A 288358-nucleotide genomic window follows, 5' to 3' on the forward strand; every position below is an offset into this window, starting at 1 on the left:
ACACCTAAGCCACGATGCAGGGAGAGGCTGCTCTGCCTCTCCCTGCATCGTGGCTTAGGTGTTGTTGAGGAGGTCACAAGTGATGCGTATGAAAAAATTTAATGCAAGGTATGAGTGGATATAGGAGATGCACATTGACTGAGCAATAGACATACCGAAACAGAAAATTGATAGTCTCCACAGTGCAATCCGTGTCATGCAAGGACATTTGCCCAAAACACACAGTGGCCAAATTCCCAATAATTCAATTTTAATGCTTTAACCCTTTTCACTGAAGGTTAGAGCTGGTGGAAGTGAACCACTATCTGATGGTGGCTCTTCTGAGTTGAATGCCTTGTTCATCACTGTCTGGGACCATGAATATGTTTGGGATATCCATAGGATTGGTGCGCTACCTGGGAGAAGTCATCATTTTCCGCAGTGACCCATAGCATCGGAAGCGCTTTTTCTGCCATAATGGTTACTACAGCCCGGACGCACTTTTAGACATAATTTTCTGCTCACACCGGGGTAGATTTAAATATCTAGCTTCCTTCATCACTCTTGAAATGTCTGACTGTGGATTAGCTGGTTTTAATACCCGGTAGGATTCCTTGTATTTGAAATGAAAGTGGACATTCATATTTATACAGTGATACCTTCTGAAACTATTATAAATCACACACATTTTTTTTCTTAAGTACTTGAGTATGAAACTGACGCACACTAGATCTGGTTCATTCTATTCAAAATAATATTAATAATAATGATGATGATGATGATGATGACGATGATGATGATGATGATATTGGTTCAGACTAGTCTACAGCTTTAAATCATTCTCCATAACATGATTGCAGTATTGCCTAACAACAGTTCCCATCAAAAATGTTTGTCTAGCTGAACAATACATCGTGATGTCCTATAATCCAGCCTGACTGTTACATCAGATGTGCTCATCCCACTTGGTTTATCCTCAGAACTTCTAGGCCCCCAGTATGTAATGAAAGGTACAAGCTTGACAGCTGTATCTGTATGCAGTCTTTGATTATCTCTTGCAGAAGATAGGCAGTGCATTGGTTGCACCAACTTTCAATGCTTCCATACTGGTAATAGATGAGTCGGAAAATTAGTCTCACTGATGGAGACGCTCATTTGCTTCAGCACTTTCTTGGCTGTAATGAGCCATGCCCCAAACACTCACTGAATTGTGAATGTCTGTGTGATATCAGAAATAGGAAAGGCTGGCCAACAAAAGAGTAGTGCAAGAAAATGCTTCTATTTGCATGATTACCCCCATTGTTGGGTTACTGACGTAATATTGATGCATATAATATCGAAACACAAAAATATAGGAGATTAAATATTGATTGCAAAAATGTTGATTTCCTATACTTAACTATAATAAGTACAAAAATCGAGAAGCCAAATATTGTTCTCAAAAATATTGATTTTTACATATATCAAAAACACATATATTGGAAACCCCAAAATTGTTATCTCTACATAAACATATAATATACAAATATTGATTAAAACAATACCTAATACATTATTATCACCAAAATAACAAAATAATCATTAATAAGTAGATTAAAACACTTTTTACATAAAACAATTATTTCAAATAAATCCAAAACTTGTTTTACACTTATTTAAATTAAATACAAAAATATTACATTAGCAAATTATTTGCCGCTCATCGGAAAAATGTATAAGTGTACCTAAATTAATAAAAAAGTATAAAGACACCCAAATAATGACCAAAAATAAACTTAGTTAACTTTACCTCTGCAAACTATCAGCAAATTAACATATAAAATGAAACTTTCGGTTTTTTTCTTCCAAAAGAAAGGAAAGCACCTGATCCACATTCGAACACCTCCAATGGAAAAGCTGCAGTACCATGAGTAACATCCAAAGAGAACATGCATGTAAGTATACTAAATAGAAGCAATTGCATTTTTTGACATGTTGAGAACATATTGATAAGAAACTTGCAAGGTAAAATATATTATGCAAATATACGCTTGCATTGCTTTCAAACACAATGGTAGAGACTGCCAAATCTATCACTTCACAGAAAGGAAAGCAGTTACTAAATCACATGGGCCACACCAACAACCAAGAAAGTGCATAATCAGAAAATATAAACTGGAAATTTGCTAAATATGATTCTAATTCATGCTATGGGTGGGCAACTACAAAAGATGCTGTTGTAATTCATCTAAGAGTGCACAACCAATCCTCAAATGTGACAAAAATAGAAGAGAAATATTGTAGGATATAGGTGAGGCAAGCACTAGCTCCCAGGAACCCACAAGCAAGATCCTTAAAGATATAGGCCCACATGCATCAACACAAAAACCGGTCGCAAACGGGCAGATTCTCAGAATCTGACCCTTTGCTCCCGGTATTTTTGCATTTGGAATGCATCATCCCAAATGCAAAAATTCGCAATTTAAGGAATCTTTAAATAGCGATTCCTTAAATTGCGATTGCATTTAAGGAATCTCAAATTGAGATTCCTTAAATGCAATGCATTAAAGTTAAAAAATTAGCGATTTCGCTAATAGGGGGAGCAAATTACCATGAAGTTGAACTTCATGGTAATTTGCAAATACTTTGAAAAATGCACTTTTGTGCATTTTTCAAAGTGTCATGTTGCGCACACATATGCCCTTAGAGCATGTGTGTGTGCAACATATGTGCACATATCAATTTCAGGGGTGCCATAGGGTGTCATTTTGACACCCTTGCACCCTTGAAATTGCATGAGCAATTTGCGAGTACCTACTGGTACTCGCAAATTGCTCATGCAATCTTCAATTCATTCCTATGGGCCAGGAGGATGAATGGGACGGCATTCCTTAATTGCTACTCGCAATTTGCTAGTCGCAATTAAGGAAAGTTAAGGAATCGCTATTTGAATAGCGTTTCCTACATGCATAGCCTTATGCTATTCCTTATTAGCGAATCATTATTTTTCGCTAATAAGGAATCGCAAATGGCATTGTTGATGCATGTGCCAGATAGGGCCTTATTTATGAAGAATTAACACAGCTTGGTGCTGTAAGCCATTTGGCTGTGCCACGTTAATTCTGAAACACAGGGATGCATCATATCTATAATGATGTGACTGATCCCTTTGTTCTCCCCTGCGCTGGCGCACAATAACTTCTATGTTCATGGTGCAAGGATGCCTGCGTCATGGGGATGATTGTTTATGTGCAGGAAAGTGCCCTCTGATCTAACCATATTAGTAGAATGTTCTGGAAACTAAACAGATGACATTTACTATTCCCACTACAATCTAAACCTATTTGGGGAAGGCATTGGATAATAAAGGGGTTACATTTACTATTCCCACTCCAATGTGAGCCAATTTGGGAAAAACATTGGACACTAAAGGAGTTAAATGTACTATTCCCATTCCAATCTAAATATTTTAGAAGAAGGGGTTGGACACTAATGGGGTGACCTTTACTAATCCCACTCCATTTTAAACCAATTTGAGGAAGGTGTTAGATGGTAAAGGGGTGACATTTGCTATTCCCACTCCAAGCTAAACCAATTTTGGAAAGGCCTTGAACACTAAAGGGGTGAAATTTATTATTTCCACTCCAATCTAGCCATATTGGGGGAAGGTGTTGGACACTAAAGGGGTGACATTTACTATTCCCACTTCAATCTAAACCAATTTAAGGAATGTGTTGAACACCCAAGGGGTGACATTTACTATTCCCATTCTAATCTAACCATATTGGGGGAAGATGTTGGACACTACAGGGGTGACATTTACTGTTTCCACTCCAATCTAAACCAATTTGCAGACTTTTTGACACTATAGGGGGTGACATTTACTATGACCACTCCAATCTAACCATATTAGGGAAGGTGTTGGATACTAAAGGGGTAAAATGTACTATTCCCAATTCCAATCTAAACCAATTTGGGGAAGGCGTTGGACACTAAGGAGGTAAACATTACTACTCTCACTCCAATCTAAGGCTATTTGAAGAAGGGATTGGGAACTAAAGAGTTGAAATTTACAGTATCCACTTCAAATCAAAATATTTTACACAGGGTAATACAAATTAAAAATGTTATATACACAGTAAATGCTCCATAATCACACACATTTATTTTTATTTCAAATGAACTAAAATGTTATTTAAAAACACACTAACCCCAACTACAAATCTGTATATACATATTAAAATGTAAATATGTAAACGTTATTTTTGGGGAGACTATTAACCCCTTCGCTGCTAGCCCTTATCCCCCTGTGCTAAGCCTTTTTTTTGGCTATTTGGGTAATTTGTGCTTAGGCCCCTGTAACATTTTGGCCACATAAGGTATCCTGGCCAAATTTGCGTCCTTTTCTTTCAACATCATGGGAATTCTAAAGGTAACCAGGGTTTGTGGATTCCCTTGGAGGCGACCCAGATATTAGCCAAAATACAGCTACATTTTGTTTTTGGGGGTGGGGGAATGGGAAAAAAGTGTGGCTAATGAAAGCGTCTGGTTTTTCTCTTCAAATGGTATCAACAAAGCGTTTGTGGGGCTGAAATCACCATTTTCCCAGCTTTTAGGGACAGGCAGACTTTTGTTGGAAAACCTAAATTTTTTACACAGTTTTGGCATTTTACTGGGACATAGCCTATTTTTGCATTTTTTTGTGCTTTCAACCTTCTTCCAGTTAATGGTAGAAATGAGTATGAAAGCAATAAAGGATCCTGGAAAGCTATACATTTTAGAAAAGTAGAACAATTCCTGAATTTAGCAAGGGGTCATTTATGTAGATCCTTCAAGGTTTCTTTATAGAAACTAACAGTTGAAAATAGGAAAAATTGAAAATTACTTGAAAAAAACAGCCATTTGTGACAACGTTTTCACCTGTAACTTCTTCTAATTATGACAGCTGTTTGAAAGCAATGTACCGTTAAATTTGCTGGACCTTTCTGGTAGTGGGGATCTATAGGACTTGTAGGTTCACCAAGAACCCGACGAACCCAGAGTCAATAACTGAGCAGCGTCTTGCAATGGTTTTTTATTATGTACTGGGTATATAGCAATTAATTTGGGAAAATATATACATGTAAAAACCGGTATGAAAGACACCTATGTATTTCTGAAATTGAAACAAAATATAGAGTTTAGAAACAATAGATATTTGCACATTCCTTGTTAATATGGTTCCATGTTCTTTTTTACACATTGTCTTTAATTTGGAAGACAGAAATGCATCAAAAGTCAATAGGTAATAACAGTTGCTCTACAATTCATTGTTACCCTACGTCTCCCAATAAAAATGGTACCTCAATTGTGTGGGTAGGCCTAGTGCCCGCGACAGGAAATGGCTCAAAATGCAACGTGGACACACTTTATTTTTACAGTGAAAACTGACCCTTTTTTTTGCAAAGTGCCTAGCTGTAGATTTTGAAACCTAGCTCTGCCGGCACCTAAGGAAACCTAGCAAATCTATATATTTTTAAAAACAAGACAGCCAGGGGAATCCAGGATGGGGTGACTTGTCTGGCTCTCACCAGGTTCTGTTACCCAGAATCCCTTGCAAACTTCATAATTTGAAAAAAACAAACGAATTTTCCTCACCTTTCTGTGGTGGAAAGTTCTGGAATCTGCGTGGATGTACAAAATTCCAACCAGCCCGCATTTCCCAAAGTCTTCTGAGAAAAATGGTACTTCACTTGTGTGGGTAGGCCTAGTGCCCATGACAGGAAACGGCCCAAAACACACTGTGGACACACCACATTTTCACAGTGAAAACGTATCCTTTTTTTGCAAAGTGTCTAGCTGTAGATTTTGAACCCTAGCTCTGCCGGCACCTAGGGAAACCTAGCAAACCTATACATTTCTGAAAACTAGACACCTAGGGAAATCTAGGATGGGGTGACATGTCTGGCTCTCTCCAGGTTTTGTTACCCAGAATCCCTTGCAAACCTCAAACTTTGTAAAATAAAACACATTTTCTTCACATTTCTGTGGTGGAATGTTATGGAATCTACATAAATCCACAAATGTCCTCCCACCTAGCATTTCCACAGGTCACCCGATAAAAATGGTACCTCACTCATGTGGGTGCCCCAAGTACCAATGATGGGCAAGGGCCCAAAACGTATTGAGGAGACATCAGAATGACCTATCACAAAACAACCTGGTTTTGCAAGGGGAGTCACCTGTGTTTTTGGCCCCTGACTCGGCGGCCATCTTGGGAAATCTACCAAACCCGCACATTTCTGAAAACTAGACACCTGGTAAAGTCAAGCAAGGTATGGCTTGCATGGGACCCCCAACGTTTTCCTACCCAGAACCCCCTACAAACCTCAAATTAAGCTAATAAAATCACTTTTTCTTAAATTTCTGTGTGGGAAAGTCCTTCAACCTGCATGGATCCACAAACTTCCTACCACCCAGCTTTACCCCAGGTTTCCCATTAAAAATGGTACCTCACTCGTGTGGGTGGGTCAAGTACCCACAACAGGCAAGGGCCCAAAACCTATTGAGGCGACATCAAAATTACCTATCACAAAACAACCTGGTTTTGCAAGGGGGTCCCGTGTGTTGTTGGCTCTGGGCTCGGCGGCCATCTAGGGCAACCTACAAAACTCACACATTTCTGAAAAACTAGACACCCCTGGGAGTCCAGAAAAGTATGGCTTACGTGCGTCCCCCAACATTTCCCTACCCAGAATCCCCTGCAAACCTCAAATTTTGTTGAAAAAATCTATTTTTTCTCACATTTCTGTGTGGGAAAGTTGTAGGATCACTGGGCTGACACAGATTTCCTACCACCCAGGGTTCCCCCAGGTCTCCCGATAAAAATGGCACCTCACTTGTGTGGGTAGGCATAGTGGCTATGACAGGAAATGGCCCAAATTGTACTGTGGAGACTTCAAAATTACCTATAATAAAACTACCTGGTTTTGGGGGAGGGCACCTGGTTTTTTGGCCCGGGCTTGCCACCATCTAGGGAAACCTACCAAACCCACACATTTCTGAAAATGTGACACCCTGAGGAGTCTAATGAGGTATGGCTTGCGTGGATCCCTTAAAGTGATCCTACCCAGAATCCTCTACAAACCTCAAATTTAGCTGAAAAAACTAATTTTCCACTTATTTCTTGTTTTTCACTCTATTGCTATGGTTCTGGGCCTGCTTTTCAATCCTCCCTGTATCTTTTCAATCCTTTGTTTGTGGAAAGTTTTTTTGAACTATTTTTTTACTTATTAGCTATCTCTCTATTTTCCTGATTCAATATTTTGAGTTTATTTCAACTTTTTGTGTATTTTTCAATACTTTTTCACTCTCTTTCTATTACCTGCTTTTTTCATTTATTTTTCTTACTTTTTTCATTCCTACCTTTTCTTTTCCGCCCTGTACTACTACCCAGAACCATGGCAAATGGCCACAGGGCTCGTAACCGTAGCCACAGCAGCGCCAACCCGGGGTGCAGCGACGGGCATTATTCGGTGAGTCCGAGGTGGCCGCACTGTTTTTTTTTGTGCAGCCCCACCTCCCCTTAATCCTGGCAGCAGGCGGCAGGCCTGGGTCCGGGTACGGGCTCCTGGAGTGTCAGCAGCGTTGGGGAAAGCTGCACCAGGCAGCGTTCGCTGCTCTGGTGTCCGGTGCGCCCAAAACCAGTTGACGCACCGGTGGTCCGATATCCTGGACCTGGAGCAGGACCTGCTGGACCTGCTAGGAGTGGAGGTCCCGGGGCTTTGTGAGTAGCTATTTAAAATTACTACTTTGTGTCTGTTCTTCTGCTCTGTGTTATATATTGCGAATATATTTTTTTACCGATCAGCAAGAAAGCTACTGCTTACATTGCAGGTAAATTATGTTTAAAAATCTTCTGTGATTGTTATGACACAGGTGCTCGGCGCTACTAATCTTACTTGTTTGCAACTTTGCGCTCACTTAGCGTGATTATGTAAGAGTTTCTTTTAGAGAACTTAAGTTAGGTAATGCTAGAGAGACTAGTCCTTCCTTTGTCCTCCTGTCACTAAGAGATAGTGGTGTATTGATACTTATGTTTAGTTACTTATTAGTATGAGTTGGTAATTTTTTACTTGTGTTCGTGACGCACCCTCTGTTACGTCACGTGCTGCTTACCCCAGTCCTTAGTAGAACCTTTTGTAGTTTGTTTACTGAGTGATAATAGAGGCTTAGTACTAGCAGAACATCAGCAGCAACCAACCAACAATTGTTCCTCCATTTATGCATTTTTGAGGACTAAAATAACTGGAAATGCAGACTTAGTGGAAAATTGTGCCGCATGGAAGAGGTGGGCTAGGTCAGGTGGTACTTAGGCTTAATTGGTATTCTGGACTTAGAATGGAACACTGGATTAGTGTTGGATTAGTGTTGATAAATAATAACTAGTCGGTCCACAAATCCCCAGATACTACTAGTAGACCAGATTAATTAGCTCAATGTTATTGCAATTGTTGTTTATTTGTTTCACACCAATCATCAATGTTTATCTCTTTCTTTCTTATATCTTTTATGATCAGCATCCAGGGGCAACAAGACTGGGTCAGAGTCGGCGGGAGCAGCTGGCCAAGAACACCAGGCACAGGAGGAACAGGACCAGGACCACTCCTCTATCGAGGGTTCTGCTGCTGGCCCCAGTAAGTCTTCCTGTTGTTAATAATAATTATTATTATTCCCTAACTTTTACTGCACCTTATTTTTTCCAAACTATTGTTTCCGTTTCCTAATGCTATTTTTTTAACCAATTTTTCTTCGATCTAGAATATCTGTTTGTAAATTCTTCTTATCCCTGCCTCTAACTGCCTCTGCTATGACTCTCTGTACTACTTCTATTCTGTCTGTAGCTAAGCTTGCTCAGTTGGCCACTCTTTATTTGAAAGGTTTTAAATAAAACTCAGATTCACCAATAGCTCTAGCCATTGAGTCCAGTCCTGTGGGTTGTCCTCTTCTACTACTTCAAGGCTTCTGAATCTTGAGGCTTTCTTAATCTTGAGGCTTTGACAATTCCCACCAACAAAATGCCCAACCAGATTTTACTATTTTTGATAGGATAGGACATACTACTACTGTTGTAGGGATTCTGCACATACAGAACTTTGCACAAGAAAATAGGACAATGGTGATGGGAGGTTGGACCTTTATCACACCTCAATCAGAGAACCCACCACATTCCCCTGACCGACTAGTTATAGACAGTGTCTAATTACTATTAGGTCTCCGAACCCCCATACCCAATGAGTAGACAACCCAGATTAGAACACTCCTGACCTCTCAGTCGCAGAAGCAATGCACATGCACATTGCACACCCTTTCGCTCGCTCACTCACTCGTGTAAGTCCACACAAAATACCACCGAGTCTATGTAAGTTCAAAAGGTTTTTTTTCAACTGACAAGCTCTGTACGGTGTTCTATAATGGAGCACCAACAGCAAAATGCATAAGATTAAAACAATAAACATTGTTACACTTCGTTACACTTAGTTACAACAACTACAAGTAGAAGACAAAAGGCGAGATCATGATAAGTGAACAGTGGTGGAAGCACCACCCTCCCCTTGCTCGGAATATAGTTTATATAAAATTATAAATGAAGATCTCTGAGCGAATTCTGGGGACCCCTCACCTTAGAAGAACCTAGTACTGGTTACATCATAAGCTCTGCAAAACTCTGGTTCGTAGAAGGGAATCTTCCTTCTGTTATAAGAAAAATGGTGCGAGTTAATACTATATTGCAAGCATTTTTCAGTCGTGCCAAAAAGTGTAGCATTTTTATGGATAAGCAATATGGGCTAACACCAGAACTCCATAAGAACGAGGCTTGTATTTTGACCTTGTACGCAGCGCTCATACAGTAGCAGTATGAGCTCATGTGGGCTCAAAGGCGTCTTATGCTACAATCTGCGAGGCAACGTGCGCAAAAATAAAAGACACAAAGGTAAAATGATTGCATGGCTCGGGCTAGCTAAGCAAAGACTAGAATTACCCTAGGGGCCATATAACACTACTAGTGTCTACTCTACTACCTGATTTGTACTAGTGATGTCTGTTGTATATGTATGTATTAACTTTTTTTTCAATATTGCTAGAATACAGTGGTGATGGATTTGTTGTGATTTGAAGTTTCCAACCAGAAAAACAGACACACAAATAAAAGTCAATAAGGGACAAAGACAGTAAGAAGTGGAAGTCTAGTTGTCAGGGAAGTATAGCTTGTCTTCAAACTCTGGGGGTTCAACCAGAAGTAGGTAATCATCATCTAAGACGCTACTTCTCTCACCTCAGCCGATGTCCTCATCTTCCTGCGTTGATTCATGTATTGTGTAATTCGGTGGTATAAAGTACTGATTCATTTTCATCATAGTTAACCACTCCACGTTTTTGGGCGAGAGACTGGTCCTTCTCACTGTTACAATGGAACCAGCAGCACTGAAAACACGTTCAGAAGAGACAGGGCAAGCCAGATAGTTTATCGCCAGCCTGCTGAGCAGTGGCCATTGGCCCCTTTTCCCATGCCAATACCGCAATGGGTTTTGATCAATGTACACCTCTGTCGGGTCATCCAGATAGGCCTGGACCATCCGCTCAATGTTCAGGGGTGCTACACATTGTTCGGCCTCTTTTGTCTTAGCATCAGCACTGGACCTAGCAAGTTCTTGCTGTAAATACCAATCCGGTTCTTGCTGTTGTCGATAGTGTTGGTGAGTGTTCTGAGCCAAACACACTGCCCTCAGGCTCTGAAATTGAACTTGACGCAGGATGCACTGCTGCAGTACTTGTTGTGGTTGTGGGTGTATGGGGCGGGCTTTTAATTACCAGCCATTCATTTGCCAACTTACTGGCTGCCTCAGCTATCAAAGTTTTGTACCGGGCAACATCCACTTCAGAAAAAGGAATTAATGTCTTACTTTTCAGTGTCGATTTGGACCATGGATCCAGAAATGTGGCACAAATGTAATGTTCTTGGGTCAAAATCTTATTTTGCACTCTTGTATTGTCATCTAAGCGACGGGATAAGCTCTCCACCAACTCATATGCTTCTTTTTTTTCATCTACACCTTTGTACACTTCAGACACCTCCTTCAGCTGTTGCTCTAGCATTTGCAACAATGGGATAGCTTGGCCCATAGTACAGTCCTCCTTTCTGACTTCACGTGTGAAGTCCTCGAACGGAAGAAGCATCTCAGTCAGGCATTTAACTAGGCACCTTTGGTCCATCTGAAGGGTCATGCCTTTCACACTAGCATCCCCTCTTCGCATGACATATTCATTGATTGGTCTGTACTGCTCAAACAGACGGTCAAGTATGTAATAAGTTGAGTTCCAACGTGTTGCCACCTCCTGGATGAGTGCTTTGACTGGCATTCTATAGTCACATTGAATGATCCTCAGCTGCTTCCGAGCTTTAAAAGAATGGCTAAAATGAGTGCATATTCTTCGGCAGGTGGTCAGTAAGTTGCTGACTATGGCTTCTTTTTTCAGAAAGTCTTGAACTATAATGTTAATGAGGTGCGCCAAACACGGCACCCTGAAATAGGAACCAAGCTGCATGGCCTTAAGTACATTACTGCCATTATCTGTGGAAACAAAACCAATCTTAAGCCCTCTTGGGCGGAGCCATTCAAAGACCTTGCTCTGAAACTCTTCCAAAATGTTTACAGCAGTATGAGATTTCTCCATGGCGAACATGGCTACAGTTGCATGTTTCCGAGTAGCATTAAAGATCTCAGCTGTATCAAGAGCACCAACTTCAGATAGCTTATCTCTAACCCCCACAAAAGAGACCCAGTGTGCAGTGATGCACATGTAATCAGTGGCTTGGAAACTGGTCCAAATGTCTGTTGTCAGGTGGATATTGTTAACAGCACTCTGCTGCAAAGCTTGTCCAACCAATTCCAGCACATCGTGATGTAGTGCTGGAACAGCAACTGTTGCGAAATAGGACCGGCTGGGAACCTTCCATTTAGAGCACATGGCTGACACAAATTCAAGGAAACCCACCCCTTCCACAAATGAAAAAGGGAGAAGGTCCAGCACTAATATTTTAGCCAGATTCACATTGTACAACAGTGCCGTTGCTTTTGTACTGCCCCTCCGACCTAAACATGCTGAGAATGGTAGGCTGGATTTTTTTACTTTGTGGGCAGCTGTGTTCTTGAACCCAGTTAGGCTCAACAACGCACTTTTTTTCATTACAGTACTCGGTTGCCTTGGTGTCTCAGTCTGACTCTGAGTATGGCTCTTACTGTGGTGCCACTGAGATGTTGCTGAGGATGTGGGCGGTACCACTACACTGCTGGGGACAGGGCTAGAAATGTCTCCCTCTTGTTCACCTTCCACCGCGATCATATCTTCCCCTAATTCTTCATCCCCAACAACAGCATTGGGTTCGGTTTTAATTTTTTCTAAGCGAAGTAGGTGAGCCTCCCACTGGATACTGTGGTTACACTACCACCACCTACTGAGGTGGTGGTTGAGCTTGATGTAGGTCCCTGCCAGGCCTTTGCAAATATGGAAGCTGGAGGTCGTGTTGTTGTTCCCTGTGTTGGAGGTATCCGTGCTACATCCCTCGCAGCGATTTGGATAGGGTAATAATGTTGGTCTCCATCTCCTCGGGGCCGGGAGTGATGCTCGTGATAACTGGCTCGTCATCATCATCCCCCTCTTGTACATCTACCTCCATAACTGTAAGGCTTTCTGTAACCTTCCTTTTCACTAGCCTTGTCTTGTGGCGTGCATCACTGTCAGACTGAGCTGGTGGCTTCCAATTGGCATCAAGATCATCAGAAGCGGGGCTTGAAGAAGAAGATGACGGACTAACCCTTCTTTTCCTTGCTAGGGGTCTGGAAAACAATGGATCTTCTGAAACAGTGGCTTGCCACTCTTTGTCTGCAGGAAGCTTGGTCTCCTGAAATGCCCCTACTTCAGGAGGAACAACTACTATTGTGGGCTGTGGCTGCTGCTGTTCTTGCGGCTGCTGCTGTTCTTGCGGCGGCTCGTTAGTAGACTGGCTACCTCTGCGACACTCATGGGCTTGGGCCTAGGTTGGTGGGTCTGGCCCGATGATGCGGAGGTGCTTCTCCCAGCTTGGTCCCCAGACAATGCTGCTTCAGGCGTAATTTTGTGTTTCCCAAAAAACATCTCAGGTGGCACACCAGTCTTGGTAAGTGCCACTTCCTTTTTCTGTTCCTTCTCACCGACAACTTTCTTGGTACTGGATGACCTGCTACTTTTCTTTGGGGCCATCTTCTTCAGATGTCAGCAGGACGCAAGTGCACAAGTTGTAGAGATGTCTGTGGTCACACGTGGACGTGACGTGGTGCGCAGCAGGACTTCTGTCTCGCAGTACAATGGGCAATGATGATGACACCTTCTTCTCTGTCTTTTTGTGCACCTAAAAGCAAAGAAAAACTTAGTGTAGCCATTTGTGAATCTTTGTCAAAAAGGGCTTTCATGGTATACTGTGTACACTCTCAGGAAGGATAGGAAAGAAGAAGAACAACAACAAAAATAAAAATGTACTGGAAGTGGACCCAGTTTGGCATTAAATTATTTGCTCGTCAACTCATCACATCATTCAGAGAGCCACTGCTGGCAAAGGGGATGGATGGAAGCTGTAAGCCAAGAGGAAAACCATGCAGGCCTATATGGCAAAAGCAGCACACTTATATAACTCCCACCAGAATGGCCACTCACAAAAATTCACAAGCACAAAGCAGGAGGCCTGGAAAACAATGTACTGACAAAAGAGGCCTATAATAGCCATGCAAAGGATGCATGCTAAACCACACCACTTTACCTTTAATGCAATAAAATGGAAAAACGAAAATTCACAGAGCTAAACAAGGTCTGCAAGGTACACACCACGCAGGCATTTATTTAACATACACCCAAAAAGAACAGAGATTCTACCAAAACTACAAATTTTGCAATTCAATCCAATGCCATCCATGCCCTAAATGATGTTTAATTCAACAGAACACACAGAAAAGCTGTATCATGCACCCGTGACTACCTGTGAGCGTACTGGATGAAAGGCCTGTTGACAGACTAGGCCACAAGCTTGCAGGCCTATGGTAAAAGCACACTACCGGCCTTCAAAATGGCCACCAGCCACATGGCCAGGTCCACACACTACAAGAAACTGAAGACAGATAATGCAGGCCTATAGCAAAAAGCACACGGCCTGGCTTCAAAATGGCCGCCAGCCTCATGGCCAGGCCCACAACAACAAGAAGCCTAGGCCACAAAGGAATAACATTCATGCCTATATGGCAAAAGAAGCACACCTAATAACTCCCACCAGAAATGTCCACCAGCCACATGGACACTCACAAAATCACAAGCAACAAGCAGGAAGCCTGGAAAACAATGTACTGACAAAAGGCCAATAGTAGCCAGGCAAAGGATACATGCTGCTAAACCACATTGCTTTGCCTTTTAATGCAATAAAATGCAAAGGAACAGTTGCTTCATCATGCACCCACCCATGACTTGCTCTGGGCCTACTGGCTACCCACAACAATTAAAAAAATAAAATAATGATAAGTTCCAAAATTGTAGTTGCAGCAACTGCAAGGCCCCAATCAAACAACAACCACACCAACTTACTTGTAAAATATCAAATTCAAAAGTCCTCAAATCCAATGATAATGATGCAGCAGACACAAAGAGTGATCCTTTCAGCTCAAAATCCAAAGGCAGAATGAACAGGAGATTGACAAAGCACTGGGAGGAACCTGGGAGGAACCTGCTGGACAGGAACAGGAAGAATCCTTGCACAAAAAAGGACCGCCAAATGTCAATCTGAGGAGTTTTTGTCATCCAAATCATCATTTACAGAAGGTTTTATGCTACTCGAGATATTATTCTTCTCCAGATTGAAAATTGTGCGTGTTCGCTCACTCTCGCGATGATGAATGACGTGTTCGCGATCGCAGACATCTCGCGGTGTCCAATGGCGCTGCCAATGACATGTTCGCGATCGCAAACTCTCACGGGATAGCGCGACCGGCTACCAACATCTCGTGGCGCACGCAAACGGATCGGAAAACTCGCCGGCAAATGCAGGGATCCCAGTAAGTCGACTGCACGTGCGAGAACGTATTTTTAAAGCGCGAACATTAAAAAAATCTCCGCTAAGCAGCAGATCGTGTAAATTTCGACATCTCCGCATTCTCCGTGGAACGTGAAAATGTCTAAATTTCACAAATTCGTGAGCGGAACGGAATTTGACGCCCACCCTTAGACATAGCTCTGTAGTGCTTTTTTGAGTATGTGCATAGTTGACTTTCGCAATGCAGGTTGAAATGCTCTTTTGTGGTATTCGCATAAAAAACTTATTGTGCTTTATAAAACATGTTTTGGAATTAACACTGTGACTCTTAACAGTGTCAAAACCAAATCATACTCATATACTTGGTATTATTATATTTTGTGAGGTTTATTATAAACAACGATTCCATTTCTTTGTGGAGAAATGTATGAGAGTGACTACTGTTCCAATTGTAACCTGCTTTCCTTTACAGGCACGCTTTTGTTATGTAACCCATGTTGGTAGAGTTCCAGAGTTCACATGGTATATCAGGAAAAAGACTAATTGCAGACAACGTCTCATTCCAGGTCTCCCTCCCCGCAGTACCCTTCCCAAATCCCTTCACCCCGTCTAGCCACTTTGATACTCAGTGCAATTAAGCTTGAGTCAAGGCTGCTGGAAGGTGGGCTTCTTGAAGGTACTGCTCCTGAGGAACCCAACGATATTTTACCAGTTCTGACAGTTATACCCTTAATCCCTATGTTTTGGGCACTTCCCAGTCACAGGCCTTTGCTCCACCCACACAAGTGAGGTATCATTTTACTCGGGAGACTGAGGGGAATGCTGTGGGGTAGGACATTTGTACCAGGGGGGCATAAAGACTGTAATTTTGGGGGGTGGGGGGCATTGGAATTTCAACAATTAATTATATACATGAATACAACTAAAAAACATAATTTCAATAATTTCATAACTAAAAAATTATCTAACTAAAACTCAAATAAAAAAATACACATATGCTAACACACCACAATAAATTACTTACTAATTAACACTTGCAAATGACATTACATGTAATAGTATTTTGTACATCAATATATTTACATCAGTATTTAAAATAACATTAAAACCATTATTTTCATTATTTTTACCTTCAGTAGTCCTGCCTACAATGTTTTTGATATTCCAATATTTTTTTGTGTCAAAATATTGTTTTCTAATATTTTGTCCAAACACCCATTTGTTTCGACTCATGTGCTGCTGTTTTTTTCTCACTGTGTGCACTGTGGCTCTGCTCCTAATTGGCTACCTTCCCTAGTATATGGTACCAAGTGTACCCAGTGCCTGTAATTTAAGCGTCACTAGTTGCCTGAAGCACACATTGTGACACCACTAGTGTAACAGTGCATAACATGACTACAGACCTACCACTTTAGTTTTAAAACTGCAAAAGTAACCCCTTTTGACAGCCGTCCAATACCTCTTGTGAATATTAATTAGTTACCCCTAAGAAGGCCCTAATGCCCAATAAGTGCAGCTGTTTTCACTTTAGCGGGGTTAGATGTTCCGTAGGAAAGCACTAGGAATTAATATTAAAATCGAATAATGTTATCAATGCCTAAAAACCAACTAGAAAGATAATTTTTGGTTTGATTAAAATGTTTATTACAAATCGAATAAATTGGTAAAGTCAGATTTGTACCAAATATTGTACAAAAGGTACTTAATTACCTTTTGCCTGCCTAAATGCTCTAAAAGTCAATTTACTTGAGCTTCCAACTGTCACCCGGGAGCTGAATACCTCTCTGATAAGGTGATCTTGCATTCAGATCAAACACAAAGGCCTTGGGTGTGGGGAGGTGTTCTGTTCCTCTGACTGGATAACCACCTGAGCAGTGTCCAGGATCTTAATTATCTCCACTGTTGATGGCAGTTGTAGCTAACACCAGGGCTGGCCCCTCATTTGTCCTTTCAGCCAGCCAGGCACCAATCCCAGTGGGAGTTGAGCTCCCTTAGATTCAGTTGTGAATGACCCCAGGGGTTGGTATGCTCATTTCCCTGTGGAGCCTCTGTGTCCACCCTAATGGTGGACACAGCAACTCTGCACAAGGGAAGAATGGTTTTGTCATGGTGAATTTAGGTAGAGAAGTGTACTGTGGGATTGTTTGCAGTAGAGCACACAGGAGCTGCTGCAAAGGTGGGGAGAGTTAACCCAGGAAATTGTTTCTCTTGAAAAGGGAGCAGCCAAGAGTCACTCCTACCCACTGGCAGACATAAAGGTGGCACGCCTGAGCACAGTCATCAGCACATTACTATACCTGTGGAAGACAGAAGAAAAACTGCAACTGCTGTTGATTTGTAATGAGAAACTTAAGGGCTGGACTTGCATCTACTTTTACCCAGAACCAAGAAGGGGACTCAAAAGGTCAGTTGGCTGACCTCCTGTTAAGCTACAGGGGCATGGAAACTGCAGGGAACCCTCTTTAATAAGAGAACTCAGCTGCCCAGTATTGACTGGACTTGTTGATATCTTCTGGTGAAGTGAGACCTTTGTCCTCGAGTGCTGCTCCTGAGCTCCTGGAACCCTTGGCTGTTGTCAGAGTTTACTCCTTGAAGTCTAAGTTCAATGGCCGAAGGGACCCGACACTGAGCAATATTCATTCTCTGTCAATGACTTCCTTGGTTGAACATACTTTTCACACTTGAAGCTTTTCTGGCCTTCTCTGACTGCTTCACTAAAACCTTGTCCTTCATAAACCGTTGTCCTTGAGCCCATCTTTGTATCCAGCCAGCAGCCTTGCAGCACTGAATACACTACCTTCTCTGTGTCATTTCATTCATTAAAATATTCTCAAATTTTATACATTGGAGTGGGATTTTTATTGTGTTGTATTTTTGACTTAACTGTTTTGGAACTTCTGAAAACTTTCTTTAAGGGACCTAAGAAGAATGGTGACATTATTGCTTATGGAGGACTACAATTCTACCACAGCTAATAATTTACTTTCTCACATGTAGGACCATGGGTTGGATAGGCATGTGTCTAACAGTACTGGTATTGTGCATCCATCTTGCAATGGGTGCTGGGAAGTGAGGAATGCTGATTGGAAAGAACTGAAGAGAATTAGGAGCCTGATTTAGAGTTTGGGGAATGGAATACTACATCACAAACATGATGGGTAGCCTGTCTCCCACGTGACAAGTTCTATTGACTTTAATGGACTTGTAAGAATGCAGAATCAATATCTATCGCGTTTTTGATGGAGAATCCCAACATACAAACTCTAAATCAAGCCCTAAGACCCGTCTCCATATTCTATTGGTAGATGGCAGGCAAATCACAGTGAATAGAACACATTTTACAATTCACCTCTGCAATTAGGAATATAGGGACCGATTTGTATCTTGGCGGAGAAGTAGCTCCATTTTAATGGTGATATAGTTTTTTTCCAGACAACATTATGGTCCTCCCTCCAGCTTTAAAGGCAGACATGGAGACCAACAAGACTATTCTGTCTCTGCCATGGGCAAACCCTTCAAAGGCCTAATGGAATAGTGGGCATTGAAGGTTTGGCTCAATGCCTACCCACTTAATTTAGATGGGCAGATATACAGCTGTTTTCAATGCCCGTCACCGCCAGGAAAAAAATGAAAATAATAGGCATTAAAAAGTGCTCAATGCCCCCCTCACCAAGGGAGGAAAATCCCATGGTTCAGGAGGGTGCTTTTTTATATTTACAAAAGGAAAGTTTTTGAAAACAGAAAAACCTTTGGAAGTCTGCCATATGGCATGATCATTTTGACTGAGCCGTATGGCACACTTACAATGCATTGACAGGAACTGCCATGATGGTGGTTTATGACAATGCTGAAATATCCCCTGGGCCAGATAGGAGGACATTTCTGGCATCACCTCTATCAAGGTATTAAAGTAATTTAGCCCATTGCCCGGGTGCAGATTGGGCCACCTGACAAATTATAAATCAGGTCCATAGTTCTGCTTTGTGTACCTCTCTGCAGTAGATCACTCCTCCAAATGTAGATTACATCACAGCAATTGATTAGACTATTACAATCATTTTAGAGTGCACAACATTTACACAAGATATTTTAAGTATATTTGACGTTATTTAAAATTATCTGGAGCCCACAGTTACTCTATTTAAGTCTGATGACATCATAAAGACCTCAGAGTGATTCGTAACACAAGTGTCTTTATTGTTATGTAGGGCCTGATTTATTCTTTAGTGGGTGGCCCACCATCCATTAGGGTGGTGGAGGATATTTTCTGACACCTTAATGCACTACTGTGTGCAACACTTGAGCTCACCACTGCACCATCATGACTGTTCCTCTGAAAACACAACACGTTTGTGGACAGATGGTGTGCTAGGCGGATGTTTGCAAAAGATTTTTGTTTTACAGAAACAGCTTTTGCAATAATGACAGTAAACCGAGGATTTTGCAGACAGGGTACTCATCACAGAAGTGATGAGTACCCTGTCCACAAAATCTTGTTTTTAATTGTCCTCTCATCACCTCTGATAAGCAGCATCCGATATTCTAGAACCCATGGTGCTCATTATGGGGTGTAACTTCAAACAAGTCTGCTGGCCTGTGTCAACTGTGTCAACTGGTCTCGACCACCCTAGCCACTACTGACTTGAGAGGTTGTAATCAATGGATGTGATGTTACTCATACTATCTTCAACTGGCCCCAGAACTCTTCTCCTTCAACCCAGTTTTTACTCTTCCTATCCACTGCTTTATGATACACCACTGATCTCTTCCAAGCTTGTCACGTAGGTGCAAAGTGCTGGCAACAATGCGTACAGATTTCCATTCTTGCAAGTAAAATCAAATAAAAGATCAGATTTTGATGCTTTACTGGGAGAGTGGTGCCTCCCACCGCCTGTTGAACTAGGCCAAATATAATTAAAATGGGGCTTATCTTATGATGTTTTGAAATGCTCTTACCCATGCCTAACCAGAATTCTTTCAGATTTGGGCAGGAGATGAACATGTGTACATCATCAGAGTTACAATTGCTGCTCAGTTTACACTTTGAATCTTCAATTTGCCTTATTTTTGCCAATTTCCCTAGGGCTCAATAGGCTCTATGAAGAGTAAAGAAGGAATTTTTTCCTTAGTGCAGCAGGTTTAATAACAGAATAAAGTGTAGACAAAGATACTGCCATATATCTGCCAGCTCTGTGCCCGGCAAGTATCTGTCCTATGCGAGGTGTGGGGATTTCATATTTTCCTCAGCTGCCTTCAGAAGATGCTGGTACCAGTGAGCCACTTCCTTCTCCATATCCCAATGATCCTGAAGATCCTTCTCCGTTTGACCTGGCTCGGAGTCAGTCCAAGCCTGGCTCTTGAGCCATGTGTTTACTTGATAGACTTTAAACATTGATAGTGCCCCATTTGTCATGCTATTCCAATAATCCCAGGATTGCCTCTGTCCATCATCCATTATCTGGCCCCATCTATTTATGCCACTCTGTTTTAGTGGTTTTTCAAGGATGTCAAGCAGGCACCCCCCGGAGTCCCCGGAGAATCACATGTTGGGGACAACTTACTATAGTATGAAATACCTAGGAGTGACGTGACCTCGTACCATATTTTGGCTGCTATCTGCAGGCATTTTAATCAGACCTTTTTAAAAATGTTTGGTGACCAAACTTATAAGAGAAACCTTCAGCTGATACACCAGACAGCATGGCCATAAATATATCACCCAGTGGTTATCCGGGTGAAGGAGAAGCATTCTATTATTTTTCAGCTGAAAAGCCCAGCAATAAACTTGCAATTCTGGAAGCCGTAGGACTCCTGAACCTAGTCCTATTCCACTGCCAGCCCAAATAAAAGACATAACTTTGGGTATTTATCCACCAGTAAATAGTAAGGGCGAACGTTCTGCCATGCCTTTAACAGCCTATCTGTCTCACTATCAATCTTCTCAAGATTCACAGCTGGGATTTTTCCTAGCTCTTGGGTGATTCTTACCCCTAGAGATCTAATTTCCTCAACACGTGTTATCCCCTGCAACTCCGGTTCCAAGACATTGTTTCAGTTTGTTCCTCATTTACATCATAACCAGAGAACTTGCAGAAATTCCTCACCTCCGTCATAGGATGTGGTATAGCAGATGCGACATCTGAGGTGTAGACCGTAAGGTCGCCACCATATAAGGATATTTTCCTAGAATATGCTCCTGCTACAAAAGATTTTATCTCCCTGTTTGATCTTGAACATTGAGCAAGAGGTTTGAAATATAGGTAAAAGAGGATAGGTGAAAGAGGGCAGCCTTGCCTAGTCCCCCTTTCTATTTTCACTGGTGCAGAAATGCTGTCATTTACAAAGACCAGGGTGATTGAAGAATTGTAAATCTTGAATAACTTGTCTATCAGGGTTTTGTCCATCCCAAAATGATCTAACACAGTCATCAGGTATCTCCAATTGACAAGATCAAATGACTTGGTGGCATGGAAGGTCACAATTCTCAGTGAAAACCCAAGGGTCGTAGCTAAGTCTATTGAGCCTATTGATGTGTGGTCAACACTCTCATATTCCTCCTTGGCAGAAAACCCTTCTGGTCCTCATGTATCAGGCTCCCCACTACTTTATTCAGTCGAATGGCTAAGATGCTAGAAAGTACTTTAGAATCGCAATTAAGTAGCAAGATTGGATGGAAAGATTGGCACTGTAGGGGATTTTCCCCCTTTTTAGAATAAATTATATTACTGCCTCATTCCAGGACTCCAGGGTTGACAGGCCTTCCACCAGTATGGAATTAAACAACTTGACCCAGACTGGGATAATCCTTTCAGACATTAAGGTGGAAAGCTAATTGGGGATCCTATTTGGCCCTGCAGCCTTCCCTTTCTAACTTCCTGATAGTTGTTTGGGGGTGTGGCTTAGCTGGCTGCAAGATGGCCGCACTCTAAGTAGGCTCTGCTGGCCAAGCTGATAATCCGTCCAGAATCCTGCAGACATTTGCGGCACTGCCCTGCAGCACCACGCTACTTCAACTTACCTCACTCTGGGGCACTGATTGCTCCTACTCCGGGCCTCCTACGACGCTGCCATCCCGAGATCCGCTTTCAGGGCGAGGCGTGGAATTTGGGCCCCTCCCCTGACATGCGGCTGGCACCTGGTCTGGGCCGTGATGGCGCCGCCGCCTTACCCGAGAGACCTCCCTGGGGCCGTATTGCCTCATTGGAATTAGCCTGCTGCCCTGCTCTTCTGTACCCGGTGATTGGCTACGCGGTGGGGATGATTCACAGCGGGGCATGGGGGTGCACGCGCCGTACAGCCGGGCCCGGGCCACCGCTCAGCGTGGGCCCCATTTTCCCATCTCTGGCACCCGCTGCAACTGCCCGCTCCTACTGGGAGCTCCCCGCTGCTTTGTGTCCCTGCTAGCACAGACTCCCAGTCCATCTGGTCTCCATCTCGCTGGGACCGAGGACTGCACTGCCGTCTCCTGCTTCCCCGCTGCTGCGGCCCGGCACTTCGCTCCCCCGACGCCACCAACGCAGCTTACACCCGGCCTGGGGATTTACATTTGTTGCCACATGTTCTCCTTCCTGCCAGCGCCAGCGGAACTGCCCACCCTCAGCCTCACCCTTGGTGAGCGACCTCTCCCCAGGAAAAGGGCCCCATGGTGGGCTGACCTCATGGGCACACCGGTCATCTCTGCTGCCCATCGCCCAGACACAGATTCCCTCCTGCTCAACTGCTGCGGCTGGCTGGCCTGGACAGAAGCCTCTCTCTGATGGCCTCCTGTCCCCCGCCTGGCCCAACTTCCTCCCAGGACAATCTGCTGGAACCTGCTGCTACCACAACTGCCTTAACCCAGCCCGCAAAACCTCGCACCTCGCGTCCACCTCAATGGGTCCATCTGCTCATTCTGGTTCTACTCGGAGGCTGCCTCCCCTTGTGGGCCCTGCCAGTTGCCAGGCACCTCCTCTATTTCAGTGCTCCCTTTGGGCCTCTCGCCTGCTGTCCTCCTCAGAGTTCCTACTCAGCCACAGCCCCCCTTGCTGCCTCTCCGCCTCTGGTTTCCTGGCGGCACGGCCTGCGAGCTTGTACTGTACGCGAGGGCTCGCACATGGGGAAGGCGGATCCCAAGCAGCCGAAGCTGGTCTTTGACCAACGCAGGCAGACACGACAGGAGGGGGCGGCTTTGGCACTGGCGAGCCCGCTGCCCAGCCTGAGGCCGGTTTGACTCGGGAGGATGACCTTAATGCAATTATGCTGGACGTGAAGTTCACGGTCACCGGCATCGCAGCCCAGCTGGACCAGCTTTCTGCCCGCCTGGACACGGTCAAGGCCCGGGTGGATACACATGATGCGCGACTAACTCACGTTGAGATGATGGTCTCCGACATTGTAGATACTGCGGCCCAGGAACACCATAAACTCCTCCAAATGGACAAGGTGCTTGAACTCATCAAGAACAAGAACGAGCATTTGGAGGCGTGTTCCTGCAGAAACAATCTCCGTATCACGGGCGTACCAGAATCCTCCAACACCGACAAAATGGAGGACTTCGTTGAGCAGCTGATTCGGGAATTATTCAGTGAGGTTCTTTCCCCTGTATTCATCGTCAAGTGTGCCCATCACTCTTGGGGCCCCGGCCCGTTCCTGGCCTGCCTGCTTATCCCATCATCACTAAACTACTGAACTTTTGGGACCGAGATGCGATCCTGCGAGCCGCCAGGGAGAAAGGTGAAATTCGCCATCAAGGGAATTCAATTTCCATCTACCCTGATTATACGGTGATGGTTCAGGCTGCCCACCGTGAATTTCTCCCGGCCAAATGACTGTTGCAGAAACATGATATCTCCTATTCCCTGGAATACCTGGCCAAATTACGCATCAAGCATGGCTCGCAAATCTACACCTTCACGGAGCCGAAGGCGGCACTAGCCTATGCCAAGAAACTTGACAGGTCACAGCGTTCCACTCCTTCCAGTTCTCAAACGGCTGCCAAGGGTGTCCTGAGCGACAATGACTGACACTCGTCGATGCCCGTATCGTGCGCCGGATGGAGCGTTCTTGCTGCTCCCAGCCATGGCACACTTTGTTTATCCACCCACTCCTGCCCCAGGCCACTTTTGATGCTCTCCTGTTCTCCGGCTTGTGGGCCCGGAGGACAACCTTTGTTGCAGAGGCATCTACAGCTCCTGACTCACAAGTCCCACACTCCTTTCTCAGATATGCGGTAACGATCGCCTCCCGCTTTTTCTCACCTTGTTCTTCTGTTTGCATCCCTGCTGCGCCCTGGTGTCTGAGGCGGCCTCAGGTCCCTTGACTTATTTACTTACAGTCCGCTCTCATCTGTGGCTTGGCCACCCTGTCCATGTGGCAGGGGTGTTCACTGAGCTGAGCAACGTCTCTACAGGAAAAATCCCCTCATCTCATACTTGGAACTTCTACTTCCCTGTTGTGGGTTCCCTGGGTGGGTGGGGATGGTCTCTGAACCTGTTTGGGGGGTTGGTGTTGTTGGTGGGGGGGACTCTCGTGGTATGTTGCCTCGCCTCTGAGGCCAGTTGTTGGTTTTGTTCTGTGACCTAATCTGTGTCATATTCCTTGCTACACTGCCTTTAGTATTACACATGCCTTCTCATGCACATCTGATGCCTACTCTGCATCTGTTCCAATTCGCCAGTCAGCTCCCTGACGAAACAGTATGACAGACACCATGCTCTGGACTTGGAATATCCGCAGTCTCAACGACCACCGGAAGGTTTGACTTGTACATGCACACCGCATCCGTCACAAGGTTGACATCGGTTTCCTTCAAGAAATCCACCTACTACCCGCCACTGCTTCTCAGCTACACTCCAGACACTGAAGGGAGATTCACTCCTACTTCCACTCCTGCTATTCCTGTGGGGTGTCCATTATGCCTGGGTGGTAAATTCTGTTCCACTCGTGGAATTTGCGGAATTTGGGTAATTTCGCGTTCCGTGGAGAACGCGAAATTGGCAAAAATTTCGCGATCCGTGGCTTCGCGGAATTTTGTGCTTGTTCGCACTATCAAAATGCGTGTTCGTGAGATATTTCCCCCCGAGCACGCAAACAACATTCGCGAACAGGAAATAAGCATCGCGAACAAGCAATTTCACAGGTTTGCGGAATTTTTGCATGCACGTGGAGATTTTTAACTGTTTTGCTGAGCTTTGCGGAGCTTTGAGGTGTGCGACTACGCAAATTCCGCCCACCCCTAGTGCCCATCCTCATATTTTGAGGGATTCCATGGCATACTACTAAGGTTATCGCAGATCCCGAGGGGCACTTCTTTATCCTCCATGGCACACTCTTGGCTCAACCCCTGATCCTCGCAGCGATTTATGGCCCTAACACTGACGACCCTCATTTCTTTGCACAGGTGTGGCGCAGATTTCCTCCCTGGGTCCTGCTGCCCTGCTGTGGGGGGGGCCACTTTCCCTATTAGCTGAAAACTCCCTGCTCGACGAGTGGCGACACGCTCACCCAGATGCACATAAGGGGTACATGCATTACAGGCTCTCTGGGCTGTTGGTCCCATTTAGACTTCTGGATTACCACTCAGGACACCTTTGCATGGTTGAGCACATGGGGCACACTCTCTCCCATCCGCCTCAGCCTGCTCCCCCCGCACAACCCAAAGTGCATGTTTGCCTGGCGGCTGCCTCCCAGTGCACTCCACGACTCGGTGTTCCGTGACGAGATACAAGCTGCAATAGAGAACTATTTTGAGCTCAATGCCGGTTCCATGGACTCTCCTTCCACACTCTGGGAGGGTTTTAAGGTGGTGATCTGGGGCGAATGTATCTCCAAGCAGGCCAGTGTACGGCGCTCCATTCGCGGTGTCCTCGAGCGCTTGGAGAGGTAAAGCAAGGCTCTGGACTCCTCCCTCTCTCTCTGTCCCAATCCTGATACCCTCGCGCAGCTCTGGGGCAAGCTTTCCGAGTTTGAACAAGCGGCTGACAGAGAACTTTCCTTCTTGGGTAGAGAGGCGAAGGCTTGCCGTTATGGCGATGGCGATCACCCGGGAAAGACTTTAGCTAATCTCCTGCGATGGCCTCATGCCGCCTCCTACATCACAGCGCTTCCGGACGGGTGCCCGGTGCGCACTACCTCGCCTACTGAGGTGGTGTCTAGGGTCACCGCCTTCTACACTCAACTCTACACCGCAGGGATCAGTCCCTCGCTATATCCTTGATCAATACTTGGACACTCTGGAGCTCCTTTGGCTGGGTAACAGCCATCGGGAATACCTTGACAAGCCCTTTTCAAAGGAAGAGATTTTGGCAGCCTTCAACGGTTTGCCTGGGGATAAAGCGCCGGGCACCAACGGCCTGCCAGCGTCCTTCGATAAGGCCCTTCGGGCCTCTCCTCAACCCGCACCTCATCACTATGTATAATGACTCTTTCAAGTCCAGCCACTTCCCCCGTCACTCCGTGAGGTCCTGCTAACGTTACTTCAGAAACCGGACAAGTCTCCCGAACTCCTTAATTCTTATCGCCCCCTATCCCTCATCAACATCGATAACAACATTTTCGCAAAGCTTTTGGCTTCCCGCCTCCTGCCCTTTATGCCCATGATAGCTCGACCGGACCAGCCCGGTTTCATTCCTGGGCGCACCACGTCACATAACCTCTGAACTATATTTGCTGTGCTTCACCAGATCAACCCTGCTCTCCCGGCTGTGGCTGCTCTTTTGGATGCCACTAAGGCCTTTTTTACCTTCTCCCCCACCTTGGCTTTAGCCCGGTTTTTCTGTGCAAGGTCCATCTCCTCTATTCTCTTTCCACTGCTCGCCTCCGGATCAATGGTCAGATCTCTGAGCCCATCCCCATCTCACGGGGCACGATGCAGGGATGTCCGCTTTCGCCCATGCTTTTCGCTGTGGCTATGGAGCCCCTCGCCACTAGGGTCTGACAGCAGCATACCTAGAGAGGTCTTGGCTTTGCCTCTCGAAACCTGGTAGTCTTCATGTACGCGGACGACGTTACACTCCATGTCCACCACCCCCAAGAGAACCTCGACCCCATGATCCGCAAGTGGGGCCCTTTGGGGGTCTATCTGGCATTCAGGTCAATTGAAGTTAATCTATTCTCTTCCCTCTGACGGACGCCACTGCCCCCTTCACTTCGGACTACCCATTTCAGTGGGCATCCGGGCCCACTAGGTATCTGGGCGTCTGGCTCAGCAGGAACATGGACGAACTCTGGACTGCGAACTTCGGTCACGCGATTGACTGGCTGGAAACTAAGATTCCCCTCTGGCGCTGTCTTCCTCTATCCTTGGCGGGGCGCATTGCCATCACCAAGATGGTTGTGCTCCTGAAGTTTTTATACTTGTTCCTGAATGTCCCTATTACTCTTACGTCTCATTTCTTCTGCACACTCCACTCCCTCATCATTTCTGTTGTCTGGGCTGGACGTCAACCTAGAATTTCCTATGATATCCTCACGCTCCCCCTTGCATGCGGCGGACCTCAAATTATACGCCCTCATTGCCCAGGCTAGTTTTCTTCATTTCTGGCTGCACCCGACGCCCTATCAGCCCCACGTGGCGGTGGAGGCTGACCTTGTGGCCCCCTCGCCCCTCTGGACTGCCATATTTGTTCCCGCTAAGCCACAGCGTGGGCAGGTCGACACTGTGGAGACCCTGCGCTCGGCCTGGGAAGGTCTCGGGAAATACTCTGGCTCCAGCCAGCTCTCTGCTAATGCCATGCCCGTTGCATATCACCCGATCCAAACGCACAACGGGTCTGAGGCTGGCCACATTGTCGGACCTCTACCCTGATGGCAACTTTTTCTCTGCTCCAGCAGAGTCCGGCCCAATGGACACACTGCTTTATTATCAACTCAGGGCGTCCTGCCAGGAGCTGCACTCCACTTTCCCTCAGCCCCCTCCTTCAATGGCTTCTCTCAACCTGGCTTACACTTCCGCCTCCCCCCGCAAATTGGTTTCCAGACTTTATGCAACCACTTTGGCGGCGTCACCAGTATCTGCTGATCGCGCATGCGTTGCCTGGAGCGAGGAGCTAGGTACTGATCTTTCTCAAGAGGACTGGATGTACTGTTGTACGCAGACCAAACGTCTGTCGCCTAACTACCGCCTGCGCCTCATACATTTTAAATATTTGCACAGACTGTACCGCTCCCCCACTCAGCTGTATAGAATGGGCCTCGCTCCCAGCGATAGATGTCTCCGATGCTCGGCTTCCACGGCAGACTTCTCTTATCTGGCCTGGTTGTGTCCCAGGGACTCTGCGTATTGGTGCGATGTGTGCACTACCATTACTGAGATTACCGCCTCATCTGTCTCTCCTGAACCATTGGTCTGCCTTTTAGGCTTTGTGAAACATAGTCCAGACGCTTCCCATTGGCTCACCGCTGTGCTGCTTGTTCCAGTGCGTCACAGAGTCGCCATGCATTGGGGTCAGAGGTCCGCACCCAAGGTTAGCGCTTGGCTTGAAGATGCTGCGCGTTGTCAGACGCTCCTGTCCGAATTTGGGGAATTGACACCGGCAACTGGCAGACCCCGTGATATCTGGGGCCCTCTTGTTTCATACCTCCTCCACCAGAGTGCATCTCCCTCTGCGACCTCTCCCAGGCTCCCTGCCGGCTCACCGCCCGCGGCAGCCGCCAGTGCTGGATCGTAGAGGTGTGCTGATTACCCTCTGCACGCTGTTGATTCTTTGCAGTCAGGGCCGGACTGGCCGTAGCGGGCACCGAGCAATCCCGCGGTGTGCCGCACGGCTGGGTGACGGTTTTGGGCCCCTGGCGGCCGATTTTGTTACAGGGCCGTATAGCTGCAAAAACGGCCCTGTAATAAAATCGTCCAAAAACCGGCCTTGGCAAAGAGCTCGGCGGCATCTCCAACCCCCCACCAGGAAGAAGGGGGAGGGCTGCTGAGCTCTTTGCCAGGGTCGGTTTTGGTTCCCAGTCCGGCCCTGTTTGCAGTCCCCCCGCCTGTACCCTGTCTGCCCCAAGCGTCCCTCCATGCCCTTTCTGCTCCATCTCTTATCAACCTCACTTTGATGCAGCTGTGTGCTATTAATGTACAAGTGCCTTTACGATGTATGCAACAGATGTGGTCTTTCTTCCTCCCGTCGTCATTTGCCGTAACTTTGCTTTTTTACTATGTAACCTGATGTGCAAATTTCAATAAAGGTCTTTAAAAATGTAAAAAAACAAAAACTTCCTGATTGTTGTCAGAATGTCTCTACCTGTAATTTCTTGGCACAAGTATTGCTGCTAATCTTCGGTGAGCCTGGGGTGGTGTTTTTCCAAGACACAATTATGTAAGTCTTCTCTGTCTACACTTAGATTTTTTGAGTAGAGTTCGTGGAAGAAATTACTAAAAGCTGCCTCGATTTTACTACGTATGTCAGAAATCACGTTTGTATCCTACTCTATGAGCTTCCTGATATAGTTCTGACTCCTATCTTTTCTTGATTTCCAGGCTAACAACTTCGCACAACTTTCCCCTATGCACAATATCGCTGGCTCTACTGGCTTCCTATTGCTGTGTCACCTTCCTGCACATAAACAGTCATGAATGGCTTTTTGCTCTTTCTATGTGTGCTGCAGAATGCAGCACATATAGATAAAGTAAAAACGAGGCAAAATAAAAGCATTTCTCTTTGGGCACAATTCTAATGCCTGCTCTTGCAAGGCATTAGTTGTTGGCGCTCCCACAGATTTACATCTCCTTGTACATTTGGGAAGCATGAAAAAGCATGTAAAAGCAATGAATGTTACGCTGAAACGCCCACAGCAACATCCATGTCACACCCCTTTGGCGCAGAGGACTGCGGTGGAATGGTGCATGTTTACAAGGTAGCGTTAAGCAATGCTAAGGGGCTTAGCGCCAACTTGGAAATATTGAAAATGATGCTACGCCACCGAAAGGTGATGCTCTGGTGGTGATAGGGGCTTGTTAATATGCCCCATATTGTATAGCGATCAGCAATAGTTTCCTTCAGTGACATCTCTGCCTTATTTTTGCCCTTAAACTCTCTGGAGCTCTTTAATCTATTTTGCAAAGGGGGCTGAATGCAAAGCAAATTGCCAGGGTCCAAAATACACTTACCCTCTGACTACTGGCTACCTAATTCCATTTGAACATTCTGGCCTTTTGGCACTGTGGGGTTTCTTACTTCCTGCTAACACCTTTTCACTGGTGTTAACTGCTGTCTGACTCAGAAGCTTACTGCCCACAGCTCCTCCCCATATTCCCCAGCCGTGGTCCAAGCAGCTTTTGCTGACTCTTCCGGTGCTAGCCATGTTTTGTTCTTGATGCAGCAAAATGCGCTGTGTGGCTTGCAGCTTCCAAAGTGCTCCGGCAGGAGCAAACCAGTGTAGCCTTTTTGTTTTACCACCTACCCCCCAAACAGGTTGTGTCCTGTGTTTGCTGATTTTAAGAGACTCTAGCAGGGGTCCCCGCGAGGCTGTTAGCTACTCAAAAGGCACACATACTCATTCTTGACAAGACCAGCACTCCCAAAGGTAGGAGCTCTTGACCAGCTGCCTTTGCCGGATGCCATGTTCCCCCTGTCCAACTAATTCTAAGCCAGACCAAACATTTCGTTCAGCTTTTTAATTTATATGATTTGAATTAAAATTTCAGAAAACTCAATAACTCTTTAGATTAATTGTGGGGCTCTTTAGTTTTTTTAAGAGAGAAGTATGTGGAAGGAATGTATTTTGCACACTATGCCAGGCACACAAATACCAGAGCATTATTTCTGTCCTCGGATGCTTGGGATACAGCCCATATCATTTTTGAATTTGTCAAATAAAATTATTAGCTTTCAATACGACACATAAGTAACAACATTCATAAAATCTTATTTAACCTAAGCATGGAAAGCTAGGGTTCCAATCATATATTTTTGACGTCCTTTTAAAGACCACTTTACATTAAAATGTCTGCCTGAATACATAATAACAAAGGGCTTGATTGCGAGTTTGGCAGTTTGCAGTGAGTCACCACGCTACTACCCTGCTGCGATAATGCCAAACCTGTAGTGTGACCGCCAGCTGGATTACGAGTATTATCTTGGCAAGCGGTCCTGTGGCAGTGGGACAAGGTGGTGCCTTTCTAAGGCTGATAGGAGAGCCTTAGGAAGGCACTACCGTAAGGGCGCCGCAGCCTGCATGGACAGTAATGCACAAGGTTTTGCATTTCTTTCTGTGCAAGAACAGTGGGTGCACAAATAAAGGGGGGATATCATGTGCCCGTGTGCATGCCCAGAGGCATCAGAGGGCCTTGTATAGGTCCTCTGAGTTTCCTCACCACCATCCTTTCCGTGGCGGGGCTCACCACGGTGGGAAGGGTTGCAGTGAGGAAACTTGTAATATGCTCGGTGGTGCTGCAGCAGCACCACCAGCATTTTTCTGCCTCAGACTGCTGTGTCACTGCTCTGCAACCAAGGGTTCCCACAGTAGCAGCGGTCCAGCGGCGGTCCAACCACTGTACTTGTAATAAGGCAGCTGGCCCGCCAGTCTGGTGGTCCACAGACCACCACCACCACGGGTTCAGCGGTCCCATGAACCGCCAAACTCGCAATCAGGCCCAAAGTCTCTTATATCTAATTTATCACTATGAACTGAATTAAAGCTATATTGGATTAAACAAGCTATATTAAAGGTATATTATATATCACTTGACATTGGAGAAGACCTTATAAGTGAGTCATATTGTAGTGGAATAAGTCAAAACACACACCTACATACTAGAATTGATGGAAATATTAATGTGTGCTTTAGTAGAAAGGTAATATTATGAATCTGGGTAAGGCAGTACAATTATTCATCCATAATGGTAACACTTGAAATATTTTATTTTTGGATTTCAATTTACAACTCTCATGGAGCACGTTTTTTCAGAGAGTTTTAATCAAAATGGGAGGATGACTGATACAGGCCAAATGTACTGTAGTTACTGATGTGATATTTTAGGTCATTTGAAGATATTTCATCTTTTAGTAGTCAAACTGGCATTCTAAAGAAGAAAACAATGATTCTAAGCTTAGACGGCTCTTTAAATAATGCAGTGAAAGACATAACCTGGGCACTTTGTTGACAAGTGTTAAAGAAATAACATTTAAATATTTCTGATGTACTGTATACAAATATATTATTAAGTATTAGGAATCTGAAGATGTTATATATGATCTCTTATACCTCTTACACCTGGGAGTGCAAGCAGAAACAATTCATCACCAAAATAAAGCAACACCATATAAATATTGTGGGAAAGTGCAATATGAATTGAAATGGCTTTGTAGCCCTCTTCAAGTAATATTGGCAGCATTCCTTACTTGGTCCAGTTAGGTTTCACAAATTTACCTGTGCTTAAATCTAGGTAACTATAGCACAGAGCAAACAGGCTTAATTTAGGAGAAAAATGTAAATCATTTATAAGTACCAAAATAGTTAAAAATGAAAAAATTTGATGTGGGCAACCTGAGAATTTGATTTTTCACATTTTTTGATGCTTTTAGCACCAAAGGAAAAGTGAAAATCACCAACTGTGGGTATTTGGTTCTGCTAGACCAGATCAAAATCAAAAGTTCAACCTCACCATAATGGAGCAGGGTTTGGATACAGGGGCCAGGGTTGGTCTACAGGATCATTTTATCTTATGATCTTAGTGGGGAAAGGCAGCAGGCAGTAGTTGAGATGGGTTTCACGAGGTTAGATAGTCACCGTATGAAGTCCCTGTGAAGCTTTGACTTTTGAAAGTAAAGCAGAGAGCTGGAAAAATTCTCACTTTTCAGCCAGGAAAGGTCCCTCGATGTTCGGAAGCATTCAGTGTCATCTCCTAGTGACTCCTTCTGACATAAAATGTTATGGGGAAGTCCTACTTTATTCAGTGGGGCAAACCAACAAGGTGAGTCCAACTGGCTCAGTTCTTTTGACAAAAGTTCTTGGAAAAGTCCCAGATTTTAGGGTTGGGGGACACGTATCAGAGAGTCTCCAGGTCTTAGAGTCACAACCTGGGGGTCACGAAAGCCACAGGCATGGTCCAGAGCAAGTCTAGTTGGGACTGGTCAGCTGGGATTTTTAGAAAGGTAGGCTTCTTGCAGCTGTTTGTGACCCTGTGTCTTACCACAAGGATTACCATGAGGCTAACCAACTAACCCTTGGAGTCCACTCTTTGGTTCCGGCTTCGAGTGGGAGCAGGTCCAACCCTTTGATTTTATCTCTACAGGTTACGTTAGGTGCAGTCCTCTGTCTGAAGTCATAGTTTAGCAGGTGTCATTTTTTCTTTTGTGTTCCTCAGGTCCAGCAGTGTCCTGAAAAAGCTAGCCAGGTGTTCCACTGTTATGCCTGCCACTAGCTAGTGGGTGGGAGTGACTCCCTAACCAATTGGGAAAAAGATCCCGGGAGCAACCCTACTCACTTTGGCATTGCTTCCTGTGGGTTTGGGCTGCAAAATTCCTGCTCTTCCAAAATCCACCATGGCGGAAAAGATTTTTTGTCAGGTCAAATTTGCATTTTAAAAGCTGCGCAGCTAGGCTGCGGTGGCAGGTCTACAGTCATGCTTTCACTTGTCACTTTAGTGGTGATAAAACAAACCCTGCAGTACACTAGCAAAGCTTTACTTGCACACCCTAGATATAAAGAATACCAAATACTAGATCGGTATAGGTAAGTCAAATATGCCAATCAGGGATTAGCCAATTGTACATGTTTTTAGGGGTCAGCAGTCATTTCCCCTTTTCAGCCATATTCACATTCCAGGCATTTGCCCTCGTACCCTCTTACTGGACCAAGTCAATTACTCTGCTGCCTACCAGATGGATTAAGGGTCTTCCCACACAATAGAGTAATTTGACAATGCTTGAAACAGTTACTGTGAAATGGAAGGGGTCAGGTCAGTAGAGGTTGGCACTGAGACTCTGAGGGAAGATTAGAACACTTGAGGTTTCTATGTTGAAGTGACCCAGAATGCTGAGCAGGATGATTGGGAGGGGTGCAGTGATGATGGGGTACCAGAGGATGAGTTACCAAACCTCAAGTACATTTCATCCACACCTAAAACTTGCTGCACCAGGGAGAGACATTTGAGAATACACTGGACCTGGGGCTGTGACACAGGACTAATGTCCAGCTGGAAGGAGAAGCCACTTCATTGAGAAGATGGACTGAAAGACTTTGCCTCCAAATAGCACTCATGACTAGGATTTGTCTTATAAGGGCCAGTTGCACTGCCCCTTAAGCCACCTGAGTGTCACGCCTGCCGATCCCAGCCCCCGGATGACTCCGTTCCCTGTCCAAGATGGCCGCTCCTGAGCGCGCAGGCGCAACATGGTCAGGCGAGTTGAAAAGCCTGACTTCCGGTTTACTCGGAGCTTCGCATTCCAGTGTGGCTCCTCAGGCTGTTGCGATACTAGTTCTCCAGCGTTCTGAGTTTTCCTGGACTACCTCGGTAGTCGCTTTTGTTCCTGTGTCCTTCGCCCATCCTCTTCTGAGGATTCCTCAGTTGCTCTATTTTTTTAGCAACCCTCGTTGTCAGAGCTCTGACACCCGAGCCCAATTCCTCCGGCTCGGGGGCTCCTTTTTGTCCCGCGCCGTTTGGCGCCTTGTTCCTTGGCTCTGTCGAGCATACTTCAGCAGGCAGTAGTGTACTCCGCCCACCTTACCGGATCTTGTCCCGTGGGCCGGCCGGGTTTAACTGCTCCTGCACCCCTGTCCTTCCTCGCTTCCACTCCCGTTTCGCTCCTTATCTGCCCCATACTCCGGAGACCCGCTTTCCTGCGTTTCCTTACTTGGAGAGCTGGCCATATTCACTACAGTTGGCGTTTGGGACTACATACAAGGCTCCTTTCTTCATAACTCAAGGTACTGTGCTGGGGGAGCATTGCGGGTGGGGGTGTTAGTTCCCCTATTACAAGCATTTCATCCTTATCCTGTTCCTTTTTATGATTTCATAGATCCTACTCAAGGAAGTGTCTCATATAACGTCAGGGGAAGTTCCAGTAAGCTTCTTAGGAATCCCTTTACAGCCTTCACAACCAGTCCACTAGGTAGGCGAGCCTCCTATGGGTAGCCAAGACAGATAGAGGGGGCTTTTAGGGAATTTCACCTCACTTATCTTATATTCTTTATGCCTTTTTCAGACGTCCGCTCTCTCTACACCACAGTGACAATCAAGAAGGCAGTTCTCTGGATGCTACCCTCCTTTCCTTGTTTTGTCTCCCCTCTTTCCCTCCTTACCCGTGTGTTCTAGGGTTTGATAGCCACACGGTGTGAGAAGGGACGGTTGGGAATTAGCTTCTACACCTCGCAACAGCAGCGTGGGAACTCGGTGGCGCTCCTGCAGAATCCTATCCGGTAAGAACCTGACAGAACGCGAAGCCTAAGTGGTTTGTTCTGCCCGGGCGCCATGGACTTACCTCAGGTTACAATGACGGACTTAGCTAACATGATAGGGAATTTGCAGTTAGAAACACAGGCCTTGACTGCTCGAGTAAATACCCTACAGAGAGAGAGACCTGGGGAGGGCGGTGCTAGGGGCTCAGCACAGGTTATACAAGTAACTACTCCTCCGTCCATTCCTCTTGCACCACCCGAAAGATTTTCAGGAGACTCTACAAAATGTGCCACTTTTATTAGCCAGTGTCAACTGCAATTCACATGTAAAGCACAATGTTTTCCTACAGACCAGGCAAAGGTGGCTTTTATGATTTCTTATCTAGGTGGTTCAGCAGCAAGATGGGCGATTCCGTTGATAGAACGGGACGACCCTTTATTACAGGACTACAGGGCATTCCAAAGAGAATTCAAAAAACTTTTTGACAAACACACTTATACCCAGTCCGCAGATACAGAGTTACTAGCTCTCAAACAAGGGACGACAGATTTGATTAGCTACATCACCTCATTTCAGAGGTTGGTGGTTGAGGCTGAGTGGCCTGAAGAAAAACGCAGTACTTTATTTTATCGGGGCCTTAGAGACGACATCAAAGATTCTTTATCACAGATTGTAGATCTCCCCAGGGATTGTAAAGAACTTATCGACCTAGCGGTCAAAATAGACCATCGTCTTCAAGAAAGAAGGCGGGAAAAAGGAAAGAGCGAGAGTAGAACAGTGATCCTTCGGGAGAAAAGAACAGAAGCCGCTTCTGCCGCTGACGAAGTGGAACCTATGCAGATAGGGACATTACGTGGGCCTTTAACCTCTGAAGAAAGACGCAGAAGGCGAGACAATCAGCTGTGTCTTTATTGTGGGAAGGCGGGTCATTTTCTCAGAAATTGTCCTACCAAACCAGTAGTAACCAAGAAGTCGGAAAACTAGAAAACCCGGGGCCTAGTGAGACCAGGACTCCGGGTTATTCTGGTTTAAGTGTCTCTTCAGCTAACCCTAGTATTGCTCACCCCAGTCATTTTTTTGTCGCTGCCAAATTAATCTGGAACCAAGGAAAGACAGAGATTCAAATCATGATAGATTCGGGCGCTTCAGGGAATTTTGTAGACAAGAACTGGGCTGAGGATCATGGTGTACAAGCTTATAACAAGGGTTACATAGAAAATGTCACCACGATTGATGGAAGCATCTTAAAATCCGGTCCCATCACACATCAGACGGAGGCCATACAAGTCCTCTTAGAGCCTAATCATACCGAAGTGATGGTATTTGACTTGATCCAATCCCCTCAGTTCCCGGTCTTGTTGGGCCTCCCTTGGTTGAGGTTGCATAACCCGTTGATAGATTGGAAAAAGGCAACAATCCAGTTCAATTCCGAATACTGTTTGGCTCATACGGTAATGTCTAGTCAGATCAGTAAGATACCAAGGGTAGAGGAGGAGAACTCTTTACCACAGGAATATCAAGAATTGAAAGCCATTTTTAATGAGGAAGAGGCCACTAGTCTTCCCCCTCACCGACCGTATGATTGTCGGATTGAGCTACAGAACGGAGCCAAAATACCCTGTAGCAGGGTTTACTCCCTCACGGAGAAAGAAAACCTGTATTTAAGGGAATACCTGGATTCCATGCTAGCCATGGGATTTATACGTCCTTCCCGCTCCCCAGCCTCATCTTCGCTGTTTTTCATACCGAAGCGGGAAGGGGGCTTACGATGTTGCATTGACTATAGGTCTCTGAACAAGATCACGATCAAAAATAGGTATCCTCTTCCGCTCATCTCCTCTCTCCTTGATCAGGTGAGAAGTGCCCAAATATTTACTAAACTAGATTTACGGGGTGCTTATCACTTGGTCAGGGTAGCTGAGGGAGATGAGTGGAAGACGGCCTTTTGTACGAAATATGGCCTCTATGAGTATCTTGTGATGCCCTTTGGGCTGTGTAATGCCCCCTCAGCATTCCAATTCTTTATAAATGAGGTTCTTAAGGAAATGCTGGAGGTCTACGTCATTGCCTATATTGATGACCTGCTTATCTACTCCTCTTCTCCACAAGAACATGTACACCACGTCAGAAATGTGTTGCAGCGACTTAGGGACAACCATCTCTACTGCAAACTTGAGAAATGTATGTTTCATGTCCAGGAGGTCCCCTTTTTGGGTTTCATTATAACTCCAACAGGGTTACGTATGGATCCCCACAAGGTTGAAGCTATCCATCGATGGTCCACTCCTCAAAAGGTGAAAGAGATACAAAGTTTCCTCGGCTTCGCCAATTTTTATAGGCGCTTTATCTCGGGTTTTTCCAAGACGATAGCGCCTATTACCAAACTACTGAAAAAAGGGGTTCCCTTTGTTTGGACAACAGAAGCCGAGACAGCATTTCAAACGCTAAAGACAGCTTTCACCCAAGCACCGGTACTCCAACATCCGGATCCCAGGTATCCGTTCATAGTGGAGGTGGATGCATCGCAGGCCGCGGTAGGGGGGGTGCTATCCCAGGCAGACCACATTACAGGCGAATTACATCCAGTGGCATTTTTTTCTCATAAATTCACACCCGCGGAACTAAACTATGCAGTGGGAGACAAGGAACTGTTAGCCATTAAGAAGGCCTTTGAGGAGTGGCGTCAGTACCTGTTAGGAGCCAGACATACCGTTATGGTATTCACAGACCACCGCAACTTGCAATTTCTAAAATCAGCCAAGGCCCTATCCATGAGGCAATTAAGGTGGGCCCAATTCTTTAGTGAATATGATTTTACTATTCAATACAGAGCAGGCAGACAGAATGGTAAGGCTGATGCGTTGTCTCGGTTGGGATTTGAGATGCCTGAAGAACCGGTAAATCCACCCCACATCATACCACAACATAGAATAGTGGGAGGACTGTCAGAGGAGGATTTCTGCACCAAAGTAAGGACAGAACAACAGACAGGGAGCGGACAAGAGATGGTAGAATCAGTGGAACACGTTACCAGGAAGGGGTTCCTGTATGTACAGGAAGGCCTGGTTCTTCCTACTTTGGATTTGCAAAGACAGGCTCTAGAATGGTGTCATGCTCATCCTCTGGCCGGACACCCTGGAATAAAGAAAACTCTTGCCTCAGTCAGAAGATGGTTTTGGTGGCCAAATTTGGGAAAGGATGTAGAACTATTTGTGAAAACATGTCACGTGTGTGCCCAAAGTAAAACATCCAGACAGAGGCCCATGGGGTTACTCCAACCTCTCCCTACCCCCCCGATGCCGTGGCATACAGTGTCCATGGACTTCGTAGTAGAGTTACCCCTTACGACCAGTGGCCACACTACCTTATTGGTAGTCGTAGATCTATTCACCAAAATGGCCCATTTTGTTCCATTACCAGGCCTCCCTACGGCGGCTGAACTAGCTACGATATTCCTCCATCAGGTAGTCAAGTTACACGGGTTTCCCTCAGTGGTCATTTCCGACAGAGGCGCTCAGTTTGTTTCTCGGTTCTGGCGGAAAATGTGCTCCCTGCTACAAATAGAGGTCAGATTGTCCTCAAGTCATCATCCCCAAACCGATGGCCAGACTGAGAGAGTAAACCAGTGCTTCGAACAATACATAAGAAGCCAGTCACTACACTCCAGAACAGAATGGGACAAGATGGTATGGACGGCAGAGTATGCATACAACAACAGTCAACATGCATCCACAAAAAACACACCCTTCTACTGTTCTTACGGCTTCCACCCAAAGACCCTTCCTTCAGTGACCATCGCGGACTGTGTTGTCCCAGCGGTCAGTGACTTCATTCATCACATTCAAGATATACACAAAGTCACACGGGACAATTTAGACCAGGCTAAGGCACAGTATAAAAGAGGGGCGGATGCTCACAGACAGACAGAACCTTTGTATCAAACCGGGGACGAGGTATGGCTATCATCAAAATATATACCTCTAAGGGGTCCTTGTAAATTCAAACCTAAGTACCTTGGGCCTTATAAAATCAAAAGAGTAATCAACCCCGTAGCTATGGAACTGCAGTTGCCAGTGTCATTCAAGGTACACCCTGTCTTCCATGTTTCGTTGCTAAAGCCCATGGAACCTGAGACCCGGCTTCCCCCAAAACCTGCTCCAGTATCCATAGAGGGAGAGGACGAATATGAAGTGGAAGCCATTATCGATTCACGAAGAAACAGAAGGCGATTGCAGTATCTGATACACTGGAAAGGCTATGGTATAGAGGAACGTACATGGGAACCCGCTAGTCAGGTGCACGCCCCTCGATTACTCCGTCTTTTCCATAGACGTCATCCTCACAAGCCTAAACCTGTGGGAGGGGTTCTAGGGGGAGTATACTGTCACGCCTGCCGATCCCAGCCCCCGGATGACTCCGTTCCCTGTCCAAGATGGCCGCTCCTGAGCGCGCAGGCGCAACATGGTCAGGCGAGTTGAAAAGCCTGACTTCCGGTTTACTCGGAGCTTCGCGTTCCAGTGTGGCTCCTCAGGCTGTTGCGATACTAGTTCTCCAGCGTTCTGAGTTTTCCTGGACTACCTCGGTAGTCGCTTTTGTTCCTGTGTCCTTCGCCCATCCTCTTCTGAGGATTCCTCAGTTGCTCTATTTTTTTAGCAACCCTCGTTGTCAGAGCTCTGACACCCGAGCCCAATTCCTCCGGCTCGGGGGCTCCTTTTTGTCCCGCGCCGTTTGGCGCCTTGTTCCTTGGCTCTGTCGAGCATACTTCAGCAGGCAGTAGTGTACTCCGCCCACCTTACCGGATCTTGTCCCGTGGGCCGGCCGGGTTTAACTGCTCCTGCACCCCTGTCCTTCCTCGCTTCCACTCCCGTTTCGCTCCTTATCTGCCCCATACTCCGGAGACCCGCTTTCCTGCGTTTCCTTACTTGGAGAGCTGGCCATATTCACTACAGTTGGCGTTTGGGACTACATACAAGGCTCCTTTCTTCATAACTCAAGGTACTGTGCTGGGGGAGCATTGCGGGTGGGGGTGTTAGTTCCCCTATTACAAGCATTTCATCCTTATCCTGTTCCTTTTTATGATTTCATAGATCCTACTCAAGGAAGTGTCTCATATAACGTCAGGGGAAGTTCCAGTAAGCTTCTTAGGAATCCCTTTACAGCCTTCACAACCAGTCCACTAGGTAGGCGAGCCTCCTATGGGTAGCCAAGACAGATAGAGGGGGCTTTTAGGGAATTTCACCTCACTTATCTTATATTCTTTATGCCTTTTTCAGACGTCCGCTCTCTCTACACCACAGTGACAATCAAGAAGGCAGTTCTCTGGATGCTACCCTCCTTTCCTTGTTTTGTCTCCCCTCTTTCCCTCCTTACCCGTGTGTTCTAGGGTTTGATAGCCACACGGTGTGAGAAGGGACGGTTGGGAATTAGCTTCTACACCTCGCAACAGCAGCGAGGGGACTCGGTGGCGCTCCTGCAGAATCCTATCCGGTAAGAACCTGACACTGAGTAACAGTTGAGGGAATGTTTCTCCTGGGGGGGGGGTAACAGAAGGGTTACCCTGAGACTTCTGTGGACTGGCCCTGTAGCAGTATACCCTTCTAAGGAGGGTGGACCGTTACTGTACTGACACACAGGTGCCCTGCAAGTAGTCATGAGGCTGTGGGGCCTAGGGAGTGTAGCAAGGAGGGTGTTCTGCTTGTTACCTCCAGAGAGGCTTTGAAGATGCCCCCCAATCAGGGGAGACCATCCAAAGCCCAGGTGAAGGATAGGTCTGACAAAGGATCAGCAAACTCATGTTCTCAAACAAAAGGAAATATTTAGAGGCCAGGAGTCCTTAGGAGAATGCTCATGATGGCTAGAGCTGCCCACCAGGAGCAGAACAAGACAAACTGTAAGCTAAGCAGCACCATGGACTAGCAAAAGCAATTTAACAAGATCAATAGTTGCTGAGTAGGAAACAAAGTGTATAGTACTCTGCTGCAACAACTCCATATTCACTCAGGGAGGGCCAAACCCCCAGGGGTCAGCACACAGTCTTGTAATATTATATGTGGAGAGGTGGTGAGTGTGTGTCTTCCCTCTCCAGGCAACATTTGGCCATGGGGACAACATTCCATGGCACCCAGCAAAAGAATGCTATCTTGATATCCCAAGAATAGAATGAGCAGGTGAGAGTGCTGGGGGCCAAATCCACCCCATGTCTGTGTCTAGGGAGTCGAGTGCACCCCACTCAAAGCCTTCTGCTTATTGTCAATGCAGGAAAGAAGAACACTGAATCCTTCTCCGCCCACTGTAGTAGCACGAGCTGTAGAACTGAAGACAGAACTGGCTCCCAAGCAGCATTCAGGAGGACTGCCACATGTGTGCGGATAGACTTAAATGTCTGCAATTGCGCTGGGCCTCTTTTTGCATCATTCCATGAAATATGCACACTTGTGGCCTAGTGGGCACAGGCACCTGGACCCCAATCAGAACCTGGTGAGTGACTGCGTATAAAATGATTTTTTTTCCTAGTGGCAAGGCTGCTAATTTAATATTTACAGTTTGTAGCCCAATCAGCTGAAAGAGTTCACCACAAATGGCCCAGAGGAAAAGGGGAGAAGTGCACTAGGTAGGGCAGTGGCACCACCAACCTTTGCAAAAGGTGTTATGATGGGCTGCCAGTGGCGCAGAAACCCCCAGGTTGTGTCCACCCAAACATTGCCCTAAGTCTCCCAGAGGGTTGCTTAAATGACCCCAGGGTAGGTTTTCAATGTTGACAAGCACAATTCGAGTCTGTGCTTTGGCACACAGTTTCTGGTATGCATGGAATTCTCTTCATTGGCTCTACTGCTGCAGTGGTAGCAGTATAAAGATAGATAAAGGGCTCATGTCCACATGTTGTTGAATTCAGAGTGCTCTATTGAATATGCAAAAATGTACAGTAGGCCATAATACATATTAATTTATGTCCATGATCAATAAGACTATCAGGCGATATTACCAATGTGGTTTGCAATGAGTTCAAATGCTGTATTTCTATGTTTACAATTGTGGTGGCTGTCTAAGATTTCATAATTACACCATATCATACTGTATTTAAGCATATATGTTGGAGTACTGTGATTTATGGCTATGGGTTGCTGGGGTGCCAACTGTTCTGCCAGTGTAACTAACTCTATTTTCATCGGTCTATTGTAGATATTTGTAAAGTAATGTCTGGTATTCAGTAGAGTGTGTGTGTAATAAAGTGTGTTTCCTTTCATAATACAAATAACTCACAAGACAATGAGTTATTGAGTGCTGTGGTTGCTACCAGCGAGCTGAAGTTCTAGCTGATAAAACCTCCCCTGAAATGAGTTTAGACTTCTCTGCTTCATTATCCTGAAAGAGTCAAGTGTTATAAGTGGGTACTTGATTCCCAGTAACAATAAAGTTGCAGAGTTAGTATGTGTGAAGCCCTCACATCCTTTGGAAATAATATTACAAGTTCTTACAGAGATCATATATTGAATATGTATTATGTTACTGACATTAATGATTCCTTATTTTCAATATATTATGATTTGTGATCATTTGCAAGGCATTATCATTTGTGTCAAGCACTGATTCGAAGGTGTTATTCAAACACATTATTTTCCATGTATTTTCAATAATGAAACATGGCATCAACCTGTTTAAAAATGTGATTATTTTGTAGTTAATATTTTATTTAATCAGAACAGTATGTTTTGCGCTGCTGAAATAATTTATTTTTCAAAACCTATAGCATAAGCTTGTGGTCCCAATGGAAGCTGTAGAAACTAAATAGTACTCATCATGAAACAGTCTGCCTTCTGTTCTTGCTGTGAGAGCTGGTGATGTTAGAAAGTGGTGAGTTGTTGATAGAGCGCAACGTTGCTCTTTTATTTGTAGGGGTGCATTATAACCATGGCTAGTCCGCATCCACACATAATCTGTTATCGTATTAACATTATGGTATTAGAATGTAAATTGTAATAATGTGTAAGTGATGTGCTAGATATTTACTTCATGTAATCAAAGAATTAACATAGTAGGTGTACAGGTTTATATGAATCATATACGTCTGAAGTGTCTTCATAACTAATGAACTTTTCATATTAAGGCTCATATAATTAGGGGTGGGCGGAATTTGCGAAAGTGACTTTCGCAAATTATCGCGAAAATGTTAAAAATCTCCGCAAACACGCGGAAATATCGCGAAGATGCAGAAGTTTTTTTCCCGCCCGTTCGTGGTATTTTCTGCGTGGTCGCGGCTCGCCAACTTACCCATGCGGTTGCTCGCGGGCGCGGCCATCTTGTTTTCACTCTTCGCGCGGTGCATGATCGCGAGAAGAAAGACGTGATCGTGCGACCAATGACATTACTGCGGGCGCGAACTGTCGCGAGACAGCGCAAATGGCTACCAACAATCCAACATCTCGTGGAGAACGCGACCGGATCGGGAAAATTTGTCGGCGAACGCGGGGATTCAGGTAAGGCGATCGCGCGCGAGAATGTATTATTTTACAGCGCGAGCAAGAAACAAATTATCGCTAAGTTGCGGAATGCGGAAATTTTGACATTTTCGCGCTCTACGCGGAACGCGAAAATGTCAAATTATCTCAATTTCCGCGAGTGGAACGGAAATTTAGCCCAGGCCTACATATAATGCGTGTATATTAATTACTCATATTGCTTGTATTTTAAATGTGTGCATTGTTCTTAAGTTAGCCTAATTTGATAGGCCTAACTTTAATTTCTCCCTGTTCGCTCTTAAATTGAAACTGTTAATTTGGGTTTATGTGTCTGTGGAATACTTTTCTTTTCATGTCTCTGTTGCAGGTCTAAGAATTTGTCCTTGTTAGTTAGAATACCATCTTTGTTCCGGGAGTTAGTTAGACATAGGGATTAGACGATGCCTTTGAACAAGCGGAGCTGATAATGAAGGAGGATGTCTTCCGTCTCTGGAGAGGCCTGGGATGTAATATTACTTCATGGAAAGTTACCTACAAGGCAGTCAACAACTGGACGAGGCGGACAAGTGATGTAATTGGGGGTGTGATGTTTGACTTTTGTACTGTGGAGGGGCAGAGTCAAGGGGAGAGCATCTTTGAACGAGCTCTATAGCTTTACGCTACTCGACCCATTCAACGTGAGTGACCTTCTTAGGAATTCTTCACATGCTGACACCTTTTGGGAGCTTTCCTGGGGAATGCTATGTAGGGATGACATGATGGTAGTAGTGTAGGAACAGATACTGCTCTTGCTTATTACCCACAGATAAAAAAGGCTCTGGATGTAGCTTCTATGATCATTTGTGTCCTGATTTTGGAATTGGTTATTCTGTGCATGTTGCAACGCCTACATTTTATTCGTAGGTTTGGTTTTGTATTAGTGCCTATATACCTTTATTCTCTTGTTTTGAGGTGTTTATATGTCCACCTGTTCTTGGCTTTATAATAAATATTCAAAGATTTGGATTAGGAGTCTGTGTTCCTTTAGGGTCCTGGGAAATGGAAAAGTATAATTGGCTAATGATTTTCCTCCTCTTCACCCTTGCAAAGACCATCCAGAGTAGGTCAAGAACGTGGAACCTAGCTCCATCAGCGTCATGCTTGCTATAAATTGAAGCAAGCTATCAAAGCAAGTGAGCCCAGCCTCCTGTAGGCAGGGATTGGGGGGCTACTCTCTGCCCTGAAAGATTATAAAGCACAAACAAAGGGGATGATGGACGGAGTGTTGAACATTGCAAGCACTCATCCCCAGTCAACTGATCTGGGTTTAATCCATCATCATTCTTTAACTCACTCCGCCACCCCAGTTCAGACATGGTTGCTTGTTTCTGGTCCAGGGAAGACATGGCTTGGCAGTTCGGGCTGGGTGGTTCCCATGAGGCACAGAGTCAGACTGATTTGTATATGGCCATGTCTGAACTGGGGTGGTGGAGTGAGCAAAAGAATGAGTGTTTGATTTGCTCATACGCTCCGTCCATCATCCCCTTTGGTATCGCGCTGAAAGATTATAAAGCACAGTTTTCACGTAAATTTGATTATAAATCCACAGTCAAAGGAAAGGGCAATAATTTCGGACTTGATTATGTGTCTGGCGTTCCATGGTGTAGAGGTGGCAGTCCTGCCATCTCCGCACTGGCGATATGACTGCCTTATTACAACTAGGGCAGTCGGGCTGCCATTGACGCACCACAAGCACCAGGGATCAGGGATTTAGGAATTTAGTGCTCCCCAGGAGTTGACCGCATTTTTTCTAAATGTGCCATCGGTGCCACTATATATTACCTTCATTGTGCCAGCATGAGCATTTTGTCATGGGTGCACTCTATGTGTCATGTGTGTCTCCTTTGGCCAAACATTACATACAATATTCTGGTGTCAGAATGTTGTCATTAGTGTGTCCGTATTTCATGAGTGACTCTTATGTCAACAATGACCTCTGGTATGTTGGGGACTAGCATTTTGTCAGGGTTCTCCATTTAATATGTTACAATTGCCCTCACCAATGGCAAGACGTACTTTCAATGTTCCAGTACCAGACTTTTCACGTGGTTGCCCATATGCCAAGAACTACTTCCAGCGCCAGCATTGTGTAATTGTTGTCCCATACGCCAAGTATTTCCTTTAGTACTCTAGTATGTTAGTGTCAGTATTTGTTACAGGTGCTCGTCATGGTAAGAAAATCCTCATGTGGGCATTTTGCCAAAGGGGCCTATACAAAGCATCATTTTCATTAGGTTTGCCAGGCCCAAAGGCAGATTTGCAAACACAGCCCCACATTCTCATTCACAATAACATTCTCTCACTCACACTTATTCACACACACACATTCTCTCTCATTCATACTTACTCACTGCATCAATTCATTTCACTCTCCTGCACTCATTCTTACCATCACTCACTCATTCTCACTCATTCACACCCACTAACTCTCATTGACTCTTACTCTAAGTAAGTTATACTGCCTCGCTCCATCACACTCACTTGCACTCACTCCTACTCCTCCTAATTCTCACACACTGACTCACATATGCTCAATCATTCATTTAAACTCATTCTCAGTATCACTCTTTCTCACTCACCCACACCCAATTCCACTCATTCAATCTCACTCTCTTGCACTCACTCTTACTCTCACTTACTCATCATTCTTACTCATTTCCATCCACTCACTCATACTCTGACCCAGTCATATTGTTTTACTCACACACATGCTCTTGCACTGATTCGTGCTTTAATTAATTCTCACTGAGTCCTATTTATTTTCTTTCATTGTGACTCACTCATTTTCAGCCATTCATTTTAAGTCTTTCACTGTCACTCACATAAGCTCTTACTGTTCCTGATTCATACTTTCACACTAACTGCACACTCACTTGCACTCACTTTCATTCACATGTACTAGAAATGTGTAAATGGTGTACTCCTACATCATGGAGTTTATCTCTAAATATTCTTTATTATCATTTACATATGAATAACTAATGAGAATTTGACAACTACTGAGATGAACTTTACTAAAATCTATCATTTATGTTTGTAAATGTGTGCACAGAAATTACAAAAGTAAAGTTACACATTCATAATTAATGAGGCTTTCATGACACTTTCATAGATTGTATTTCGTACATGTACTGATATTCATCGATATCAAAATTTCAAAAATGAACTTTAAAATATATTTACACGTTAGTGCATTCGAAAGGCAGAAATCTGTCATACTGACACATTTTATTTGTAACCATTCCAAATTACCTCAAGTGCATCAAATTCATACTAGAATCATACTATCTTTATATTTCTAATGAATGTATGCTTAATTATTCTATTTTTTCAACTTTATATTAGCACGATTTAGGCAGGCCTAACTGCATACATGAAGTGCCTTGATTTGCTGAATCTACTGTTCATGAGAAAATTCCTCAGTATAACAAATCACATGAAACACTGTTTTCTTCCCTGAGTTCTCATGTACTATACAAGATACTTTGCTACATTTTTCTGATACAATCCTGAACTACTGCCTGGGAAACTGTCCTCTTGAACTCGCTTATGTGCTCATGCTGAAGGAGCATTGTTCTAATGATTCAAACACTGAATTTCATCAGGACTGCGTAATTACCCACCATTTCCTCTACAATTTCTGTATTCTTTATGCCGCATGACACCCATCCTATACAAACTGACCAATGGACTAAGCGGTCTGACCAGATGAGGTGATACCAGGAGGTGTCACCATCGCAAATTTAACAATATGCTATGGTCTGAAAATTGTTGGATGGGGTTCTGTTCTGCTCTTCTGGCTCTTGGTGATGATGGACAAACTGTTGGCAAATTCCTCACTCATGGAATGATTGTGAACTTTCTTTTGGCAGTCCCACTTGCAGATACAGACTCACCTGGCTATTCTTATGAACTGACATATATTCACTGTGTGCGCTGAGTGGTCTCTTCCTTCTTGGGAGACTGGTTGAACTGGTTGGTATATTTCATGTCCCTTATCAAACTCTTATGCTTTTGGTATCCTATTACAATTATATTTTAGTATTTAACCAAACTGTCTTATAACCTGATGAAAATGTATCAATGCACCTGTCTTTCCTTAAGATTTGATAAACTATACTCAATTTATATATCGACTCAGTTATCATGATTTATTGCTGTCCAAATGAATGTGCATTCTCAATTTGGGTTTACTAACGCTATAGGAGATCATATTAGAACAATCTCAGAGTATCAAACACTAATACTATTATTTGCTATGTCTTTGACTGAAATCTTAGGGCCTAATTGCGAGAGTTTGGTGGAGTTGTGGCGCAGCGGTGCAACTCGCCCTGCCACCGCTCAACCAAAGCTCGCGCCGCACAGCTGCCTGATTACGACTTTTGAGTACTCTGACAGGTGGGTGGCGTGGTGGTCCCATGGCAGTGCCTCTTTTAAAGATGGCAGTGCCATTAACAAAGCACTGCAATGGGACCGCACTATAAGGATCCTGCACTGCATGGACTGGAAAGTCCATGCGGTGCAGGAACCTATGTACATGCACTCAGGAGGCACATGTTATGCTCCCCATGTGTACATCCACATATGTCTGAGTCACAGGGGGGGCCATGTAGGGCCCCATTTGTTTCCTCACCACCAGGCTTTTCATGGCGGTAGAACCATCATGAAAAGCCTGGCTGAGAGGAAACTCGTAATATGCTTGGCAGGATCGTGGCAGTCCCACCAAGCATATTGCAGCCTCTGACCGCCACTCCTGGTGCGGCCTGACTGCCCACATCATAATCGGATCCGCCACTGCCACTCCACCACAAGTAATCTGGCCCTTAGTGTGTATGATACTGGCTTGCCTACGTTTTTTCAGGAGGTTTGAGCTTGCAATGATTATCTTTTACCCCTGTAGCATTCTTCTGAGAATAATATACATGAGTTTGATTTCTAGCTTGTAAGTTATCCAATCCCTCGTCATCATTGGATGACTGTTGGAACCCTTATATCCAACCACTCTCTGCACAAATCAAGATCCATCAGAGGACCAAGAGAGTGGTATGAGATTTTGAAAGGAGACAAGAGTAAGAAAAACTAAGGGTTTTATTTACAAGAAAGTGCTGCAGCGTGGCACCGCAAGCCCTTTGGCTGCGCCAGGCTGCAGCACTTTCAAAGCACAGGGATGCGTCATTTCTACAAGGATATTACGGATCCATTTGCTCTCCCATGCGCTGGTGCACAATTTTATGCCATGTGCCGACGCAGGCACACTTGAACCATGGTACAAGGATGCCTGTGTCAAGGGGATGATTGTTTATGTGCAGGAAGGTGTCCCTTCCTGCACATAAACAATCTGAAATGGCTTTTTTGAACTCCTACGTGTGCTTCATTAGCACACATAGAACTTGCAAAACGTCATTTTTTTAAATGATTGTTTATGTGCAGGAAGGTGTTCCTTCCTGCACATAAACAATTACCAGAGAAGATTTCCTCGTTCTGAATGCAGAATGCAGCAAACATAGAAAGAGGAAAATAACTTGGAGAAATCAATAAGTTTCTCCTTACTGCGCCTTCCTGCGCCTCTCCTGGGGAGGCATAGCATTCTGACGCATTTCCAGGTTTACGATTTCTTGTAAGTCTGGAAATGTGTCATGTCACTCAAAGTGTTGCGTGTAGAGGGGCCCTATTAACAAGGGCAGGAAAAGCCACGTTGGGTGGCTTTTCCTGTCCTGTTAAATATGGGGCAGCAAAACGCGCCGCCAGTAAGTCACAAAAAGAGACACACCGATGGCGCAAGAGGCTTGTAAATCAGCCCTAAGAGAGCAAAATAATAAAATATTTAAAAACTCCATGGACCTGGTAATGCTGCAACATTGGCAATACTTCAACTCAGACTACATATTTATCTTATATGTCTACTGGCAAACCTTGAAAAGTAGTTATCACTTATTGTAGCGTGATGTTAGAATAAATCATTGTTTAAATTAAATTAATCTTCCAAAAGTTCTGCAAAATCTATTGGCATTACCCAAAGGCAGACATACTAACTTTACATTTTAAAATTGGAGTCTGACTTTGGGAGTTCAGGACAATATAATGTTCACTATTAGAGCATAAAGTATTGCAAATATAAAACATGTTCATATTAAATGGAGATTTGAAGGTTACCCAAAAACAGTGCTTATGCAACTTGGCATTTAACTGAAGTGTTCCAAAAGCTCTATTTGGACAGGCCTATATTTTTATGTGCAGGGTTCTCAGCCCTGACTGCGGAGCATCTGCAGTTGTAAACTTACTATTACCTCGTAGTTTGTGAATACCAAAATAAGAGTAAACTTTCACAACAGAGTAAGTTTACCGTTGTGAATCAGGCTCTGTGAGGAAAGGAGTTTTTTCTACAAATAGAATTTAGAGTAGGACACAGTTGCAGAGGCCAAAAGTGTGTCCAGGAAGAGGCCTAACGGTCCGAGCTGCGACTTTGGAACCATAGAACCAGGTTCAAGACATGCTCGGCTCACCATCCTGTAATCAAACATCTTGTAATCTCTCCATGCTTACAAAAAGATGAACCTTGCCTTCCGTAATGCAATTTGATGCTTACGTAAAGCACTTGGGCCAAAGTTGCCCTGTATAAAACTGCAAAACAAAACAGTAAAATAAATGTGGGGTGCAAGAAGATGTGTAATGCAGGCACACAGCTAGGGGTTAAGTGAAATGCATTTCTTTCCAACAAGCAAACACCTATTTCTGCACAGTCAGCTTCTATTAAATTATCAATTTAGGCAACTTAAATATAATCCTTGTGTCTCCTTGCCTATCTGAATAGTCGTGCAATGCAGAAATTACTCTTCCTGTAGAGTTTTTAAATGAGGTGTTACATGACTTAGAAATGGGACGGAAAAGAAAAAAACTGCCATATTTAAAGTAAGGTAAGGGAACTACGTTCCTCGCACGTGTTTGAAACTATCAGTTGTGTTTTTTACTCTATAAAAGAGGAAGAAAGTCAAACATTGTCCTGCCCATGTAGGGTCAAAGTCTATTCAATTTCTTGAAGAATAAATACATTATTGAAGCATCCTATTTGGCGTCTAGGCAGTGTATGGATTTCTCCTACCACTGACTTACATTTTCACTGCCAGCTACTGCTGATTGGCATGGCACTTTAAAGACAGCGAACTCAGAGCAGATGTCCCAACTTTGACAACGTGTTAAAATGTGGATTTCATTATGAAGAGAGAAGTTAAAATCTTTCATTTTCGAAAATATGACCACATTATTTAGATATTTAGAAAAATGCTGGGACAGAACAACTCTTTCCTCGAGTCTTAATGAATTAAGGGTTCATTAGTTCGAAATTAGTTACAGAATAAGCTTAATTTGTTTAATAGTGTTTAATGTTGCACTGGAGCATCATAAGAGACAATTATTGCCTCTGTACTTCCAATCAAGTGTAATTGTATCTGGATTGTTGCTGCCATTTCAAAGTGTTGCAATCATTCTTTGATGATGGTTTTATATTTAACTTATTTTTATTTGTTCTAAAGAAATATGAAAAGTAGCATTACAGCTTTTCTTACAATTTCAGAGTTTCAATGTTATTTCTTGAAAGTTATTTCAATACTGTCTAGAGTGATAGTGAATTAAAATAAATTAAAGGATGTTAAGACACATATCTGAAAGGAATAATGCACTGAAGACAGAAGTATACACATGGATTTACTAAATTCCAGTTTTACATGTGCTTAGGCATGATGCCAGAAGCAAATTAAACAGTGTCAGTTTTCAAACAAACACGTTACAATTGAGAGAAAACGATACAGAATACTTGGGTTGCCATATACAAAATGCAGCCACACAGACAATTTAGTGAGAAATTAGTGAAAGTGGGGCAAATCAACAAGGGCTTTATCTCTGCTTTTTTGGCTTTAAAAGCCAAAAAAGGAGAGATAAAACTAGCGCCCTATCAACAACAGGGTGCTAACATGCAAATTTGCATGTTAGCAACCTTTTACTCTGCGCTTCCCCTTGCATCTCTAATGAGATGCAAAGGGGGCGTTCCAGAGTAAAATAATAGGAGAAATGTCACTAAGCGACATTTCTCCTATTATCAAGAATGTCGCTAACCCTGTTAGAGACAAAAAAAGCAGCGCTAACCGCGGTTAACGCTGCTTTTTTACGTCTGGTATTTTTCTGACTTAGCCATGATATCCTATGGAAGGAGGATATCATGGCTAAGTTTGCCTTTCCCTATCAACAAGGTAACATGAGATTATCGCTGGGTTTCCAGCGATAATCTCACGTTAGCCTGTTAGCCTGAGGATTTTTATCGCTATTGAGATAAGCGTTGCTAATAGCACGCTATCTCAGCGATAAAAATTCACGCTAGCCGGCGATAATTATCCTAGCACTAAGAGCGCTTAGAGATAATTATCGCCGGTTGTTGTTGATATGCCCCTATGTTTGAATGTGTTTTTCACCTGAGAAATATGAACATATTCTTATGGGAGGAATAGGAAGTTTGAATTTTATAAATTCGTCCTGTGCTAATACCATTGCTTTTAATCAGCTATATGTTTTAAGCTCAGGGGTACCATTCAGTAAATGAAACCACAATTATATCATTGGCATATCCCATTGATTAATCTCCAAAAATAGCATATTTTCCTAAATCAAAGATGTATATGATAGCAATTGTACCATAATGGTTCCAAGCAGTCTGAGAGGATATTGCATCGTTCTTGGGAGGGATGAATGGTGTTTTGACAATCTTGAAGAGTTCATTTGTGCGGTTGGCTGCTCTGTTGATGTGGGCAGTGATGGCCTCTCTCTTGGCTTCTTTGATGATCTCGTGGTAGTTGCGGAGGGCTGCCTTTTAGGTGGCTCTATTGGTGGGTCTCTTTGAGGTGGGCCATCGACACTCTAGTTGGTATCAGTCACGTTTGGAGGCTCTAGGTTGTTCCTTTGAGTTGTTTTGGGAATTTGCTGGTTTCATCAGGACAACTCTATCTGCATATTCAGCTCCTCACATGAGCAAACCAGTTCTCTCAACCTGGACTGCCATATCTATAGACATTCCCCAACAAATTCAAACCTACTGTGGCCTTCTGATCCCTTACCAAGCTGATCCAATAAAACTCAGCCACATAAAGTGCAGCTGTTATTGCTTTTGGCTTGTATACCTGAAATAAGGTACTGATGTTTTGGGAACCTGATTTTGTCGAACTTTTAATATCGCCCTGGACGACTGGAGTAAGGATGTTTAAGACTGTTCTGGGGTTTAATATTTTGTCCGTCCAAATAATTTGTTCAGTGAATCCTTCCCACAGTACAGAACTTTACAGACTTAATGTTCTTATCATTTATCAATAGCTTCCTCTTCAGTCCTGAGTATGATCATAGTTCCATAACCTTGATCTTACTACAATTGTTGGTAAGGTCCTTCATATTACAATAGTCAGTAAAACCATTCACCAATGTCTGCATTACATTCTCATTTGGGCCAGCAAGCGGCATCATCCGCAATAAGAAGAATAGGAACATTCATACACTTGTTTCTACAGAAAATGGTTCACTACATTCACTTGCAGATTCATACCTAATTTTGCCCGTATTCCCAGTGTAAAGTGTCATTATTACTCATAAAACAGAGCCTCTACCTCCTGCATAGCCCGCGATTTGTCACTACTTTTGCGATCAACAAGGCCAAATGAGGACTTCAGATCAATGAATGTTAGCTATAATTATGCTTTTTTATTTCACCATATTTGCAGCATATCATTTACAACCAAATTGATTGATCAGTTGTTCCTACCCTTAACCTGATGCCAACCTTTACCTTGGTTAAAATGTTTTATTTGTCAACACAGCCTTGGAGTCGGTTTAATACAACTTTACCAAGAAGTTTGCCAGCTCCTTCTAAATGGGAAATAGGCCTCTAGTTTGATGGACAACTAAGGTCCACTTTTTTATAAATGGTTACAAGGTCCGCAGATTGCCAGTAATTCTGAATATTAATGCTACCTCTGGATGCATTAATACCTTTGTAAGACCTATGGCCCACAACTGCAAAACTTTTTGAAAGAAGTCAGTGGCCACCAAATCTGGGCCCAGGGCTATACGTTTTTTCATTTGGTGCTTCTTAGAAGTTTAATGATTGTAAAATAAGTAGTTATTTGCCAAAACTGTACTCAAACTGGAAGAGCGAATTGTCAATACATTGTTATTGTTGGCCATTCTTGAATTGGAAGCATCATAAATAATATGGAGTGATTCTTGCACATTTACAATATATTTTCACAGCCTCTAATTCGAGCTGGAGTGCCTAATCTTCTTCTTTTAAAAATAGTCTGTCTTGAAAGTGTCAAGACTGTGGTCAGGTAGTGCTGTACCTTCTGCTGAAGCTTCGTAATTTGTTATAGTATCTCAGTGAAGTCAAAGACTATATTGGTGGGCAAGTGAGAAACAAATGCATCTTTAATTACAAGCAGAATGATTCAAGCAAACAAATGTGTCATTAATAAAGTATGTTCAAGATATTTTTTTACCTTAAGATGACTTCATCAAGTTCAATTTTACGTAGCACTAAGTTATACATTCAATAAATCTTTTAATGACTGAGTTGGCCAGCAACCCTGGAGAGACCAGAAATTAATCCAAGCAGGCATACTTTTAATGGGGATGTGAGAAGTATGTATAACCGTGGCCCAGGACATTCTTTTTTCCTAAATATCTGCAAACCCATGGCTTTTTTAAAATTGAGTTAGTGCTCTGAAAACCAGAGGCTTACTCCCCACATGCATATATACTTTCCTACAACTCAAACCAACTTCCAGGTGTATATAAAGTCTCAGCAAAATAGGAAGGGTGTTACCCACAAAGCTTGCTCTACCATCAGCTCTTCCCTAACTGCTGGCTCATCTGAATTAGAACTATAAAACGAGCAGACGTTGAATCTAATTCCTGCCACCTGACATCAAATAATCGTCCAGCATCCGGATTTGTTCATCAGCTTCCATTTAGACATGAATAGACCTCTTCCAACCAAAATTGTCACCCCGTTAGTGGAGACAGTTTGTGATGTACAAGCTGTCAGAGAATGCTCCTAACCTGTAATAGATCCCTTCTAACCCAGAGGATATGAACCTCCTGCTCCCAGATTTTATCTGGCCCCCATATTTTAAATATTTCAGTCACCTTTAACCTCTTATTCTTGTCATTCAGCCCACACACACTCACTGAACATATAAACAATGTATCCTCATCCATTGAGAAATACCTGAGTCAAGTTCATCCTGAATAACATTGAATAGCCCAGCCCTCAAGTGAGTGCCCCAAAGTTACAGCATTGAATAACCCCCAAATTCTAGATGATTATACACATGATTGTGCTCATTTTCTCCCCTTTGTGTGGCTCCAACCAACCCCTATCCCACTTCCTACCCTCCCACTCCTGCTCCAACCCCACCCCTTCCTCCCACCCATGTGAAACAACCAGACCAGCCATGGTCTGTTTGAGATGGATGGCTTCCCCTGTCCAGCCCCCCAAGCCAAAAAAGCTATGATCTACTCATTATCACATAACTTACTGTCCGGAGCAGTCCTGCCGCCAATAATCATACCATACATTTATTATGAAACGTATAACCACCACCACATTTTAATGTCTGTGCAAAATATATCCTAATAAATACCCAGCCAAATTCCCCATTCTACCATCATGCTTCTAACCTCCTCAAGACGAGTTCAAATGTGTGGATTCAAACTTGAACTGACAAATTACATATTCTTGAACTCCAAAAATTTCTGTGCCTGTTTTTTCACCATGGGGATTCGATGGGCCCTCTGAATCTCATGGGACCATTTCCAGCCCTGAAGCTCCGGGAAGAACTTTTGAAATAAATTGATCTAAAAAGATCTTGCATCCTCTGCCTCCTTTCCCTTTGGTACTCCGAGAATCTGTAGGTTATTCCTCCTTAGGTGAGTTTCCTGGTCCTCCATTTTCCACTGGAAATCCACCAACCTCACTTCATGCGCATTTGTGAGTCTGTTGGCAGCCTCCACATCTGTTTCAAGAGCCGCAGTCCTCAAATCCAAGCTGCTCATTCTATTCGCAATTGTAGAACACACTTTAGCTACCTTGCGCACTGTATTCTGCAATTTTCGAGTCTCTAGTCAGGCTCTATGTTTGTCAGTGCACATCTCATCCCTGTGGAACATGATAGTTTGATTAATAAGTTCCAGAGTTGGTGGATTCATGGCAGGGGGTCACTCAGGGTCCCCTATAGCTTCTCCTATCAGGGGTGGTGTACCATGAGCATAGTCTCACTTCAAGTCAAATCCATAACCTTGAAAAAATTAATATTAGAGTTTATAGACATTAATAGGCATGCCACATCTAGAGGGTTAGTATGGGATTCATTTAAGGCAGGTGTGATATATGGCGATTTAATTTATGCTCTAATGGTAGATGTTTGAATTAATTTAAAGATACTGTATGATGTAAGAATCACTTATGTAATGCTCAATTAAAAAAAGTGATACATTCAGGAAGAGTTAATGATAAGCAACAGAAAGAGTATTTTTTTCCTTCTTAGCTTGGTGCTAGACATCTGAACTACATGTGATGGTGCAAAATATTATAGAATTACTCTGACATTTCATGCATATTTATATTATTAACACCTTGGGTGTATTCAGTGGCCAATGAGAGTACTCCTGGCATGGCGCATTAATCACTAGACTCTCCATATTATTGAACTTTATAAACATAGTTTACAACCCATGCCTGAAGAAGCTTATGGGAGATAAAGTAAGATGATTAAAAATTATACATTTTAACCCGATCCCAAAACCTTTGGCAGATATTTCTAAAATCTGCTTCAGACATCTCATCCAGAATGTGATAACTATGTTTAACCACAACAGAACAGCCTAAGTCCTTAACATATGTGAACAAAGCAAGAGTGCCTGTAATAATTCTCCATAATAATGTTCCTAAATCTCTGGCTAGGCCAGCATTAGAATTTATTCACAATCAAATCAAGTATAATAAAGAGTGAAGAGGTACACAATGATCTATCTTCTCTATCCCAAGTTCTGGAACCCAAGTTTTGGATCCCAAGTTCGGTACAAAGAGAATTAGATTTGAAAGTGGAAGAGGAAACAAGAATATTAGAAATATATTTTGCTGTATTTAGAGGAAAGCTAAGTTACCAACCAGCTACAATTCTGCCCATCATAAAGCAAATGCCAGAGACTTGATGCTTCACTGTCAATGCAGCATAGACAGCGATTGACTCTTAATGACTGCCAAGAATTTACATTTGGGGGTGGTAGCACCAGTTTGTTGTTTGCAAAAAATGTGCAAGAGTGAAACAGTTTAATTCAGTTGTTTTCTGGGGATGAACAGAGAACAGTGTTATCTGCAATTAAAAGTACATGAAGTCTCAGCCAGCATGGAGAGAGAGAGACATCAGCACCCAGCTATACAAGATCGGCATCCATGTTATTTATTAATATATTAAACAGCACAAGGGCTAATGCTCAATCATGTCTTACCTTTAGAAATATAGATCTCATTGGTTAAGGTACTGTATTGGACAAATCATAATCTAGCTTTGGTCCTGGCATGCATCTATCTCATTGGTTTGTCCAATTCATGACTTATCATGTTCAAGCATTACTTTCGTATGCAATGGGTTACATCCTTCGTGAGTCTGGCATACTTCATATTAATAAAAAAAGGTTGAATGACTGATAAATCTTACTAATCCGTTAATGGAAAACAGGCTGTGCAATGCTCAGCATTGTTCATGTGTGCTGCATTGTTACCAGGATCAGTTTTCTCATCATGTTTAGTATGAATTAGTAGAGTAAATACTCCAGTAGACAATAATGTTGTCTGTTTGTAAGAACACATTTCTAACCCATGGGATCAACACTGCCTTTATCGTAAGCTCCTTTTTATACATATCAAACAGTATTCAATGAGTACCAATGATCCTATTGTGTTTCAGACTGAAAACCACATAAAGAAAATATGTTTGACAAACCTCAGTCCCAGAGGCTATTGACAGTTAGATGTAGATTATGCCAGTTGGGCTGATATCAGTCAGCTTTTATTCTCTATAATAAATTGTCAGTACTCTAACCTAGCTCTCCCCTGCAATAGGTTGCTGTATCAAACCTAAGTTAAATGTTTGGTAGTAGTCACCTCTACAGACAGTTATAAAGCACTATTGATTGAAGATGAAACTATCTTGTGGCAAATACAAAACATTTGCAGTAATTTTCACTTCGATGTTCCAAATAGGCCAGCAAATGGAATTGACAACTATTGAATACCGAGCCATAGTTTGTCTACACCTAAGCTTGACATGTGAAAAGTAATATTCCATAAATTACTGTGTATTCATTTCAATATATCTTCTTTGTAAGAAGCAGGGACAAACTGCAGGTAAATAAATACTTTGGGAACGTTTTGTACCTGGCTGTCCCATGGGAAATGAAAAGAAACATCAATCAATTTGATAAATTGTTTGAACATGATAGACTGATGGCAAATGTCTTTTTTTTTTTTTAAAGTTTTTATTGACCATGACAGTTTCTTTACATTATACAACACATAAACATTTTGGCAGTGAAAAGTGACATTGATTGAAAGCAGTACAGAACTTAATTACTGAATATATCCACTTTTTCAAAGTTCAACCAATCTCTAGGAAATTTGTTAACGCTCCCCAAATTAACAGTCCAATACGTTTCTTCCGGTCCCCCCTCAATGCATACAAATTCCACTCAATTTCATAAATACGATACAGCTTGGATCTCCAAAATTCAAAAGTCGGAGCTTCAGGTGATAACCATTCTGTAGCAATACATAATCGTGCCACAGTCATTGCAAGAAATAAAAAATACTTATGATCTTTTAATCCTAAGTGTCTATCTGTTTTTTGGCCTATTCCCAATAACATAAGTGTAGACGAAATTTTAAGAGGACATGCAAGTACCTGCGACAAAAATGATTCAACTCGATTCAAAAAATGAGATAATTTTATACAATAAAAAAAGATATGCGCCATATCCGCTTCTGGATCCCCACAACGCAAACATTTCCCATCATATTTGTTTCCCCAATTTTCCATACGTTTAGGAGTATAATATAGCCTAAAGAGTGTCTTGTAAACTTGAGCTTTTAAGTTAGCAGCGAGGCAAATCTCTTTTGACAGAGTTAAAGATTCAGATATATCAATTTGGAGATCTCCCAACTGATTTATCCAATACTGATTATATTTTTGAATATCGTCATGTCTATATTCCATCAAAGCCAGGTAAAGTGGAGCAATCCTTTTTTGAAGGCGGATCCCTTCTAGTAAGTTATTAGGAGATGCCGCAATCTGATTTTTAAAACAAAAATCTCGGACTTGAAGATACTTAAAAAATGAAGACTGTGGTAACTGATATTTATCTACCAATTCAGCATATGTCAAAAATATTGCTTTATTATCATATAAATCTCCAATTTTGGAGATCCCTTTTCTAACCCAAAACTTTGCGTTATTATCCCAGAAAACAGAGGGGAGTACTTTATCAGCGTCAAAAGGTGTATAATATGAAATTTTACCAAAGTTAATCAATTTCTTAACATTTCTCCATACTCTAAACGCTGAAGACAATACCTTAAAGCGAGTGTGCTTGTAATAATGACCCTCCAATTCCTTTAATAAGCAGCCTTTTGCATGCTCTCCCAGCAGTAAAAAAAAAAATAGACGGAGCATCCGCATCATTTTTAGGCGGGTTGCGTGTCAAAATATAGCTCATCTTTTGCAAAAAACAAACGTAGTAATAGCTTAAGAAATCAGGCAAGCTTCGTCCTCCTCTTTCTTCTGGTAATGTTAGCCACTTCATACCTCTTCGAACTTTACCCGGAGCCCAGAAAAATTTCCCACAAATAATTTGTAGTTGCTGTATCTGTTTATGTGAAAATTCAAGTGGAATGCTACGAAATAGATATAAAATCTTGGCGAGAACACTCATCTTGATGATAATTCCTCTACCTATTATTGATAGTTGAAGTCGACTCCATCTATCTAGCGATTGCCTGATTTGAAGTATAATCTCTTTCCAGTTACTATCAACTATCTCTAGCATTTGAGTTCTAATTTTAATACCTAGATACGTAACCTCCTCTGTTACTCGAAAATCAATAAACTGTATGCTTTTTGTACATAAGATTTGGGTTTTTGCAGAATTTAATTTATACCCAGATAAAGCTCCAAAAGCTCTGGCTAATGATTCAATCTCCCCTATTGCCTCCCTAGGATCAGTTGTCATTATAGCTATATCATCTGCATATGCAAATACAGAATGTGAGATACCTGAAACCAAAAAAGGTTTAATATAAAGCGATTTCTGTAAACTAATAATAAAAGGATGAATATACAATGGAAAAAGCAAAGGGGAGCAGGGGCACCCTTGTCGTGTACCTCTAGTGATATTGATATTTTCAGATTTAAGGCCCATAGCAGTAATTCTTGCATTAGGTGTTTTATATAGGACTTGAATTGCGGTTAAAAAAGCTTTCCCAAATCTCATCCTTCTCATCACTTCCCATAAATAGACCCACTCTACACGGTCAAAAGCTTTTTCCGCGTCGAGCAATATCAGTGCTAAGTCCCTCTTTTCCACTTCTGCTATATCAAATAAAGTTATAACTTTATGAATATGAGAGACCGTTCCTCTTTTAGGTATAAAGCCATGCTGAGTAGTTGTAACTAATGACGAGATGACCTTAGATAAGCGATTCAAGATCATTTTAGAGTAAAGCTTGCTGTCACAATTAAGCAAGGATATTGGTCGATAAGAGCCTGGTAACTCTGGTGGTTTTCCCTTTTTACTGAACACAACTATTGATGCTTCATTCCATGTGTTTGGAGCAATTCCAGTTTGTGCCATCGCAGATAGAGAAAGAGGCCATCGCGATTCATTGGGGCTGTCATCATTTTCATCTGTACGTGTACGGGAAACCGTTTGTAGTAGCGACAGACCACAAGCCGCTGGTGTCACTCTTTTCAGGGACCTCCACCAAGCCACCATCACGAATTAAAAAGTGGATGCTGCAGCTACAAAACTATAATTGCAAGATAGAATACCAACCTGGATCAAGAAATCCGGCCGACTACCTATCCCGCCATCCTCGGAAGGCAACAGCCCAAGAAATGGAGGAAGCCGCTGATACAGAGGAGTATGTAAGATGCATCACTGCTCGGTCGTGTCCCATACCCATCTCCATGGCCAGTCTCCAGCAAGCCACAAGCCAAGATGAGAGTCTGCAACGTGCCAAGAGGGCGGTCTGGAGCAATAGCTGGAACAAGGCCAAGGAAGAGTGGAAGAGTCTGACGACCCTTGCATAACGGATAATTTACAGCTTGTACCACGTCAGAGATGAACTCACCGAGGATGACACCGGGTGTCTGATGCATGGACACCGGTTGGTAATCCCGACGTCGCTAACCCAGAGAGTGGTAGATCTGGCCCATGTAGGACATCAAGGCATGGTGAAGACCAAGTCGCGACTCCGCACCAAGGTCTGGTTCCCGCTCATGGATGACCTAGTGGAGGCCACGGTTCGGGCCTGCCACTCGTGTCAGGTCACCGGGGAGGCACCCCGACTTGCCCCTGTCATCATGGAGCCTCGGCCAAGAGTCCCTTGGTCTCGAGTGAGTGTGGACTTTGGCAGCCTTCTGGATGGACACCACACTTTAGTGGCCATAGATGACCACTCCAAGTACCCGGAGGTAGAAATGCTGTCGGCCCTCAGTGCGAGTGAAGTCATACCTAAGCTAGAGAAGATTATGGCCACCCACGGAATTGTGAAAGAGATCAGGACGGACAACGGGTCCCCCTTCCAGAGCCAGGAGTTTGCCGTGTACCTGCAAGCGCTGGGCATACACCATCGCCAAATCACTCCCCGCTGTCCGCAAGCAAATGGGGAAGCTGAAAGATTCATGAGGACTCTTAATATAGTAATACGCATAGCCCATGACAAGGATCAGTCTGTAGGGTTGGCCATCTTCACTTTCCTCCGGAGCTATCGCCAGACACCACACACGACTACTGGAGTGGCTCCTGCCCATCTCCTGATGGGAAGACTTGTTACGGACACAATACCTCACCACCCGGAGTGGCGACCAGAAACCCCTGAGGACAGTGCCATTGATGCCCGGCGACAGAGCGCCCATGCGCATGCCAGCACCCGGCGGAGAGCGACTATACCCCACATCCTCCCAGGGGACACCATGCTCCTAAAGAATAGAGCACAAGGGAGCAAGTTCCGACTGACCTTTGAGAAGGAACCGTGGACAGTGGAGTCCGTCAAGGGAACTTGCGTCACAGCTACCCGTGGGAGGGAGAAAATAACCCGAAATGTGTCATATTTCAATAAGTACAGTCCGCCACCAGGCGAAGCAGGTACAGAGCAGGGAGGCCACACTGGAGACCCAGGGTGCACGGACGGTCGGGTGGAAGACGACCCCCAGCGAGAGGAGGTGACAGAACAGGCCACAGGCCAGTAAGGAGACAATGATTGTCCAGGCTCCTCGCCGCAACGAGAGATGCCCAGCCCAGTAGTGAGTCCCGAACAACATGGTCGCGAGACTGTCGCTCCCAGTGAAGAGCCGTGCGGAAGTCCCAGAGGCTCACAAGGCCGAGGGGTGTCGCAGTATCATCTGCGGAATAATCCTGAACCATCCTGTCGGCTGAAGGACTACCTCACGTAAGACTGTTCTATATAGCCACATCATATTTGTACTGTTATGCATGATAGTATGTGTCTGGCAGAAAGTTTTTCAAAGTAAGCAAAGTTGGTGACAACATTTTGGTTTTGTGCCTGTTGGGGAGGAATGTGATGTCGTGACCATGATGCGATACGCCTGGGCGAGCGCGTCAGGTCACGTGATGACGTTTAATAAAAAGTAAGACGCGCACGCGCGTACGCCACTTAGGCTATGGCGGCGGACGGAGTAATCCACCAATACTGTCCCCGCGTTGTTATTGCAATTACCCCCAGCCTACAGTCACCCATTGCGGTAAGCGCAGACGAGGGGCCACCCTACACAACACTCATACAAGTGGCGCATTAGCTTCACATGCATTATTTGACCCTACAGACACCGGCATCTGGCTCACAGCGCGAGGATAAATATGGTGAAACTATCAACGCCACTGAAGTTAGGAGGTCCAAGAAGCGCGCGCTCATTTTTTTTGTGTGCATATTTATATAGCGCGAACTCGACCAGAAAGTATTGGAGCACTTTACATGAGCACTGATTACTTACACATGCAGGCACGGGGTGATTAAGTGATTTGCTCCGAATCACAGGATGTGGACGTGACCCCGAGGCACAAACCCTGGTTTCCAGCACCAAAGTCGACAGCTCCAGCCCACGAACCACATCCTCTCCTCATAAGAGGACGAAGAGCGCCTTGTGGAGCAGACACACACGAGGAGCTAAAATGAATCCGGGCTTAGAAGACTTTGACAGAAGCAAACTTGGCTTTGAATCCCGGCTCTTCACTGACCCGTATGTGTGCTCTGAGGAAGATTTATTTTCCCTCTATACCAGTCCCCTTAAATGGCAAAATATGAAAATGTGCATAGAAGCACCTTAGTTTTCAGTAACGTATTCATAGTGTGGCGCAGTGTCAAGCCTCACAATCTGGAGGAGGGTGTGCGAGAGTTTGCTGCTACAGCTGAGGTTACGTGCCAGTCTGGTCCGGATTTCTCCTAAAACTTGGTTTCTCCTAAAACGTTTTTTTTTTGCATGTAAAATTTACATATATGGATTTTCCCTGCATTGTGGAAATGATGTGTAATTCTAACACGGTTTACGACAGTTGCTACTAGGCCAGGGGTAGTGTCTCCTCCTACAGACACTGCAGAGTTTTACTGGAAGTAACGACTGCAGAACAATTCTCGGCTGACGGAGGCAGCTAAAGCCTCATGTGGGCTAGTGACCGGAGCCCTGGTCTCTGTCAGCTCCCCCCTGTACTTCTGCTGGGGAGAAGCTACCTGGACCTTACTCCTGCCTGAGTCCGGACACATCATTTCAGCCGCCCCTCCCTGTCCGTCCTCTACCTCTTTAAAGGTGTTTCTCATTCTTTGACCTCCCTTTTGTTCTAAAAGATCACAGCCCGCCAGGCACTGCATGCTGGGCGCCATGAAGGTACAGCCTGCCAGCAGCTGTTCACTGCTGCCCCGGCCGGTAATAAATCACCGATAAGTTGTAAATAATGCTGCTGAGAGTGACTCAGTATGAGGCAGGCTATTGTTACTACAGTCAGTAAGTGAAGAAAGTGCAGCAAATATAGGTCACATCAGACAGTATAACTTCACATTTGAGCAGGAGGAACCAAATGTCACCTAACCCCATCCCACTGCCCACGGCGCCGCCTTAGCAGCTGCTGTGAGGAGGAGTCTGCATGCTGCATTACAAGTGCCTGAGACAGTGAGTGCAGGTAAAGTGTATTTTGTATTTATCCTAATTAAACTAAGTAAACATTGTTTGTGCCACAAATTATGTGATAATTGCTTATAGGACTAGTAAGGTTGTGCAACTTACTCTTTTATTTATGTGTCTTATTGTAAAATAAATTACAGCCTGACCCCTCGGCTGTGAGTGTGCCTCTCCTGCCTTTTCATTTCAAGTGCTTTGCAGAAATTCTAAGTTCTTCTTAGTGTTTCTTGTTACTCAATTGGGTGTATTTTCTGATATTTATGTGTTTCCCTGGTCTTCACTGCTAAATTTCGCTTGTGACAAAGTTTCACTCATAGTCATTGTAATGTCACTCATAATGACACTGAAATTATGAACATGTCAATCATAGCAATTTGAAACCTTGGCAGCTATGATGGTGGGTGGGTACGCGGTGCACAGTTGTCTGCGCAAATCCAGTGTGGGACTGGTGACCAATTCCATTGAATTTGTCATGCAATTAAAAGTGCGCATGACTTGTGAGGTGGGGCATCCCAGGACCCAGTCACGACAGAGACTGAGAAGGACCGTCCGTCACTCACAGGCCATAATTTAAATTATTACTAGAGCTCCTGCCTGCCTGGCTAGCCTTGCCCTGCCCCTGCCCTGTCTCGCGCCTGCCTCTGAAGCTCTGAAGCTTATCTTGCACTATTCACTTTGGTCTGGTAGATTTAATAATGTTTTTTACCTCGCTGTGTTTTTCCCCTCGTCATGCTCCCTTATATTTCTTGTTTCCCTCAGTGTTGGGTTTTTGGTCCTGTTCTCCGAGCATTCAAGTGCCTTTGCTGCAGATTACTATCTGCCAACTTAGATTGATTTCCAGAATTGCCCATAGAGACATTTTGATCTGGGAGTTAGGAAGAGTGGATTAACAAATTAGGTCTTGTTGAATTGCCTGCCTTATTTTTTTCTCTAAAGTTCTTCTGTTGGGTTAATTGTAAACGCGACAGTCAAGCATGTTTGTTTCTGTTCCAACCTCCCCCCCCAACGTTCCATGTTATTTTGTTCACCTTACCACCAGAGATCTCCTGGTTATCTGCAGTGAAATATTGGAGTTCTGATAGGCAGGGCTCTTGACGGTGTGCCTGAAAAGCATCCGAATAGTCCATTCTTTTCATCTCCATGGAATAACCTACTGATTGTGACATGGACCGTTCCCATCTCAAGCTAAATGGGGACAAGACTGAACTTATGTTTCTGGGTAAAATTCCATCACCCACCTCGTCACTCATTTGGCCGACCTGTCTTGGCCCCATGCCCATCCCTAAGCAACAGATTAAAAGCCTTGGCATTTGGCTTGACAGCTCCCTCTGTTTCAACCATCAGGCCACCAAGCTCTCTGCTACTTGCTTTGGCCTGATGCAGATGCTCAGGAAAATTCTTCCTCTGCTCCCTTTTCAGGCTAGGAGGATTATGGTTCAGGCCCTAATTCTGTCCCGCCTGGATTACGGGAACGCACTATATCTAGGTGCCCCTCAGTCTACTCTCCACAGACTTCAAGTAATCCAAAACTGTGCGGCGCGCCAATTGCTCCAGATTCCCCGTAGACAAACAGCAAAACCTGCTTTGAGATACCTCCACTGGCTGCCCACCCGAGCCAGGATCCATTTCAAAGCTATGTGCCTGGCCCACAAAGCTATCTGGAAAACCGGCTCTCCCATTATTCAGTCCTTGGTCACCCCCTATCATCCCTCTAGGACTCTTCGTTCCAGTTCTGCTTTTCTTGCCACTCCCTTAAAAGTCCGAAGATCTAGGTGTTGTGGATGCTCGTTCTCTCTGAATGCCTCCAACCTCTGGAACGCCCCCCCCCCACTCTTCGGGGAGAACCTGATCTGTCGGCATTCCGGAAACTGCTTAAGACACACCTCTTTCTTTCAGCACACTAACATGAGCCTCTCTCTTTTCATGTCTCTCCGCTCCGCAAAGCGCTAGGAGGCCTCAGGGTAGCTAAGCGCTATACAAATGCAATTTCATTAATTCATTCATGCTGCATTAGTAGTGACTACGTGTTGGGTCTACTAACTTCACCAACTGTTAAAATAAATACATTCAATTTTAAAAGTGAGAGACAGAGTTCAACATTTGCTTTGTGTGTTGTCTTAAATTATCCGTGAGCGTTGCTCAAAGCCTTCACCAATGTTGTAATAGTTAACGCTGACCACTGCTGTTGCTATGTATTTGCGTGGTGGTCATACTCTCTGATCACCTGTCGAGCATAAAAAAAAGAAATCCGTGCCATTATATGGTGGATGATTTAAAGTAAAACGTCTTCCAGTAATCAAATTAATGTTTGCGATGTATCTGTAGTTTAGCTCAGTAAATTCTTCTACTACCTCTGAGCAACTAGTGGGGAGTCAGGTCTATTGACTACAAAGCAGCTTTCACAGCCAGTTCTCATCTGGTTGTAACTGTGGGTGAATCGAATATTCGGGGAGTTTATTGATATGAACTGTAAGCAGGATCTATGTCATTCCTGTCTGTAATACATTGCAGTTTATATTTTTTAGGGCATTAGTCTAAACTCCATTTGACTAGAACCTGAAAGTATACTTATAATAAAACTAACATAAAAAAAAATGTGGCCACTTGTTAAAATCAGTTAATCAAGCCGAAATATTAATAGTTCTTGAAGCAGTTAACTTGAACAAAGTGCTGAGGGTAATGCAACCCTGTGTGGATTGGCTCACTGAGCATTAGCATCTAGTTTATACTTGGTCCTGGTATTCTCCCTTTGCAAAAGTTCATGGTAGAATTCAACCTGATAAAAATAAAAGGGAGTTCAGTTTTTCTCCTCACCCTCCACACGCTTTCAGAATTTACGAGATTCATTGGTACAGCCTTTTTTTTTTAGGATTACGGAATAAGATCACAGAAATGGTATGTGGCTTTGTACAGAACACGATAATATGCATTTTGGCATTTTAAATCTGCGGGAGATCTAGAGGTTAAGCAGTAAAGAATTTCTGGGGTTACAGAAGGTTGATATTTCATTACCGTAGAACCATATTTTGCAGCAAGTAACCTGTGCATACCTTCTCTTCTGGCTGGAGTGGGCTGTGATATTGCCCTCCTGTGAGGTGGTTCTTGCAGGTTTATCTGCTTAGGGATGTAACTGCACTTTCATAATTATACTCTATACAGTTTTGCTCTTTATCTTGTGCTCCACAGCATTCGCACTTTAACTTCCTGCAAGTGATTTTCTAAAGTCCCTGTATCTTAGAGGGAACTGTGCCTAAGGGGCACTTCAGTCCCGATGGCAGTGTGCAAATGAAATAACAGCTGCTTGACTTACCTATTATAACGTGTGCACATACCTGTAAGGGTGTCTTTGTGGTTGTTTTTGAACAAGAGACTTTTTTTTTTGAGGAGTTGAATGTTTTAGCACTGTTGTGAATCTTATTTATGGGATTATACTGGTTGGATTGATTTTATTTCTGAAATAAACACAAGACTACAAGAATGACTTACATTCTTCTATAGTGCCGCCCTTAATTATCCAGGTTTGTGGGATAAAGCTTCGAGTGTATGTCTCTGTCCCGTACTAGAAGAAGTTGTGTTTTCACTGTAAACTGCATCTTTTGAGGCAGATGTTGTCAAATGGATTTTCTTTCATAGATGTTTGACTTGAGGATCATATGAACTCCCTCTCACATCAGGTCCACCCGTTTGCATGCTTGAATTCTTGCAAAACGCCCTTTGCTGGTTGACTTGCCACTTGAATTTTGAATCTAGGGAGATGCGTCACGTTGTAAAGCTTGCGCCACATGTGGGCGTACCTGCACAGGGGGGGGGCGTTCCGGCGCAGGAACGCCTCCGAAAAGTGGCTGAGTGAAATCTACAAGATTTCACTCAGTCACTTTTCCGGCCATGCTGCGTCAAAACCCTGCGCCTGCGCGTAAGGATTGACACAGCATTGTAACGATAGGGCACCCCCGAGCCTTGCTGGAGCTGCGTCGCGCTTGCGACGCAACACCAGCAATGCACCAACCTTCCGCCATCAGATGCGTCACGCATCTGTTTATCCTTGCGCCACGATGCGCTGCATTGTAAATGCGGCGCATCTATTGTGGCGCAAGGGTAAACTTTCGTGACGCATCTTTCCTGGCGCATCCATGCTGATTTGCAGGGATGCGCCAGGGAACATGAATCTGCCCCTTGGTTTCTAGTTGTAGTTTCATCTGATTTGCTTTTAACGATTGTGGGCCAGGCAAACCCTGTCTCCCCTAGCTCAAAAATCCCATTAACAGCCCTTCTGCAGTTTCATCAGCAACCTATTTAGAAATAGTCATTTTCCGAAATTGTAAATGCACAGCCACAAAGAGAGGCAGCACGGCTCAATGTTCAAATGCGATCTATTATTTTAATACAAAAACAGCTCAATTGACATTACCTTCCCAAATTGAAGTTGGAAATACTGTTATAATAATTAGTTTTATAGCACCGGCTCGTTTCATTGATTTGCTTGGATTGTCATACAGAATCGTTTCTGAATCACAAAACTGACTTGTAAGCCACAGGTTGCTCACAGCCGCGTCTCAACATCTGGCGTTAGACACATGTGTTTGAGATTAGCGATAATAACATGCTAAAAAGGTAATTAACACTATATCTAAATGCGAATACTAATATTTTCTAACTATTTCAACAGCTTCCTCCTGGCCATATGCGCAGCGCGCCGATGAGGAGCGCGGTTTACCTTTGGACCATTATTTATTCAGCTGCACTGCCTCGTGCTCGGCGGTGCCAGATGTCGAGCAACCTAAACAACATTCTACGCACTAGTTTATTGCCAGATGTGACACACTGAAAGCAATCTCTCACATGTATTCAAAAGGGAAAATATTATATTGAAAGTGATGTATACCAGTTATGAGTACGAATTCACAAGCAAGGGTGCAGGAGCGTTTTTTAAAGATTTCAGTTTGGCTGTTTCACCTTTGCAAAGTGCCAATGCCGATGTGCTGGTTACACACTCACCGGTTCTCTTTGATTTGCCCATTCTCTCCCTGCAAGCCTTTGCTGTGTAATCCTGCATCTTATATTGGGAGCATTTAAGTTACTGATCTCAGAGTACTGCCATACATTGATAATGTTATAATCATTTGGTAATAATATAGCACCCAATCTGCCATTAGTATGACTTGCGTTGCTTTAGAAAGTCCGGGGATGGATTTAATCCCAAATGAGAGTCTGAGAGGGATTGTTCATTGTGGAGATATCCAGTCAGCGGGGAGAAGGGATGTGCCTCTGTAAGGTGGGGGTGTGAATCTGAGCTCTGGATTTGAAGGGTGAGGCCCGAAAAATGTAGTAGGTCACTTACATAACTTCTTTTTTTGGTATGCATGGAGTTGCCAATAAGATGTATATCTGCATTGGCATCTAGAGGTCACTGATATATTCCTATCATTCCTACACCTAGAAGCTACTTCAGAATGCTGTGGGTCGGGCATAAAGGCTACAGTTGCATGAATGTTTTTGGGCACATTGAAGGATGCTTTATTACTTCATTGTTTTTGGGAGCCTTGTGATAATTGTAGATAGTATGGGGAAATTGGGAAGGGGAAATAATATTAAACAACAACTATGTATTGGCTGAAAAGATGGTGTGGACATTTACCCGATGATTATTATTTCAGAAAGTCTAGTTTTGGCCAAAGTAATATATAGTATGGTGCTTTTGAGTGAATGAGCGTTAGACTGTTCACAGTGCTCCCACTTCTGCCACTCAATGTCAAAAAGATCACTTTGATGCAATAGGGTGTTTCATGAATTCTGGTTTGAAAATAGGCATTGCCACTTTTTGCGTTCCTGCTTGGTCACCTCTATTGTGAAATGTTTTTTGAAGGATTGAACAGAAGTATTAAGGTATATGAATGCACATAATGATTAGGTTGTTCAGATTGACTGTCTCTGGAATTAAATAGTCCTGCATAATGTAGGCCTTTGACGGCAATATAAAATGGGCATTGGTCTACCATAATATTTGTATTTTCAAAGTTCCATCAGACAATTGTGCTTCTTCCACGTGGACCTTTCAGTGTGCTGAGAGAAAACCGTTCACATGCATTAAATATATACACATTTGTTGTGCGTGTTACTCATACTTTTTATTTTTTTCAACAACGACATGTAACTTGCTTAAATTTAGAAAGGTCCATCAATGAATTTGCTAGCTAAATTCAGTTGTGTTTTTGTGGCTAATGATGTATATTTTCCTATCACCTTTTTGTGTATGACAGTCTTGATTTTTTTAAATGAACTGAGGTGATAATTAAGGGGTTTATTTATGGAGCACTGTGCCGCTTTTGCACCACATAAAGTGGTACATGTACAGCTCTCATATAGAGATTTATGAAGCCACACATAGCCACCCTGTGTGGCTTTGAGTGGCGTCATAAATCAGGAGTAAGGCAATGCAGGGCAAATCGTTACATCACCTTACTGTACACCTGGGAGGCGTTCCATGGCCATTGCAGTGGGTTTTCTCACACAACACCCATGGAATTTGACGTTGCCCCAAATTTACTAAGGGGCATATTATCAAGCCTGGCGATAAAATTATCGCCGCTTTAGCGGCAGAAAACTGCCGCTAAAGCGGCGATAATGAGCTTGATAATATGCTCTATGGAATTCCAATTGAAGCCCATGTTAAATGTAAAGGACATCTAACATGGGCTTCAATTGGAATTCCATAGAGCATATTATCAAGCCCATTATCGCCGTTTTAGCGGCTGTTTTCTGCCACTAAAGCGGCGATAATTTTATCACCAGGCTTGATAATATGCCCCCAAGTGATGTAAACCTGGCGAAGGGCCAAATCCCTAAGCCTCCCGAGGGGAGGAGTAAAAAGAAGAAAAAGGTTTATTTCTCCAGTTTCTTTCCACTTTCCAGGTGTGCTGCATTCTATCATAGAAAAAGGAAAACACCTTTTAGGATTGTTTTTGTGGAGGAATGTGCTAAAAATCCCGCATGCAATAGAGGCACCTGCTGGTGCTAGGCTGCCAGTGCTGTCATAAAGGACAGGAATGCACTGCATTGCTTAAATACATTGCATTCCTGCCCTTTCACTTTGGCCTAGAGCATCAAAGTGCCTTGCTCTGCTGCTTTGCGCTAAAAGCCTACTTTCTAAAAGACAGGCAAAATACATACTCACTTTATTTTGCATCAGGTGTTTGGAATAGAACACTACAAAACAAATATGATCAGATAAAGTTTATCTCAACAGCTCCCTGTCATTAGGCCATCCTCTTTCTTGATGTGAGGGACTGTGAAGAAAGCAGAAAAAAATATGATTAGCAGGAGAACGATAAGCAGAGCACCACTGTTGTTGTAAAATGATTAACCCTCATGGGTACCCTGGAGCAGAGGCACAAAAAACTGAAATAAAAATATGTGTCTATACTCATTTTAAAATAGGGTGTCCACACAGGCATTGTTCATAGAGCCAGAGACAGAATTACTATTCACCCAGCCAGAGGGGCCAAGGTGTTGCCTACTTTCACTAGTAGAAGGAGTCAACAATTTTGCTATGGTGAAAGCTACACAGCAACCAATTAGCTACCGATTTAAATAAAGGGAGTACCAACTTCTGAATAGAAGAGGACACTGAATTTCAAAGGAAATAATCTCCAACTCTAAATGCCCTATATTCTTTATGTAGCGACTTTATAATCCATTCAAAATTAAGAGAAAAACAGGACTTGTAGTGCAAAAGAGTCATCAGGAATAATAAATGTAACAATGCTTAGGAAAGAAAAGGTAACTGCTTAGACGACCCTTAATAAAACCGAGCAGGGAGAGGGAAAGAGGTGGAATTTTTTGATCAGAATACAGTGAAGACTTGTCTCACTATCTCACAAGAAGCGCAGCAACTAGGTCTGGTGGATTGAACTCTATCCGGCTGCTTATAGAATAATAGTGTGCATAACCGAACGCTTCAGCTTGGGTGCATGGAAGGACAGTAAGATTTGGAAAAGATGAAAAAATGTCTAATTCTAAAAATCCTGCACACTGATGGTGATAAGTAGAAATTGACCTAACCATACCGAAAGAAATAGTTGGTTAAAATATGAGTAGGCTATCATCAATTAAAATGATATTACCTCCAAGTCCCTAAGTCCTCGTCCCATTTGTTACAAGTGGAGATGACCATCTCCAAAAACAGAAAAAAGAATGTAAGGAATGCTGGCCCACCTACCCCACCTCCTTCCCCAGGAAGTACTTCACCAGTACTCACCCAGCATTCATTCTGTTCTTTATTCTGTCTGCTAAGAGAATGGGGGAGGTACTTGCTGTGAGCAAATTTTACTGGATGGGAGTGGCTGTGTTTTCTCAGGCCGTCCTGCTTGCTGCGCAAAAGCAGTGGTTGGTATACCTGTATACCTCCCTATCTGCTGGGCTTGCCTAAAGGCTTGAGTGATGATGTTCGGCCCTTTATGGCTGTGGCACAGGATCCGGATCAGAGGTTAGAGTTCACAGCGCATCTTCTTGGAAGCTGGGCCAGGAGGAGGATGCACTGGGCCGGCGGGATTTTGATTGCGCCATGGAGCAGGAACCAGAGTGGGCTCCTGATTTGCCTGACTTCTGGAACGGACAGAAGGCTGGAATGTAAGTGTAAGGGGTGCACACCTGTGCTTCCCGAGGGGCGTGTCTGGGCAGGGATACGAGCTGGAAAGGAGAATTTCTGCCTGCCCCAGAGGTAAGTACAGCACAGCTTCTTAGCTCTGCAGTATGCATATTACCATGTGCCAATCCATCCGCAGTTCCAGAAGTCTGCGGTTTTGCATCCAGGGATCCATCATCAGTTTCTGGTGATTCCATTTTGCCTGTGATCAGCCCCCAGGGTGTTTATGAAGGTGGTGGCCCCACCGGTGGCACACCTGCATCTCCAGGTGATTCACCTCAGCCCATATCTAAACAAATGGCTGCTCTATACTCCCTCGGGGGAACAGCTTCTTTCTGATCTGCAGGTGATGTGTGCATCCCTCAAGGTGCATGGACATCTCCTAAACCTGGAGAAGTGCAAGTTAGTGCCTTCTCTGGATTAGACAATAACTGGAGCTCGATTCCGGACCAACATCAACAGAGGGTTCCTTTCTTCCCCCAGGACTCAGGTGGTGCGGTCTTTGGTCTGGGATGTGATGAGCAAGACCTGCCTGTCTGTCTGTCAGTGGTTTCATTTGTTGTGGCACATGGTGGTGGCAGTGCTTGCCGTCCCATGGGCCCGGTTTCACCTCCTGCCTCTGTGGATTTATATGCTGTCTGTGTGGAATCCTTGATCCAGTGACTTCCATCGGATAGTACCAGTTTCTCAGGAGCTTCTCCCACTGCTGGTGTAGTGGAATGTGTTTGAACATCTGTTTCAGAGGATGCCTGTGTAGGCAGACACTCTGCTGGTATTGACAGTGGATGCCAGCACCTTTGGTTGGAGGGCAAATCTAGGAAACAGGTCTTTGCAGGCATTTTGGTCTCTTCAGGAGGAGAAGTGTTCTCCGAATTGGAAGGAACTGATGGCCATCTCCTGGACTGTGATAGGTTTTTAGTATCCGCTGGAGGGACACAACCTGGTTACTTGGTCCAGCAAACAGGTGACTGTGGCTCATCTGAACAATCATGGGGAGGATTCAGTCCAGGTCCCACAATGCTGTGGTTCTGTCCTTGCTCTAGTGGGGAAGCAGCAGCTTCAATCCCTGGCAGCGGTCTGTATCCGAGGGTTAGACAATGGATTTGGCGGATGCCCTCAGTTGTTTGTTCCTTCTTCTCTTACCCAGGGGGTCTTTTGTCTGGTGTGCATGAGGTTTGGTATGCCTTTCCTGGACCTATTAGCTTCCCGGCACAATGCTCAGGTTCCTCGGTTTTGTTCTCGTTCCCCTCAGGTAGGCTGGTGGGTGGATGCTCTGACAATCCCTTGGCAAGATATTATTTTGCATTCCTTCCCGACTAATGCTCTTGTTCCCACATTTCTGGCTCACTGTGGAGGGAGTCAAGTGTGGAGGTATTGGAGGTGCCATTTTGGCCCCGTTGGTCATGGTTTCAAAATCTCAAGCTAATAGCAATTCAGGAGCACTGGAGGATTTCTTGCTTCCCCTCTGGTGTATGTGCTGTCCTATCTCCGGCTCTCCCACAACTTCGGCTGTCGGTTTGGAAGTTGAAACGAGGGGGTTGCAGAGCCGAGGACTTCCGTGACATCTATCTGGGGCTGTACAACAGTTCCATTGGTCTTCAACTTTGTAATAACTATGAGGGGAATTGGGAGAACTTACAGCGTTAGTATGCATCCCTTCAGCTGTCTCCCCTGGAGTATTCATTGACGGATGCATTGCGGTTCCTATGGGATGGGTTTGTGAAGCGCAAGACTGTCTTTCCCTTGATAGCCCAGATGGTGGCTATCAGGTATTTTTGGGCCTCTTGGGCTAACCTGGCTGATGTGGATTATTTGGTGGTGAAGCTGCTGTGCAGCTTCCCTCTGTCCCGGCCTTTGCAAAAACCCTGCTTACTTTATGGGATTTGCCTTTTGTGTCTATTCCTTTTGAGCCCTTGGAGTTGGTAAACATTAATTTTGTCACCCTCAAGGTGTTTTTGTGTTGACCATCACTTCCGCCTGGCTGGTTGGTGAATTGGTTACTCTGATTGCGAGGGAGCCCTACTTGTCATTTTCAAAGGACGGAATTGTACTGCGGTTGGACGCCTCCTTTGTGCCTAAGGTGGATTCTCAGTTCCATATTTATCAGGAGCTGGTTTTACCTGCTTTGGTGGTTGACTCTGGCTCAGAGGTTGGGTTGAAGTGGTTCCTATTGGACGTGAAGAGGACGCTACAGGTCTATTTGGAGAGGACTGGGTTGTTTTGTTTCCTCTGGTTCTTCTTCTAAGGAGGATATGGCATCCTCACTGTCCATTAATAGGTGGCTCAAGCAGGAGAATAAGTTAGCTTATTCGCTGGCTTGGTCTCCTGCTGCAGGGGGGCAGGGTCACTTGACAAGGGGAATGGTAGCTTCCTGGGCAGAGTTACGGGGGTGTCCATTGAAGAGGTCTGTTGGGCAGCCACTTGGGTGTCCTCTAATACCAGTGCACGTCATTGTCGGCTTTTGAATGTCTTGGTGGATTAGGTTAATTTTGGGTTGAGAGTGTTGCAGGCTGTGTGCGCCTAACAGATGTTTCCCCTGTGCTGTATTGAATAAATCACTTTGAGTGCTTCTGTATGTTGTGGTGTTCTTAGTGTTGTCATTTGGGCTATGAAGGATGGGTCTTTGGCTTGGGTAGTCTCCACTTGTAATGAATGATGTGATGACTTAGGGACCTGGGGGTAATGTCCTTTTACTTAACGCTAATCTTTCTTACTCCTGGTCCTGTTTTCCTCGCCCCAATCATTACGTCCCACTCTCCCTCCCGAATGGCCGGCCTTCATGTGGAGGGCTTAGAAGTGCATAACTAATGCTGGGTAAGTGCTTGTTAAGTACTGCAAATAGAATGGGCTGGGGGACCAGGATTACATATGTTATTTTTTTCTGTCTGGGAGAGGGTCATCTTCGCTTGTAACCAAAGGACAAAAGGACCAGGAGTAATGAAGAGTACTGGTAAGTAGTAGGACATTAAACCACACCAATACTGGGATAATAATACTGAATGATATATAACGGTTAATGATAACAATTAATGGTTAACTTTCCCTTGTAGTTTCTAAGATATTTTTAATTCCAGTGATGTCTAGGCCTGCTCCTTGTCAATACTTCATTATCTGCTTTTTTAGGTAACCAAATCTCTTGTCAAGGGGTTCTTTCAATTGCACAAGATGCTGGCTGTGCTTACACCTACTTTTTGTACAGTGCCTGAGTTTTTATTTATTTTCAGTACATAATTCATTTTGCAACATTTTTAGGTCTGACTATAGACAGATTTAAGAAACACCACATAAACATCGGTAATCCACTAAATTTTCATTGTCCTAATCATTTCATTTCTTTCAAAGTTCTGACTCTACCTCACTGTACCCATGCTAAGCTTGATTTGGAAATCGTAAAATCTGGAAACCACCAACACGTTTGAAACAACAATTGGCAAACAGACTAAGGGGCAGATTTACAAGACCCTTGCGCCACCTGTGCATCACGTTGCATGACATACTGGTGGCACAGCCTCCTGAGTGATATTTACAAGCACAGGTAAAGTCACTCTGCGTGACTTAACCTGTACTTGTAAATATCGCCCCAGTTCATGCAACACTTTGCGTATTAGGGGCGTGACATGGGTGTTGCTGTGGGTGTTCCCACGCAACACCCATGTCCACTGATGCATTCCCAGATTTACGAGAAATCGTAATTCTGGAAATGTGTCAGAATGCTAAGCCACTCTAGGGGTAGCGTAGCGAGGTGCAACGAGGAGAAATGTTTACATTTCTCCTCGTTTCTTTCCTCTTTCAATGGGCGCTGCATTCTACAGCACACATTGGAAGAGGATATCACCTCAATTTATTGTTTTTATGCAGGAAGGTGCCCCTTCCTGCACAAAAAGAATCTCCCCACGACGCAGGCATCCTTGCACCATGGTGCAAGGTTGCCTGCGTTGGCGCATGGCAGCAGTTTGTGCGCCAGCGCAGGGGGAAGCACAGAGATGCAACATATTGTTGTAAATATGTTGCATCCCTGTGCTTCGAAACTAACGCAGCACGGCACAGCAAAATGACTTGCGGCACCACGCTACGTTAGTTTCTTGTAGATCTGCCCCTATGTCTGTTCTTAATGTACAAACACATGCAGACACAGATGTGCACACATACAAACAAACAAACAAACACATCTGTGCTGTGTCTCTGAGCAATCTGTCTCTTTCTGTGCCTTTGATGTCTGTGTCCTATTCTTTTTATTTCCTAAATTGTGATCCCGTGCTCCTTTTGAATTCTTTAATATTGCATTGCAGGAGACATGAAGCTTATATCATAGTTTAAAACATTGTTGCACCTGGAAACACAAGGAAATTATAGGTAAATAGAAACATATTTTTAAATATAAACTGAAATGAACCAAAGTCTGGGATAAGTAGTCACTTATTTAGAGAGTACAAAATGTATTTGCCTTTACTTTCCTGAATTTCCTCAGAAAAAGAGAACACGTTTAACCACTGGGTATATTTTTCCAACTTTAATAACTATAATGGCAAATCAAAGAAATTCTGTGAAAGCAAAGTGTTGCTAGGTTTCCAATAAGGCCTCGCTCCTCAGCAATGAGAACACACCATTCTTAGATCTTGCTCTGACCATTATGACCAATGTTTTATGCGGGATGCATAGCTCAAAGGTCAGAAAGAATCCCCTTTGAAACAAATATAGCTGCCGATTTTGGCACATTGCAACTACTCATCCACAAAAAACTACAGCAACATGGATTTTCAAATGGTAGATATCAAAAGTGACAGTGATGTGCTTGTTCTACTCACAAAAGGTCCTCTTATCCATATGCCCAACACTCTCCTGTAAATATTGCATTAAAATACCTTCCCAAAAATGTTTATGACGGCCTAATTAAATAATTACTCAGCAAGAAATGTCATACTTTCCTTCATTCACATAAACATAATCACAACTGGGACCTTGGATTACATGGGCTGATTCCCCCCCGTGACATGTAAACATGTTTAATTATATATCTGCAAGGGGTATGGTTGAAGTTTGGCTTAAAGCCAGGTACACTAGTACAAACTAGCAATGGCAAATATTTGTAGAAAGAATGTATTTTTGGACATCTTTCGGGTGTCGCAAGACACTCTAATTCCTTACATGTATATCAGCTAGGCTAGAAATGTACATGTCCTGCAGTAAAGATCTTAAATCCTCTTGATAAAAATGGCCTACCATACGTTTGTGTTGGGGCAGCTCACGCTTTAAGAAAAACATACATTGTAACCATTTAAGCACACGTATGGCACAGTTCTTCAGCTGAGATTGTACAAATTAAATGCATATTATTTTTCATAAATGGCAGCCCATCGCCCAGATAATAACACTAAAAACTAGCATTCTTTTTAAAAGAAAATATCAGAATAAATCTGCCAAGGGGTGAGTGGTCATGCAACTAGTTCCTACCATAACGACCTGCTAATCCTTATCCGTTATTCAAAAGCACACCATGGGGCATATTATCAAGGACTGGCGATAACTATCGCTAACCTAGATTAGCGTTAGTTTTTTTATCGCTGTCTATTGCCCTTTTAATTTTACTTGTTAGCGACGTATTATCAACACGTCGCTAACAGGCGATAGCTTCCACGAAAACTGATGCTAACCGCTGAGAGATGGCGAAAGGTAAACCGGCAATAGCGGGCAGAATCCAGTGATAAGCTTGTAGCGACAATAAAACGCATGCTAACCCGCAAGTGTGGACTTTGAAAAAATAGCCTATAAGTCCACCTACCATAGAAAAGATGTACAAAGAAAAGTGAAATGCAGATCTGAGCATAAAAGGGCCAAGTGCTACACACATCAACAACATCCAGGATTATCAGGATGAGATCCTGGATGCCCCGCTGGACCTGTGTCTGGTGCATGCATGTCTGCTGGACTTGCACCTGGAGCCTGGATGCCTGCTGGACTTGCACCTGGAGCCTGGATGCCTCACTGGACTTGCGCCTGTAGCCTGGATGCCTCACTGGACTTGCGCCTGTAGCCTGGATGCCTTGCTGGACCTGCGTCTGGTGCCTGGATGCCTACTGGACTTGTGCATGGAGCCTGGATGCCTCGCTGGACTTGCGTCTCGTGCCTGGATGCCTCGCTGGACCTGCGTCTGGTGCCTGGATGCCTGCTGGACTTGTGCCTAGAGCCTGGATGCCCCGCTGGACTTGCGTCTCATGCCTGGGTGCCTCGCTGGACCTTTGTCTGGTGCCTGGCTGCCTGCTAGACTTGCGCCTGGATCCTGTATGCCTGCTGGACTTGCACCTGGAGCCTGGATGCCTTGCTGGAACTGCGTCTGGTGCCTGGATGCCTGCTGGCCTTGTGCATGGAGCCTGGATGCCTGCTGGACTTGCGCCTGGAGCCTGGATGCCTCGCTGGACCTGCGTCTGGTGCCTGGATGCCTGCTGGACTTGCACCAGGAGCCTGGATGCCTACTGGACTTGCGTCTGGAGCCTGGATGCCTCGCTGGGCTTACGTTGTGTGCCTGGATGCCTCGCTGGACCTGCGTCTGATGCCTGGATGCCTGCTGGTCTTGCGCCTGGATCCTGGATGCCTGCAAGACTTGCGCCTGGAGCCTGGATGCCTCACTGGACCTGCGTCTGGTGCCTGGATGCCTGCTGGACTTGCGCCTGGAGCCTGGATGCCTACTGGAACTGCGTCTGGTGCCTGGATGCCTGCTGGCCTTGTGCATGGAGCCTGGATGCCTGCTGGACTTGCGCCTGGAGCCTGGATGCCTCGCTGGACCTGCGTCTGGTGCCTGGATGCCTGCTGGACTTGCACCAGGAGCCTGGATGCCTACTGGACTTGCGTCTGGAGCCTGGATGCCTCGCTGGGCTTACGTTGTGTGCCTGGATGCCTCGCTGGACCTGCGTCTGATGCCTGGATGCCTGCTGGTCTTGCGCCTGGATCCTGGATGCCTGCAAGACTTGCGCCTGGAGCCTGGATGCCTCACTGGACCTGCGTCTGGTGCCTGGATGCCTGCTGGACTTGCGCCTGGAGCCTGGATGCCTACTGGACTTGCGCCTGAAGCCTGGATGCCTCACTGGACCTGTGTCTGGTGTCTAGATGCCTCGCTGAACCTGCATCTGGTGCCTGGATGCCTGTTGGACTTGCACCTGGAGCCTGGATGCCTCGCTGGGCTTGCGCCCGGAGCCTAGATGCCTCGCTGTACCTGAGTCTGGTGCCTGGATGCCTGCTGGACTTGCACCTGGAGCCTGGATGCCTCGCTGGACTTGTGCCTGGAGCCTGGATGCCTCGCTGGACTTGCGTCTGGTGCATGGAAGCCTTGCCGGACCTGCATCTGGTGCATGGAGTGAGATGTGGAGTAGCTGTGGAGTCGATGACCCGTGGTGGGAGACATTGATGTGCGACGATTGCCCGTACCTGGTGGTGAAGTCTGGTAGGTAGCATGGAGACACGTTGCTGACCTGCATGAGAAGTCCGTCTTGCGCACCTTGGAGCAGTCAATGGTAGAGGCGCTGCTGCACACCAACGTAGTGAGGTCCGCATTGCATACTACAATCCACCACTACACCTGTGTGCACGGAGTGGATTATTAACGGTGGGTGCCGTTTTTGCAGCGTGGAACATCAAATTCCCCCTTCGTCACAGACCAAATACCGCAATAATAATTTCACTCAAATATATTCCTTGGTGGGGCCCATAACACCAACACTCATACTTCATTGATCTGCTTCCCTAGAGGGATAAGTTTCCAAACGCTGACATGAAAGGAATATCTTTGAATACTTTTTAACTCCAACCTTGTGATATTCCCCTCATTGGGTGATGAATCAGTTAGTTGTATATATGATTTAGTGATTCAATTCATTTATCTATACTCTTCTCTTATTCTAGTTTCTTCAAATAGTCGACACAACACGGATTTCAATTAATCAAACATCATTTATCTAATTAAATTGCAAATTGTTAGAAAATCATCTTCCAAACCACAGAACATTATATTTAACTAATCTGGCTAACAGTCATCCTCTAAGTCAGTCAAGTTGTGGAAAAATCTTTAAATTCATCAAAGTCAGGCCGCAATTCAGTCTCTCATAGATTCAGGATAAAAGCTGTCCAGCAGTGTCATCGTCCTCTCCGTCAGCATAACGTCAGGAAATGAAGTTTGTCAAAGAAGAGAGATCTCTAATTCACTTTTCTACCTACTTTTATAATGAAACTAATTTCAAAATGTATCAAGATTGGGGTTTTAGACAGTCCTCATTGGTGGATTTGGGGTCGCTCGGTAAAGTTCCCACATAGTCCGCAAGATTAAGTCATCGCACTTGCTGGTTCCGGTTTTAAAGACAGTCCATTGTTGTAGTCCTGGCGAAGCTCCCAGAGTGTCCTTGGTAGGAACATCTTCTCCTGGGGTCAGGAAGAGGCCATTGTTGCTGGCGATGACGCATGCGCACTTTCCCAGAACCTCGTGAGACAGCAGCAGTCACGTTATACGTCTCAGTCAGCCATCTTAAGGAAGGCCCAAATGGTCAACTTAAGCAAAACAAACACAAAAACGTAAGTAAAACATAGAAATGGCTAATAAAATGTTAAACCCTCACTAATTCCCTTATGTGTAAGTAATTAGCTATCAGAATAGCAACATTCAAAGCGTTTATACTCACTCAGTGATGCGCAACTTACAATTACATCACAAAAGCAACATATATCATGCAATAATCTAATTTTCTACCATTAGCATGCGTACATATGTTAGTAAACAATTAGTTTAGCCATGCAAAATGCAAATCCCACGTTTAATTCTTTTGTTAATATAATTGGTAAGTCTTCCACTTCAAACAAATAATAATATTACTATTAGTTAATTATTCCGATTAATAAAACCATGCAGAATGAGGGGGGTATACAAAATTTTGTACTACCCGCTCCAGCACCATCGCCCTGCGTCACAGGATGGATGATGTTGGGATGGCTGAACGCTGTGGAGGGTGAGGCCCCTGTTCTATGCCCAACTTGTGTTGTCTGAGTGCTGCAACTAAACGCCTAAGGGAGACCTGCTGCATCAACTGCATCGGGAGGTCCACCAGCGGACTATGAAGGTGACTGCTGTACTCAGCCCAGTGAAATCCCACCTGGCTCAGGCTCCCGCTGGCTGAGTCACAGATTTGGAGAGAGTGCAGTGGATTGTGCCACGGGGTCAATGTCCAGGCAAGGAGAAGGTGGGACGCGTAGCGCAGGAGGACCGGGGGGTGAGTCGCTAATGACTTTTATACATAGATGGCGCACCTCCAGTGGTGTCTCGACCGCTATGGCGGAAGAGCATTGCCCCACCACCTCACCTCAAGCAATGCAGAAGAGGAACAATCTTCACATTATTGTAACTCAATCAATGAATCACTCAGGGGAATTGTAAGCACGCAACTCACCCGTGAGGGTCTCAAGGCACGGGGCGGCGCAGATCTGATAGCCGAAGAACCAGGTCTTGAGGGTGCTCCTGAAGGTGTTCAGGGAGGAGGCACCTCTGATGTCTGCTGGTAGTATGTTCCAGGTCCTGGATGCAATGTGGGAGAAGGATCTTTGGACTGCTCTGGCTCTGTGGATGTGTGGGGTTTAGGACAGTGCGAGGTTGGAAGATCTGACGTCTCATTGGGGTACGTGGAAGTTGATTCTGTCATTTAGATTACGTTGTTGTGTAGGCATTTGTAGGCGTGAGTGATGATTTGGAATGTGACTCTTTACTCCACGGGGAGCCAATGGAGTCTACGTAGGTGTTGGCTGATGTGTTTGTTCCGGGGGATGCCAAGGACAAGTCTGACGGTGGTGCACTGCAATGTCTGAAGTTAGCGGAGTATGGATTTGTAAATGCTGACGTAGAGTACATTTCCATAGTCCAGTCTGCTGGTGATGAGTGCATGGGTGACTGTCTTCCTTGAATCTGGGGGGATCCCTTTGAAGGTCTTATGGAGGACGCAGAGGGTATTGAAGAAGCTGGAGGTGATGGTGTTTCATGGTGAGGGATGGGTCGAGTCCGATGCTAAGGTTTCTGGCGTGGTCCGAAGGGGTAGGTGGGCTTCCGAGGGCAGAGGCCAACTGCTGATGTTCCATGCTGAAGGTGTGGTTCCAAGGACGAGGACTACTTTCTTCTCGGTGTTGAGCTTCAGGCAGCTGTTGGTCATCCAGACTGCGACGTCTGGCATTCCTTTCTGGAAGTTGAGTCTGGCGGTACTCGGTTCTTTGGTGAGGGAGAGGATGAGCTGGGTGTCATCAGCGTAGGATACGATGTTGAGGCTGTGTTGTTGGATGATGGCATCGAGGGGGCCATATAGATGTTGAAGAGGGTTTGGCTCAGAGATGACCCCTCTGGGACTCCGCAGGTGATTTACGTGGGATCTAAGGGGAAGGGTGGCAGTCTGATCCTTTGGCTTCTTCCGGTGATGAATGATCGGATCCAGTCTAGAGCTGTCCTTCTATGCTGGCGTTGTGTAGTCTGGTGACTGGTGTGCGGTGGGAGACAGTGTCGAAGGCCGGTGAAAAGTCAAGTAGGATGAGGGCTGCCGAGTGGCCTTGGTCCAAGAGGGTGTATATGTCATCTGTGGTGGCGAGTAGGGCAGCCTTGTTGCTGTGGTTGCTTGGCAATATGGATTGGGACGGGTAGAGGATGGTGTTGTCATAAATGAATCGTGTCAGTTACCTGTTGACTGTTTACTCAGCAACTTTGCCAGCGAAGGGGAGGAGCGAGTTGGGCTAGTAATTCTTAAGGTTGGTGGGGTCAGCTGTGGTATTATTGAGCAGGGGTCAAACTTCTGCACGCTTCCAGTCATCTGTGTAGGTGCCGGTTTTGAAGGTGGTGTTGATGGTGCATTGTAGATCATGTGTTATGGCGGATGCAACTCTCTGGTAGATGTAAGGAGGGCATGGGTTGATGGGGGCCCACAAGTGGATGCCTTTCATGGTCGAGGCGTTGTCTAACTGATGTACTCATGTTATGCATCCTCAGAGGGTGAGGGTGGTGGGTAGGACTGCTCCAAACACCAAGCAGGGCATGGGCAGATGGGCATGCACATTGAAGTGCGCATTGACTGTTTGGTCGGCCCACTCAGGCTGCCCAAAGCAGTCACGCGCTCTTCCCTGTTTGCAATCCAGGCTGCATTACAGCCTATATGAATAACATGCCCACCCCTACGGCACTTGGCTGCATGACTTGTCACATTGCCAATTGCCAATCCCACCTCTGCATCGCAGCACTGTGATTGACTCAGGGGAGGGAGCCTGGCTGCCTACTTCATTTTAAGGGAAGCAGACGCAGAAGAGCAGGAGCTACAAAGACACGAGAGACGGATTAAAGGTTAGACTTCCCTCAATACATTTCTGATGACACCCGCTCACACACACACCCCCGCGTCCATGCACCATCCAGTGTTCTTTATGGGTTTTATCACCTCACAGCTGTCCAGACCCCCTGCACTTCTCAATGTTGGCCGGTGTGCGCCCATGCACAGTGGGCGTACCACTCCTGTGCCAAAGGCACATATGTGGTTGCAACGTACGCCATGACATCGCATTCCATTCCAATGCATACCAATACTAGGCACATCGCAACAGTAGAGTAGATTATGTGTTGCATGGCGGACACATGAAGATCACTGTTCCCACTTCAGTGAGTGCAACCCAAAACTAACCTTAGCCAACAAACCCAAATGTGGTCCCTGGAATTCCATTTTAGGACCCCTAAAAGACACCCAAAAATCACATTTGAGACAAATGCACACCTCAAAACTGTATTTTTGTACCCCAAAACACCCCCCAAATTTTTCATATTTTACCCCAAAATACACCCCATTTTTAATATTTTTCCCCATAAAGCACCCCAAAATTATCCTATTACTGACCTGAGAATGCGTTGTATTCAAATGCGATGTTAAGACACCCACGTTGTCGTAGTTGCGTTGTTAACGATGTATTGCATGCGTTGTAATGGTCGCCTCCCATGCAAAGGGCAACCCATGGGCTAAGTAGTTTGCGTCCGTCTGCCCCTGGCCTGCACTGAACCCCAAGGTGCATTCTTCTTGGACACTCCACCGCCACGGCACCTGCACCCTCCTCACCATCAACCCCGTACCCCACCTCGCCTGCCAGGACCAACCTCTGCTCAGTATCGGACATCGCCTTCGCCATCACTAACGGCTGCAGTTTCACCTTCAAGGGGCACCCCGGACATCAAGGAGGAGGCATTGCCGTCACCTACAGGGCACACTCCGACTGACCACGCACTTTAATGTGCCAAGGGTGACCATGGACCAGGTCAGGTCCCAGATCCGGACCAAGCCCTTTGGTTTTGCTTTGTTCGCCATAAGTTGGCAGGGTATGCTCAGACGTGAGTCCCTTGCTCACTTTGCCACTGGATTCAAGCAAGCCTGGCTGAAGACGGCTGAAATGCCAGAAACCGGTCCTAGGAAGCTTGTTTCCGGTCCAGGGAAGACATGGCTTGGCAGTTCGGGCTGGACTGTTCCCATGAGGCACAGGGTCAGACTGATTTGCATATGGCCATGTCTGAACTGGGGTGGCAGAGTGGGCTAAAGAACAGTGGTGGATTAAACCCAGATCAGTTGACTGGGGGTGAGTGCTTGCAATGTTCAACACTCCGTCCATCATTTCCTTTGGTTTTGCATCCTCTACAGCACCCTCATGTGCAGGCCCCCCGGCCCATGGCCCTCCATTCTCCAATCCCATTGTAGACCTCATTGCACACCAAGGTCTCCCTTCCACCGAAGACATCCAACTCTGTGAACTCAAGTTCCACCTGGGCTACCCCAGTGACCAGAGCACCACCCGCTCCTGTCACCGTTGTCAGACGCAAGTAGCAAGTCACCTCAACAGGCCACATTGCAGGACACACGGTCGAGCACATCACCTCCGCCAGCGGGTACTTCAACTACAGCCGCAACAACGGACTCTCCTGGCACTACCATCATTGAATGAATCACATCTTCACCTTGCCCACCAGATGCCAGCACCATCATCGCACCCCCTAGCAGCTGGATCAAGGCAACCGCAAAACGTCTCAACAACTCCCTCTGCACCAACACTCCACCAATGCTTCCAAACGACGACACAGCAGAGCGGAACCACCACCGATGGATCTCCAATGACGCTGACATGTGGGCAAGCCCTCATGAGCGCCACTGCGTCAGTACCTTGCGCCTGCCTGATGGCAGGCATGAGGGTGAGGCAGTGCCACAGGGATAGGTTGTCCCCATGCATTGCTGGAGTTGCGGCATGGTTGTGACACGACTGCAGCAATGCGTGACTTTAGCGCACGCGGATAAGTCAGGATTCCTGACGTTTCTGTCATTATTTGCATCATGGAGCGCTGTCCAGTGATTACAGCGCATCCATGTTATCGCAACAAAGGCGTAGTGAGAAGTGTTGCAACGCTGTCTTGTCGCAGCGTAGCAACACTTTTTATGACTGGGGCACAGGTATGTGCACTATCTTATTGATTGTGTGCATTCCTGCACTGTAGTTTTGTTGCAGGCCAGTGCTGCAACAATGCTTGCAGCGCTGTCCTGCACCAAAAGCTGCATTGATGAGGCGCCAATAGTTATCACCATTTTTTAGACCAACTTTTTTCTGGTCTTAGCTTCCTGCACCTAACAGGCCTTTTTTATCACTTCGCGGGTCCGGGCCAACCTTGATAATAGGGCAAAGTGGTGTTAGCGTGAGTTTTTGTAACATTTTGTCAAGGAACGCCTACCTTGCATGTCATTAGCGATAAATATCGCCGGTGTGCAAGGCGATGGAAATTCCTGCCGCTATCGCCTGTAAACTGTCGCTAACGCCTGTTAGCGACAGCTTGCTCACAGGGCGATAACAATATCGCCACTTTAGCGGCAAAAAAGTGCAGCTAAAGTGGCGATGAGCCCTTGATAATATGCCCCCAATTCTTTACATGTTTACCTTTACTCCTCCTGAAATCTTCAGCCAACTGCCAATATCATTCAACCCGGAGGGCACGTTTTTCCCCAAAAAAAACACAGCATTCAATACATGTGTCCTGTCATCCATCATAGGACCAGAAGAAGCCCAAACTGAGCCAATTTTGTGTCTATTGGTTGGTGTGACTGCGTGTTTTGACTTAGCCAGTCCACCACGTAAGGACAACATCTCCTCATCGTTTTATCTTTGCAAAAAATCTTCATTATTTTGTCGGCATGAGTCCCTCAGTGACTGGCAGGATCCGAAGTACTAATATTACACAATGCATGCATCCACTGACACCTTTAAAAGCAATAACATCCTTCATTTCCACATCACACCTGAGAAGCAACTGGAAGCCAACTGGCCACATTAGCAAAAGAGGTGCATAGCTCTATTGTGTGCAAATGTCCGACTTCACAGGGTGTGCCCAGTGCAGACGATCAGCGGAAAATTGTACTGTCTCCAGCTTATTAACTAACTAATGTGATAATTAAATGTACTGGAGAAAAAGCTGTAGAGAAACATATATTAGGTACTGCATTTTTTGCAACACGTTTCCACGAAATTACCCTACTAGAGACGTCATCCAGTGGCATGGGGCAGGACACACCAGTAGAAACACTGAAAATGTGTCTCCTATTCATCAGTTTCTATGCAGGTGCTCCATTTTCCTACATCACATCAATGAAATCGAGCGAATGCTGACTGAACATCGTGCAGCTGCAAAATGTGCATCAGCATTATGTGTATTACAGAAGGCAGCACTCAAGCATCTGTGACCCCATTTTTATTAAAACACGGCAACTGCATCGTAGCCAGTGGTCTGTCGCTCCTCTCACATGGTCTCACTTTTTCCCATTGCTGTTTCCCATTCGTGCAAATTGAAAGACCTTACAGGAAAGCCAAAAAAAATTAAGTGCCTTTTCTTCAGTATACACATTTTATTCAACATATATTTATGAAAACAGATTTCATAGAAATTGCACAATGTGCCTCTTACAATTAAATGCGATCCATTGCAATCTGTGTACAGACATTTTGTGAAAATCAACCATAAGAAAATATTTTGCTGTCAGATTACATCATCCCGCACATGCCAAGACTCTTCTCAATCAAACCGTGCCATTGCCTTTTAAGATCACCTCAAAGAAAAAAATAATTGTGCAATCGTTAAGGTTTTAAGGTTATTGGGACATAACACTTAAGTCTGATTCTGAAATGACTTTTAAATTTCTTAGTCTGACACATCAGCACCCATAAAAATCTAGCAACAGTATGCCTTTTTTAAAAGTAAATCACCTAAGTAGTCAGTCAGTAGTAAAAGTTGACCATAAAAGTACAATACACAGTCCAACAGGTACTCAATAAATAATTTAAAATACAAATGCGACACACGAATTAACACAATAAAGGTTTTACGACATTTAAAAATATATTTAAAAAAAAGCTGTCACAGAAGCAATTTTAAATTCATCATCCAGGGTTGGTAACGCTAAAAATGCAGGTCGGCATTGTCTCAAACTAAGTTTTTTCAGTACTGGGATAATCCATTTTTTTTCTCGGCATGGTATAAAATTTACAAAAAAACAATATATGTATTGTTGACTGTGCCGAGGTATCATCACAAGGGCAGTTACATAAGATTTTCGACCGTTCGTTCTGTTCTGGAAAGCTTAGGGATCTAAATAAAATATGAATTCTAAAGCGTGATAGCAGAAATCTATCATAATCTCCAGGTGCTAGAAAAATATATGGTTGTATTGTTGGAGTTGCCATAATAATATAATGGGTTTGAACCGTTGATTTACACCTTTCTATGGTGGATCTACCTTCTCCCAAAAAACACAAACAACTAGCTTTAAGTTCTTTCCTGGAGACTCCTCGGATAGAATCTGGGTTGCTAAAATATTCCGCATGACCAAATTTAATAAAAAACATTTTTACATACCCAAACAATCTTATATATTTAACCCCGTCGATCCCCAGGGCGTCCTTCAAAATGTGGCGATTAAAAACAGTTTCGTCGGCAGACCATACCCTATGCCAAAGTAGGATTGGATGAATCTTAATAATGTCCTCTAAATAGGGCATACCTAATTCCTGGTGGCAAACATGTGTTGAGGTGCTATCAGGCACTGCCAAAAGAAACCTGAAAATCTTATTTTGAACCACTTGTAATGAGCCTACATTGGCATAACCCCATAATCCTGCGCCAGAAGTTGCAATAGCTACACACTTGGCTCTATAGATCTGGAGCAATTCAACTGGAGGACTTTTTCCCAATTTCCTACTAAAATTAGATAAAGCCATCAAAGATTTAAAAAAAAAGAAGCTTTCTTGCTTTTACCGCCTGGACCCATGATCCCGTCTGCTCAAATAAGTTTCCTAAATAGGAAAAGGTTTAAGTATGCTCAATCGCCTTTGAATCTATAAAGAGAATGTTAATTTTCCTGTTGCTTCCGGCCCCACAGTTCATACTAAATGTTTTGGAACAGTTTATAGTGAGGCCAAGATTTGACATAAAGTTCGCAAACGAATTAACCACCCTTTGGAGAGCTACCGGCGTACAGACCATTAAAACCGCGTAATCCGCGTACAACAAAGCGGGGACTGGACGATTCGCTACTGTTGGCATATCCTTGCACTCCTGGATCAAATTTGATTCTAAACCATTTATATAAAGTGTGAAAAGGAAAGGAGCAAGGATACATCCTTGTCTTACACCTTTCATCACTTTAAAGTGCTTAGTGCATTCTCCGTCCAGCCCATAGCGAACCCTTGCCTGTGCTTTTGAGTAAAGCTGTTTTAAAAAAGGAACTATTAAAACATCCATCCCTAACCCCTCTAAAATATGCCACACCTTATCGTGAATCACACAGTCAAATGCCACAGTCAGATCAACAAAGTTTAAAAAAAACTTCTCCGCTTTTCCTTTAGTGTATTTATCTAAAAGAATATGTAGATTGAGACCCTGTTCAATTGTTCCAAGGCTTTTGCGGAAACCATATTGTAGATCGCTTATTATTGCACGCTCCTCCTCCCAAACCTGTAACTTGTCCAATATAATTCTTCCCACTACATTAACTGTGGAGTCTAACAACGAATTTGGATGATGGCTGGGTTGGCCCTATCACCCTTTTTAAAAATAGGAACAATTATTGAATCATACCATGTCAATATGAGGCCCTGTGTGCCACATGCATTAAAAACCTGTGTTATAACTGGAGTGCTAAATTAAATTTAAAAAGGTCCACTGGTTTTCCATCTAACCCTGAAGCCTTACCCCACTGACTTGAGTTAATTGCCTTATTAACTTTGTCTAAGGTAAATAGTAAATGCTGGACCACTGGAGATGATAAGGATTGAGGTACCTCCACATTCATACTCAAATCCGAATCAGTTGACATGGTGTTGTTATACAATTTGGAGAAAAGCGAAATCCACTCTGATTCAGTGATTGCTATCTCTAAGCGCGCTTCATCACCCTACCCCAAGAAAGGCGCATTTACCGCCTTTCAAAAGGTGGAAGAGTCATGATTCTCTGAGGCCTCACATAACGTGTGCCATGCTTCCTCTTTGATTGACACCCTTCTATCTTTTAAGGCTTTATTATCATCTCTTCTGGCTTTTCTTATATTTTCCTGTTTTTTTCTACCACGTGAAGGAAGTGTTTAAGCCTCGAGTATGCCTTAGTACAATTAGTGTCAAACCAACCTTTTTTTTGTTTCAATTTCTTGTTAGATTTTATAAACAGTGTTTCTTTAATATAACAAGAAATTACAGAGAAACTGTCAAGGATTTCCTGAGGGGATGTCCAAACAGGATAGGAACTTATCTTTACATTTTGACAGAACTGTACTGGTAAATACTTCAGAATCCACCATTGCCCATCTAAGAGCATAGCCATTCTGTCTATGCAAAGTTACATTTTCCACACAATGTGGTGTACTATCTCTCGTCTTAAACTCCTGATTATGCACTGACACGGTAATACTAAGGCGAAAATGATCACTTAAGGAAATATCATGTACTCTGAAATCTCGAATGCGTGAAGCATATCTGTTTGATGTTACAATGAAATCTATAGTAGAGAAAGTGGCTCGGCCGTTGAAAGTAGGGCAGAAAGGAACCATAGGCGAACACAAAGTGTTTACAAAACCTAGGTTATGTGTAAACAATATAACATTTAAACAATCCCCCAGACATGTATGTTGGAAATGGGCAAAACCACTTCCTTTCTCAAACTGTATACCGCAGACCCCTTTGTCCATATGTTTACAGAGGGGGAAATTAAAATGCCCTCCCCAAATAATAAAAACATTTTTAGGTATATGGGTCTGTAAATTATGCAGATCGTTCCCAAGGCATTTCAATATATCTACAAGAATCTCCGGTGGAGCATTATTATAAAAATTCATCAGGAATACATGTGACATCTGGTCTATATGCAAGCTAATAACCTTGTAATATCGATCCTTGACCCTTGCCTCTATTTTCCTTATATTCAGGTAATTTCAATTTGTAATATATATGCAGAGACCCACTTTTGCTCTGCCATGTGAGGAGGCCATAGCGGGGGAGTGAAAAGTTTTATACCTGTTAATGTGGATGGGATCTATCGTCCAGGTTTCCTGCAGCATAAGATTCTCAAATTTGCCCACAAAGTCAGACCAAACCTCATTAGCCACCTAACTGTTTAAGCCTGCCACATTCCACAATAAAATCATACACTTGTCTCTTCTAGTTCCTCTCCCCCTATATTCCCCTTGATCTCCCTTCAACTTCCTTAATATATAGTTAACATGTGGAGTAAACTGAGCTTTACCTATGCCCGTATTATGTACACAGTTTTTACTTGTAGACCCGTCTGTATTCATCATAACCCCCGAATGTAACAAGTTTTTTGTACACCTTTCTGGTAAATTCATCAGTTTCTCAGAGATAAGGCCCCCCACACTTCCTAATACAGCTGGCTGGGTGTGAGGCAAGATTTGTGGTCAATCCACTGAATCAAGGGTAGCAAGTGGGTTGAAACGATTATAGATAGGGAGATTAAATTGAGGTCTGTTGCTCAGACTTGGTGCTTCCCTGTATGACTGGACCGTATTATAAGAGGGCTGATAAAAGAAGCCTAATGGGACTAGGTTAACACCCTGCCCTAAAATGGTGTGGTTTTCGGCTCTGCTTAAAATTAGCTGAACTAACTGAGGGGTTTTAAGGGTCAGCACCACGCAATCTCCCATCAAATTCTTCCTTCCCTTGCCTACCCAGTTTACTCTCCTAATCATCTTAAATTCTTCAAATAGCCTCTCAGTTAGGCTGGTCCTTGAGCCGAGCCAGTGTATCGTCTTATTCCTTAAGATCTCCCAAGTATCAACCATCCTTTCTTGTAATTTTGGAACATTCACTAGTACCACTACATACAGAGTAGCCGCTGGATGTAAATCAAGACTTATTGTAGTCCTCTCTCTTACATTTTCATTCTGGTACCTGGGGATATTATTATTCCCACTTATAAAAGGGGGATACTTAATTCTACTCGGAGTCAGGGGAATAACGAGGGGGTGGGTCTCTTGATTAACTAAAGGAATATAATGAGCTGAATCGTCTGTTACCTGCTGGGCTCCCTCACTGGGTACTGGGGCATGATGATCCCTCTGACACCTCCCACGATTAAGTTTGTTAGTCTGGTCACCCACATAGGGAGTTAATAACTCTTTCGCAGTGAGCTGTTCGGACAACTGTGCTTTATCTAAACATTTAAGTAACGCATCCTCAATCGTGGCGACTTTACGCAATAATCCGCCTACACTATCTCTTAGGAAAGTGTCTAAAGCTTCCAGCCTCTTTTTTAAGCTTTCAACCTCGTTCTGGATACAGGTATTAATACTAACACTAGCTTTCAGTTTGTCTGTTTACACGTCACCTTAGATTTACCCTTTTTAAGAACCTAATTGCTAGTTAAGGGAAGAACCCCTCTTGTTTTTTTGGCACTATCATCTGTTCTAGGGGGGGCAATATCTGGGTTTCTCGCTCACTTGGTGGGTGGTTGTGTATCATAATCTTGTTCGCTCCCTGATATATTATCCATGAGATTAATCACACACCCGTTTGTATTTGAGGTAGTTCTAACAACTTCTTTGTCTAGAGAATGCTCTTCATGTGTGAGTACAGCCAGTTGTCTCTCTCCCTCTAAACCAATATTTCCAGGGTTTAATGCCTCCTCCTCTGTGATAATTTGTTGCTCAATTGCGCCTACAGCCCCCGTAAGGTAACTAAGCAGGGACTGAGGTGAACGCGCCCCTGATTTTTCACTCCCTTTTAAAGCAGCACTTGCCGCTTTTCTCTTCCCCATATTAGCACTTTACCCGGGTGTACTACGGGTTTTAAGATGGGAAATACAATAATAGCAATATCAGAGATAATTTCAATAATACTAAGGTAGATAATTTCGGTAACGGCCACCAAACGTAAAGAGCACAGGCAATGTTTGGGGAAATAATAAATATTTGTCTTTATATTTTTCTGCTGTTAAGTTTCAGACTGAGTCCGAATATCAGTACCTTGCATACAAAGTCAAAGGGTCTGGCCCTGCACGGCCTCTTCCGGTCTATGATGGTCTAAGATGGGCCCGTCTTGGCCCGGTCTTCGCCCAATCGTCGCCGCACGCACATGTCCTGCGTTCGCGTGACCGCCGCGAGGTCTTTCAAGCCCCTCCAGGGACTGGGGCTAAAGTGCAGTGTGCAGGTATGTACAGGGACCAGCAACAAAGGTCCAGTGCTCCTTTCTCCCACATTGCGTGAACGCCGCAAGGTCTTTCAAGCCCCTTCAGGGACTGGGGCTAAAGTGCAGGGTGCAGGTACATCCAGGGACCAGCAACAAGGGTCCAGTGCTCCTTTCTCCATCTCCCGCATTGCGGGACCGCCGCAAGGTCTTTCAAGCCCCTCCAGGGACTGGGGCTAAAGTGCAGGGTGCAGGTATGTACAGGGACCAGCAACAAAAAAAATAATATTTAATAAGTAGTTTATTGAAAAAAATATATCAAAAAATTTATAATACATACATAACTTAGCATTTAAAAAAACGTACAAATTCACAGAAAAAACCATAGGTTTCACACACGTTATAGTTAGGAATTAGCATTTAAAAAACCTTGCAAATTCACTTAAAATACCATAGGTTTCACACATGTTATAGTTAGGTGAATATTTCACTCGCAAAAAACCAATGAAATTCCCCTGTTATAGTTAATTCAGATAACTATAACTCGCGCGACTGCCACTCTATCACAAGGATGATGTCATCAGTGATGTCAAGAGTGATGCAACTGACCATGTCATGAGTGATGTAATATGTGACGTCATGAGCAGAGGATTGCGGGCGCGCGAGTTATAGTTATCTGAATTAACTATAACGGGGGAATTTCATTGGTTTTTTACGAGTGAAATATCCACCTAACTATAACATGTGTGAAACCTATGGTTTTTTAAGTGAATATATATATGGCGACAATGGAATAAACAAGAAATACTTGCACATATTTCGGGTCTGTGTCCATCCCTTGGGAGAGCCGTTGGGTGAAAATCAGCGGAGGAATATTCGTAATATATATATATATATATATATATATATATATATATATATATATATATATATATATATATTATCTACTGACGGTCGCCAGTAGATAGTTATATTTAGGACCGTGTTTCCATAGGAAATCCGCAACATTCTATTTTGAATAACTTTGGCGCCGATAGACGAATCCTGATGAAATTTTCAAAATAGGTGGGGCGCTCCGCTCCGCTCCTATCCTGAAAGTCTCGGGGGGATCCGTCAAGTGGGGGCTTAGAAAAAGGGGGGTTCCAAAACGTGTTTTTCCCATGCATTTTTCCATTGGACCTATAGTCCAAGCTACAGCCCGAACGGCTGAACAGAATTACTTGAAATTTGGCAGAGGTAGTCCTCAGGTCAGGGATGTGCCTTTTGTAGGTCTGGTGTAAATCTGTTCAGTATGTCCTGAGAAAATAGCATTTAAATCAATATATATATCTATAAGCGTGCTCCGAGCGCGTACGGTAAGCTTACCGTACGCGCACGGTGCCGTGCGCGAGCCTAATTCTGATTGGTGGTTACATGACTGTAAACATTCGAATCGGTCGAAATCAGGAAGTGTGGGTCGCCATTTTGTGTGTCTCACACTGATAAACAAAGGTGGAGAACGTGAAAAGGGGGCAACGAAGAGAGTTGCAGACCCCCTAGCGTTTGTCAGGGGGTCCAAGAAGGTCCCAAAAGTATGAAAAATACATTTATATTTTTTTTTTAAAAATCGCGGTGTGTGCGTACGGTAAGCTTACCGTACGCGCACGGCAGAAAAAAACAATAAAAAAGATAGAAGTAAAAATCTAATTTAAGTGTTTAGATATTAGGGGGCTCTAAAAAGAGCCGTTGTGTTTATGAAGTATTTTTTTGTGGTACTTACAAGTAAGCACCGATGCAGAGTCTAAAGTTCAAGAGGAAGACTCTGTTGCCTTCATCAGTGAAATGTACACCGTCTCCTCGATAAATGCCTTGCATGTTGTAACGCAAGTTGTTGTGGTATATAGAACCCATACCATAGTCTCTGAGGAAAGCAGAAATAGATTTGTTAACGTGCTTTCTTGCTTTGTCAATCTGCGGACAAAATTGGTTGGACCAGTTCCACTTTTGCCTTTGGCATATGTTAGAATATACAAAGGCAGATTGAGGAAAAAGCGACATCAATTGCACAAAGGTGTCCTTAATAAGCATTTCAGGACCTACCCCAGTTAAAGTGCCTAGGTCATTTCCACCACAGTGCACAATAATAAGGTTAGGCTGTGGGAGATGTCGAAAGGTTTTCACCAAAGGCAATAATTGGTGCCACTTTAACCCTCTCTGACCAATCCATTTAATGTCTACATTTGGCAAAGCAAGGTCTCTCACCATACCTCTTTTTTCTGCATACTTTTCACTCCAGAAGACATAGCTGTGACCTACAATCCACACTGTGAACATCTTTCAAGGAGATCTGGATGCACTCAGGAGGTGTCATTCAGTAGAATGGCAATATGAAATGAAAGACATTTGTAAAACGGAGGCATACATATTTTTTTTAAATAAAAAGAACTCATTGGCTGATTCAAATAATTTTACAGTTAAAACTAGGCTGTATGTGTACATTTTTAGAAGCATGTTTTGTATTGGTTCAGAAAATTGTGTTCCCACAGAAGATTAATTTGGATTTGCTGTTAGGTTTGACAGGTGAAGCACTCTTGCTCTTTGGATTTGAAACATTGTGTGCTGAACTTCTGACCTCTCTGCTCACAGCAGTGTTCCATGAGCTGTTGCTATGGTAGCAGGCAGAAGTCAAGTTGGGGGAAGGGTTCATTTGGAAAAGGGTTGAAGTTTTCAAACAATAGAAATGTGTGATTTCATTTGAAAAAATGTGGGAAGCACTGAGATTTGTAATTAACATGTATATGTGTGAAAAAAGACAGGGAAAAATTGCCATTTACTGGTTCTGGAGAGAGGAGAGAGGTGTAGAGCTCTGATATTCTGATTTTGATAGTCTGCTGTTTGAGTGCCACATTTCTTTCTCAACTAACTAATTTTAAAGGTGAGATATGAGTTTGAGAGAGGATGTATGTGGTGATTTTTGATATAAATATTAGATTAGATTAGATTTTTGATATAAATATTAGAATTGTGCAATCGTTAAGGTTTTAAGGTTATTGGGACATAACACTTAAGTCTGATTCTGAAATGACTTTTAAATTTCTTAGTCTGACACATCAGCACCCATAAAAATCTAGCAACAGTATGCCTTTTTTAAAAGTAAATCACCTAAGTAGTCAGTCAGTAGTAAAAGTTGACCATAAAAGTACAATACACAGTCCAACAGGTACTCAATAAATAATTTAAAATACAAATGCGACACACGAATTAACACAATAAAGGTTTTACGACATTTAAAAATATATTTAAAAAAAAGCTGTCACAGAAGCAATTTTAAATTCATCATCCAGGGTTGGTAACGCTAAAAATGCAGGTCGGCATTGTCTCAAACTAAGTTTTTTCAGTACTGGGATAATCCATTTTTTTTCTCGGCATGGTATAAAATTTACAAAAAAACAATATATGTATTGTTGACTGTGCCGAGGTATCATCACAAGGGCAGTTACATAAGATTTTCGACCGTTCGTTCTGTTCTGGAAAGCTTAGGGATCTAAATAAAATATGAATTCTAAAGCGTGATAGCAGAAATCTATCATAATCTCCAGGTGCTAGAAAAATATATGGTTGTATTGTTGGAGTTGCCATAATAATATAATGGGTTTGAACCGTTGATTTACACCTTTCTATGGTGGATCTACCTTCTCCCAAAAAACACAAACAACTAGCTTTAAGTTCTTTCCTGGAGACTCCTCGGATAGAATCTGGGTTGCTAAAATATTCCGCATGACCAAATTTAATAAAAAACATTTTTACATACCCAAACAATCTTATATATTTAACCCCGTCGATCCCCAGGGCGTCCTTCAAAATGTGGCGATTAAAAACAGTTTCGTCGGCAGACCATACCCTATGCCAAAGTAGGATTGGATGAATCTTAATAATGTCCTCTAAATAGGGCATACCTAATTCCTGGTGGCAAACATGTGTTGAGGTGCTATCAGGCACTGCCAAAAGAAACCTGAAAATCTTATTTTGAACCACTTGTAATGAGCCTACATTGGCATAACCCCATAATCCTGCGCCAGAAGTTGCAATAGCTACACACTTGGCTCTATAGATCTGGAGCAATTCAACTGGAGGACTTTTTCCCAATTTCCTACTAAAATTAGATAAAGCCATCAAAGATTTAAAAAAAAAGAAGCTTTCTTGCTTTTACCGCCTGGACCCATGATCCCGTCTGCTCAAATAAGTTTCCTAAATAGGAAAAGGTTTAAGTATGCTCAATCGCCTTTGAATCTATAAAGAGAATGTTAATTTTCCTGTTGCTTCCGGCCCCACAGTTCATACTAAATGTTTTGGAACAGTTTATAGTGAGGCCAAGATTTGACATAAAGTTCGCAAACGAATTAACCACCCTTTGGAGAGCTACCGGCGTACAGACCATTAAAACCGCGTAATCCGCGTACAACAAAGCGGGGACTGGACGATTCGCTACTGTTGGCATATCCTTGCACTCCTGGATCAAATTTGATTCTAAACCATTTATATAAAGTGTGAAAAGGAAAGGAGCAAGGATACATCCTTGTCTTACACCTTTCATCACTTTAAAGTGCTTAGTGCATTCTCCGTCCAGCCCATAGCGAACCCTTGCCTGTGCTTTTGAGTAAAGCTGTTTTAAAAAAGGAACTATTAAAACATCCATCCCTAACCCCTCTAAAATATGCCACACCTTATCGTGAATCACACAGTCAAATGCCACAGTCAGATCAACAAAGTTTAAAAAAAACTTCTCCGCTTTTCCTTTAGTGTATTTATCTAAAAGAATATGTAGATTGAGACCCTGTTCAATTGTTCCAAGGCTTTTGCGGAAACCATATTGTAGATCGCTTATTATTGCACGCTCCTCCTCCCAAACCTGTAACTTGTCCAATATAATTCTTCCCACTACATTAACTGTGGAGTCTAACAACGAATTTGGATGATGGCTGGGTTGGCCCTATCACCCTTTTTAAAAATAGGAACAATTATTGAATCATACCATGTCAATATGAGGCCCTGTGTGCCACATGCATTAAAAACCTGTGTTATAACTGGAGTGCTAAATTAAATTTAAAAAGGTCCACTGGTTTTCCATCTAACCCTGAAGCCTTACCCCACTGACTTGAGTTAATTGCCTTATTAACTTTGTCTAAGGTAAATAGTAAATGCTGGACCACTGGAGATGATAAGGATTGAGGTACCTCCACATTCATACTCAAATCCGAATCAGTTGACATGGTGTTGTTATACAATTTGGAGAAAAGCGAAATCCACTCTGATTCAGTGATTGCTATCTCTAAGCGCGCTTCATCACCCTACCCCAAGAAAGGCGCATTTACCGCCTTTCAAAAGGTGGAAGAGTCATGATTCTCTGAGGCCTCACATAACGTGTGCCATGCTTCCTCTTTGATTGACACCCTTCTATCTTTTAAGGCTTTATTATCATCTCTTCTGGCTTTTCTTATATTTTCCTGGTTTTTTCTACCACGTGAAGGAAGTGTTTAAGCCTCGAGTATGCCTTAGTACAATTAGTGTCAAACCAACCTTTTTTTTGTTTCAATTTCTTGTTAGATTTTATAAACAGTGTTTCTTTAATATAACAAGAAATTACAGAGAAACTGTCAAGGATTTCCTGAGGGGATGTCCAAACAGGATAGGAACTTATCTTTACATTTTGACAGAACTGTACTGGTAAATACTTCAGAATCCACCATTGCCCATCTAAGAGCATAGCCATTCTGTCTATGCAAAGTTACATTTTCCACACAATGTGGTGTACTATCTCTCGTCTTAAACTCCTGATTATGCACTGACACGGTAATACTAAGGCGAAAATGATCACTTAAGGAAATATCATGTACTCTGAAATCTCGAATGCGTGAAGCATATCTGTTTGATGTTACAATGAAATCTATAGTAGAGAAAGTGGCTCGGCCGTTGAAAGTAGGGCAGAAAGGAACCATAGGCGAACACAAAGTGTTTACAAAACCTAGGTTATGTGTAAACAATATAACATTTAAACAATCCCCCAGACATGTATGTTGGAAATGGGCAAAACCACTTCCTTTCTCAAACTGTATACCGCAGACCCCTTTGTCCATATGTTTACAGAGGGGGAAATTAAAATGCCCTCCCCAAATAATAAAAACATTTTTAGGTATATGGGTCTGTAAATTATGCAGATCGTTCCCAAGGCATTTCAATATATCTACAAGAATCTCCGGTGGAGCATTATTATAAAAATTCATCAGGAATACATGTGACATCTGGTCTATATGCAAGCTAATAACCTTGTAATATCGATCCTTGACCCTTGCCTCTATTTTCCTTATATTCAGGTAATTTCAATTTGTAATATATATGCAGAGACCCACTTTTGCTCTGCCATGTGAGGAGGCCATAGCGGGGGAGTGAAAAGTTTTATACCTGTTAATGTGGATGGGATCTATCGTCCAGGTTTCCTGCAGCATAAGATTCTCAAATTTGCCCACAAAGTCAGACCAAACCTCATTAGCCACCTAACTGTTTAAGCCTGCCACATTCCACAATAAAATCATACACTTGTCTCTTCTAGTTCCTCTCCCCCTATATTCCCCTTGATCTCCCTTCAACTTCCTTAATATATAGTTAACATGTGGAGTAAACTGAGCTTTACCTATGCCCGTATTATGTACACAGTTTTTACTTGTAGACCCGTCTGTATTCATCATAACCCCCGAATGTAACAAGTTTTTTGTACACCTTTCTGGTAAATTCATCAGTTTCTCAGAGATAAGGCCCCCCACACTTCCTAATACAGCTGGCTGGGTGTGAGGCAAGATTTGTGGTCAATCCACTGAATCAAGGGTAGCAAGTGGGTTGAAACGATTATAGATAGGGAGATTAAATTGAGGTCTGTTGCTCAGACTTGGTGCTTCCCTGTATGACTGGACCGTATTATAAGAGGGCTGATAAAAGAAGCCTAATGGGACTAGGTTAACACCCTGCCCTAAAATGGTGTGGTTTTCGGCTCTGCTTAAAATTAGCTGAACTAACTGAGGGGTTTTAAGGGTCAGCACCACGCAATCTCCCATCAAATTCTTCCTTCCCTTGCCTACCCAGTTTACTCTCCTAATCATCTTAAATTCTTCAAATAGCCTCTCAGTTAGGCTGGTCCTTGAGCCGAGCCAGTGTATCGTCTTATTCCTTAAGATCTCCCAAGTATCAACCATCCTTTCTTGTAATTTTGGAACATTCACTAGTACCACTACATACAGAGTAGCCGCTGGATGTAAATCAAGACTTATTGTAGTCCTCTCTCTTACATTTTCATTCTGGTACCTGGGGATATTATTATTCCCACTTATAAAAGGGGGATACTTAATTCTACTCGGAGTCAGGGGAATAACGAGGGGGTGGGTCTCTTGATTAACTAAAGGAATATAATGAGCTGAATCGTCTGTTACCTGCTGGGCTCCCTCACTGGGTACTGGGGCATGATGATCCCTCTGACACCTCCCACGATTAAGTTTGTTAGTCTGGTCACCCACATAGGGAGTTAATAACTCTTTCGCAGTGAGCTGTTCGGACAACTGTGCTTTATCTAAACATTTAAGTAACGCATCCTCAATCGTGGCGACTTTACGCAATAATCCGCCTACACTATCTCTTAGGAAAGTGTCTAAAGCTTCCAGCCTCTTTTTTAAGCTTTCAACCTCGTTCTGGATACAGGTATTAATACTAACACTAGCTTTCAGTTTGTCTGTTTACACGTCACCTTAGATTTACCCTTTTTAAGAACCTAATTGCTAGTTAAGGGAAGAACCCCTCTTGTTTTTTTGGCACTATCATCTGTTCTAGGGGGGGCAATATCTGGGTTTCTCGCTCACTTGGTGGGTGGTTGTGTATCATAATCTTGTTCGCTCCCTGATATATTATCCATGAGATTAATCACACACCCGTTTGTATTTGAGGTAGTTCTAACAACTTCTTTGTCTAGAGAATGCTCTTCATGTGTGAGTACAGCCAGTTGTCTCTCTCCCTCTAAACCAATATTTCCAGGGTTTAATGCCTCCTCCTCTGTGATAATTTGTTGCTCAATTGCGCCTACAGCCCCCGTAAGGTAACTAAGCAGGGACTGAGGTGAACGCGCCCCTGATTTTTCACTCCCTTTTAAAGCAGCACTTGCCGCTTTTCTCTTCCCCATATTAGCACTTTACCCGGGTGTACTACGGGTTTTAAGATGGGAAATACAATAATAGCAATATCAGAGATAATTTCAATAATACTAAGGTAGATAATTTCGGTAACGGCCACCAAACGTAAAGAGCACAGGCAATGTTTGGGGAAATAATAAATATTTGTCTTTATATTTTTCTGCTGTTAAGTTTCAGACTGAGTCCGAATATCAGTACCTTGCATACAAAGTCAAAGGGTCTGGCCCTGCACGGCCTCTTCCGGTCTATGATGGTCTAAGATGGGCCCGTCTTGGCCCGGTCTTCGCCCAATCGTCGCCGCACGCACATGTCCTGCGTTCGCGTGACCGCCGCGAGGTCTTTCAAGCCCCTCCAGGGACTGGGGCTAAAGTGCAGTGTGCAGGTATGTACAGGGACCAGCAACAAAGGTCCAGTGCTCCTTTCTCCCACATTGCGTGAACGCCGCAAGGTCTTTCAAGCCCCTTCAGGGACTGGGGCTAAAGTGCAGGGTGCAGGTACATCCAGGGACCAGCAACAAGGGTCCAGTGCTCCTTTCTCCATCTCCCGCATTGCGGGACCGCCGCAAGGTCTTTCAAGCCCCTCCAGGGACTGGGGCTAAAGTGCAGGGTGCAGGTATGTACAGGAACCAGCAACAAAAAAAATAATATTTAATAAGTAGTTTATTGAAAAAAATATATCAAAAAATTTATAATACATACATAACTTAGCATTTAAAAAAACGTACAAATTCACAGAAAAAACCATAGGTTTCACACACGTTATAGTTAGGAATTAGCATTTAAAAAACCTTGCAAATTCACTTAAAATACCATAGGTTTCACACATGTTATAGTTAGGTGAATATTTCACTCGCAAAAAACCAATGAAATTCCCCTGTTATAGTTAATTCAGATAACTATAACTCGCGCGACTGCCACTCTATCACAAGGATGATGTCATCAGTGATGTCAAGAGTGATGCAACTGACCATGTCATGAGTGATGTAATATGTGACGTCATGAGCAGAGGATTGCGGGCGCGCGAGTTATAGTTATCTGAATTAACTATAACGGGGGAATTTCATTGGTTTTTTACGAGTGAAATATCCACCTAACTATAACATGTGTGAAACCTATGGTTTTTTAAGTGAATATATATATGGCGACAATGGAATAAACAAGAAATACTTGCACATATTTCGGGTCTGTGTCCATCCCTTGGGAGAGCCGTTGGGTGAAAATCAGCGGAGGAATATTCGTAATATATATATATATATATATATATATATATATATATATATATATATATATATATATATATTATCTACTGACGGTCGCCAGTAGATAGTTATATTTAGGACCGTGTTTCCATAGGAAATCCGCAACATTCTATTTTGAATAACTTTGGCGCCGATAGACGAATCCTGATGAAATTTTCAAAATAGGTGGGGCGCTCCGCTCCGCTCCTATCCTGAAAGTCTCGGGGGGATCCGTCAAGTGGGGGCTTAGAAAAAGGGGGGTTCCAAAACGTGTTTTTCCCATGCATTTTTCCATTGGACCTATAGTCCAAGCTACAGCCCGAACGGCTGAACAGAATTACTTGAAATTTGGCAGAGGTAGTCCTCAGGTCAGGGATGTGCCTTTTGTAGGTCTGGTGTAAATCTGTTCAGTATGTCCTGAGAAAATAGCATTTAAATCAATATATATATCTATAAGCGTGCTCCGAGCGCGTACGGTAAGCTTACCGTACGCGCACGGTGCCGTGCGCGAGCCTAATTCTGATTGGTGGTTACATGACTGTAAACATTCGAATCGGTCGAAATCAGGAAGTGTGGGTCGCCATTTTGTGTGTCTCACACTGATAAACAAAGGTGGAGAACGTGAAAAGGGGGCAACGAAGAGAGTTGCAGACCCCCTAGCGTTTGTCAGGGGGTCCAAGAAGGTCCCAAAAGTATGAAAAATACATTTATATTTTTTTTTTAAAAATCGCGGTGTGTGCGTACGGTAAGCTTACCGTACGCGCACGGCAGAAAAAAACAATAAAAAAGATAGAAGTAAAAATCTAATTTAAGTGTTTAGATATTAGGGGGCTCTAAAAAGAGCCGTTGTGTTTATGAAGTATTTTTTTGTGGTACTTACAAGTAAGCACCGATGCAGAGTCTAAAGTTCAAGAGGAAGACTCTGTTGCCTTCATCAGTGAAATGTACACCGTCTCCTCGATAAATGCCTTGCATGTTGTAACGCAAGTTGTTGTGGTATATAGAACCCATACCATAGTCTCTGAGGAAAGCAGAAATAGATTTGTTAACGTGCTTTCTTGCTTTGTCAATCTGCGGACAAAATTGGTTGGACCAGTTCCACTTTTGCCTTTGGCATATGTTAGAATATACAAAGGCAGATTGAGGAAAAAGCGACATCAATTGCACAAAGGTGTCCTTAATAAGCATTTCAGGACCTACCCCAGTTAAAGTGCCTAGGTCATTTCCACCACAGTGCACAATAATAAGGTTAGGCTGTGGGAGATGTCGAAAGGTTTTCACCAAAGGCAATAATTGGTGCCACTTTAACCCTCTCTGACCAATCCATTTAATGTCTACATTTGGCAAAGCAAGGTCTCTCACCATACCTCTTTTTTCTGCATACTTTTCACTCCAGAAGACATAGCTGTGACCTACAATCCACACTGTGAACATCTTTCAAGGAGATCTGGATGCACTCAGGAGGTGTCATTCAGTAGAATGGCAATATGAAATGAAAGACATTTGTAAAACGGAGGCATACATATTTTTTTTAAATAAAAAGAACTCATTGGCTGATTCAAATAATTTTACAGTTAAAACTAGGCTGTATGTGTACATTTTTAGAAGCATGTTTTGTATTGGTTCAGAAAATTGTGTTCCCACAGAAGATTAATTTGGATTTGCTGTTAGGTTTGACAGGTGAAGCACTCTTGCTCTTTGGATTTGAAACATTGTGTGCTGAACTTCTGACCTCTCTGCTCACAGCAGTGTTCCATGAGCTGTTGCTATGGTAGCAGGCAGAAGTCAAGTTGGGGGAAGGGTTCATTTGGAAAAGGGTTGAAGTTTTCAAACAATAGAAATGTGTGATTTCATTTGAAAAAATGTGGGAAGCACTGAGATTTGTAATTAACATGTATATGTGTGAAAAAAGACAGGGAAAAATTGCCATTTACTGGTTCTGGAGAGAGGAGAGAGGTGTAGAGCTCTGATATTCTGATTTTGATAGTCTGCTGTTTGAGTGCCACATTTCTTTCTCAACTAACTAATTTTAAAGGTGAGATATGAGTTTGAGAGAGGATGTATGTGGTGATTTTTGATATAAATATTAGAATTGTGATTTTTCTTTAAAAGTTATGTTTTACATTTTGTGGTTTGGGAGATATTTAACTGTCTTGAACTAGTAAAATATTATGGAGTGTGTTTTCACCATAAGTTAAGGTGTACTGGTATCACTGAGGAATACTGTTTTGTGCCTAGAATCAAACCATGAGTTTGTGTGTACACAGGAATTGTTGTCAGAGATTTAATTTGTGTTGCTCTTGTTCTGTAAGACATCGTTTCCAGAGGAGCAGAAGAGGGTGATGCTCCCACCGCAGATGAAGTGCTCAGCTGAGCTGCCGAAGATGTACTCGGCTGAGCTTCTGCGGGTGTGCTCGGGTGACTTACTGAAGGGTTTGCTTCAGAATGTCGAGCAAAAGTCCTGGGATGTACGTCCCTAATGTGTCTCAGTATAGTGTGATTACCAAAGGAAAACTTCTTCCTTGGGTTACCTCTAGATAAGAAACGCTCACAAAGTGAGCAGGTGACTAATGGAGCATTTACCTTTTTCTGCCCCTCTGGAAAAGTAAAATACTCCCAAACAAAATAATTCTTTTGTTTCCTCCTTCTCTGCCTGATGATGCTGCTGCCCTGCTCACTCTCAGAAGAGGTCTGCTGCTCTGCCATTGTATCCCAAAAACAATTCAGCTCCTTCTCCTAAGAAATCACAAGCAGTAATGAGGGGAATGGGTGTGGTGTAGGAAGATTCCAGAACTGAAAGTAGTTTAAACCAATCAAAAGTGTTGTTTCTTGATCACATGACCAACCGTACGCGCACGTTAAGCTTACCGAGTGCGTACGGTAAAAGTACGCATGCGCGTACGAAAGACACGCGCACGCGCGCATGCGCATTACAGGCACGCTCGTACACTTCCGCGTAACGTGTGCGCGTGTAAAGCATGCGCTTACGCGTCGCGTAGGAAGTACGGACGCCTACGCAAATTGCGTAGGCATGCGCAAACAGAGTAGAAATATTACGTACGCTCACCGTACATAATGACATCACTGATGATGTCAACAATGTGATAAATTACAACATCTTTTCACACCCTTATAAAACCTTTGATATACCAACTCAAAATTACAGAGTTCCATTCTCATATCCATAAATAATGCAATACCAATAACTGCTTACCCACATATTAACTTTTAGGTCTTCATACACCTCCACACACTCACATTTAAAGTCACTCATAGTTACAGTCACTCCATAAAAAAGTATCATATGAATTTATACACACACCTATATAGACACTCACACAATACCAATCATCCATAGAGGTACTCTCACACCTAGTCATTCATAAAAATATATCACACTGCCATTTACTCACCTATAAAGTTATACACAATCAAGTTCCCTTGCTCACAAAAATAGTATCACATTTTTATGCTCCATTAGAATCATTGACAAAAGCACACACTCATCCATACAGTCACTGTCACAATCACACATTCTCACATCTAGCCACTTATATACTCTTACACACATATATACTGCCTTTCACATATGTAGTTAGTCACAAATGTACCACTGAGATATACATTCAATCCCTAACACACCCATACATACACTCGCTCAACCGTACAGTCCATCACAGATGCACTCTTAAAACCATGAACCCATAGAATCACCTACTCACACATCTATGCACAGAGTCACACACAGCCTACCCACACAAACACTCAGGCACCCGTACAGATACTCAGACAACCAATCGATAACCCACATAGACACTCATATAGATATTCACAAAACCATGCAGCCACTTATACACCAACAGACAGAAACATACAGACATTCACACAGATTAGTCACTAGTCTGCAGTAAGATACATTTAAGGACTCACTTATAGAGTCAGTTACGCACCAAAGAAACTCATCCATTTACACACTTGTACACCCACTCATTCTTCAACAGGCCTTTACATATATATATTAAACATATTAAAATTGTTAAGAAACACAGACTCAATGGATGACGTCATCAGTGATGTCATCAGTGATGTCATTTTAGATGTCATCAGTGATGTCATGAGTGATGTCACTGACCATGTCATGAGTGATGTAATATGTGACGTCATCAGCAGTGGATTGCGGGTGCGCGAGTTATAGTTAGCTGAACTAACTATAACAGGGGAATTTCATTGGTTTTTTACGAGCGAAATGTCCAGCTAACTATAACATTTGTGAAACCTATGGTTTTTTCATTGAATTTGCAAGGTCTTTTAAATGCTAATTCCTAACTATAACGTGTGTGAAACCTATGGTTTTTTCAGTGATATATATATATCTCCCTTGTATTACTCCTTCTGTCCCTCCACGCCCAAGGGAAGCAGGTCGTCCAGTGACGGCGGAGCACGCCGACTTTTAATTTTTTTACCAATGAATAATTGTGACGACCACCACGGGGTTAATCTTTCACCAGATCTTTTTTAATTTCGGTAACGCGTTTCGCCTGACACAGCAAGCCTGCTGTGTCAGGCGAAACGCGTTACAGAAATTAAAAAAGATCTGGTGAAAGATTAACCCCGTGGTGGTCGTCACAATTATTCATTGGTAAAGATATATATATATAGGCGACATTCAAAAGAAATAAAATAGAAAACCAGCACTTATCTTGGGTCCACTCTCGTTTGTTGTTTGGAAAAACTGGTGAGACGAGACTGTTTCATATATATATATATATATATATATATATATATATATATATATATATATACATATATATATGTCATGACCAAGGTGCTTTGTAAGCATTGAAACATGTTGGCGTCTGTGCCTCTACTTAAATAAATAAGCATACTGAAAACTTCTACCTGAGTGGTGTGGGATCCTTTCAATGAATTGTCAGGGACAGCTCTTTTGATATATATATAAAGTTCCACACTTGCCAAAGCTTTAGGACGCACTCTCCATAGGACAAATAAGGCAACAACGCAGTCTGCAACTCACTAGTAAATAACATTGCCTTACGCGTTTCAGACATAGACTGTCCTTTCTCCCAGGCAGAGCGACATCAAATCAAAGGCAAAAACTGCTGCTGGGTGTTACAAATACCTTTAATGGCCTTCAGGTGAGGCCTCGTAGTGCCAGCGAATTGCATTCTGGGAACAGCAGTTCTTAACTCAGCCCCAGAGTTCATAATCACAATGTCCACTCTCAATATATCCATAATTTCACCATTAATGGGCTGCCAGGGAAAGCAAACGAACGTTGTTAAAAATATGCAAGCCATCCTCATGTACCGAACTGGCTCTTGACATCCAGAGCCTCCGGCCTGCCCCTCTGCGGTGGTGCTGTCCTCACGGCATGGCTGCCGTTTATTTATAAAGTTCCACACTTGCCAAAGCTTTAGGACACACTCTCCATAGGACAAATAAGGCAACAACGCAGTCTGCAACTCCCTAGTAAATAACATTGCCTTACGCGTTTCAGACATAGACTGTCCTTTCTCCCAGGCAGAGCGACATCAAATGAAAGGCAAAAACTGCTGCTGGGTGTTACAAATACCTTTAATGGCCTTAAGGTGAGGCCTCGTAGTGTCAGCGAATTGCATTCTGGGAACAGCAGTTCTTAACTCAGCCCCAGAGTTCATAATCACAATGTCCACTCTGAATATATCCATAATTTCGCCATTAATGGGCTGCCAGGGAAAGCAAACGAACGTTGTTAAAAATATGCAAGCCATCCTCATGGACCGAACCGGCTCTTGACATCCAGAGCCTCCGGCCCGTCCCTCTGAGAATGCAATTCGCTGACACTACGAGGCCTCACCTGAAGGCCATTAAAGGTATTTGTCAGGGACAGCTCTTTTGATATATATATATATATATATATATATATATATATATATATATATATATATATATATATATATATATATATAAAGTTTCACACTTGCCAAAGCTTTAGGACGCAAATTATCGCGAAAATGTTAAAAATTATCGCAAACACGCGGAAATATCGCGAAGATACGGAAGTTTTTTTCCCGCATGTTCACGAGATTTTCTGCATGGTTGCGGCTCGCCAACTTACCCATGTGGTTGCTCGCGGGCGCGGCCATCTTGTTTTCAGTTGTCTCGCGGTGCATGATTGCGAGAAGAAAGACGTGATCGCGCGACATATGACGTCACTGCGGGCACGAACTGTCGCGGGACAGCGCAAATGGCTAAAATCAATACAACATCTCATGGAGAACGCGACCGGATCAAGAAAACTTGTCGGCGAACGCAGGGATTCAGGTAATGCGATCGCGCGCGCGCGAGAATGAATTATTTTACAGCGCGAACAAGAACCAAATTATCGCTAAGCTGCGGAATGCGGAAATTTTGACATTTTCGCGCTTTCCGTGGAACGCTAAAATGTCAAATTATCGCAATTTCCGCGAACGGAACGAAATTTTCGGCCAGACCTATATATTACCCACTGGCGGTTATAGTTAGAACCTAGTTTCCATAGGAAAAGCATTTATTGTCTTGCTATTAACTTTGGCGCCGTTTGATGAATCTTCACGAAATTTTCAAAACTAATTGGTCACTCAGGTCAGCTCCTGTCTTGAAAGATTGGGGGTGATTCGTGAAGGGGGGGGCCGAGAAACAATGGGGTCCCAAAACGCATTTTCTCTATGATAATTTCCATAGGAAACTTTAGACACGGCTATAACCCGAACTGCTACTTGGAATTACACCAAATTTAGCAGAGAGCTAACTCTTGGTCCAGAAAGCACGCTTTCGTATAAATGGTGTAAATCCGTGCAGTAGTTTTTGAGATATCTAAATGTTTACAGATATTTATATTTCAGAATTGTGAGATCTGATTGGCTGAGGCGTTCCGAGCTTTTAGTGACGTTGTACTGGCGATAGTGGCTTCACCGTATTAACAAGGCACGGTGCTGGACTTACTACATTTTTATAGTAATAACTTACACTTTTAATTTGTCTCTACCTCTACCTCCTCTTTCAGGGTTTGTGAAGGTATGTATATATATATATTTGAACTTTCAGCCAGACGCCCGGCATTGAGAAAGGCATCCGCCGAAACGCGTCTGCCAGGAGCTGATGGCGTGGACATCACGTTGATTCTTTCAGTGCATCCTGGAGGCAATAAAGTTGTGGTAAACCAGCCCAGCATGGGTCAGACCCGGTTTTTCTGCAAAAGCGAGATTGGAGCTATAAGTACAGCGGAGGATGGCTCTGCTGATCTGGCACGCCCCTCAGTCTGGAGCTCCGCGTAAGCCGGCAAATTGTTGGATTTGTATACATGGACTGAACAACGCGGCGCCCCCCCGACTTGGATTTGGCAAAGGTATCGGGGAGAGGGAGCAGATGGACTGCTAGTGGGCTGGTTGACAACAATGGAGTCTGCCAGGACGTTTCCCTTAATCTTACAAAGAAGTTGGCAGCACCAAACGTATTATCATATACGAAAGCGGGTCATTGTACCGTGCTTTGAATTATGGACTGTCTTTCTTTCTTTCAGTGGGAGGCTATGCACACTGAACGAGGATGCTTGGTTTGGAAAGAGGCTAGTACTGACTAGTTGGAACTTTCCCTGTCCTCTTTTCATTGCTACAACCATCAGCCAATGAGAATCCTCGGAAAGATCCTTTAATAAAGCCCTGCGAAAACCTACCTTTTGAACTTTCAGCCAGACGCCCGGCATTGAGAAAGGCATCCGCCGAAACGCGTCTGCCAGGAGCTGATGGCGTGGACATCGCGTTGATTCTTTCAGTGCATCCTGGAGGCAATAAAGTTGTGGTAAATCAGCCCAGCATGTGTCAGACCCACTTTTTCTGCAAAAGCGGGATTGGAGGTATAAGTACCGCGGAGGTCGGCTCTGCTGATATGGCACGCCCCTCGGTCTGGAGCTCCGCGTAAGCCGGCAAATTGTTGGATTTGTGTGCATGGACTGCACAACGCGGCGCCCCCCCAACCTCGATTTGGCAAAGGTATCGGGGAGAGGGAGCAGATGGACTGCTAGTGGGCTGATTGACAACAATGGAGTCTGCCAGGACGTTTCCCTTAATCTTACAAAGAAGTTGGCAGCACCAAACGTATTATCATATACGAAAGCGGGTCATTGTACCGTGCTTTGAATTATGGACTGTCTTTCTTTCTTTCAGTGGGAGGCTATGCACACTGCACGAGGATCCTTGGTTTGGAAAGAGGCTGGTACTGACTAGTTGGAACTTTCCCTGTCCTCTTTTCATTGCTACAACCATCAGCCAATGAAAATCCTCGGAAAGATCCTTTAATAAAGCCCCGCGAAAACCTACCTTTTGAACTTTCAGCCAGACGTCCGGCATTGAGAAAGGCATCCGCCGAAACGCGTCTGCCAGGAGCTGATGGCGTGGACATCGCGTTGATTCTTTCAGTGCATCCTGGAGGCAATAAAGTTGTGGTAAACCAGCCCAGCATGTGTCAGACCCGGTTTTTCTGCAAAAGCGGGATTGGAGGTATAAATACAGCGGAGGTCGGCTCTGCTGATCTGGCACGCCCCTCGGTCTGGAGCTCCGCGTAAGCCGGCAAATTGTTGGATTTGTGTGGGACTGCACAACGCGGCGCCCCCCCAAACTGGATTTAGCAAAGGTATCGGGGAGAGGGAGCAGATGGACTGCTAGTGGGCTGATTGACAACAATGGAGTCTGCCAGGACGTTTCCCTTAATCTTACAAAGAAGTTGGCAGCACCAAACATATTATCATATACGAAAGCGGGTCATTGTACAGCGCTTTGAATTATGGACTTTCTTTCTTTCAGTGGGAGGCTATGCACAATGCACGAGGATCCTTGGTTTGGAAAGAGGCTAATACTGACTAGGTGGAACTTTCCCTGTCCTCTTTCCATTGCTACAACCTCAGCCAATGAGAATCCTCGGAAAGATCCTTTAATAAAGCCCCGCGAAAACCTACCTTTTGAACTTTCAGCCAGACGCCCGGCATTGAGAAAGGCATCCGCCGAAACGCGTCTGCCAGGAGCTGATGGCGTGGACATCGCGTTGATTCTTTCAGTGCATCCTGGAGGCAATAAAGTTGTGGTAAACCAGCCCAGCATGTGTCAGACCCGGTTTTTCTGCAAAAGCGGGATTGGAGGTATAAGTACAGCGGAGGTCGTCTCTGCTGATCTGGCACGCCCCTCGGTCTGGAGCTCCGCGTAAGCCGGCAAATTGTTGGATTTGTGTGCATGGACTGCACAACGCGGCGCGCCCCCCGACCTGGATTTGGCAAAGGTATCGGGGAGAGGGAGCAGATGGACTGCTAGTGGGCTGATTGACAACAATGGAGTCTGCCAGGACGTTTCCCTTAATCTTACAAAGAAGTTGGCAGCACCAAACGTATTATCATAAACCAAAGCGGGCCATTGTACCGCGCTTTGAATTATGGACTGTCCTTCTTTCTTTCAGTGGGAGGCTATGCACAATGCACGAGGATCCTTGGTTTGGAAAGAGGCTAGTACTGACTAGGTGGAACTTTCCCTGTCCTCTTTCCATTGCTACAACCTCAGCCAATGAGACTCCTCGGAAAGATCCTTTAATAAAGCCCCGCGAAAACCTACCTTTTGAACTTTCAGCCAGACGCCCGGCATTGAGAAAGGCATCCGCCGAAACGCGTCTGCCAGGAGCTGATGGCGTGGACATCGCGTTGATTCTTTCAGTGCATCCTGGAGGCAATAAAGTTGTGGTAAACCAGCCCAGCATGTGTCAGACCCGCTTTTTCTGCAAAAGCGGGATTGGAGGTATAAGTACAGCAGAGGTCGGCTCTGCTGATCTGGCACGCCCCTCGGTCTGGAGCTCCGCGTAAGCCGGCAAATTGTTGGATTTGTGTGCATGGACTGAACAACGCGGCGCCCCCCCGACCTGGATTTGGCAAAGGTATCAAGGAGAGGGAGCAGATGGACTGCTAGTGGGCTGATTGACAAAAATGGAGTCTGCCAGGACGTTTCCCTTAATCTTACAAAGAAGTTGGCGGCACCAAACGTATTATCATATACGAAAGCGGGTCATTGTACTGCGCTTTGAATTATGGACTGTCTTTCTTTCTTTCAGTGGGAGGCTATGCACAATGCACAAGGATCCTTGGTTTGGAAAGAGGCTAGTACTGACTAGGTGGAACTTTCCCTGTCCTCTTTCCATTGCTACAACCTTCAGCCAATGAGAATCCTCAGAAAGATCCTTTAATAAAGCCCCGCGAAAACCTACCTTTTGAACTTTCAGCCAGACGCCCGGCATTGAGAAAGGCATCCGCCGAAACGCGTCTGCCAGGAGCTGATGGCGTGGACATCGCGTTGATTCTTTCAGTGCATCCTGGAGGCAATAAAGTTGTGGTAAACCAGCCCAGCATGTGTCAGACCCGGTTTTTCTGCAAAAGCGGGATTGGAGGTATAAATACAGCGGAGGTCGGCTCTGCTGATCTGGCACGCCCCTCGGTCTAGAGCTCCGCGTAAGCCGGCAAATTGTTGGATTTGTGTGGGACTGCACAACGCGGCGCCCCCCCAAACTGGATTTGGCAAAGGTATCGGGGAGAGGGAGCAGATGGACTGCTAGTGGGCTGATTGACAACAATGGAGTCTGCCAGGACGTTTCCCTTAATCTTACAAAGAAGTTGGCAGCACCAAACATATTATCATATACGAAAGCGGGTCATTGTACAGCGCTTTGAATTATGGACTTTCTTTCTTTCAGTGGGAGGCTATGCACAATGCACGAGGATCCTTGGTTTGGAAAGAGGCTAATACTGACTAGGTAGAACTTTCCCTGTCCTCTTTCCATTGCTACAACCTCAGCCAATGAGAATCTTTGGAAAGATCCTTTAATAAAGCCCCGCGAAAACCTACCTTTTGAACTTTCAGCCAGACGCCCGGCATTGAGAAAGGCATCCGCCGAAACGCGTCTGCCAGGAGCTGATGGCGTGGACATCGCGTTGATTCTTTCAGTGCATCCTGGAGGCAATAAAGTTGTGGTAAACCAGCCCAGCATGTGTCAGACCCGGTTTTTCTGCAAAAGCGGGATTGGAGGTATAAGTACAGCGGAGGTCGGCTCTGCTGATCTGGCACGCCCCTCGGTCTGGAGCTCCGCGTAAGCCGGCAAATTGTTGGATTTGTGTGCATGGACTGCACAACGCGGCGCCCCACCCGACCTGGATTTGGCAAAGGTATCGGGGAGAGGGAGCAGATGGACTGCTAGTGGGCTGATTGACAACAATGGAGTCTGCCAGGACGTTTCCCTTAATCTTACAAAGAAGTTGGCAGCACCAAACGTATTATCATATACGAAAGCGGGTCATTGTACCGTGCTTTGAATTATGGACTGTCTTTCTTTCTTTCAGTGGGAGGCTATGCACACTGCACGAGGATCCTTGGTTTGGAAAGAGGCTGGTACTGACTAGTTGGAACTTTCCCTGTCCTCTTTTCATTGCTACAACCATCAGCCAATGAAAATCCTCGGAAAGATCCTTTAATAAAGCCCCGCGAAAACCTACCTTTTGAACTTTCAGCCAGACGTCCGGCATTGAGAAAGGCATCCGCCGAAACGCGTCTGCCAGGAGCTGATGGCGTGGACATCGCGTTGATTCTTTCAGTGCATCCTGGAGGCAATAAAGTTGTGGTAAACCAGCCCAGCATGTGTCAGACCCGGTTTTTCTGCAAAAGCGGGATTGGAGGTATAAATACAGCGGAGGTCGGCTCTGCTGATCTGGCACGCCCCTCGGTCTGGAGCTCCGCGTAAGCCGGCAAATTGTTGGATTTGTGTGGGACTGCACAACGCGGCGCCCCCCCAAACTGGATTTAGCAAAGGTATCGGGGAGAGGGAGCAGATGGACTGCTAGTGGGCTGATTGACAACAATGGAGTCTGCCAGGACGTTTCCCTTAATCTTACAAAGAAGTTGGCAGCACCAAACATATTATCATATACGAAAGCGGGTCATTGTACAGCGCTTTGAATTATGGACTTTCTTTCTTTCAGTGGGAGGCTATGCACAATGCACGAGGATCCTTGGTTTGGAAAGAGGCTAATACTGACTAGGTGGAACTTTCCCTGTCCTCTTTCCATTGCTACAACCTCAGCCAATGAGAATCCTCGGAAAGATCCTTTAATAAAGCCCCGCGAAAACCTACCTTTTGAACTTTCAGCCAGACGCCCGGCATTGAGAAAGGCATCCGCCGAAACGCGTCTGCCAGGAGCTGATGGCGTGGACATCGCGTTGATTCTTTCAGTGCATCCTGGAGGCAATAAAGTTGTGGTAAACCAGCCCAGCATGTGTCAGACCCGGTTTTTCTGCAAAAGCGGGATTGGAGGTATAAGTACAGCGGAGGTCGTCTCTGCTGATCTGGCACGCCCCTCGGTCTGGAGCTCCGCGTAAGCCGGCAAATTGTTGGATTTGTGTGCATGGACTGCACAACGCGGCGCGCCCCCCGACCTGGATTTGGCAAAGGTATCGGGGAGAGGGAGCAGATGGACTGCTAGTGGGCTGATTGACAACAATGGAGTCTGCCAGGACGTTTCCCTTAATCTTACAAAGAAGTTGGCAGCACCAAACGTATTATCATAAACCAAAGCGGGCCATTGTACCGCGCTTTGAATTATGGACTGTCCTTCTTTCTTTCAGTGGGAGGCTATGCACAATGCACGAGGATCCTTGGTTTGGAAAGAGGCTAGTACTGACTAGGTGGAACTTTCCCTGTCCTCTTTCCATTGCTACAACCTCAGCCAATGAGACTCCTCGGAAAGATCCTTTAATAAAGCCCCGCGAAAACCTACCTTTTGAACTTTCAGCCAGACGCCCGGCATTGAGAAAGGCATCCGCCGAAACGCGTCTGCCAGGAGCTGATGGCGTGGACATCGCGTTGATTCTTTCAGTGCATCCTGGAGGCAATAAAGTTGTGGTAAACCAGCCCAGCATGTGTCAGACCCGCTTTTTCTGCAAAAGCGGGATTGGAGGTATAAGTACAGCAGAGGTCGGCTCTGCTGATCTGGCACGCCCCTCGGTCTGGAGCTCCGCGTAAGCCGGCAAATTGTTGGATTTGTGTGCATGGACTGAACAACGCGGCGCCCCCCCGACCTGGATTTGGCAAAGGTATCAAGGAGAGGGAGCAGATGGACTGCTAGTGGGCTGATTGACAAAAATGGAGTCTGCCAGGACGTTTCCCTTAATCTTACAAAGAAGTTGGCGGCACCAAACGTATTATCATATACGAAAGCGGGTCATTGTACTGCGCTTTGAATTATGGACTGTCTTTCTTTCTTTCAGTGGGAGGCTATGCACAATGCACAAGGATCCTTGGTTTGGAAAGAGGCTAGTACTGACTAGGTGGAACTTTCCCTGTCCTCTTTCCATTGCTACAACCTTCAGCCAATGAGAATCCTCAGAAAGATCCTTTAATAAAGCCCCGCGAAAACCTACCTTTTGAACTTTCAGCCAGACGCCCGGCATTGAGAAAGGCATCCGCCGAAACGCGTCTGCCAGGAGCTGATGGCGTGGACATCGCGTTGATTCTTTCAGTGCATCCTGGAGGCAATAAAGTTGTGGTAAACCAGCCCAGCATGTGTCAGACCCGGTTTTTCTGCAAAAGCGGGATTGGAGGTATAAATACAGCGGAGGTCGGCTCTGCTGATCTGGCACGCCCCTCGGTCTAGAGCTCCGCGTAAGCCGGCAAATTGTTGGATTTGTGTGGGACTGCACAACGCGGCGCCCCCCCAAACTGGATTTGGCAAAGGTATCGGGGAGAGGGAGCAGATGGACTGCTAGTGGGCTGATTGACAACAATGGAGTCTGCCAGGACGTTTCCCTTAATCTTACAAAGAAGTTGGCAGCACCAAACATATTATCATATACGAAAGCGGGTCATTGTACAGCGCTTTGAATTATGGACTTTCTTTCTTTCAGTGGGAGGCTATGCACAATGCACGAGGATCCTTGGTTTGGAAAGAGGCTAATACTGACTAGGTAGAACTTTCCCTGTCCTCTTTCCATTGCTACAACCTCAGCCAATGAGAATCTTTGGAAAGATCCTTTAATAAAGCCCCGCGAAAACCTACCTTTTGAACTTTCAGCCAGACGCCCGGCATTGAGAAAGGCATCCGCCGAAACGCGTCTGCCAGGAGCTGATGGCGTGGACATCGCGTTGATTCTTTCAGTGCATCCTGGAGGCAATAAAGTTGTGGTAAACCAGCCCAGCATGTGTCAGACCCGGTTTTTCTGCAAAAGCGGGATTGGAGGTATAAGTACAGCGGAGGTCGGCTCTGCTGATCTGGCACGCCCCTCGGTCTGGAGCTCCGCGTAAGCCGGCAAATTGTTGGATTTGTGTGCATGGACTGCACAACGCGGCGCCCCACCCGACCTGGATTTGGCAAAGGTATCGGGGAGAGGGAGCAGATGGACTGCTAGTGGGCTGATTGACAACAATGGAGTCTGCCAGGACGTTTCCCTTAATCTTACAAAGAAGTTGGCAGCACCAAACGTATTATCATAAACCAAAGAGGGCCATTGTACCGCGCTTTGAATTATGGACTGTCCTTCTTTCTTTCAGTGGGAGGCTATGCACAATGCACGAGGATCCTTGGTTTGGAAAGAGGCTAGTACTGACTAGGTGGAACTTTCCCTGTCCTCTTTTCATTGCTACAACCTTCAGCCAATGAGAATCCTCGGAAAGATCCTTTAATAAAGCCCCACGAAAACCTACCTTTTGAACTTTCAGCCAGACGCCCGGCATTGAGAAAGGCATCCGCCGAAACGCGTCTGCCAGGAGCTGATGGAGTGGACATTGCGTTGATTCTTTCAGTGCATCCTGGAGGCAATAAAGTTGTGGTTAACCAGCCCAGCATGTGTCAGACCCGCTTTTTCTGCAAAAGTGGGATTGGAGGTATAAGTACAGCGGAGGTCGGCTCTGCTGATCTAGCACGCCCCTCGGTCTGGAGCTCCGCGTAAGCCGGCAAATTTTTGGATTTGTGTGCATGGACTGCACAACGCGGCGCCCCCCCGACCTGGATTTGGCAAAGGTATCGGGGAGAGGGAGCAGATGGACTGCTAGTGGGCTGATTGACAACAATGGAGTCTGCCAGGACGTTTCCCTTAATCTTACAAAGAAGTTGGCGGCACCAAACGTATTATCATATACGAAAGCGGGTCATTGTACCGCGCTTTGAATTATGGACTGTCTTTCTTTCTTTCAGTGGGAGGCTATGCACAATGCACGAGGATCCTTGGTTTGGAAAGAGGCTAGTACTGACTAGGTGGAACTTTCCCTATCCTCTTTCCATTGCTACAACCTTCAGCCAATGAGAATCCTCGGAAAGATCCTTTAATAAAGCCCAGCGAAAACCTACCTTTTGAACTTTCAGCCAGACGCCCGACATTGAGAAAGGCATCCGCCGAAACGCGTCTGCCAGGAGCTGATGGTGTGGACATCGCGTTGATTCTTTCAGTGCATCCTGGAGGCAATAAAGTTGTGATAAACCAGCCCAGTATGTGTCAGACCTGGTTTTTCTGCAAAAGCGGGATTGGAGGTATAAGTACAGCGGAGGTCAGCTCTGCTGATCTGGCACGCCCCTCAGTCTGGAGCTCCGCGTAAGCCGGCAAATTGTTGGATTTGTGTGCATGGACTGCACAACACGGCGCCCCCCCGACCTGGATTTAGCAAAGGTATCGGGGAGAGGGAGCAGATGGACTGCTAGTGGGCTGATTGACAACAATGGAGTCTGCCAGGACGTTTCTCCTAGTCTTACAAAGAAGTTGGCAGCACCAAACATATTATCATATACGAAAGCGGGTCATTGTACCGCGCTTTGAATTATGGACTGTCTTTCTTTCTTTCAGTGGGAGGCTATGCACAATGCACGAGGATCCTTGGTTTGGAAAGAGGCTAGTACTGACTAGGTGGAACTTTCCCTGTCCTCGTTTCATTGCTACAACCTTCAGCCAATGAGAATCCTCGGAAAGATCCTTTAATAAAGCCCCGCGAAAACCTACCTTTTGAACTTTCAGCCAGACGCCCGGCATTGAGAAAGGCATCCGTCGAAACACGTCTGCCAGGAGCTGATAACGTGGACATCGCGTTGGTTCTTTCAGTGCATCCTGGAGGCAATAAAGTTGTGGTAAACCAGCCCAGCATGTGTCAGACCCGCTTTTTCTGCAAAAGCGGGATTGGAGGTATAAGTACAGCGGAGGTCGGCACTGCTGATCTGGCACGCCCCTCTGTCTGGAGCTCCGCATAAGCAGGCAAATTGTTGGATTTGTGTGCATGGACTGCACAACGAGGCACCCCCCCCGACATGGATTTGGCAAAGATATCGGGGAGAGGGAGCAGATGGACTGCTAGTGAGCTGATTGACAACAATGGAGTCTGCCAGGATGTTTCCCTTAATCTTACAAAGAAGTTGGTGGCACCAAACGTATTATCATATACGAAAGCGGGTCATTGTACTGTGCTTTGAATTATGGACTGTCTTTCTTTCTTTCAGTGGGAGGCTATGCACAATGCACGAGGATCCTAGGTTTGGAAAGAGGCTAGTTCTGACTAGGTGGAACTTTCCCTGTCCTCTTTCCATTGCTACAACCTTCAGCCAATGAGAATCCTCGGAAAGATCCTTTAATAAAGCCCCGCGAAAACCTACCTTTTGAACTTTCAGCCAGACGCCTGGCATTGAGAAAGGCATCCGCCGAAATGCGTCTGCCAGGAGCTGATGGCGTGGACATCGCGTTGATTTTTTCAGTGCATCCTGGAGGCAATAAAGTTGTGGTAAACCAGCCCAGCATGTGTCAGACCCGCTTTTTCTGCAAAAGCGGGATTGGAGGTATATATATATACATATTCCCTGAAAAAACCATAGGTTTCACACAAGTTATAGTTAGCTGTACATTTCACTCGTAAAAAACCAATGAAATTCCCCCGTTATAGTTAGTGCAGGCAACTATAACTCACGCGACCGCAATCCTCTGCTGATGCTAATACTGTATTTAGACACTTATTTGCCCATGTCTTCTTCCATAAAATTTTAGCTATAAATATATTACAAATATTTTTTTTTCATAAAGACACATATGTCATCAGCAGAGGATTGCGGTCGCGTGAGTTATAGTTGCCTGCACTAACTATAACGGGGGAATTTCATTGGTTTTTTACGAGTGAAATGTACAGCTAACTATAACTTGTGTGAAACCTATGGTTTTTTCAGTGAATTTGCAAGGTTTTTTAAATGCTAATTCCTAACTATATCGTGTGTGAAACCTATGGTTTTTTCAGTGAATTTGTACGTTTTTTTAAATGCTAAGTTACTTTACGCCATTCGTGGCGTGCATGCCCAGTTAACGCAGTTCGTTCCATGCGTGCACGGTGCGCTTCGCGCACCGTGCGTGCACAGTGAGCTTCGCGCACCGTGCGTGCACAGTGAGCACGCGGTGCGCTTCGCGCACCGCGCGCCCACTTTACGCAGTTAGTGCCGTGCACGCACGGTGGTCACGTGGTGCGCTGCGCGCACCGCGTGCCTACATTATGCGGGTGGGCCATGTACGCACGATGCGCTTCGCGCACCGTGCGCACATGGGGGGACATATTATGCGCTTCGTTGTGAAAAGGTATTCATTTGTACTATTTCGTGATGATAGAAGCCATGCACAAATGGTGCACTTCGGGCACCATTTGCACACGGGGTGTGGAGAGTGTGGATAATTTTTTTTTTTTTTAAATTTTAACCGTACGCGTACGGTAAGCGTAATCGGCGATTTTTCGAAAAAAAATAAAATTGTTTTTTTGGCCTTGGGGGTTGTTTGGGGACACCTATATCAATGCTGGGTGGTTAAGAACTGAATATACTGCCCCTTAAGATGGTTTTTGTCTTTGTTTTTGCTGCCCCCCTCAGAGTGCAAATGTTTACTTAGATTGAACAGCCAATCAGAATCGCGCTCGCGCACGTCACCGTACGCGTACGGTAAGCACACCGTAAGCGCACCGTAAGCTGGCTCAGATATATATATTGATTTAAAGGCTATTTTCTCAGAATCTACTGAACAGATTTACACCAAACTTACAAAAGGCAATTCCTTGACCTGTAGACTACCTCTCTGCCAAATTTCAAGGAACTCTGTTCAGCCGTTCGGGCTGTAGCTGTGTCTAAAGGTCCTATGGAAAAATGCATGGGAAAAACGCGTTTTGGGACCCCCCTTTTATCTCAGCCCCCGCATGACGAATCCCCCCGAGACTTTCAGGGTAGGAGCGGAGCGCAGCGCCCCACCTATTTTGAAAATTTCGCGAGGATTCGTCGACCGGCGCCAAAGTTATTCAAAATAGAATGTTGCGGTTTTCCTATGGAAACAGGGTCCTAACTATAACTACCTACTGGCGACCGCCAGTAGGTAATATATATATATATATATATATTTATATATTCACTGAAAAAATCATAGGTTTCAGGCACGTTATAGTTAGGAATTTGCATTTAAAAAACCTTAGAAATTCACTGAAAAAAACATAGGTTTCAGGGGCGTTATAGTTAGCTGGACTTTTCACTTGTACAAAACCATTGAAATTCCCCCGTTATAGTTAGTTCAGCTAACTATAACTCGTGCGCCCGCAATGCACTGCTGATGACGTCACATATTACATCACTCCATTGTTTTGTTTCTATTTTTGAATGTGTATATCAAAGGTTATATCAGGGGGAGAGGAGGTCTGCCACTCTATCACAAGGATGATGTCATTTGAGATGTCATCAGTGATGTCATGAGTGATGTCACTGACCATGTCATGTGTGATGTAGTATGTGATGTCATCAGCAGTGCATTGCGGGCGCATGAGTTATAGTTAGCTGAACTAACTATAACGGGGGAATTTCAATGGTTTTGTATGAGTGAAAAGTCCAGCTAACTATAACGCCCCTGAAACCTATGGTTTTTTCAGTGAATTTTAAAGGTTTTTTAAATGCTAATTTCTAACTATGCCTACAGAGATAGGACATGTGAAGAAAGAAGAAAAAACGCACAGAAAGAAAAAAAAGAAATGCAGAAAGAAGCAACAGAAGTCCTCAAAGACGAAGAAAAGTGCAGGAAGAAGGATAACGTGCAGAAAGAACAAACAGAAGAGCAGAAAGAAGCCTTGTTGCAAAATCATCCTGTACCCTCAACTTTTTCAGACGGATACTGGTGGTAACTGAGTCTGACTAACCAGTCCTAGAGCCAGTGCTATGTTAAAAGACACTCAGAATACAGTGAAAACACCTAAATACACTAGGGAACACTATGCGTTGGGGTCCCCCTGTGATTATCTCCTCTGTAAGCCCCTAGTATATAATAGGGCAGGGGATTAAAACTTCCTCTTAAAACGCGCCACTGTGTAAACACGCCCTGTGGCCATTTTAAGTTGGGAGATTAAGTCCCCTTGAATCCTGAGGGTCCCTAGGGTCCAACTAGCCCACTAGGTACCTCCAGTAAGCGCCACAGAGCTGCGTTGCAGAGAGATGTAAAAAGGGGCACGGCCTAGACCACCTCTCTGCGACGTAGCGCAGTGGTGCTTACTAGAAGCACCTGGTGGGCTAGTGGGCCCCCAGGGACCCTCAGGATTGAAGGGGAATTAGTTCCCCAACTTAAAACGCACCACAGGGCGTGTTTGCACACGTTAACTCAGGCCCCATCCCGTCCCTTCACCACTGTGTAAACACGCCCTGTGGCCGTTTTTAGTGGGGAGATTAAGTTAATTTGAATCCTGAGGGTCCCTAGGGTGCAACTAGCCCACTAGGTACCTCCAGTAAGCGCCACAGAGCTGCGTTGCAGAGAGGTGTAAAAAGTGGCACGGCCTGGACCACCTCTCTGCAACGCAGCTCAGTGGCGCTTTCTAGAAGCACCTGGTGGGCTGGTGGGCTAGTGGGCCCCCAGGGACCCTCAGGATTGAAGGGGAATTAGTTCCCCAACTTAAAACGCGCCATAGGACGTGTTTGCACACGTCACCTCAGGCCCCGTCCCCTCCCTTCACCACTGTGTCCGTTCTAAGTTGAGAGATTAAGTCCCCTTGAATCCTAAGGGTCCCTAAGGTCAAACTAGCCCACTAGGTACCTTCAGTAAGCGCCACAGAGCTGTGTTGCATAGAGGTGTAAAAAGGGGCGTGGCCTCAGAACACCTGTCTGCAACGCAGCTCCCTGGCGCATACTGGAGATACCTGTTGGGCTAGTTGGCCCTCAGGAACCCTCAGTATTGAAGGTGAATTAATTCCCCAACTTACAACTGGCCAGGGGGCGCGTTTGCAGAGTGCTGCAAGGAGGGGGCGTGGCCACCAGCGCGATGCCTGTCTTTTATTTATTTTATTTTTTTGAGAAGGAGGGCTGTGTGGCCCCACTTCTTTTTCTAATTTATTGGCCCTGGAGACCCCATCCCCCAGGGTCTGCACCCTAATTTCTTTTTGTTGAAAAAAAAAATTTGGAAGGGGGCCGCGTGGCCCCCCTACCAAGGCCTTAATCAGCCCCAGAGACCCCAACTCCCGGGTCATGGCCCCCCTCCTCTGCGTTGCCACCCTCCTCAGGCCACTCATGGCCCCGGGGACCCCATCCCCCTGGGCCGGACTTTGTTTTTTAATATTTTAAAAATATATATATTTATAGAAACACCTAGGACATGCTGGAAAAACCGTATGTACCTTTCACCATGACGATGTGCGTGATATTCATTAAAAGGCGACTATGCATACAATGAATCCACGTGGAATGTATTTACAACGCTAGTGAAGCTCTGACGTGTCTGACGCCCTACCGTGCCTAATCCGGGTGCCCCCGCTGGTGGGTACTCTCCAAGTAGACACCCTTGTCGTTTATTTATACAAACATGGGTAGCTATTGACGGGCACATTTAATACACACGCACACCAAGCCATTCAAAGGGGATTCGACAAAAATTCGACCAAACTATGCAAGAAACCCCCTCACGGTTAATGAAACACACATCCACCACCGGATGTGTAATACTTTTTATTTTACTCTCTGGAAAGGAGACGAACCTCACATGAGTGTCACAGCGTGCTCCTGGCTGAGCCCAATGCTGTGTTACACCCACCAGTGCCCGCCAAGTGCCACACACCTCTGTGTTGTATTCCTCCAGCTAGTGCGTATGCTATGACACTCTCTAGCCCATGTACACTGTAACACCACCCTGTGAATATGACATGCCACCCTTGCCTTCGCACGGGTTATATTGCCCCATATAACGTGCCTTCCTCGATGCCTATGTTATAACGCACATCGCTATGCCATACATATTACAATCTGGGATCCATATCTTTGTCACAGTGCATATGCAACGTTACACTTCCCAGCACATATTTTATATTAAAACTTTAGAGACTAGTTAGGTTACACAACACTGCCCTGTGCATATTACACTCCAAGGCGCATATCGCATAGCATGCGCTAGTGCCTGTGCTATCTCGCACTCTCCAATGAATCTGTCATTGCGTACAATGTATTGCATATTATATTTCACGCCCCGGTTCATCTTATATCACACTTTTTGGTGCATAGTTTATACCATATACTATATCTAGTTTTCATTTTCAATGGTGCTCTCAGGACTATGTTCTATATAACACTGTGTCCACCTACCCTTTTCACGGGCATTACATTTTACGATGGGGGGAGGAGGGTCAGGGGGTGTTTCTGCCAAGTGAGCCCGGAGTCACAGTCGCAAACGTCCTCTTCTTCCTGAATAAAAGTGAGATTATGCTGCATACTAGTTCGCACAGACACACATTTTAAAAACAATAACGTTCCTAATACCCACCTTCTCTGAACAGTTAGCTTGCTGCCCCATCCACCCCCTCCCTATCCTCCCTATCCTCTGTTGTCTGAATCCATTGACTAGCCTCCTCCCTCCTGCCTTGCATGGTCTGATGTGCTGCCACTGCCCTCCATTTAGCATAATGTACCAGTCCACTCCTCCTGCCCTCCATTGCCCAATTCTATGGCCCATCATTGATCTCCTGCTTAGCCTCCTGCTAAGCCTCTGTGCTTAGCTTGCTGCCCCTATTCTCCTTCCCCCTGCCCTCCGATGTCTTTGTGCATGCACCTGCTCCATCCTTTTTGCCCACCATGTTCCATGGACCTGCCACTACTATCTACTCTGAGTGTTCTGTTGAGCTGCCACTCCCCTACCACCTGCCTAGCATTGTCAGATGCCTGTAACCTATCCCTGCCACCTCCACCCTGCCTGTCCACATGCCATGCCCCTATCCCCTTCCTCCTGTCCTCCATGGTCCATTTTACTGCCACACCCTTCTGCCCTCCCTGGTCTGTTGTGCTGCAACTACTCCTCCTGCCTGCCCCACGCAGACTGTTGTGAGGCCCCTTCCCCTGAACTTTCTTGTCTGTTCCCAGGTCCTGACCCTCCCTTCTATCCTTTGTGCATGCCCCTGCACCCTCCTTCTTGCCCATCATAGCCATTGTGCTGCCACTAACCCTCCCGCTTGCCATGCATGGTCTTCTGTGCTGTCATGGCCCCTCCCACCTTCCCTGTGTGGTCAGCTAGCTGACCCTGACCCCCTCCCACGTTCCCTCCATGGTCTGTGTGTATGCCATCATAGTCTCACTGCTGCTCTCCATGGTGTGTCTTGTTTCTAGTTCCCATCCTGCCTGACCTCCATGGTCATCTTTCTGCTCCTGCCCTGCCCCATTGCCTCCAGCCCTCTGTTTCCATGTGCAGACCCCTATTCCCTCTGTCCTGGCTTGTCTGTTCCATTTTTAATGCCCTTGATCCGTCCCTCCTGCCCTTTATGGTCTCTTATGCTGCAGCTTTCTCTCCTGTCTGTCCATTATGGTCAGCTAGCTACCATTGCCTCTTTCCCCTCTGTTCTCTGTTGTCCATGTGCATGGTCCTGTCCCCTCCCTATTGCTTTCTATGGATTGTTGTGCTGCACTCCCGTCCCGCATGCCCTGTGTGGTGTATTGTGCTGCTGCAAACCCTGATGCCTACCCTGTAGGGTCAGTTTGGTGCACCTCTCCATGTCCCTCCTGTCCTCTGTTATCTGAGTCCATGTCCCTACCCCAATTCCTCCTGCCTACCATGATCCAATGTACCATACTTGCGAACATTTTGAACTTGGTAAGAGGGAGATTTTGAAAAAAGAATGGGGTATTGATTTTCCCCTTTGAGTTACATTGAAAAAGAGAAGATTGTAGACAGGAGACAGATCAAATAAAGCCCATTAGAACTTAAAAACATTGGACGTTTCCTTTCTGAAACGGGTCTGTTGGCATGTATGGTTCTACTACCACTGCCTCTTCCTTCTGCCCACATTGGTCTATTATATTGCCACTGCCTCTCTTGCCAGTCCTGTATTGTTGGTTTGTTGCCCCTGCACCCCTTTCCACTGCCCTCCGTAGTCTGTTGTGCTGCCACTGCCCTTCCTGCCTGCCCAGTGTGGTCAAATTTTTGACTCTGCACTCTCCTACCTACCTTCAATTTTCAGAGTCCGTGCCCCTGGCCTCTGCCTCTCTACAGTATCCCAATGAACAACTAGATTGCTAACATTCTATATTTATTACAAAAGTGTGGAACGCCTGACGTCATCTTGATGTAATCAAAACTGTAATACCTAGAGCATTTCCTTTAGAAATTACATATATGAGAGGGTCTTATTTGCATCAAAATTATGGTTAGTGCTCTAAAAAACTAAAATGATGACATTTTTTCTGAGTTTTCAAATAGCGACAAAGAACTTTTAAATGATTTGAAATCTTTGTTTTTTTATCCAGTTGACCACTTGATTAAATGTTGCACTTAGGGGAGAGGATGTGGTGTTACTTCCAGAGCTGCAGACTTTGCAACTGGGGAACCAGGTTGGAGTTTCTGCTTCAGCTCAACATTCTGTGATGTCTACAACCAAAATGAATTTGATCTTGTGTGATGTAACCTGACAATTCTGCACTATATAAAACTGCAAATACACAAAACATAAGTGTGTTGCACACTTCTGTCTTTGGGCTACATGTGGTCGACATTAACCCTGGGCGTAGTTCGCGAAGTAGCACTACGCAAAGCAACCCAATGTGCACTTCGCACTACGCGAACTGCGTAGTACCCTGTTCGCACTGTGCAAGTTGTCGTTTTCAATGATTGCACAGTGCCGACAAGCAACCGGCACTGTGCAATCATTGAAAACAGCATCTTGCACAGTGCGAGCTGTAGCTTTCTGCCGCTCAATTAGGTTTTTACTCGAGCGGCAGCTTTCTTAACGCGGACTGGTAGTTTCTCATCGCGAGCGGTCGCGAGCATACGTGAACACTCGCAATGAGAAAACTGACCTCCTCGCGTTGAGAATCTGGCCGAGAGGTTTATTTTCCACGCTCGCGATCGCCAACTTGATGTTGCTGATCGCGAATGAGGAAAAAGTCTTGCCGTAATGTCATTGTGCTTGCTCGCGGTCTCCAACTTGACATTGAGGACCGCGAGCAAGCAAAAAATGACTGCTGCACTACGCAACACTACGCTACGCGTCTTCGCACTGTGCTACGTGCAATTCGCGTAGTGCGAAGTAGCGCAAACTTCACAAACTACGCGAGTGTAGCGTAGTGCTTTGCCCAGGCTTAGTCTACATCTGGGTGATATTTGTGCTGCATTTGGGCTCTTTTGTCTCTGGTGGTCATCTTGGGAGATTTATTTGTTATGAAGTTTCCTAATTTCCTCATTTACTGCAGTCTCCTCAGTAGGAAATGCGTTCAATTTTCTACTTGATTTCATCAAGAAGGTATTCAGATATGTCACACATTTGCCATAATTTCTGAATGTTAGCACTCTAGTTGCTCATTAGATCACTGTAGTAAAGCTACTGCTCACCACGGAAGTCTGCTGCTGGTATTAAAATTGCATGTTTCAGTCTGCATATCAGAATTTTTTCATGAAATAGAAGAGGATTTGAGAAGTCACTCAAAATGTGCCCTAATTTTTCTTTCTTCAGCACTAATCATAATTTCTATGGCAAAATGAACCCCCTCATTGTGTTCCTTTTTAAATTAAATGTTTTAAGTGTTACCAGTTTATTCCAATCAAGATGGCTTCAGGTGTGCCATACTTTTGTCATAAGTAAGACAGTAAGCGCTCTAGTTGCTCTTAAGAACACTCTGGGACATTCTGTCATTGGGCTATACTTGGGCTACAGCTGGGTGATATTTGGGCTACATTTTGGCTCTTTTGCCTCTGGTGGCCATCTTGGGAGATTTATTTGTTATGAAGTTTCCTAATTTCCTCATTTACTGCAGTCTCCTCAGTAGGAAATACTTTCAGTTTTTTACTTTGGTTCCATCAAGAAGGCATTCAGATGTGTCACACATTTGCCATAAATTCTGAATGTTAGCACTCTAGTTGCTCATTAGATCACTGTAGTAAAGCTACGGCTCACCAGGGAAGTCTGCTGCTGGTATTCAAAGTGCTTGTCTCAGTCTGCATGTCAGAAAGTTTTTATGAAATAGAAGAGGATTTGAGAAGTCACTCAAAATGTGCCCTAATTTTTCTTTCTGCAGCACTAATCATACTTTCTATGGCTAAATGAACTCCCTCATTTTGTTCCTTTTTAAATTAAATGTTTTAAGAGTTACCACTTTATTCCAATCAAGATGGCTTCAGGTGTGCAATACATTTGTCATAAGTAGGACTGTTAGCGCTCTAGTTGTTCTTTAGAACACTCTGGGAAGCTGCAGAAGAACACAAAGGAATCAACTGACAGTCTCTGCCCTTGTTGGATGTACATGTTTTACTGAGAATGTCAGACTTCATTCTCACATGACTGAGAAAGATAATGTGAATTTACAGAAAATATGCTCTCAGTTTAGCTTATAGATCACCTTCCAAACCTCTGTGGGAAAAGCATGAGAAAATAGTTTTCTCTCAAACATGATTCATGATATCACAGCAGAAGGCTTTTTCACATGGTAAAATCACCTTAGAACACACCACAATTCCTAAAATGAGTATGGTACCATCAACAAATGATTTATAATGTAACTAAAGTCTTAAAACCTTCTATTAACTGCAATGCTTTTGTGTGTTCACAGTAGGGGTGGGCGGAATTTGCGAAATTAACTTTTGCAAATTATCGCAAACAAGCGGAAATATCGCGAAGATGCGGAAGTTTTTTTCCGGCATGTTCGCGAGATTTTCTGCATGGTTGCGGGTCGCCAACTTACCCATGTGGTTGCTTGCGGGCGCGGCCAGCTTGTTTTGAGTTGTCTCGCGGTGCATGATCGCGAGAAGAAAGACGTGATCGCGCGACGCATGATGTCACTGCGGGTGCGAACTGTCGCGAGACAGCGCAAATGGCTAAAAACAATACAACATCTCATGGTGAACGCGACCGGATCAAGAAAACTTGTCGGCGAACGCAGGGATTCAGGTAAGGCGATCGCGCGCGAGAATGTATTATTTTACAGCGCGAGCAAGAAACAAATTATCGCCAAGCTGCGGAAACCGGAATTTTTGACATTTTCACGCTCTCCGCGGAACGCGAAAATGTCAAATTATCGCAATTTCCGCGAACGGAATGAAATTTTCGCCCAGGCCTAGTTCACAGCCGAAACGCTTCATGCTGACCGTGGAGACAATGAATTAAGCACGTTATACTTTTGGCGCACTTTGTGGTCTGTACCTGTTCAGCAATTGAAATACAGGACTGTTGGAGAAAAAAAAAAAAATAATATATATATATATATATATATATATATAGATAGATAGATAGATATAGATATAGATATAGATATAGATATAGATATATAGTTATAGTTACAACCTAGTTTCCGTAGAACAGCATTTTTTGATTCGCTAATAACTTTAGCGTCGTTTGACAAATCTTTGTGAAATTCTCCCCCAAAAAGTCTCTCTAGGCCAGCTCCTATCCTAAAAGTTTGGGGGTGATTCTTCAAGCGGGGGCTGAGAAAAAGGGGGGTCCCAAAACTCATTTTCCCCGTGTTAATTTCTATAGGAAATTTTGCGACGAGCTACAGCCTGAACTGCTGAACGGAATTACCCCAACTTTGGCAGAAATGTAGAGCTTGGTTCAGAAACTGACCTTTTTTAAAATGGTGTAAATCCATTAAGTAGTTTTTGAGAAATTTAAAGAATAAGAGTAAAAAAATAAATTTCCCATAAGAAAATTTGTGCAAGGTTAGAGCCGAAACTACTGAACGGAATTGCCCCAAATTTGGCAAAAAGGTAGTGCTTGGATCAGAAAGCGACCTTTTTTTAAAAATGGTGTATATCCGCCCAGTAGTTGCTGAGAAATTAAAAAAAGGAAAGTATTGATATCTAGGCGGAGCCTAAGTCCTGAGCATGAGCTTCACTGTAAAGCACGAGCTCAAAACCAGGAAGTGTTGGCAGTCATCTTGTGACTCGGTAGAAGCGAGTCACCAGAAAACAGAGAAACAAATATATAAAACAAGAGAAGGGGGCAGGGTAGAAACATCCTGACCCTCAGGGCCAAAGAAAGCATTTAAAAAATATATATATATCAGCGCAATTCGGGCTGGTGGTCACGGGTTCCCGTGTTTTATTTTAATGAGACGCCGGGTTGGGTTAGGTCCCGGGGGCATTTCTTAAAAAATAATAGCGGGGGCTCGCTCGAGCTGCGGGGGCTCGCTGGGGTCCCCGCAGACCCAGGGCTTCACTCATGTTGGGAGGGGGGCTGTGCGGCCCCCCTCCTGGAGTCCTCCACGTGCTTATAACTTTGGCATCGTTTGACAAATCTTTACTACAATTTCTGAAAAGTTTCTCTTTTTTGATCAGCTCCTATCGTGAAAGTTTAGGGGTGTATTGAGGACATACATGGTTGGTTGCTGATTAAAAGCAAGTTTATTGTGAGATATTTGCACCCACGACCGGAGCCATCCATCAGGGTGATTGGTCAAGGGGGGCTGAGAAAAAAGGGGATCCGAAAAATTGTTTTCTCTATGCATTTTCCATAGGAAAATTCATACAAGGCTACAGGTCAAACTGGTGAACAGAATTACGCCAAATTTGGCAGGGAGAAAGGTCTTTGTCCAGAAAGCACGCTTTTGTTGAAATGGTGTAAATCCGATCAGTAGTTTTTTAGATATTAAAGGAAAAAAAGATATATATATCTGGACGGTGCCTAACTTCCGAGCACGAGCTTGCCTCTGATTGGCTGTTAGCACTTCAAACCAGGAAGTGTTCTCTGATTGGCTTCTAAAACTTCAAACCTAGGAAGTGTTAGCAGCCATCTTGTGCCTCGCATCGAGTGAAAATATAAAAGAAAGGTCCCGGGGGCAATTTAATATACCCGAGCTCTGTCTGTGCGAGATACCCCTTTCACGCTGCGTCTCCCTACATCAGCAGGTAACGCACCCTTTTCCCCCATCAACAGCATACCTCCAACAACATTCTTGGGCCTGCAAGTCTCTCTCTGCAAACTACTTGTTGGCTCACAGCTCTTCAGGTGTGAGTTCTCGGGCCCGCAGTTGTATCTGTGAAGCCAAGATTGGATATATATCGGAGGTCTCTCTCTGTGAGATACGCTCTTCATGGTCCCTCTCCCCACATCACTGTTCCACAGCTATCCCTTTGGAAGCCGATGGCCTGCACCTTCCCCTATACCAGTCAGCCTGCAGGTGTTCCTCTGCGAGATGGTCCACGGTTCTCCCTCTATGAGCCTGCCAGTCGGCTCACAGCTCTTCATCTACGAGCCAGTCTGCCGACTCGTAAGTCTCTGAGAACAGATGCAATGGAGGCAACGATCATGCAGGTCGCACACCCAAAACTGCTCTGACATCCCCCAGTAGGAGCTCCTTGTCCGCCATCCCCCCTCACCCCCAACCCCCACAAACAAATGTGACAGTCACGGTAGGGAATCTGGAACGTAAACAATGTGTTAATGTTGTACAATTATTAATAAGAAGATGCTTGTGAGGTTGGACAAATAAATCTTAGTCATGTATGGATTTACATATAAAACATTTTATTAAAACAAAACAACAACAAATAAAACTATGTACAGCCGTGTCATGTCATCGCTGGACCATTTGTGCATCACAGCCTGCAAGACAAAAAGAAAGATAAGATGGTTCATCATGCTCCCAGTAAAGGAGAAATAGAAAGAGAGAAAGAGTGAGAGAGAGGGAGACCGAGAGAAACAAAGAAAGAGTGAGAGAAAGAGGAAGACAAAGAAAGAGAGAAAGAGTGAGAGAGAGAAAGAGAGAAAGAGTGAGATACAAGGAAGAGAGAAAGAGAAAAACAGTGTGAGAGAGAAGAAGAGAGAGAAAAAGTGAGAGAGAGGAAGAAAGACAGAAAGACTGAGAGAGAGGAGGAGAGAAAGATTTAGAGAGAGGAAGACAGAGAAAGAGCGAGAGTGAGAGGAAGACAAAGAAAGAGAGAAAGAGTGAGAGAGAGAAAGGAAGAGATGGAGAGGGAGAGGGAGTGTTGACACTGGAGAAAATCTTTGCAGCTCACCTTTGTGCCACCGGTGTGTCTCCAACCATGTGCCGGGGCATAGTGCACCCTAATGTTTAGCCATCTAAAAGATATTATAGAATTAGTAATTGCAGAGTACATACATCTACACACGCCTAATTCTCTGTTTCACCAATGCGTACTCAGACTGCTACAGCCCATCCACTCCCACTGCTCGGAGGTGTCTGTGTGCTCTTGTGCGCCCAGGCTGCTGCACACTATCCACTCCCACCACCCAGAGGGGCCTGCCCTCTGCTGCAGAAAGAAGCCTCTCTGCTCACCTTCTGCCACCAGCGTGTGTGTAAGAGGGTCCACTACGTGCCAAAGCAACTTTCTCAGGCATTGTTAGGATGGCCACGCATCATCGCAGGTTCTACACACGTTCAGCTGTGGTGGTGTTGGGGGAGGCGTCGATTTGTGAATCACAGCCTGTTAGATAAAAAGCAAGATAAGATTGTGCGTCATGCGTCAATCAAAGGAGAGAGAAAGGAAGATTGAGAGGAACACAGAGAGAAAAAGAAAGAAAGAGTACGAGGAACACAGAGAGAAAGAGAGAAACAGTGGGAGTGAGAGGAAGAGAGAGAGAAAAAGAAAGAAAGAGTGAAAGGAAGGCAGAGAGAAAGAGTGAGAGAGACGAAGAGAGAGAGAAAGAGTGAGAGAGAGGAAGAGAGAGAAAGAATGAGGAAGAGAGAGAGAGTAAGAGTGAGAGAAAGGAAGAGAGAGAGGGAAAGAGTGAGATTGAGGGAGGGAGGAAGACAGAGAGAAAAAGAGGAATAGTGAGATACAAGGAAGAGAGAAAGAGAGAAACAGTGTAATAGAGGAAGAGAGAGAGACACAGTGTGAGAGAGAGGAAGAGAGAGAGAGAAAGAGTGAGAGAGGGAGAGAAAGAAAGAATGAGAGAGAGAGAGAAGAAGATACAGAGAAAGAGAGAAAGTGTGAGAGAGAGAAAGGAAGAGATGGAGAGGGGGAGGGAGTGTTGACACTGGAGAAAATCTTCGCAGCTCACCTTTCCGCCACCGGTGTGTCTCCAACCACGTACTGGGACATAGTGCACCCTCAAGTTTAGTCATCTAAAATATAGTATTGAATTAGTAATTTCAGAGTACATACAACTGCACACATGTAATTCTCTGCTTCGCCGCTGCACACTCAGGTTGCTGCACCCCATCCACTCCCATTGGTCGGAGGTGTCTGTGCACACTTATGCGCCCAGGCTGCTGTGCACTGTCCACTCCCACCGCCCAGAGGTGACTGCCCACTGCTCTGAAAAGAAGCCTCTCTGCTCATCTTCTGCCACCGGGTTGTGTTTAAGAGGGTCCACCACATGCCGAAGCAACCTTCTCAGGTGTTGCGTACTCATGGTAAAGCAGAGCGCACAATTTAAAGTGGGTGTCGATTGTCAGGATGGCCACGCATCATCGCATCATCGCCGGTTCTACACGAGTTCAGCTCTGGTGGCACTGAGTGGCGGGAGTTCCTTTTGGGGGCGGCTCAATTCGTGAATCACAGCCTGTTAGATAAAAAGCAAGATAAGATTGTGTGTCATGCGTCATCAAAGGAGATAGAAAGAGAGATAAAGAGAGAAAGAAAGAGTGAGAGGAAGACACAGAGAAAAAGAAAGAAACAGTGAGAGGAAGACAGAGAGACAGAGAGGAACAGTGGGAGTGAGAGGAAGAGAGAGAGAAAAAGAAAGATAGAGTGAGAGGAAGACATAGAAAGAGAGAAAGAGTGAGAGAGACGAAGAGAGAGAAACAGTGAGAGAGAGGAAGAGAGAGAGAAAGAGTGTGAGAAAGAGGAAGAGAGAGAGAAAGAGGGAAACAGTGTGAGTAGAAGAGAGAGAGAACAAGTGTGAAGGAGAGAAAGGAAGAGATGAAGAGGGACAGTGAGTGCCCATACTGTGGACAAAACCCTCAGAGCTCACCTTTACACCACCGCTGTGTCTCCAACCATGTGCCAGGACCTAGTGGAGCTCTTAAGCTCCCACATCTGAAACATAGTACAGAATTAGTAATGGCAGAGTATATACGACAGCAAAAGACACACAATTGATGGACGGAATGCAGAACAAATCAAAACATTCATCCCCCAGTCAAGAGATCTGGGTTAAATCCATCATTCTTTTACTCACCATGCCACCCCAGTTTAGACCTGCGCACGCCTAAATCGCTGTTCTGCATTTGTGCATCCAGGCTGCTGCACATCACCAACTCCCACCGCCCAGAGATATCTGCCCGCCCCTGCGCACCCAGGCCTCACTGTTCACCTTTTCGCGGACAGGGCACCCTGCATATCATGTAGCACCGCTCCGCAGGCCACTAGGTCTCACATTTGGTGCTAGGTCTTGATTTCGCCATGGCAAAGGACATACCAGTGCACCAGGCTTTTCATCTCAGGCTGCAAACCACCTCAGCCCTTGCGGTGCCACTAACTCTGTGACCGGCGAACCGACGCCATGTGGCGGTAGGTCTGTGCTGTCTGATGGCTCAGGCCTACACTGCGGTCCAGCAGGGCACACACAACCTGACCTGTCAAGGCCACCGGGACAGGCCATCACCGCAGGCTGCACACCCGCTCAACAGTTATGGTACCCGTACCTCAGTGGACCGAAGTCACCGTCCCGTGCTGGTGTGCCTGTGCCGGGCACAGTGCATCCGGTGCGAGCAACTCTGAAATAGCGTCGAGCAGGTGCACCTGGTCATTTTTATTGGGAGGGTCACGTGTCCTGTGACACCTGTGCTAGATGGGTGTGGTGTGGGTGTATACTAGCCATGAGGGAGTGGCTGTGGCGTAATGACAACTAGGGTGTGACCAGCAGATCACTGCAATCAAAATCTGGGCCATGTAGTGTTGTTGTCCTTCCCTGTAAGCGTAAGTAGAGTGGGCTGGCCTGGTGTATGTCAGTCCTGCGTGAGGCTGTGAAGAATGACTCCGGAGCTATGGGCATGGCTACATCGTGAGCTGTATGAAGAATCAACTGATGCGGCACTGTTGCCATATTGGGCTAGATCACGCACAATTGGGCTATATTTTTCCCGGTTGTGCGGTAAAAGTTTGGTTTGTGCTAGTTGCCAGATTATAAATATATATACAGCGCTCCAGCAAATTAGTATGTTAAAGAGCTTTATTAGACAAGTATTTACATCAATTCCAATGCATTCACCGCCTGCTTGACGATGTCCCTGCCCCTCCTTCCTTAAAGTAGCAATATTGGGCGACTTTGGGCTACCTTTTGGTCGGCTTTGGGCTAGAGAATGCTTAAAAAATCTGGCAACATTGGCATGCAAGTTCCACAACATGGCCAACACGGAAGGTACGGGGAATCACTGACCCTACATTCCTCCATAGTTCCACACAAGAAAGATGCTGGACATGACACATCTGTGTGGATGTGAATGTTTATTGCACATTCAGTGGAGTATTGCAGCTGTAGCAATACAGGGCCATTCAAAGCCCAAATTTCAGATTTTGGCACATGGAGGGCAGCCAATTAGAGACAAGCTTGTTGTCGGAGTTAGGCTGCGCCAACATATGCACTTATACAATCACTCCACCAATCCCCACACACTTATAAATTCACTATACACTCTCCTTGCAGTACTCTAATCATCCAGTCTCTACGTATGTACTTGTACAATGACCGAGATAAGGTTGCATAACCAAGGTTTTCTCCCACTGTCAAAGGTAAGTTGGTTGCATACGCTGTCCAGAACACAATGTAATGTGGTAGGGCCCAGGGGCTGCATGTTGCATACATAATGAACAAATGGACATAGATAGATAGTGGAACTGGGTACGGGCACGTGCGCTTGACTCCTTTTTATTACCAGGGTCACATGTCCAGTGATGTCTGTGCTGGATGCATGTGGGATGAGTGTAAGCCAGCCCTCCAGGAATGGTTGGTGCCAGCAACAAGTACAACAGTAATCTTTGGATCAGACACAGAGACTCAATCATAAAGGGTCAATGATTTGTGCTGCACTAAGGTAGGGGCACCAGATGTGAAATAATACACAAAAGATTTTATCGTAAAAGGTCCATGACTTGTGGTACACTGAGGTAGGGGCACCAGATGTGAAATTATACACAAAATAGTGTATCATAAAGGTTCCAAGAGTTGTGCTGCATTGAGATAGGGGCACTAGAAGCATTCAGTGTGTGCGCAGCCAGCGATGATGCGTGGTCCGGGCGGGCTGCACTGGGAGCAATGTCTCTTGCCTACTGGACTGTGTCATCTGCAATTGCGACTCGATCTGAATTGTGAGCCCTGCAGTCCGCAATGTAGATGGAAGGCAGTAGTCAGCACAGACATCGAGGAATGCTTTTTGTCACTTCCTCTTGACAAAGTCCAAGGACATAGAGTACAATTCTGTCTGCAATTTAATAAATTATGTCTCAATGTAAATTGTGAGCTCTGCTGACCGCAGTGAAGTTAACAAAAGATGAAATATGTATGGAATGCATTGTCGAAATGTGTAGGTTTCGGGGATGTTATAGTTAGTTTCCTACTGGACTCGGAAATTAATTAATCAAGACTGAATTCGAACTGTGAGCTCTGCTGGCCTCAGTGTAGATTGCCATTCAGTGTTCCTTTGGACTTGCAAGATGAATTTGGTCATTGTACTAAAGCTATAATTGATATAAAAAAAGTTCTTGAAGCAAGGACACTAAAAGAATATTGTGTAGGTTTCAGGGACGTTCTAGTTAGTTGCGGTCAGCAAGGGCCCACAGCCACGTGGCGTTGAGTTGAGCTGCACAGTTAGTGGCATCAGAAGCATTCAGCGTGTGCGGAGCCTGAGATGATGCGTGGTCTGGGCGGGCCACACTGGTAGCAATGTCTTTTGTGTAATGAATTCTGCCTTAATAAGGCTACGTGGTGATGACTAGTGGTGCAGTGAGTTAGTGGCACCTGAAGCAACCAGTGTGTGCGCACCATGCGATTATGCGTGGTCCAGGCGGGCCGCACTGGTAGCAATGTCTTTTGTCTAATAATTCTGCCTCAGTAAGACCACATGGCGGTGAATTGTGGTGCACTGAGTTAGGGGCACCTGAAACACTCAGCGTATGTGCACCCTGCGATGATGCGTGGTACGGGCGGGCCGCACTGGTAGCAATGTCTTGTGTCTAATGATTTCTGCCTTAATAAGGCCACGTGGCTTTGACTTGTGGTGCATTGAGTTAGTGGTACCTCTGGTGCTCAGCATGTATGCAACGTGTGATGATGCGTGGTCCATATGGGCCACATTGGGAACGATGTGTCTTGCCTACTGGACTGCGTTATCTGCAATCGCAACTCCATCTGAATTGTTATCCCTGCTGTCCGCAGTGTAGATCAAAGGCAGTAGTGTGTACAGACGTAACTCTGTGGTGCTGTGCCGCTGTGATCGCATGGGGCCTGTGTTAAGGAGGCCCGCGGTCATGGCGGCAGCCACATGGCAGGGTGAGGGCCGCTGCCCTTGCAGATGCATTGGCCTTCACACAAGTGAACCACGCCCAGAGCCCCGGCCTATTTATTCACACTTCTACGCTGGAGTGGCGTACGTTGGACCAGCCCACTGTGCTTCCGCTTACAGGGAACGACGACACAGGTACATGACCGAGATCTTCCCCACTGCCTGAGGTAACATGGTTGCATCCACTTTCCATAACACTGCGAGCACCAGCAACATATGTACACATGGGGAGGTTTGTGCTCTGCATAGTGAGGTCTGTCCAGCTTATCACCGCTACACTTGGTATTGTGTGCATTATTATTGGTCTGTGACTTGCGTCCTTCACACATGTTTGGTTGCCACATCTCGCAACATTCAGGTATTGTGTGGCTGAGGGCCAATGCCGTTTTTGGAAGGTTCGCTGTCCTGTTGTGCGATGCCTTGGTGGTAGAAGTGGGGAGGTCCTGCTGGTGGTGGCAGTGGGTTTTGTGGCTTTCTTGGGTGTAGCAGGTGCATTATCAGTAGCTCTATGACATGAGTTGCTCTTCAGATGTGATTCTAGGCTGGGCTCTCTTTCACACGGTAGGTAGTCGTCCTACTTTACACCAGTAAAAGGCAGATGTTACATTCCTACTGCTTTTTTGCGGAAGCTATTGTAGGAAAACTGGCGATATCGGCTGTTTTCACCATTTGAGAATGGAATGCTAATTTAAAATCACTGAAAAAACCATAGGTTTAATGAACATTATAATTAGAAATTATCATTTTAAAAACCTTTCAAATTCACAAAAAAAACCATAGGTTTCAGGGACGTTATAGTTACAAATTATCATTTTAAAAACCTTTGAAATTCACTGAAAAAACCCATAGGTTTCAGGGATGTTATAGTTACAAATTAGCATTTAAAAAACCTTTGAAATTCACTGAAAAAACTATAGGTTTCAGGGACTCATGCCCCCGCAATGCACTGCTGATGACGTCACATATTACAACATTCATGACATGGTCAGTGACATAACTGATGACATCAATGATGACTCCTCAAATGACCTCACTGATGACACCATCCACATGAAAATCTGATGCACCTCCTCATACCTTAATAAAACCTTTGATACACCCACTCTAAAAGACAGAATACCATTTTCAAAATAATAGAGACACCAATACCAGTTACTACGTACGCACACACTGATTCCTAGGTCTAAACACATCCACTCATTCACCCATACAGTCACTCTTACATGCAGTGACTCATCAATACAACACTATTATAGGCACTCATACACCTATACAAACACTCACACACCGCCACTCGTCCAGAGTTACTCACACATCTAGTCAGTCATGCTAATAATTAATCACACTTCTATTTACTCAGCTATACAGTTATACACACACAACCTCACTTATTCATAGTGATACTAACACATACTTACTCTCTTATACAATCACTGATACAAGTACACACTCATCCACACAGCACTCTCACAATCCCTGACTCTCACGTATAGTCATATATATACTCTTATTCTCTCATGCACTGCGTTTTGCATATGTAGTTACTTGGGCAAGTAGCTCTGAGATATCCATTCACTCACCAACACACCCATACACACACTCACCCACTCATACAGCTGTTTCCACATGCAGTCTTGAACCCAGTGAATAAAGAACTCACACATCTATGCACAAAGTCACACACGTCCCACCCACCCACTCACACTCAGGCACCCATACAAATACTCAGGCAACCAATCAATTACCCGTATAGACACTCATGTAGCTACTCATCAACCAATGCAGCAGCTTACACAGCAATAGACAGACTGATACAGACATTCACACAGTTTAGTCACTAACCCATGAATTCAGTAAGACACATTTAATCACTCACTTATACCGTAAGTCACGCACCTACTAAATCCTCCATTCACACACTGATATACCCACTCATTCTTTGATATACCTTGGCCAATATATTTATAAACTTATTTAAACTTTACAGAAACACACAGTCACTGGACGATGTCATCAGTGATGTCATTTGAGATGTCATCAGTGATGTCATATGTGATGTCACTGACCATGTCATGAATGATGTAATATGTGACGTCATCAGCAGTGCATTGCAGGGGCATGAGTTATAGTTAGCTGAACTAACTATAACGGCCGAATTTCTATGGTTTTGTACGAGTGAAAAGTCCAGATAACTATAACAACCCTGAAACCTATGTTTTTTTCTGTGAATTTCTAAGGTTTTTTAAAGGCTAATTTCTAACTATAACGTCTCTGAAACCTATGGTTTTTTCAGTGAATTTTAAAGGATTTTTAAATGCAAATTTTTAAGTGTAATAGTAGTTATACCTATTTTTTGTACTGATTTTCTACAGTTTGTTAACTGTTTATTTATAAATATTTTATTCATTAAATAACATTATATATTTTTCTGAAAATTGGACACAATTTTTTTTAAAAATGACAACTGAAATGTTGTTTAATTTTTTTGTGTTATTTTTTTATTTTAATATATTTATATTATTTTCTTTTTGAATTTTTTTTCCCAAAATTATTTCGGAGTCGCGCACCCAAAGCGTACACATCATGGTAGGTGCGTGGATTCTAGTTGCCATTTTAGAAACGTCGTGAAGGATCCGCGTACGGTGTGCGACGGCTGCGTGTTTTTCAGTTACATCTTATACATTTAATATTACGTGATGTGCGTGATTGGTATGCGACCAGTCCGTGACTCCTGCTCCCATGCATTTGTGACACATGCACATTACTGTACATGATGCTTGCGCGGTGGCGGGTCACGCGTGTTGTCATATATGTGCTGGGGTGCGCTGGGTGCGCGACTCCCGTGAAATTTTTTTATGTTCTAAAATGATATGTATGTGTGTTTAATATACATATTAGGTCAAGAGACTATCTCAGATATTCATAAAAATAACATATTTGTACTTATAAAATAATATTATTTTAAATATATTTTCGCGAAGTTGCGCCGGCTGCATTCTTTGTGAGCGCAGAGTGCGCGGATCCCATGTGACCTAAAAAAAAAAAGATTTCATTGGCTCATAACATTTCCCACTGTAACTATTGAAGGACCCCACCCATTTTAATCATTCTTGTTGAAGCATCTTTAGAGAGACATCTCTTTTCCTACAAGAACCCTTTTTGCTTGTTTTTTTTGGTGTTTTTCAAAAAATATCAAACAAAATGGCATCTGGGCAGCAGCAGGAGGAAGTATCTTCTGAAGAAGAATTCTTGCAGGAGGCACCACATCCACAGAGGCCTGAATCTGTCGTGTGGAAATTCTTCACTTTTCCACCTGGAGAGAAGAAAGTAAATGCGAGAAAGGTGACGTGCAAAATTGGTGACGGAGTCCTTCAAGAGGCAGTAAAAAAAATACTCTTGTGGCACTGCTTCTATGTGCAAGTATCTCCGGACCAAATATCTTTTCAATCTTGCTCGGGAGGAAGTGAGGTGAGCTGCTTTGAACCCCTCACCTGCTGTGGCAAGTACATCTGGAGCATCCTCAGGAACACCTGCAATGGACATTAGGCCTGAATTCGCCTTTCTCGAGCAACACTGCGTGAAGTGTAAGAAACTTATATGCTTCGGTGAGCAGTCGGTGGATGCAGTTTGTGCTGCGCAATGCAACCATTGTTGTTAATCTTTTTACATTTTTTTTTAAATGATAAGTAATTCCAAATGTTTCCTGTTTTATTAGTTCTTTTTTTGTTCATTTTTTGAAAAAACACAAAAAAATACAAAATCGTTCAAAAAAAAAAAATACAGAGGAACAAAGAAGAAAAAAATAAGTTCTTATCAGAACTACCTTATCTGGTTAAAGAAAGAACTATAATTGCAAGGTAATGTGTGAAAGTTTGGTTGAATATATGCATACAGCATGATTGACTGAAAGAATGCATTATTAGTGTATGGTGAATTTATAGATGAAGATTTATGAGGAAGTGCTGCAGCGTGACACTGCAAGCTCTTTAGCTGCACTGCACTGTGGCACTTCCGAAGCACAGGGATGTGACATATGTACATGAATATGTTGCAACTCTGTGCTTCCCTCTGCACTGCTGCACAAACTGCAGCCATGCGGTGACACAGGCACCCTTGCACCATGGTGCAAGGATGTCTGTGTAATATGAAGATTGTTTTTGTGCAGGAAGGAACACCTTCCCGCACAAAAACAATCAGTAAAGGCATTTTCCTCTTTCAATGTATGCTGTGGAATGCAGCATGCATTGAAAGAGGAAAAAATGAGGAGAAATGAAAACAGTTCTCCTCGTTGCGCCTTGCTACACCAACTCTAGGATGGCTCAGCATTCACACACATCTCCAGAATTATGATTTCTCATAAATCTGGAGATGTGTGTTGTTCTATGGGCTTTGCGTGGGAACACCCACAGCAACACCTATGGGATGCAAACGCAAAGTTCTCTGTATGAAGGAGTCGTATTTACAAGGAGAGGAAAAACCACGCAGGGTGGCTTTTCCTCTCCTTGTAAATAAGAAAGAATGCCTGGCACCATCACAACGTTACAAAAAGTGACGTTCTGGTGGCGCAGGGTGCATGTAAATCTGCCCCATAAGTGCTTAGGTATTGGCAGACTGATACAATAAGAGCATAGTGCTGGATGGGTGATTGAAGAAATGCATGAGTCTGACAGGAGGTATCCTACGCTGCATAGGTACTACTTCAGTATTTAATGGAGTGGACCAATAGTATGTATCTGCTTAGAGATTTGTAGGGATTATTCACAGAATATTTTATGTGTACTTGTGTTGGTGCCTAGGTCATTTTATAAGAATACCACTAGTAACTGGAATGATGACAGTGCTGCAAACAGAGTGAACACTTAATTTATAAGTGCTTACGTATTGGTGGAGTGATAGGATAGGTAGATAGTGGTAGATAAGTGATTAAAGAGGTGCATGGGACAGACTGGACAATCCCTACACTGCACGAGTACTAACTGGGTATTTAGAAGAGTGTATCAATAGTATGTAGCTACTTAGAGGTCTGCTTGGATAGTGCACAAAATATTATAGATGTACTTGTGTTAGTAGCTAGGCCATTCCATAAGTTCATGAATAGTAGCTAGAATAATTACAGTATTACAAACAGAGTGTATAGTGAATTTATAAGTGCTTAGGTTTGCAGCTGGTTAGAGGTGTGCATGCATAGTGTACAAAATATTGTCCCTGTACTTGTGATTTTGACTACGCCATTCCTTAAGTATACGACTAAGAACTGGAGTAATTTCAGTGTTGCAAAGAAAGCGCGTGCTGAATTTATAAGTGCTTAGGTATTGGTGAAGTGATAGGATATGTAGATAGTGCTAGATGGGTGAATGGAGAAGTGCATGTGACAGACAGATGGATTTCTAGACTGCATATGTACTAACTGGGTATTTAGAAGAGCATATCAATAGTATGTAGCTGGTTAGAGGTCTGCATGCATAGTGTACAAAATATTGTACCTGCACTTGTGTTAGTGGCTAGGCCATTCCTTAAGAATATGACTAATAACTGGAGTAATTTCACTGCTGCAAAGAGAGTGCATGCTAAATTTATTAGTGCTTAGGTATTGGCAGAGTGATAGGATACGTAGATAGTGCTGGATGGTTGAATGGTGCATGGGACAGACAGAAAGATTCCTAGACTGCATAGTTACTAACTGAGTATTTAAAAGACTGTATCAAAGCTATGTAGCTGATTAGAGGTCTGCATGCATAGTGCACAGAATATTGTAGCTGTACTAGTATTGGTGTGTCTATGGTTTCGAGAATGATAGTCTGTATTTTAGGGTGTGAGGAGGTGCATCAGATGATCACATAGATGATGTCATCAGTGATGTCATTTGAAATGTCATCAGTGATGTCATCAGTGATGTCACTGACCATGTCATGAGTGATGTAATATGTGATGTCATCAGCAGTGCATTACTTTACTCCAAAAAGCTGGCGGCCATATTGACCTGGTCACGATGTGAAAATTCAGAAATTGATACAATAAAGGAAACAAGTGTTAATATGCACACAATGTCATTTCAGCATATCTTGCCCCGTGACCGCCATACCTGTATGTTTGTCAACGTGACTTATTCATAATAAACATCCCTAGAATTGCAAACATCAACATAAACAATGGACAACACATTACTTTAAAGTGAAAGGCTATCGGCCATATTAATCTGGGCACGTTGCGTATTATAATGGATCTTACACGAACGAAAAGGAAAAAAAGGGTGTTAATATACACACACTATCCCTAAATAAAGTTCTAGCGATTATAGTTCCATTCCATTCACAGCTCAATTGAGATGTCATGAGTGATGTCATGAGTGATGTAATGTCTGAGGTCATTAGCAGTACATTGCGGCAGCGTAAGTTATAGTTAGCTCAGGTAACTATAACTGCTGAATTTGTTGTGTATGAGTGAAATCTGAGTCTAACTATACAGTCCCTGTAATCTTTGTTTTTTTCAGCACATTTCTAGTTTTTTTTTTACGTTAAGTAAGATGCATATCACAATGGATGGTGGGGGATTGGAAGCAGGGCCTGGCATTGTGCTGCCCCACCCAAGCATGCTGCTCCTGCCTTACCTCCTCCTAGCCATCCATTGTCCAAGTCCATGTCCCTGCTCCCTTATTACAGCCCTGTGTGGCCGTTGTTCTGCCACTGGCCTTTCCGCCTTCTCTGAACAGTTAGCTTGCTGCCCCATCCACCTCCTCCCTATCCTCGGCTGTCTGAATCCATGGACTAGCCTCCTCCCTCCTGCCATGCATGGTCTGATGTGCTGCCACTGCCCTCCATTTAGCATGATGTACCAGTCCACTCCTCCTGCCCTCCATTGCCTAATTCTATGCCCCATCATTGACCTCCTGCTTAGCCTCTGTGTTTAGCTTGCTGCCCCTATTCTCCTTCCTTATCCCCTGCCCTCCGATGTCTTTGTGCATGCCCCTGCTCCATCATTTTTGCCCACCATGTTCCATGGATCTGCCACTCCTATCTACTCTGAGTGTTCTGTTGAGCTGCCACTCCCCTCCCACCTGCCTAGCATTGTCAGATGACTGTAACCTGTCCGGGCCACCACCACCCTGCCTGTTCCACATTCCATGCCCCTATCCCCTTCCTCCTGTCCTCCATGGTCCATTTTACTGCCACACCCTTCTGCCCTCCCTGGTCTATTGTGCTGCAACTGCTCCTCCTGCCTACCCCACGTGGTCTGTTGTGAGGCCCCTTCCCCTGCAATCGCTTGTCTGTGCCCAGGTCCTGACCCTCCCTTCTATCCTTCTATCCTCCATGGTCCTTTGTGCATGCCCCTGCACCCTCCTTCTTGCCCATCATAGCCATTGTGCTGTCACTAACCCTCCCGCTTGCCATGCATGGTTTTCTGTGCTGCCTCGGCCCCTCCCACCTTCCCTGTGTGGTCAGCTAGCTGGCCCTGACCCCCTCCCACCTTCCCTGCATGGTCTGTGTGTATGCCATCATTGTCTCACTGTTGCTCTCCATGGTGTGTCTTACTTCTAGTGCCCATTCTGCCTGACCTCCATGGTCATCTTGCTGCTCCTGCCCTGCCCCCTTGCCCCCAGCCCTCTGTTTCCATGTGCAGACCCCTATTCCCTCCCTCCTGGCTTGTCTGTTCCATTGTAATGCCCCTGATCCATCCCTCCTGCCCTTTATTGTCTGTTATACTTCTGCTTTCTCTCCTGTCTGTCCATTATGGTCAGCTAGCCACCATTGCCTCTTTCCCCTCTGTTCTCTGTTGTTCATGTGCATGGTCCTGTCCCCTCCCTATTGCTTTCTATGGATTGTTGTGCTGCACTCCCGTCCCCCATGCCCTGTGTGGTGTATTGTGCTGCTGCAAACCCTGATGCCTGCCCTGTAAGGTCAGTTTGGTGCACCTCTCCATGTCCCTCCTGTCCTCTGTTATCCGAGTCCATACAAGGTAGTAGTGTTCCCCAAAATGGGCGAGGAACCGCACATCAAAGATAAACAAATGCCATATATAATCAGTTAATAGCGTATTTAAGTTAACAATTGCTACTAGTATAGCGGGGTGCTGATAAAGCTGTGAGCACTTACTACCCAAAAAGTGCCGTTGGCAAGTCGAAAAAACAACTCATCCATACAATTATCAAGAGAAAAGCCAGCTATTTAAGCACACCCTTATTCAAGTACAATAAGTCCTGAATGCAGCATTTGATGTAAGGACCAATATTCATGATAAGTAGAAAAGCAATTCGAAAAAAGTCCTTGGAGGATTAAAAAAATATTCAAAAAGTATCACCGGACGGGATGCAATAGTCGTCAAAGTTTCAGAAATAGTTCTTTTCATTGTTTTAGAAACTCAAAATCCAATATTCAAACACAGACGTCCAATATCCAAAGCAGCCAACACGTGTTTCGTTCATACTAAATAGGTACAATGACTTTCTCAAGGCTGTGGACATGAAGATGTAAAAATGAGCAATACTATAAAACTTAGAAAAACATCATTTCATACTGGCAATAGCATCACCATTGTTGTGCATAATTGATGCAAAAATCTCACCAGTAGCATAGAATATCCAAAAGATGATAAAGTGCTCAAATAGGACAAAGAGTGTTCACCAAAGTAGTCAAGATAGCACATGCAATTTGTGAAAAGAAAGAGAGATCCAATGAGAGAGCAAGATTACGTATGGACCAATAATAGTGTGTTATAAGATATAAAGTAGTCACATAGTTATAAAGACCCGTTGTGTATGTCCTAACAGAGGTAAAAAGCCTTGCGATGCATCTAAAATCCTATAAAGATTATCTCAACTATATATGTGATGTAAGTAAGAGGTACATACTCGTAGGATACACAAGGGAAAAGGGGGGTATTTGATGCAAACCCACCTAATTATTGTTTGATAAATCCAACCTTCAAACACGATATCAATAATAAGATATCACGTCAAACAATCGTCTCCATGGTGTGTAAATAAAAATTCACATGAGCTCTGATGAGGAAAATGTCATAAAACACACTATGTAATTAGATTATAACACATTGGTCGATACGAACATGCAAAGGTGTTATGAAAATTATAAGTATATGAAAGAACAATTCTCAACCAATAAGAAAACTATCTTGTAGCTCTCGATACAGTAATTATGTGTGGCGTCCCCATATATATTCTGTTTTACACGCTAGCAGTGCTCATCCCGTATTCCAGATTCGGGCCATCCCATTTGGTGAGATGACCCAGATGAGGAGAAATTGTAGCACTGAACAGAATTTTCAAAAGGAGCTAACTAATGTTAAAGAACGATTTACTACTAGGGGTTACGATAGGACAACTCTTGAAAAAGCGCATACTAGAATAAATAGAACAACAGGTTCCAATCTCCTTAAATCCAACAAGAGGATCGAGGGTAACTCATCAACAAAAAAAGTTGCTATGATCACGCAATTCCACTCACATAGCAATGAGATATATCGTACTCTCCATAAACATTGGCACCTTTTGAAACTGGATCACGATCTGGACCCATATATTAGGAACAAACCTCACATTACATATGTGAGAGGTAGGACACTCAAAAACATTTTCAATCAAACAGTTCGGAGAGTTAAACAACCAGCAGGCACCTGGTTACCCGCAAAACCCAAAGGTTTTTTCAAATGTACTATATGTAATGTATGTCAATTTGCAAAAGATAAAACTACAAGTTTTAGCTACAACACCGGATGAGTATATAACATCAATCACTTTATCAATTGCAACACCAAATATGTTGTCTACTGTATTATTTGTCAGTGCAATCTGATATATGTCAGTAGCACGATAAGACCTCTCAAAGAACGCATTCAAGAACACATTGGAGCCATCAAGAACAACAATGCGAGTTACCCCTTGGCATCACACTATAATACTGAACATAAAACATCAGAGGTATTACATCTTAAATTTCATGCCATAGATAACATTGTTGATGATCCTCGGGGTGATAACAAAATCTTGGCTTTAAGGAAATTAGAGACGAAATGACTCATTGAATTAAGATCTGTCGATCATGCAATTAACTTTGATAGGGAATTGCATAGCTTTTTAACAGATTAATTATATCATGTGATATTGATATATGATGCTCACAATGTGATACTGTTTGTTGTATTTATACATCCTATCAATTTTGGTCTTCTGCGAATTGATCTTAACATCACCAATATGACATTTCTGTAAACTACTGATTGATGTAAAGCATTTTGTATCTGATCATGATTAACTATGTCTGAGTGAAACTTGGGACACAAAGTTATGTTCTATTTTAGGTTGACAATACCATAATATGTGATCTCATTAACATAATGGCTCTTCTGGTGCTATATATGATACTCTTCACTCTCTTTTCTGATCTGGGGACTCTTATCTGTTTGTGCATTAATCTGGCGCACTAAACACTAATTTCCGCCTGACTTCTCTTATGTATATCCTCAGCTTCTATTAGGAATGCCTAATTCACTATACTGAATATAGATAATATTATTGTCTATATTTTAGATTAATGTCTTTCACTAACGAGTTTTGAGTCACTCTCTTTTGCCTTTTTTCTTTCTCTTTTCTCTTTTTTCACCTCAAAGCTTTTGACATTTGCGCTTTTAGAAACATATGACATACATTTGTATTACAGTAATGGTTCACATGTCACTTCTTACGAATCCAGCTAAAGTATGATTGAAATTTTAGATTGTAGTACAACTTTGTTCGATTTTTCGGAATTGTATTATATCTGGATTCCATATATTTTATTCTCATAATACTCCAATTCAGAATGAATATATTTAGAGTCAATAGGTTGACACTCCAAGATGGCACCCGTGGTCTTTTAAATAGTCCTTCTTTTACTTTATCCACTTTGAACTCGTGACGTCCAGTTTTCGCGGTACTGTTTTTTAAAATGGCGTCCGCGTGTGGTATTCGTAACTCCGGGAAAGCGTTGGAATACGGGGATTTAATATATGGTAAGGAGGTGTGGCAACTATGTTGGTGATATAGTTCATTTATCTGGGCTGTGATTTTGAATTAGTACGAATTCGGGACTTGACACATTATGGACACATTGCTGAGTACAATACTGCTTAGTGGTATCTGATATTCATATTGTTCTATAAAGATTATGTTAAATTATGAATATGCATTTACAGTCAGGCCTTTGGTCGGCTTTTTTACAAATACTGCTCTAATACTCAGACCCCCATTCTTTTTCTGTTTAGGCTCTTCATATAGTACTCACACTTTATTCCAGTGTGAATACATGTCTAGGATTGGATAATATTTAAAGAACATATGCAATATTGATACACGAATGACTTTGGTGAGTGTCTAATATACTGATATTTTATATGCATTGTCTTGATATATTCTTTATCGACTTTGGTTTAGTATTTTAAAAGTTGGGGTTGTTTACGACAGTGTGTGATGATAGTATTGTGCATATAATATATTCTCTTTGAAACATGAGGAGTATGACAATGCAATTTCTTGTCATGGAAGTTGTCATAGAAACTAGCTAAGGAGTCCTGACTGAATTTGTCCATAACAAATATGGGCATCATACCAATTATTGTTTATGTACCATTCTTTGGACAATTAACTAGAGTTTCCATTCTAATAATAATCTTTAACACCAATTAAGTTGTGTCTTTATTTTTCCATCTTTTTGATACCATTGTGACCCTTGTGTAGATACTATATATTTACAATATGTTTTTATTTTTCCGCTATCCCGGATGTTACGCTGCTTTACATTACGGATTATGAACTGTGGATTTTGTATGTTGATTGGGCTATGCCTGCTTTGATTAGCGAATTCAGGCTTTTATGTATATGGGGACGCCACAAATAATTACTATATCGAGAGCTACAAGATAGTTTTCTAATTGGTTGAGAATTGTTCTTTCATATACTTACAATTCTCATAACCCCTTTGCATGTTAGTATCGACCAATGTGTTATATTCTAATTACATAGTCTGTTTTATTACATATTCCTCATCAGAGCTCATGTGAATTTCTATTTATACACCATGGAGACTGTTATTTGACATGATATCTTATTATTGATATCGTGTTTGAAGGTTGGATTTATCAAACAATAATTAGGTGGGTTTGCATCATATACCTCCCTTTTTACTTTGTTTATCCTACAAGTATGTACCTCTTACTTACATTACATATATAGTTGGGATAATCTTTATAGGATTTTAGGTGCATCGCAAGGATTTAAACCTCTGTTAGGACGTACACAACAGGTCTTTATAACTATGTGACTACTTTCTATCTTATAACACACTATTATTAGTCCATACGTAATCTTGCTCTCTCATTGGATCTCTCTTTCTTTTCACAAATTGCATGTGCTGTCTTGACTACTTTGGTGTACAATCTTTGTCCTATTTGAGCAGTTTATCATCTTTTGGATATTCTCTGCTACTGGTGAGATTTTTGCATCAATTACGCACAACAATGGTGATGCTATTGCCAGTATGAAATGATGTTTTTCTAAGTTTTATTGTATTGCTCATTTTTACATCTTTATGTCCACAGCCTTGAGAAAGTCATTGTACCTATTTAGTAAGGATGAAACACGTGTTGGCTGCTTTGGATATTGGACGGCTGTGTTGGAATATTGGATTTTGGATTTCTAAACCAATAAAAATAACTATTTCTGAAACTTTGACGACTATTGCATCCCGTCCGGTGATGCTTTTTGAATTTATTTTGAATCCTCCAAGGACTTTTTTCGAATTGCTTATCTACTTATCATGAATATTGGTCCTTACATCAAATGCTGCATTCAGGACTTATTGTACTTCAATAAGGGTGTGCTTCAGTAGCTGGCTTTTCTCTTGATAATTATCCGAGTCCATGGCCCTACCCCAATTCCTCCTGCCTTCCATGATTCAATGTACCATACTTGCAAACATTTTGAACTTGGTAAGAGGGAGATTTAAAAAAAAAAACTGGGGTATTGATTTTCCCCTTTGAGTTACATTGAAAAAGAGGAGATTGTAGACAGGAGACAGATCAGATAAAGCCCGTTTGAGCTTAAAAACATTGGACGTTTCCTGGCTGAATCGGATCTGTTGGCATGTATGGTTGTACTACCACTACCTCTTCCTTCTGCCCACATTGGTCTATTATATTGCCACAGCCTCTCTTGCCAGTCCTGTATTGTTGGTTTGATGCCCCTGCCCCCCTTTCCACTGCCCTCCATAGTCTGTTGTGCTGCCACTGCCCTTCCTGCCTGCCCAGTGTGGTCAAAAGGTTGCCTCTGAACCCTCCTACCTGCCTTCAATTTTCAGAATCCGTGCCCCTGGCCTCTGCCTCTCAACAGTATCCTAATGAACAACTAGATTGCCAACATTCTATATTTATTACAAAAGTGTGGAACGCCTGACGTCATCTTGATGTAATCAAAACTGTAATACCTAGAGCATTTCCTTTAGAAAATACATATATGAGAGGGTCTTATTTGCATCAAAATTACGGTTAGTGCTCTAAAAACTAAAATGAGGACATATTTTCTGAGTTTTCAAATAGGAACAAAGCACTTTTAAATTATTTGTTATCTTTATGTTTTGTTATCCAGTTGACCACTTGATTAAATGTTGCACTTAGGGGAGAGGATGTGGCGTTACTTCCAGAGCTGCAGACTTTGCAACTGGGGAACCAGGTTGGAGTTTCTGCTTCAGCTCGACATTCTGTGATTCTGGTCAAATCACTTAATCTCCCCATGTCTACAACCAAAATGAATTTGTTCTTGTCTGATGTAACCAATGCTCATGTAAAGCACACCAATACCTGACAAGTCTGCACTATATAAAACTGTAAAAACACAAAAAATAAAAAGTGTTTTGCACACTTCTGTCATTGGGCTACATGTGGGCTACATCCAGGTGATATTTGTGCTGCATTTGGGCTCTTTTGTCTCTGGTGGCCATTTTGGGAGATTTATTTGTTATGAAGTTTCCTAATTTCCTCATTTACTGCAGTCTCCTCAGTAGGAAAGGCTTTCAGTTTTTTACTTTGATTCCATCAAGAAGGTATTCGGATATGTCACACATTTGCCATAAATTCAGACTTTTAGCACTCTAGTTGGTCATTAGATCACTGTAGTAAAACTAGTGCTCACCACGGAAGTCTGCTGCTGGTATTCAAAGTGCATGCTTCAGTCTACATGTCAGAATTTTTTAATGAAATAGAAGAGGATTTGAGAAGTCAAAATGTGCCCTAATTTTTCTTTCTGCAGCACTAATCATAATTTCTATGGCAAAATGAACCCCCTCATTTTGATCCTTTGCAAATTAAATGTTTTAAGTGTTACCACTTTATTCCAATCAAGATGGCTTCAGGCGTGCCATACGTTTGTCATAAGTAAGACTGTTAGCGCTCTAGTTGTTCTTTAGAACACTCTGGGACATTCTGTCATTGGGCTATACTTGGGCTACATCTGGGTGATATTTGTGCTACATTTGGGCTCTTTTGTCTCTGGTGACCATCTTGGGAGACTTATTTGTTATGAAGTTTCCTAATGTCCTCATTTACTACAGTCTCCTCAGTAGGAAATACTTTCAGTTTTTTACTTTGATTCCATCAAGAAGGCATTCAGATGTGTCACACATTTGCCATAAATTCAGAATGTTAGCACTCTAGTTGCTCATTAGATCACTGTAGTAAAGCTACTGCTCACCAGGGAAGTCTGCTGCTGGTATTGAAACTGCATGTTTCAGTCTGCATGTCAGAATATTTTAATGAAATAGAAGAGGATTTGAGAAGTCACTCAAAATGTGCCCTAATTTTTCTTTCTGCAGCACTAATCATACTTTCTATGGCAAAATGAACCCCCTCATTTTGTTCCTTTTTAAATTAAATATTTTAAGAGTTAGCACTTTATTCAAATCAAGATGGCTTCAGGTGTGCAATATGTTTGTCATAAGTAGGACTGTTAGCACTCTAGTTGTTCTTTAGAACACTTCGGGAAGCTGCAGTAGAACACAAAGGAATCAACTGACAGTCTCTGCTCTTGTTGAAGGTACATGTTTTACTGAGAATGTCAGACTTCATTCACACATGACTGAGAAAGATAATGTGAATTTACAGAAAATATGCTCTCAGTTTAGCTTATAGATCACCTTCCAAGCCTCTGTGGGAAAAGCATGAGAAAATAGTTTTCTCTCAAACATGATTCATGATATCCCAGCAGAAGGCTTTTTCACATGGTAAAATCCTCTTAGAACACACCACATTTCCTAAAATGAGTATGGTACCATGAACAAATGATTTATAATGTAACTAAAGTCTTAAAACCTTCTATTAACTTTTTAACGAGGTGCTATCATGTATATTGGTCCCAAGATGGCTGCCAACACTTCTTGAATGAAGTTCTGACAGCCAATCAGATCTGACGATGAGATGTGTGGTTAGATATATATGTGATTTTACTTTTGATTTTCTCAGGAACTTCTGAACAGATTTACACCATTTAACCAAAAGGCACGACTCTGAACCAAGGGCTACCTCTTTGCCAAATTTGGTGTAATTCCGCTCAGCAGTTCGGGCTGTAGCTGCGATTAAATGTTCCTATGGAAAATTGCATGGGGAAAACATGTTTTAGGATCCCCTTTTTTCTCAGCCCCCGCTTGACGAATCAACCTGAGACTTTCAGGATAGGAGTGGACCAGCGCACCCCACCAATATTGAAAATTTCACGAAGATTCGTCAACCGGCCCTAAAGTTATTCCAAATAGAATGTTGCGGATTTCCTATGGATAATAGGTCCTAACTATAACTAACTACTGGCGACCGCCAGTAGGTAGTAACGGCAAGGGATAGTAGGCGCCGCCAAGGATTGACTTTGGCATGGTTTCCTGCAACCCGAAAATGGTTTTGCGAGGGGACAACGGAAATGAACAGTATCAAAGCATCACCCACTGGAGGGCAATGACTGACTGTTTTCGCACCACAAGGACCAGCATGCTTCAAAACGAAGGCCCACTAAGGCCGCCCACCAGGGGGCAGAAAAGTATATAATTGAAGCAATCACCTTGATCGGCTGCGAGTTCAGTGTGATGCTGGGGCTTCCCTTTGAGAAAGGTCAGGAGACCGAAATGCATTAGGACTGCCAGTGCTGTAATCTATTAAATCAGAAACATCACCGTTGTGAGTGCGACTCGTTTTCTTCCCGTTGGGAGAGTTGGAGAGATGTTTTAGCGGCTTGGTTCGGCCGTGAGCTACGCACCGCCTCTAAAGAGCACCGTAACTTCCCGAAACTGAACCACCTGTGTATTCCGACAAAACGGCAAGGGATAGTAGGCGCCGCCAAGGATTGACTTTGGCATGGTTTCCTGCAACCCGAAAATGGTTTTGCGAGGGGACAACGGAAATGAACAGTATCAAAGCATCACCCACTGGACGGCAATGACTGACTGTTTTTGCACCACAAGGACCAGCATGCTTCAAAACGAAGGCCCACTAAGGCCGCCCACCAGGGGGCAGAAAAGTATATAATTGAAGCAATCACCTTGATCGGCTGCGAGTTCAGTGTGATGCTGGGGCTTCCCTTTGAGAAAGGTCAGGAGACCGAAATGCATTAGGACTGCCAGTGCTGTAATCTATTAAATCAGAAACATCACCGTTGTGAGTGCGACTCGTTTTCTTCCCGTTGGGAGAGTTGGAGAGATGTTTTAGCGGCTTGGTTTGGCTGCGAGCTACGCACCGCCTCTAAAGAGCGCCATAACTTCCCGAAACTGAACCACCTTTGTATTCCAACAAAACGGCAAGGGATAGTAAGCGCCATAGTAAGCGCCGCCAAGGATAGACTTTGGCATGGTTTCCTGCAACCCGAAAATGGTTTTGCGAGGGGACAACGGAAATGAACAGTATCAAAGCATCACCCACTGGAGGGCAATGACGGACTGTTTTCGCACCACAAGGACCAGCATGCTTCAAAACGAAGGCCCACTAAGGCCGCCCACCAGGGGGCAGAAAAGTATATAATTGAAGCAATCACCTTGATCGGCTGCGAGTTCAGTGTGATGCTGGGGCTTCCCTTTGAGAAAGGTCAGGAGACCGAAATGCATTAGGACTGCCAGTGCTGTAATCTATTAAATCAGAAACATCACCGTTGTGAGTGCGACTCGTTTTCTTCCCGTTGGGAGAGTTGGAGAGATGCTTTAGCGGCTTGGTTCAGCCGTGAGCTACGCACCGCCTCTAAAGAGCACCGTAACTTCCCGAAACTGAACCACCTGTGTATTCCGACAAAACGGCAAGGGATAGTAGGCACCGCCAAGGATTGACTTTGGCATGGTTTCCTGCAACCCGAAAATGGTTTTGCGAGGGGACAACGGAAATGAACAGTATCAAAGCATCACCCACTGGAGGGCAATGACTGACTGTTTTCGCACCACAAGGACCAGCATGCTTCAAAACGAAGGCCCACTAAGGCCGCCCACCAGGGGGCAGAAAAGTATATAATTGAAGCAATCACCTTGATCGGCTGCGGGTTCAGTGTGATGCTGGGGCTTCCCTTTGAGAAAGGTCAGGAGACCGAAATGCATTAGGACTGCCAGTGCTGTAATCTATTAAATCAGAAACATCACTGTTGTGAGTGCGGCTCATTTTCTACCCGTTGGGAGAGTTGGAGAGATGTTTTAGCGGCTTGGTTCGGCCGCGAGCTACGCACCGCCTCTAAAGAGCACCATAACTTCCCGAAACTGAACTACCTGTGTATTCCGACAAAACGGCAAGGGATAGTAGGCCCCACCAAGGATTGACTTTGGCATGGTTTCCTGCAACCCGAAAATGGTTTTGCGAGGGGACAACGGAAATGAACAGTATCAAAGCATCACCCACTGGAGGGCAATGACTGACTGTTTTTGCACCACAAGGACCAGCATGCTTCAAAACGAAGGCCCACTAAGGCCGCCCACCAGGGGGCAGAAAAGTATATAATTGAAGCAATCACCTTGATCGGCTGCGAGTTCAGTGTGATGCTGGGGCTTCCCTTTGAGAAAGGTCAGGAGACCGAAATGCATTAGGACTGCCAGTGCTGTAATCTATTAAATCAGAAACATCACCGTTGTGAGTGCGGCTCGTTTTCTTCCCGTTGGGAGAGTTGGAGAGATGTTTTAGCGGCTTGGTTTGGCTGCGAGCTACGCACCACCTCTAAAGAGCGCCATAACTTCCCGAAACTGAACCACCTTTGTATTCCGACAAAACGGCAAGGGATAGTAAGCGCCGCCAAGGATAGACTTTGGCATGGTTTCCTGCAACCCGAAAATGGTTTTGCGAGGGGACAACGGAAATGAACAGTATCAAAGCATCACCCACTGGAGGGCAATGACTGACTGTTTTCGCACCACAAGGACCAGCATGCTTCAAAACGAAGGCCCACTAAGGCCGCCCACCAGGGGGCAGAAAAGTATATAATTGAAGCAATCACCTTGATCGGCTGCGAGTTCAGTGTGATGCTGGGGCTTCCCTTTGAGAAAGGTCAGGAGACCGAAATGCATTAGGACTGCCAGTGCTGTAATCTATTAAATCAGAAACATCACCGTTGTGAGTGCGGCTCGTTTTCTTCCCGTTGGGAGCGTTGGAGATATATATATGTATATATATGTCCACGAACCCTCCAGCAGAACTGTAGGAAGAGGCCACACGAGGAACTCAGGAAAGAAGCCTTTAATAGACATGCAGGTAAGGCATAATGCATTTCGACCTTGTAGTCTTCCTCAGATGCCACTGCTACACTGAGAACCAGCCCCACGCCTCCACTTTTGAATCCAACTGCAGACCTCCCACTTCAGAGAGGAAGCACCTCCCCTGCCATGTGATCGCTCACCTGCTGTAGTGCTGTCAGTCCTACAGCTCCCAGAAAGCATCATCTCTGGGTAGGTGCTGCGAGGGGAATGGATGAATAAAGTTCATGTGACATTGGTGCATTGCAGAGCGGGGCACACTGGTGCTAGTGCAAATAAAGTCCTCGGGCTTCCCTGGGTCCCCGCATACGTCATAGCCGCCTCAGCACTAGTTAGCCGAATCATAGGCCGGTGAGATATCCAAACCTTTCCGTGAAGTCACGAGCTGCCAGATGGCAGCTACCCTGCTAGACTCGTGCTGACGAGGTGGGCTGGAGCAATCCGATACCTCGGGTGCAAAGAAGAACTGCTCACGCAGACGCCAGTAATGCTACAGCCACTTGACAGATGGGGCCTCTTGAAGCGTCCCTGGCTGACGCTGAAAATGTCCACGAACCCTCCAGCAGAACTGTAGGAAGAGGCCACACGAGGAACTCAGGAAAGAAGCCTTTAATAGACATGCAGGTAAGGCATAATGCATTTCGACCTTGTAGTCTTCCTCAGATGCCACTGCTACACTGAGAACCAGCCCCACGCCTCCACTTTTGAATCCAACTGCAGACCTCCCACTTCAGAGAGGAAGCACCTCCCCTGCCATGTGATCGCTCACCTGCTGTAGTGCTGTCAGTCCTACAGCTCCCAGAAAGCATCATCTCTGGGTAGGTGCTGCGAGGGGAATGGATGAATAAAGTTCATGTGACATTGGTGCATTGCAGAGCGGGGCACACTGGTGCTAGTGCAAATAAAGTCCTCGGGCTTCCCTGGGTCCCCGCATACGTCATAGCCGCCTCAGCACTAGTTAGCCGAATCATAGGCCGGTGAGATATCCAAACCTTTCCGTGAAGTCACGAGCTGCCAGATGGCAGCTACCCTGCTAGACTCGTGCTGACGAGGTGGGCTGGAGCAATCCGATACCTCGGGTGCAAAGAAGAACTGCTCACGCAGACGCCAGTAATGCTACAGCCACTTGACAGACGGGGCCTCTTGAAGCGTCCCTGGCTGACGCTGAAAATGTCCACGAACCCTCCAGCAGAACTGTAGGAAGAGGCCACACGAGGAACTCAGGAAAGAAGCCTTTAATAGACATGCAGGTAAGGCATAATGCATTTCGACCTTGTAGTCTTCCTCAGATGCCACTGCTACACTGAGAACCAGCCCCACGCCTCCACTTTTGAATCCAACTGCAGACCTCCCACTTCAGAGAGGAAGCACCTCCCCTGCCATGTGATCGCTCACCTGCTGTAGTGCTGTCAGTCCTACAGCTCCCAGAAAGCATCATCTCTGGGTAGGTGCTGCGAGGGGAATGGATGAATAAAGTTCATGTGACATTGGTGCATTGCAGAGCGGGGCACACTGGTGCTAGTGCAAATAAAGTCCTCGGGCTTCCCTGGGTCCCCGCATACGTCATAGCCGCCCCAGCACTAGTTAGCCGAATCATAGGCCGGTGAGATATCCAAACCTTTCCGTGAAGTCACGAGCTGCCAGATGGCAGCTACCCTGCTAGACTCGTGCTGACGAGGTGGGCTGGAGCAATCCGATACCTCGGGTGCAAAGAAGAACTGCTCACGCAGACGCCAGTAATGCTACAGCCACTTGACAGACGGGGCCTCTTGAAGCGTCCCTGGCTGACGCTGAAAATGTCCACGAACCCTCCAGCAGAACTGTAGGAAGAGGCCACACGAGGAACTCAGGAAAGAAGCCTTTAATAGACATGCAGGTAAGGCATAATGCATTTCGACCTTGTAGTCTTCCTCAGATGCCACTGCTACACTGAGAACCAGCCCCACGCCTCCACTTTTGAATCCAACTGCAGACCTCCCACTTCAGAGAGGAAGCACCTCCCCTGCCATGTGATCGCTCACCTGCTGTAGTGCTGTCAGTCCTACAGCTCCCAGAAAGCATCATCGCTGAGTAGGTGCTGCGTGGGGAATGGATGAATAAAGTTCATGTGACATTGGTGCATTGCAGAGCGGGGCACACTGGTGCTAGTGCAAATAAAGTCCTCGGGCTTCCCTGGGTCCCCGCATACGTCATAGCCGCCTCAGCACTAGTTAGCCGAATCATAGGCCGGTGAGATATCCAAACCTTTCCGTGAAGTCACGAGCTGCCAGATGGCAGCTACCCTGCTAGACTCGTGCTGACGAGGTGGGCTGGAGCAATCCGATATATATATATATATATATATATATATATATATATATATATATATATATATATATAAATATATATATTAATTTTTTTTCACTTAAAATAACAAAGGTTTTAGGGGCGTTATAGTTAGGAATTGGCATTTAAAAACCCTTAGAAATTCACTGAAAACACCATAGGTTTCAGGGGCGTTATAGTTAGCTGGACATCTCCCTCGTACAAAACCCTAGAAATTCCCCTGTTATAGTTAGTTCAGCTAACTATAACTCGTGCCCCCGCAATGCACTGCTGATGACGTCACATATTACATCACTCATGACATGGTCAGTGACATCACTGATGACATCACTGATGACAATGAAAATTTTCTGGTGAAAACCACACAATGGATTCCTATGGAAGGAAATACAAATACAAGTTACTGGTAAGTACGCTTAGAATTACTTTTCAGGGTCTGTGCTGGGCTAAAAGATGCAGCACTGTGTTCTCTCCTGATTACAGGTGAGTAAATTGGAATTCGTAGTTCGGCTGATTTTAGAGGAATATTTGTACGTTTCAAAAATGGACACTTAGAAAATTTTCTGGTGAAAACCACACAATGGATTCCTATGGAAGGAAATACAAGTTCCTGGTAAGTACACTTAGAATTACTTTTCAGGGTCTGTGCTGGGCTAAAAGATGCAGCACTGGGTTCTCTCCTGATTACAGGTGAGTAAATCGGAATTCGAAGTTCGGCTGATTTTAGAGGAATATTTGTACAATGGTGAAGGAAGGGGGAGGGAATTCAAAAACCACAAAGAAGACCCCTTTAAAGTAATAAACTGTCTACCCCACAGAAAACAAACAGTCTGCTATACCATTCTTTAGTTTTTATTATAAAAAATATATAGTTATATATCTACTTTTCTCTTCGAATTAATCATTTAATTTTTTGTTCAAAGACATAACAAAAGGCTAACTCTGCATCAAACTAGGAAAAGTAATGTAGAATGACGAAGCAATACAAATACTTAGAGGCGCAAACACCAATTACAGAATCACATAAAAACAATAAGAATTTAGTGCAGTGCATACAAAAGTGTACAATTCAGTAAAAACATACAAAACAATCAAATACAAATTAAGAAACAATACAGAAAACATAAAAACCACAAATGCGCCGATGCGCATTTCGGAATCTCATAAACCCTCCTTCCTCAGGGCTCTGATGGCATTTTCAAACGGTGAAAACTCAAAGTGATTTGATACAATAAATCTAATCAGGTAGATCATTCAGTTTCATAAGTTTTCCTTTTATGCCTCGTCAGTCTGATTTGTTAAGCCACAACAACTTTGAGTGGGGCATAATCATGTAGAGTCGAGATAAATCACGAACAAGGACTTCCACTGATAGTACTCACTCAAGTCTAGTGTCTTATGAGGGATGTACAATATGGAGAGAGACTGGCACTACTGAGTCCAGGATGGAACTCACCAGAATAATTCCGCAGTACGTCTTAAATAATTAATATAATATAGCTTTCATTATGGCGGTTTTTCCTCTCCCTCCCTATATCGAAATCCTTACAGGGCAAATGGTCCCCGTCTTGTTATCATGGTCAATAACCAGTCTTGAGTCAACAGGTTTTAATCTGCAGAGATTAATTCGCGTACGTCAGATTCTCCTACGTTTAATCCGGGAACCCGCCACCACTGAGTTCGCCAAGGAAGGGGGAGGGGCCTGAGGTGACGTGTGCAAACATGCCCTGTGGCGCGTTTTAGTTGGGGAATTAATTCCTCTTCAATCCTGAGGTCCCCTGGGGGCCAACTAGCCCACCAGGTACCTCCAGTATGTGCCAGGGAGCTGCATTGCAGAGAGGTATTCAGAGGTCACGCCCCATTTTACAACACTCTGCAACACATCTCCGTGGCGCTTACTGGAGGTACCTGGTGGGCTAGTTGGTCCCCAGAGACCCTCAGGATTGAAGAGGAATTAATTCCCCAACTTAAAACGTGCCACAGTGCGTGTTTGCACAGATCTCACCTCAGGCCCCGCCCCCTACCATCACCACTGTGCAAACGCGCCCTGTGGGGTGTTTTAAGTTGAGGGATTAAGTCCCCTTGAATCCTGAGGTCACCTGGCGGCCAACTAGCCCACCAGGTACCTCCAGTATGCGCCAGGGAGCTGCGTTGTAGAGAAGTGTTCAGAGGCCACACCCCTTTTTACAACACTCTGCAACGCCGCACCGTGGCGCTTAGTGGAGGTACCTGGTGGGCTAGTTGTCCCCTAGGGGACCTCTGGATTGAAGAGGAATGAATTCCCCAACTTAAAACGCGCCATAGGGTGTGTTTGCACAGTATCACCTCAGGCCCCGCCCACTACCTTCATCACTGTGCAAACGCGCCCCGTGGCACATTTTAAGTTGGGAGATTAAGTCCCCTTGAATCCAGAGGTCCCCTGGTGGCCAACTAGCCCACCAGGTACCTCCAGTAAGCACCAGGGAGCTGCGTTGCAGAGAGGTGTAAAAAGGGGCGTGGCTTCTTTACACCTCTCTGCAAAGCAGCCCCCTGGGGCATACTGGAGGTTCCTGGTGGGCTAGTTGGCCCCCAGGGACCCCCAGTATTGAAGGGGAATTCGTTCCCCCTCTGCAAACGCGCCAGGGGGCGTGGCCTCCTCTCCATCCTGTTTTTTTTTAAAATGTTTCTTTTTAAGAAGGGGGCTGTGGAGCCCCCCTTCTTTTTCCTAATTTTTGGCTTTGGGGACCCCATCCCCCAGGGCCTGCCCCCAATTTGTATTTTTTTTTAAAAATAAAAAAAAATCGGGAAGGGGGCCGCGTGGTCCCCCTCCTGAGGCCATAATTTGCCCCGGGGACCCCATCCCCCTGGGCATGGCCTTTTTTTTATTTTTGTTTTTGGAGGGGGGCTGCCTTGCCCCCTTCCTGTGTCCCCTTTTGGCCCCGGGGACCCCATCCCCCGGGGCCATTTTTTAAATTATTTATTTTTAGGAGGGGGGCCGCGTGGCCCCCCCTCCTGGGCCACTACTGGACCCGGGGACCTCATCCCCCGGGGCCTGGCTATCTTGTTGGGGACCATGGGGGGGTCCCAATCCCCCCACGGTCCCAGCCGGCTCCCCGCTTCCTGCGGGAGCCGGCATTGCTTTTCCACATTTCCCTGCTCTCGCTTCAATGAAGCAAAGCAGTTTGCAATGGCAGGGTGGGAGCTGGTAGGCTCCCGCCCTGCCATTGCAAACAGCAGTGTACCGGGGGGGCACCCCGGGGCACTGCAGGAGCCGGCCCTGGGGGTTGTCGGTCTCCAGGGCCATCTTTGGCTCCAGGAGGGGATCGCGCGGCCCCCCTCCCACTTAATTTTAAGCCCCGGGGGTGGTGGTCCCCGGGACTTGAGGATCTGTAACGGACCCCCTATTTTAAATAATTAGTGCCCCGGGAGGTGGCGGTCCCCGGGGTGTGTGGGGGGGGGGGCTTGAGCCCCCCCACACTTTTATTTTTTCTAAACAAACATGCCCCAGGGGCTGGCTGTCCCCGGGGCTGTGGGGGGCCATGAGCCCCCCGCATACATTAAATTAAAGCCCTGGTGGTGGCAGTTCCCAGGGCTTGGGGGGGCCTTTGACCCCCCACCCATTTATAATGAAGCCCCGGGGGGGTGGCGGTCCCCGGGGCTCCGGGGGGGCCATGAGCCCCCCGCATATTCAATCTTGGAGCCCCAAGGGGGTGGCGGTCCCCGGAATTTGGCCCCCGGGGGCAAAATAGAATATTCAGCGCGGAAGTCCGCGCTGAATTATTATTTTTTTTTTGTGGCCGAAATTCTCGCTGGGTGCGCGAATCTCGCCGATTTTTTTTTTCCCCCCCAAAAAATTCTTTTTTTGGCCCTGGGCGTCCTTGTGAGACCCCATGAGCAGACCTAGGGGGTCAGGGTGTTTCTACCCTGCCCCCTTGTCACGTTTTTCGCGTTTGTTTTTTAGGTTTTAAGATGGCTGCCAACACTTCCTGGTCTGGAGTGTTGACAGCCAATTAGCATTCAGCTCGTGCACGGCAGGGTGCACGCTGGGTGCGGGGAGGGTCCGCGGATCCTCCTCGGCCATAGATATATATGTACTTTTAACTGTAAATTTTCTCAGGAACTACTGAACGGATTTACACCATTTAAGCAAAAGGCATGAGTCTGTACTGAGGACTACCTCTTTGCCAAATTTGGTATAATTCCATTCAGCAGTTCGGGCTGTAGCTGCGACAACAGGTCCTATGGGAAATTGCATGGGGAGAACGCGTTTTGCGACCCCCTTATTTCTCAGCCCCCGCTTGACGAATCACCGCGAAACTTTCAGAGTAGGAGCGGAGCGGAGCTGGCCAAAAGTTTGGAAAATTTCGCGAAGATTCGTCAATCGGCGCCAACGTTATTCCAAATAGAATGTTGCAGATTTCCTATGCAAAATAGGTCCTAACTATAACTATCTACTGGCGATCGCCAGTAGATTATATATATATATATATTCACTGAAAAAACCATAGGTTTCAGGGGTGTTATAGTTAGCTGGACTTTTCACTTGTACAAAACCATTGAAATTCCCCCGTTATAGTTAGTTCAGCTAACTATAACTCGCGCGCCCGCAATGCACTGCTGATGACGTCACATATTACATCACTCATGACATGGTCAGTGACATCACTCATGACATCACTGATGACATCTCAAATGACATCACTGATGACATCACTGATGACATCATCCAGTGAATGTGTGTTTTTCTGAAAATTAAATATGTTTTATATATGTATATCTCAAGGTCGATGGAAGAATAAATGGGTATATAAGTGTCTAAATGGATGATTTGTTTTTGAAAAATTGATTGTGTAACTGACTGATTAAGTGTATCATAGTGAATACATGGCTTAGTGAGTAATGTTTAAATATGTAAATATCTGTATCAGTCTCTCACTTTGTGTATAAGTGGCTGCATGGGTTGGTGAGTAGCTACATGGGTGTCTATATAGGTTATTAGTTGGTTTTTTGATTATCAGTCTGAGTGTCTGCATGGTTCGGTGGGGGGTATTACGTAGTGCATAGGTGCATGAATGAGTGACTCACTGTTTGTATGTGTTGAAGACAGCATGTGTGCAGGACTGTATGGGTGGATGAGTGTGTGTATGGGTGTGTTAGTGAGTAAATGACTGTCTCAATAGGGTCTTTATGAGTAACTACATATGTTTTAAACTAGTATATGTGACTATTGGTGTATATAAGTGAGTATATGTGAGAGTGAGAGATTGAAAGAGTTCCTGTATGAATAAGTATGTGTTTCTATAAGTGATTGTTTAAAAGACTAAGTATGTGTAAGTTTCCGTAGAAGTAAGTGTGGTGGTGTGTGTATAACTGTATATGCAAGTAAATGTATGTTTGATTCTTTATTAGCATGAGTGACTATGTGTGTGAGTAACTCTATGGATGAGTGGCATTGTGTAACAGGATGTATAGGTGTATGAGTACATATGATGAGTGAGTACATGTATGAGTGACTGTATAGGACTGTTGGTGAATGAGTGGATGTGTATGTGGATCTTAGAATTACTGAAGAGGTTGTTGTAACTGGTATTGGTATGTCCATTGTTTTGAAAATTGTAGTCTCTATTTTTGAAGGTGTGTATCAAAGGTTATATTAGGGTGAGAGGAGGTCTGTCACTCTATCACAAGGATGATATCATCAGTGATGTCATCAGTGATGTCATCTGAGATGTCATCAGTGATGTCATGAGTGATGTCACTGACCATGTCATGAGTGATGTAATATGTGACGTCATCAGCAGTGCATTGCGGGCGCGCGAGTTATAGTTAGCTGAACTAACTATAACGGGGGAATTTCAATGGTTTTGTACAAGTGAAAAGTCCAGCTAACTATAACACCCCTGAAACCTATGGTTTTTTCAGTGAATTTCTGAGGTTTTTTAAATGCTAATTCCTAACTATAACGTGCCTGAAACCTATGGTTTTTTCTGTGAATTTCAAAGGTTTTTTAAATGCTAATTTCTAACTATGCCTACAGAGATAGGACATGTGAAGAAAGAAGAAAAAATGGACAGAAAGAAAAAAAAGAAGTGCAGAAAGAAGCAACAGAAGTCCTCAAAGACGAAGAAAAGTGCAGGAAGAAGGATAACGTGCAGAAAGAAGCCTTGTTGCAAAATCATCCTGTACCCTCAACTTTTTCAGACGGATACTGGTGGTAACTGAGTCTGACTAACCAGTCCTAGAGCCAGTGCTATGTTAAAAGACACTTAGAATACAGTGAAAACACCTACATACACTAGGGAACATTATGCGTTGGGGTCCCCCTGTGATTAGCATGGCCTCCTCTGTAAGCCCCTACTATATAATAGGGCAGGGGGATTAAAACTACCTCTTAAAACAGGCCACAGGGTGTTTTTGCACACGTTAACTCAGGCCCCGTCCCCTCCCTTCACCACTGTGTAAACACGTCCTGTGTCCGTTTTTAGTTGGGAGATTAAGTTCATTTGAATCCTGAGGGTCCCTAGGGTCCAACTAGCCCACTAGGTACCTCCAGTAAGTGCCACAGAGCTGCGTTGCAGAGAGGTGTAAAAAGTGGCACGGCCTGGACCACCTCTCTGCAATGCAGCTCAGTGGCGCTTACTGGAAGCACTTGGTGGGCTAGTTAGCCCCCAGGTGCCCTCAGTATTGAAGGGAAATTATATCCCCAATTTAAAACGTGCCATAGTGCGTGTTTGCACACGTCACCTCAGGCCCCGTCCCCTCCCTTCACCACTGTGTAAACGCGCCCTGTGGCTGTTCTAAGTTGAGAGATTAAGTCCCCTTGAATCCTAAGGGTCCCTAGGGTCAAACTAGACCACTAGGTACCTCCAGTAAGCGCCACAGAGCTGCGTTGCAGAGAGGTGTAAAAAGGGGCTTGGCCTCAGAACACCTGTCTGCAGCGCAGCTCCCTGGCGCATACTGGAGATGCCCGTTGGGCTAGTTGGCCCTCAGGGACCCTCAGTATTGAAGAGGAATTAATTCCCCAACTTACAACTCGCCAGGGGGCGCGTTTGAAGAGTGCTGCAAGGAGGGGGCGTGGCCTCCGGCACGATGCCAGTCTTTTATTTATTTTAATTTTTTAAGAAGGGGGGCTGTGTGGTTCCCCTTCTTATTCTAATTTATTGGCCCTGATGACCCCATCCCCCAGGGCCTGTCTCCTAATTATATTTTTTTGACCCCAGTCCCCAGTGCTGGCCACTGTTTTTTATTATTTTTAAAAAATATATATTTATAGACACACCAAGGACATGCTGGACAAACCGTACGTACCTATCACCATGACGATTTGCGTGATATTCATTAAAAGGCGACTATGCATACAATGAATCTACGTGGAATGTATTTACACCACTAGTGAAGCTCTGACATGTCTGATGCCCTACCGTGCCTAATCCCGGTAGACACCCTTGTCGTTTATTTATACAAACATGGGTAGCTATTGACGGGCACATTTAATACACATGCACACCAAGCCATTCAAAGGGGATTCGACAAAAATTCGACCAAAACTATGCAAGAAACCCCCCTCACGGTTAATAAAACACACATCCACTGCCAGATGTGTAATACTTTTTATTTTACTCTCTGGAAAGGGGACGAACATCACTTGAGAGTCACAGCGCGCTCCTGGCAGAGCCCAATGCTGTGTTACACCCACCATTGCCTGCTGAGTGCCACACACCTCTGTGTTGTATTCCACTAGCTAGTGCATATGCTATGACACTCTCTAGCCCATGAGCACTGTAACACCACCCCGTGAATATGTCAGGCCACACTTGTCTTCGCACGGGTTATATTGCCCCATCTAACGTGCCTTCCTCGATGCCTATGTTATAACGCACAGTGCTATGCCATACATATTACAATCTGGGATCCATATCTTTGTCACAGTGCATATGCAACGTTACACTCCCCAGCACATATTTTATATTACAACTTTAGAGACTAGTTAGGTTACACAACACTGCCCTGTGCATATTACACTCCAAGGCGCATATCGCATAGCACGCGCTAGAGCCTGTGCTATCTCGCGCTCTCCAATGAATCTGTCATTGCGCACAATGTATTGCATATTATATTTCACGCCCGTTTCATCTTATATCACACTTTTTGGTGCATAGTTTAGACCATACACTATATCTAGTTTTCATTTTCAATCGTGCTCTCAGGACTATGTTCTATATAACACTGTGTTCACCTACCCTTTTCACGGGCATTACATTTTGCGATAGGGGGTAGAGGGTCAGGGGGTGTTTCTGCCAAGTGAGCCCGGAGTCACGGTCACAAACGTCCTCTTCTTCCTGAATAAAAGTGAGATTATGCTGCATACTTGTTCATATTTTAAGTAGTTTGCACAGACACACGTTTTAAAAACAATAAAGTTCCTAATACCCGCCTTCTCTGAACAGTTAGCTTGCTGCCCCATCCCCCTCCTCCCTATCCTCTGTTGTGTGAATCCATGAACTAGCCTCCTCCCTCCTGCCATGCATGGTCTGATGTGCTGCCACTGCCCTCAATTTAGTATGATGTACCAGTCCACTCCTCCTGCCCTCCATTGCCCAATTCTATGCCCCATCATTGACCTCCTGCTTAAACTCTGTGCTTAGCTTGCTGCCCCTATTCTCCTTCCCCCTGCCCTCCGATGTCTTTGTGCATGCCCCTGTTCCATCCTTTTTGCCCACCATGTTCCATGGACCTGCCACTCCTATCTACTCTGAGTGTTCTGTTGAGCTGCCACTCCCCTCCCACCTGCCTAGCATTGTCAGATGACTGTAACCTGTTCCTGCCACCTCCACCCAGCCTGTCCACATGCCATGCCCCTATCCTCTTCCTCCTGTCCTACATGGTCCATTGTACTGTCACACCCTTCTGCCCTCCCTGGTCTGTTGTGCTGCAACTGCTCCTCCTGCCTGCCCCGTGCGGTCTGTTGTGAGGCCCCTTCCCCTGAACTTTCTTGTCTGTGCACAGGTCCTGACCCTCCCTTCTATCCTCCATCGTCCTTTGTGCATGCCCCTGCACCCTCCTTCTTGCCCATCATAGCCATTGTGCTGCCACTAACCCTCCCACTTGCCATGCATGGTCTTCTGTGCTGCCATGGCCCCTCCCACCTTCCCTGTGTGGTCAGTTAGATGCCCCTGACCCCCTCCCACCTTCCCTCCATGGTCTGTGTGTATGCCATCACAGTCTCACTGTTGCTCTTCATGTGTGTCTTGCTTCTAGTGCCCATCCTGCCTGACCTCCATGGCTATCTTGCTGCTCCTGCCCTGCCCCCTTGCCCCCAGCCCTCTGTTTACATGTGCAGACCAATACTCCCTACCTCCTGGCTTGTCTGTTCCATTGTAATGCCCCTGATCCGTCCCTCCTGCCCTTTATGGTCTGTTATGCTGCAGCTTTCTCTCCTGGCTGTCCATTATGGTCAGCTAGCTACCATTGCCTCTTGCCCCTCTGTTCTCTGTTGTCCATGTGCATGGTCCTGTCCCCTCCCTCTTGCTTTCTATGGATTGTTGTGCTGCACTCCTGTCCCGCATGCCCTGTGTGGTGTATTGTGCTGCTGCAAACCCTGATGCCTGCCCTGCAGGGTCAGTTTGGTGCACCTCTCCATGTCCCTCCTGTCCTCTGTTATCCAAGTCCATGTCCCTACCCCATTTCCTTCCATGATCCAATGTACCATACTTGCGAACATTTTGAACTTGGTAAGAGGGAGATTTTGAAAAAAAACTGGGGTATTGATTTTCCCCTTTGAGGTACATTGAAAAAGAGGTGATTGTAGACAGGAGACAGATCAAATAAAGCCCATTTGAGCTTAAAAACATTGGACGTTTCCTGGCTGAATCGGGTCTGTTGGCATGTATGGTTGTACTACCATTGCCTCTTCCTTCTGCCCACAATGGTCTATTACATTGCCACAGCCTCTCTTGCAAGTCCTGTATTGTTGGTTTGTTGCCCCTGCCCCCCTTTCCACTGCCCTCCATAGTCTGTTGTGCTGCCACGGCCCTTCCTGCCTGCTCAGTGTGGTTAAATTGTTGCCTTTGCACCCTCCTACCTGCCTTCAATTTTCAGAGTCCGTGCCCCTGGCCTCTGCCTCTCAACAGTATCCTAATGAACAACTAGATTGCTAACATTCTATATTTATTACAAAAGTGTGGAACGCCTGACGTCATCTTGATGTAATCAAAACTGTAATACCTAGAGCATTTCCTTTAGAAATTACATATATGAGAGGGTCTTATTAGCATCAAAATTATGGTTAGTGCTCTAAAAGACTAAAATAAGGACATATTTTCAGAGTTTTCAAATAGCGACAAAGCACTTTAAATTATTTGTTATCTTTATGTTTTTTTATCCAGTTGACCACTTGATTAAATGTTGCACTTAGGGGAGAGGATGTGGTGTTACTTCCAGAACTGCAGACTTTGCAACTGGGGAACCAGGTTGGAGTTTCTGCTTCAGCTCGACATTCTGTGATTCTGGTCAAATCACTTAGTCTCCCCATGTCTACAACCAAAATGAATTTGTTCTTGTGTGATGTAACCAATGCTCATGTAAAGCACTCCAGTACCTGACAAGTCTGCACTATATAACACTGCAAAAACACAAAATAATAAGTGTTTTGCACACTTCTATCATTGGGCTATATTTGGGCTACATCTGGGTCATTTTGGGCTACATTTGGGCTCTTTTGTCTCCGGTGGCCATCTTGGGAGATTTATTTGTTATGAAGTTTCCTAATTTCCTCATGTACTGCAGTCTCCTCAGTAGGAAATGCTTTCAGTTTTTTACTTTGATTCCATCATGAAGGTATTCAGATATGTCACACATTTGCCATAAATTCTGAATGTTAGCCCTCTAGTTGCTCATTAGATCACTGTAGTAAAACTACTGTTCACCATGGAAGTCTGCTCCTGGTATTAAAAGTGCATGTTTCAGTCTGCATGTCAGAATTTTTTAATGAAATAGAAGAGGATTTGAGAAGTCACTCAAAATGTGCCCTCATTTTCTTTCTTCAGTATTAATCATAATTTCTATGGCAAAATGAACCCCCTCACTGTGTTCCTTTTTAAATTAAATGTTTTAAGTGTTACCAGTTTATTCCAATCAAGATGGCTTCAGGTGTGCCATACTTTTGCCATGATGAAGACAGTAAGCGCTCTAGTTGTTTTTAAGAACATTCTGGGACATTCTGTCATTGGGCTATACTTGGGCTACATCTGGGTGATATTTGGGCTACATTTGGGCTCTTTTGTCTCTGGTGGCCATCTTGGGAGACTTATTTGTTATGAAGTTTCCTAATTTCCTCATTTACTGCAGTCTCCTCAGTAGGAAATACTTTCAGTTTTTTACTTTGATTCCATCAAGAAGGCATTCAGATGTGTCACACATTTGCCATAAATTCAGAATGTTAGCACTCTTTTTGCTCATTAGATCACTGTAGTAAAGCTACTGCTCACCAGGGAAAATTGCTGCTGGTATTGAAAGTGCATGTTTCAGTCTGCATGTCAGAATTTTTTAATGAAATAGAAGAGGATTTGAGAAGTCACTCAAAATGTGCCCTAATTTTTCTTTCTGCAGCACTAATCATACTTTTTATGGAAAAATGAACCCCCTCATTTTGTTCCTTTCTAAATTAAATGTTTTAAGAGTTACCACTTTAATCCAAGCAAGATGGCTTCAGGTGTGCCATACGTTTATCATAAGTAGGACTGTTAGCGCTCTAGTTGTTCTTTGGAACACTCTGGGAAGCTGCAGTAGAACACAAAGGAATCAACTGACAGTCTCTGCCCTTGTTGGATGTACATGTTTTACTGAGAATGTCAGACTTCATTCTCACATGACTGAGAAAGATAATGTGAATTTACAGAAAATAAGCTCTCAGTTTAGCTTATAGATCACCTTCCAAACCTATGTGGGAAAAGCATGAGAAAATATTTTTCTCTCAATCATGATATTCCAGCAGAAGGCTTTTTCACATGGTGAAATCACCTTAGAACATACCACAATTCCTAAAATGAGTATGGTACCATCAACAAATAATTTATAATGTAACTAAAGTCTTAAAACCTTCTATTAACTGCAATGCTTTTTAATGAGGTGCTATCATGTATATTGGTCCCAAGATGGCTGCCAACACTTCTTGGATGAAGTGCTGACAGCCAATCAGATCTCAGGATGAGATGTGTGGTTAGGCTCCGCCCACATATATATATGATTTTACTTTTGATTTTCTCAGGAACTACTGAACAGATTGACACCAGACCTGCAAAAGGCACTTCCCTGATCTGAGGACTACCTCTCTGCCAAATTTCAAGTAATTCTGTTCAGCCGTTCGGGCTGTACCTTGGACTAAAGGTCCCTATGGAAAATTGCATGGGGAAAACGCGTTTTGGGACCCCCCTTGTTTCTCAGCCCCCGCTTGACGAATCCCCCCGAGACTTTAAGGGTAGGAGCGGAGCGGAGCGCCCCACCTATTTTGAAAATTTCGCGAGGATTCGTCAACCGGCGCCAAAGTTATTCCAAATAGAATGTTGCGGATTTCCTATGGAAACACGGTCCTAACTATAACTATCTACTGGCGACCGCCAGTAGATAATATATATATATATATATATATATATATATATATATATATATATATATATATATATATATATATATATATATTGAGAACAAATGCTGATTTCTTCTTCAAACAGCACGCTGAAGACCAATCTGTTGCAAAAGCGGTATTTGTTTCAGGCTTTTGTCAAGACCCAACACGTTTCGGGGACAACCCCTTGATCACTAGTAAAAGCAACTTTGGTTGGTGTGCTTAAATAAACAGTCATGTGATTTAACAATCATAGTGAACAGACTTCAATGACTTACATCACTCAAACTTCATCTTTTAAAGTGAATTAAAATAAATACGTGAAGTGAAAAGAAGTGAAATGTATTCATTGTTATACTGATTTTTTTTATACTGATTTCTAAATTTTTTAAACTATTTATTTTTAGATATTGTTTTTTAATTACATTATAATTACATTATACATTACAATACAAAATATACTTTCTCAGAATGAATTACTTTAGTTTAAATACTTGGCAAATAGGCAACAGACTTGTAAGTACAGTAGTTACAGTTGTTGCAATGGGCAACACAATTTCAAACACAAAGCAACATTGAGCTCAATGTGAATTTCTAGTTAAATGCAATTATTTACTTTATGGATTACTTTTCTAACCACAGGACTGGATCCTAGATTCAGTCCTTGGACATCTCCTGTAAACCGTTGAGTAAAAGTGCTTTGGTTACAGTAGTAATTTTTAAGGAATATTATTTTATTTTAAAACTTGACACTTAGAAACTTTTTCCCATAGAATCACCAATGTTATCCAATGGCAGAAAATTCACTTAGCAGGTAAGTAGTGTTATCGTTACTTTTTCTTACTCAGTGGTGTATCCTGGATCCAGCACTGGCCAACCTCCTGTAAACAGTTGAAGGAATGTGTTTAAGTCATACAGACGATTTTTAAGGAATATTTTTAGTTTGTGAAAATAGACACTTAGAAAATTTTCTGGTGAAAACCACACAATGGATTTGGCCCCGGGAGCCAAAATAGAATATTCTAAAGACCAATCTAAAGACCAATCTGTTGCAAAAGCGGTATTTATTTCAGGCTTTTGTCAAGACCCAACGCGTTTCGGGGACAACCCCTTGATCACTAGTAAAAGCATCTTTGGTTGGTGTGCTTAAATAAACAGTCATGTGATTTAACAATCATAGTGAACAGACTTCAATGACTTACATCACTCAAACTTCATCTTTTAAAGTGAATTAAAATAAATACGTGAAATGAAAAGAAGTGAAAAGAACATGATTGTATTTGTCAGATACGTATATCATTGATATTACATTTAAATAAGAGTCTCTATGTAACCATTTTTTCGTTTTTCTGTTTTTCCTGTTCTTGATTACAACAAAACTTTATTGTCCCCATGATTGTGTGTTACTCCAGCCTTCTGTTAAATTTATATTTCAGCTGTAATTTCTTTAACCATTTATCCCCTGTGGGCTTTGCGCATTTTCAATCAAAATTGTAACATAACTTTCTTGTTTGCATGCTCATTCACATATTAGAGCTTACCACTCTATTTGATTCATTGTTTAATTAATTATAACTTAAATTCAGCTGTGATTACCAAAGCAATATAGCCCCAGTTTATATATATATATATATATATATATATATATATATATTCACTGAAAAAACCATAGGTTTCAGACATGTTATAGTTAGCGGAAATTTTACTGATAAAAAACCAATGAAATTCCCCCGTTATAGTTAGTGCAGGCAACTATAACTCACGCGACCGCAATCCTCTGCTGATGCTAATACTGTATTTAGACACTTATTTGCCCATGTCTTCTTCCATAAATTTTTAGCTATACATATATTACAAATATTTTTTTTTCATAAAGACACATATGTCATCAGCAGAAGATTGCGGTCGCGTGAGTTATAGTTGCCTGCACTAACTATAACGGGGGAATTTCATTGGTTTTTTATCAGTAAAATTTCCGCTAACTATAACATGTCTGAAACCTATGGTTTTTTCAGTGAATTTGCAAGGTTTTTTAAATGCTAATTCCTAACTATAACGTGTGTGAAACCTATGGTTTTTTCAGTGAATTTGTACGTTTTTTTAAATGCTAAGTTACTTTACGCCATTCGTGGCGTGCACGCCCACTTAACGCAGTTCGTTCCGTGCGCGCACGGTGTGCTTCGCGCACCGTGCGCGCACAGTGAGCACGCGGTGCGCTTCGCGCACCCCGCGCACACTTTACGCAGTTAGTGCCGTACACGAAAGGTGGGCACGCAGTGCGCTACGCGCACCGCGTGCCCACGTTACGCACCATGCGCACATGGAGAGCATATTATGCGCTTCCTTGTGATAGGTAATCTGTTAAATTTAATTTGTAAGTGATGACAATAATATGCCATGCACAGAGAGTGTTTTTTTTTTTTTATTAAAATTTTTAGCGTAAGCGCACCGTACGCTGTGTTGCCCCCCTCCTCAGGCCACTTATGGCCCCGGGGACCCCATCCCCCGGGGCCGGCCTTTGTTTTTTATTTAAAAAAATATATATATATATTTATAGAAACACCTAGGACATGCTGGACAAACCGTATGTACCTATCACCATGACGATTTGCGTGATATTCATTAAAAGGCGACTATGCATACAATGAATTCACGTAGAATGTATTCACAGCGCTAGTGAAGCTCTGACATGTCTGACACCCTACCGTGCCTAATCCCGGCGCCCCCGCTGGTGGGTACTCTCCAAGTAGACACCCTTGTAGTTTATTTATACAAATAAGGGTAGCTATTGACGGGCACATTTAATACACATGCACACCAAGCCATTCAAAGGGGATTCGACAAAAATTCGACCAAACTATGCAAGAAACCCCCTCACGGTTAATAAAACACACATCCACCACCGGATGTGTAATACTTTTTATTTTACTCTCTGGAAAGGAGACAAACCTCACTTGAGAGTCACAGCGTGCTCCTGGCTGAGCCCAATGCTGTGTTACACCCACCAGTGCCTGCCGAGTGCCACACACCTCTGTGCGTATGCTATGACACTCTCTAGCCCATGTGCACTGTAACACCACCCCGTGAATATGTCATGCCACACTTGCATTCGCACGGGTTATATTGCCCCATCTAACGTGCCTTCCTCGATGCCTATGTTATAAAGCACAGCGCTATGCCATACATATTACAATCTGGAATCCATATCTTTGTCACAGTGCATATGCAATTTTACACTACCCAGCACATGTTTTATATTACAACTTTAGAGACTACTTAGGTTACACAACAGTGCCCTGTGCATATTACACTCCAAGGCGCATATCACATAGCAAGCGCTAGTGCCTGTGCTATCTCGCGCTCTCCAATGAATCTGTCATTGCGCACAATGTATTGCATATTATATTTCACGCCCCGGTTCATCTTATATCACACTTTTTGGTGCATAGTTTATACCATATACTATATCTAGTTTTCATTTTCAATCGTGCTCTCAGGACTATGTTCTATATAACACTGCGTCCACCTACCCTTTTCACGGGCATTACATTTTGCGATGGGGGGTGGAGGGTCAGGGGATGTTTCTGCCAAGTGAGCCCGGAGTCACAGTCCCAAACGTCCTCTTCTTCCTGAATAAAAGTGAGATTATGCTGCATACTTGTTCATATTTTAAGTAGTTCGCACAGACACACATTTTAAAAACAATAAAGTTCCTAATACCCACCTTCTATGAACAGTAAGCTTGCTGCCCCATCCACCTTCTCCCTATCCTATGTTGTCTGAATCCATGGACTAGCCTCCTCCCTCCTGCCATGCATGGTCTGATGTGCAGCCACTGCCCTGCATTTAGCATGATGTACCAGTCCACTCATCCTGCCCTCCATTGCCCAACTCTATGGCCCATCATTAACCTCCTGCTTAGCCTCTGTGCTTTGCTTGCTGCCCCAATTCTCCTTCCCCCTGCCCTCCGATGTCTTTGTGCATGCCCCTGCTCCATCCTTTTTTACCACCATGTTCCATGGACCTGCCACTCCTATCTACTCTGAGTGTTCTGTTGAGCTGCCACTCCCCTACCACCTGCCTAGCATTGTCAGATGACTGTAACCTGTCCCTGCCACCTCCACCCTGCCTGTCCACATGCCATGCCCCTATCCCCTTCCTCCTGTCCTCCATGGTCCATTTTACTGCCACACCCTTCTGCCCTCCCTGGTCTGTTGTGCTGCAACTGCTCCTCCTGCCTGCCCCGCGCGGTCTGTTGTGAGGCCCCTTCCCCTGAACTCTCTTGTCTGTGCCCAGGTCCTGACCCTCCCTTCTATCCTCCATGGTCCTTTGTGCATGCCCCTGCACCCTCCTTCTTGCCCATCATAGCCATTGTGCTGCCACTAACCCTCCCGCTTGCCATGCTTGGTCTTCTGTGCTGCCATGGCCCCTCCCACCTTCCCTGTGTGGTCAGCTAGCTGCTCCTGACCCCTCCCACCTTCCCTCCATGGTCTGTGTGTATGCCATCATAGTCTCACTGTTGCTCTCCATGGTGTGTCTTGTTTCTAGTGCCCATCCTGCCTGACCTCCATGGCCATCTTGCTGCTCCTGCCCTGCCCCCTTGCCCCCAGCCCTCTGTTTACATGTGCAGACCCCTATTCCCTCCCTCCTGGCTTGTCGGTTCCATTTTAATGTCCCTGATCCGTCCCTTCTGCCCTTTATGGTTTATTATGCTGCAGCTTTCTCTCCTGTCTGTCCATTATGGTCAGCTAGCTACCATTGCCTCTTTCCCCTCTGTTGTCTGTTGTCCATGTGCATGGTCCTGTCCCCTCCCTATTACTTTCTATGGATTGTTGTGCTGCACTCCCGTCCCGCATTCCCTGTGTGGTGTATTGTGCTGCTGCAAACCCTGATGCCTGCCCTGTAGGGTCAGTTTGGTGCATCTCTCAATGTCCCTCCTGTCCTCTGTTATCCGAGTCCATGTCCCTACCCCAATTCCTCCTGCCTACCATGATCCAATGTACCATACTTGCGAACATTTTGAACTTGGTAAGAGGGAGATTTTGAAATAAAACTGGGGTATTGATTTTCCCATTTGAGTTACATTGAAAAAGAGAAGATTGTAGACAGGAAACAGATCAAGTAAAGCCCATTTGAGCTTAAAAACATTGGACGTTTCCTGGCTGAAACGGGTCTGTTGGCATGTATGGTTGTATGACCACTGCCTCTTCCTTCTGCCCAGAATGGTCTATTATATTGCCACAGCCTCTCTTGCCAGTCCTGTATTGTTGGTTTGTTGCCCCTGCCCCCCTTTCCACTGCCCTCCATAGTCTGTTGTGCTGCCACTGCCCTTCCTGCCTGCCTAGTGTGGTCAATTTGTTGCCTCTGCACTCTCCTACCTCCCTCCAATTTTCAGAGTCCGTGCCCCTGGCCTCTGCCTCTCAACAGTATCCCAATGAACAACTAGATTGCTAACATTCTATATTTATTACAAAAGTGTGGAATGCCTGACGTCATCTTGATGTAATAAAAACTGTAATGCCTAGAGCATTTCCTTTAGAAATTACATATATGAGAGGGTCTTATTTGCATCAAAATTATGGTTAGTGTTCTAAAAAACTAAAATTAGGACATATTTTCTGAGTTTTCAAATAGCGACAAAGAACTTTAAAATTATTTGTAATCTTAGTTTTTTTATGCAGTTGACCACTTGATTAAATGTTGCATCCAAGGGGAGAGGGTGTGGTGTTACTTCCAGAGCTGCAGACTTTGCAACTGGGGAACCAGGTTGGAGTTTCCGCTTCAGCTCAACATTCTGTGATTCTGGTCAAATCACTTAATCTCCCCATGTCTACAACCAAAATGAATTTGATCTTGTGTAATGTAACCAATGTTCATGTAAAGCACTCCAATACCTGACAATCTGCACTATATAAAACTGCAAATACCCAAAAAATAAGTGTTTTGCACACTTCTGTCATTGGGCTACATTTGGGCTACATCTGGGTGATATTTGGGCTACATTTGGGCTCTTTTGTCTCTGGTGGCCATTTTAGGAGATGTATTTGTTATGAAGTTTCCTAATTTCCTCATTTACTGCAGTCTCCTCAGTAGGAAATGCTTTCAGTTTTTTACTTTGATTCCATCAAGAAGGTATTCAGATATGTCACACATTTGCCATAAATTCTGAACGTTAGCACTCTAGTTGCTCATTAGATCACTGTAGTAAAGCTACTGCTCACCACGGAAGTCTGCTGCTAGTATTAGAAATGCATGTTTCAGTCTGCATATCAGAATTTTTTAATGAAATAGAAGAGGATTTGAGAAGTCACTCAAAATGTGCCCTAATTTTTCTTTCTTCAGCACTAATAATAATTTCTATGGCAAAATTAACCCCCTCATTGTGTTCCTTTTTAAATTAAATGTTTTAAGTGTTACCACTTTATTCCAATCAAGATGGCTTTAGGTGTGCCATACTTTTGTCATAAGTAAGACTGTTAGCGCTCTAGTTGTTCTTAAGAACACTCTGGGACATTCTGTCATTGGGCTATACTTGGGCTACATCTGGGTGATATTTGGGCTACATTTGGGCTCTTTTGTCTCTGGTGGCCATCTTGGGAGATTTATTTGTTATGAAGTTTCCTAATTTCCTCATTTACTGCAGTCTCCTCAGTAGGAAATACTTTCAGTTTTTTACTTTGATAAATTCTGACTGTTAGCACTCTAGTTGCTCATTAGATCACTGTAGTAAAGCTACTGCTCACCAGGCAAGTCTGCTGCTGGTATTCAAAGTGCATGTTTCAGTCTGCATGTCAGAAAGTTTTTATGAAATAAAAGAGGATTTCAGAAGTCAAAATGTGCCCTAGTTTTTCTTTCTGCAGCACTAATCATAATTTATATGGCAAAATGTACCCCCTCATTTTGTTCCTTTGTAAATTAAATGTTTTAAGTGTTACCACTTTATTCCAATCAAGATGGCTTTAGGTGTGCCATACTTTTGTCATAAGTAAGACTGTTAGCACTCTAGTTGTTCTTTAGAGCACTCTGGGAAGCTGCAGTAGAACACAAAGGAATCAACTGACAGTCTCTGCCCTTGTTGGATGTACATGTTTTACTGAGAATGTCACACTTCATTCTTACATGACTGAGAAAGATAATGTGAATTTACAGAAAATATGCTCTCAGTTTAGCTTATAGATCACCTTCCAAACCTCTGTGGGAAAAGTATGAGAAAATAGTTTTCTCTCAAACATGGTTCGTGATATCACAGCAGAAGGCTTTTTCACATGGTAAAATCACCTTAGAACACACCACAATTCCTAAAATGAGTATGGTACCATCAACAAATGGTTTATAATGTAATTAAAGTCTTAAAACCTTCTATTAACTGCAATGCTTTTTAATGAGGTGCTATCATGTATATTGGTCCCAAGATGGCTGCCAACACTTCTTGGATGAAGTATTGACAGCCAATCAGATCTCACGATGAGATGTGTGGTTAGGCTCCGCCCAGATATGTATGTGATTTTACTTTTGATTTTCTCAGGAACTACTGAACAAACTAACATCATATATGCAAAAGGCACATGCCTGACCTGAGGACTACCTCTTTGCCAAATTTCAAGTAATTCTGTTCACCCGTTCGGGCTGTACCTTGGACTAAAGGTCCCTATGGAAAATTGCATGGGGAAAACGCGTTTTGGGATCCCCCTTTTTTCTCAGCCCCCGCTTGATGAATCCCCCCGAGCCTTTCAGCGTAGGAGCGGAGCGGAGCGCCCCACCTATTTTGAAAATTTCGCGAGGATTCGTCAACCGGCGCCAAAGTTATTCCAAATAGAATGTTGCGGATTTCCTATGGAAACACGGTCCTAACTATAACTATCTACTGGCGACCGCCAGTAGATTTTATATATATATATATATATATATATATATATATATATATATATATATATATATATATATATATATATATATATATATATGTGTATTTGTATGTGTTTTGCACATTCATAATACATAACTTTTCAGTGAATTTCATTTTTTTTTTTTTAAACTCCATTGAAATGGCCCTTGGCTGTGAGACCATCGCAGCTGGATTCAGGACTTGGCCTTCGACTGTGCACAGTAGAATGTTGGCAAGAGCTAAGGGAGTGGCTAGCTGCCAAGAATGGAACAGTGCCCTACACACACTGCGCACAGCCAAAGGCTGCAGTTTTTGGCTCAGAGCAGAAGTTTAAGTATAGAGTCGAGCCTTTGGAGAGGCCCTGCATCTAAACCCACCTGCACACATCCAGAGGCCATGTGCTTCAGGAGTTGAACCCCTGCATTGAGAATGACACTAGGCCTTGCCTTTGGTCAGGCACTGCACACAAACCTGACAGTGCCCAGACGAATGCCATGCACTTTGGGGAATGGCCACCCATAGTAGGTTGGGTGCAAGAACTGATCTGAAAACAACTTCAGCTGCCCACTGCTGAAGATCATGTACTTTGAAAACTGGCAACTCGTAGTGGGTTGGTGGAGAGCCTGCAATACCCTGTACCAAACATCCACACAACAGAGTGAAAAGAATGTCCTACGGAGGTTGGGTGCGTACAAGAAGTACAGCCCAAGACATGCTCAAGATCATACCCTGCACCAAACTTCTGCTGCACACGGAGTCTGTGCACTGTGGGGGCTAGTTGATGGCAGATGATTGGGTGCAAGGATTCTCGGCCTCACAGCTGCCATCCCAAGCCATTGAAGACCCCTTCCCCGGGGCAAATTAGTGAATAAAAAGGGGAGATGGGCCACGAGGCCCCATTTCCCAAGCATCTAACGGCCCCAGGGACCCCATCCCCTGGGGCGTGAATCTTTCTAAAAAGGAGGGAGGATGTGTGGTCCCCCTCCCTCACCCTTTCATGGCCCCACCTCACATACTTTGTTCCGGGGAAGCTTCCCCCGGGACACAGTAGTTTCCCTGCCTGCACTAGTGTGGGCAGGAAAACATGTGTTTACTCCTGTCTGGAATGAGCATTTTCACATCCCCTGCCAAACAGGAGCAAACATTAAGTCTGCTCCTAGTCGGCTGGAGTTTTAAAAATGTTCCTGCTGGCTGGGAAAAGACTTGTATTCTGTTTTCCTGCCCACACTAAGTGCAAGGGTGCCCCCTCTACTTTTTTGTTGAAATTGGCCATGGGGGATGGAGTCCTGAGGACCTATCAAGGTTGAAGAAGGGGGCTGCATGCCTCCCTCCCCTTAATATAGATGTTTTGACTCCAGGGCCTTAAAACCAAACCTATTTTGTGACACCAAAGACCGTGCACGGCATGGGGTTGCAACCTGCAGGGGATTGCCTGCTTTCAGGTGGTTTGGCCACAGGGCCTGCCCACATTGCACAGCATGGGGTTGACTGCCTGTGGGGTGGGGGGGGGGGGTAAAGCTGGGCTGGGCCACAGACGAGGCCCAGTGGCGGGGTTTGGCTTTACATCTGTTGGCAAAACATTATATTACATTAAAAAAAATTGAAATTCACTGAAAAAAACTATGGCTAAATTAACATTATAGGTAGGTGTGGTAAAAAGATTTGTTCTTAAAAAACATCTCTAGAAACTCACTGAAAAAACAAAGGTTAAAGTGATGTTATAGGTCGGTGAATATGACAGTGGCAACCTTACTCTTTTGAGCTAAAAAAACACAGAAATTCACCTGTTATAATTAGCAAAGCTAACTATAACTTGCACCCTGGCCATACACTGCTTATAACCTTCCATATTGCATGACTCATGACGTGTTCTAAGATACTTTTCACATGACCAACTTCCCCTTTAAAACAGTTAAGGTCCTAGAGATTGGGGTCCTCAGGGCCTAATAAGACTCGGGGAGGAGAGCCATCTGCCCCCCCCCTCCCTTTCTAAAAATTACAGGCTCGCAGAGGAGGTATCACCAGAGCCTATGGAAACTGGGAAGATAGGCCATGTGGGCCCCTAACCTTTAAATTAGCTAAGGCCCAGGGGTATGGGGGCCTCAGGGCCTAATAAGGCATGGGGAGGGTGCCACCCAACACCCCGTCCCCTGCATAAAAAAGGCCCTGGAGATTGGGTCCCCTGGGAATAATGAGGCTCGGAGACTGGGGCCATTTGTCCCTATCACCTTTAAAAAAGTTAAGGCCCTGGAGGGGTGGGGTCCCCAGGGCCTAATGAGGCTCTGGGAGAGGGCCATGTTGCCTTCCTCAACTTAAAAATAAATGGCCCTGGCGATAGAGTCCCTAGGGCCTAATACGTCCCTGGAAGAAAGGCCACATAGCCCCCTACACATTTAAAATACTTAAAGCACCGGGAAATGGGGTCCCCCAGGCCTAATGAGGTTCGAGAAGGGGGCCAAGTAGCCCCCCCATTTAAAATAAACCCTGGGGGCTGGGTCCCCACGGCGTAATGAAGCTCTAGAAGGAGGCTAGATGTCCCATCCGCTTGAAAATCCTTAAGGCATTTGGGAACACCAGGTCCCAATTAGGTCAGGGAGGAGGTCCACACAGCCCCCATCCCCTTTGAAAAGAAATATGGCCCTGGGGTGTCAGAGCCTCATGGGGCTTAGGAAGGCAGGCCACATGGGCGCCCTCTCTTTTCTTATTGGAATCACCCCAGGGTATCAAATCTGTAGGGCCTAAGAAGGCTCGACAGGGGGGCTGCTTGCCACACTGCCCTCAGATTATGGCCCCATGAGATGGGGTCCCCGGGGGCTAAGGAAGGCTTGGGGAGAGGGCTAAGTGGTCATTTTCCCTTTTTATTGCAACTGGCTCAGGTGATGGGGTGCCCAGGGCCAATTAAGGGTCAGAGAGAGGGCTGGATGCCCCCTCCCCTTAATATATATATATGCTTTGCACCAGAGGATGAGGTCCCCAAGGCCGCAGGCCAGCCCTGCACAGTGCATGTCAAGGGCTATGCGTGGCAGGGGTTTAGCAGCCTCTTAGGGGTTTGGCAATAGGCGAAGCCCTGTGGCAAACACAATGCTGCTCACAGCCAAAGCCTGTGTGCAGTGTGTTTTAAGCTGCTTTTGGGGTATACGAAACAGGGCCTGGCAAACACCATGTCACAAATCACCAAAGTGTTTACAACATACATTTTGCCTCTGACACCATTGATTACACCATTTGTTTTGTCAGCTAGTCTGTTTAATGACTGCGATCTGCAAAACTATTTTTTTCTTTTATCAACTTTTTGGTTCGATGAACACTACTCGTTAGACAAACACTTATTAAATACAACAGACAGTGACAATTATATTTACATTTGTACAGTGACTTCAAAAATGTGACAACATATACATGACAAGAAAATATATATACCATATAGGCTATCGAATAGATCTATTTTACATAACCATAGTTCATTGTCCGAAACAGTTTAATTTGTGAAACTTTGAGCGGTTGGCTCCTATAGTTATAGCTGTTATTGCGGTCCTAAGCAGAGTCGGGTACTTGTGTCTGTAAGTAATTTGTGCTAGTGGCACACAAGCAGAGATCGTGAACACCTTATGTAGAAGACTAAGCGAGAACCAGCTCCTCTACACAAGCAAACGCAAATGCACAGAAAGACCACAACTTGCATTTTTGTTTAAATTACTTACAGACACAAGTACCCGACTCTGCTTAGGACCGCAATAACAGCTATAACTATAGGAGCCAACCGCTCAAAGTTTCACAAATTAAACTGTTTCGGACAATGAACAATGGTTATGTAAAATAGATCCATTCGATAGCCTATATGGTATATATATTTTCTTGTCATGTATATGTTGTCACATTTTTGAAGTCACTGTACAAATGTAAATATAATTGTCACTGTCTGTTGTATTTAATAAGTGTTTGTCTAACGAGTAGTGTTCATCGAACCAAAAAGTTGATAAAAGAAAAAAATTGTTTTGCAGATCGCAGTCATTAAACAGACTAGCTGACAAAACAAATGGTGTAATCAATGGTGTCAGAGGCAAAATGTATGTTGTAAACAGTTAGTCCAGATTCCAGCCTCCGATACACCACATTGAATCTCCCCCCACTTTTCTAACCACAAATCACCAAAGGCCATATGTGGCTTGGGGTTGGTTGTCTCTGGGGGCTGCCTGTGGGGAGCTGGATGCAGGGCCTAGTTGAAAGCCAGACCCTGCATCCAACATCATGGTATGTGCGAAGAAAGGCTGCACACAGTATGGGATTGGTTCCCTGTGGGGGCTTGTTGCAGGACCTGGATGCTCAGCAGGCCCTGTGGCCAACCCCTGCCATGCATGGTCCAGTATAATCCACTCATGTTTTTTATTCTGCAGACAAAAGTTCCAAAAGGGCAAAGATTGAAGAATCAATGTAGTAGATACTACGTATTTTAAGCATCCTTGAGTTATTAGATAGAATCGTCTCAGCATGACAATTTCTACATAACATACTAACCTATGTACATGTGCTTGATTTGCTTCAGATGATGGGCTATCTGTAAGGGTTTTACCACAGTATGAAGGCTGCAGGTAGTATGATCCTTAGCACATTCAGATCTTGGTTATTTTAACCAAATTCTATATTTCTGAGAGGTTTTGCATAGAGTGCCTATTGTATATACCTTTTACTACTCTGTGTTCTATTTCTCATGACAGTTTCACTGTCTGAAAACAGTATGGTATAGAGTAAACTCTCTACCTAGTGTAAACACTATATACAGTACACACTTTCCCGCTCGTATCAACTCTCAATATAGGTTCAGTGACTGTGAAGTGTTTGATATGGATAAAAGTTGTCCATAGTAGGGCAATAATTTTGCAAGACATTGAATATCTTGAGGATCTTGGTTTGCTCTGAACAGTTGTGATCCAGCGCGCGGTCAATACCCAATCAGGGGTCAATACTTAATTCATACATCTACAATGGCCCATACACATTCACCCAGAATCCCTGATGTGCTGGTGTCAATTTGTTTCATTCAACGCTTTTCTCTTCTTTTGAATCAATGTAAAGAGTTTTAAATACCTATCAATTTAATTAATCAACTTTCCTTCTATTTGCTCGATGGACCAATTAGTTGAATAGTTGATGATAATGATAAAAATACCTTAATTAACCCTACAGTTGACTAAATAACCACAGACACTTGGTAAAGTTATGTAGCTTTATCTTAATAAATTACAGTTTGCTCAAATGCATTCAGTCACAAATGTAAATAATGAAACCATGAAAGGAGAGATACACATCAACAATACAAATGAAATACAAACTCATCGGAACAACTCAATGACATAATGCATGAAGGAGTGGATAGTTTAAGAGACAGAAGTTTCAGCAAATTCTATGCAAAAACTGAATACGCCTAACGGAAAAGATAGATGAAGAGACAAAAGTTTCATCCAAATAAGCTTCAGTGAATTTAATGGAGTGGATAGGTGGAGAGACAAAAGATTTCAGGAATAAAATACATTAGCAAAAAACTGCACAAATGATATCAGAGACTGAAATACTAACCTTTTGGTTTGTAGAAAATCATCCCTTTGGCATAAGTGATGATAGGGATTCCCCGAAATAGAATCGGAGAACAAAGTCTAAAGGACAGGATCTAGACAGGACTGGTAGAGCTGGGACTCTCTGCAAACCGACAGACAGAGACACATCTACCCTCTTTCTCTCCTGCCAGCCTAAGCGTAAACCACACCCCTAAAGGCACCCCAATTATAACCAAAAACTAACATGACCTTCCCACAATTGTTGAAAACTTTCATAAAACTTGCAAAGGGATTGGTGGGCGTTGGGGGTGGCGTTGTCACACCACTGTGAATTCACCTTTAATTCAACACTAGCATTGTTCTTTTTTAGTTCCCAGGAGTTGTGTTTTAGTCCGTTCTCATGTTTACTGTATGTTACAAATTTTAACATTTCCATTAATTATTTAACATCATCCACAGGATGAATCTCCGTTCCCACCCCATGGCTCTTCATTTGGCAGTCGCTGGACCCTCTGGCCTTCAACCTTTTCATGTCATCTGCTGTGCAAGCACATTCTGTTTTGCTTCTGACAGAGCGGACTCACTCCTCGAATCTCCCCCTCTCACTTCAGCTAAGTTTAGGAAGATGGCTGTTCCATCCAGCACACTAAAGCCAATGAAAACGAACAATTATTAATTATGTGATAATGAAACCTTCACTCTTTATCGCCCACCTTGTGCTATCCCTTGCTAAGGTTACCTGGCATAAGCTTTAAGTGCAAACAGCATTATTCATTATTCCAAAGCAGGATGCATCATGCAAATTACTGATGCACATGCTGCCTAGTCGTCCAACATTTCTTGTTTCCTTGAAAACACAACAGTTATTACAATATTATTTATTTTCGTGTTTATTCAAGCATGCTCAAAGCGATTTCCCTTGTGTTCAATTCATGTTGGGTGTACATTCGTTTTTCTATTACTGCTTACTGTTAGTACGTATTATGGGGGTACCTAATTCGTGCAGGTTTCATTTTGCGAAACCCTGCACAATCAGTTTTATATGCATTGAACACTGAGTGTTATAAGGATTTCCCATATATCCGTGGTTGATTGTTAGTGCGATCTAGGCTTACTGTGATGTATATTGTATAGGGTCAATCTTACACATAACACGTTTCCTACACCTAAGGGAGCTAAATATACAATGGCATTAATAATGCTACTTATTATTTGAGCTATTTTGTCTTTACTTTCAGGACACTAATTCCATACTAGTTCATGGAGTAATCTGTAAAAAAGAAGCTTGGACGATGTCATCAGTGATGTTATCAATTATGTCAACTGAGATGTCATCAGTGATGTCATAAACCATGTCATAGGACATGTGTTGGATTATGTATTATGTGTGGTCATAAGCAAGTTATAGTTAGCTCAATTAACTATACCTGGTGAATTTCTTTGTTTTTTTTGTTCGAAATGTTAATGTTGACTGTGACTTATTCACCTAACTATAATGTCACTTTAGCCCTTGGTTTTTTTTCAGTGAATATATAGATATATATGTATATACACATACATATTACTTTTAGAAAAAAATACTACTTACATATTCTTAACTGTGATACAATCTCCTAAGCGGTTTAGTGACCCCTAATGTAATTATAGTGAAAAATCTCTGTGGCACTGTCTTGCCTGCTGCATACTAGAAGTGTGAGAATTTTGCATCATTTGCTTCTGCCTAATTAAGAGTCATTTGTGGAAATTATACAGAGTTACACGCAATTTCGCAAAATGCTAATCTGACTTTTTATACTGTGGTCTAGCGTGAAATGCATTTTTACCTCATTTTTTTAAGTAAGGAGCATTTTGCGCTAAACAAGTAGCACAAAAATCATAATTAAGAGGAATAGCAACCTCTCACCATCTGATTTTTCCGTTTTTGCTACCTGTTTGTGCTATAATGTTGTCACAAATAGTCGGGCAATTACATTTTGTGACAGAATAGAGTCATTTCAGTTAAAAGGTGTTACACAAAATTCCCGAAATTACACAATTTACAGAAATTATGTCCCAGTAATTTACATTTTGCCCAGGCCTATTGCATACATGGATTATTGCAAGTCTGTGAACATCACTTCTTATTCCTCTCCTTGGTGGTCTCAGAGTAGACATGGAGATAACCATTTTTTTCGGCCTGAGACAAAAGAAGCAACACATGAGGCATAAGGCAGCACCAGTTTTCACCTGACTGAGCCCTCCATATCTGTGTAATTTTGAAGTGTTTATTGTCTGTTTTGTCCAAAGAGAGTGTTAGAAGCATCAGTGGAATTTGTGAGAGTGGATTCAGTTATGCCACTGGTGGAATCCAGGTATCTGCTAATGTTCCTAGATCAGTTTGATGAACTTCCCGCTTCCTCACACCCAGACTGGAAACAGGGCCTCACTAATTTATACATTCATCGGGCATGTTGTTTAGTAGTTAATGAATTCTGACAAAAAGAACACCTATGCACCACTGAAAGGAATATCTCACATTTTGACCCTCCCCTAGGTAATAATCCTTCTTTCCCAGCTACTTGGGGAGTTTGCTGTTGTTGGCTTAAGCTCGGCCAAGGTTAAAAGAAACCGTAAAAAGTATCAGACTAGGATCCATAACATAACTTTAAAGAGAGAATTACCATTTATATGACATGCATATTGTGTCGATCATCTTAAATTAAAATGTATTATGTTTAAAATGTATTTTTCAAGGCTAGAGATATAACTGATGATTGATCTGTCACTGTTAAAAATGAAGTGTTGTGGTTATTGTTTTAAAGTTTCACTTAATGCGCTTCTTTCATTTATCGCCATACAAAGTGTCTACATTGTTTTGATGGAAGTCCCCTTCATTCAAATTGAAGTCCTCTCCACAAGCCTCAAGGACATTGCAGATAATGGAATGTAATTGACATATTTAAGCTTGAAAATATCTTATGTGTTCCGGCATCATATCCATTTAGTGTAGTGCTGAAATCTGTTCTCTTTCTGCTTGTCGCCTTGAGCAATTTAGCAAAGGCTAGCTTACTCAACACAACGTCTGTTTTGAAATCCAAAATGAATTTTATGCTGCGCATATTTTTGTTACATTTCATTTATATAGGAAACTGAGACTTTTTTCATTTACAATCCACATTCTGTTGTATTTTCTAATATAGCCAGAAAACAATATATCTTGTTAACAATTTATAGAGGCAAACAGAGGGATTCTTATCTATACTGGTGAGCTGTGTCAGATAAAGTAATTTCTGAGTGCAGCGTTGAGATATTATTTTATTAATGAATCTGTAGCGAGAGATCAAAACATCTCAAATGTGTCATTCGACTCTTCACGTAATTATTTTGCTTTTCAATGTATGATAAGATGAAAACATGACAGAACGTTGCCGACTGCTTACACCATAGAAATAAAACCATGTGTCCAACACAAGAGAGACATGCAAAAAGAAATGATGAGAGGGAATCTTAGACAGCTCATATCTTAAGGTGTCAAAAACTGAAACATTATTTTTCAGAAGAAGCCATGCATTACTCTGTACAACAAAATAATCTGATTTAAAGAAACATAAGAGGAAAAATACGCAATGTTATTTACTGAAATTCTGATTAATATACAGTGGTTTGAATCGAAAGTTGAAACACTTTGAAAAGTATCGGGCCGGATTAGCAAAGCTAGGAGAGGTTTTAAATTTAGTATAAGAACAAATAGAATGTTTTGGCCGTACCATACCATAGATGTATACAACACAACACACCCGGTGGCATCCAAGAGCCCGCACAAAACAACTTTTGCACTGGGTGTGAGCTTTGCCTGGCCTTGAATTGTTGGCGTCCATTGTTTAGTAGTGTTCCTATGACAAAAGGTATGTAACAGAAAGAGGCTCTGGAACACTATTCTGGCTTACATAGTTCTAAAGATGAGAATATTCACACGACTTGGCAAATGTTGGAGCTCCACAAACTATCTGTGTCGCAAATTATAAGATATTTTTAGTCGAAGCAAGTAGCTCCCCAAAACATGGATATCACCTTAGTCAATGTGCATCCAAAGAAAGCTGCACTTCTCTGTATTGAATATCTAGGTAAAGGTCCATGGTATTCACAATAGTCATTTATTAGATGCAGTTCTTGGTTTATTACTGTTGCATACTCCTTGCAGAAAGGGTGGTAATGGAAAAGATTGAGGCCCTGATTACAAGTTGCTTGTTATATTCTGACCCATGCATAAACCCCTGTTTATACATGGGTGGGAATTATGAGTTCGGAGCTATTTAAAGCGTCTGATAATTAACAGATCTATTCAATAACTCAACCTTCATTAAATGATGGCAGGTCAAACCTGCTGAAATTTATAGGCGGAAAAATATACGGTAATTACCGTAATAAGTAGATTTCGGTGTGGCGACTTGCGGCTTGGATATACCGCCCCACATATTCTCTTTGGTGCTGCTGCTGCTGCAGGCAGTCCCATGTGCCGGACAGAGTTGCTACTGCCCGAGAACTGCGGACCACAGCATTTCTTCCACATCAATAGCCTGACATGCGTGCCTTGCAGGAGCCCATCAGCGTCAGAGCAACAGGGGTACCTCATGTGTATGTCTACCTGGATTTAAGTGGGTCTCTAATTCTGGGGGTTTATCAGGGAGTTGCCAGAAATGTCCTGACAATTTGGGTGTTTCATCTGATGGCTGGGATTGCATTAGATGCCCAAGCGGTTTAAATTTGGAAGGAAAATGCCGGTGCCCTCCTGGAGATATTTTAGTTGAGCGTGATGTCAATGGTACGCTCCTTGAAGAAGCAAAATGTGCATCTTGTGATGAAAATGGGCCATCTTTCTCTTTTCCAGACACCTTGAGAAATCGGTGTGTTTGGTGTGAACAAACATTCATCAACACCACAAGATCATGCACTTGTGATGAACCACATATGTTGACTGGAGGACTATGTTTCCAAGGGTCAGTTGAGTTTCCTTCAAGAGTGCTCCCAACTGTGCGGTATGGACAGCTGGGTAGATCACTGATGTCGGCATGGTTTGGGCAACATTTACAAGCGGTTGCAGCAGCCTGTTTGCTGTACTCAAATCTTACAGCTTGCCAGGCTCTTGGCAACATGTGCGTGATGAACATGCATTCCGTAGGATCTACCAACTCTGATGCGTGTGGGCTGTTTCAGGACATTGTCAGAAAAACTGCAGGTCTGGGATCTGTGCCTTCCATTTCATTTTGGCGAACAAGTCTTCCATGGCTATTTTATGGTGAACACCCAGGCCTAGCCGCTCGGATACTTACTACGTCTCAGTTTCCTGTAAGCTTCAATTTTAAAGGTTCTGATCAGGACACTCAGCTTCAGTTTATTGCAGCTCTCTATGACGTAAGGGGGAATTTTCTGAATTGGCAAAATCTGGAGGAAGGCACTTTACAGCTCTGCCCAGACACGGATGCCAGATTGAAGGCTGCATACAATTTTGGAACAACTTACAAACAAAGCTGCACTTTGTCTCTTTCAAAAATCATGTGGGCCTATACTGAACCAGTGTTCTTTGACGTTTACCTTTCCTACCAACGAGGAACGGGACAGCAGGATCTTTGGGCTGTGCCAGTGCTGAACTTAAATCTTCAATACAACAACTTGTTCATCAACCAAGGGAGTAATATTAACAATTGGCTATTGACCCGCCGAATATTGTTGGTAGACACTTTAAGTGGCCGTGAAAATGACTTAGGAAACCAGCCAAGAGTAATACAGATTGCAACTGGAATAACCATTAGTATCAAACTCATACCAAACACTCAAAAAGGATCTATATATACTCCCCTTATTATTGTTGCCTACTCAGATGTTCAAGTGCAGAATAGGGGTGGGCGGAATTTGCGACATTCACTTTTGCAAATTATCGAGAAAATGTTAAAAATCTCTGCAAACACGCGGAAATATCGCAAAGATGCGGAAGTTTTTTTCCCGGGTGGTATGTTCTGCGTGGTCGCGGCTCGCCAACTTACCCATGCGGATGCTCGCAGGTGCGGCCATCTTGTTTTCACTTGTCTCGCGGTGCATGATCACTAGATGAAAGACGTGATCGCGCGACGAATGATGTTACTGCGGGCGCGAACTGTCGCGAGACAGCGCAAATGGCTACCAACAATCCAACATCTCGTGGAGAACGCGACCGGATCGGGAAAACTTGTCGGTGAACGCGGGGATTCAGGTAAGGCGATCGCACGCACGCAAGAATGTATTATTTTACTGTGCGAGCCAGCAAAAAATATCCGGTAAAAAGCGGATTGCGGAAATTTTGACATTTTTGCGCTCTCCGCGGAACGCAAAAATGTCAAATTATCACAATTTCCGCGAGCGGAACGGATTTTTAGCCCAGGCCTAGTGCAGAAGGTAAAAATGCAGACCGTGGAGGTTTCCTACTCGGTTCATTATGAAATGGATCAGTCAGAAGCACTTATTCAGACTGATATTACAGTAGGAGTACTTGGCGGTCTTGCAGTTTTATGGTCCCTTCTTAAGACTGTAGGTTGGAAGAGACACATGGGAAGTCAACTGATTGACTTGCAGGCAGCTCTAAAATTCCTGATTTTCTATGCTGGAGTCTTTGCCGATGTGTTCTTCATTGTCACTGTAGGCACTGGGTTCTATTGGCTGATTTTCTTCAAGGCACAACAGTATGTGTTTGTCCTGTTACTATTACCAGACGACGAGAAGAGCTTTGTCACATATGTGTCATGCGCTTTTGTTTTAAAGCCCAAAAGTGCCTCCATCTGATGCCGGCCCTAGATACAAGATGGCGGCTGTCCACCACCGGAGCCTGGTCCCGATCTGTGGAGCCTGCGATGAATCGCGAGGCTCCCACAGCACAATTTAGGGGGAGAAAGACTCTCCCCTGAGGAGTGGTGGGGTAGCGGACAAACCGTCGGCTCCTACAGAGCAAGTCACAATGCCTACGGGAAAGAGCGGAGCCGGACTGGCATCCGTGAACGGCCTCTACAGCCCAAGGATTCTGACCCGCACTGGCTGACGGCGCGGCAGTGAGGAGCCATCTTCCCGCCTGAGATCAGCGGGCAAGGGACACTGGTGATACCGCTGAATCATTGATCGCTCACAGACGCCTGACTCCAAAATGGCACCCGCTGGACTTCGCGGCTGATTCTAAGAGAGTGGAATGTTGCAGCCCTCCACCGGAGCACTCTGATAATCATTAGGAGGTAGGCTGCTGTACCTAGAGACCACCGCTGCCCCCAGAGAGGGGCAGCCACATCCCTATATGCACCCAGATGCTGCTTCCACTCTGGACTATGCCTGGCCTTAAAATGGCAACCCGCACGGGACCTACACACTGGCAGTCTTCCCCCACCCGGAAGCAACCTGTGCGCATAACATCTGATACAGTGGGGATCGGAGGGGGGGAGGCATCGGCCGCCCCCTGTTCATATTTGCAGACTCTGACCCCTGGGGGTGCCCAGCACAACCTACATTGGGCGGGAGCCTACAATGATCAGCAAGCACTAGTAAGATAGGTCAGTGAGTTGAGCTCATGCTACAGAGACTTGGTGCAATCTCAATGTTTTTACTTATTCCTCAATAAGCGCCATCCCGGGCTTATACCGCGGAGGTTAAAATCCCCTGAAGCAAGATCATTTAAGTATGTAAATAGTGCAAGAGCCCCCTAACTGATGCTACCTGTTCCCATTTAGTACTCTTTCTTTCTTTGTCTACTTCCTTTGCTCCTATTCCTTCTCTTCTGAATCTCTCCCCTTACCTGCTACACCGCCTAACCCCCTGTCCTTTTGTACCCTTTGACTAAGCACTCCTTCTCCCCTTTTTGGGGAAAGATCCAATATTTATACTCTGGAGTCTCAGCGAACCCGCTGAGAGAGTCCACTGCACCAAGGGAGCCACTCACAGTAGAGGTATGGTATGGCACCCCTTGCCAAAGCACTTCCTCTCCCCTTTTTGGGGAAGGATCCAGTATGTAGGCCTTGGAGTCTCAGAGTCCCCTCTGAGAGAGTCCACTGCATATAGGGAGCCTCTTGCAACAGGGATGGGGAAATGATACCACTTCCCCTGGGATCACAGCTTACTGGACTTTGGACGCAGCTTTGACTCGTCTACCGGTTTGTGACCCCGGCACCCTCCCCCTCCTCTTTCCATGCTGTGTCTCTCACCCTCCCCTCCTCTTTCCCTCCTCCATTCTCTGTCTTCTTCCCCTGCTCCTACCACCCCCTGAATCTCACCCCTTGCCTGCTTTTTCCCTTACGCATATGTCCTTATGTTTTGTCTCGATCTTACATGTAACTATGTTTGCCAAGCTCTAATAACTGTGTAACGATGTAACCTGCAACTATGTTCTGATACTCATGTAAAGCGCTCTGATACCTCCGGGTCTAGCCAGCACTATATAAAACCTTTAAAATAAAATAAAATAAACATCCTCACATTATTCCCCAATAACTTGAAATAGGTGTTATTTATCGCATCTGATAAATAATGTACACTGTGGTATCATTATTTATCAGAGGTGATATATAACACCTGAGGCCCTCATTAGTAGTGGACCAGAAAAAGAGTGGGGAAAATACAGCCCATTATTAGTTGGATTCTGATGGCCCACTAAGAACAGGAATTACTATGGGTAATTGGTAAGTATGGGTCCAATTATTCTGGTAATTCTTCATTTTCTAAACACTTCTACAAGGAGATTTTAACTGGCTTCAGGCCCAAAATCCCCGTATTAAAGTAAAGATAGCTGCAGTTTAGCTGCAGATCTCCTGATTTGATTGGGTGAGCCTTAACTTTCCATTAGTAATTGAGAGGCTACTTGTAATGAGGCTCTAAGACTAAAGTGTTGGCCCTGTGCGATAGTATGGCCTCTGAATCTAAACTATAAAAGGGTTTAAATAATTTATCAGACTGGCTCTGAAGTGGTTCTGTTAAATGGAATCAGGTAGAAGAAAGACCTGTGTAACACTGCATGTGATAAGCATCAAAAGATCTATTGATTCCTGACATTTAGCCTACTGATGTGTTCGGCTAAGAAGATTTTAATCCATCAATCAAAATTTTGCTCAACTCCGATAGTCATGTGTTCCATAAGGATGTTATGCCCAATGGTTCGAGATGCAGCTGACAGGTCTATCAGCACCAACAAGACAGCTGTCCATTTGGCAGTTTATGGAAAAAATGTGGTTTGGACCCAAATTCATTGCATGGGTTAAACTGTTGTACACCGCACCGGTCTTCAGAGCCAGGACTGGTGATTGTGTCTCTGAGGCCTTTCTGCTGTGCCTTGGCACATGCATGGATGTCTCTTATTGGCATTGCTATTCGCAGTGGTGATTGAGCTGCTTGCAGCGTTATTGTGACGCAGGCTCATGGACTGGGGACTTAAAGTAGGGAGGACTCTACATGTGATATCGCTCTATGCTGATTAAGCATTGGTGTATCTGCGAAGGCTGGCCGAGGCACTGCCAATTTTTTAGAAAGCTCTGTCGGAGTGTGCAGCGGTCTCTGGCCTGGCGGTCAATGTCCAGAAGTCACAAATTATGCCAATTGGGACGCAGGCAGATATGGACCTGCCAGTGCTCCCGCAACTTCCACTGCCATGGTGCCTGGACGGATCTGCTGCCTGGGTATAAAAAAGCCACCAAAAAACTGCGGTTCCTGGATCTGAACTTAGGTAGGGGCATGACAGGACTCCAGGCATCAGACCAATTCTGGAAAGATCTCCCGCTAACTCTGATGGGTAGATCGGCCTTAGTCAAAATGGTAATATTACCTCGCTGCTTATATGTTATGCAGAGCTCTCTGTATGAGATCCCCCGAAGGTACTTCTGTGAGCTTGATGGCCTTCTCGTGGAACTATTATGGTCCACTTTAAACTCACACAATATATTTATGTTCACCAATTGTATCTCACTCCTAAGATCCTGCATAGTATCTACTCAATGAGGTTGGACAGGTGCCCGCAATGCAGGGCCCCTGCAGCTGACTTTCTAACACATTAAGCTGTATTGGAGGGAGGTCCTACAAACAATCAAACAAGCTGCGGGATGTGAATTTGAGGGTACCCACCATAAAGTACTGCTGGGCATTCTCCTGACCCCGGTCAAAAGAAAGCTAAGTCATAAATACCTGAGTCTGGGATTGGTACTTGCCAAACTGTGAGTTGTAATAAAATGGATGAACATGAACCCAGCGGGACATGAGGAATGGCTGCAGGATATGATGGAGTGGGTGACTACAGAAGAGGTCAAAATGAAACACGTTAGAAAAGATGAGAAGCTAGAAGATGATCTGGGAGCATGGAGACAGATGTACAGAGGCCTATGGACAGGAAGGCACAGATGAATAATATAGTGTTATAATACACGAAACATGCACTGTTCCAAGATGTGGTCTAGAGTGGCCCTGGGAATCATTTGTGGCCTGGAAATACAAATCTATAGCCAACTCGTTGCATACTGTGAACTCGCCTTGTTGCATATCTTCATTTAAACTAAAATATTAACGTTTAAGTTTATACACCTGAGTGCCATCTGTGGGGACAGTGGTGGGGGGTGGGAAGGGAAGAGGATTCAAGTTGGTGTACTTTAGATTACAAATAATGGCATATTGATGTGTGATACATGAGGTAACCAACTATTAATACTGGAAAATTAATAAAAATGTTTAGAAAACAAACATGACAGGGGAACCTTTAATGGTTACCTACACTGTTTGTTCCCTGCCATCCAGCAATAGACGTTCTGGATGCCTACGAGGCTTGAAACTGAACTGTAGATCTAGAACCCTGAAATCCAGATTTAAAAAAAAACAGGGATGCTGAAAAATGTCCCACATGACACCACAACTTTACAAACAAAGGCAGCCACTTCAAAAAGATCTGTTGGTAATGTATGCACATTCTAAACAGAGGTTATCTAAAAAAGGAGCACAATTGTCGATCCATTTGCTATCTTGAAAGAGACAAACCCATTAGATGTCCTAGGGATTGCTAAGACTTGGCCTGAAGACCACACCATTGTCGGTATCAAAATGGCAGTCGCAGAGAGATAGAGTGCGCATCACATGATTCACAAATTAAGTATGTGGGAGGAGTGGCTATGGCCATTGTCATTGACCTAAAACTGCACTCACGCTGGCATCCTTTAATTCCGTTGAGGCAGAAATCAATATAGGTCGACATGGACCATAGCATTCTTTCCAGCCTTATACAAACAGTGAGTGCGCTCCTCAAATGTAATTTAGAGGTGAAGAGTTGATGTGGCATGACTAGGTTGAGTGGATTTCCCACTCATCACAAAAAGGCCACCTTCCTTCTTATGCCTTTATACACACTCAGACAGCTGAAAAGCAGCCTAAAGGTAAACAAGGCATAACAGCAATGTTATGACCCCAGTTATGAGTTCAGGGGTTTACAGACACCTGCTTTGCACTCAACATTGTGGACTCTATGTAGAGCTGGTATCACCAACACCCTGATTCTCTATCAAGATCAGTGTGGAGTGGTCTTGGGGATCCTACACAATGGGTTGGTCATATGTACTTTGTTTAAACGTATTCTGCTGGGGTGCCTTGCTGTTTTCATACAGTCACCCTTTAAGAGGCGCAAGGCCTCAGTGACTAGGAATGCTGGTCCGCCAAGGTAGACATGTGGGATGTTGTTGAGGAACACTCTAGGTTAGGATATCATCATGGCAGGACAGGAGGGCAAGCCTAAGAGACTAAAATCGGCCTCAAAGCTGATGCAGGAAGGAAGAGGAACTGTAGTCCCTGAGGCTGTGAGATGGCTAAAGAGATTCTCTGAAAACATATTTTGGGACTAAAACCCCTTCCAATGGTATAGTTGGCCAGGGCCCTTCACTGGCAATATAACACTATGAACCCTGATAGAAAATGGTCAAGGAGTGAGCAAATTATTCTTCTTAACTTCATTGCTTGTATGCGGCTCTGAGTATTCCAATAGGAAAGACTGACTGTGATCAGCTGCTGTAGAAGGAGTAGGATTAGGAGTTATGACACTGGGAAAGACATGACTTAATTATCTAGTCTTGATTTATAGATGGAGAACCAGTCATTACAACATGTGTGAATGGAAAGTAATGATTTTATGCTATTGATTGAAATGTGTATATGCACCTCGTTATTCTGCCAGGCATGTTTTAGATTACTTCCAATTTGTAATTACAACTCAAACTGTGTATATATTTGCAATAGTGTGCATAGTAATTATCCATCTGTGCATTTCCTTTTTAAAAGTACTTTTCCTTTTCAAAGTAAGACCACTTGATGGACATCATTTTATTGAATGAGCCTTTTGCACTGCTCAAGTCTTAGGGGCGTATTAATGAGAAAATGTTGGAGCATGGACATTTTGACATTTTCAAAACACGGGGATGTGTCATATTCACAAGAATATGGCGCACCCCTGTGTTTTTCCTTGCACTGATGGTAAATTTAGCTGCCTACCACCAACGCAGTTACTCACTCACCCACAAAGCCACTCACACACCAGTACAATCACTCACACATCCACTCACTCACCCATACAACCACTCACACACACTTAGAGCCACTCATATTTACTCACATAGATACACAGAGTCACAAAGCCAATCACATAATATGTTTTAGAAATAGTATCACTCATTAGTAGTTCACAAAGTACATTCCTTTCATTTTAGTAGTATATTAGTATATATCCTTAACACTCAGACACTTTTAGAAAACACTCATAATCATTACAAGATGTCATTGGTGATGTAATTTGAGATGTCATCAGTGATGTCACTGCCCATGTCCAGATTGATGTAATATGTGAGGTCATAAGCAGTGTATTGCGCGGGCACAAGTCATAGTTAGCTCAGGTAACTATGACTGCTGAATTTCTCTAGTTTTGTTTGAGTGATATATATATATATATATATATATATATATATATATATATATATACATTTGTATGTACTTTTTTTCTGGTATGCGTGTATTGATGACATGCAGCCAAAGCGTCAAGGGTGCTCGCATTGGATAACAGAATGGCACTCCTTGTAATATTGATTTATAACACTACATGGACTGGCGTTCTGTTATCAACCTAACAGATGTGTCTTTAATAGGAGGCACTATTACAACTGAATGACAGGGATTGTTACAAGAAAAGCAATGCCCAGACAGCCCATGCTACATACAATGAATTCTACGCTAAACTGTTAGCATGGTAAAGTGCTGGCCTCATCAACATGGATGAATATAAATTCTTCAAGAATGACAAGCCAGTAATGCCAGTGATATATATTTAATACCCCAAATTAATAAAAATCCAACGAAGCCACCGGGGACACCGATTATATCTGCATGAAAAAGTCTGCTAGAGAACCCATCTCACTACACAGACTATTTCTTACAAGAACATGTGCAAAAATTACCATCATATATTAACCCCTTCAGCGCGGCGCGGATAACCGGGCCGTGCTGAAGGTTCCATTGAGCGGGCGGGGCCGTGACGGAGTGGTTCCGTCATACGCACAGCGCGATCGACGCGCATGACGGAACCACTCCGTCATAAGCAGCACACTAGCGATTTTCTCTGGAGGTTAAATTAATTTACCTGGCAAGAGGATTACCTCCTCATGCCATTAGACGTTACATCACTTTAAACAAGCATTAATCATAGGTACGGCATCAGGGCACTTGAGCACTTTCTTGGCGACAGGTCAATCCGGTTGTTGCAACACAGCAGAATGTTAATTAACATGCTGACATTCTGCCTCAAAAACAATCTGTTTATGTTTCAGAATCTTGTTTACCAACAAATGAATGGAGTTGCTATGGTAGCCAGCTTCTCCCCCAGCTATGCGTGTCTACATTTGGGGTAGTGGGAGGAGTTGGTTCCCAGAGAAAAATACGGGACAACTATGAATGAACATGTAATGATCTGGCTTAGATTCATATATGATCTGTTTGTGGTGTGGAGGGGTACAAAGGAAAGTGCTTTGGAATTTGTGTCAATAATAAACAACAATGATATCAATTTAAACTTTACAGCCACAGTGAGTGAAAAAATATTCATTTTTTTGATGTACAGATCTATCTCGAAAATAACATTGAAACTAAATTACATCGCAAAGAAACAGCTGGTAACACTGTGTTACATGTGACTAGTTTTCATCCTAGGCATTTAATAGAAAGTATACCCTATGGGGAAATGCTGAGGTTAAAGAGAATTGGCAGCAACAACAACACAGACTTAGAGGTGGCCCAACAGGCGAGTAAGCTTAGATTTATAGCCCAAGGCTACTTGAAGAGAACTGTGGATTTGGCCATCTCTAAAACAGAACAGTTGAATAGATCAGAATTGTTATCCAATTCAAATGCTGTAGAGAATACTAACTGTCAACCAACTTCCAAACCTATTAGACAAAGTGACAAAGAAGGATGTAAAGACCAAATTAGATTGATACTTGCATTCAATAAACGATTGAGAAGTATCATCAGAAGCAATTGGCAATTTGTTTTAAATAACGCCACCATTGGCCATCTACTTCCTAGAAACCTTGCTTTCACATACAGAAGAGCACCATCAATGAGTAACTCTCTCATAAAAAGCAGTCATGAGTTAACAGAAGGGACTATCTGGGCTCTAACTAAGAAAAGGCTCCTTTAAATGCAAAACTTGCCGAGCTTGCAACTTTGGGGTGAATAAGACGACATATATAACACCCTTTAGCTACAAAGATTGCAAGATTAATATTTTGTTGACATGTAAAACAGACCATTTGATATATGTACTGGAGTGTCCGTGCGGACTATAGTCAACAATACCTCTAAACAAACCCTCTTAATTTAATTACAGGTTGTAGGCTCTCATAAATTAGAAAATACCCGCCTAGGAGGATAAATTCAGTTCTACAGAAATAGTTCATACAAAAAATATATTTATTAATTTTTTAAAGTGCATTTCCGAGATATATAATTCCCTATCTTTTTAAATATTTTTTTGACATTTATATTTATTTTGTCACACCAAACTAAATATGCATATATTTACAATTTTGACATAGATATTGTCTAAAAAAACATCATTTAAACAAATTGTATGTGTCCCCACAGAATAACACTCATCAACACTACATTCAAACCTCTCATCAATACTGCATTCGTACTACCATACATACATCATGACCAGTGTCACAAAGCAAAACATAAATGGGATCCTATTTGCTTTATTGCAGGGACATAAAAAAGATTATGATCCGTTCTATGATAGTTTTGCTTCCAGTTATTTTCTTGTTTTCTGTCCCTGGTCGGATTCCCCTACGTAGAAAAAAGGGTCTACGCGTGTTTCAGTGGTTAATGCGTTGGAGCGACCTTCATCAGGACCAAAACCAAGGTTTGATCAAAGTCAAACAGGCGCGTGGGTTGTGGGGTTATCTGAAATAATATTGAATTTATCTTCTTCAGAGCGAGAGATCACAAATGTCTCATAAAGAGTGCCCAGAATGTCTTGAAAACACTGCTTCCAAATTCTAGGTCGGTGCTCAAGTTATTATGTGGAGAGTTTCCTATTTGTGGTTTACACATGTCTATCTCATCCCACAGAGAGTAGGTATCATAATTTCCCAAACAAAAAACTAATTCGTATCTACAAGACCATCTGGGTCCAGGTCCAAGGATGTTTTAAAATGTATTCTTAAATAGTTGTGTTTATCGTATTTCATCCATAGACTGACGACGGTAATTTCACGGGCAGACTTCCCTATGTAGGCAGCACTATGTTACAGGCACACAAGCCGATTTGTCACGTACTCCAACACGATCGGTGCATTCAAGTGATTGTCACCTCAAAACTAGAGGTGAGTTGTATAAAAGTTAGTATGTTAGGGGTTGAGTGAATGAATGAATGATACTTGCTTTCACCTCACAGTCTGAAATAGGACAACATGGGTTGTGGTGACGTAATTTAAAACAAAACCAGAATCACTTGTTTATAATTAAAAGGTTTGTGTAATCAAGGAAAAAAATTATAGTATCTTAAGAGAAGGGCGTAGTAAAATTGATACTTGAGTTATATCTTAGAAAATGTTGCTCATAAGAAAGAGGGGTAGTATACATATTATCCTGAAGAAGATCATATTATTCTACTTTGGGACCACCGAAATGCGTTGACCCTCATCATTGTGAGGTTACATCCAAGGAACGAATAGTATTGATCGTAAAAGACTAAAGGTTGTCAATACTGTCATTGATTTGTTTGGAATAACCATTGTTGATGACTAATTTGTATGTCTACAGTTCATATATCTCACTCTGATGCCTTTGTTTTAAAAAAATGTTTTAAATCTTATATTATTGCTTGATATATCAATTATTATTTTTATCTTTATTATTGTGGATAATCATGTATTGCACATTCTGATGATGTTTTAATTAATAAAAAATGCATTTAAACACAGTCCTGGTGTTTCCTTTTCTAGACTGGTGAAATATTATGGTGTGATTGTTTGTATTACCTAAGTAAATATAGGGATTTGTTAAATCATAGCCAAGAGTAGTTGCTCTTTTTTGTTAACACAAGCAGATACTTCAACACATTCAGGTGATTTCTAGCTAAGTCCCAACCTACCCTGTGCCCCCCCCGCAATCACAATGAAGTAGAGCCCCGGGGGTGGTGGGCCCTGGGACTGGGGGGGCCCCTCTGGGCCCCCATTACATAAAAATATTGCCCCGGGGGCTAAATAGTATCGATGCGCGGGAGCCCGCACTTCTTTTTTTTCTTTCCACGGCTGGATCCGCGGATCCTCTGCGAATTTTCCCGTTGAAAAAAAATATATAAATTGGGGGGGGGGACCCCCTAAGCAGGCCTAGGGGGTCAAGATGTTCCCTGCCCCCTGTTTGCGTATGACTGATTTCTTGTGCCTCGGTTCTACCGAGGTATAAGATGGCTGCCAACACTTCCTGGTTTGGAGTGTTGACAGCCAATTAGCATACAGCTCGTGATCGGGAGGGTGTGGGGATCCTCCGAGACCATAGATACATATGTGTTTTTACTTTTGATTTTCTCAGCAATTACTGAACGGATTTACACCATTTAACAAAAAGGGTTCTTTCTGAACCAAGAACTACCTCTTTGCCAAATTTGGTGTAATTCCGTTCAGCAGTTCGGGCTGTAGCCATGTCTAAAGTTTCCTATGGAAAATTGCATGGGGAAAACATGTTTTGGGACCCCCCCTTTTTTCTCAGCCCCCACTTGACAAATCACCCCGAAACTTTCAGGATAGGAGCGGACCGGAGCGTCCCACGAGTTTTAAAAATTGCGCGAAGATTCATGAACCGGCGCCAAAGTTATTGGAAATAGAATGTTGTGAATATCCTATGGAAAATAGGTCCTAACTATAACTATCTACTGGCGACCGGCAGTAGATAATATATATATATATATATATATATATATATATATATATATATATATATATATATATATATATATATATATGAATGAATACTCTGCTCCTTGTCGTCCCTTTTCTGGCACACAACAGGCAACAGCAAATATATATATTAAGCAGGCAGCATATACTACGAACACGGCTATGACCATCCAGAGGGACTGGTTGGTGGAAAGACAGACGCGTTGACTCTCAAAGAAAGACGCATGCGCTCCTGGAAAGTAAGTATGTGTGTGCACGTACATGACACACGTATACAGGTATATATATCAATATCACACATTAGGCAGAGAAGACAACAGAGTCAAAAACAGATTTTTTTTATTTGTCCAAGATCAAACCCTTTAACAAGTGGTCAAGTTAGAAATGAGGCTGGTGTTTGGGGGCGTGGGAGGGGGAGCATTTGAATTGAGAAGGTGCATCGGTGCAGCATACCATTCGTGTTTTCGTACCAGAAACTATACCTGTGCAGTAGACACAAGTGTTCACCTCTTCAGTAAGAAGAAGTCCCAAACCTGAATGTCACCGATAGAGAGTAAACCGGCGGCTCTGACTTTGCCTTGCATCTCACCCAAATAAGGCAAAGCAAATTACTGGGTAATGAGAGCCAGTACGACTGAAGAAGCGCCAGGAGGCAATCTCATTTCTGATATCGCCTCACTAATAAGCCAGGTTTATTGTTCTTGTGTGTGATGTTTTTTCCCCTTCTGAATCTGTGCCCTGGTACCAGGCAAGAAAGGGGCATTAGCCGCAAACTCACTCACAGAGAGTTACTAGGAACAGTAACCTCTTGTGTTCCATCGCACACCAAGCCAGGCGTACGGATTTTTAAAAAATGCGATAATTGCGGGCCAATCTGGATGTCTCACACCGTACGGTGTTGCTTTCTGTAGTGTAGCAAGTGGAGTGTTTTCAGGGCCCAGCGACTACCCAACCGAGGGAAAGTGGGCCCTTTTCTTCCTGGGTGATCTCATAGGGTGAGTTTCACCTGAAACATTCCTGAATATGCACAATAGGCACAACCCCATGTGTAATTGGATTTCTGAAAGCCGGGAAACATGCCTTTGATTTTCACTTCTGCTCGACTAATAAGATAAAGAGGGAAGCCTTTAACCAAACAGTATTCCATTTTTTATTTGCATATATATTTTCCTGACCAGTGCTTTTTGAACTGAACTCGCAGAAGGCGCCATAAGGAAAACCCGAGAGCGGTCCTTGTTGGGTTGCAGTTTCTGACATTTCCAACCATAACGTATCTCATCTCTGCCTCGCCTACACAAAAACCGCACCGGGGTTCGTGGAGGACTTTGAGGCTTGAAGGTGGGTATCAATGCCACACCTCTCTAACCGCACAAAAAATAGGTGTAGGGGGATCGATAGCTGGGGAATATCGATTTGGTGAATGGCCCGTGATGTTTTGTTGCCACTAAAGAGGCTGGAGATGACAGAGTGTGCTTAGCACTCCAGGAATGAACCCGAGCCTGAGTGTAAGGAGTTACCATCAGAAGAAAAGGGGAGGAGTGGGGGGGAAGCTTTGACACATCAGGCTACCTCTAAATATGAAAATGTGCATTTATGCCTCAGAAAATTGTCACCTCTCTTGCTATAAGAGCATATACACCACTTAGACAGTCCTGAATGTTTTGCAAAGCGTTATCCATATTGTGGTCCACTGCCTGGAAGTCATTGCGTTGTACTCATGCATACAGGCAGCACGATTGAGGAAAGGGTTTAGCGAATGTAAATCAGAAGCAGTGGGGAGCTTATGTGTGCTACTCATACAAAACAAGCGTGAATAAACCACACTCAAACCTTGACCTAGGTCAAAAAGTTGGTGTTAGCAGGAGTCACAGAGAAATCCATAAAATGCAGTACAGTAATATATATATATATATATATACATATAAATCCTACAGTTTCTATATGTTTCCGGATGCATACTATATGCTCTTCATGCATTGCACAGCCATCGTCATGCATACACAGGAGTACATTGCCATGCTGAAATATGGTCTGCCGATGGGCAATGCGCCGGTTTACAGTTAGGACAATGGTACTGATGCCTCCAGGGAAGGAGTGGACATTCCGTTCCTGTAACACTCAGAAAATAAGAAGATGTTTTATGATTTTGCACCCCAAATTTAGCTCTCACACGTGCCTTTTTCAGCACTGGAGATAAAAGATCTGATTGGCCGTAAAGCGATATTCTAAAGATTTATGAATACCCATTGGATTTTCATCATTTCCCCAGTGTCTACAGTCCTGTTCATCACTGACATCACCCATATTTCTACCCCCATGGGCCCCACCCCTGCCCACTATACTCGTGGCACACTGGTATGTCTGTGAGTCTAACTGTACCCAGAAGAGTCAGCAAACGAATGCTGTACCTTTGCGTGGGCAGGTGGCACCTTTTAGCGGCCATGTGCAATTTAGATGTGCACAATGTTTTGTGAGGTGAGCCAATATAACCTCTCCACCAGGTCCCTGTGCTATGAGATATCATCAGACTAAGGCTAGCAGGCTTCACTTCCCCCCCCTTGGGAATCAGGTGCTCTTGGTATAGTCCTGGTGAACACAGTCCCTCTTTTCTTTTGAGTGAGGAGACTTGAACCTTTTGCCCATGCATCAGAGCTGGTCTTTGCTCTGCTGACCAAGGCAGTAAAGCTAAGGAGCCAGACATGGTACAGAGGGCAGACTAGAAAATAACGAAGAGCAGAACGGAAACCATGGCTGTCTAGTTTGTATATTTATTCCCACAGAGCTGCGAGGTCTCTTTAAAGGCAGCTCTGCCATGCTCTGTGCTAATGGATTGAGTAATCTACTGAGTGGATTATGCAGAGCAGCCTCCAGTCTATAATCATGTTTATATACACGGGTTAACATTGGCTGGGCCACTAGGAGGACCAAATTAGGCACCAGGGTTACCTACAGAATAGAAGGCAAATTATGCTGCAAATTCTCTTGCAGTATTATTTTCATCCATTTATATCTGAAAGATCATTTTTAAAATGTGCATATTATGTGGCAAATTATGTGTCGGGTGCGGTAAAGCCTTAATTTGTGTGGTAAATGCGACAGTCACAGAATGCCAGTGACCCTGACCATTGCTTATTAATTTATCACCGATCGATCCATTAATGGTAAACCCAACCTAAAAATTACATTTACATTAAATGCACATTGTTAACTGCACCCTAAAGAGAACAGCTTCAACAGGCTACCCACCTGCATATAAAGGGTGTTTTAATATAATTGCACCTTTTCCACGTGGCACATTTTAAGTTGGGGGATTAATTCCCCTTCAACCCTGAGGGTCCCTGGGGGCTAACTAGCCCACCAGGTACATCCAGTAAGACCAACAGAGCAGCTTTGCAGAGAGGTGATCCAAAGCCACACCCCTTTTTACACCTCCCTACAACACAGCTCTGTGGTACTTACTAGAGGTTCCTGGTGGGCTAGTTGGCCCCCAGGGACCCTCATGATTAAAGTGAAATTAATCTCCCAACTTACAACGTGCTAGGGGGCACGTTTGCACAGTGGTGCAGGTAGGGGGCAGGGCCTGATATAAGAAGTTAGCAATCCTGCTGTGTGGGACTTACTGGTGGTAATAAAAGGGATAGTTGGCCCCCAAGGTTGACGTTGGGGGCTAACTACTCCTCCTGTTACCTTCAGTAAATCCCACACAGTGGGATTGCTAAGAGGTGTTTTGGAGGCCACACTCACCTTTCTCCATCACTCTGGAAACGCGACTCGGATGTTATAGTTAGAAATTAGCATTAAATAAACCTTTGAAATTCACTGAAAAAACCATAGGTTTCAGGTACGTTATAGTTAGAAATTAGCTTTTAAAAAAAATTGAAATTCAATAAAAAAACATAGGTTTCAGGCATGTTATAGTTAGAAATGGCAGAGTGGGCTAAAGAACGGTGATGGATTAAACCCAGATCAGTTGACTGGGGGTGAGTGCTTGCAATGTTCAACACTCCGTCCATCATTTCCTTTGGTTTTTGCTTTGTTCGCCATAAGTTGGCAGGGTATGCTCAGACGTGAGTCCCTTGCTCACTTTGCCACTGGATTCAAGCAAGCCTGGCAGAAGACGGCTGAAATGCCAGAAACCGGTCCTAGGAAGCTTGTTTCCGGTCCAGGGAAGACATGGCTTGGCAGTTCTGGCTGGACTGTTCCCATGAGGCACAGGCTCAGACTGATTTGCAAATGGCCATGTCTGAACTGGGGTGGCAGAGTGGGCTAAAGAAGGGTGATGGATTAAACCCAGATCAGTTGACTGGGGGTGAGTGCTTGCAATGTTCAACACTCCGTCCATCATTTCCTTTGGTTTTTGCATAGTTAGAAATGAGCATTTAAAAAACCTTAGCAATTTACTGAAAAAAAACAGAGGTTTCTTGGAAGTTATAGTTAGTTGGACATTTCACTCGTAAAAAACCAGAGAAATTCCGCCGTTATAGTTAGTTCAGCTAACTATAACTCACTATAACTGGATGATGACATCACTGATGACATCATAAAGTGACTGTGTGTTTCTGTAAAGCCTAAATTTGTTTTATATGTATGCCAAGCTGTATTGAAGAATGAGTGGTTGAATAAATGCCTGTATAGAGGATCTAGTAGGTGCGTGACTGACTGTATAAGTGAGTGATTAAATGTGTCTTACTGAATGCATGGGTTAGTGACTAAACTGTGTGAAAGTCTGTATCAGTCTGTCTGTTGTTGTGTAAGCTGCTGCATAGGTTGGTGAGTAGCTGCATGAGTTTTTTTATATGAGTTATTGATTGCTTTCCTGAGTATTTGCATGGCTTCCTGAGTGTCTGTGTATGTGAGTGGAATGTGTGTGACTGTGCATAGATGTGTGAGTGGTTGATTCGCTGGGTGTATGGGTTCATGAGTGCATGTGGAAACAGCTGTATGGGTGGTTGAGTGTGTCCATGGGTGTGTTGATGAGTGAATGGATGTTTCAGTGGTACATGCGCAAGTAACTATATATGTAAAACGCAGTATATGTGAGTGATGGTGTACATAAATAACTATATGTGAATCAGTAATTGTGAGAGTGTCTGCATGGATGAGTGTGTATTTGTAACAGTGATTCTATAACAGAATAATTATGTGTTCGTATCTGTATGAATAAGTTAGCTGGTGTCTGTATAACTTTATAGGTGAGTAAATGGAAGTATGATTGATTCTTTGCATGATTGACTAGCTGTGTCAGTAATTCTGGATATGTGGCAGTGTGTGAGTGTCTGTGTAGGTGTATTAGTGCATATGATAGTGTTGTATTGAACAGTGACTGCATGTATGCGTGACTGTATGGGTGAATGAGTGGATGTGTGTGTAGACATAGGAACCAGTCAATGCGTATTTATGTGTCTATTTTTTTGAAAATGGTAGTCTATATTTTAGAGTGGGTGTATCAAAGGTTATATTCAGGTGTGAGGAGGTTTATAAGATTTTCACGTGTATGTCATCAGTAATGTCCTCAGTGATGTCATTTGAGATGTTATCAGTGATGTCAACAGTGATGTCACTGACCATGTCATAAATGATGTAATATGTGACGTCATCAGCCATGCATTACGGGGGCGCGAGTTATAGTTAGCTGAACCAACTATAACGTTGGAATTTCTCTGGTTTTGTACAAGGGAAATGTCGAACTAACTATAACGTCCCTGAAACCTATGTTTTTTCAGTGAATTTCAATGGGTTTTTAAATGCTAACTTCTAACTATTACGTCTGTAAAACCTATGGTTTTTTCAGTAAATTTCAAAGATTTTTTCAATGCTAATTTCTAACTATAACATCCCTGAAACCTACGTTTTTTTCAGTGAATTTTAAAAGTTTTTTAAATATTAATTTCTAACTAGAAGGTCTGTAAAACCTATTGTTTTTTCAGTGAATTTCAAATTTTTTTTTAAATATTAAACTACTATTCCGCTTTTTGTCATTAGTACTGTTTTTTCTAACTTTTCCAGTACAGAAAAGTTAATAAACTGTAAAACTGTTGTGTAATGTAATATATTTCAGAAATTACAGTGATACTTATCAAATAGTACAACATAGTTTAACATTTTGAATACATATTTTCCTCCCTTTTCTGCTGTTTTCAGATTCTACTTAACTTCACTATTCACAGTGATGTCAGTGATAATAATAATACTTTATTGCGTGATTAAAAAAACCATTGCAAGTACAAAGTTAAAATATCAAAAATTCATTTAAAATAGAACTAGTTTAGTCCGGTAAAGTTAGGGATGTCAGATGGTGCCTGCCAAAACGTTATGCCTACGGAGGATCGCTGACTGGGGATCCCTCACAGAGTTTTTTTCTGCGTGAGCCATAAACCTTACTAGGGCACAGTTTAATTTAGTGTTCTTAGGATCAAATCAGGCCAAGACTGCTGCTCTACAAGTTCTAATCTTTTTTGTGTTCCAGTAGTGCTTGAGGAGGGCCCGTCTTTTAGTCAGTAATTTTGGGCATAGACATATGATGTGTATAATGTCTTCTTTTTGATCCCCACAAAGTCGTCAGAGATCTCGTCCATGCTCTCTTTTCCATTTTGGCAAATGAACCAACAAATTAATGACACCCAGTCTCAATTTTAAGAAACGTAGTTTTGTTCGTGCAGTAAAGGGTACAGTTAGGTACTGCTGTGGGATCAGCGAGGCGTAGGATTGCAGCGTCAGCCACCCGTGACTTCTTTTGGCTAGGCGAGCCTTGTCTTCCACTATTGAAAGTTGTTTTGTGCTTGTTTTCGCTAGCCGTTTGAATTCCTTCTGGCTTATGTGCATGCTCCAGAGATTGTTTAGGCCTAAAGTTGTTAAGCCTTTTACCAAGTAGTTGTGACCTGCTCGCCATGTGTTTGTGTCGAGACTGGCCCACAGGTGGTTGCCTAGACTTCCCTCCTTGGATGACCTTAGTTTGTGGCAGCACACGAGAAAAGTCATAGCTCTGGCAAGCGGTTGCTGGCAAATTCCAAGTTCCAACCTGATTTGTGCCGGTGATGTTTGAGTTGGTAACTTGAACACTGATCTGTAGATCTTTGAAATTATTTTATCCAGTTGGCAGCTGTCTAGTCCTTTGAGGACTTCGCTGCCATAGGTTAGGGTAGGGATGATTTTCACCTGCGCGACCTGTAATGTAGGTGCAAGAGTTGGACCTTGTAGTTTCTTTTGGATTGAGCCAATTGCAAAAGCAAGTGCAGCACCCTTCCTTTTTTGTTCTTCTAGATGGGATTTGTATTTGTCATTATTGTTATCTATTACTCCAAGGTACTTGTGGCAGTTGGATTCGACGATGCTTTCCTTATTCAGGGTCCAGGACAATGTCTTGGCTTTCCCTGGACGAACCGCCAGGATTTTGTTCTTCTTGTTGTTGATCACAAGCTCGTTCTTGTTTGGATATTCAAGAGCGGCATCCAGGAGCCTTTGCATTCCGATCTTTGTTTTGCTCAGCAGAACCACGTCGTTGGCGTATAGAAGGTTTGACAACAAAAGGCCGGTTACTTTGGGAGCATGAGAATTGACCTTATTTAGGGCTTCTGGAAGGTCGGATAGAAATAAGTTAAAGAGTGTCGGGGCCAGGACACAGCCCTGTTTTAAACCTTTTCCCGTTGGAATTGGGTGGGATAATTTTGAGCCGTCCCCGACCTTGATCCTGACCCATGTATCCTGATGTAAAAGTTGTATAGCTCTTAGGAGGTCGGCTGGAATGTTGAGGCTGGACAACTTTTGCCAGAGCTTTGATCTGTTCACGTTATCGAAGGCCGCTTGGAAGTCGATGAATCCCATATAGAGTGGACAGGAGCTGAACTTAGCTTGGTCGATCAAACAAGAGAGGGTCATGATATTGACAGATGTGCCTGTTTTGCTTGTAAACCCAGTCTGATTAGGGGGAATAACAGAGTTGTCATCTGCCCATGCCCTAAGTGAGTTGAGCAAAACTCCCGCAAAGTACTTAGCTTCGTTGTCGATAAGGGCAATGAGGCGGTAATTTCTCGGTGATTGTTTTTCCCCACCCTTGAAGATTGGTACGAGAATAGATCCCCGCCAAGAGGGCGGTATGATGTTATTCTGCCAAATTGAATTGAATAGGGTACTTAGCTTCCCAGCCCAGAAAGATGCATCATCCTTGAACAAGGCTTGAGGGATTCCTCCTGGACCTGGGGCCCCGTCCTTCCGTCCCTTTTTAATCAGTTTTTCGATATCTGCCTTCTGGATAGGCCTGGGCCAAAATTCCGTTCCGTTCGCGGAAATTGCGATATTTTGGCATTTTCGCGTTCCGTGGAAAGCGCGAAAATGTCAAAATTTCCGCATTCCGCAGCTTAGCGATAATTTCTTTCTTGCTCGCGCGCGATCGCCTTACCTGAATCCCTGCGTTCTCCGACAAGTTTTCTTGACCCGGTCGCGTTCTCCACGAGATGTTGGATTTTGGTAGCCATTTTGCGCTGTCTCGCGAGAGTTCGCGGCCGCATTAACGTCATTTTTCACGCGATCACAACATTTGTCACGCGATCACGTCTTTCTTCTCGCGATCATGCATCGCGCGAGTATGAGAAGATTGAGATCTCGAACATGTCATTCTACATCGCGAGCCTGAGGATGAGGACGCGGGCACGTGAAATCGAACGCGAACAGGAGAAAGAGACCGCGAACACGTCATATCCAACGCGACAGGGACAAAGAAGAGAAAGCGGTCATATCGTTTTCGACATGCCGGCGGAAGTAATGTGAAGCTCGAGAACTCAACAACGTAAAATTTACAATTTGGAGAGGAATATCGGCTCTAGCAGCATGAAACCATCTGCAAAAACTGATTTTGGATGAAAAGAACTCCTTACATTGACATTTGGCTTTCCTTTTTTGTGCAAGGAGTCATTTTTTTACAAGGTGGAGAGAGGGAGGAAGTGACACAGAATCTCCAACTTCCTGTTCCTGTCCAGCAGGCTCCTCCCAGTGCTGTGTCCATCTCCTGCTCATTCTGCCTTTGGATTTGGAGCTGGAAAGATCACTCTTTTTGTCTGCTGCATCATTGCAATTGGATTTCAGGATTTTTGGAATAGGATATTTTACAAGTAAGTGGTTGTTGTGTTTGATTGTGGGCATTGCAGTTGTTGTGTAACTACAATTTATTTTTGATAATTAATTAATTATCATCATTCCTTTTTTTTTTTTTTTAATTTTGTGGGTTGTAGTAGTAGGCCCGAGCTATGGGCATGGCCTCATGGGTGTGTGTGTGCATGATGAAGCAACTGTTCCTTTTGTTTTTTGAATATATTTCATTTTCAAGCACATTTAGGGCATGGATGGCATTATATTGAGTTGGGGAAGTGTGTTTTTTGGGGTGACCTTTGTGATGTTGTTGGGCCTGGCCATGTGGCTGGTGGCCATTTTGAGGCCTAGGCCTGCTAGCTTGCCTGGCCTTGTCTGCCAACAGGCCTGCTTTCATCCACTAGGACCAGAGCAGGTAGCCACAGCTTTAGTAATCTACTGTTTGCTGTGTGCTCTGTTGAATTTAGACATCATTTAGGGCATGGATGGCATTGGATTGAGTTGGGGAAGTGTGTTTTTGGGGTGGCCTTGCTGATGTTGTTGGGCCTGGCCATGTGGCTGGTGGCCATTTTGAGGCCTAGGCCTGCAAGCTTGCCTGGCCTTGTCTGCCAACAGGCCTGCTTTCATCCACTAGGACCAGAGCAGGTAGCCACAGCTTTATTAATCTACTGTTTTCTGTGTGCTCTGTTGAATTTAGACATCATTTAGGGCATGGATGGCATTGGATTGAGTTGGGGAAGTGTGTTTTTTGGGGTGGCCTTGCTGATGTTGTTGGGCCTGGCCATGTGGCTGGTGGCCATTTTGAGGCCTAGGCCTGCAAGCTTGCCTGGCCTTGTCTGCCAACAGGCCTGCTTTCATCCACTAGGACCAGAGCAGGTAGCCACAGCTTTATTAATCTACTGTTTTCTGTGTGCTCTGTTGAATTTAGACATCATATAGGGCGTGGATGGCATTGGATTGAATTGGGGAAGTGTGTTTTTTGGGGTGGCTTTGCTGATGTTGTTGGGCCTGGCCATGTGGCTGGTGGCCATTTTGAGGCCTAGGCCTGCAAGCTTGCCTGGCCTTGTCTGCCAACAGGCCTGCTTTCATCCACTAGGACCAGAGCAGGTAGCCACAGCTTTATTAATCTACTGTTTTCTGTGTGCTCTGTTGAATTTAGACATCATTTAGGGCATGGATGGCATTGGATTGAGTTGGGGAAGTGTGTTTTTTGGGGTGGCCTTGCTGATGTTGTTGGGCCTGGCCATGTGGCTGGTGGCCATTTTGAGGCCTAGGCCTGCAAGCTTGCCTGGCCTTGTCTGCCAACAGGCCTGCTTTCATCCACTAGGACCAGAGCAGGTAGCCACAGCTTTAGTAATCTACTGTTTTCTGTGTGCTCTGTTAAATTTAGACATCATTTAGGGCATGGATGGCATTGGATTGAGTTGGGGAAGTGTGTTTTTTGGGGTGGCCTTGCTGATGTTGATGGGCCTGGCCATGTGGCTGGTGGCCATTTTGAGGCCTAGGCCTGCAAGCTTGCCTGGCCTTTTCTGCCAACAGGCCTGCTTTCATCCACTAGGACCAGAGCAGGTAGCCACAGCTTTATTAATCTACTGTTTTCTGTGTGCTCTGTTGAATTTAGACATCATTTAGGGCATGGATGGCATTGGATTGAGTTGGGGAAGTGTGTTTTTTGGGGTGGCCTTGCTGATGTTGTTGGGCCTGGCCATGTGGCTGGTGGCCATTTTGAGGCCTAGGCCTGCAAGCTTGCCTGGCCTTGTCTGCCAACAGGCCTGCTTTCATCCACTAGGACCAGAGCAGGTAGCCACAGCTTTAGTAATCTACTGTTTTCTGTGTGCTCTGTTAAATTTAGACATCATTTAGGGCATGGATGGCATTGGATTGAGTTGGGGAAGTGTGTTTTTTGGGGTGGCCTTGCTGATGTTGTTGGGCCTGGCCATGTGGCTGCTGGCCATTTTGAGGCCTAGGCCTGCAAGCTTGCCTGGCCTTGTCTGCCAACAGGCCTGCTTTCATCCACTAGGACCAGAGCAGGTAGCCACAGCTTTATTAATCTACTGTTTTCTGTGTGCTCTGTTGAATTTAGACATCATTTAGGGCATGGATGGCATTGGATTGAGTTGGGGAAGTGTGTTTTTTGGGGTGGCCTTGCTGATGTTGTTGGGCCTGGCCATGTGGCTGGTGGCCATTTTGAGGCCTAGGCCTGCAAGCTTGCCTGGCCTTGTCTGCCAACAGGCCTGCTTTCATCCACTAGGACCAGAGCAGGTAGCCACAGCTTTATTAATCTACTGTTTTCTGTGTGCTCTGTTGAATTTAGACATCATTTAGGGCATGGATGGCATTGGATTGAGTTGGGGAAGTGTGTTTTTTGGGGTGGCCTTGCTGATGTTGTTGGGCCTGGCCATGTGGCTGGTGGCCATTTTGAGGCCTAGGCCTGCAAGCTTGCCTGGCCTTGTCTGCCAACAGGCCTGCTTTCATCCACTAGGACCAGAGCAGGTAGCCACAGCTTTATTAATCTACTGTTTTCTGTGTGCTCTGTTGAATTTAGACATCATTTAGGGCGTGGATGGCATTGGATTGAGTTGGGGAAGTGTGTTTTTTGGGGTGGCCTTGCTGATGTTGCTGGGCCTGGCCATGTGGCTGGTGGCCATTTTGAGGCCTAGGCCTGCAAGCTTGCCTGGCCTTGTCTGCCAACAGGCCTGCTTTCATCCACTAGGACCAGAGCAGGTAGCCACAGCTTTAGTAATCTACTGTTTTCTGTGTGCTCTGTTGAATTTAGACATCATTTAGGGCATGGATGGCATTGGATTGAGTTGGGGAAGTGTGTTTTTTGGGGTGGCCTTGCTGATGTTGTTGGGCCTGGCCATGTGGCTGGTGGCTATTTTGAGGCCTAGGTCTGCAAGCTTGCCTGGCCTTGCCTGCCAACAGGCCTGCTTTCATCCACTAGGACCAGAGCAGGTAGCCACAGCTTTAGTAATCTACTGTTTTCTGTGTGCTCTGTTGAATTTAGACATCATTTAGGGCATGGATGGCATTGGATTGAGTTGGGGAAGTGTGTTTTTTGGGGTGGCCTTGCTGATGTTGTTGGGCCTGGCCATGTGGCTGGTGGCCATTTTGAGGCCTAGGCCTGCAAGCTTGCCTGGCCTTGTCTGCCAACAGGCCTGCTTTCATCCACTAGGACCAGAGCAGGTAGCCACAGCTTTATTAATCTACTGTTTTCTGTGTGCTCTGTTGAATTTAGACATCATTTAGGGCATGGATGGCATTGGATTGAGTTGGGGAAGTGTGTTTTTTGGGGTGGCCTTGCTGATGTTGTTGGGCCTGGCCATGTGGCTGGTGGCCATTTTGAGGCCTAGGCCTGCAAGCTTGCCTGGCCTTGTCTGCCAACAGGCCTGCTTTCATCCACTAGGACCAGAGCAGGTAGCCACAGCTTTATTAATCTACTGTTTTCTGTGTGCTCTGTTGAATTTAGACATCATTTAGGGCATGGATGGCATTGGATTGAGTTGGGGAAGTGTAATTTTGGGGTGGCCTTGCTGATGTTGTTGGACCTGGCCATGTGGCTGGTGGCCATTTTGAGGCCTAGGCCTGCAAGCTTGCCTGGCCTTGTCTGCCAACAGGCCTGCTTTCATCCACTAGGACCAGAGCAGGTAGCCACAGCTTTAGTAATCTACTGTTTTCTGTGTGCTCTGTTGAATTTAGACATCATTTAGGGCATGGATGGCATTGGATTGAGTTGGGGAAGTGTGTTTTTTGGGGTGGCCTTGCTGATGTTGTTGGGCCTGGCCATGTGGCTGGTGGCCATTTTGAGGCCTAGGCCTGCAAACTTGCCTGGCCTTGTCTGCCAACAGGCCTGCTTTCATCCACTAGGACCAGAGCAGGTAGCCACAGCTTTAGTAATCTACTGTTTTCTGTGTGCTCTGTTGACTTTAAACATCATTTAGGGCATGGATGGCATTGGATTGAGTTGGGGAAGTGTGTTTTTTGGGGTGGCCTTGCTGATGTTGTTGGGCCTGGCCATGTGGCTGGTGGCCATTTTGAGGCCTAGGCCTGCAAGCTTGCCTGGCCTTGTCTGCCAACAGGCCTGCTTTCATCCACTAGGACCAGAGCAGGTAGTCACATCTTTATTAATCTACTGTTTTCTTTGTGCTCTGTTGAATTTAGACATCATTTAGGGCATGGATGGCATTGGATTGAGTTGGGGAAGTGTGTTTTTTGGGGTGGCCTTGCTGATGTTGTTGGGCGTCTCCATGTGGCTGGTGGCCATTTTGAGGCCTAGGCCTGCAAGCTTGCCTGGCCTTGTCTGCCAACAGGCCTGCTTTCATCCACTAGGACCAGAGCAGGTAGCCACAGCTTTAGTAATCTACTGTTTTCTGTGTGCTCTGTTGAATTTAGACATCATTTAGGGCATGGATGGCATTGGATTGAGTTGGGGAAGTGTGTTTTTTGGGGTGGCCTTGCTGATGTTGTTGGGCCTGGCCATGTGGCTGGTGGCCATTTTGAGGCCTAGGCCTGCAAGCTTGCCTTGCCTTGTCTGCCAACAGGCCTGCTTTCATCCACTAGGACCAGAGCAGGTAGCCACAGCTTTAGTAATCTACTGTTTTCTGTGTGCTCTGTTGAATTTAGACATCATTTAGGGCATGGATGGCATTGGATTGAGTTGGGGAAGTGTGTTTTTTGGGGTGGCCTTGCTGATGTTGTTGGGCCTGGCCATGTGGCTGGTGGCCATTTTGAGGCCTAGGCCTGCAGGCTTGCCTGGCCTTGTCTGCCAACAGGCCTGCTTTCATCCACTAGGACCAGAGCAGGTAGCCACAGCTTTAGTAATCTACTGTTTTCTGTGTGCTCTGTTGAATTTAGACATCATTTAGGGCATGGATGGCATTGGATTGAGTTGGGGAAGTGTGTTTTTTGGGGTGGCCTTGCTGATGTTGTTGGGCCTGGCCATGTGGCTGGTGGCCATTTTGAGGCCTAGGCCTGCAAGCTTGCCTGGCCTTGTCTGCCAACAGGCCTGCTTTCATCCACTAGGACCAGAGCAGGTAGCCACAGCTTTAGTAATCTACTGTTTTCTGTGTGCTCTGTTGAATTTAGACATCATTTAGGGCATGGATGGCATTGGATTGAGTGGGGGAAGTGTGTTTTTTGGGGTGGCCTTGCTGATGTTGTTGGGCCTGGCCATGTGGCTGGTGGCCATTTTGAGGCCTAGGCCTGCAAGCTTGCCTGGCCTTGTCTGCCAACAGGCCTGCTTTCATCCACTAGGACCAGAGCAGGCAGCCACAGCTTTAGTAATCTACTGTTTTCTGTGTGCTCTGTTGAATTTAGACATCATTTAGGGCATGGATGGCATTGGATTGAGTTGGGGAAGTGTGTTTTTTGGGGTGGCCTTGCTGATGTTGTTGGGCCTGGCCATGTGGCTGGTGGCCATTTTGAGGCCTAGGCCTGCAAGCTTGCCTGGCCTTGTCTGCCAACAGGCCTGCTTTCATCCACTAGGACAAGAGCAGGTAGCCACAGCTTTAGTAATCTACTGTTTTCTGTGTGCTCTGTTGAATTTAGACATCATTTAGGGCATGGATGGCATTGGATTGAGTTGGGGAAGTGTGTTTTTTGGGGTGGCCTTGCTGATGTTGTTGGGCCTGGCCATGTGGCTGGTGGCCATTTTGAGGCCTAGGCCTGCAAGCTTGCCTGGCCTTGTCTGCCAACAGGCCTGCTTTCATCCACTAGGACCAGAGCAGGTAGCCACATCTTTATTAATCTACTGTTTTCTGTGTGCTCTGTTGAATTTAGACATCATTTAGGGCATGGATGGCATTGGATTGAGTTGGGGAAGTGTGTTTTTTGGGGTGGCCTTGCTGATGTTGTTGGGCCTGGCCATGTGGCTGGTGGCCATTTTGAGGCCTAGGCCTGCAAGCTTGCCTGGCCTTGTCTGCCAACAGGCCTGCTTTCATCCACTAGGACCAGAGCAGGTAGCCACAGCTTTAGTAATCTACTGTTTTCTGTGTGCTCTGTTGAATTTAGACATCATTTAGGGCATGGATGGCATTGGATTGAGTTGGGGAAGTGTGTTTTTTGGGGTGGCCTTGCTGATGTTGTTGGGCCTGGCCATGTGGCTGGTGGCCATTTTGAGGCCTAGGCCTGCAAGCTTGCCTGGCCTTGTCTGCCAACAGGCCTGCTTTCATCCACTAGGACCAGAGCAGGTAGCCACAGCTTTATTAATCTACTGTTTTCTGTGTGCTCTGTTGAATTTAGACATCATTTAGGGCATGGATGGCATTGGATTGAGTTGGGGAAGTGTGTTTTTTGGGGTGGCCTTGCTGATGTTGTTGGGCCTGGCCATGTGGCTGGTGGCCATTTTGAGGCCTAGGCCTGCAAGCTTGCCTGGCCTTGTCTGCCAACAGGCCTGCTTTCATCCACTAGGACCAGAGCAGGTAGCCACAGCTTTATTAATCTACTGTTTTCTGTGTGCTCTGTTGAATTTAGACATCATTTAGGGCATGGATGGCATTGGATTGAGTTGGGGAAGTGTGTTTTTTGGGGTGGCCTTGCTGATGTTGTTGGGCCTGGCCATGTGGCTGGTGGCCATTTTGAGGCCTAGGCCTGCAAGCTTGCCTGGCCTTGTCTGCCAACAGGCCTGCTTTCATCCACTAGGACCAGAGCAGGTAGCCACAGCTTTATTAATCTACTGTTTTCTGTGTGCTCTGTTGAATTTAGACATCATTTAGGGCATGGATGGCATTGGATTGAGTTGGGGAAGTGTAATTTTGGGGTGGCCTTGCTGATGTTGTTGGACCTGGCCATGTGGCTGGTGGCCATTTTGAGGCCTAGGCCTGCAAGCTTGCCTGGCCTTGTCTGCCAACAGGCCTGCTTTCATCCACTAGGACCAGAGCAGGTAGCCACAGCTTTAGTAATCTACTGTTTTCTGTGTGCTCTGTTGAATTTAGACATCATTTAGGGCATGGATGGCATTGGATTGAGTTGGGGAAGTGTGTTTTTTGGGGTGGCCTTGCTGATGTTGTTGGGCCTGGCCATGTGGCTGGTGGCCATTTTGAGGCCTAGGCCTGCAAACTTGCCTGGCCTTGTCTGCCAACAGGCCTGCTTTCATCCACTAGGACCAGAGCAGGTAGCCACAGCTTTAGTAATCTACTGTTTTCTGTGTGCTCTGTTGACTTTAAACATCATTTAGGGCATGGATGGCATTGGATTGAGTTGGGGAAGTGTGTTTTTTGGGGTGGCCTTGCTGATGTTGTTGGGCCTGGCCATGTGGCTGGTGGCCATTTTGAGGCCTAGGCCTGCAAGCTTGCCTGGCCTTGTCTGCCAACAGGCCTGCTTTCATCCACTAGGACCAGAGCAGGTAGTCACATCTTTATTAATCTACTGTTTTCTTTGTGCTCTGTTGAATTTAGACATCATTTAGGGCATGGATGGCATTGGATTGAGTTGGGGAAGTGTGTTTTTTGGGGTGGCCTTGCTGATGTTGTTGGGCCTCTCCATGTGGCTGGTGGCCATTTTGAGGCCTAGGCCTGCAAGCTTGCCTGGCCTTGTCTGCCAACAGGCCTGCTTTCATCCACTAGGACCAGAGCAGGTAGCCACAGCTTTAGTAATCTACTGTTTTCTGTGTGCTCTGTTGAATTTAGACATCATTTAGGGCATGGATGGCATTGGATTGAGTTGGGGAAGTGTGTTTTTTGGGGTGGCCTTGCTGATGTTGTTGGGCCTGGCCATGTGGCTGGTGGCCATTTTGAGGCCTAGGCCTGCAAGCTTGCCTTGCCTTGTCTGCCAACAGGCCTGCTTTCATCCACTAGGACCAGAGCAGGTAGCCACAGCTTTAGTAATCTACTGTTTTCTGTGTGCTCTGTTGAATTTAGACATCATTTAGGGCATGGATGGCATTGGATTGAGTTGGGGAAGTGTGTTTTTTGGGGTGGCCTTGCTGATGTTGTTGGGCCTGGCCATGTGGCTGGTGGCCATTTTGAGGCCTAGGCCTGCAGGCTTGCCTGGCCTTGTCTGCCAACAGGCCTGCTTTCATCCACTAGGACCAGAGCAGGTAGCCACAGCTTTAGTAATCTACTGTTTTCTGTGTGCTCTGTTGAATTTAGACATCATTTAGGGCATGGATGGCATTGGATTGAGTTGGGGAAGTGTGTTTTTTGGGGTGGCCTTGCTGATGTTGTTGGGCCTGGCCATGTGGCTGGTGGCCATTTTGAGGCCTAGGCCTGCAAGCTTGCCTGGCCTTGTCTGCCAACAGGCCTGCTTTCATCCACTAGGACCAGAGCAGGTAGCCACAGCTTTAGTAATCTACTGTTTTCTGTGTGCTCTGTTGAATTTAGACATCATTTAGGGCATGGATGGCATTGGATTGAGTGGGGGAAGTGTGTTTTTTGGGGTGGCCTTGCTGATGTTGTTGGGCCTGGCCATGTGGCTGGTGGCCATTTTGAGGCCTAGGCCTGCAAGCTTGCCTGGCCTTGTCTGCCAACAGGCCTGCTTTCATCCACTAGGACCAGAGCAGGTAGCCACAGCTTTAGTAATCTACTGTTTTCTGTGTGCTCTGTTGAATTTAGACATCATTTAGGGCATGGATGGCATTGGATTGAGTTGGGGAAGTGTGTTTTTTGGGGTGGCCTTGCTGATGTTGTTGGGCCTGGCCATGTGGCTGGTGGCCATTTTGAGGCCTAGGCCTGCAAGCTTGCCTGGCCTTGTCTGCCAACAGGCCTGCTTTCATCCACTAGGACCAGAGCAGGTAGCCACAGCTTTAGTAATCTACTGTTTTCTGTGTGCTCTGTTGAATTTAGACATCATTTAGGGCATGGATGGCATTGGATTGAGTTGGGGAAGTGTGTTTTTTGGGGTGGCCTTGCTGATGTTGATGGGCCTGGCCATGTGGCTGGTGGCCATTTTGAGGCCTAGGCCTGCAAGCTTGCCTGGCCTTTTCTGCCAACAGGCCTGCTTTCATCCACTAGGACCAGAGCAGGTAGCCACAGCTTTAGTAATCTACTGTTTTCTGTGTGCTCTGTTGAATTTAGACATCATTTAGGGCATGGATGGCATTGGATTGAGTTGGGGAAGTGTGTTTTTTGGGGTGGCCTTGCTGATGTTGTTGGGCGTCTCCATGTGGCTGGTGGCCATTTTGAGGCCTAGGCCTGCAAGCTTGCCTGGCCTTGTCTGCCAACAGGCCTGCTTTCATCCACTAGGACCAGAGCAGGTAGCCACAGCTTTAGTAATCTACTGTTTTCTGTGTGCTCTGTTGAATTTAGACATCATTTAGGGCATGGATGGCATTGGATTGAGTTGGGGAAGTGTGTTTTTTGGGGTGGCCTTGCTGATGTTGTTGGGCCTGGCCATGTGGCTGGTGGCCATTTTGAGGCCTAGGCCTGCAAGCTTGCCTTGCCTTGTCTGCCAACAGGCCTGCTTTCATCCACTAGGACCAGAGCAGGTAGCCACAGCTTCAGTAATCTACTGTTTTCTGTGTGCTCTGTTGAATTTAGACATCATTTAGGGCATGGATGGCATGGGATTGAGTTGGGGACATGTGTTTTTTTGGGTTGGGCTTTCTGATGTTGGTTGTCTTAAAGACATGCTTTTGTTTTGTGTGTCTGGTGAGTGTTGGTGTGCGATGCATGCTCCCTGCAGACCTTTTTGGGGCCTGTGAATGTTCGTATTTGCATTTTGTTGCATTAAAAAGGCAGAGCAGTGTGCTTCAGCATGCATCCTTTACCTGACTTTCATAGGCCTTTTGTCAGCTCCTGGTGTTTCCCAGGCCCCCTGCTTGTTAGTGATTTGTGAGTGTCCATGTGGCTGGTGGCCTTTTTTTGTGTTGGGAGTTATTAGTGTCCTGCTTTTGCCATATAGGCCTGCATGGTTTTCCTATTGGCTTACTGCTTCCATCCATCCACCCCCTTTGCCAGCAGCAGCTCCATGGATGCTGAGATGCTCAAATAATGCAATGGTCCACCCCACTTCCATTAGTTTTTTATTTTGTTGTTTATTATTAACTTTCCTATCCTTCCTGAGAGTGTAGTGTGTGGCTGAACACAGTACTAGTAGTATAACATAACTCTAGTTAAAAAAAAATGTCATAAATGGCTAGACTATCTTTTGTTTGCACTAGTACAGTACTAAGTAACTGAACCACAAAAACAAATGCAACATTTCACTGATGTTCTTCTCCTGTCTTCTTTGCTTTTAGGTGCACAAAAGACAGAGTAGGAGGTGTCATCGGCATCACCTGGCTACCCGTTGTACTGCCAGCCAGACAGAAGTCCTGCTGCGCATCACGCCCACGTGTGACCAGAACTTGTTGTGCATCTGCCTCCTGCCTGACATCTGAAGAAGATGGCCCCAAAGAAAGGTACCAGGTCCAGTACCAAGAAAGTTGCCGGTGAGAAGAAGGAACAGAAAAAGGAAGTGCCATTAACCACGACTGGTGGTGTGCCGGACAATGTTTTTTTTGGCACTAAAGCGTTGTCCGGGAACCAAGCTGGGAGCAGCACAGCAGTCCAACCCCACCAACCTAGGCCCAAGGGCTTTAGTGTCGCAGAGGTAGCCAGTCTACTAACGAGCAGCGATGTTGAAGAAATGTCATTACCGCAAAGTAGTACACAATCAAGTTCAACACAGGCGCAAACTCAGCAGATCAGTGTCAAGCCGCCGCAACCAGAACAGCAGCAGCCGCCGCAACCAGAACAGCAGCAGCCGCCGCAACCAGAACAGCAGCAGCCGCCGCAACAGCCCACCATAGTAGTTGTTGCTCCTGACGTAGGGGCATTTCAGGAAATCCAGCTTCCTGCAGACAAAGTGGAGCGAAGTCAAACCACTGTTTCAGAAGATCAATTGTCTTCCAGACCACCAGCAAGGAAAAGGAGGCTTAGTCCATCATCTTCTCTTCAAGCCCCGCTTCTGATGATCGTGATGACACTTGGGTCCCACCAGCTCGGTCTGAGAGTGAAGTACGCCACAAGACATTGCTTCTGAAAAGGAAGGTCCCAGAAAAACTTAGAGTTATGGAGGTAGATGTAGAAGAGGGGGGTGATAATGTTGATGAAGACGAGCCAGTCATCACGCACATTACTCCCGCCCCAAAGGGATTGGAGACCGACATTCTCACCCTATCCAGAAAGGCTGCTACTGAGCGGGATGTAGCACGGATCTCACCAACACAGGTTACACCACCACTACCTCCAGCTGCCATATTTTCCAAGGCCCGGCAGGGACCTACATCCAGCTCAACCATCTCAGTAGGAAGTGGTAGTAAAAGTCACAGTGTAGGTGGACAGGGTCACATATTTTCAAGCACCCCCTCAAGTTCATCTGGTGTTGAAAGTGGCACATCCAGCAGTGCCAGAAAGTTCTCCTCCCCAGTTTGGGACTTCTTTTCTGTTAGCGCCAAGGAGGAGAACGTTGCTATATGCTCAATTTGTCGGCAAGGTGTTCGGCGTGGTAAGCTTGGTACAAACTATGGTACCGGAGGACAAGCAAGTCATCTAAAAATACACCACAATATCGTGTGGGAGGATCACCTACGTAAGTTAAAAGAAAGTAGAAAAACTAAACCCTTTGAAGTTGGTCAGGAATCAGGGAGCGATATTATTGTGGTGGCAGGTGAAGAACAGGGAGGCATTTCTAGCCCTGTCTCCAGTAGTGCAGTCACTGCAGTGGTAACGCCCACATCCTCCTCAGTAACATCAGAGTGGCACCGCAGTAAGAGCCATACTCAGAGTGTGGGTGAGACACCAAGGCGACCGGCGAGTACCTCAATGAGACAATCTGTGTCGTTGAGCCTTAGTGGGTTAATGAAAACAGCACCACTAAGGAAAGTAAGCCAGCCTACCATTGACAGCATGTTTAGGTTGGAGGGGCAGTTCCAACGCAACCACCCAACGGCACGATTGTACAATTCGAAGCTGGCTAAAATGTTAGCGCTGGACCTTCTTCCTTTTTCATTTGTGGAAGGGGTGGGTTTCCTTGAATTTGTGTCTGCCATCTGCCCGAAATGGAAAGTTCCCAGCCGGTCCTATTTCGCAAGAATTGCTGTTCCGGCACTACATCATGATGTGCTGGAATTGGTTGGTCATGGTTTGCGGCAGAGTGCTGTGCACAATATCCACCTGACAACAGACATGTGGAGCAGTTGCCAAGCCACAGATTACATGTGCATCACTGCACACTGGATCTCTTTTGTGGGGGTTAGAGATCAACTATCTGCACGAGGTGTTGTTGACACAGCTGCGATTTTTGAAGGTACTCGGAAACATGCAACTGTAGCCATGTTCGCCATGGAGAAATCTCATACGGCTGAAAACATTTTAGAAGAGTTTCGCACCAAGGTTTTGGAATGGCTGCGGCCCAGAGGGCTTGGTATTGGCTTTGTTGCCACAGACAATGGCAGTAATGTACTGAAGGCCATGGAACTTGGTTCCTATTTCAGGGTTCCGTGTTTGGCACACTGCATAAACATTATAGTGCAAGACTTTCTGAAAAAAGAACCCAAAGTAAGCAATTTACTGGCCATCTGCCGAAGAATATGCACTCATTTCAGCCATTCTTTTAAAGCTCGGAAGCAGCTGAGGATCATCCAACGTGAACTTAGGATGCCAGTCAAGGCACTCATCCAGGAGGTGGCAACACGTTGGAACTCAACGTATTACATGCTTGATCGTCTGTACGAACAGCACAGGTCACTCAATGAATATGTCTGGTACAGAAGCAGTGATGCTAGTGTTAAAGGCATGACCCTTCAGAGGGAGCAATGGACCCTAATTCAATGCCTGACTGAGATGCTGTCTCCTTTTGAGGTCTTCACACGTGAAGTCAGCAAGGAGGACTGTACAATGGGCCAAGCTATCCCATTGTTGCAAATGCTAGAGGATGAGCTGAATAATGTGTCTGAATCCTACAAAGGTAGAGGACAAAAGGCAAGCCCATGACTTGGTGGAGAGCTTATCCAGGCGCTTATCAGAAAATGTAAGGATACAAAATAAAATTTTGTCACAAGAACATTACATTTGTGCCACAATTCTGGATCCACGTGCAAAATTAGGACTATTCCTTTCTTTTTCCGACAATGATGTTGCCCGCTACAAAAGTTGTATAGCTGAAGCAGCCATCAAGTTTGAAAACGAAGGGCTGCTAATTAAAAGCCCGCCACATCAACCCACAACAAGTACTGATACTGAAGCAGGCCATGCAGAATCAAGTGCAACTTCGTCGGCTGAGGGCAGTGCGGTTGGCTCACAATCGCAACACTCACCATCACCATCGACTACAAAAACAATAACTGGATCATTCGGCCGAGTACAATCATTATCAGATTGGTATGTAAAGATGGGCCTTAAGCACAGTGCTGATGCACAGAAAAAACAGCACAAAACCTTACCAGCAGCAACCCTGAACATTGAGCGGATGGTCCAGGCCTATCTGGACGACCCAACAGAGGTGTACGTTGATCAAAACCCAGTGCAGTATTGGTATAGGAAAAGGTCTGATTGGCCACAGCTCAGCAGTCTGGCGATAAGCTATCTGGCTTGCCCTGTCGCAAGTGTCTCTTTCGAACGTGTTTTCAGTGCTGCTGGTTCCATTGTAACCTTGAGAAGGACCAGTCTCTCTCCCAAAAATGTGGAGAGGTTAACAATGATCAAAATGAATCAGCACTTCATACCACCGAATTACACAATGCATGAATCAACAGAGGAAGATGAGGACAGCGGCTCAGGTGACGGAAGTATTGTGTCAGATGATTACCTACTACTGGAAGATCCCCCAGAGTTTGAGGACGAGCTATACTTCCCTGACAATTAGGCTCGCACTTACTGTCTTCCTCCCTTTTTTCCCCCTTTGTTTGTGTCTGTCGTTCCGGTTATAAACTTGTGAATCGCAACAAATGCATTATCACCGTCTTCTACTCTTCTAATTTAAGATACAAGTTTCAGGTGTCTGCCATTTGACACTACAGTCCTCAGAATCCAGCTCCTCCGCTCGATCATACTGCATCTCCTGGTCAATTCCATTTCCTTCATGAATGATGATTGGATGATGGCAACAACAAATTCAAACTTTCCTCGTCCTTCCAAAACAAGTGGACCATGAATCTGATGACTTCTATAGCTATCCTCCTTCAGAGCCGAGAGAGACTGGCCATTAACTGAAAATAAGATGCAACAGGTAATGATTGATGCCATGCATTGGCCGCAGAATGGCAGACTGAATGATGTAGATTTTGTTGTGTGTGTTGCGCATGAATTGATGTAATTGTGCACTGCCACTAATCAACTTTCTACAGAACACACTAATTTTCCCCTTCTTGCAAACAAGAAATGTGTACTTCTCCTGCATCTTGGTGATACATTGCTTTTAATTCAATACAGGAAGGGGACTCACTCAATCTGCGCAATGCAAATGACTGTGACTTAACAGCACCGTCCATCATGATGATGGCGAAAGAGACGGCCTGCAGCGTTAACGAGATGAGATGCAACAGGTAATGATTGATGCCATGCATTGGCCGCAGAATGGCAGACTGAATGATGTAGATTTTGTTGTGTGTGTTGCGCATGAATTGATGTAATTGTGCACTGCCACTAATCAACTTTCTACAGAACACACTCATTTTCCCCTTCTTGCAAACAAGAAATGTGTACTTCTCCTGCATCTTGGTGATACATTGCTTTTAATTCAATACAGGAAGGGGACTCACTCAATCTGCGCAATGCAAATGACTGTGACTTAACAGCACCGTCCATCATGATGATGGCGAAAGAGACGGCCCGTTAACTTAAGATGAGAAGGAACAGGTAATGAATGATGACAATTAATGGCATGCATTGGACACCTGACTCTGAGCTATTGGTCTTTGTGTTTGCGTTGTTTGTTGTGCACAAAGTGATGTCAAAGTCTACTAGTAGTAATCTATCTTTCTGTACACAATAAAGAATGACTCAAGTCAGTAATATTTATATTTCTACTCTGGGTGATTCATAAAAATTATACTTATACTGCAGGCCGATCTTCAGTCAGTAAAAGTATCAGAGATGATGATGATGAAGTCAGGAGGAGGATGTTTCAGGAGTGGCATAAAACAGAAAAGCCTAAAGGTAAACACGTCAACAACAACCACAGCAGACCCAAATGTCTGTGTAGAAGTTGAATAGAGTGTAGCGGTGGGATGACTGCAGTGCATTGATTTTACTAACTTTAACTGTAAAGTGCTATGTTTGGAATGGATAATGTGCTTTGCGTTTGTCCAACTCTTTGAGAGAAAAAAAAAGGACTCTAAAGTGTTAACGTAGGATGTGCTAATGATAAGCACTGTGGGCCTGATCTCTCCTGTTACTGTTGAAGGTCAATGCTGGAAACAGACTAGAGTAGAGATGATGCATATGCATACATGCCACCTCGGAAAGTGTTCTTGTTGCACTACACCATCACTTGTGCATTTGTTTTCACTTTCTTTCTCAATATCCCCTTTGGTTTTCAATCTAAAATTACAGGCCGGGCCTTGGCCAAAACTTTGTAAAACATTACAATGCATATTAATTACCTTACCAATCAATCACCTTTTTTTTCCAGCCGGGCAGTGGCGAGTGGCGAGGCGACACACCCAAGATTGATGGACGAGAGGAGCAAGAGGAATGCCGAGATGCAAAAAAACAGTCCACATTTTTGACCAGGATAAGACAGTAACAGTATCCACTTTTAAATTCTTTTAAATAATTTGATTAATATCTTGTATACAATCTTTACAATAGTGTGTTCTTGGAGTTGTTATTATCAATCATCATTACGTTTGCTCTGTGTTTACGATTCTTCACTACCAATATTTAAAATTTCTATTTGCTATCTGTTAAAGTATTAAGGCCGGAACAGAACAACAAATAGAAGTGTATGTAATCCGGGTCTCATCATCATGCATGCATTGCCTTTTTCTCCCTTAACATATGGAATGGATATGGTATGGTAGTCTTCAATGATTGTCGTTTGTTTGTCTATGTATGCATACTGTTTTTCTATGTCAAACCTTTCCCAAAATCCCCCTTCCCATCCATTCAACAAACCCTAACCCTCTTCCCCCGGGCTGTGTGACTTATTGTCGAGGTGTAACTAAATTAAATGTACACCAATACTTAATCACACACTTGCTGGGGCGGATGTGGTGAAAGCAACACTACTTCAATTTCAATGCAGAGCGATGATCTTCTTCTTCTTGCCCACCCATGAGTAGGATATTTCAGAGGTTATTTTATTTAACAAAGGAACATATACCTCAGCATGAATTGCCGGCATTGATTGGATTTGTTTGTTGTCATTCCTCATATACAGCACTATTTGTTAGACTGTAGGCATAGTCAAGTGACTCGAGTCGACAAAACTATAGTTTGTAACTCTGTCTAGTAGGCTATCCTCATAATAACCACTATTCAGTTTTTTTGTCAAATATTTGAGCATATAATTGTTGCTCGGTAAATTCTGTGATGTACTTCATTCAAATACTCCTCTAACAGTCTCTCAAAGGCGATTGACTATCTCCTTTTCTTTTTTTGGAAATGCTGCCACCCTGCCAGTGTATACTACCACTACTATACTACCACCACCCCAATCATGGCATGTATGAAAAAGTAAACCATCTTCACCATGCAGCCAGTGCTGTGCCACAGTTGGACATAAACATCAAGCACCGGTAAGAGAGACGTTTGGGGGAGGCAGAATTAATAATGGACATGTTGTCAATGATTTCATTTTCAAACACCACTCCAAAGAATGCATAGACTAGAGGACAGACTGAAAGTACTAGAAGGACCAGTCAATGAGTGAGGTGTGTCGCATCTATCTGTTTGTGTCTTATACAGTCAGCAAATTATTGAAAACAAACACAGGCTATGGGCGGCCATGCACCAGCAAGGAAACAGTGTGATGTAAAACAGTTACCCCACCTACAAAACATTAACAACATTGCATGTAACATAGAAAAATATATTTAATTTACCCTAACAAATAAACTAAACCCACAAAAGCTGACCCACCCACCTCCCTAACCCCAACCACTGTCCACAGTAGAAAAAAGTCAAACGCCAAACGAGTAAAGAACAGGAATTAAAAAAGGGGCAGTGACAGGGACTAACTGGTGGGGCGGGACTGGAGGAGGACACGCATCTGGCGCATCTCGTCCTCTAAATGGGCGACGCGGCGTCTAAGGCTGCGGCAGTTGCAGCCACAGTGGGGGGGGGCACCGGAGATGACACGGTGGCGGCGGGCACCCGCTAGGCGGTGGCACCGTAACGCTGGAGGGCGGTGGCTGGGGCCCGGGGCACTGGAGGAGGCTTCAATAGCTGCTGCAGTCTCCTCCTCCTCCTCGGCTAGGACCACCAGCCGCCGGTATTCATGCTGGATTGCCTCCAGCTTCCGGCGCCGTGCCTTGGCGGCCAACTCCTTCCGGTTGAGTTTTGGAGTTGCTGTGTATCAAAAAGAAAAAAACAAGACAATTGTAAAATATAGTCTTAATAAAACAGTAGGACAAGGTAATTATTTATACACATAGTGGCATGGTAGAGTAGCACTATAAAATAAAGCACAGTAGTACATAACATTTTAAATGGCGCCCGTCCTTCTTCCTTCCACCTGTCTTACACTATTTAGTTGAACAGTGCACCAGGTGCTCTTCTCCATAAAACTTTCAAAGCGGAGTTCAAATCAGATAGATGAGGCCATTGGTTACTCAATACTCCGGCTCCTAGTCCTATACCAATTAAAGGGAATTCTAGTCTTCTAGTTCACTCTTCAAACGTCCCCAAGAACTCATACTTACTTACGACATCGGATAGCGGGCGGACTTTGTCCGCCCGCCATCCGACTGCTAAAAAGGGTGGGGGTCCCGTGGGGACAATTAATTAGGATGATGCGCCCGGCACAGTGGCGGGCGCACCCTGTTTTTTTTTATTTAAATTCTGGTTGGCTTTGCTGAAAGCAATGCTAAAATGTTGTGCTGCTTTTCCAAGCACAACATGACGGGCCCCACACGGAGCCTGTCACGTTTTGCTTTGAAATTCGGGGGGGTACCATAGCATCGGTAGGTACCCTCCATGGGGGCCCCCAAGCATACTCTGCAATGTGTGCATGCCTTTCCGTGGCGGACGGCAATGCCGCCACGCAAAGGCATTCCAAAATGCAGATTATATGGCTGGCGGTGTGGTGAGAGAGACACCACCGCCATATTGAACCCTTTTCCGCCTGGACATGTCTGAATACTTTCTACAGGGATGGCGGGAGGTTTGCCCCTGCGGTGACGGCAGTGAATTCCAGCTGGCCCGGCGGGGGCAATACGCCCACCATCCTAATGGGGGCCCTAAGTCACAACTGTGCAGTATACATATACATACAGTACACCCTTGCAGTGAGTGTGCTGTCAAGTTCAACAATAGTTAAAGATTATGAATCTAACTTACCACCGCCTGCCACTGGTGCTGCCACTCCCCCTACCGCTCCGTTGCTATCTGCAACTGCCGCATCCTCGCCCTCGGCGTCGCCTTCGCTGGCCCCAGCAATGGTGGTCGGTAGTGCGCCTAGAAAACATTACACATTTATTAGGCGTCATATATACCTCCCCCTATTGATCAGTAGCAAGGTTGAAAAATGAGTTAATACTAACATACATCACTAGTACAAATCAGGTAGTAGTAGAGTAGACACTAATAGTTATATGATCATTGTAGCCTTTGCTTGATTAGCCCTAGCCATGCACATGTGACGTTACCTTTACCTTGCAGCTTCTTAAGACACCTTTGAGCCCACATGACCTGCCTCACACTGCTACTGTCTAGTCTACGCGCTGCGTACAAGCGGTCAACAAACATTAACAAGCCACTTTTTTAGGAAGAACTGGTGTACTACTGTTACTGTTAGTCCATATTGCTTATCCATAGATGCTACACTTTTTGGCACGGCTGAGAAATGCTTGCAAGTTGCAATATACTAACGCACACCATTTCTTTTTTCGCATTACAGATGCAAGATTCCCTTCTACGAACCAGAGCTTCTGAAAGATGCACCAACTACCAGTACTAGGTTCTTCTGAGGTGAGGGGTCCATTCACTCACATCTTCATTTATAAATGTATATAAACTAAATTGCTATGGGATGGTGGTGCTGCCTTCCACCACTGTTCAGTTATCATGATTTAATTCCCAACTGTATAAGTGTAACAATGTATATTGTTTTAATGTTATTGATTTGCCGGTTGGTGCTGCTAAGAAAACAGTGTACAGACCTTCTCAAATTGAAATAAACATTTTAAACTTACATAGACTTCGTGGTATTTGGTGTGGAGTGGACTAAGTTACACGAGTGAGCAAATTAAAGTAAGGGTGTGCATGTGAATTGCTTCCACGACAGAGGTTGGGTGTGTTATGTTCTGGGTTGTCTACTTGTTGGGTATCTTGGGGGGAGGGTTCCGAGACCTAATAGGTATGACAAGACAGTACTATAGTCAAGCAGTGGAATTGTGGTGGGTGCGGAATTTCTGATTGAGGTGTGCAAGGAAGGTCCAACCTACCATCACCAACATCCTATTTTCTGGTGCAAATGTATGTGCAAGATCCCTACAACAGTGGTATGTCCTATAGGGTATCATATCAAAATATTAAGAAATCTGGTAGGGCTGTTGCTGTGAATTTTCAAAGCCTCAACATCAATAAGAGTAAAAGTAGTACAAGACAACGACCCAACGGATTGTACGAGCTTCTGGTGAATATGAGTTTTATATTACAACCTTTCACAAAGAGTGGCACTGGCCAACTGGGCAAGACTAGCTACTACAGTACAGACAGATTGATAGGATGTAGTAGTACTCAGAGTCATCATAGCGGAGGCAGGGATAAGATTTTTGAAACCGTACAGATCGAAGGATAATTGGTGGTAAAAAAATAGCATTTGGAAACACACTATAGTTCGGGAGAAATGGGGCAGTAAAAGTTATGGAATAAGAAATATTATTAAAAACAAGAAGACTTACTGGGGCCAGCAGAGGAGCCCTCAGCGGTGTCCTCCTGGTGGTGTTCCTGTCCCGCCGACTGCCCAGTCCCTGTCGGTCTGCCCCTGGGTGCTGATGGACAGGAAAGATATAAGAAAGAGACAAACATTGATGGATGGTGTCAAACAAATACAATATTTTTCAATAACGGTCAAAAAACACTTCTGTAAACAACAATTGCAATAACTACATTGACCGATCTCATCTGGTCAACATGTAATATCGGGGGATTCGCAGTTCGACTACTTAAGTTACTATTTATCAACAGTAATCCAGTCTTCCATTCTGATTACATAAAACTAAGTTACAACTAAGCCTAAGTAGTAGTACAACGTACCACCCAACCTAGCCCACCTATTCCAGGCATGCCAATTGTACATTAAGTATGCATTTCCACTGTATTCCTCAACAATGCGTATGGTCCAATCATGGAGGACACATGAACATGACTAAATTTTTTGTATACACCAAATTTTGGTTTGATTGATGCTGATCTGCTACTGCTAAGTAACTGCTAAGCCTACCTCCACTCATTGAACAAACTAGAAAAGGTTCTAAAGACTGCCGTACTAGCAGCACGTCACGTAACTGAGTGAGGGGGGGCATCACGCATACCACTAACCAATAAGAAGGTCCTTACAAAGTACCTAAACCTAAGTATCAATCCGCCCCTATCTATTAGTGACAGGACAAAGTAAGGAGTGGACGTGAGTCACTGTAGCATTACGTAACTTAATTTCTCTAAAATAAACTCGTAAAGAATCACGCTAAGCAAGCGCAAACGCAAAGCTGCAAACAAGTAAGATTAGTAGTAGAGCAGAAAAGCACCTGTGTCATAATCACAGAAGACTTTTAAACGTTTTTAACCTGGAATGTATTGTAAGCAGCAACATTCTAGCTGGTTGGAAGGAAAAAAAGATATTCGCAAAATATAACATAGAGCAGAAGAACAGACACAAAGTTGTAGTAATTAAATAGGTACTCACCAAGCCCCGGGACCTCCACTCCTAGCAGGTCCAGCAGGTCCTGCTCACGGTCCCGGATGTCGGACCACCGGTGCGTCAGCTGTGCCTGGGTGCGCCGGACCCCAGAGATGCGCGACACTGCCCGGCGCACCTTCCCCCACCGCTGCCGACGCTCCCCGAGGCCGTACCCGGACCCAGGCCTGCCACCTGCTGCCAGGGTTGAGGGGAGGTGGCGCTGCACAAAGAAAATGAGTGCAGCCAACTCCACCTCCCTAAATAAGGCCCGTGCCTGCACTCCTTGTGGGCGCCGCCTTCCACATAGAAGGCGGTCGCGGCTCTGGCTGCGGCGAGCCCTACCCTTTGACATGGTTCTGGGGATGAGAGACGGGGTGGGAAAGAAAAGGTAATAAAATTAAAAAAGTAAGTAAAGGAAATAAATAGGCAATAGAAAGAGTGAAAAAGTAGCTAAAAAACAAAAAAAAGTAGACAAAAACCAAAAATATAGAAGCAGGAAAATAGTTAGAGAAATAATAAGTAATAAAGATCCAAAAAAAGTGGCTATAAACAAAGGATTGAAAAGATTTAGGGAGGATTGAAAATCAGGCCCCAGAACCATGCAATAAAGTGAAAAACAAGATGGCCGCGCCCATTGCGACCACGTGCGCAAGTTCGGGCGATATTTTCTCCCCGAGCAAGCAAAAAGCAACGCGATCCAGTAAAAGCGGTCGCTAACAGAAAATATCGACCGCGAACAGGCGCGAACATGCATTGCGTGACCCGGAACAGGAAGTAAGCATCGCGAGAGGGCGGGACAAGTGAAAACAAGATGGCCGCGCCCGTGAGCAACCGCATGGGTAAGTTGGCGACCCGCGATCACGCAAAAAATACCGCGAACAGGCGGCAAAAAACTTCCGCGTCTTCGCGATATTTCCGGCGTGTTTGCGGAGATTTTCTGCATTTTCGCGATAATTTGCGGAAGTTATTTTCGCAAATTCCGCCCACCCCTACTTCTGGATTGTTGTAGTTTCGATGCCGCTTTGAGGCGGAGGGCTCTCTTTTGTTGTTTTCATTTTTGGTTCATCGTTCCGGCATACTTTCATTGGCGGATTTGTGATGTTCGGAACGAGTGCCCAGTCGGCTACTTTATGTGCCGAATTGTCTTCGACTTGGAGCCTCTGATTTTGGAAATTTGCAACCCGATCGTTGAAGTGGAGATGGAGGAACACCGCCCATTCTGACTCCAAAATGCTTGATGAAGCGACTTTCGATCCGCGCCCAGATACACTGTTGATTGTCCTCCAAAACCTTGCGGAGTTTTCGTTTTAATGTCATGCTGTAGTTTCGCCCAGAAAGAGTTCTATTGATTACTGCGTAGCTCTCTTTTGGTTTTCTTAAGATGGCTGCGGGCCGCTCTCAATTTTGTTATTTTTGTAGGGTCCGTTGGATCACATTTTAGCGCCCGCCATGTCCGGTTCATGGATCTTGTTGCAGCTTGTATCTCAAGATTCAAGCTGGGCGTCTGCTTCAGCCCAGTCTGGATCGCGTGCTTTACTGGTTGCGCATATTTGTTCAGTTGCAAATGTTGACCAGTTGGAGATTGTGTCGTCCGGGCGTCTGCTGTGGCGCTCGATAAGTCCTTTGGCCTCTATTGCTACTTGTTGGAGATTATTGAAGGAGCATTTGATACGTTTTAGGTTGATTGTGAAACTCTCGGATGGCTGTGCCCTTCCTTCGTCGAGTTGCATGACACTGGTCCTCAACGATATTTCTTGGGGACAATGGTCACTTTCAGTTCTGCTCCCTAAACTGAAATCTGTTATTTGATGGAAAAGAGAGAGACTGGCGAATGTGTAATCTATTAGTGAAGTGCCTTTTTTCGATATGTAGGAGAAGCGAGGAGGCTTGTCTGAGGGAAAGCGTCCGTTAAGGGCTCTGAGGCCCAGATTTTCAAGATTGCCTTGAAGGGAACGTCCCTTTGGATCGTTCTTATGCCATCCTGGGCGGACCAGCGGTGGTATTTCCCAAATGTTGTCGTGTGATTTGGTGACCTTGTTTTTCTCTAAGTCTGACATTAGCCACATATTGAAGTCACCGGTTAGTAAGATTTCTGAGTCAAGAGGTCCAGTTTTCACTCTCACTACTGTCGCAATCGCTTCTTCTATAAAGGATTGCCTTGATGCTGTAGTTGGGCGGACGTAGGCGTTCATTAAGATCAAGATCCAGCGTTGACCATTTCTAGGGGTGTAAAAAATTCCCACACATTGGAGACAGTGTGGTGAGCCCAGAAGATCCTAAGAGGTAACTGCGTTTTTAATTGATATGTAGATTGCGAGGCCGCCGCTTCCTCTTCCCGGCCGATTCAATTTATGGGCTGGAATGTGATGGGTTTTGAAACCTTCTATGTGCTGCAGTTCAAAGAGCCATGTCTCTTGTAGTAGTAGTATATCGAATTCCTGAAAGTAAGAAATTGTAGCATTATCCTCGAGTTTGCTTGTTAGGCCATTGATGTTCCATGAACAGATCTTTAAGGGAGGCGTTTCGTGGCGGTTATCCCTGTTGGGCTGTCATCGTAAAAGTCGAGTTGTGTTCAGGGTGCCTGCCAACCATGACCATGTTCTGGCCTCTTCCGGATCCCTAAGTGGTGTAATACCATCTTCTCTTGGTTCCCTCTGTTTGTAAACAAGAGTGGGGGTTTTGTTGCGAGCACCCCTGAGGACCGAATACACTGCTCCCCTCCCTGGTCGTATGTGTTCCTCGCCATGGCTTGCCTGCAGAATGTGTGGATATCCCGGTTCCCTGCCCGGTTTTATCTGTATACCCCATTGCTTAAAGGTGTCAGTTTGCCCTAGGATGTTGTTCATTGCCTCAGCTGAGCTCCAGGTGACCTTTGTTGTTTCATTTGTTTGGCCCTGACACGGGGTAATAAATTCTATCGATGTTATGTCTTATGTGGTTTTTTGATTTGACAGACCTGATGCTTGAATCAGCTTTATGATGTTGCCACGATTTAGGATGTCATGGCTGCCTTTTTGACTGGTATTCTGGATAGAAGTAGGTAAAGCGGGCTCTGGGTCGTGATGTTCTGCATAATAGGTGTGTTTGGGAAAGCCAGGTGGGTGCTTGTGGTTAGCTCTTTTGTCCCACTGTGCGCCCTTTTTCCTGAAGGTGCCATTGCTGGGTCCTTTTCCGTTGACGGAGGGCTGAAGCCCCTCTTCCTTTTTTCGCTATCTTGCGTAGTTGGTTGTTCTTCCCTTATGGTTAGTGGCACGGCAGAGTGTTTTGGATCATCGACCCCAGTTGCTGCCGGACATCTAAGGGAGTTGAACATCGGGTAGAGGCTTAGGTCTTGTTTTCCCCTCCTCAATTTATTTCGTCCTTTCCGCTTCCTTTGTCTTTTCCCCTTCCCCGATGGTTCTCCCTGCTCTTGTTCTGTTGAAGTGAGGCAGATAGAGTTTGCTCTGCTGTTAACCGGAGATGATTGCTGTTCCCTCTTGTGGCTCACGAGCCCAGAAAGATCTTGGGGTTGAGGGGAGTTGGTCCCTTCAGCCCCTCTTAGCCTTGAGTTAGGAGCTGTTGTTACTTGAGGATCTTCGCATGGGTCTCCTAAGTCAACATCACTGCCTTTTCCGGGAATGGGTTTGACTTTTGCTATTTCTTTAAGGTCTACCACTAGCTTTTCCATTATCCCTGGGAGTGAGCTGAGTTTCTCCACTATTGGTGTGCAGTCACATCCTTGTTGCGGGCCGTCTGCCGCTTCTTGGGGTCGTCTGATCAAGCTGTTTGAGTTTGAGATCCTATCGTCAATTTTGACTATATACGCGGCAAGCGTGTTAAGAAGGCTGATTTGGATATCCATTTTGTTCGCCTGATAAGTCATAGCGTCGGCTGACTTTTGAAGAATATCAAGGGCGGTGGCCCATGCCATCTCTTGTGAAGGGCCCGTGCTTTTGTCCTGCCTTGGTGACACTGGTGGCAGCGGGTGTCCAAAGGTGGTATTCCCGTATGAATGCAGCATATTTTCCCATTCCTTTGACTCGAAGTAGGAGAGTTCTTTAGTGCTGCCGTCTGCCTCAGCTGCGTCCTCTGTAATTTCAGTGGGGTCCGGTTTCCTCTCTCTATGTTGTTCCTGTCTGGCTGAGTCTATTGCGCCATCCCCAAGGGTGGTGAGTACTCCTTCCATCGTCGAAGCCATAGGGCTAGCCATTTTGGGGTTATTTGAAAATTCGCCATTTTGACTGCACGAAATGCTGAAACTGACTTTATTTTGCAAGTCGCTTAATTCGTTTAAATCGTCCAGATTACTTGTTTTTTCTCCAATTAGATCTACTTGTAGGTCCAGTGGCTTATGTGCAGCGTTGGATTTGGCGACGTAAGATGGTGCTGAGTTGTGTTGACACACTTGCTCGATTAGGGAGGACTTGATTGCTTCCTCTAGTGGCTTGATAGTGACGCTGGCTGACGAATGACTGCTACGCGAGGTCCAAGTCCCCCCATTTGCTGCTGAGCTGCCCTTGATGACTGTCACTAAGGGACTTAGAGGGGTTGAAAGGCCCGCGATGTTCATGTTGCTTGAGAAGATCGCTGAGCCAGCGTCTTTTAAGTAGGTGAATTTTGACGTTATCTTGGGCTGGTTGCTGAAAGATTTGCAGGCCATCCTGTCAGGGTCTTTACAGGTGGATTGGGGTGTGCTGTCAGTTGTGGGTTCAAGATCACACAACAGCAGATTAGGTACAGGCTCAGAGTCTGTGTTTACAATCATTGTTTTCCCTTGCTTTTCTTTTTCTTTTGTGGGTCCAAAGCCCTCACTTTGCCAGATCGCATTTCGGGTGGACCGGGTGTGGCAGGAGAGTGTGGCAGGAGGGTGGGCGAGAGACCCCCTACCCACACTTCAGCTCTACTTCTGCTTCCTTTCTGCTTCCCTTCTGCCACTTGTCTCTGGCCGCTTGTTACAGGTCACAGGTCGCAGATGCTTGCTTCGCCGGCTACACACCAGGCTAAGGTGCTGTGGGGAGCCGCGCAGGCAGTTGAACACTCCCCTCACCCTATTCACTTCCCTCGCCTCTTCACGTCTCCCCTCTCCACCAGCTGTAGTAGAGAGCACCGAGGTCGCTACGGCGGGAGGGGTAAGGGGAGCAGTAGGACGCGGCTGAAGCTTGCGGGCTCTGGTGCAGTCTTGTGCAGTCTAGCATGGAGAGGCGATGAGGCTGCAGAGCTCCCTGCAGGTCCCCCCACTGCTGTGCCCCTACTTGCCCCACTCATGGTCAGTCTGATGCAGTCTAGTGTGGTACGGCGATGAGGCAACAGAGCTCCCTGCAAACACCTCGCCGCTGAGCCCCACTGCTGTCGCCCTGCTCGTGGCCACCAGCTGTAGTCCTACCTCCTCTTCCTCCTCCTCCTCTGGCGTGGACGTGACTGTGCTCGAACCCGGCAGTAGCACGGACCGAATCAGACCTCCCTCGGACCTCCCTCGCCAGACCGACAGCACGGCACGGCTCTCCTCTGCACTCCTCTCTTCTCTGTGTCCTGCTCTGCTCTGCTCGCGGCTCTCACTGCTTGCTACGTGCTGCCGTGCACAGAGGCTCACTGCGTCGGGCGATTCACACCCACGAACGACTGCTCCAAGCATCACATGCCTCCTCTCTGTTACACTCCATGCTGCTTAAACGACCGGCTCCTTCCTTCCTTGCTGTGACTGACAGTGATGTCAGTGTAGTATCATTATAAACAGCTGGGGAAAAAAACCAAACAACTAATTCTTGCAACCACAATACGAAATGAACACAAATAACACATTCAATACTATTTCCATTTTTTAAATCTGGCTGGCTCGTAGAGAGAGGGTTGAGGCCCATCAGCTCGCAGAGGGAGAGCTGCAGGCCAGCTCGCAGAGGAAGAGCTGCGGGCTGACTGGTATAGGGAAAGGTGTGAGCCGTCTGCTTGCAAAGAGATAGCTGTGGGAGGGTGAAGTGGGGAGAGGGAGCATGAAGTGGGTAAACTGCGGGTCCGAGGGCTCGCACATGAACAGCTACGAGCTAATGGGCTGGCTCACAGAGGTAGAGATGCGGGCCCGACATCTCGCAGACACAGAGCTGCGAGCCGATGGACTAGCTTCTAAAGGCATAGCTGCTAGCTGGTGATGTGGGGACAGGGAGTGTAAAAGGGGTATCTCGAACAGACAGCTCCGGTATGTTTTCACAGCTGCCTCGCAGAGGTAGAACTACGGACTTGATGCTTTGTAGACGGAGAGATGTGAGCTGACGTGGACTGAATCACAAAATGGCTGCCAACAGTTCCTAGTTTCAACAGTTCGCACCCAGGCTCGCAGAGGGAGAGCTGTGGCCCGTGGGCTCGACTCGCAGAGGAAGAGCTACGGGCCGTCCGCTCGAATAGGCATAGCAGCGTACTGGCTCGCAAAGGTAGAGAGCTGCGAGCTGACAGACTGGCTTCTACAGGCATAGCTGCGAGCTGGTGATGTGGGGAGAGGGAGTGTGAAAGGAGTATCTCGCACAGACAGAACTCCAGTATATTAAATTGCCCCCGGGACCTTTGTTTTATTTTCACTCGATGCGAGGCACAGGATGGCTGCTAACACTTCCTGGTTTGAAGTGTTAGCAGCTAATCAGAGGCAAGTTCGTGCTCGGGAGTTAGACTCCACCCAGATATATATATATATATATTTCCTTTAATATCTCAAAAACTACTGAACGGATTTACACCATTCCAACAAAAGCGTGCTTTCTGGACTAAGACCTTTCTCACTGCCAAATTTGGTGGAATTCCATTCAGCAGTTTGACCTGTGGAAACTAAGTTCTAACTATAACTAACTACTGGCGTCCACCAGTAGATAATATATATATATATATATATTACCTACTGGCAGTCGCCAGTAGGTAGTTATAGTTAGGATCTAGTTATTCTAGGAAAATAGCAACATTCTATTCACAATAACTTTGGCACCGATTGATGAATCTTCGTGAAATTTTCAAAACTAATTGTTTGTCAAGCTCAGCTCCTATGTTGAAAGTTTGGGGGTGATTCGTGAAGGGGGGGCTGAGAAAAAAGGGGGTCCCAAAACGTGTTTTTTCAATTTTAATTTCCGTAGGAAACTTTAGACAAGGCTACAGGTCCAACGGGTGAACGGAATTACCCCAAATTTAGCAGGAAGAAGGGTCTTGATCTAGAAAGCACACTTTTGTTTATTTGGTGTAAATCCATTCAGTGGCTTTTGAGAAGTTTACAGATATCAGTATTTGGGAATTCTGCCATCTGATTGGCTGAGGCGTTTCGAGCACGAGCTTGCTGCTGATTGGCTGCAAACGATGCGAGCGTTTGCAACTAGGAAGTGTTGGCTGCCATTTTGTGATTCCGTTGAAGTGAGTAAGGGGTAAAAAGGGTGACACATGTGGGAAAGAGGAGGGTAGGAGCACTGTAACATGTGTGGGGTGTTTTGGGTGTTCTATAGAGGGGGTGCAAAGTGAACTAATCATACCTACCGGTGTGAAAGTTCTAGGCTGCGAAAATTAAGTGAGGTATTGGCTAGTGTGTGATGTTTCTAAGGTGAGCTTGTGCGCGACTTGAGTATTAAAGCGTGAGCCCATACTGTGTGTATTATGCTGTGAAGCCATGTGCCCTGGCCCCTTCAGTAGAGTTGTGGAAGTAGTTTCAGCATGTGTTTATACTTACTAGGATGAACTACTGACCCGTAGTGGTGTGAAAGTCCTGGGTACGGAAAATATATGAGGTATTGTCTAGAGTCTCATGGAAGGAGGAAGTGTTGGCCACCACTTTGTGATTCCGTTGAAGCGAGTAAGGGGAAAAATGGGCAAAAAAAGTAGGAAATTAGAGGGTAGGAGCTCTGTAACCTCTGTGGGGTGTTTAGGTGCTAGGCTACGAAAATTAAGCGAGGTATTGGCTAGTGTGTGATGTTTCTAAGGTGAGCTTGTGTGCGACTCGAGGATTAAAGCATGAGCCCACAATGTGTGTCTTATGCTGTGAAGTCATGGGCCCTGGCCGCTGCAGTACAGTTGTGGAAGTAGTGTCAGCATGTGTTTATACCTACTAGGATGAACTATGACCCGTAGTGGTGTGAAAGTCCTGGGTACGGAAAATATGTGAGGTAGCGTGTAGAGTCTCATGCTGCTAAGCTGAGCAGCTGCCGGACTCGGGGATGAAAGCGTGAGCCCAAACTGTGCTCTGGCCGCTGTGCCACATCTGTGCAAGTAGTGTCAGCATGTAGTTATAGCTACTTGGAGGAACTTTTGTTTCGAACATTGTAACTTGTGTATGGTGCTTAGGGGGTGTTATATAGGGAGTGCGAAGGTAAATTTGTGTGCATGAAATGAATTTGGTATTTGGAAAGTGGAAAGCACTGAATCTTACTGGTCTGATGGCGCTGGGGGCGTAAGGTGAGGTGTTGCTGGAGTTGGGAATAAAGCTGATGAACTACTGACCCCTATTGTGAACTTTTAACGTGCACGTGCCATTGAATGTTCGATAAAATGTTGCAAAAGTATATTGATAGGTTAAAAAAAAATGATGAACTTTTAACCTGCAGGTGTCGTAGAAGGTTCCAGAAAGTGTGGTGATAAAATAGGTTGAACTTGTGACCTGCATGTGGCGCAGAATAATGAGTAGCTTTTCAGAAGGAAAATTCAAAATTAACCAATGGAGGTAAGTTTTGGAATGTCGTTGAAGGAATGAAGCATTCTGATTTGTTCTTTAAATGTATTTATGTGTGGAGCGACAGAGAAATTGTGCCATTTCTGGTTTAATTTCTTGATGAAGTCGGAGCTTTACATGTACTATGTGAGAAAGAGAGAATTGTATGCGTGTGTCATTTGAAATCTGTATAACAACTACAAAGGTGAGTTAGAAATTAACAAGGTGTGTTTTATAGAATTGATTAAGTATTTGAGGTGATGTTTTTAATTTTCAAAGTTATATAGTGCTAGTAAAGTGTGGTGATATTGGTTATGTAATATGCATACAATTTGAGCTGTTGTTATATAAGTATTTTATATATGTTTAGGAATTTTTCAAAGAGAAGAAGTGTAGTTTGTCATCTTTATAGGACTGTAGTGTTTTAAAAATGAGGTACAGCGTTAATTTGAGTTTGTAATGTATTTGGGGAGATAAAGAAAATGTTGCACGTTTGCAACTGATACTTTTTGTGGAAATAGTGGGGTGGGGGGTGGTGGTAGGAAACGTACGTGTTCTTAAGTTAAAAGCGATAAAATGAAATGCAGAAATGTTATGTGGGCAGGTTTTGGTCTTATTTTTGACACTTAGAGGTAGATTTGAATATAAGTCAGGGTAGGTTGTTGTACAGTGGGGCCGTGTACAGTGTTTTGAGATTACATGGAGAGGAGATGGAGATAGGTTAAGTGATACGTTCCTTTTATATGTACGCATAGTTTGAATCATATGATACTAAGTTGAGATATAATAAGAATATGGGGCCATATTATCAAGGACGGCGTTAAAATTATCGCCGCTTTAGCGGCAGGAAACTGCTGCTATAGCAGCGATAATGGGCTTGATAATATGCCCTTGTGAATTCCCATAGAAGCCCATGTTCACACCAGAACATGGGCTTCTATGGGAATTCACAAGGGCAGATTATCAAGCCCATTATCGCCGCTAAAGCGGCTAGGATTTTAATGCCGTCCATGATAATATGGCCCATGGTTTCTGGTTTGCATTTGGGTATAGTTAATAGTGTTTGTAGTTTCTGACTAGTGAATAATAAAAAGGTAGATATACTAAAATATATGGTAGTTAACGTATTAATTATTGTCTGTTCTTATGGAATAGAAGTAGTTGGGGAGTGCTTCTTTAGAAGAGATGTTTTATAAATGTGTGAGAGATAAATAAAAAAGTTAATGTGCGGTATATTTTCTGTATGACTTTGTTGACATTAGAGAACTGCATGATACTATTTGTCAGGCTGTGTCGCTGTGGCGGATATATGTAGGTGTTGAAGTGGTTCGTGTTTTACTGATGGTGAGCTTCACTATCCCTATTGAGACGCTCGTCAATTTATTCAGTCCATTTAATGTCTTTATTATAGATACAGTAAAGGGACTGCATATCAAAAGTTTGGGAATTAGAACTTTGTTTACTCTCCCCATGCCCTTCTATACACTCTACAGAGTGCTTAAACGACTTTCGTAACATATCGATGTCTAGCTAGCAAAGGTGGTGTAGTTCGACAGGGCCCATTTATACACCGTGCTATGGGATGGTTTATGTTTTACCCGCCAATTTGCATGCTTGAATACTTTTTGCTGATAAGTGTTCCGGCAGACACCTGTTAAAATTAACGTCGTATATGGGTATAGTGACGCTACTGGGAATGGCGGGGGTTGCTGTTTGATTTCGTACGGTTAAGGAAGGGCGGGGGTCGGTGTGGGGCAGGTGGTTATGTTGCTGATTGAAACACAGAATATAGTAACGTGCAGATGTCAAGCTACTAAAGGTGATCTAGTACCACTGGGAGCACTTATAAAGCGCTCTATGGTATGGGATATGTTTTAGTCGCAAATTTGCATGTTTTAATACGTTTTGCTGATGATCGTTTCGGGAGACATCTGTTGAAATTAAGCCTCTGTTTGGCTATAGTGGCGCTTCTACATTTGCTGGGGCTCTTTCTTTTATTGCATAAAGTTAAGCAAGGGCGGGTGTTGAGGTGTGTAGTGGTACTGTGCCTATTTATAAACCGTCTTATGGTATGGTGTATGTTGGAGTTGCAAAATTGCAGGTTTTAATAGGTTTTGCTGATGAGCGTTCCGGCAGACACCTGTTGACATTAAGTCTATGTATGGCTATAGTGGCAGTAAGGGGAGTCCTGGGGCTCTTTGTTTGATTTCGTAAGGTTAAGCAAGGGATGGGTGGGGGTGGGGGAGCTGCGTATGTTGCTGATTATAAGACGGATATTTGTAACGTGGGCATGTGTAGTTACTAAAGGTAATGTAGTTTCACTGGGCCCATTTATAAACAGTGCTATGGGATGGTTTATGTTTTACCCGCCAATTTGCATGTTTTAATAGTTTTTGCTGATAAGTGTTCCGGTAGACACATGTTAAAATTAAGCCTGTGTATGGGAATAGTGGCGCTACTAGGAATGGGGGGTTTCTGTTTAATTTCGTACTGTTAACCAAGGGCGGGGGTGGGTGTGGGGGAGGTAGTTATGTTGCCATTTGAAATACAGAATATAGTAACGTGGAGATGTGGAGCTACTATAGGTGATGTAGTACCACTGGGAGCACTTATAAAGCGCCCTATGTCATGGTAAATGTTTTACCCGCCAATTTGCATGTTTTATTATGGTTTGTTGATGAGCTTTTCAGGAGACATCTGTTGAAGTTAAGGCTGTGTATGGCTATAGTGGCGGTTCTACGTTTGCTCTTTCTTTTATTACGTAAAGTTAAGCAAGGGCGGGTGTTAGGGTGGTGTAGTGGTACTGTGACTATTTATAAACCGTCTTATGGTATGGTGTATGTTTGAGTTGCAAAACTGTAAGTTTTAATAGCTTTTTCTGATGAGCGTTCCAGCAGACACCTGTTGACATTAAGTCTATCTATGGCTATAGTGGTGGTAACGGGAGTGCAGGAGCTCGTTGTTTGATTTCGTAAGGTTAAGCATGGGTATGGGTGTGGGTGGGGGATGTGCGTATGTTGCTGATTATAAGACGGACATTTGTAACGTGGGCATGTGTAATTAGTAAAGGTAATATACTTTGAGTGGGCCTATTTATTAACTGTGCTATAGTATTGTTTGTGGTTTACCCGCGAATTTGCATGTTTGAATACTTTTTGTTGATAAGTGTTCCGACACACACCTGTTAAAATTAAGGCTGTGTATGGGTATAGTGACGCTACTAGGAATGGTGGGGGTTTCTGTTTGATTTCGTACGGTTAAGGAAGGACAGGGGTGGGTGTGGGGGAGGTGGGTATGTTTCTGATTAAAACACAGAATTTTGTAACGTGCAGATGTCGAGCTACTGAAGGTGATGTAGTACCACTGGGAACACTTATAAAGTTCCCTATGGCATTGTTTATGTTTTACCCGCAAATTAGTATGTTTTAATACGCTTTGCTCATGAGCGTTCCGGTAGACGGTTGTTGAAATTAAGTTCTTGTATTGGTATAGTGTGCTTACTAGGTTTGGTGTGGCTCTTTATTTAATTTTGTAAAGTTAAGGAAGGATGGGGAAGAGGGTGGTGCAGTGCCAGTGTGCCCATTTATGAATCGCTTTATGGTATGGTATACGTTTTTCTGGCCAATCCCCGTGTTTTAATACGTTTTGGTGATGAGTGTTCCAGCAGACAGGTACAGAAATTACACAACATGTCTGTGGATAAGACATCTTTGTGCTGATAGACACTCTTGTACTGTGGTAGATGGATGATAGCGTTGATGGAAAATTATGAAACTTGGTGCCATTGTAGATTTTAATAGAAGGTTACACTGTTTGTTTGTTACTATGGTGTAGTTAGGGTTCTAAGTGGGAGAAAAAAAGAGGGGGTGCTCTAAAAGGGGGCAAAGCTCTTAAAGGGGTGTGGGCTATGCAAGTTGGGTTGTGGTCTAAATCAAGATAAGTAGGGGTGGGCGGAATTTGCGGAATTAACCTTCGCAAATTATCGCGAGAATGTTTAAAATTATCGCAAACAAGCAGAAATATCGCGAAGATGCGGAAGTTTTTTTCCGGCATGTTCGCGAGATTTTCTGCATGGTTGCGGGTCGCCAACTTACCCATGTGGTTGCTTGCGGGCGCGGCCATCTTGTTTTGAGTTGTTCTCGCGGTGCATGATCGCGAGAAGAAAGACGTGATCGCGCGACGCATGACGTCACTGCGGGCGCGAACTGTCGCGAGACAGCGCAAATGGCTAAAAACAATACAACATCTCATGGAGAACGCGACCGGATCAAGAAAACTTGTCGGCGAACGCAGGGATTCAGGTAAGGCGATCGCGTGCGCGCGAGAATGTATCATTTTACAGCGCGAGCAAGAAACAAATTATCGCCAAGCTGCGGAAACCGGAATTTTTGACATTTTCGCGCTCTCCGCGGAACGCAAAAATGTCAAATTATCGCAATTTCCGCGAACGGAACGAAATTTTTGCCCAGGCCTAAAGATAAGTATCAATGTGTGCTTTAGAAAATCAATTCCAATTATTGTAGGTTTGGAAAAAAAACATTGTTTAAAGGATTTCCCTTTCTTCTACAACATGGGTAACCTAGCGTGATGTCTCCAGTTCTCAGTAATGATCAAAATAAGCATGTGACATCGATTTGCATGCTGTCACTGAAGTGTAATAATAAAAAAAATTGAATATCTTTGAGAGGGCCGAAAATAGAGCCTGGTAGAGAGTTGTTTGGAGGCTGCCTGAAAATAAGTGCCGGTCCCCAGACCCGGCCAAATTAAAGCGCAGTATCCATGCATCCTAAGCACTGCGCCATTCAACCATCTTTTAATTGATGGATATATTCCTACTTATATGATTCTGGATATCCCCAAACACAAATCTGTTTCCCATCGACTGAAAGACCTCCACTGGCTTCCAGTGGGTAAAAGAATTATATTCAAGTCGCAATGCCTGGCATATAAGGCGCTACAGGGGAAAGGGCCACTGTACTTGAGAATACATCTTAAGAAATACATGCCAGTTAGAAATTTAAGGTCAGCTCAGGCTCAACTACTGTCAATCCCCAGATATAAGCAAACTCACTGGGGGTGCAGGAGTTTTTTTGTTGGGAACAGCAAAGAGTTGGAATTCCATATCTATGTCAATAAAAAACAGCAAGTCACTAATGTCATTCAGAGGGCTGCTAAAAACATGGTTATTTAAGAAATGAAGGTCAGAAGCATAGTTAATTTGCAAAGTCAGCCTATCCGTTGGTTATAGCGCCAAGACGCCCTTGGGCATACGTGCGCTCCATAAGTCTGTAAATCAAATCAAATTATATATACATCTACATAAATCTGTTCGTCCTCCTATCTTTAGCATCTATGAGCGCACTCGCCTATAGTAAGCACTGTGCCATTTATGCAGCGATACGCCTATATATGCATAGATATATCTGTCCCAGAATCAATCCTAAGCATTCATGAGCCACCCGTCTATCGTAAGTACTGGTCTTTGCATTCATTCATCCTTCCATCCATCCATACATTGATACATTGATATATGTATCTATCCATTGATGCATCTGGCCATGCATCCACTTGCCCTTTATTCAACTATACGTTCTTATTTCCGTGCATCGTCTGCCCCTGATCTTAAATACAACGTATTATACTCATCCAGCTACCCTCTTAAGGCATTGAAAAGGCTTGCGAAAAGCATTGACAAGCAGACTTTTTAATAAAGAATAACAAAGCTTTGAGTTACTCTTTGTGGAGCATACTTAAACACCCTTCTCTGGTGGTGTTTTAAACAAAGGTACATCTAGCGAAATAAATATATAGGAGCTTTTAAGTGTAATACGTTAATTTAGGAATATAACGTTTTGTCAAGTTGTTTATAGGTACACTGTTTTAGAGTGGCCATGACTGACAGATACCGAATACCTGTTCTTCTTACATTTAAGAAAGTATACCTGAAAGCTAATTTGGGGTGGTGAGAATCTTGAGTTCTATATTTCCATGTGAAGTACAATATAGGAATATAAAAGTAATTGGAAAGCTTTTATGTTCATATTAAAGAGGGGGTGTGAGAACTTAGTGAGGCCGGCAAAGTGTGTGTTTTCGTAGCACTAAAACAAGACCGTGTGTAAGGTGAGAGCAGGTTCGTGCTGGAGTTGCCTTGTTGTGGTCGTTTGCAGAGGCGCAACCAGAGGGAAATTTCGGGGGAGCCTAACTCTTTCAGCAATAGGAAGAGTGGGCATGTAGGGGTTATTCAAAGGGGTGAAAAAGAACAGAGTCTCCTTTACAAAAAAATTATGTTTTGAAGACCAGTGAGGTACTCGGGTGCGGCTCTGTCTGTGCACCTGGGAAGCTGTGTCAGAGAGTGCAGGGCAATGGGCGTTGCACGCATGGTGGTCTGTCTGCTAATCACCCCACAATGATGTTGCTGGTGCATTGCAAAAAGAGAAGGGAAATACTGAGAGAAAATGGCTCTCTTTAAAGGATTTCCCTTCTCCTACAATGTGAGTCACTTGGCATGATGTCTGCACTTCTAAGTAGTGAGCAATGTGCATGCTCTCACAGTGTCACTACAGTGCAATAAAGAAGAAAACAAACGGATTACGTTTGTGGGTCGGAAAATAGAGCCCTAAAAGACCCATTTTGAGGCTCCCAAAAATAAAGTGCTGGTGGTCACTCACATCCCCACAGACACCCCTCCAGTTAAAGCCCTGGGTGCAGTGTTATGTTTGCGAAGTTGTTGTCAAAATTGTTAGGTAATAATGGAAAATGTTATGTGTGCTGTTTGGTTGATAATATCATTCTAAGTACATAGATTAACATTTTTAAAAATACTATTTATAAAGTTGTGTGCGGTGGGTTGCAGAGAAAGTGGTGTGGGGTGGTGGGGTGTGGCGGAGAGGTGAAAAGTATGAGGTAGTGCAGTTATATATAAATTGTAAAGGAGTATGTAAATAATTAAATAAATACTTGCTGTATGTTCAATGGCACTAATTGTCACCCTAGTGCTCATCTGTTATGCTCCATCACGTTGCAGCACCGGGTCAGGAAGTTGTTAGTGGAAGATTTGCAATTCTATGGTATTCTTTTAACATAGTGAAGAAATGTGAAAAATAATTGAATCTATTTTTTGTTTTCCAGAAAATTAGTTAGTTTGGATTGAAATTTGGAAATGCCTAGAGGAAGTGAAAAAAAAGAAAGAAGAAGAAAAATGTTTATTTTACCAAAAGGAAAGATCTTGAAGTAGAAAAAAATGTGAGTAGTAGAGAAACTGTTCGAGTAAAAGCAAAAGACATTTTTTGAAAAAAATATTACGAACATTTAATTAGAAAAACATCACACAAAGCAAAAAGAAGACTTTTTCAAGGTAGGTGAAGCAGAGTTCAATTTCAAATACGAGGAAACAAAAGGAGATTGATAAAGAAATAGTATCTGGTACTCGGAGGCAAAAACAATTTCAAGAAATTCGTCAGAGACTTTTTTGATCTAGAGTGATTCAGAATTTATTTAAAACATGCTGCAAATATAAAAGAAGAATGTTCCAAAGAGAAGCAGCGTATTGAAAGTATAATGGATACTGCTTTCAATTTGAAACAGAAGTTGTTCATTTTGATTTTAAAGAGATTGAACGTATTGGATAAAATAGTGAAAGTATTGAAAGACAAAAGTAGAAAAAGAAGACTTGTGAACAGAACCAACTTTTGTAAAATCTTTAGTGGACATTGGAGACACACTTCTAGTACTGAGCCTTTTTTCAATGAGGAAAGTTAGTTCCAGGAAAATAGTTTATCATTTGCAGTTGATACTGGAGGTCGTAGCTACGAAGTTCAGGATGGTGTTCCTCTTCCAAAGGAGGAAATGGTTGGTAAAAGTGCAGAAGAGTTAATAGCTGAAGAAGTGCAAGGGAAATGTTCACGAGCTCCTGTGTATAAGTGGATTTGTAGTAGCATTTGTAGTATTCAACAGGAATCCATTGATAAAATGCGAAATTTTCTACGAGAATATACTCAGAAATGTATAAAACAGAAGATTAAGTTGTTACAAGGACTAGATCCATGTAATGTAAGAAAATATACTGAGAATTATGGGCATTCTCTGTCTTGTCTTTCAAGAAAAGTTTCTAAAAGTGTTTTTGATCATTTGAGGATGTTAGCAGTACACCATTCAGAAATGTGGAACTTTGTAAAGATACTGTACTATGTAAAAAGTCCTGCATTAAGTTTAAGTGAACTGAATGGAAGTCTTTGATATGGTTCTTTATCAGATGTTCAAAAAAAGTGTGATGATAATGAAATGCAATATTTGGGTTCAGAAGAGCAGTTCATAGAAAGTGAAAGTTTGACAATTACAGATGTTGGAGGAGATGAGAAAGTGATTAGCACTGATCAGTTTGAAGAAGAAATTGGAGGGTTTAATGTAGTGTGCTCTGAAATACCAAACTATGTTTGTGTTTGTTGTCGACTCATTATAAAAGTCAAAGTAGGAATGTTGATTTGTATTTGAAAAGTGAAAAGGAGAACAATGGTAAGTGGGAAAAATTTACAACTTACTTGTTTGTTGAAGGTTGATTTGAGTTAGTTAGTGATCAACGTATATGTAAATATTGTTACAACAAATTAGAAGAGAATAACATGCCTGCTAGAGCAGTGCATAATAAGTTGGAGTTAGTAGCTATTCCGCCGGAGCTGGCCAAAGTGAATACATAAGAGTCGGTTCTAATTCAATCTGCTCATCCTTTTCAAACTATAATTCGGATGGAGCCTAAAACAGGTAAACTGCTACCAACAGACTTGCAAAGAAGGCTGAAAAGAAGAGTGGTGTACTTACCTTTGGATTTTAAGAAAAACATTGAAACTATTGCTGGAGAGAAAGAGGAAGATGAGGAAGTAGTTATTTTAGTAAATGGTGTACCCATAAGGAGTCGGAGAATATGGCAAGAATTTGTGGATGTTAATAAAGTTGAAAAGGCTACCTCATACCTTATAGAGAACAATATTTATTACAAAAATATGAATGTGGATGAACAGGTAATACGTTTAGAAGATGATTTTGAAATTTCAAGTGGTCAAATAGAGAAAGTGGACAAGTCAAGGACTGAAGAGATTTATGAATATTATACAATATGTCCTTTGCATTCAAAAGAAGTGATAGGAAGTAGCATTGAGTTCTTTAAAATGAAAAAAAGCACAGGGAACTCCAATGAGTGTATGGGAGAAAAGCTTGGAAGCACATTGTTTTCCACAGTTGTTTCCTACTGGAGAAGGTGGACGATATGATGACCGACCTGTACGGATTCCAGCTTCAGAATATCAGTCAACAAGATTATATTCTGAAGATCCTAGATTTCAACAGTGCATTCCATACATATTTCACCTTTTGTTTGAAAGTGATCTGTCTTCTCTCTCGTATGCAGTGAATCATATACTTAAAACTGGAGTTCATGAATCACTTCTTTCTGCGAAAAAATGTGTGGAGAAAGTTCAAGAAACAGATAAAAATTTAGAAGCACAGTTAATCAATTTAATGGCATGTCAACGTAGAACAAATGAGTATTGGTATCGTCGTCATGGAGAACTCAAGTGTTTGTTACGGAACGTAGGTTCACCAACATGGTTTGTCACACTTACCTGTGCAGAGTATGCATGGGAAGATTTGCTTGAGTTTTTAGGAGAAGCGAATTCTAATATAAAAAATGTTGAAATAAAGACTCCTGGTGAACTGTGTTCATTGGAAACGGTAAATGTGTACAGCTATTTTAATCATAAGTTTCAAGGTATGATGTCTTTCATCTGTAATAAAAAGAATCCACCTCTTGGAGAAGTTACCGGTTTCTTTTGGAGAAAGGAGTACCAAGCAAGCGGTGCACCTTATATACATATGCTACTATGGGTCAAGGATGCACCTAAATTTGGAACTGAATCTGATGAAACAGTATTGTCTTTCATCGGACAGTATGTGACATGTGAGATTCCAAGAGAAGGAAGGGATAGAAGCTTGAGACAGCAAGTTTTACGTTTCCAAAGTCACCGTTGTGGAAAGTACTGCAGAAGAAAATACAAGTCTAAAGGAAAATTTTACACCAAATGTCGGTTTGGTTTTCCCCATCCAATCATTTGTAAAGGAAGAGTAAATTCTTTGTATTCTTCTGTGAGGCACACAATAACTCGGAAATCTCCAAAGAATACCTACAACTTAAAAAGAACAGAAGTGTCAAAGTATATCAATGACTCCAACCAGTCATTTTAAAAATGTGGAATGCCAACATGAACATCCAGTATATTGCGGATAACTCAATTGCTGTTGCACATTATGTTACATCGTACATAAAAAAATCTGAAAAAACAGAGATTAAACAAATGTGGGAAGAAATTGCACAAGAGAATAGTCTTGGCAAAATGTTTTACAGCTTTAGTTTGAAAATGCCTTCCCACCGAGAAATTGGATCGTATGAATGTTCAGACTGCTTGTGTTCTTCAAGTTTATATTCAAAGTTGCGAGGAATCATTTGGGTAAGTTTAGGTCTTGCCTGCAAACGAAACAGAGCGTTGAAATCATTGGAAGAAATTGAACAATTAGCAGCAAATGGGCCAGATAGTACAGACATTCTTAAAACTAATATGTTAGACACCTACTATCCGAAAAGAAGTCAACATCTGGAACAGCTATGTCTGTATGAAGTATTCAACATTACAGCTTCAAAAGAAATGTTAAAAAGAATTTAAAAGAAGTAAAGTTTGCAGTAGTTGGATGTGATGGTTGTTTAGTAAAACATGCAAAGGGTAATCTTGTAAACCACAAGAAACTTAGTTGGGAAACTCCAGATAAGTGAGAGTTTTACTATTTAGCACTTCTGCAGCTGTTTAAACCATGGCGCAGCGAAAGTGAATTACTTGAAGAGTTTGACTGCTACGAAGATTCTTTTAATGCTTGTAAAGATAGCATTCGATGTCCAATTTTCCCTACATATTTAAAAATGTTGAATGATGAAGTTGAACAGGAAAAGACTATTACAGCTGAAATAGCTCATGAAAGTTCTCAAGATAGTCAAAGTAGTGGTCCATGTAGTCAAGATCCTCTTGGACACCCAATGCTGGAAAATGAAGCAGCGATTGCTATGCATGAAGTCGAAATTGCAATGCAACAAGCACACGAGGAGAATATAACATTGGAAAAGTTAGAAAAACAAGTAAATGTTGAACAGAAAGAAATATATGTGCAAGAACGGATAGAACATGGTTTGTTGCATGAAAAAAAAGAATGTCTGTGTTCATCTTTTAAACCTCTTCTGATGTACATCAGTGATCAAGCTGGGACAGGTAAACATTTTTTAATTAAAGTTTTGACCAGTTATCTTCAAAAAACCACTGGTTCACATTTATGTTGTGTGGTAACAGCTCCAACTGGATTAGCTGCACACAATGTTAAAGGAGTTACTTTGCATAGATTATTATTACCAGTGGAGCATGATAATAAATTAGAATATCAGAAGTTGTCTGGAGAAGCTTCTTATGAAATGTCAAGAGTGCTGAATAAAATGAAACTTTTAATTATTGATGAGGTGAGCATGGTCTCAAACTTAATGCTTGCTTTTGTACACTTAAGACTGCAACAGGTATTAAAAACAGATTACGACATTCTCTTTGGAGGAAAACATTTAATTGTATTTGGAGATCTGCTACAACTAACCCCTGTAAAAGGAGAACCAGTGTTTAAAACTCTTCTACATGAACACACAAAGAAATCTCTTGGAAATGTGAATCTGTGGTTAAATTTTGAATATAAAGAACTCACTCAGAATATGCGACAAGCAAAAGATGACGATTATGCAAATATTCTAAAAGATGTAAGAATTGGTGTTCTAAGCAAACATGGTAAAAACACTTTTCAAAGTGGTCTACTAAAGAACTTGTTTACAAATGAAAACACACCAGCAGAAGTAATGTACAGGAAATTGAAAGAAAAAAGTCTGTAGTTCGCTTAATGCCTACAGTGGATACATTTAATAGAGAGCTTATGAAATTGGAAAATCAAGAAATAGGTCACATTGAAGCTATTGATAAAATAGAGCATCAAGGAATAACAATTGTTCTTTCAGAAAAACTACAGACTAAATTGGATTCTTTGGAAAAGTCTGTATCAAAAACTGCTGGCTTAGAAAAAAATGTAGATGTATGTTTAAACTGTCGGGTAATTTTGAAGTGTAATCTGAATGTAGAAGAAGGATTAGTGAATGGAGCAATGGGGAAAGTTGTTGATTTTGTGAAATATCAAAATAGAAATGGAATTGAATTTTTGAAAGTTAAATTTGATCGGATTGCAGAGGTAAGACAGATTGCACGTTCTGCCGCACGTTTTTTGCTTGTAAAAGACTTGTATGTTCGTAGAAAACAGTTTCCCTTCTGTTTAGCATATGCAATAACTATTCACAAATCACAAGGTTTAAGTGTAGATAATGCTTTGGTAAATGTTTGAAAAACTGTGTTTAAAGAGGGAATGGTATATGTTGCATTATCTCGAGTTAGAACGTTGTCTGGTTTGTATTTAATTGATTTTGATGAGAACAAGGTTAGTGCTGTTGTTAATTGTGTAACAGAATATAATCGTTTGAGAAGGCTTTATGCTCCCCATTTAGGTGAATATCCTATTTATGAGAAACGTGTTGAGTGTTCAAAACACAAATATGCTGAAGAGTTAACTGTGGTTAAAAAGCAGAAAGAAAATCAACAGAAAAGAAAAGATGTAAAGAAGCAGAAAATACAAACAAGTGATGATGTTGTTGGATACCAATTAGAAAATGCTTCTGGTGTCAACTGCTATGGTAATGTCATTCTAAATGTTATATTTTTATCTTGAAGATGTTTGTGGTGAAATTATGCAAAGTCAGGAAAAATCTTTATGTTCTGCACTCTACACTTTATTTCAAGAATTGAGAACTGATAGAAGTAAGATTCATTCTGCTTCTGGTATTCGCCAACTGTTGGATCCATGTACTGGATCTTTAACGTTCAGTGCTAATATACAGCAAGATGTAAAAGAATTTCTGATGGTTGCGCTTGGAGTAATAGAAGATGAAGGAATTCAGATTGAGAGTTTATTTGGGCTCAGTTACAAATGGGAACATATATGTGAAGAGTGTTTGTTAACTTCAAGCACTATAGGTGACAGAGAATGATTTTTATATTTAACAATACCTGACTGCAAATCTGTACCATTTTCCAAATTAGTAAAAGAAGCTGATCATGAGATGATGTGTTCTCGTTGAAAATCAAGAATGCTATCTGCATTATGCCTACAAAGATATGGAAAATATTTGATTATAATGCTGCAATGCTGTCGACCAAATGGAAGAAAAGTGGAAACCAAAATCATTTTTTTTGTTGCTAATCAAGTATCTATTTCTGGAAGAACTTTTGCAACAGTTGCTATTGTTTTCCATGCTGGAAGTACTACTACAATTGGACATTATACAGTTTATTTAAAGTGTAATAATCGTTGGAGTCACTGTAATGATACACACTTGGAATTGAAACCGAGATTGCCTTATGAATTACCCAAATAATACTTAATTTTTCTGAAACAAAGATTTGAGATACACTATTCGGCTTTAATGGGAAGGTGTATAGATCTGTAAGGAATTCATACTGGATGCTTTCAAAACTAAATTTTTGATACATTATCTGGTGTATTGGGAAAATTGTGCAGAGAAATTACGTAAGATCTTTAAGAAATTCATACAGGATGCTTTGAAAGCGAAATTTTTGATACATTATGTGGTGTATTGGAAAAATTGTGCAGAGAAACTACGTAAGATCTTTAAGGAAATCATACTGGATGCTTTCAAAGCGAAAATTTTGATATATTATCTGGCGTATTGGGAAAATATGCAGAGAAACTACATAAGATCTTGAAGGAATTCATACTTGATGCTTTCAAAGCCAAATTTTTGATACATAATCTGGCGTATTGGGTACATTTGCAGACAATCTACCAAGTAAAGGTAAGCTTTGAACATTTGAAGTACTAGTGGATGTGTTATTTTTGTTAATTTTGTATTATATTTGAGAGAATTATTAATATTTTTTTGAACAATCTAGTTGATTGTTTTTCCCCCTGCTGTTTATGATGAAACTACACTGGCATCACTGTGAATAGTGAAGTTAAGTAGTAGCTGATGACAGCAAAAAGGGAGAAAAATTGTTATCTGAATGTTAAATTGTTTTGTAATATTTAAAAACTCATTGTAATTTGTGAAATGTATTACGTTAAATAGTACTTTTGCAGTTTATTTTATGTAGTTGAAAAGTTAGAGAAAATAGTATTATTGACAAATACACAATAGTAGTTCAATATTTAAAAATCCTTTGAAAATTAGGTTTCAGAGACGGTATACTTAGAAATTAGCATTTAGAAAACCTTTGAAATTCACTGAAAAAACCATAGGTTTCAGGCACGTTATAGTTAGAAATTAGCATTTAAAAAACCTTTGAAATACACTGAATAAACCATAGGTTTCAGGCATGTTATAGTTAGAAATTAGCATTTAAAAAAACCTTAGAAATTTACTGAAAACACTATAGGTTTCAGGGACGTGATAGTTTGTTGGACATTTGACTTATATAAAACCAGAGAAATTTGTCTGTTATAGTTAGCTGAGCTAACTATAACTCACACCCCCGCAATGCTCTGCTGATGACATCACATATTACATCACTCATGACATGGTCAGTGACATCACTGATGACATCACTGATGACATCTCAAATGACATCACTGATGACATCACTGATGACATCATCCACGTGAAAATCAGATGCACCTGATCAGACCCTAATATAACCCTTGATACACCCAGTCTAAAATACAGACTATCATTTTCACAACCGTGAACACACCAATACCAGTTAGTGCATATCCACTCTCTAATTTGTAGGTCTACACACATCCATTCATTCACCTATACAGTCACTCATACATACAGTCAGCCATCAATACAGCATTATCATATCCAGTCACATATCTATATAGACACTCACACACTGCCTCTCATTCTGAGAGTTATTCACACACCTAGTCAGTAATGGAAATATTCAATAACACTTTCATTTACTCACCTGTACAGTTATACACATTTAAACATATACTAACACATACTTACACTCTAATACAATAACTAATACAAGGACACACTGATCCATACAGGCACTCTCACAATCACTCATTCTCACATAAAGTCATTTATATAGTCCAACACTCATGTATACTGCCTTTCACATATGGAGTTACTCACATGATCCACTGAGGCATCCATTCACTCACCGAGACACTTATACACAGACTCACTCAGCCATACAGACCTTCACAGATACAGACTTGAACACATATACCTAGTGAATTAGCCACTCACACATCTATGCAGAGAGTCACCCCCCCACCCACCCACGCAGACACTCAAGTACTCAGACAAGCAATGAATAGCTCATATATTTCCTCATTTAGTTGCTAACCAAACCATGGAACTGCTTACACACCAGCTAACAACCTAAACTGTGTGAATGTCTATATCAGTCGCTAACACATGCATTAAGCAAGACACAATTAATTAGTCACTTATACAGTTAGTCACACACCTACTTAATCATCCATCCTGAGTCTTATACACTCATTCATTCTTTAATACACCTTGGCATATATATATATATTTATAAAACATATTTAAACTTTACAAAAACACACATTCACTGGATGATGTCATCAATGATGTCATCAGTGATGTCATTTGAGATGTCATCAGTGATGTCATCAGTGATGTCACTGACCATGTCTTAAGTGATGTCATATGTGACGTCATCAGCAGTGCAATGCGGGGGCGCGAGTTATAGTTAGCTCAACTAACTATAACAGACAAATTTCTCTGGTTTTATATAAGTCAAATGTCCAACTAACTATAACGTCCCTGAAACCTATTGTTTTTTCAGTGAATATAAATATATATATATATATATATATATATATATATATATATATATATATATATATATCCTCCAATGTGACCCTTTAGTTTAGTGCGCTCATCAGCTGGTGCTCTACGTTGGGGCCGGATCCTGGCCCAATTTAATTTTTTAGCAAACTAAGGACGCGGCACTTCACTCCAGAACTGGGTTACTGCTCAATTTATTCTTGGCAACTTTCACAAACCAACGTGTTTCAGCCCTCTCAAGGTTCTCACTGTTAGTGAGTTCTTTGTCTATTACACTTCTTTATACCCACCCACAGCCATGATGGGGCATTGTGGGATTTGTAGTGTAATTTGTGAAACTTTATTAACAAATTAAAAAACAAATTAAAAGAAAAAATGTATGTGCAATTATGTCAGGTTTCAGCATAATTGTAGCTGTCAATATGGTTAAGGCGTTATTGAAGCTTGATAATCTTTTCACCACATTAATTACAGCATATCATTCACCGGTGTCACCTTGGGACATGACACTCGTTCGCAGCGCTGTTAAAACACATCATTTACATCATCCATTCGATATCATATCGATTATTTGTAAACAGTGTGGTATGCATCTCATATGGTTCTTACTCATACTTATGCTCAGAGCACTTAATGTGCTTATAATTACATGTGATATAGTATCAATCACTGATGGACATTCTAGTTTCAACACAATTTGTAACCATGTTTATTGCTTGGTATAGTACCAAATCCATTCTATTTACAGTTCAGTGTTACTTCATTCCATATTCAGGACTTCATCAAAGGTGTACAAAAAGTTCCTCATCATCGTTAATGCCTCTCGGGCCTTGGTTCTGAGTCTTACAATGTATCGTGATTCTGTTTGTCGTAATAGTTTAGTTCGATCACCCCCACGTTCTCCAACTGTTATCATGTTGATTCAATAATAGCACATCTTTTTCCAATCACCCTTCTGCCATTTTTGCATGTGCTTTGCTGTAGCATATGACATGTCTTTGTTTTTTACGGCACGTATGTCTTCAAGAATCTGTTTCTTGAGCATACAAGTAGTGCTCCCGATGTATTTCATTCCGCAATCACACTATAATATAGATTACGAAACGAGATGTACAGATGATACTTTGGTCAATGTTCGTTAAGCTTCCATTTACTTCATTGATAGTTCTCGTGTTTTTGCCAATTTTACACGCCTTGCATATGTTGCACTTTTTGAATCCCTTCTGTTGGTTTAATAGCCAATTGCTTTTCAGTTTTTCTTGAAAGTGACTCGTGATTAGCATGCCCTTCAGAGACTTTGTTTTTCTATATGTTGCCGCTGGCTTTTTTCCTAAGATTTTTCCTATATCTGCGTCTCCAGAAATGAGGGGCCAGTATTTCCTTATTTTATTTAGTATAATCCCACTTTCCTTGCTATAAGTGGTTATAAATCGAGGTGCTACTTCTGTGTTATTTGCCTCCTTTTCTGTTTTTTGAATCAAAGTCTCCGTCCTTTGATTCTTGTCAATCTTTTTCTTGCATTTTTTCAAAGTTCTTTCACTGTATCCTCGTACTTTTAGTCTGACCATGGTATTTTGTATTTCATTTTCAGCATCTTCCTCTTTGGAACAATTTTGTTTAATGTGTGTGAATTCGCCAAATGGGATGCTGTTTTTCAATGGGGTCGGTGGAAACTAGTCCCATGTAGGACACTATTGGTTGCAGTTTCTTTCCTGAATATTGTCATATGAATTTGATCATTCTCAACAAAGACTTTAATATCCAGAAATGCAATTTCCTGCCTACTCATTGTGTATATGAAGGATAATCCAATCTCATTTTTGGATAGTTTATCATAGTATGTTTTGAACGTTAGCTCTACAAACAACAATGTGGTACTGCCATGGGCATATCATTTTCACCGAATTACGCAAATACAGATATTGGATGGTGGGAGAAGACAATTGCATGGTGTACGGATTATCAAGATGAAGTAGAACAAACTGTACTATGGGTCCGGTACATCGATGACCTATTCTTAATTTGGAATGGTACAGAGGAGGAGTTCAAAACATGCACTTAACATGTTAGTTGAGAGGGCTTTCTTCATCAAACAATTGAAAAGTACAGGGACAGAGAGAGTGGTCGTGGAATCCCAGAGTTGTCTTACTTATGCAATATACTAGCAGTTTCTATGACAGTGCAGAACGGTAGGAATGAGATCCACTTACCAACCAATAAAATATGTCTTTCTTTGACCAGTCCCCTCCACTCCTTCATTGGGTTTCACTCTCATCCTTTCTTAACCTCATCCCTTCAATATAAAAAAAAGTTTTTGGTTGACTTGATTACCTGTCTTTTTCAGTAGACACTGCTACGGGGCAGTAGTGGTAGGGCGGGGGGATTAAAAAACAATATAAATAATTCAAAGAAAAGTTCACTTACCTGCCGGCTTCCATCCCCTTCGGTCGATACAGAAAGTACACAGGCTGCCAGACTCCCTTAGAACCAGCATGACAGCAGCATCATGACTGGTCTGAGCACTGTGGTTCAGCTATCAGACAGGGAGTGGGAGGCTGTGCATGTTCTCCACCCAGGCTGTGCAATACAGCCGGCCAAACCGTCATGTACAGAAGTGCCCACTACTCCTTCCACTGCTCTGTGGTCAGGCCAGCCCACCCCGCCCTGCACCTTCAGAGTCAGTAGTAAAAAATCAAATGATAATAACATGGTGTTATTATACAATTATTTTTCCTGTGCTTTAGCAGAGGAGCCACTGCTGGCCTTTTTTATCATGCTGTCAAACAATATACCTCCCAAAGAGATATTTTTGATAGAAGATAATGACAGATAGCTAACAGAACTGCAGTGGGGTATCGCCGTTGTACTTTGTGCAAAATAGTTGCTTATGTGGCTAATCTGAAATGGGTGCATCAGACCACCAGTGCCACAGCCAGCGCCAGCGGCTGCAGCCAGACAGAGACTGAGGAGACCAAGGCATTTGGAGGGGATCAGCACAAATGGCAAGTCACCTTCCTTTCTTACTGACAATATTATTTTAGAAATGGGGGTCTCTTGTTGGCATTGGTTTGCACATTTGTCCAAGTAGGGATCCTACTTCCTAGTCAGGGTAAGGAAGTTACACTCCTAAAATAACCCCTGCTAACTCCCTTGGTAGCTTGGCATGAGCAGGCAGTCTTATCTCAAAGGCAGTTTGTAAAGCATTTGCACATAACCTGCAGTAGTACCATGAAAACACTACAAAAGGACACTAAAGCAGTTTAGAAAAATATCCAATATTTTTAAATATCCAAAACAAGACCAAAACGATAAGAATCCAACATACAGTACTTAAAAAGATATACTTGGGAAGATATCCTTAAAATTGCAGAAATATCTCAAAAACACAGTTCCTATGAGTTGGTAGCTTCGTCCGGGGCTACCGCAATGCTGAAAACAACAGAGTCTAACAGTTCCAGACAACCACATCAGTAGGGGCCAGCTAAAGCGTGGACAGACTTGTGAACAGAACTTTTCCCATTGCGGCTGGCACATTGGTGCAAGCAGGTCGTGGTACCCATCACAATGAAAAATGGAAGTGGTGCAGGCAGCAGCTTGCTGATGATCTTACAGACGCCGTCGGTGAGACCAAGGCTTACGGTGCAGGGCGAGCCGTGCTCAATGCGGTGCTGGCAGGCTGCAGTGCATGTGACTGAGCTGGTTAGTGGCTGGCCCCAACTGCTGTATGGGACAAAGCAGTGGGTCATAAAACTTACAAGCGGTGCACCTAGCCATGATGCGGTCATGGGTGTCGAAGTCAGCAGTAGTGATGGCGTCGGTGAGACGAGGATGGTGAAGTGAAGATAGTCGGTGCGAAGTGCGGTGCCCACAGTAAGGACAGTTCAGTCCAGTCATTTTACTGCCCAAGGCAGAAGCATCACTGCAGGCCAACCCAACAAAGCAACAACACAGCAAAGGGGCAGTACTCCTCCTGGCATCTCTTCCAGCTCTTCTTCTCGGCAGGTTCCTTTTTTCCAGCGAGTTCTAAAGATCTGGGGTTGGGGCCCCCATACTTATACTCAGTTTCTCTTTGTTCTCTCAGGCAGAGAGTGTCGGTGCATAGTCCAAACCAGTTCTGTCCTCTCTGTCCCAGCTTCCTGGCAGGAAGACAGCATTGTCCAAGGCAGACAGGGGCTATTCAGGTAAAAGGAAAAACTCCTCCCACTACGCTGAATGCAGAACTGGCCTATTCAGGTTCTAGTGAAATCTCCTCCCACTACTCTGAATGCACCTTAGGTCTGTTCAGCCCAGCCCTGACTCATTCGGGAAAGCAGGACACACATCAACCTCCCGGTGGTTTCCTGAGAGAATGCGCCTTCCCAGCCCCTATCACTTTAAACCCAGACAGTCAATCTACAAACCCAGCCGAGGCACACAGGATGGCTAAGCAAGAAAATACCTACTTTCTAAAAGTGGTATTTTCAAACCCAGAACATAAAAATTGTCTTTACTAAAAGATGCATTTTTACATTCTGAGTCCAGGCATACTAAACTCAATTTTTCTATCTTGTCCCAATGGAAAGGTATATTTAAAAAGATGTATAAATAAACACACATGTTATCCTATGGGACAGATATCCTTTCCATAGTGAAAAACGAAATGCACTGTAATTCACAACCAGGACATGCCACACACACCAGTACATGTCCTACCTTTAACATACACAGCACCCTGCCCACAAGTGTACCTTAAGCCTACCTTAGGGTCGAATTATTTATAAAAAAAAAGGGAAGATTATGGCCTGGCAAGTGGGTGCACTTGCCAGGTCAACATAGAAGTTACAAACTGCGCGCAGACCCTGCAGTGGCAGGTCTAAGATTCCTTTTCAGAGCTACTCATGTGGGTGTCACAATCAGTGCTGCAGGACCACTAGTAGCTTTTGATTTACAGGCCCTGGTACACACAGTGCACTTTACTAGGGACTTACCTTTAAATCAAAAATGCCAATCATGGAAACACCAATCCATATTAACAATTTACAACAGGAGCACTTGCACTTTAACACTGAACAGCAGTGAGAAAGTACGCATAGACACTAAACCAACAAAAACAGAGTCAAAACCGGGAGGTCGGAGAGCAAAAAGATAGGGGAAACATGCCAAAAGATGCCAGGTCTAACCGGCAGATATCCCACCCATCATTTCTCTGCCCATGGCATTTTATCACCTAAAAATGCAGCATGGTTGAATTCAGCACTCTGGTGTAGGCAGTGAAATATGGGCTGCTTCAGTTAAAAGGGCAGAATCACAAAGCTTGCAATGCATTCAAACCAAACACAAGCTGTGTTTCCCAGTCTCCACCCAATCTCCTACTATTACTTTACTTTATCATTCTTTCCTTTTGTCCCAGCCTACCAGACAATATAAATTCCATCTAGGCATGTGCTAATTTTTTTGCTCTAGTGACTTTTTTTTCATGTAGTCCATGATGGATTTAAACCAGTTCCAATGTTTTCCTTCATTCAGGTCCTCAACCTATGTGACTAAGCAAAAGCGTACATCAGTGACACCCAACCATTCCATAGCTAAAGCACTGCCTAGCTTTATCCCTCTAACTTACTTTCCTGTAGAGTAACTTTCCCAATTGAAAAGTGGAGGCATATTTTGAAAATAATACGTGGTGGAGGCCAGTGTGTAATGTCAGACTCAGTGGCTGATTTAGAATTTGGCTGATGGGATGTCTGTGACAAACCTGCCAAATAAAATATATCCAGTTCACTGTACTACCGTGCGTCGCATATAATCCGTGCGCTGTCTACTTTTGGTGGATGGAATATACATTATGCATCATGTGTTCGACGGAGTATCCAATCTGCCCCCAAGTTTGGAGTCAGGGTAGAATTTGAAAAGGCAATCGGAGAAGAGCAGGGTCAATGAAATTAATTATAATAAGTTAATACAATATCCTACCATTACAGCTGCCCCAAAAACATCCTGGAGAGTAGCTGACCCACAAGCATGCCTTCATTAATGTTGCACATATTCTGTATTGAAATATACTAATAATAGTGCAGGATATACACCTTACTCATTAATGAGAGGTAGCTCATAACACATAAAATGTGTTTTCAGTTTCACTATAAAATCTTTTAAACAAAAATCACTTTTTGATTATGTTGGTATTCTAGCATAATTCCATAAAGCAAGTGCTATTTCATTATCTGATGCATGCATGGGAAAAATGTGGCTCTGTGACTAATCACATAAAATATTCTAATGGACCTAGGGGACCAGCAAATCTCTGCTTCTGTGCCACCACAGTTAGAACAAGTGTTTGCACTGAGTATTTCAATTGATATTTTTATTTTTATTTTCTATCTTGATATAGGTATTTGGGTCCGTTGTTGTGTAGGCATTTGTAGGCATGAGTGAGGATTTTGAAAGTGACTCTTTTCTCCACGGGGAGCCAGTGGATACTTCGTAGGTGTTGACTGATAGGTTTGTGTTAGGGGATGCCTAGAATGAGTCTGGCGGCGGTATTCTGTATTGTTTGGAGTTTGCGGAGTAGAGACTTGTTGATGCGTTTCCATAGTCCAGTCTGCTGGTGATGAGTGTATGGGTAACTGTCTTCCTTGACTCAGGGGGATCCACTTTAATGTCTTGCGGAGGATGAGGAGGGTGTTGAAGTAGCTGGAGATGACGACGTTGACCTGTTGGTTCATGGTGAGTCGAGTACAATGCCGAGGTTCTTGGTGTGGTCTGTAGGGGTCGGTGGGCTTCTGAGGGTGGTCGGCCACCAGGTGCTGTCCCATGCAGAAGGGGTGGTACCAAGGACAAGGACTTCGGTCTTCTTGGCGTTGAGCTTCAGGCAGCTGTTGGTCATCCAGACTGCGACGTCTTGCATTCCTTTCTGGAAGTTGAGTTTGGCAGTGGTGGGGTCTTTAGTGAGGGAGAGGATGAGCTGAGTGCTGTCCGCATAGGATACGATGTTGAGGCTGTGTTGTCGGACAATGGCTGTAAGGGGGGCCATGTAGATGTTGAAGAGGGTGGGGCTCAGGGATAAACCCTTTCGGACTCCGCAGGTGATTTCCATGGGATCAGAGAGGAAGGGTTGGAGCCTGATCCTTTGGTTTCTTCCGGTGAGGAATGATCGGATCCAGTCCAGGGCTGTTCCTTGTATGCCTGCGTTGTGTAGTCTGGCAACTAGTGTGCGGTGGGAGACGGTGTCGAAGGACGCTGATAGGTCGAGTAGGATGAGGGCTTCGGAGTGGCCTTGGTCCAGAAGGGTGTGGATGTCATCTGTGGCGGCGAGTAGGGTAGTCTCTGTGCTGTGGTTGCTTCGGAATCCGGATTGGGACGTGTCGAGGACGGCGTTCTCTTCAATGAAGCGTGTCAGTTTCCATTTGACTGTTTTCTTTGCAACTTTGGCTGCAAAGGGGAGGAGCGAGATGGGCCAATAGTTCTTGAGGTCGGTTGGGTCAGCAGTGGGCTTCATGAGCAGATGTATGACTTCTGCGTGCTTCCAGTCATCTGGGAAAGTACCTGTTTTGAAGGTGGTGTTGATGGTGTGCTGTAGTTTGGGTGCGACGGCAGCCACGGCTCTGTGGTAGATGTGAGGGGAGCTGGGGTCAGTGGGGGCCCCCGAGTGGATGCTTTTCATTGTAGAGGTGGTGTCTTGGGCCGTGATCAGTGTCCAGTTGGAGATGGTGGGCTGGCTGGTGTTTCTGGGGGGCCATCTGTGGCACCTGGTGGATGGTCGATGAAGTTGTCGTAGAGGTTTTTGATCTTGAGGCGGAAATAGCTTCCAAGCTTGTCACAGAGGTCTTGGGATTGGGTGATGTCTGTGGCTTCGCTGCGTGGGTTGGCAAATTCTTGAATGACACTGAAAGTTAGAGTTGGTGGAGTTGACCAGGATTTTGTTGTGGATGAAGTTCCTCTTGGTGGCTCTGATCTGGTTGTGGTAGTCCCTCATGGCGTCCTTGTAGGTGGTGTGGTTTTCGGTTGTCTTGGTGTTTCTCCAGTTCTTCTTCAGGCATCTGCAGGTGCATCTGGCTTCTTGGAGAGCTGTGGTGAACCGGGCGGCTTTCCTGGGGCATTGTCTGTCGGGGTTGGGTAGCCGGGTGAGCTTGTTTGCGCAGTCGGAGATCCAGGTGTGGAGTTCTCTGGCTGCGTCGTTTGCGTTGGGTGCCCAGGTGCGGTTGTCTCGGATGATGTTGGAGTTAAGTTGCTTGTCGGTAACCTTGCTCCAATTCCTTTGTGGTGGGCATGGGGCTGGTTTGGGTGCCTTGGGTTTGTTGATGGCGAAGTGTACGCAGTGGTGGTCGGTCCATGGCAGCTGCACTGTATGGCTGAATTGGATGCTGTTTCCTGCTGCGAAGATGGGGTCAAGGGTGTGTCCTGATCTGTGGGTCGGTGTGTTGACAAATTGTTTAAGTCCGGTGCTGGCAAGGTTGTCATACCCTCATAAAGCACGTGCCAACACATTAGAACTTGACCTTCTACATGTTGCAACCGCTGTTTGCAATACAGACCAATCACCAACGATGTGCTTCAAAGAGGAGGGAATGCAAATGGGAAAAGCATGACCATAGAAATGGAAAATGGGGACTAGTCAAATGCCTGACACATATGCTACTCCCTTTTAAGGGCTTCATACCAGAAGTCAGAAAGAAGGACAGTACGAGGAGCCAAGCAATCCTGTTGTTGCACCTGCTAAAGGAACAGTTGAAAAAAGGTGCCACAAAGGTTCGCCGGTATGAACCAAGAAGCAAATGGTTCAGAGCTTAATTCTTCACTTTGTTGTTAGTACAAAGCTGCAAAGAGAGATGCTGTCCTGCAATGAGTACATATGTGCCACAATTCTTGAGCCACAATAACAAACCAAAACTGGTCACTTTCATTCCTTTTTCAGAAGTGGATGTTTCACAATATATGACTTGGATTGTTGACCAAGCAAGAGACCTGGAAGAAGAATACCTGGAAGTAAGAGGCCAAGTGGAAGTTTTTGTATGCAGCCTTCAAGCTTTAGAGAGGGCAGTGCTGTTTTCTAATAGCCATCACCATCATCAGTAACATCAGCAACAGAAGAATCTTGCCAAACCTCTGCACTGTGTTGGTTTCAAGTGACAGGGCTTAAGTCAAGCACAGAGGTGAAGGCTACAGAGGTCAAGAATGTGGCAGCACCAATGACCATTTGGATGACACAAAAGACTTCTATCTGGATCAAAAGCCATTATTCTATTGATATGGGTTGATGTGACAATGGCCAGAGCTCAGCAAGTTGTCAATAACATATCTGGCATGTCTGGTAGCCAGTGTGTCTTCTGAGCATGTGTTGAGTGCAGCTAGTACAGTCATCCCAGTCAGAAGGACCATTCTCTCTCCTTATAACATGGAAAGATTGACCATGATTAAAATGAACAAACACTACATACCACAAAATTACACTGTTTCTGAAACAGCATAGGAAGAGGGTAATTGCTCAGACTCAAATGTGTGACAGCTTATGAACTTCTGAGCAAACCCCCTGAGGTCAAGGATGAACTTTACTGACCTCACTATGCAGGCCACAACAGAACTTTCATATATTATCTTTGAACCGCTTTGAAAAAAAAAGGGGGCTGATATAGAAAAACATTTATATTTTTGGTGTCTGTTTTATGCAGCCTCATTTATTCACATGTATGGAGTAGACCAGTTCACACAGAACAAGCCTCCCAATTTACTTCAAGGGCATGAAGAAGACAATGCATCCCATCCCTATCCTTCTTTTTTCATTCCCTATCTGGGCTGCTTGCCAGTGAAGATCATTAATAATATAAAACTGCCATTGTTTGTCTCTTCCATGGGAAAAGAGGAGATACAAGAGATAACTGTGGAGTGCACCACACTTGGAACAGGCAATTATGCACCAATTACTGATGTATTGCGTGATTGATGTTTCATGTGGTGGCTGGGAGTGTATTGTAAGTACTTACTAGACTTGATTTGTAATGTCTGGGGTCCAATGGATTATTCAGTACATGAAATGAGTACACACTTTCTCTCCCACCCACATAGGGCAGATGATATGAGTTGGACAGTGATCAAAAGCAACATGAAGTGGTCTGCACAGAAACTGTTTGAGACTGAACAAAGATGATCTTACGGTTGTCCACGCTACACAAGGGTCTTAACGATGATATCCCCTGGTCTGAACTATAAACATACTATATGGGTTCCCATTTACACACTATCAACACACACATCTCCAACTCGCATTACTATTGGAGTATAGAGCCCATTACTAGTGACCTTGCTACAACCTTTTGAAAAAACTTCTGAAACAAACATGTAACGAGTGACACACTTACCCCTCACGTCTGCATCTGCCTAGCTGACACATTACCTTATACACTTTGGGAGTATGTTCTATGCCCTACCGCTGTTTATAAACACAGAGTTGTAAACACAGAGGTACCCTGTCAGTTTCCTTTGGGTGTTTGCCCTCTTAGCTCAGCTCAGTTAAAACCCGCTTCTGACATTATCTTCATAGGACCAGGTTACATCCTGATTTAAATTATGATTTAAACTATAATAGACACCCCAGCCGGTCTACTTTTTTGTCATATGACGTAAAAGCTCCCTGTATCATAACGAGTCTAGTCAGGCAGTTCCATGAAGAGACAAGATGGCGGAGCGGCTACTTCCAGTTTCCGCGTCACAAGGTCACCTTTATAACGTAAGCGGCATCTTAGTACCGGTAATATCCAGACGTCAGGGAGACGCGTTGGATTACCGGCACTGCCCGCATCCACGATCCGGTAAGTGCAGACCACATAGCAGCATATCAGTATGTCGCATCTATGTCCCTGCACTTGCACCTCTGGGCTTTTAACTTCGCCGGCAGAGACACCCTTGGTTACTGTTACCTCTATTTTACGTACCACTGTTTGTCCTGCTGATCACTACATGGGGCCATGTCTGCACTGACTACTTGTCGGGTTCTTCAATTCTTTAATTCTTAACGAGGCCCCTTTGCCGCCCTTTGCAGATGACGGGGATTTATTAGGGATCTGAGCTCCGTGATTATACGTTAGCCCTCATACCATTCCATAATGACCTACCGCTGCACTCACACCTTAGGCACGTATACCATACACTTTGTCGTTATGACACCCTACCGCTGCCTCACGTATTTTAGTTCACTTTACCCGTGGCAACATTAGGTCCTGGTGTTCTTTGCTGGACTCGACTTAGCGTGATTTGAGCCTAACACACTTCACAATTCGTTCATGTCTATCGCCACACCTAATCCTTAGGCACCCTTTAAATATATTCATGACGCCTGTCTCAGCCAAGGCACGGTTTGCTGGGACAACAACCATATTTCTAACACGAGAGGCCTGCTACCCTATACTGAGGGGAACTGAACCGGATGCATGTTAACATTGGGATCCCCCACCAAGGTATCCATGCATGTTAGCTATTCACCATTAGCTCATGGGCGATTCAGACCCACACCACCTAGGCGCATGCCCCTAGCTTACGCCAGTGGTTTTCCCTGTTCAGACTCTCAAAGTCTTGTTCAATCGAGTTGCTTTATACTTGACTACTTATAGCTCTGATCTCTGTTATATCATATTTCAGTTGGCCCGTTCATGTGGTCGGGCTCCTCCCCTTCGTCTATGAAGTAAGACTACCCACCGAGTGAGGTAAGTCCTAATCCCTCTTTGGAGGGTCTGGTACGGTCAGTGTGTTTGGTCTTTCTAGACCACACTTTCAACCGTTGCGCCTTTTTTCATGCTTGCTTATGAGTAATTTTATTTTCTTTGCTTATCATATTCTTGTGATATGAACTCTGGTTACTGTACCTCAATTACTGAATTGGGTATGAGGTCTTACCTGTCTATTGATCCACTCACTTGTCGCAGTGTTTTTCTCTTTTCTTTTCTCTCCCCCTTTACTTAGGTGGAGAGAGACTGCGGGTTCCATTTACTGGAACCACACCATTACATACTGCACTCCTCATACTTCAACGGGGGTGCATCTCTAGGACCGCATTTTAGGTTTACCCCTAGAGATCTTTTTGGTCCTGAAGAAGTGCCGCTCGACTTAGGAGCCCCTATGGCACGAAACATGTCGACCATACACACATAAAAGCTACCCGGGTACATTATGACCTACTGGTAGTCACATTGTTTTTACTTAGTCCCGGTCCTATTTTTGGAATAAAAAAGGTCCTTAGGACCGGTACCTATTTTAAAATCACTGTATCACCCTATACACATCATCACTCAATTCTTTTCTGAGCCCACATACACACCATTCACATACGGCGTTCTCAGTTCAAAAGAACTCCGCTAAAGATGCCACCAGGCACGAGGAGCGCCCTATAATGAAGCATGACACCCTAACAGGTGTGTGAGGGCATTACGATCTGAAATAGAGATCTCCCAGTGACTCAAATCATAGGCAGACAGTATCTTACTTTACTTCTGCCTTATAGAGGAACTATCTCCTCTTTTTGATTTAAATGTGTACACAAAGGAGCACAGGAATAGGACCTCTTTAAATATTAGCTTTTCAGTTTCCCTATTTTGATTATACAATGAATTATTCTGGCCAGATAAACAATCCATGCACAAACAGAACTTGATTAATATAACAAACACTACATTATTATCCCTCATTATACATTTGAAATATGGAGACTTAAAGCTATGAAAATCAACCAAATTAGGAGTCTGTTTCAAATGCAATTGAAGACAAATACATGAAAAGCATTGGCAAAACCAAACATTCAGTGTTTAATGTACTAAGTAGGGGTGGGCGGAATTCGCGTAATCGCGTTACGCAAATCTCCGCGAAACGGTAAAAAATCTCCGCGAACACGCAGAAATTCCGCGAACACGCGGAATTGCTTGTTCGCGATACTTTTTTCCTGTTCGCGATCGCTGTTTGCGTGCTCGGGGTGAAATATCTCGCGAACACGCATTTTGAGAACGCGAACAAGCAAAAAATTTCGCGAAGTTGCGGAATGCAGCTTTTTGGGCAATTTCGCGTTCTCCGCGGAACGCGAAATTACCCAAATTCCGCAAATTCCGCGAACGGAACGGAATTTACCGCCCAGGCCTAGTACTAAGGTATAGCTCATTAGCAAGTTAGAGCAATGCACACAGAAAGTAGCCAGCAGGAGTGTGCAGAGAAGTCTATAGTTGCAATTATGTACCTAATTTAATTCAAAGCAAGCACCCGAGTGGAGGCAGGAGGTAACACCCAAAAAACAATAGGATTAGGTGAGAGATAAACATTGCAGAGGGCTGAGCCAATAGGTCTTAAACCAATGAGCACAATCGATATATGTTGTAATCAATAGAATTGTTTTGTCCAAATCATGCCTATAAAGTATGGCATTTATTTTCACTCCATTCCATAGAGAACATGTATTAAACTATATTTTGGAGGGCAAAAGCTCAAATGGACATATATGCAAAATGTAGGGACTGTGATTTCCCAATTGTGAGTCTTTGGGAACTGCAATTAGGAAATTGCAATAACTAATGTACAAAAATCTGGAACTTGGAAATAATGATTTCTAATGGGGGTCACAATAGTTCTACCTCATGACTATTAATGAGGTTGGTCGCAGTTTGCGACCCATTAGGAATTGCAGTTATCACAGGAATGGTGACCTGCTGGGGTCAGCAGACTGCCATGTCTGTCATTGCTTTTTAATAAAGCAATGTGTTTTTTTTAAATGCAGCCAGTTTTCCCTAAAAGAAAATGGGGATGTTTAAGTTTCATTTTTTGTGCGCAAGGACCACAGTCCTCTCTTAAACAATGGTTCTATCAACATTCACAGGGAAAGGGGCCCCATTTGTGGTTACCACCACCCTTGAGGCATTGGTAAAAAATGAATGTTTTGTGACCATAATTTGGCTGCAAAACATTCATACATACAATTGTGAATCGGTATTAAGAACACATTAGTACTTACTGATTAGGAAACAGAACACTAATGCGTGTGCTCTGATGTGCTAAAACATTTTCTCATAAACACTGCCTTTTGAAACGCCTGGCTCTATGTATTTAATGCTGACACCTGGGGGTAACTGCAGATCACTAACTTCAGTTTTGGAGAGGCCAATTCAACCTTTAGTTCTACTGACCACCAGTATTGTTCTGTACAAATGAGGGTCCTCTGGGGTGTACGCAAAAGATAATTCAGCATGTGCATTAGCAGTTGCATTGCTCATTTCGCCACTTTGCTTTAAGCATTCCAGTGGAAGTGTTTCCAACCTGTTCTGTCGGCATATCATAATGGTAGAAAGTGAATTCATGCACTGCTGCTTGTGCAATGGCATGAAAATCTACAAAGCTACCCCAAACCCCCTCTTTGCTCCCCTTCTCCCCTTTTGCATGTCAGCAGGATGGGATCACGAAACGATCCCGGTTGTCAAAGTCATTGGAGAATAAAACAATCACTTTATCTACAAAACCTAATCACCTAGGGTCATATTTACAAGGGCTTTATCTCCGCTTTTTTGGCTTGTAAAGCCAAAAAAGCAGAGATAAAACTATTGCCCTATTAACAAGAGGGTGCTAACATACATTAGCGCATGTTAACACCCTTTTACCCGACACCTGCCTTTGCATCTCTAATGAAATGCAAAGTGGGCATCACTGGGCAGTACAACCTTTGTAAATATCTCTGATGTGCACATCGCAATATTTACAAGGCTGCCAACGCATTTTAGCAGACGTCAGTTTTGGGTGAAAACCGCTGTTTTCGCCAAAAACTAGCGTCTGCTAAAATGCAGACTTAGGCATACCTAATATGGGGGTGGATTGTGCTGATACCACCACGAGGTCGTATCAGCAAGGTTATCGCCGTTTTGCAGGGAACATCGCGGGAAAACCAGCGATGTTCCCTGCAAAACGGCGATGTCCCCGCTAGCGCTGGTAATTATATCGGCCTGGGAAAACGCGTTGTAAATAACACGCTAACAGGGCGATATAATCCAGCGATAGACGGCGATAAATAGTAAAGCGCTAAGCACGCTTTGCGTTTATTTATCGCCGTCCATGTAAATATACCCCGAAATGGCTAATTGATTGGTTAGTTTGTTTCCATGCTGGCGAAAATGAAGTACACCTTAAGCTTGACTTGAAAAATATGCACAACAAAAAAAAAAAATCATAAAAAGTTCAGTTCAGTGCGTGTTTACAGGCAAGCACACGCACTCACTCCAGCACTTTCAGACACACACCCTCCCACGGTTCATTTCAGATGTTCATTAGAGTTTATTTCTTTTTTGTTCTTCGCAGTTTCGCCGATATTATCAATCTCTATCACAGAAAGAACTTACTTTGAACAATGAAACTTTGTTTCATCTGAAGAACAATAGGTAACTTCGGTCTAATATTTCATTAACAAACATTACGAGTAATCTCTGCTTTTCACTCTATTATTTAGCGAGTCCTCGTACAACTTTAATGAATGGTTTAATGAAGAATTTAATAAAAGTGTTGTTATGCCCTGCAGCTCAAACAGAAGACATACCATGATGATTGTGTTCCAGGGTTCTGCAAATGATTATTAAAATACTCGAAACTAATTAAGTGCAGAGACTACTGTCAGCATGCTTATGTGAAATGGAGCAAAGAATGAACCCCACTGCTTTAGGAGCTTTGTATTTGTTGTGTTAAAAGTGCTTGCATGCATAAATGCCTAGTTATAAGCATAACGCAGAGGCGTTTTATTTATGTTCAATGTGATGCACCCCCTGCACCTTTAATGTACAGGGAGTTGGACTATACTGTCCGCTGCATAAATAGGATCATATCTTTCTAACATTTCAATAATAGTTGTTTGTGCTATGAACATTTATTATGAGGTGCAACATATTGAGCAGCTGCTCGCTTTCTTTTCTAAATGGCACACAATGTCACGTGAGTGTTAAGCGTGCTTTAACTATGGTAATCCTGGTTAAGAAACAAAAAGAAAAAAACACAGTCTACCTGACCCAGAGACCATTTGGTCTTCAGTTAGTGATTAAAATATTAATAAATGAAGAATAAAGAAAAAAGGGGCATATCTACAAGGCGGCGATAAAAAATTATTGCCGCTTTTGCGGCCGTTTTCAGACGAAAAGCGGCGATAATTTTATCGCTATATCAGCAAGGTCACGCTATCGCGTGAAACCTTGCCTTAGCGCCTGAATTCCTAATGCCCATCTTTGCATCTCTAATGAGATGCAAAGTGGGCGTACCTCCCCAGGATAATGGGAGAAATGTCGCTAAGCGACATTTCTCCTATTATCAAGCCTCACGCAAAGCAGCATAGCGACAAGAAAGGTAGCGATAACCTCTGTTATCGCTACTTTCCTTACGCATGCTTTGCAACTGACTTAGCAATGATATCCTATGGAAGGTGGATATCATGGCTAAGTATGTGACTCCCTATCAGCAAGCTATCGCCAAACTTCATGGGATTATCGCTGGGTTTCCAGCGATAATCTCACGTTTAGCAGTTAGCGCTAGGATTTTTATCGCTTTTGAGATAAGCGTTGCTAATAGCGCGCTATCTCAGCAATAAAAATCCACGCTAGCCGGCGATAATTATCCTAGCGCTAAGTGCGCTTAGCGATAATTATCGACGGTTGTTGCTGATATGCCCCAAAGTCTGGCATAGAATTAATTGATCATTTCCCTACCATGCCTTTTCAACATTCTTTGGTATATGCTGATTCTTTAAAAACATATGTAGAATGTAGATGGATAATAGTGAATTACAGTGATGTTTTTCACTAAGAATTTCTGAGTGACATGAAATAGACAGCAAGAGCGAAGCTCGAGCTGTCTATGATCTGACTCACAATCCCGAGGTGAAAAACACCCCTGTCAAGATTTAATAGGCACCTCAGTGATTGGGGATGTGTGGGCCGGTGGGATCATTCAATCATTCAAACAATTGGCTGATGAGTTTGAGCTGCACAGCTCTTAATTCTCCCACTACTTACAGCTCCGCCACACTCTTAATCAAACAATCACCTGCCAGAGGCTTTCCTGTAGTTTAACTAGCTGAAGCCCCTGATTGTGATGGAACCATTGTTCAAGAAAACCATTTTCCATAACTACTAATCACTGGTAGTGAGTTTCCCAGGTTCTTTTGTGCTCTTGAGGAGCAGAATGCAGATGGAGGTGGGCACACTTGAAGACAATGACTGGTTGGAAGCTAAGATGGCAGATAGATGTTTGGTTGAACTAACCAAATTTAGACTGATACAATTCATGTTCTTCCACAGGGTCTATAAAGACGTGCGTAGGCTCTGGCACATGGGTAGACAGAAGCCACAAAGATGGACTATGTGTTGGGAGGATTTCTTCCATATGATTTGTCTCTAACCAGAAACATGCTCTAATGGGCCTGGATACAAGATACGTTGAGCTTTGGTTACACATTGACCACGTGCCCCAAATATGCCATTGAGGGTGAGGGCGCTGACTCAATTGGTGACCGACGTCTGATGGCCTCTGGCCTGCTGGTGACACAACAAAGACATTGCTAAGCACTGGACTTCTGCCACTGCACACTGTGGCAGAGTGGACGGGTGGCAAGAACCTGTGCGCTACTACCAAAAAATGGTTTCAAAGTCCGTGACTACCCACGTAAATCCATAAATGCAACAACATTTGGGATAGTTTGGTGGAACCAACATTTTTGATTGGGATTAATATATGGACAGGTGAGAGTGGTGGAGAGGGCTTGGTAATGTGTATCATTGATAAATGTATTACTTATGGTATGGAAAAGCAGTGTTTTCTTGTTATTTCAAAACATAATAAAAAGATTAAACAAAAAAAGAAAAACATCCCTGTAATTCACTTTTAATTATCTATAAATTAATTGTATGCATGGCCCCCAAACTCATCTGCCTCTTCTTTCAACTTCTATACGGGGGCAGAGGAGCAATGGGAGAACCATACATAACATAGCATTTTCTCCCTGTCTGAAATGTAAAAAAAAATACCTTGTCTACATCCACCCACTCCACCACTCTCTGTGCCTTTCTTTCCTTCTCTCCCCACCTCATCTACAGCACTGTTCTCAAACTCTGTCACTGAGTCAGCAAGAGCAACCTGGAATTCATTTATGATGTAGCAACGTTGGGTAACAATTTTTGTTAACAGGTTTTGCTGTGTCATAGCAGTGAATTGATGGATTTGAATGCAGTTATTCATGCTAGTGACTGTGCTAGGATATATATAACATATAGAAATATGAATGGGTTACCTAACAGTGAATTACATGGATGTTTCTCACCAAGGGAGCGAGAGCGAAGTTCAAGTTGCCATTGATGCCACTGAGAACCCTAAGGTGAAAAACATCACCTTACCTCACTTTTTACCCATCTATAATGTTATGCTATGTATGGCCCAACATCACCTGTCCCTGCTTTCAACTGCTATGCAGTGGCAGAGGTGTAATGGCAAGCCATACCTAACATGGCCTTTCACGGACCCAAATGTGAAAAAGTTCCTCACCTGCCATCCTTAATCAACTCCCATCACCTACCCAGCCTCCCTCCTCCCTCCTGTTGCTGTTCTTTCTTTTTTCAGTCAAGCAGACAGGCAGCGCTGCGTTGATAAGCTCTCAGAGAGCCCTGTCTGCCTGACCAAAAAGGTCTTTATGATGTAGCAACAGTGGGTGATGAGTTGTGTTATTAACTATTGCTAAGTCATCACAGTGAACTCCAGATTTACAATCAGGTGTAAATGAAAGAGGATTCCTATAGAAGCCATCTACCTGTCCCTTGGTTTACTACCATTCATGTGACCAGATTCTAAAGTCATTCAGATGTATCTCCATGAGCGTTTTCTCACCACAACTTGTCATAGGCAGAAATGGATGCACAATGGTGTTCAACTGGCTAGATTTCTCAACAGCTGCACCATATCTCAGTTACAGTGCATTGATTGTGGATGCTACAAGTTGAAGACTGTTCATGGGGCTTACCCATGTGAGTACTGTATAAAGACTTTGTCAGGGACAAAGATTCTTGGTACAATAAGCCTGCCAGAACTAGAATAATTGATTTAACAAATATTGTTTAACCATCACGACATCTAACACAGCCTTCAAGAGTTATGGGGATAGACTGGCTTTTAGGATTTTTGATAAAATTATTGCAGCATAAATAACTTCTCTGTAGCCTGGTCATCAATCTATTCATAAACTACAAAAAGAGAATAATAGTGCAAATACAGATCCTCTGATGGCTCATAACACAATACCTCTAGTATTCTCACTTAAAATGACTGACGTTTATCTAGAAGATGTATTTTATAGCTATAGTAGTTGGAAACTGGTTTATTCAGGCCTCAGCAGCCTGGGCAATGTCTTATGCAGAAATGCCCAAAGAATCTATTGGTGGAGAGGATCTACCGCAGGTTTTTCAGATATCCCCTGACCATGTAACTGAGTTATTTTTTACATTAATTGTGTGTCAGATTATCTTGTGTTGTAATCCACAAAAATCTTATCTAAACATGGTAGGGACACACATGGTCAATCCCATAAATGGCTTTATATTGTCACAATATTTCAAATGGTATCATCCTTCTCACTTCTTCTGATCTGAGCACCAATTCTTGTCGCCCAGTTTTTTCACTGCTCGCTTAATCGATGAGCTTTTCTATTGCTGCAGGTCAAAGATGGAACAATTTACTAGTTTACCTTAGGAAAAATTCAAATCCTTTTAGCTTGGGAAAAACCTGGAAAACCTGGCTATTTCCACAAATGTTTTGCTGAAACTGTTCTTCAGAGTATATTTAACTGTTTCTTGTCTTTGATGGTGAGCACCACGATGTCGCAAGAAATGCTACAAACATAAACAAAACATGTCTGCTTTATTTCATCATTGGTTAGAGTACTAGAACAATACTACTTACTTCATTGCAAGAATAAGCAATTTGTTTTTAGTATCAACTAATATTGTCTACCCTTTTTGATAACCTATTGTAATACAGCCAGTACTTTATAGGAGGAAAGCGTTACATTAGAGCACATGAGTTTCTTTCTTGGTTCACTGGTAAACATTTACATAATTATGAAAGCACGCTCTGCTTTCTCCCAGTGAATCATGTAAGGGTTTTTTGTTGCTTTTTAAACAAGTGTAAACACAAAGTGAACCTTGAAGACATGAATGGTGCTTGCATAACTTGAGGTTTGGCAGCATTATTTAGGCCAAACCAAGTGTTGGTCCCAAATCACTAAATCATCCAGAAAATGATACCTTTTCATTTATGCGACTTTACCTGTGGATTCAGAATGACCACACCATCCTTGGCTGAGGGACTCCGCATCTAGGAGTACAAAAATTAAGGGCCTGATTATGCCTTTGGCAGTCTTTGGCCCCCCGCCACATCAGTGTTGGATTCACAGCCACCAACAAGGTGGTCCACTTGCCATATTTGGATGTTGGTGATTTGCTAAACGAAAGACCACCAGAGCACCTCCGCCCCCACCAGCCATTTGCCGACCGCCTTGATGATGGTCGGGGAAATCAGCTGTCATAGGGCAGTAAAGATGCATGCACTGCCGTCAGAATTACGAGTTGGCCATCCAACTAACAGACCATGGTGGGAAGACCACCTGCTTCAAGTTGGTGGAATTGAAGGATTTGGGGTGCATACTCACCCATTCCTTTTCTTTCCTCAGTCTCCCACATGGATCTCTTCCTCCAGGGTCCCCTTCACAGCAACATCTTGACACCGAAGAAAACAACGTTGTTAGTGCTAAAATCCAGGTAAGTCTGTTTTGCATTATTTACCCATTGTCTGGACTGGGCACATATGGTCCAGACTCAAGCAATTGAAAATTACTTGTAGTAGGTATTTCCTCACAAGGGTCATGCATATGTGTACATTTAACACGTGCGCAGTCAAAATATACACACCTGCACCAACGGAAATGAAAAAATATACACCACCATCAGAAACACAGTTGCTGGACCTGCGGGAATATCATAATACAGCGGGTGGGAGACTGATGCTGCAGTTGTCTTCTTGGGACTGCCGCCATGGCAGTATGGTGGCAATACCGTCAAACTTGTAATCAGGTCCAATCACAGTGAAAAAGATACACACTTTCCATCTATTCGAAGCAAGAAATTATTTGCATCTTTGTAACACTGAATCCTTTACTCTAGAATTATTTTAGACCTTCCAAATTGCTGGGCAGATTTGTGAGGGCATAGTCAACAGTGTATTAGATATCAACAATATTCTGCTAGGGGAGGAATCAGCAAAACCCAATACAATTATTTGGCTGCCAAATTTCATATCTTTGCCTCCCATTAAAAGGACTGCCCTTTAGGGTGATTCGTCTCCTCAACTATGACTAGGAGGAGCTCGAGTGGGGGAGTTAGCTTCTGAGGAAGTATTTGATTTAACCATATCAACCTCTTATGGTTAGTGTTGGGAAAGCATTTAGGCCACAAGGTCCCCTGACAAGTGTGTGACTATATGGATGCATTAGAATAGTGGTACTATAGCAATTACTGTGTCTTTCAATATTGTGTGAACCGATTAGCTGTGACTCTACTGCAGGGCATTAGTGTTCCTGTTCTGTTCTTAACATGCATCAGTATGAAGGGTGGAGGTGAATGGTTTTTCGTGAGCACGGGCATCACTGTTGTCTCTACTGGACACATTTCTGAAAGCTAGCATCTGCCAAGGAGAGGGTCATGTTTTTGTAGCTTGTGATGAATTTGACCTTCTCCCAGATAGGGCTTGACAGCTTCCACAAACCTCTCCTGAACTCTTTTATGTGTTCAGAAAAACTCCGAATCTGGAGTAAGCATTATTAAATGCATGGAGGTTAATAGACTGAATAGGTTTGACGGTATATTTTCAACATATAGAATTTGATATTACCAGCATATAATTTATGTACATTCTATAAGACTTGTCAGCACCATTGTTTTTGAATTTTAAGATTAGTGAAAAACTAGCTGTTTCCTATTATTTTGGTAAGTATTAGGACCTTCAAGCGAGCAAGACGTCCAGCGCTTTCTCTTCCACTCTGTGCTTGGCACATAGAAGGACATTTTTTAGAAGATCCTTTTAACAAGTTTACTTAAGCAACTTGCCCAGGTTCACTAACAATTTGTGCCAGCACAAATCGACACAAAGCGACACAAAGTCTGACAAGAGCATATACTATTTAATCTAAAAAATATTTTGAGCAAAAAAGGTACCTTTTTTCTTATTTCAAAAACTCCTTTGTGTTTCCTTGCATCGATTTGCAACAGGGGACATTACTTGTGTGTTACTGTGGTGGATCAGTGCAAATACCCCTGGCTTTGACCTAAAACCCAAACTACTAGAATAGCCCGAGTGGGATTTGAGTGAAAAACTATCACCCCCCTTAAAACAAGCTTTACCTGGGAAAATGTGCTTTTTCTTAAAACACCCATGCATTGCGTGCGTGCTGCAGTCCATAGCATGCATACAAAGCATCGAATCCTTCTGAGTTTGACTAGGCATAGGATGTTTACTGAAAGGATATTCTTTTCTTACAATATTTTTACAATTGTGAGGATATCATCAAACATAATGTGAAACTGAACAGCGATATTTGGCAATGGAAAGACATGCAGGGTTAAATAGCTAAATGCGAAAGGTTGCTGAATAGTAGACACGTTCCTGTACCTGTTATTTGAGATCCTGTGATGGTGTGTTGATTCTTGATTTGTTTTTCAAAGTTTATTCATTTGAATAATGAATGTATGGCAGCAATAATTAACTGATTTTTATAAATATGTAGGAGAATACTGCTATTATTTATAGACAGTCTCCTTGAGAAAGTCTCACAAGGTGTCGGCTATCATTGTCGTAGCGCTGTTCTGATTGATGTAAACTTTAAGTTTCAATAATGGCATTCTCAGTGATTAAGTGACTCCTCTCGGTTACATGTGCTGTCTAAGAAACAGAGCTATTAATGCCAACATGAAACCTTGGTGGACATTTTTGTTTGGATCCAGTATATTTGGCATTTTTAAATGTTTACATTGTACCCTGAAATATTAATCTGTTCGTTTTTAAAGAAAATGAAAATATATAGTTTGACATTCATTACACACCAGATAAGCTAAACGTCGGCTTTTCAGTCAGACCCATACTCTGTCTCCTCTACAATAGTCGAAAGGCCTGATCCTGGCAGGTCCCTTCTCCTGTACCTGTTTTTCCTGGTTGCTGGAACACTGGACCAGATTTTCCAGGCTAGTAATGACGACAGCAGCCAAGCCCTGTCCCCCACTCCACCCACATTTGTTCTCTGGCAAGGGGGAACATTTAGTGCTCCTCCCTGCAAGAACTAACCTTCCCTTTCCACTTTTTTCTTCCCAAGCCTCCTCCACCCCTCTCCAACCCATCCTATACAGTAGCCTTGAGAGCATTTGGTAAATGTGTGCATTAAATCCGTCAGAAAAAGCAGTATTATGGTCATTACCACTTTGAAAATCCACGGTCACAAACATATTCCCTATTCTGAGGGATCTGAGGAGTTTAACTCATAATTACAAGGGCGGGTGGGTTGTTCCTGCTGGTAATGCTCATTGTATGTGCAGAGTTGCCCCCTTCCTTTAACAACCTCTGTTAACATGTAACCTCCCTTTAACATGTAACGTGTAATCCGGGTCCAAGTCAAGAAGTTTTACTTTATGGTAATAGTGCATAATGTTCACCTTGTGCTTGTCTCTTGGTGCTAGGAAATGCAATTTAAAATAACCACACATTCCACTGAAAATGATATTAACAGAGATCATAACAATATTTGTAATACTTTAGTTAACTCACTCAAGAGCAATAGTATGCACAGACTGGTATGCCCTTGCTCTGACTTCCTCTGACTTACACCCATGGCCGCAGTAATTGAAGGCGATTTTCTAGCACTGAGAGACACTACGGGTGAGTTATGTTATATGTAATAAGACATTCAATATATATTTTGAAATTACTGGTGCACCACCCCGGTTACTTTTACAATAGTGTTTTCATCATTCACTTGTCCGTCTTTCTCCACCACACACCAGCAATTAGAAAACCACCTGCACAACCCTGCGGGCTCTCGCCAGGAACCGCACCTGCTTCTGTTCCACTTTCCACTTTTACAAGTTACCAATATGATCCATATGCCAAACACACAAAAGGTTATGTGAGGAATGCTTGTAATTTCTCTGCCCACTGGCAATCGCTCAATATTGTATTCTAACCCATCTTTCTTTTGCCCACCACACCATCTCAATGTGAAGCCACCGCTATACAAATCATTCTCAACCTGTATCAAATAGGAACAGCCGAGCCCAGCCAGGCAACGCCCTCCCTGATCCAGCACCTGGCGAACAAAGGGGCATATTATCAAGCACAGCATTGAAATTATCGCCGCTTTAGCGGCAGAAAACTGCCGCTAAAGCGGCGATAATGGGCTTCATAATATGCACTTGAGAATTCCAATAGAAGCCCATGTTGACACCAGAGCATGGGCTTCTATTGGAATTCTCTGCGGCATATTATCAAGCCCATTATCGTCGCTGTAGCGGCAGTTTTCTGCCGCTAAAGCGGCGATAATTTTAACACCATTTCTTGATAATATGCCCCAAAGGACAGTTTCACCGTCATTGGGGCTCATCAGTCAGATGTAGCTTTGCTCCAGGAGTTCAGTGAACAAGGGACACATATCTGGGCATAACCTTTGGCCGTTACATCAAACACATGCAAGGCAGTGAGAGAAATGCTTGCAATCTGCCTGACCACTGGTAATCACTTGGGGGTAGTATTCCAGCGTATCTTCTCAGTATTATTTTAAAAATGTATATATGTTTTATTGCAGGAGGAAAAAAAGAGAAGCTTGTGTGGGATGTGTAGAAGTCTTGTGGAGGGAACCCCTTTACCCTTTCTTCTGACTCGTACCAGGGTGTTCGAGAGTCTGTTTCAGATAACAAGTTCACATTTTCATGTTTTGCTTTTTAGAGTGAGTGGGAGCTTAACATTATGTTAGTGACTATTTTATATATGTTTGTTCCTATTATGATGTGATGCATACATCCATTACATAGGGCTTTGAGATTGCCACTTTTCACTTGACTTGATGGCCACTTGGGCTTTAGGTGACGTGAATCTTTCGTCTAAGTCTCTAAGTCATAGCTAACAAACGTGTGGTCGAGCAATATAGGTGGACTGATGATTTGTTGATTAGGAGCAGGGTTTGAATGATCAATTTTGCGTTAAATGATGTCTTGACTTTATGGTCAGAATGAGTAGGAACTTATATGAAGCATTTTTTAAAAGAATCGTGAGCACTCAGTGAATTGGTGACTACAGTACTTTTTGCCGGTGTCTATTAGACATGTGGCAACTGGTATGTGTGCATGCAACCTGAAATTTGTGCCGTAACCATATGTTTTGATATCTTTCAGCTATTCCGGGTGATTATGTTTCATTGATCAAATCTGGTATGTATTCATGAATAATTACATTGATTGATACATAAATTGACGGTATCCATTCAATGAGTTAGTATTCATATATTGGGGCACCACATTATACACTGAAGTCTATCAGAAAGGTATACCTGTTATTAAGCAATATTTTGTGAATATTGCATTGACAAGATGGTTAATGCCATTTGTTTGTACCTTTAAAGTTATCTTATGCATGTTACGTTTTGAAGCAACATATCTGTATTACTCTAAGATGGGGCCCATTGTATTTCACCTAGTCTGCTTTCTATGTCACCAAAGCGGTACAAAAGGGGGTGGTGATGGACGGAGCATCAGAACCAATCAAACACTCACACCCAGTCAACAGATCTGGGTTTGATCCATCACCGTTCTTTAACCCCCTTTTGTACCGCCTTGTTCGCCATAAGTTGGCAGGGTATGCTCAGACGTGAGTCCCTTGCTCACTTTGCCACTGGATTCAAGCAAGCCTGGCTGAAGACGGCTGAAATGCCAGAAACCGGTCCTAGGAAGCTTATTTCCGGTCCAGGGAAGGCATGGCTTGGCAGTTCGGGCTGGACTGTTCCCATGAGGCACAGGGTCAGACTGATTTGCATATGGCCATGTCTGAACTGGGGTGGCAGAGTGGGCTAAAGAACGGTGATGGATCAAACCCAGATCTGCTGACTGGGTGTGAGTGTTTGATTGGTTCTGATGCTCCGTCCATCACCACCCCCTTTTGTACCACTTCTATGTCACCAGTCTTCTGATTGCCATTGCGTAGTTATAATTAGGACCTTGCTTCCATAGAAAAAATAATTTTTTGTTTTGCTAATAAATTTGGTGCTATTTAACCAATCTCCTGAATCTTTGCAAAAAAAGAAAATCTGCCTTAGCTTGTTTCTGGATTGTTGTGGGGTGATTTGGCAAGCAGGGGCCAAGAAAAAGGGGGACTCCTAAACACAATTACTCCAAGTTGACAGAAAGCTAGTTCTTGATCCAGTAAGCATACCTTTGTGATTTGGTGTAAATCCATTCAGCATTTTTTAAGAAACTAAGATTAAAATAAATTCCATATTTCACACTGCAGAGGATGTGTGGTTTTGACAGATCAAGAGAAATGATCTGATTGGCTGACACCACATCAACAAAGATAAGGAGGCAGCCATTTTTGGTCTCCTGGATTCAGTCTCCTGTCCTACAAAAAGTTATAAAAGTCATATAGGGAGAAAACGTATGGATGCCTCGTCCCCTTAGGCCTGGTTTGGTGCTCTCAGAGAGACGCCTGTTTGACCAAAAACAGTATTTCTTTTATTGATGCTGTGGATCCACGGAGGATCCACAGGTCTGCAGTGCTGATAAAAGAAGGATGAGCTTCTGCCCTTTTCAGCTTTATTGCCCCGCAGGTGGGCCAGGGCCAGAGCTAATCATTTTTATTTGATTTAACCCTTACAATCCTAGTCCTTTCTCACCTAGAATGATAACCCCTTTTTTGACTATTTGGGGTAGTTGGTGCTTAGGCCTCCATACATTTTATTTCACATAATGTATCCATGCCAAAATTGCATCCTTTTTCCCAACATCTTGGGGATTCCAAAGGTACCCAGGGTTTGTGGATTTCCCTGGAGGGGACAATGAAAAAAGCCAAAATATAGCAAAATGTTTAGATTTTTGGGGAAAATAGGAAAGAAGTGCTTCACAATAGAGCTTTTTACCTAAAAATGGCATCAGCAAAGTGTTTGCAGCGCTTAAGTCATCATGTTCCTTGTGTTGGAAATGGCCCTTTTTGCAGGGTTATCCCCAAACTTTTTGCTTCTTCATCCTATTTTTCCTTACCTGTTTTTGAAAGCTTTAGTACTCTGGGCACTTTACCACTGCTAATCATTGCTAAAGTGCATATGTGCTGTGTAAATTATGATTATAATTGGTTATCTATGATTGACATATTTGATTAACTGGTAATTCCTTAGTACAGTGCACTGTGTGTGCCCAGGACCTGTATATTAAGTGCTACTCATGGGACTGCAGCACTGATTGTGCCACCCACATCTGTAGCCTTTTTCAAATGTATCCCAGACCTGCCACTGCAGTGTCTGTGTGGACAGTTGTAAACTTTCATGTTGACCTGGAAAGTGCACCTACTTGCAAGGCCCTAACCTTCCCTTTTCTTACATGTAAGGCACCCCTATGGTAGGCCCAGGGTACCCCCATGGGCAGGGTGCAGTGTATGTGAAAGGTAGGGCATGTACTGGTGTGTCTGACATGTCCTGATAGTGATATACAGTGCTTTTTGTTTTTCACTATTGAAAGGCTATCTGCCCCATAGGATAACATAGGAGATAGTTTCTAAAATCTCACAAGTATAACTTTCCAGTGAGACAAGATAGAGAAATGGAGTTTAGGCTCCCTGATCTCAGAATTTAATAACACATCTTTTAGTAATGTATTGTTTGCAGATTTCATTTGAAAATTAAGTGTTTTCCTTCTTTTCATGCATTCGAATTTTGGTAAAAATATATGAAATTCTAAAAGCAATGGTTAAATAAATGACCCATTCAAACAGAAAAGCTAATTGTTTGATTGTCGCTCTAATGCAAAAAGTTCATAAGGTTTGATGGAGTTAGGTCCCTTTTTCGTATTTGATAATTATTACGGCCCTACCTCAATAAATCAATTGGGGAATTTGCAGCGCGCTACTCACCCGTGACGGTCTCAAAGCGCTGAGGGGGGGGGGTCTGCAGATCTGTTTAGCTGAAGAGCCAGGTCTTGAGGGTCTTCCTGAAGGTGTTCAGGGAGTGGGCATGTCTGATGTCTGCCAGTAGCTCGTTCCAGGTCTTGGCTGTAATGTGAGAGAAGGATCTTCTGCCTCCTCTGGCTCTGTGGATGCATGGGGTTTTGAGCAGTGAGAGGTTGGAAGATCGGAGGTTTCTTTTGGGTACGTGGAAGTTGATTCTGTTGTTGAGGTATTTGGGTCCATTGTTGTGTAGGCATGTGTAGGCCTGAGTGAGGATTTTGAAAGTGACTCTTTTCTCCACGGGGAGCCAGTGGAGACTTCGTAGGTGTAGACTGATGTGTTCGTGTCAGGGGATGCCGAGGATGAGTCTGGCAGCGGTGTTCTGTATTGTCTGGAGTTTGCGGAGTAGGGACTTGTTGATGCCGGTGTACGGTGTGTTCCCATAGTCCAGTCTGCTGGTGATGAGTGCATGGTTGACTGTCTTCCTTGACTCAGGAGGAATCCACTTGAAGGTCTTGCGGAGGATGCGGAGGGTGTTGAAGCAGCTGGAGGTGACGCATTGACCTGCCGGTTCATGGTGAGTGATGAGTCGAATACGATGCCGAGGTTCTTGGCGTGGTCTGAGGGGGTAGGTGGGCTTCTGAGGGTGTTCGGCCACCAGGTGCTGTCCCATGCAGAAGGGGTGGTACTGAGAACGAGGACTTCTGTCTGCTCAGCGTTGAGCTTCAGGCAGCTGTTGGTCATCCAGACTGCGACGTCTTGCACTCCTTTATAGAAGTTGAGTTTGGCAGTGGTGGGGTCTTTGGTGAGGGAGAGGATGAGCTGTGTGTCGTCGGCATAGGATACGATGTTGAGGCCGTGTTGTTGGACGATGGCTGCTAGGGGTGTCATGGAGATGTTGAAGAGGGTGAGGCTCAGGGATGAACCCTGTGGGACTCCGCAGGTGATTTTCGTGGGTTGGGAGAGGAAGGGTGGGAGTCTGATCCTTTGGCTTCTTCCGATGAGGAATGATCGAATCCAGTCGAGGGCTGTTCCTTGTATGCCTGCATCATGTAGTCTAGCGACTAGTGTGCAGTGGGAGACGGTGTTGAATGCCGCTGATAGGTGGAGTAGGATGAGGGAGGCACAGTGGCCTTGGTCCAGGAGGGTGCAAACGTCATCTGTGGCAGTGAGTAGTGCGGTCTCTGTGCTGTGGTTGCTTTGGAATCTGGATTGGGAGGGGTCGAGGACTGCATTCTCTTCAAGGAATCATGTCAGTTTCCTGTTGACTGTTTTCTCTGCAACTTTGGCAACGAAGGGGAGGCGCGAGATGGGCCGATAGTTCTTGAGGCCGGTGGGGTCAGCTGTGGGCTTTTTGAGCAGAGGTTTGACTTCCAGTCGCCTGGGAAGGTGCCTATTTTGAAGGTGGTGACGATGGTGTGTTGTAGTTCGGGTGCAATGGCAGCCGCGGCTCTGTGGTAGATGTGAGGGGGCAGGGGTCTGTGGGGGCCCCGAGTGTATGCTTTTCATGGTCGAGGCGGTGTCTTTGGAAGTGATCGGTGTCCAGTTGGAGATGGTGGGCTGGCTGGTGTTTTTGGGGCGCAGGGGGCCGTCTGTGGCGCCTGGTGGATGGTCAATAAAGTTGTCACAGAGGTTTTTTATCTTGAGGTGGAAATAGGTTCCAAGCTTGTCGCAGAGGTCTTAGGATGGGGTGATGTCTGTGGCTTTGCTGTGTGGGTTGGTGAATTCTTGAATGACACGGAAAAGTTCCTTGGAGTTGGTGGATTTGGCCAGAATTTTTTTGTGGATGAAGTTCCTCTTGGTGGCTCTGATCTGGTTGTGGTAGTCCGTCATGGCGTCCTTGTAAGTGGTGTGGTTTTCAGTTGTCTTGGTGTTTCTCCAGTTCTTCTCCAGGTGTCTGCAGTTGTGTCTGGCTTCTTGGAGAGCGGTGGTGAACCAGGCGGCTTTCCTGGGGCGTTGTCTCTTGGGGTTGTGTAGTGGGGCGAGCTCGTCTGCGCAGTCGGAGATCCAGGTGTGGAGTTCTCTGGCTGCGTCGTTTGCGTTGGGTACCCAGGTGCGGTTGTCTTAGGTGAGGGTAGAGTTCAGTTGCTTATCAGTAACCTTGCTCCATTTCCTTTGTGGTGGGCGTAGGGCTGGTTTGGGTACCTTGGGTTTTTGTTGATGGCGAAGTGTACGCAGTGGTGGTCGGCCCATGGCAGCTGCGTTGTGTGGCTGAATTGGATGCTGTTTCCTGCCGCGAAGATGGGGTCGAGGGTGTGTCCTGCCCTGTGGGTCCGTGTGTTGACGAGTTGTTTAAGTCCGATGCTGGTGAGGTTGTCACAAAGGATAGTGGAGTTGGGGTCGCTGGGGTTGTCGAGGTGGAAGTTCAGGTCTCCAATGAGTATGTAGTTTGTTGAGGTGATGGCGTTGGGTGCGATGATGTCGGCGACGATGTTGGCAAAGGGTGTTCGGGGGCCAGGGGCCAGGGGTCTGTAGACGAGGGTTCCTCAGAGTGTGGCTTTGGGGGTGGTCTGGATCTGGAAGTGCAGGTGTTCAGCGGAGGGGAAGGTTTCACTGGAGGTTGTGAGGCGGAGGGTGATCTTCTCTGTGAAGAAGGCGATGTCGGGCGATAGAAAGTCAAGTAGGCTCCAGATTTCCATGGCGTGTTTGTGTACGGAGCGTATGCTGAGGAGGATATATTTTAGGGTGTCGCTGGTGATGGCGTCGGCAGTATTGGAGGCCGGGGTGGCGTTGAGGGTCTGGCGGCAGTGGAGGCAGGAGAACTGGCCTTGGGTCGTGTTCGGCGAGGCCTGTTGGCATTCTCTAAGTCTTCCAGGGTTGAGTGCGAAGGGGGTGGTGGTGTCGTAGCGAT

The 288358-nt window shown here is 43.9% G+C and overlaps 1 pseudogene; it reads left to right on the forward strand.

The window, feature by feature from the left end:
* The first annotated feature begins 78654 nt into the window (after positions 1 to 78654).
* LOC146862307 (meckelin-like) lies at positions 78655 to 199134 on the forward strand (annotated as a pseudogene).
* The last annotated feature ends 89224 nt before the right edge of the window (positions 199135 to 288358 follow it).

Source organism: Triturus cristatus, chromosome 2_2, assembly GCF_964204655.1.
Source record: "Triturus cristatus chromosome 2_2, aTriCri1.1, whole genome shotgun sequence".
NCBI lineage: Eukaryota > Metazoa > Chordata > Amphibia > Caudata > Salamandridae > Triturus > Triturus cristatus.